The sequence below is a fragment of the Rattus norvegicus genome, chromosome 3 (assembly GCF_021556685.1).
Source record: "Rattus norvegicus strain SHRSP/BbbUtx chromosome 3, alternate assembly SHRSP_T2T, whole genome shotgun sequence".
Classification (NCBI taxonomy): Eukaryota; Metazoa; Chordata; class Mammalia; order Rodentia; family Muridae; genus Rattus; species Rattus norvegicus.
In genome coordinates, this window is record NC_141536.1 from 414,999 (window position 1) to 637,498 (window position 222,500).

The window sequence follows — 222,500 nt, forward strand, 5'->3', positions numbered from 1 at the left end:
GGAGGCGGAGAGAGAAGCGACCGGCGACGGTCGACCCGCGGGAACGACCGAACCCCCCTCAGAGCGGGAAGAGGGGCGCGGGACGGACGGGCGGGGGACGGCGGGGGCAGAACCGGGAAGGCCACCCGTCGGAACCCAGCGACACACCCGTACCGAGACGCCGCGAGGACGACACGCTCCCAACACGAGGCCCACGCCGCGGACCATACCGGGCGCGGCCGCGCCGGCGGATGCGGCCGGGGCTCACGGGCGGGCGGGGGCCGCAGCAGGCCCACCCCCAAAGCACACGGGCAAGCGAGGCGCAACGCCGGGGAGACGGGGAAACCACCCCCGACCCCCTCGGGCGGGGTCGGAGGACCGTGAACCGGCGGGAGGGAGACCACGCCAACGGGGAGCGGCGGGAGACCGGACGGCGGCCGACCCCGGGCGAGAAGCGGAGGATGAGGACGGGCCCAACGCCTGACACGCGGCGGCGACGCCCTCGCGCGGACAGGTGGAGGAGGAGGGGAGGAGGTCGACGAGCGACTTTGACCCCGCGAGGGGGGAGAGAGGGGGGCCGAGCCCGCGTCGGAAGGGAGGCCGGGCCTCGGGGCAGCGAGAGGGAGAGACACCGACCGGAGCCCCCACCGCCACACCGGGACGCGCACACGGGTTCGACTCAACGCCCAGGCGCCCACCTTGGCACCCCGGCAGCTTTCCCCCGACGCACGCCTTCCCAGAGGACGGCGGGGCCGGACGGGCCCCCGCGCAGACGCACCCTCAGCCAACAGGCCCCACGGACCGGCGTGGGCGACAGCCACTAAAGCCTCTTTCTCCTCTACGCCTCGCGGGGCGTCTTTCCCCCCGCACACGCCTCCAAGAGACCAGGCGAGACGCGCCGCCACGGCCGCGGCGGCCGGGACGCCCTTCAAACCGCAACTTCCTCCCGCCCGCCGGGCGGCCCTTCCCCCCAGGCACCCCGCGACCGCCCCGGGACCCGTGCGCGCCCGGCTGCCCCCCCGTGAGGAGGGGCCCGGCAGCACGGCCGCGGGTCGGCCAGACGAGGAGCGAGAGAGAAAGGAACGCCGGCGGGCGGGGAGGGGGAGCGAACCGGCAGAACGAGGACCGTCGACGGCAGGGCGGGCCGCAGCGGCACCCCCCGCGGGAGACGCCTCACAAGGGACCGGGAGGCCGCTCGGGCGGCGACCGGGCACGCGAGCCAAGCCGGCGGGAATCACACTGCACCCAACCCGGAGCAGTCCCGCCACGCCCGCGGCACCGAGCCGACCCGAAACCAACGGACAACCCCCGGGAGCCCGAGGAGACGCCAGCCGACGCGAGAGCGAACCGAGGCAGACGCCGACGCCAACCGACGAAGACCCCCGCGTGGCAGCGGGTCCCAACGTCCGACGACGCGCCGGACGCGGCCGACCGCCGGTTCCCCCAAATAAGAAGTCCGCCCCCGAGAGCGAGGCCAACCCCGCGGTTCACGGACCCTCGAGAGCCCCGCGGAGGGGGAAGGGGGGGTAGGACGGCTCCCGCGATCTCCACCGGCCGTGGGAACGCTGCCGTGGAAGGGGGGGACGAGGCGGCAACCGCAGACGCCCGAGAGCACGCGGCACGCACCACACGCGACACGACCTCGCCGCGAGAGTGGCCGGGACGTGGACGCGCGTGGGAGGGACGCACACGCGACGGAGGGCACGGGGGAAACGGAGGCGGGTGGGACCGGGAGCCCACCGCCGCCCTTCCAAACCCACCCGTCCCGCGACGACCCCTCGCGGTGAGGGGGGTACCGCGCACGCGGGCGTGTGCACGGCCCTTCCCCGCCACCTGCCACCAGAAACCCAATCTCCCCCACAAGCTCCGCACAGCGGCAGGTCGACAGAGCCCCGTCCCGCGTGATCCCTCCTCGTACTCGGAGCGGGGAGGCGCGGGTCGCGGTAGGCGAGAGAGCAAACGCTGCGCGCAGAAGGCTGAGGTCAGGGCGGGCAGCCGAGGGGACCATCCGGGAGAAGCCCCTCGGAGATCGTAAAGCCCTTTCCGAAGATAGCTAGAGAAGGCAAATTCCTCACTGAGGGCGGGACGAACCCAACACCGACGAGCAGCCAAGGGCTCCGTGCACGCAACGGGAAACGAGCAACAGGCGCGGGACAGAACGGGAAGGACCACGCGCCAGCTGGTGGGGGGTCTGCGGTATCGGCAAAGGTCTCTTTCTCCGGGGTCTTCTTGAGCATTCGCGGACCGGGGGGACCTGCGACAGGTCCCCGCCGAGAGCCAGGCCTCTTCAAGGCGCACACAAAGGAGGAGCCTTGACTTGAGGGAGTCCGGTCTTTAAAAAGGGCCAGCCGCGATCGCTCAGCACCACCCTAACCGCGCAGGGCCCGCGGGTGAAGGCACCAAAAACATAGGCACGGGGTGGGCGCTCACCCAACGGAAGGAGCCTTTTAACCGCACACTCAACTCCTCGACCCCCCCCCTTTCTGTCACCGTGCAGAAAGCCGGCAACTAGGACAAGGGAAAGCGTAAAGGCACAAGCACCATGGAGCACAGGAGGCACGCCGGGGAGCGGGAAGCGCCACCGCCAACTCAGAAGCGGGCACCTTGGTGGTCAAAGCCCGGAACGCTCCAGGAGCACCGCAAGGCTCACACAAAGCAGGGCGCGTGCACACACCATTCGGGAAGGGTATGCACCGCAGCGGGTCTACCACCTTCCCCCGGCACGGGGGAAGAGGGCCGCGAAGCAGTGAACGGCGTGGGGGCAAGCGCCCCCGACACGTCCACAGGGACACCGCGAACCACAGCAACAAGTGTGCGCGGGTCAGCGCTCGTGCCGGACAGCCGCACCCCTGACTTCCACACACCACCCTGCAAAGGAATGGGGAGGAGAGACGAGGGGCCCGCTGGCAGAACGAGAAGAGCGGTCGCCATTCGCGCTGAATGACCATTCGCCATGAATGTCCGTCCCTCGCCTGGCGCGGCTTAGGCCCCGGCCCGAAGAGAACGCGGCAGCACCACATCGATCCAACGGGAGCGAGACACGCCATGCATCGGGAACAACGGGCGTGAGAGCTTTCTAACAACGCACTGGACGGGAATACGAGCGAGAAGAGCGAGAGAGAGCACGGGAAGAAGTCGCTAACACTGCCACACACACAAAAAAAAAAAATTTACCCTTCTCGAGGGCGAGAAAAAAAAGGAAGCGTTGCACTCGGGAGGCACGTGGCGTGGAAGAACGGGACTCAACGGGCAGCGGAGGTTCGGGAACTCCTTCAAAAAAAAAAAATAAAAAATAAAAAATAAAAATAAAAAAATAAAATCCCCTTCGAAGGAGAAAAGGTGCAACTCGGGAGGCACACAGCAGGAAAGAAAGGGACACACCACCAAGCAGCGGAGGTTCGGGAACTCCTTCCAAAAAACAAAAAAAAAAAAAAAAACAAAAAACAAAAAAAAAAAAACAAATAAAAAAACCGGTCGGCCGCAGAGGAGCACGCCAGGGGGTCACTAGCACCAAACGGGAAAACCCTTCCAGTCGCACTCGGCACCAACGACTCCTACCGGTAACGGACGACAACCACCACGGGGAAATCGGGAACGCCTGACACGCGGGACGGTTGTCATAAAGCTGCCACACAGAGCACAGGCAAGCAAGCACGGGAAAGCAGGAAGCGCGTACTCATGGGGGGACGCTAAGCTTCGAGCATCGAAGAGGCCCATGCGCAGAAGAAAAGAGCTAGGGCTGGACAAGCAAACAGCCTTGGTGCAAGCCTCTTCCAACGTCCTTTAATGACAAAAAGAGTCAAAAGGACAGCGTGTCAGCATATATCTCCAGGTACAATAAGGACAGATAGCAAAGATGAAAAGTGTAAAAGACACAGGGATAAACATGACAGGCCACACGGAACGTCTGGAAGTCATGTTCGGTGACGTGTCCCCAAGAGGTCCCCATGTAGAAAGAGAACCGGACCGCAAAGGAACAACTGGTCGACCTTAGAACCCTGAGTGCTCACAGACCGAGGAGGCCATGGTAGATAGCCTGGAACACAGCTTCCCCTCGGCCTCAGAAGTCCATGCTCCCGCTGGCAGGGACCGGGGAGGATCCTGGAAAAAATAAAGTCTCGGAGGCGCCCCCTAGCCGGGACACCTCGGCTCGGAGGCCGGGGACACAGCACCCTCTCGGCCTCAGAGGTCCAGGCTCCCGCTATCAGGGACCGAAGGGACTCCTGGAAAAGAAAAAAAAAAATCCGTGGCGCCACCTAGCCGGGCCACCTCGGCTCGGAGGCCGGGGACACAGCACCCTCTCGGCCTCAAAAGTGTCTATGGTCCCGCTGGCTGGGACCGAAGGGACTCCTGGAAAAGAAAAAAAAAAAAAAACTCCGTGGCGCCCCCTAGCCGGGCCACCTCGGCTCGGAGGCCGGGGACACAGCACCCCCTCGGCCTCAGAGGTCCAGGCTCCCGCTATCAGGGACCGAAGGGACTCCTGGAAAAGAAAAAAAAAAAAAAAAAAAACTCCGTGGCGCCCCCTAGCCGGGCCACCTCGGCTCGGAGGCCGGGGACACAGCACCCTCTCGGCCTCAGAGGTCCAGGCTCCCGCTATCAGGGACCGAAGGGACTCCTGGAAAAGAAAAAAAAAACTCCGTGGCGCCCCCTAGCCGGGCCACCTCGGCTCGGAGGCCGGGGACACAGCACCCTCTCGGCCTCAGAGGTCCAGGCTCCCGCTATCAGGGACCGAAGGGACTCCTGGAAAAGAAAAAAAAAAAAACTCCGTGGCGCCCCCTAGCCGGGCCACCTCGGCTCGGAGGCCGGGGACACAGCACCCTCTCGGCCTCAGAGGTCCAGGCTCCCGCTATCAGGGACCGAAGGGACTCCTGGAAAAGAAAAAAAAAAAAAAAAACTCCGTGGCGCCCCCTAGCCGGGCCACCTCGGCTCGGAGGCCGGGGACACAGCACCCTCTCGGCCTCAGAGGTCCAGGCTCCCGCTATCAGGGACCGAAGGGACTCCTGGAAAAGAAAAAAAAAACTCCGTGGCGCCCCCTAGCCGGGCCACCTCGGCTCGGAGGCCGGGGACACAGCACCCTCTCGGCCTCAGAGGTCCAGGCTCCCGCTATCAGGGACCGAAGGGACTCCTGGAAAAGAAAAAAAAAAAATCCGTGGCGCCACCTAGCCGGGCCACCTCGGCTCGGAGGCCGGGGACACAGCACCCTCTCGGCCTCAAAAGTGTCTATGGTCCCGCTGGCTGGGACCGAAGGGACTCCTGGAAAAGAAAAAAAAAAAAAAAACTCCGTGGCGCCCCCTAGCCGGGCCACCTCGGCTCGGAGGCCGGGGACACAGCACCCTCTCGGCCTCAAAAGTGTCTATGGTCCCGCTGGCTGGGACCGGAGAGGAGGGAAGAAATAAAAAAAAAATAAAATAAAATAAAAAATTAAAAAAAAAAAAATTGGAAAAAAAAAAAAAAATCCGGGACGGGGCCCAAGCCTTCTGGTCGACCTCATCCAGCTGCCACCAACCCCTCCTTGTGTCCCAATAGGTCGTACAGCCACCCTCCTCCCCTGAAGTTCTCCAGGTACAACCTCCTAGCTAGAGATGGTCCCCAGACAGGACGGCGTCTCCGTCGCGCACCCGCCTGCTTGCCTGTCACCCTCTCACCCTGGCCGGCTCACCACAGGCACTTCCCCGTCCTTTGTCACCAACCGGGGGACAGGAGCGTTGCGGAAACTTGTCGCCACTAGGTGTCGCCCGACAGCGATCTCGATCAAGCAAACCAATACAGACTGTCACGCGCCGCCGCCGCCACACACACTCATTCCGTCTCTCCGGAGTGACCTCCCTAGCTCAGGGGGACACTCACCCACGCACAACGGGGCAGGTACCCACCACTTCTCCCGAATGGCACAAACGGTCCCGGTTGTCCCGCCGGAACACAGTGAACGCGGGATGGACTCGGGGCCAACCCCCTCAGGCACCCAGAAAAGGAAAGTAGGACGGAGCGGTGAAAACAGGCCACCTCTAAGTGAAAGGACATGCACTCTCGAATCGGTTAACAATTAGCAAGGAACAGGCACAGTTAGGAAAAGGGAGCGTCCAAACTCCGTCGTGAGGGGAGGGTGGCGGCGACCTCAGTTCCACACCATTTTTAAATGGCTCACTCATTTTTAAAACCCTCCACCGATCCCGATGGGGGGGAGGGGGGGTTGTTGTTGTTCTCTGTTCCTCGCTGCCACCGCCAGCCGGCACTCACCAAACCACACACCTGCCACCCTCTTTGGAAGACTAAACACAGAGAGTAAATTAAAAGAATGGTGGAATGATGGTGGAATGGTTAAAATTCCCGTGATTTGTTTTCACTCTGATCAAAACATACTTATTTTGTGCATTTGCATTCCCTTGTTCACACGTGCCTCTGTGTGTGTGGTGGGGGGAGGGAGGGAGGGAGGGAGGGAGGGAGGGAGGGAGGGAGGGAGGGAGAGAGAGAGAGAGAGAGAGAGAGAGAGAGAGAGAGAGAGAGAGAGAGAGAAAGAAAGAGGAAAACTGGCAGACTTAGTTTTAGTGTTTTTGTTATTGTTTATTCAAGATATTGTTTCAGGGCTGGAGAGACGGCTCAGCGGTGAAGAGCACTGACTGCTCTTCCAGAGATCCTTAGTTCAAATCCAAGCAACCACATGGTGGCTCACAACCATCTGTAATGGAATCCTCTCCTTGTGTGTTGAAGACAGTGACAGTGTGCTCATAAAATAAATAAACAATAAAAAATATGTTTGAAGATTAAAGAAAAAACTCTCTCTCTCTCTCTCTCTCTCTCTCTCACACACAAATAAACTCTGTAATAAAAATCAATGTGACTTCATGATCAAACTTCTATAGTCAATAGGACTAGAGAGAACACATGTCTGTAAAATAAAAGCAGAACCTTTTCTGCTTTGTTTTGTTTTGCCTCAAGGTACGTTTCTTTTGGTATAGCCCAGGCAGTCATGGAACTTGCTCCGTAGACTTATCTAGCCTCAAGCTCACAGAGGTCCACTCTGCCTGCCTCGGCCACCCACACAGCTCTCTCTGCTGACTATATGTCTGCATGCCAGAAGAGGGCACCAGAACCTAGGAGGACACACCACATGGCTCCTGAGAATCCAGGTTTTGACTTTAAAAAAAAAAAAAAAAAATTCTGACAGCATAGAGGGTAGATATCTGCCTGCCAGGCTCTTCTAGTGCTGTTTAAGGTGGGGTAATAGCCATGTGAAGGAGACAAGGGGAGAGGAAAAATCGATTGGATGAGTAGTGCTGCTGAGATTAAGGAACACACACACACACACACACACACACACACACACACACACACACAGAGAGAGAGACAGAGACAGAGACAGACAGAGACAGACAGAGACAGTAAGACAAAGAGACAGAGAGAGAGAGATGACAGAGGGACACACCGAGGGAAAGACATCAGGACCAGCTGAATTTCTCAAGAAAAGAAAAGAAGAGAAAGGAAAAATGTTTTCTATATACACAAATCTGTATACATGATTTGTTATAGTGTCCCATTTGGGCACTTTGGATTCAACTGTGGATGGTTGGCAGCCAGCTTGGCTGACACCTGACCTCACCAAGATGGAGGCAGCCGGCCATTAGCCCTGATGTTCCAGGTCACTTCTGTTTCTCCCTTTCCCAGCCTCTAGGGAAACAGAACTTAATTAAACTCAGTTTGCACGTGCAGAAAGGTGAAGAGGCACCCAAAAGCAGCCAGAAGCCTCAGACCATCCACAGCCACATGTTCTCCTTCTGCCTATATTACTTCTAAATGATCGTATTTATTTATTTATTTATTTATTTATTTATTTATTTATTTACTTACTTACTTACTTACTTACTTACTTACTTACTTTTTTTTCTTTCTTTTTTTTCGGAGCTGGGGACAGAACCCAGGGCCTTGCACTTGCTAGGCAAGCGCTCTACCACTGAGCTAAATCCCCAACCCCCTTACTTACTTACTTACTTACTTACTTACTTATTTTTGTCATACTTAAACAATCGTTCGTCCTTGAATTCCTCCTGTATGCCAGGTAGACTTAGTCAGTCAGTCAGTCAGTCAGTCAGTCAGTCATTTAGCCAGGTCAAAATAGTTAAACATAAATATCAATAAAATCAATAAAAATCAAATGCAAACCCAATAGACAGTAAGTAAAATCGAATAAACCAAAAGATACATCATAAGCACAGAGTTTCAGCCGGACATTGAAAAGCAGCAGTTACCGAAGCAGTCTCCCTCCCACACCAACACACACACAGCTCGACCACCACCTTATCTGCACATTTTCAGCTCCTGCTTTCTAGAGTTACCAAGTTTATACACTACAGAGTTTAGCAAAGCAGGCCGGTTCACCGCACCCCCAGGGTCAGAGAACATGCTAGACCAGCTCTAGGGGATGGGCTGGGGGGCAGGGGAGGGTGGGAAGAGGGGAAACAGGCAGACTTAGGTATTCTAGTTTTGTTCATTCAAGATTCCACTTCTCTCTGTTGTAGCCCTGATAGACAGACAGGCAGGCAGGAATATTTGTTTGTTTGGCTTGGGGTTTGGGTTTGGTCCATTTGTTGGTGGATTTTGTTTTGTTTTGTTTCATTTTGTTTTTCGGGAAGTGTGGTGACTTAGTGCCTACACAAGCCAAGGCAGGAAAAATAAATAAGTAAAGATCTCTGAAACACAAATCTGGGGTGGGCTCTAGCATGGCCATGGACACACGCATGCACAGACGCACGCACGCACGCACGCACGCACGCACGCACGCATTGTAGACACGCACTCAAGGACACACTGGATTCTACAATGTTTGGTTTCTGAGTGTGTGTCATACAGAACCTAACAGAATATGTAATGAACTCTGGCAGTGACAGCAGAAACAACCTATGAGAAGGCGTCCTTGCAATATTAAAATGGCAGGCTAGCCAGGTGACAGTTATCTTAACCAATCTGATGTAGGCCTCATTCACACGGCATCTAGGCCTTAACAGTTAATTGTATCTGTTTCTTTATTTTCCTCTTAGGCCATCACATTGTTTTACCTAGACCTTTAACAGCCAGCAGCTACCAGCCTACAGCTACCAGTTTCTTTCTTTTCATAAAGAAACCCTGTCTGAAAAACTAGGGGAGGGAGACAAACAGATTAACAGATCTCTCTCTCTCTCTCTCTCTCTCTCTCTCTCTCTCTCGCTCTCTCGCTCTCTCGCTCTCTCGCTCTCTCGCTCTCTCGCTCTCTCGCTCTCTCGCTCTCTCGGCGCCTGTGTTTGTGTGTTCAACAGAGGAGGCAATGGCAGATAAATGTCTGCCCCTCCTCTGTAAGCCAGGCCACTCCATTACTGCCTTTCCTTTTTCTTAGTTTGTTTGGTTTATTCCAAGTTAATTGTATCTGTTTCTTTATTTTCCTCCTCATTTCTTTAGTTGAGTCAGGGGTCTTTGCACAAAAGCCCTGGAAATCAGTACCTGGATCAGGTCTGCAGCCTGCTCACAGAGTTCTACCCACCTTCACCTCTCAAGTGATGCAATCAAAGACATGCAGCACCACACCTGGCTTCTTTTCACATGTACATTTACTTTAGTTCCAATGCTCATTCAGGTCTGAGAGACGGGGGAGGGAAGGAGGGAAGAGAGACAGAGAGTGACAGAGAAACAGTTGACAGAGAGGGAGAATTGTAGGTTAATTATTGTTCCGTCTCCTCAATCACGGTCTACTGGTCGCCATCGTGGCAACCATGCCCCGCAACCCTACCTTCGGTAAGATCAAGCATAATGGCGGCAACCATATAATTCCTGCTTAGTCGCACTGAACACTCCGGTCATCACTACCTGTGGAGAATTGTAAGGGGGCTCCTCTGGTCTAGAGAGTAGTACCCTTGAATGAAATGAGGATCACAGCAAGCATTATTTGTTTTGAGATATAAGATGTGGAAAGAACTATATGTGTGGATTTACAGACAGACAGACAGACAGACAGACATACAGACAGAGAGGACAGGATAGGACAGGACAGGACAGGACAGGACAGGACAGGACAGGACAGGACAGGAGAAAAAAACAAGAACACAAACAAAAACTCAAAATGGAAGTCCGGTTCCAAATAGTCTCTGTCTGCCCTGTCGCTCTAGTGTTGGTGGTCCAGGTTATAAAAGCTTATACATGGGTGGGTGCGGGAAGTGCTGCTGGGTGTTCAGTTCAGGTCCAAGATTATTGCGGGTAACTAGACAACAAAGAAAGCAGTTAGACTGACTTCAACAGTGTTCGGTTTCTGAGTGTGTTATCACACAGAAGAGCCTAACAGAATATGTAATGAATTCTGGCAGCAACAGCAGAAACAACCAATGAGAAAGTGTCCTTATAATATTAGCAACTGCAACAAAATGGCAGACTAGCCAGCTAACAGTTCCCTAGCCATTAACTCATCTGACATAGGCCTTCTTCACGTTGCATCTAGATAGGTCTTCCTATCTTCCTCTCCAGTGCTGAGACCAAAGTGAGATCAAAGTCATGCATCACCATGGGTGCCTTCCTTTTCATTTCTTTTCTTTCATCCTAGGAAGTGAGTGTGTGTGTGTGTGTGTGTGTGTGTGTGTGTGTGTGTAAAGAGAGAGAGAAGGAGGGGGGGAGAGAGAGAGAGAGAGCTTTAGAGAGAGAGAGCTTTAGAGAGAGAGAGAGCTTTAAAATCAGCACTCAAGCCTTTTCTCTTCCTATCCCTATCCCAATCCCCCCCCCCAAACCAGCAGCAAAGCCACCAGCACTCGAGAGACAGAGGAAGATGAAATCTCTAGTCTGAGAAACAAGAGGAGGTAGATAAACATACCCCCCCCCTCTCTCCTTCATAATTTGTTAAAGTGTTCCCTTTGTGTTGTGTGGACTCTACTTTATTAAGCAAGTTTCACATCGTACTATCTCCAAAGAGGAGTCAACAGTCTCTTGGCGTGCAGGCAGTTGTTGCCTGCTTTAAATATTTTTTGGTGTGTTTGTTTGTTTGTTTGTTTGTTTGTTTGTTTGTTTGTTTGTTTCAAAACCGAGGGCCTGCCTGCATTCAACAGATCCAAACCCAGTTCTCAGAGGGGAAAATGGAGTCAAGTCCGAAGTCACTGGCATTTAGGTCATCGGCCATTGACAGTCATAGGAGATGGGAATATCGTCCTTTCTCCAATGGAGACTCACCTGGGTATGCATCAACCACATCTAAGGGCAGGCCTGGGTTAGTACGGGGTGGTGGATGGGGAGGAAGGATCTGGAAAGAGCTTTGCGATGGGAAACTATGATCAGAATGTTGCACAGAAAACAAAATTTGTATTTAAAAAGAAAAAAAAAAAAAGGCTATCCAAAAAATCTATCCAAAAATGAAAGGAAACAAAACAAAACAAAACAAAACAAAACAAAACCGACAGCAGAACTTTACTAACTGCAAATGCTCCATCTCCCTGTATCCAACCACTCCACTCCCAGATAGGTAGATGATAGTTTGCACTTCTGTCCCAGTTGGGTTAAGAAAAGGGGAACCACCTCTGTGGAGAGCCATCTCTCCAGCCCTTGACAAGCTTTATTTAACTAAACATTAAACATGAATCAGAAACGCCAAACCCTGTACATATATGGTCCAGATTCACCCTTACTTAGAAATCCCCGAGCTGGCAGGGCGAGGCTGGGAATTGAGAGTGAGCAAAAAGGGAGTCTGCCTCTTTCCCCCAGGGTGTGCTATCAACTCCATTACCATTTCCAAACAGCTGGGTGTGAGTCTAACTAAGGTTTCCTTCAGTCAGACATTTGCCAGGAGCCGGAGCCCTGACAGGACAGCGAGAGCGATGATCAGACATCATTTCACAGTGAAATCATCACTCGCTGATTTCAGGCAGAAAACTTTAGAAAACTCTAAACTCTAAAGAGGCACTGAAGCGTGCTAGGGCAGCAGCAGTACTTCCCCGACTGACCTTCAGGGACCTGCATATTCTCCAGCCCCGCCCCACCCCACCCCCTCTCAGCTAGCTCCTGTCCACCCCTCCCCTCCCCCCACATACAGGGAGGAGGCCTTGTGTGTGTGTGTGGGGGGGGGGGGCGGCAGCGGGAAGATGCAACTCTCTCTTGAGAGAGAGTTCGGGTCTCCCAAACAAATACATAACTAGAAACTTCATTTATTTACTTTATTTCATCGAGCATACCGTGGAAGAGGGAAAAGGAACAGGGAAGCTAGGCCAACTGGTCGAGCTCCTCCTTTCGTTTTGTTTCAAAAAGGAAAGGAAAAGCCAAAGAACCCCCTCTTTTTGGTGAAAGGAACAGAATGGTGAAAGTTGAAACATCGGCTCGCCACTTAATACTTTGGCTTTTAATAAAAGGGACAGCAGATCGACTTCCGAGTTGATTAAGAGAGAGAGAGAGAAAGAGAGAGAGAGAGAGAGAGAGAGAGAGAGAGAGAGAGAGAGAATAAAAACCACAAAAAAAAACGTTTTGTCGACCAGCCTCCTTTTAAACCTCTGTTACACAGGAAGACTGGTCAACCTCATTCCCCCCTCCCCCCACTCACACACACACCCCTCCCCCTCCACGGAGAGGTTTAATGAGAGAAGAAAGGTAGAAGAAGAGAGTAAAGGCCAGTCATGAGCACGTGGAGAGAATTTGGGAGGGGAATGGGGAGAGAAGGGACAAAGGGGAAGAGGGGAAGAGAGGAAGAGCAAAAGAGCAAAGAGAGGAGCAAAGAGAGCCAACCTCATATTTTATTTTTTTTTTAAAGATTTATTTATTTTATTTATGCGTAAGAGTACACTGTAGCTATTTTCAGACACACCAGAAGAGAGCATCAGATCCCATTACAGATGGTTGTCAGCCACCTTGTGGTTGCTGGTAATTGAACTCAGGACCTCTGGGAGAAATTTGTGTGTGTGTGTGTGTGTGTGTGTGTGTGTGTGTGTGTGTGTGTGTGCCCGTTAGTTTAAAAATCTGCTGTAGACCTCCCTTTTAATATCTGTTTAACAAATATTTTTACCATATTTAAATTTTATTTATTTTATTTTACTTAAAAATAATAATGAATAAAGAGTCAATGTGAATAAACAATAAAACAAAAATCAAGGTGATCGGGGTTGGGGATTTAGCTCAGTGGTAGAGCGCTTGCCTAGCAAGAGTAAGGCCCTGGGTTCGGTCCCCAGCTCCGAAAAAAAGAAAAAAGAAAAAAAAAAATAAAATCAAGGTGATCAACAGATACCGACGACTGACATGGAAAAAAGTTAATAGATCGCCATAAAAACAGAGTAAGTGCGATGTAAACAATAAAACAGATGGGATGGAGAGATGGCTCAGCGGTTAAGAGCACTGACCGCTCTCCCAGAGGTCCTGAGTTCAAATCCCAGCAACCACATGGTGGCTCACAACCATCTGTAATGAGATCTGATGCCCTCTTCTGGTGTGTCTGAAGACAGCTACAGTGTACTCACATGCGTTAAATAAATAAATTAAAAAAAAAAAGAAAACAATAAAGCAGAAATTAAGACGAGGGACACAGAAGGACAAGGGAGATAAAACAATTAAATGTTAACAGACATAAAGTGGGAACGACGGGGTTGGGGATTTAGCTCTGTGGTAGAGTGCTTGCCTAGCAAATGCAAGGCCCTGGGTTCAGTCCCCAGCTCTGAAAAAAGAAAAAAGAAAAAAGAAAAAAAAAGAAAAGCGGGAACGAGAGGAAGGGCAAATATAGACGACTGAAACGAAATGATGGAATAAATTTATAAAATAATAATAAAGTACGAGTAAATACGAATAAATGGCAAACTGGACTTTAATAAATGTTTAAATCAAGGTGAATGACAAATACAATTTAGACAAAAAGGTTTTGAAAAATGAAAAGAAATAGAAAGCATATATGAATCAATAACAAGACTGAAGTCACAATGGCCTTTGAAGTGACACGGACGACAAACGTGAAAAACATAAATGAAATAATTTCGACAGCCACGGACATTCACATGGTGTGTTGGGAAACACCGCAGTCTTTATTTGGCGAGTAAAAACGCCTCGGGGAACTCTGTACATAGGAGGCTGGGAGCATGAATCACTCTATCTATCTATCTATCTATCTATCTATCTATCTATCTATCTATCTTTTTTTTTTATTTTTCTCTCCCTTACATCTTCCCACCATACCATACGTTTCTCCTTATACAAATCCATAGATTTATATATGTTCTTAATTTCATTTTTTTCCTCTGCCACACAGCCCACCACACAGAACCTCTAGATCTCGGGATCCCCTTCTGCCAGCACCAGTGGCAAGGGCACAGCTCCCCAGAGAATTAACTCGATCCGAACATAAGCGCGACAAGAAATTAAAAGTTAAATCGGAAGTGAAACTGAAAATGAAATTTTGGCCGAAAATAAAATAAAATGAAAGGTATAAGTTTTGTGACAATCAAATCATAAATCCCAATTGGGCAAAAAATAAAATTACAAAGTCAAAATTTTGTCCAGTCCACTGTGCTCCTGTGGAATCCCTCCCTGGAACTTGCTCGGTAGAGTAGTCTAGTCCCAAACTCACAGAGGTCTGCCCTGCCTTTCTCTGAAACCTACAGAGCCAGTCAAAACCTACAATCCTTTGTTGTTTGTTTGGCAGTTTGGCAGTTTGTTTGTTCCTGGACAAAAATGTGGGCTCTCTCTGATTCCTATATGTCTGCATGCCAGAAGAGGGCACCAGAACATAAGAGGACACACCACACAGCTCCTGAGAATCCAGAGGGTTTTTTTTGTTTTGTTTGTTTTGTTTGTTTTTTCTTCCTCTTTTCTTTTTTTCCGGAGCTGGGGACCTTGCTCTTCCCAGGGCCTTGCGCTTGCTAGGCAAGCGCTCTACCACTGAGCTAAATCCCCAACCCCGAGAATCCAGGTTTTTGACCAAAACAAAAAACAACAACAGGGGCTGGAGAGATGGCTCAGCGGTTAAGAGCACTGACTGCTCTTCCAGGTCTGTCTTTCTTTCTTTCTTTCTTTCTTTCTTTCTTTCTTTCTTTCTTTCTTTCTTTCTTTCTTTTTTTTTTTTCCCCATAGCTGGGGATCGAACCCAGGGCCTTGCGCTTGCCTAGCACTGGGTGAGGGTGACTGGAGACAGAGTTTTTCTCTGAGTGAGTGTGGAACTCACTGTCCCTGAGCTCAGCCTGTGATCAGAGAGAGAGAGAGAGAGAGAGAGAGAGAGAGAGAGAGAGAGATCGAATTTTCTGTGTCTCTCTGTCTGTCTCTCTGTCTGTCTCTCTCTCTCTCTGTCTCCCTGTCTCTGTCTCTCAGTCAGTCAGTCAGTCAGTCATTTAGCCAGGTCAAAATAGTTAAACATAAATATCAATAAAATCAATAAAAATCAAATGCAAACCCAATAGACAGTAAGTAAAATCGAATAAACCAAAAGATACATCATAAGCACAGAGTGGTAGAGCGCTTGCCTAGCATGACAAGAAATTAAAAGTTAAATCGGGGGGTTAGGGATTTTTTCTTTTTTCTTTTTTCTTTTTTTCCGGAGCTGGGGACAACAGGGGCTGGAGAGATGGCTCAGCGGTTAAGAGCCCTGACTGCTCTTCCAGAGGTCCAGATTTCAATTCCCAGCAACCACATGGTGGCTCACAATCATCTGTAATGAGGTCTGATGCCCTCTTCTGGCCTGCAGTTACATATGCAGGCAAAATACTGTACAGAAAATAAATAAATAAATCTCCAAAAAAAAAAAAAAAAAAAAAAGAAAAGAATCGAAAACCAGTGTGTATTTGTGCAGAATGGTGATGAAGCACCCAAAAGCAGCCTTACACCATCCTCAGCCACAGATTCTCCTTCTGCCTTTGCCCTGCATATGCCTCTGCCTCCCCAGTGCTGAAAACAAAGGCAAGCATTGCCATAGTTCCTTTTTTCATCCTAGGTAGGGTGTGTGTGTGTGTGTGTGTGTGTGTGTGTGTGTGTGTGTGTGTGCGCCCGCGCGCACACACACACGCGCGTGCCTGCCTGCCTGCTTGTCTGTCAGTGTCTTCTGTGCTGTACCTGCTCTAGTGGAGCCTGTCTGACATGTAACAATCTTGGTCAGCAGGCCCAGATATATGTTTTTCTTGGAACTTTGTCTCCTGGAGACACTAGGCCACTCCCTCCTCGACTTTCTGCCTAGGTGATTTGAATAGGTATGATGGGGAGTTACATATTTGCTCTTTTGTTTCTTTCTCTACTAACAGGAACATGGAGATCTGATTCAGTCTTTATGGACCATGCCTCTTTTGAAAGCACTCGAGAAAATTAAGTAGAAACAGAAGGAAACTCTAAGAGTTGTGATCAATAACTTTCTTTTTTCTTTTTTTCGGTGCTGTTGACCGAACCCAGGGCCTTGCGCTTGCTAGGCAAGCGCTCTACCACTGAGCTAAATTCCCAACCCCGTGATCAATAACTTTTAACAGGAAGAATGAACTCTGGAAAATCCAGATGTCCTAGATAGTGAAAGAAGTAAGGCGCTAGATATTAGAGGGGAAAGTACCGTCGACTGTAAAAAAATCCAAACATTTAGGAATTCCTATCAAGTAGTTACATGGGAGAAAACATTATTTAATTAGAGGAAGGTGGTGGGCCGCTACTTTAGGTAGAAACAGCTTGAGTACATACAGGAGTACTGCGGAACCATTGCCCTTCACAGGGACACATGATGAAGAAGGCAATAGATGCGATCGCATTGATGGCAAGAGAGTATTATATTATTCTTTAAATTTTATAGAACACTTGGCCAGATCAGGTCCTGGTGCTTGCCTATTATCAACAGGAAATATCCTATCTTAAAAAAGACAGTTACATAAATTTTGGCAAAGAGAGAATAAAAGACTAAAGGTTCCTTACAGCTGGCAGGCCTGTTGTTATCTGAGAGATGATATTTAGAGATTGCGATAAATGAGGTTTTGCAGAAAGGTGAAGAGGCACCCAAAAGCATCCAGAAGCCTCAGACCATCCACATCCACATGTTCTCCTTCTGAATCTTTTAAGTTAAGTCAGGCAAAAATAGTTAAGCACAAATATCCGTAAAATCAATAAAAATAAAATATGAACCCAATAAACAGTAAGTAAAATCAAATAAATCAAGACACATCATAAGCCCGGAGTTTCCTTAAAAAGCTGAAACGGGCCATACTTTTGAAAGCAGCAAGCACTGAAGCAGTCTCCCTCCCACACCAACACACACAGCTCGACCACCATCTTATCTGCACATTTTCAGTCCCAGTCTTCTAGTGTTACTACGTTTGTAAAGTGCAGAGTATATTTACGAAAGACAGCAATTCTCTACATGGTACCAAAACATACTAGGTAGACCAGGCTGGCCTCTACACATAAATTTCATTCATTCAGTAATCCTTGTTCTTGAACTCCAAGAAACTTTTGAGGTAGACCTTGTTTTCATATATCTGTGGCTCCACACCAAGTCAACATATACCGTGACTTCCCAGACAACTGGAAATACATGGAGAGAGATTTCACCACCATCTCAGTCTCTGTAACCAACCATGGAGTATAACACTCCACAAACACTTGATAATAAAATAATTCCTAAGAGAACATTTAAGTAGAACATTAGTTCTGCTTTCTTATTGTAAGAAAGAAACACAGTCAAAGCTCAAATAAGATCAGTCAAAACTCTATAATAAAATTCAACTGGCCTTCCTTATCAAAATTCTACAGACATTAAGACTAGACAGATCATGTCTCTTCCTCGTTAAAAAAAGCCAAAATAAAATTTTGTTCTTGTTTACATAGGCCTCCTCTCTGGTTTTCCTTGGCTTTCCTAAAACTTGGTCTGTAGACTAGGCTAGCATCAAGTTTACAGTGATCCACCTCCCTCTACATCAATATATACTACAGAAACAAGGAGAATCAGGGACCAGAAATGTTTACTGCACTGTCTTTCACTAAAGATATAAATACAAATATTAGAGAGTCTGTCTCACCCTGTCCTTGCCTGCTAAATGTAATGTCAGCAATCATGGGTCATAAGTACAGGAATTTCACAAGCCCAATCAATACCAAAAAATTTCTTTTGATGAGAAAAGTGAAACTTGAAACCAAAACAAAATTTACGAACTCTTTAATCAGAGACAATCTCTTAGTTTTTGTTCAACAAGCAGCTGAATACCATCTATAACTCTAATTTCGGCAGATATGCCACCTTTCCCTGGTTTCTGAATGTACCATGAACAGGCAGTGTTTAATATAGGTAGATAAGCAAAAAATAAAAAGTAAAAAATAAATAAAATCTGTTTGTCTTACCTTATAGATTGCACTGGAATATATCTTTCTTGAAAGTAGTACTCCCTGACCGTCCTGCTTCTCCTTCAGGTTACTCCTGCCTTGTATAGACCTTGAAGGTCCAGATAGAACCAGATACTGGTTAACACCTCTTCCGATGATTAACTCGAGACTTACTAAACAATATCTGCTGAATAACGTTGACCAAAAAAGGATAACAGCTCTCAGTGTGATTGTTTAGCCCCTCCCAAAGCCAGATTTTTGCTGCCAACACTCAGAAGGTGGAGGCAGCCTGATCTGTGAATTCAAGGAAAGCCTAGTCTACAATGTCAGCTCAAGGACAACCATTTAAAAATACCCTGCCTCAGCCAAATAAACAAGGAAAACAAACCAAAGGTCTCAATTGAAGGAATGAAATCTAAAAGTGTTTGGCCACCTCTTCTGAAATTTGGTCTCTTTATGCCTTTTTAATGAGTAACAGTGGTTCTCAGCAAGATGGGCATTTGCCAAATATCACTGAAAACTAAAAAAAAAAAAAAAAAAAATAAAGAAATAAAAAAAAAACAAACAAACACAAAAAACCAGAAAAAAAAACACAAAAAAACAGACTTAGAATGAATCATAACTGTAGTGACATAGCTCCACTTCTTCCACTAGCCTCCCTCCTGTCCTTCAGAGAAGTCCAAAGAAATGGTATGGATGTACAGTCATAGTTATTTCTCAAGAAAGCCAGGGTTATAGGGATGGTCCTTGTCTTTTGTTTGTTTGTTTGTTAATTAGTTAGTTAGTTAGTTTAGTTGGTTGGCTGGTTTCATTTCTTAAAAATAGATGTTGTAACCATGGAAGTCATTTTGTTATGGCAGATGGAGACTTCAGAAAGACCAAAGTATAGAGGAAGAGGCTAGGAAAATAGCACAGCAGTTGAAATCACTTATTGTTCTCGCAGAGGATCTGGATTTGGTTCCTGGTAACCATACATATGCTAACACTGACCTCGATATGCAAAGCTGTCTTCCAAACTCTGCCCACACCTGACAACCTCGTGATCCATACACCCATAGACAAAGCAAACACTTAGAGACCTAGAAAAACATAAGTTCCTCTTTATTCAACTGTAACCACAAAAATGTCTGAATTACACAGCCAATCAGAATTCACTTGCAATCAGACACTACAGAAGTGGTCTCATTTACATAGAAAGAATTGGATGATGGGAAATGATAAGCAAAGTTGCTAACCACAACCATCAAAGGACTCTTCACACTTGGGCATAGTGACTCGAAATACCTATTTCAGTACTTAGGATAAAAAAGCAGGTTGATTCCTGTATGACCAAAGCCACCTTGGTCCACCCAGCAAGTCCATGTCATTCCTTAATATGATAATGCCAGATTATACAGAGAGCTCCTGTTTTTTTCTTCCTTTTAAAGATCGATTTATTTATTTATTTTATGTATAGCATTCTGCCTGCATGTGTGACTGCAGGCCAGAAGAGGGTACCAGATCTCACTGTGAGCCACCATGTGGTTGCTGGGAATTGAACTCATGACTTCTAGAAGACCAGTCTGTGCTCTTAACCACTGAGCCATCGCTCCAGTCCCCCCCTTTTTTTTTTAATATTTATTTTTTACTTATGTTAGTTCGTTGTAGCTGCCTTCAAACATACCAGAAGAGGGCACTAGATCCCACTACCGGTGCTCTTAGTCTCTGAGCCACTCTCTAACCCCTGAGAGATCCTGTTGCAACACAGTGACTAAAACTTCGTAAATTCCTTAAAAGGGTTATTTCCAGACTTGAATGACAATGATATAACTTATAATTTAGCTGAAGTTATTTCATAAGTGACACTGGTTTCAGATATTGAAGTGATGGGTGTACTATCAGAACTCGATGGACACTGCAGGCCCCTGGATATCTATGCAGAATAGCAGTAGATGTAGTTGTACTTGTTATATAAAATACACATAGCTTTCCAAGTCTATTTATTTTTACTTTGGCTTGTTTCAGATTTATTACATCTACAGCATTCTGCATGCATGTATGCTTGCCTACAGGCCAGAAGAGGGCGCCAGTTCTCACTGTAGGTGGTTGTGAGATGGTGATGCGGTTGCTGAGAATTGAAGTCAGGACCTCTGGAACAACAGTCAGTATCCTTAACCATGGAGACATCTCTCCGGCACCATTACTTCTACTCTAATCTTCGTGGTGTCTCCAGTTAATTTTCTTATGAATGTTCTCTCGGCATGATAAAGTTGAATCTTACCCTGTGCACTCAGAAGGGACACACATCTGCCATGACATGTTCATTTTGGGTTTTGCATTTTGTAATCGAAGATCTCTTTTTGTTTGCATCTACCCTGCGACTATCTATGTAAACAAGGATATTCTACTCCCTGCTTCTGCCCTTCTGCTTGAACTCTTGAACTAACCGTGGACCACCACCATAAAAGGTACTTTGTTCTTTATGTCATAAAACCACAAACAAGCAATTAAGTGCCTACTAGGGCATTATGAAATATGCTATTACCTTAGAAGATTCACAATATCTGACATGGGGTATGGATTAAGGACTTGTAGCTGGGTATGTCGAGGCATTGTTCCATTGGAATAGACAGAAGACTCTGGCCTGAATTTTCTAATGGGTTGCCTTGCTTTTTCATTTTTCTGAAAGTACTTTGGACTTATGCCCGATTGAGGAATGTGGACGAGTCTGACTGGAAATTAAGTGTCGTTTCCTTTAAAGTTGAGGTTGATTTCTACTGAGAGAGGAGTGCTTATGGTGGGAATGAGCCTCCAACTCTTGGACTTTAGAACCAGACAAAACTTTCAAGACATCGCTCAGGTGCACTAAAACCTTACTTCCGCAAGGTGGCACCCCATACCCAGTAATCCATATCATTTCTTCAGGACAAGCACATAATGACCTTTGGCCAGAAGGGGTCGCAAGAACACAACTCTTCTGTTTCCTTTTTGTTGCATGTGACCACTGAGAACTACTAAGTGGTAATCACCCTTATAGACAGCATAATATTGTGATCAGAATGGAGGAATGTGATATTTTCAGGCCGGTCTCTACTATGAATTAAAAGTTTACATTTTTATCTGCAGATAGTATAATAACATTTATGAAAACTCCAAAGATATCAACATTAAGGAAAAGTTTCAAGCTGATTGACCATTAATTATTATATATCAATTGTATAAAAAAATAAAAAAGCATATGCTAATGATTGCTGATCAGAAAGACTGCATATTTTTGTTTTTTCATTTTAATTTTGTTTCAATAGGTGTGTGTGTGTGTGTGTGTGTGTGTGTGTGCGCGCTCCTACATTTTAAACTGATGTGAACAAAGAGAAACTGTCCAGAGGGATTAAAGAGAAATGATAGAAGACGTGAAGAAAGGAAGGATGATGGTATTGAGAGGCAGAGACAGGATCAATATAAGGTATATACATATATGTAAATTAGACACACACACACACACACACACACACACACACATGCAATAGCAGCAAGGTACTCAGCAGGTAAAAGAACTTGCTGTACTAGTATGATTACCTGAGTTCAATACCTGGGACCCATGGTAGAAACTATGAACAGAAAATTGTGGCACATATGTGCACACACACACACACACACACACACACACACACACACACACACACTCACACACATATCCAGTGGCAAAGAAAAGTTTGAAAATTGATAAGCATTTGATTTTAGAGGCACAAGGATGAGGAGTTGGAAATGAGGTCACCCCAACATTCACCTGCCTCAAAAAAAAACAAACAAACAAAAAAAACAAAAACAAAAACAAAAAAAAAACAAGACCACAGATTGAGCTAAGCTAATGTATCCTATTAACTGTGACAAATTTAAGAAAAAAATTTAATGTGCAAGTATGCATGGCATAAACCACAACAAATATTAGGTTAGAAATATCAAATTGCTCGTACTTTATATTAGTTGAAACAAGAAAACAACAAAAAAAGGAGAGAGAAAGACAGACAGAGAGAGGGAGAGAGAGAGAGAGAGAGAGAGAGAGAGAGAGAGAGAGAGAGAGAGAAACTAAATGACAAAATTATGAAGGGAAATAGAAGCCATAAATTAAGGCATGGAGTGAAAGAAAATGGGCTGGGGTGCCATGCTTGAAGGAGGAAAACACTTTAGACTCTTTGCTCTAATGAAGTTAACTAAGGTGGTGCCTGCAGGTCCTTCAAAGGCACTTATACCCTTCCTGCTCAGCTTGGGCACAGTTGTTTGTCCTCTTGTATCCTGTACAGATTGCAGGCAAGGCAGGCAGTGGGAACCAGGTCTCCAGCTAATTGGCTAAACTGCTGTGCTTCAGAGTACAGGGTGCTTTGTTGCAGCTTCAACAGGAGCTCCTGAATCTGCACAGCCGCTGCCACAATGTTTTCACTATGCCCCTGCTTTTCTCCCCTGTGAAATCCCCCTCCTGGATCATATTTGGTGCTTGCTGTTGTATTGAACTGCTGCCAAAGAAAAACAAGCTAATTCCCAAAGAACTATTGCTGAACAGGTCCTCTTCCCCCTTGTCTAATAACTTTTCTCTCCCATTACCTATTCTGGGCAGTGGGCTACAGGAGGGGTTGAATTCTTACTAAAACAAGGTTGCAAAAAATTTGCCTATATCCTGCTGGAGTAGAAATAAGGAAAAAGCAAGCAGGCCCTTTTATAAAAAATACTTCAGCAGAGGTCTTAAGCAACTTAGTCTTCCTCAGAGAAGTTCTGAAGACAATTTTTGGAAGGATCTAATGATCCTGTATGTGGTAAAGAAGAGAGGAACTTGGGTCAACTAAAATCCAATTTTATTAGTCTGGTCTCTTAGTCTGCAGTGCATCTATCCACACTCTTATGGCTTTTAGAGTCTCTAGGAAGAATCCCCTTGCCGTTTTTATTATACTTTTTGTTCTCTATGATTACTGTCTTAGGTAATATATGCCAAGGGGACTTTCTTTTCTACTCCAGTCTATTTCATATTCTGTGTGTGTCTTTTACTTTGATAAGTGTCTTGTTTAAGTCAAGGACATTTTCTTCTACCATTTTGTTGAGAATGCTTCTTTGCTTTTTACCTGAGTTTCTTTTCCTCCTTCCTATATAATTTATTGTTTTTATTATTTTATTATTATATTTGTTATTTTTGTAGAGAAATCCTATATTTCACATTTTGATCATTTGTCTTGAGTTTCATGTGTTCTAGGCATGTAGGGTAATTCAAGAATTTGGGCTGATAGCCACTTATCAATGAATGCATACCATGTGTGTTTTTCTGTGATTGGTTTACCTCACTCAGGATGATATTTTCCATAGAACTGTTTTTTGACCTGGCAACCTCCTGGTTTCTGACAGCAAACCATCGATGGTGCACTGCCAAGCCAGGCCCTCGCTGGAGGCCAACCTGTGGGCGCTGGTGTGGTAAAACATGTAATCTTTCATCTATCAGCTGTGGCAGTTGCTGAACAAGCATATGGAGAAGGCAGTGGTAGTGAGCTTGTAGGACCCTAACAGAGGCTGGCCCTGCAAGAAGCCACTACCCGGCCAAGGCTGCTCAAAGACTGGCAGCAGTTCCAGTACCTTAAGGGCATATATCCCAAGAAGAGGACGAACCTCTTGTGGGATGATGTGAATGGCCAGTGTTAATGCCCTTCTGGCTACAAGCTCGCCCGAGCTGACAAAAAGGAGGGGCTGATTGAGGTGCCTGGGAGCTCCAACCCCATAGAAGACTAGTTCTCCAAGTCATGAAAAAGGATGCATGGCCAAGTACTAGCTGAACCATCTATGGAACATGTTCTGCGTCCACAAGGTACAGATGGCCAAAACTGAATTGAATTGCCATGCCCAATCTCATTGGTTATATCTACAAAATGTCACTTGATCAAAGGATGAGGAAACATTACAGAAGAAGGGGTGAGAAGATTGTTAGAGACTAACACCTTATAGTAATATAAGCCGTCCAAACAATTTACATAATTACCAAAGTATTAGACATATTGTATCTTATAGATTGAACTAGTGAATTTGAATGTATAATGTAATGTATAAAAATAATCTTATTTAGCTTATATTCAGGTGGAAGTGTTTAATGGGAAACAATAGTAAAGTAACCGAATTTGAAAGGGTGTCCTATTTGGAAAGCAAACAATTAATTTAAATTAAAAGAAAAATGTCCTCTTTTTCTTAATAATGGTAGATAAGTGTTCTAAATATGTGTCCAAAAATAGATTGATGTCCATTTGAATACCCACATCATAGTGCCTACATCAAAATAAACAAAGATGGGAAAGACTTTTAGGGTAAACATTGCTATGTACTTCATTTAGGTGGATCGATTTATATTAGATTTTGCAATGTAATTTTCTTCCAAGATACTAATGAAAATGAAGGGGTAACGCAATAGGAAAATACTTAGTTTTTTGTTGTTGTTCCAGGTGATAATTTATGTATCTATAATTTTGTTTAGGGTTTGAAACATTTATAAGTGAGTTTCAATGAGCAGAATAAATCCCTCTTACAATTTCAATGTTTCCAAAGTTGATTATTTTTTTTACCTTATTTTCATTTTATTAGTTTATATCTTAAGATGACTTATTCTAAAGAGTACCAATCCAAATGCATGTAATTGTGCATTCCAAATTTTCGTCTAGACACAGAGCATATCTTCCTGCCCTCCGTTAAAGAATTTTTTGGATGGCTATTATACCTGCTTCAATTCAAAATAATGCTTCAAGTCTCTGTAATAATAATTATTAGATTAGCAAGACTAGTTCACATAGTTTTATGTTTATTTAGTCTTCTAGTAAACTCTCTCGGGTGAATATTTCAAAACCTTTGTCCTAAAGGATTGGGAAATTGTGAAAGAATACATTTACCTTTCAATTTTATGACGTTTACTCAATACCTCTATTTTCTATGCTGTTCATTATTATCAATTAATATCATGTTTTCATGGTTAGTGTTGTCACATTCCTTAATAGACTTATTTAGGTAATAAAGAGAAAGTTTATATATATGCTTGATTCCCGTGGTCTGATTCTTATTAACTAAGGTTTTTCTTTGATTTACAGAGGTTTATTTCTTTTCTTTTCTTTTTTTTTTTTATTAACTTGAGTATTTCTTATATACATTTAGAGTGTTATTCCCTTTCCCGGTTTCCAGGCAAACATCCCCCTAATCCCTCCCCCTCCCGTTCTTTATGGGTGTTCCCCTCCCCATCCTCCCCCCATTGCCGCCCTCCCAACAATCTAGTTCACTGGGGGTTCAGTCTTAGCAGGACCGAGGGCTTCCCCTTCCACTGGTGCTCTTACTAGGATATTCATTGCTACCTATGAGGTCAGAGTCCAGGGTCAGTCCATGTATAGTCTTTAGGTAGTGGCTTAGTCCCTGGAAGCTCTGGTTGCTTGGCATTGAGGTACATATAGGGTCTCGAGCCCCTTCAAGCTTTTCCAGTTCTTTCACTGATTCCTTCAAAGGGGGTCCTATTCTCAGTTCAGTGGTTTGCTACTGGCATTCGCCTCTGTGTTTGCTGTATTCTGGCTGTGTCTCTCAGGAGAGATCTACATCTGGCTCCTGTCTGCCTGCACTTCTTTGCTTCATCCATCTTGTCTAATTGGATGGCTGTATATGTATGGGCCACATGTGGGGCAGGCTTTGAATGGGTGTTCCTTCTGTGTCTGTTTTAATCTTTGCCTCTCTATTCCCTGCCAAGGGTATTCTTGTTCCCCTTTTAAAGAAGGAGTGAAGCATTCACATTTTGATCATCTGTCTTGAGTTTCATTTGTTCTAGGCATCTACGGTAATTCATGCATTTGGGCTAGTAGCCACTTATCAATGAGTGCATACCATGTGTGTTTTTCTGTGATTGGGTTACCTCACTCAGGATGATATTTTCCAGTTCCAACCATTTGCCTATGAATTTCATAAAGTCATTGTTTTTGATAGCTGAGTAATATTCCATTGTGTAGATGTACCACATTTTCTGTATCCATTCCTCTGTAGAAGGGCATCTGGGTTCTTTCCAGCTTCTGGCTATTATAAATAAGGCTGCGATGAAGATAGTGGAGCACGTGTCTTTTTTATATGTTGGGGCATCTTTTGGGTATATGCCCAAGAGAGGTATAGCTGGATCCTCAGGCAGTTCAATGTCAATTTTCTGAGGAACCTCCAGACTGATTTCCAGAATGGTTGTACCAGTCTGCAATCCCACCAACAATGTAGGAGTGTTCCTCTTTCTCCACATCCTCGCCAGCATCTGCTGTCATCTGAGTTTTTGATCTTAGCCATTCTCACTGGTGTGAGGTGAAATCTCAGGGTTGTTTTGATTTGCATTTCCCTTATGACTAAAGATGTTGAACATTTCTTTAGGTGTTTCTCAGCCATTCGGCATTCCTCAGCTGTGAATTCTTTCTTTAGCTCTGAACCCCAGGGCTATTTGTCTCCCTGCGGTCTAACTTCTTGAGTTCTTTGTATGTTTTGGATATAAGCCCTCTATCTGTTGTAGGATTGGTAAAGATCTTTCTCAGCATCTAATGAAATGATCATGTGGTTTTTATCTTTCACTTTGTTTATATAATGGATTCCGTTGATGGTTTTCCATATATTAAACCATCCCTACATGCCTGGGATGAAGCCTACTTGATCATGGTGGTTGATTATTTTGATGTGCTCTTGGATTCAGTTTGCCAGAATTTTATTGAGTATATTTGCATCAATATTCATAAGGGAAATTAGTCTGAAGTTCTCTTTCTTTGTTGTGTCTTTTTGTGGACACACTCTCTGTGTCCTCTCGTTAGTCTGCCTAAGGTTTTATCTATCTTGTTGATTTTCTCAAAGAACCAACCTTTCGTTCTGTTGATTCTTTCTATGGTCCTTTTTGTTTCTACTTGGTTGATTTCAGCTCTGAGTTTGATTATTTCCTGCCTTCTACTCCTCCTGGGTGTATTTGCTTCTTTTTGTTCTAGAGCTTTTAGGCGTGCTGTCAAGCTGCTGACATATGCTCTTTCTTGTTTCTTTCTGCAGGCACTCAGAGCTATGAGTTTTCCTCTTAGCACAGCTTTCATTGTGTCCCATAAGTTTGGGTATGTTGTACCTTCATTTTCGTTAAATTCTAAAAAGTCTTTAATTCCTTTCTTTATTTCTTCCTTGATCAGGTTATCATTGAGTAGAGCATTGTTCCATTTCCACGTATATGTTGGCATTCTTCCCTTAATGTTATTGAAGACCAGCTTTAGGCCGTGGTTGTCTGATAGCACGCATGGGATTATTTCTGTCTTTCTGTACCTGTTGAGTCCCGTTTTTTGACCAATTATATGGTCAATTTTGGAGAAAGTCCCATGAGGAGCTGAGAAGAAGGTATATCCTTTTGCTTTAGGATAGAATGTTCTATAAATATCTGTTAAGTCCATTTGGCTCATGACTTCTCTTAGTCTGTCTACATCTCTGTTTAATTTCTGTTTCCATGACCTGTCCATTGATGAGAGCGGGGTGTTGAAATCTCCTACTATTATTGTGTGAGGTGCAATGTGTGTTTTGAGCTTTAGTAAGGTTTCTTTCACGTATGTAGGTGCCCTTGTATTTGGGGCATAGATATTTAGGATTGAGAGTTCATCTTGGTGGATTTTTCCTTTGATGAATATGAAGTGTCCTTCCTTATCTTTTTTGATGACTTTTAGTTGAAAATTGATTTTATTTGATATTTGAATGGCTACTCCAGCTTGCTTCTTCTCACCATTTGCTTGGAAAGTTGTTTTCCAGCCTTTCACTCTGAGGTAGTCTGAGGTGTGTTTCCTGTAGGCAACAGAATGCAGGGTCCTCATTGCGTATCCAGTTTGTTAATCTATGTCTTTTTATTGGGGAGTTGAGGCCATTGATGTTGAGAGATCTTAGGGAATAGTGATTGTTGCTTCCTGTTATATTCATATTTGGATGTGAGGTTATGTTTGTGTGCTTTCATTCTCTTTGTTTTGTTGCCAAGACGATTAGTTTCTTGCTTCTTCTAGGGTATAGCTTGCCTCCTTATGTTGGGCTTTACCATTTATTATCCTTTGTAGTGCTGGATTTGTAGAAAGATATTGTGTAAATTTGGTTTTGTCATGGAATATCTTGGTTTCTCCATCTATGTTAATTGAGTGTTTTGCAGGATACAGTAACCTGGGCTGGCATTTGTGTTCTCTTAGGGTCTGTATGACATCTGTCCAGGATCTTCTGGCTTTCATAGTTTCTGGCGAAATGTCTGTTGTGATTCTTAGAGGTCTGCCTTTATATGTTACTTGACCTTTTTCCCTTACTGCTTTTAATATTCTTTCTTTATTTTGTGCATTTGGTGTTTTGACTATTATGTGACAGGAGGTGTTTCTTTTCTGGTCCAATCTATTTGGAGTTCTGTAGGCTTCTTGTATGCCCATGGGTATCTCTTTTTTAGGTTAGGGAAGTTTTCTTCTATGATTTTGTTGAAGATATATACTGGTCCTTTGAGCTGGAAGTCTTCACTCTCTTCTATACCTATTATCCTCAGGTTTGATCTTCTCATTGAGTCCTGGATTTCCTGTATTTTTTGAACCAGTAGCTTTTTCCGTTTTACATTATCTTTGACAGTTGAGTCAATGATTTCTATGGAATCTTCTGCTCCTGAGATTCTCTCTTCTATATCTTGTATTCTGTTGGTGAAGCTCATATCTACAGCTCCTTGTCTCTTCTTTTGTTTTTCTATATCCAGGGTTATTTCCATGTGTTCTTTCTTGATTGCTTCTATTTCCATTTTTAATTCCTTCAACTGTTTGATTGTGTTTTCCTGGAAATCTTTCAGGGATTTTTGTGACGCCTCTCTATTGGCTTCTACTTGTTTATTTATGTTTTCCTGGAATTCTTTCAGAGATTTTTGCGATTCCTCTCTGTAGGCTTCTACTTGTTTATTAATGTTTTCCTGTGTTTCTCTAAGGGAGTTCTTCACGTCTTTCTTGAAGTCCTCCAGCATCATGATCAAATATGATTTTGAAACTAGATCTTGCTTTTCTGGTGTGTTTGGATATTCCGTGTTTGCTTTGGTGGGAGAATTGGGCTCCGATCATGCCATGTAGTCTTGGTTTCTGTTGCTTGGGTTCCTGTGCTTGTCTCTCGCCATCAGATTATCTCTAGTGTTACTTTGTTCTGCTATTTCTGACAGTGGCAAGACTGTCCTATAAGTCTGTGTGTCAGAAGTGCTGTAGACCTGTTTTCCTGTTTTCTTTCAGCCAGTTATGGGGACAGAGTGTTCTGCTTTCGGGCATGTAGTTTTCCTCTTGCGTCAGAGATGTGTGCAGAGTGCAGTCTCTTCTGGTTTCCCAGGCGTGTCTGCCTCTCTGAAGGTTTAGCTCTCCCTCCCACGGGATTTCGGTGCAGAAAACTGTTTATCCAGTAGGTCCCTTCAGGTTCTGGCAGTGTCTCAGATGCAGCAGACCTGCTGCTCCTCGTCCCTCCTCTACAGGAACCCAGAGGCCGTATACAGTTTCCTCTTAAGCTAGGGATGTGAGCAGAGGTGGGCAGTGTTGGTGGTCTCTTCAGCTCTGCAGCCTCAGGAGTGCCCACCTGACCAGGCAGTGAGGTCTCTCTCCCATGCGGTTTGGGAGCAGAGAGTTGCTGAGGGCAGGGATCCGCGGGTTTGGGACTCCCACTAACCACCAGAAGTGCCCGGTCCTAGAAGAATTTTGCCTCTGTGTGTCCTGAGTTCACCAGGCAGGTCGCTTGCAGCAGAAAAGTTGGTCTTACCTGTGGTCCCGAGGCTCAAGTTTGCTCTTGGGGTGTTGCTTATGAGCTCTCCACGGTGGCAGCAACCAGGAGGACCTTCGGTGCTCTCTCCGGGAGCTCCCGTGTACCAGAGTCCCAGATGGCCTTTGGTGTTTTCCTCTGGAGTCAGAGATGTGGGCAGAGTGTAGTCTCTTCTGGTTTCCCAGGCGTGTCTGCCTCTCTGAAGGTTTAGCTCTCCCTCCCACGGGATTTGGGTGCAGAGAATTGTTTATCCGGTCGGTCCCTTCAGGTTCTGGCGGTGTCTCAGATGCAGCAATCCTGCTGATCCTGGGCCCTCATCTACGGGAACCCAGAGGCCGAATACAGTTTCCTCTTGGGCCAGGGATGTGGGCAGTGGTGGGCAGTGTTGGTGGTCTCTTCCGCTCTGCAGTCTCAGGAGTGCCCACCTGTGCGGGCGGTGAGCTCTCTCTCCCAAGGGGTTTGGGAGCAGTGAGCTGCAGGCAGGGAGCATGAGGTTGGGACTCCCACTAAAAACCTGAAGTGTCCGGTCCTAGAGGAATTTTGCCTCTGTGTGTCCCGAGGCCACCAGTCAGGTCGCTTGCAGCAGAAAAGTTGGTCTTACCTGTGGTCCCGAGGCTCAAGTTTGCTTGTGGGTTGTTGCTTATGAGCTCTCCGTGGGGGCAGCAACCAGGAGGACCTGTGCCGCCCTTTCAGGGAGCCCCCGTTCACCAGAGTCCCAGATGGCATTAGGTGTTTTCCTCTGGAGTCAGAGATGTGGGCAGAGTGTAGTCTCTTCTGGTTTCCCAAGCGTGTCTGCCTCTCTGCAGGTTTACCTCTCCCTCCCACAGGATTTGGGTGCAGAGAACTGTTTATCCGGTAGGTCCCTTCAGGTACTGGCGGTGTCTCAGATGCAGCGGACCTGCTGTTCCTGGGCCCTCCTCTACGGGAACCCAGAGGCCTTATACAGTTTCCTCTTGGGCCGGTTTATTTCTTGAAGTCTACTTATAACACGTTAGAACTGTTTTAGAGGACTGGACATTATAAATACGCGTTCACACTGACTCGGTTTTTAAATTATAATTCATGTCTCAGTATTATGGCCCACGGTTATACTTTGCAGTATAAAAAGCACTGTACATTTTTTCCTTATTTACCTACAATTAAAAATTATTGTTCTCTGTAAAGCCCTGTATCAACATAGAACATTATTATAGAAATTATACATTCAATTAAATATATATTAATATCAAATCAAAGTAGTGAGAGGAGGCCATGAATTTGAAAGAGAGCAAAGACAAAACTATGGGAGATATTGGGTGGAGAAAAGAAACAGGAAAATGATGTAATTATATTAGCATCACAAAAAGAATAAAACCTAAATATGACTGCTTAAAAGTATCTTAGTATGTTTTCATAATCATAACAATTTTAAGTAGTTATTAATTACAACTTGCCTGTATCCTTTGCTAATGAAAGTTATGTGGTAATGGAGTAGGAAATAAATTTAGATTGTTGTTGTTGTTCCAACACAATTTATACTTCCATTATAGTTTATTATATGAGGATTTTCATTGAATATCTTTGTAATCACTTTTCCTGAGACTGATACTGTTTTCTTTGAGATATATATCTTATTCTAAAGAGTATCAATGGAAATGCATTATATAAATATATATACATATACATATATATGTACATACATACATATATATACATACATATATATATACATATATATACATACATATATATACATATACATATATATATATATATATATATATATATATATATAGAGAGAGAGAGAGAGAGAGAGAGAGAGAGAGAGGGAGAGGAAGAGGTTTCCTGTTCATTGATTGGTATGACAACTTATTTTTAAAGGTAGATATATGGTTTGCCTAGTTTTAACTATTGAAAGGTTAATTGCTTCTTAAAAGATAAAAATTTCCAATTCAGGATGGTAAATTGTTATATTTATATTGTCTTTCTCAAAGAAGAGCCAAAAAAAAAAAAAACCCCAAAAACCAGATCATTGCCAGTTGCATTGTTGAATATTGTTTCCACAGTAATAACATCCCTTTCTGTACTAAATACAATGTAATATGTAGTTTGACCAGATGAAAAAAATGTTAATCAAGAGTGAGAGAATACAGAAATATAATACTCCTATAACTTACACATATTTTACACTCCACATTCTTTTTAACTTTTTGTATAAATAAAAAGAAATCAAGCAGAAACAAGCTATGTAACTAAGTCCCTGGTCACATAATTGGGACACATAGTTCAAAAGCCATAATAATAAAATACTGACGGAGGGACAACAAATGATTTGGGAGGCGGAGTGAACTTCACCACCATTGATCCTAGACGGTCCAATAATAATCCCTTTGATCAATGGATGCTTTGTGGCGTTAATGGTAGCTGCACTGATCTTACGCCCATGGCGATGCTACTTGGAGGAAAGGGCGATAAGGGATGGTTATCATTTTCCTGGACGGGGAATATCCACCCTTCAGCCTCTGTCTGGACAGCTACTCGTATAAAATATAAACCTTACTGGAGCACGGGGTTTAACCCTGCTCCGGTTTGTGTCTGGCCGCCATTTGTGTGGATTATAAGTAATGCCACTAAAGTTTCTAAATTGAATTGTACAGACGGTTCATGTTTTTATGCCCTGTGTTGGGATGCTAGCCAATATCCCCTAGCAGTAGTTACCCGTATGCCTCGCTTTATCCCGGTCCCTGTTGAGACTCCGGGGAACCTGACCTTATTTAGAGGAAAGAGAGATTTTGGCATTTCTGCGATCATTGTTGGCATTATTGCTACAACGGCAGTTGCTGCCTCAGTTACTGCTTCGGCATTGGCCTTGTCAAACACAGTACAGACAACCCAAACTATCAATGATTTATCGGCTACCATCTCTGTGGCTCTGGACAGACATGCCTCGGCTAATACTCAGATACAAGGAGGCCTCATGCTTGTTAACCAACGTATAGATCTGGTCCAAGAGCAACTAGACATCCTATGGCAACTGGCCCAGCTTGGCTGTGAACTAAAGCTCCCCGGCCTTTGTGTCACGTCTATACAGTATGAACAATTTACCAAAGCTGCCAATTTGTCTAAAACCCTTTCACAGCATTTGTTACAGAATTGGACCTCGGATTTTGAACAGACGCTCAGGGAATTGAGAGCGGCTATCATTCAAGTAAACTCTACCCGACTGGATATGTCTTTGACAGAAGGATTGTCATCCTGGATCACCTCAGCAGTCTCTTATTTTTAGGAATGGGTGGGGGTGGGACTTTTTGGAGCAGTCCTCTGCTGCGGATTAGTGTTACTCCTCTGGTTGCTTTGCAAATTAAGATTTCAAACAAAGAGGGACAAAATTGTGATCGCCCAGGCGCTTATAGCCCTTGAACAAGGAGCATCAGCCGATATTTGGTTAACCATGCTTAAGCAATAGGTCGCCAGCTGGACAGCTCTTGCACTCCTAGAACCTCGGTTCATTGCACAGGATTAGAGTGTCTGGCTTGAGCAGCCCATGAGGGATGATGAGCTTAGCATCGCACAGGGAAGCTCTACCAAACACGCTCCCTGGAAGGCATGTCATATTACATGAGGGTATCTGCCCCAGTTTTCCCTCCCTCAAAAAAATGGCAGTGTGACGGGTCGGGAGTGCCCTGGGTCTCAACAACAGCTTAAGTGTATCTCTCTTGTACAGGTTCACCAACTTTGTGCGAGGATATGACCTCTGCCTTCACCCTCCTATTTATGGGTGTCCTATTTGCTTAAAAACAGATAAGGGGGAGATGTGGAGGGCTGTCCTCACATTCTCCATTGTAAGATGGCGCCGATATCCGGCAGGATGCACCTAATAAAAGGGCAATACGCAAGTGCCTGGTAAATTCCTCACTCAGGGGGACACGTATGCTGTGGTAAGTCATCTGGCACATCTGGCAGTGACCAGCCAGAGAGTGACACGTCCTAGGCGAGGATAGTTTCCTATATAAGGGATGGTCTTTCCCTCACTCAGGGTCTCCGTATTGTAAGATTGTGCTCTCGCTCTCAAGATGCATTAAAGGTATTTTCTGCAGAAGGATCCTTTGTGTCCTGCATCATTCTTGCTGGCGAGACATAGCGTGGGACAATTTCCTAGACAGATACCATGTACCAAAGTTAAACCAGGAGCAGATAAACCATTTAAACAATCCCATAATTCCTACAGAAATAGAAGCAATCATTGAAGGTCTCCCAACCAAAAAGAGCCCAGGTCCAGATGGGTTCCGTGCAGAATTCTATCAGAACTTAAATCTTAGTGAAGCTGGGCAAACAGCGGCTGAGCGACATTGCTCAGAGCCCAAGAGGACAAAAGAATTAGTCAAATGGAAGGATGTATTAACAAATGAATGGAAAGGCCCGGATCCTGTTTTAATAAGATCCAGGGGAGCTGTCTGTGTTTTTCCACAGGACAATGAAAATCCCATATGGATCCCAGGACGACTTACTCGGAGCATCACAGCAAGTGATCAAGAAGGGACTGGGACTCCTGCACCTCCTCACTCTTCTTCCATGGATGCCAGCAACGGTGCAGGACGAGTTACGATGGAGAATAATGTCAACCTTTCCACTCCCGATGCCGGTGATGTACCACTAACAGGGATTTAGGGTTGGCCTATTTACCTAAGGATCCACAGGTTGAACGACTAAAAGAAAATAGGACTATTCCCCTTAAGGGCAGCCTTTGTTTTGGCATATTCAACAAAACATCTTTTGATCTCCCTTGCATTATGTTATATAATCAATCTTCTGCTTGGTTAAGGGAGGCCACATGGGGAACTGGTGAGGAGGACATTGTGGCTAACTCCACAGTTCTCTGTGGTGGTGGCCTTACATTGCGTTAATGGTAGCTGCACTGATCTTACGCCCATGGCGATGCTACTTGGAGGAAAGGGCGAAAAGGGACGGTTGTCATTTTCCTGGATGGGGAACATCAAACCTGCTGCCTCTGTCTGGACAGCTACTCATATAAAATATCGCAGTAGTTACCCGCATGCCTCGCTTTATCCCGATCCCTGTTGATACCCCGGGGACCATGACCTTATTTAGAGGAAAAAGAGATTTTGGTACTTCTGCAATTATTGCTGGCATTATTGCTACGACAGCAGTCGCTGCCTCGGTTACTGCCTCGGCATTGGCCTTGTCAAATTCAGTACAGACAACCCAAACTATCAATGATTTATCGGCCACCATCTCTGTGGCTCGGGACAGACAGGCCTCGGCCAATACTCAGATATAGGGAGGCCTTATGCTTGTCAACCAACGTATAGATCTGGTCCAAGAGCAATTAGACATTCTATGGCAACTGGCCCAGCTTGGCTGTGAGCAAAAACTCCCAGGCCTTTGTGTCACCTCCATATAATATGAGAAATTTACCCGAGCTGCTATTCTGTCTAAGAGTCTTTCACAGCATCTGTTACAGAATTGGACCTCGGAGAGTGAACAGACACTTCGAGAGCTGAGAGCGACCATCATTCAAGTAAATTCTACCTGACTGGACCTGTCTTTGACGGAGGGATTGTCGTCCTGGATCACCTCAGCAGTCTCTTATTTCAAGGAATGGGTGGGAGTGGGACTTTTTGGAGTGATCCTCTGCTGTGGATTAGTGTTACTCCTCTGGTTGCTTTGCAAATTGAGATCTCAAACAAGAAAGGACAAAGTAGTGATCGCCCAGGCTCTTGTAGCCCTTGAACAAGGAGCGTCAGCCGATATCTGGTTGACCATGCTCAAGCAACAGGTCGCCGGCTGGACAGCTCTTGCACTCCTAGAACCTCGGTTCATTGCACAGGATTAGAGTGTCTGGCTTGAGCAGCCCATGAGGGGTGACGAGCTTAGCATCGCACAGGGAAGTTCTACCAAATACGCTCCCTGGAAGGCATGTCATATTACATGAGGGTTTCTGCCCCAGTTTTCCCTCCCTCGAAAAATGGCAGTGCGACGGGTCGGGAGTGCCCTGGGTCCCAACAACAGCCTAAGGGTATCTCTCTTGTACAGGTTCGTCAACTTTGTACGAGGATATGACCTCTGTCTTCGCCCTCCTATATCTGGGTGTGCTGTTTGCTTAAAAAAAAAAAAACAGAAAAGGGGGAGATGTGAGGAGCTGTTCGAGGAGCTGTCCTCACATATGTGAGGAGCTGTCCTCACATACTCCATTACAAGATGGCACCGGCATCCGGCAGAACGCACCTAGTAAAAGGGGCAATACGCAGGCGCCTGGTAACTTCCCTACTCAAAGGGACACGTATGTTTTGGTACGTCATCTGGCATAATTGGCAGCGACCAGTCAGAGAGTGACACGTCCTAGGCGAGGATAGTTTCCTATATAAGGGACGGTTATTCCTCACTCGGTGTCTCCGCATTGTAAGCTTATGCTCTCCCTCTCAAGACGCATTAAAGCTTTTCTGCAGTAGGATCCTGTGTGTGCCGCGTCATTCCTGCTGGCGAGACGTAGCGCGGGGCATCCCCTTGCTTTTGAAACACAGTTGTTCAAAATTGATAGTTCAACTTAGTAGACTCTCCCCACTCCCTTTGGCAAGTATGGTTTTCTTCCTTATTGTTTTTGAAAACCTTTTGTGGAAAGAGAATTTTATTCAATATTATAAAGGCTACTCTGGCTTGTTTCTTCGGACCATTTGCTTGAAAATTTTTCCCAGCCTTTATCCCAAGGTAGTGTCTGTCTTTTTCACTGAGGTTTATTTCCTGTATGCAGCAAAATCCTGAGTCCTCTTTACGTATCCAGTCTGTAAGTTTATGCCTTTTTATTTGGAATGACTCCATTGATGGTAAGAGATATTAAAGAACATTGATCTTGCTTCCTGTTATTTTTGTTATTAGAAATGGAATTAGGTTCATGTGGCTATCATATTTTGGGTTAACTGAAAGAAATTTAATTTTTTTCTAGGGTGCAGTTTCCTTCCTTGTGTTGGAGTTTCTCATCTACTATCCTTTGTAGGGCTGGATTTGTGCAAAAATATTGTGTAAATTTGGCTTTATCATGGATTATCTTGGTTTCTCAATCAATGGTTATTGAAAGTTTTACCAGCTATCCTAGCCTAAAGACACAGGTATGAACAAAGACACCTATGGTCACTTGATCTTTGACAAAGGAGATAAAACCAAAAACTGAAAAAAGATAGCATTTTCAAGAAATGATGATGGATCAACTACAGGTCAGCATGTAGAAGAATCAATTGTATAAACAAATTCATAGGAAAAAATAATCAAATCACTAGATGTTGATAAAGCATTTGAACAAAATTCAATACCCCTTCATGTTAAAAGTCTTGGAAAAACCAGGAATTTGAGACCTATACATAAACATAGTAAAAATAATATATAGCAAACCAGTAGCCAACATCAAAATAAATGGAGAGAAACTTGAAGCAATCCCACTAAATTCAGGAATTAGACAAGGTTGCCCATTCTCTACTTACTTATTCTTTATAGTACTCAAAATTTTAGAAGAGAATTTAGGCAACAAAAGGAGGTTAAAGGGGAAAATTTGGAAGGAAGAAGTCAAAACATCACTATTTGTAAATGATGTGATAGCATATCTTAGTGACCCTAAAAATTCCACTACAGAAATCCTTCTGCTGATAAACAAGTTCATTAAAGTGGCAAGACCTAAAAGTAATTTAAACAAATCAGTAGCCTTCCTCTACTTCAAGGATAAACAGGTTGAGAAAGAAATTAGGGAAATGAAACACTTAACAATAGTCACAAATTATAAAGGAAGACCTCAAAAGTGACTCTAACCAAGCAATTGAAAGATCTGTATGACAAGAACGTCAAGCCTCTGAAGAAAGAAATTGAGGGCAATCTCAGAAAATGGAAAGACATCCCATGCTCATGAATTGGCAGGAATAATATTGTAAAAATGACCATTTTGCCAAAACAATCTACATATTCAATGCAATCCCCATCAACAGTCCAACCCAATTCTTCATAGAATTGGAAAGAGAAATTTGTAAGTTCATTTGGAATTTACAAAGGATATACAAAAGTATCCTCATCAATAAAAGAACTTCTAGGGGAATCACCATCCCTTATCTCAAACACTATTACAGAGCAGTAGTGATAAAAACTGTATGGTATTGGTACAGAGACAGGCAGATAGACCAGTGGAATAGAATTGAAGATCCAGAAATGAAGTCACAAGCAGCTATGGCCACTTGATCTTTGACAAAGTATCTTTAACCACGCACTGAAAAAAAGATAGCATTTTTAACAAATAGTGCTGGATCAACTGGAGGTTAGATTATAGAAGAATGGAAATCAATCAATCTTATCACACTGTAAAAAGTTTAAGTCAAAGTAGATCAAGGACATCTGTATAAAACCATAAATTCTTAAACTAATAGAATAAAAAGTGGGAAAGATTCTTGAACTCATGGGCACTGAGGAAATTTTCATGAACAGAACAGCAATGGTTTATGCTATATTATCAAGAATAGACAAATGGGACCACATAAAATCGCAAATGTTCTGTATTTAGGACAAAAGGGCAACCAACAGCTTGGGAAAAGATCTGTACCAGTCCTACATCTGATAAAGGGCTAAAATCATTATATAAAAAGACTCAAGGAGTTAGACTCCAGAGAATCAAATAATCCTTTCAAAAACAGATACAGAGCTAAACAAAAAATTCTCAATTGAGAAATTTTAATATCCTTAGCCATCAGGGAAATGAAATCTCAGAATAAAAATTCTGAGATTTCACCTCACACCTCACAACAGTCTGAATTACTAAGATTTACATATATTTGTGGATATGGATATAGAACTAACTGAGGACATCACAATACCACTTCTTGGCATATACACAAAAGTTGTTCCAATATATAACAAGATCACATGTTCCACTATGTTTACAGCAGCCTTTTTTTTTTTTATAATAGCCAGAATCTGGAAAGGACCCAAATGTCTCTCAACAGAGGAATTGATAAAGAAAATGTGGGACATTTTCACACCGGAGTACTACAAAGGTATGAAAAATATTGACTACATGAAATTCTTAGGATGACACTAGAAAATAGCATTCTGTGTGAGGTAACTCAGTCACAAAAAGAATACATTCACTGATAAGTGGATGTCAGCCCTAATGTTTGGAATACATAAGAAATAATTCACAGGTCATATGAAGCCCAAGCACAAGGGATTCCATAATGTCGAATCATCCTTAGATGGGAAAACAAAATATTCATGGGAGGATATGGAAGGAAAGAGAATGGCGCAGCAGCTGAAGAACGGGTCAACCATAAACTACGTGAGGATCCATCCCATATGCAGCCATCAAACCCAGTCACTATTGCTGATGTCAAAACGTACTTGCTGGCAGGAGACAGATATGGGGGTCTCCTTAGAGGCTCCGCCAGAGCCCCAGAGATACAGATGAGGACGCTTAAAGATAAACATTGGATTGAACAAGGGGACACCAGAAGAGTTGTTATAGAAAATACAGAAAGAGCTGAAGGGGCGTGCAACAACCTAAGAAGAACAACAATATCAACCAACCAGACCACAACAGAACTCCCAGGTATTAAATACTGAACAATGCATGCACACTGAGGGCACCATGACACCAGCCACATATGTGGCAGAGGATTGCACTGTCCAGCCTCATTGGAAGGAAAAGCCCCTGATCCTATTAAGGCTGGTTTCCCCAGTGTAGGGTAATGCCAGGGAATTGAGTTTGAAATGTGTTGGTAAGAATGGAAGCTGGGGGAGGGGTTATGGAAGTAGGAGGAAAGGAAGTAACATTTGAGATGTAAATATGTAACATATTCAGGAAAATAATATTAAATAACTGCCTCGCCCAACCTCGACCAGCATGAAGACACGACCACAGGAGATCTTCTTCAAGCAGTTTTACTCAGGAACCTTGATACAATCTTCTGACCTCTATCTCTTCTGACTCGCTCTCCTCTGACTCTCTCTCTTCTGACTCTCTCTCCCTCTGACTCTCTCTCCTGACTGTCTCTCTTCTGGTTCTTTCTCCTGACTTTCTCTCTCTCTCTCTCTCTCTCTCTCTCTCTCTCTCTCTCTCTCTCTCTGACTCTCTCTCTCCTGACTCTTTCTCTCCTTCTCTTCCCGAGGAACGCCCTGCACCACACTTAAATAGCTAGCACTGGCCAGTCCTAGCAAGCCACGTGGGTCATGTAGATAGGCTGTCACTATGCAGAAGCTAGCGGGCCAGGCAGACATAGCCAAATAAGGATTTGTTTACTGCAAGGAGTGCTCACCATTGGGAGGGTGGAAGGCAGAAACCAGTGCTATCTTTGAGGCGCGGCACGTAGCAGCTCTCTACAGTTCCCCCTTTTTGTTTAATTAATCAAGCAGGCAAAGGCACCACTGAGCGTGGCGACCCCCCCCCCCATCTTAGGATCATCCCTTCATTAAACCCGTCGTAGGACACCTCGTCGCCCCCAAGGTTGTATGCCTTAGGTAGAAGGGAAGTTGCCCGTCGCTGGGCAAGGTCACTCACATATACTCAGGGGCGAGGTGCAACTAGGTCTTCTGAATGACTGTAAGCCAGGCTTGAGGGGACTGTCCTGTTTTAATGGCTGTAAATGTCTGTACCACCATAGCCGCGTGCCACCTCTGAACAAACCTCATTCTACAGAGACACCACAGACTCACTAGGGAGACCAGCATCAAGAATCCAGCTAGGGCTCCCATACCTGCCCACTCCCTCAGATGATTCACAGCAGCAGCAATCTAATATGACAATTTGTAGCCAGTCTAGCATCCGCACATGTGGAGTTCACGGTCACGATGGCTACATGTAGCTGATCCATTAAGAAATCGAATTCTCCAGTCCAATTATCTAAAAAATAACTTGACAACTGTTTAGACAAATTAGAGGAGTGGACTTAAAGGTCATGATGTATCGGCATGGGTCTCGGGAACACCGAAAATTGGCAGCAGCCTGCTCATTGGCATATTCAATTAGAAAAGCTCTCCAATCTAGATACTGCCCTGGGCTGAGGCACACTTGCGCCAGGTTGGTCCAATCATTAGGAGTCATGCAAAATCTGTACAGAGCCTCTATCTGAGCTATGGTAAATGAGGCCGTAATGCCATATGTCCTGACTGATACTGCCAGGGACTTGATCACCTTAAAGTCTAAAGGCTCATGATACCTTTGTTGATTAGCATCCACATAAACAGGATAGGCCAGATGTAGTTCTGTGTGGACTGCCTTCCACACTTCTGGGCAGAATGTACTACCTGAAACTCTATTTCCTCCCTCTACAACATTGCAGGGAGGAGGAGCCGAGGGGAACCCCCCAGGAGGTTCCTCCACCATTTTAGGCTTTTTCCTTTTCTTCTTCTGTCTATTCCTTAGAGACTGTTTCTGCATTTGATCTATCAACACTTGTAACTCTTCTTCTGAATCTGTTTCATCTGTTTCCTCCTCTGTATCTGTCTTTTCTGAGTCTGTCTCTTTTGCACTTCCCTGCTTTTCTGACCACTCCTCTTGAAGCATTTCTAGGGAAGCTTGCCCCTTCTCTATAGCTGCCTGACAACATTTCTGATCCTCAAGGCAGCTACGCACTAAGCGCCATACTGTATGGACCCCAGGTCTTAGAGTCCCCTTATCCCAGGCAAAATCAAGGTCTTTCCCTAACTTGTCCCAGCTCGCCACCATGAGATTACCAGAGGCTGCGAACCAGGGTGCAATGGCATCGCATTTGCTAAAAAATCTCTCTATGGTGCTTCTTTTTATTTTTAGTTTCTTTCGCTCAAACAGCTCTTGAAGAGCCAGGAAAATTGGATGAGACTGTGAGGTCCCCATGACGAAAACTTTCTACACTGCTATGGCTAAATTCACTGTGTGTCTTGCTACTTTCGATTCACTGCTACCGTGAACTTTACTTTCGGTTCGCTGTTACCTCGAACTTTGCTTTCAGTTCGCTGCTCCTGAATAAATTTTTCAGACGGTCTACCTCTATCAAATCTGATCAGTATGACTCTGTGAGGTTTCCAGAGCCTAATCACACCTTTTAAAAGCACAAAGACAAAATCTTTCTCCCAAAATACTGTGTTCCTTAGTCTGAAACTGGAAAAGCTTGTATCTTGTACTCTCTCCCAGAGTAACAATATAACCATAAAACTCAAAGTCATACCGCTTGTTCCTGGAGGAAATCGACCCTTTGATACAGCAGCAAAATTCCCACTTTTAACTGACTATTAATATTACCCTGAACATCTAAAGCTTCTGCAACACCTGCAGAAAAATTATTTCAGCTGCCACAGTCTTACTACGGAGGTACGGGATATGGCCACAGCAATGGTTGCGGCGGCAGAAACTGCTATTAACAGTAACAATGACTGTAGTAATGTAGAAAACTCTCCAGATTTCCAGGTGTAAGCTACGTCTCTTTTAACTTGTCCCAAAACCGGGAACCTTATAGTCTCAATCCAAGAACTTAACCCTCGTCCCAAAATCTGGGAACCTTATTGTCTCAATCTGAGAACTTAATCCTCGTCCCAAAACCTGGGACCTTTATTGTCTCCTTTTGGTTCGCTGCTACCTCGAACTTAACTTTCGGTTCGCTGCTACCGCAAACTTTACTTTCGGTTTGCCATTACCGCGAACTTTACTTGCTCACTACCCTGAGACTTTATACCCGCTTATTTCTCGCGGTCCTTATTGTCCCACCTTACCCTGGGAACTTTCTAGCGCTGCCCTGACTGTAAGAAGTTCTGATCTCGGAGAGAATTGAGTCCCTTTATGGTGGATTCGAGGATTCCCCATACGGGCCACCACTTGCCACGCCCAACCTCGACCAGCAAGGAAGACATGACCACAGGAGATCTTCTTCAAGCAGTTTTACTCAGGAACCTTGATACAATCTTCTGACCTCTATCTCTTCTGACTCTCTCTCCCTCTGACTCTCTCTCTCTCCTTCTCTTCCCAGGGAACGCCCTGCACCACACTTAAATAGCTAGCACTGGCCAGTCCTAGCAAGCCACGTGGGTCATGTAGATAGGCTGTCACTATGCGGAAGCTAGCGGGCCAGGCAGACATAACCAAATAAGGACTTGTTTACTGCAAGGAGCGCTCACCATTGGGAGGGTGGAAGGCAGAAACCAGCGCTATCTTTGAGGCATGGCACGTCGCAGCTCTCTACAAATAACAAATCATGTTTGGACTCATTAAATTGACAATACAGTAAAATATCATTTCCCATTTCTGATATTGGCACAAATATTAAAGTTTGGCGTTAGTTTCATTTGCTCTTTTTTGCTGTCTTTAGTCAAGTATGTCCTCTTTTGCTATGACTTATCTAATCAAAACATATTTTACAATTTAAACGAATATAGAATGAAAAAAGTTCTGACATGATTAGTGAACCATAGTTATTAACAATTTTACTATACTTTCCTTTATTAAAAGTCAGACAACTTCTTGAAGAAACTCCAATGGATAATATCCAAAGATGTTTATAGAAATGATATGTCAAAGACTATTTGTTAATAGCCAAAATCTGGGAAGGACTCTGATATTTATGCATTACAGAATTTGATTATGGAAGAAACTCTGTGATATTAGCTTTTGTATTAATGTATATAAATCATTTATTCTTAATAAGATGTTAACAGAAGGAAGTTAATAATGAATACAATGTGGAACACATTTCTAATATAAATAGAGCAAATTAGATATGTACTTTATGAAACAAATGAGCAATCATGTTTAAAAGCAAGATATGCCATTGAATCTACATACAGTTGGAGTCAAGAGATGATTTATGCTTCTGTTTATTTCTTTTCAGCCTACCTAATAAGAAAAAAATTAGTGTTGGACAAGGCTAAAACTGCAATGAGTAGGCCTGATCTAGTGTATATATTTAAACATTTCTTTTGAAAAAATATACAGAACTTATTTTCAGTTATATATATTCATATGTATATATGTATATATATTATTCATATATTATTTTATGTAATATATATTATTATTCATATTATATATATTATTCAAAAATTCATTGTGTCCATAAATTATCGATATCACTCAGACAAGTTTCTCTGGTCATATTAATGTTGAAATATATATATATATATACATATATATATATATACATATATATATATATCCTAAAAATTACAATATAGTCAATTAGAGAAAACTATGCATATTAATGATAAGGGATTAAAAATCCCAGAATAATGTTCCCCAAAAGTATACTTTCTAGAATAGAAAACATTGCATTATGATTTTTGAGAAAAATAGGTATCTGGCTCATGCAGGTAATCAGATCCCAGTTGGACTTATCAGTCAAAATTGACGTAGAATTTGAAATGGAGTGGGAAAAATATTAAATAACAGGCTTTAGTTCGACTTTTTCAATTATATAAATAAATGATCTGAGGAAAAGTGAAATGACACAACATGTAAATGCTTTTTACTGAGCATTGATATCTAAGTTTAGTCTTCACAACCTATAAAATAGAGAGAACTAAATTCCACAAGGTGTTTCCTGACTTAAGCACAAATGTCATTGCATATGAACATACCCAGAACCAATAAATACAATAAAAAGATAGTTGCTGTATTAAAACACGTAAAAGACATTTTGTTTATTTATTAGGTTTAAATTTACTTTTGTAGCATTCGTTCCTAGGTTTTTGTTGTGTATTTTATAATTTCTATCCTTGACTGTATAGGTCACAGTGAATAACCTTGTTGGGCACCAGTGGAAGAGAAGTCCTTAGTTCTACAAAGGTTGACCACCCAGTGTAGGGGATTTTTTGGGGGGGAAAGAGGGAGAGGATGGGGAGGGGAATACCCATATAGAAGTAGAGTGTGAGGGGTTAGGCAGCTGATGGTCAGGAACCTGGGGAAGGAAGTAACATTTGAAATATAAATAAAAAATGCCCAATTTAATAAAAAAAAGAAAAAAGAAAAAAGTTCATGTGCTTAAGGGTAGCAAAATAATGCTTACTTGAAAAGAAGTGCTGACCGCAGGGAGACAAGTAACCCTATTAAAAAATGGGGTTCAGAGTTAAACAAAGAATTCACAGCTGAGGAATGCCAAATGGCTGAGAAACACCTAAAGGCATGTTCAACATCTTTAGTCATAAGGGAAATGCAAATCAAAACAACCCTGAGATTTCACCTCACACCAGTGAGAATGGCTAAGATCAAAACTCAGGTGACAGCAGATGCTGGCAAGGATGTGGAGAAAGAAGAACACTCCTCCATTGTTGGTGGGATTGCAGACTGGTACAACCATTCTGGAAATCAGTCTGGAGGTTCCTCAGAAAATTGGACATTGAACTACCTGAGGACCCAGCTATACCTCTCTTGCACGTATACCCAAAAGATGCCCCAACATATAACAAAGACACTTGCTCCACTATGTTTATAGCAGCCTTATTTAGAACAGCCAGATGGCCTTCTACAGAGGAATGGATACAGAAAATGTGGTACATCCACACAATGGAATATTACTCAGCTATCAAAAACAAGGACTTTATGAAATTCATAGGCAAATGGATGGAACTGGAAAATATCATCCTGAGTGAGGTTACCCAATCACAGAAAAACACATATGGTATGCACTCATTGATAAGTGGCTATTAGTTCAAATGCTTGATTTACCCTAGATGCACAGAACACATGAAACTCAAGAAGGATGACCAAAATGTGAATGTTTCACTCCTTCTTTAAAAGGGGAACAAGAATACCCTTGGGAGTGAATAGGGAGGCAAAGTTTAGAACAGAGACAGAAGGAACACCCATTCAGAGCCTGCCCCACATGTGGCCCATACATATACAGCCAACCAATTAGATAAGATGGATGAAGCAAGGAAGTGCATGCCAACAGGAACAGGAAAGAGATCTCTCCTGAGAGACACAGCCAGAATACAGTAAATACATAGGCTAATGCCAGCAGCAAACCACTGAACTGTGATCGGGACCCCCGTTGAAGGAATCAGAGAAAGGACTGGAAGAGTTTGAAGGGGTTCAAGACCCCATATGAACAACAATGCCAAGCAACCAGAGCTTCCAGGGACTAAGCCACTACCCAAAGACTATACATGGACTGACCCTGGGCTCCAACCTCATAGGTAGCAATGAATAGCCTAGTAAGAGCACCCGTGGAAGGGGAATCCCTTGGTCCTGCCACGACTGAACCCCCAGTGAAAGTGATTGTTGGGGGGAGGGTGATAATGGGGGAGGATGGGGAGGGGAACACCCATATTGAAGGTAGGGGGAGGGGCTAGGGGGATGTTGGTCTGGAAATCGGGAAGGGGAATAACAATCGACATGTAAACAAGAAATACTCAAGATGAATAAAACAAACAAAAAAATTAAATAAAATTTAAAGAGGTAGAGGTGATTAAAGGGGAAACACAAAAATCCCTGAAGGATTTACAGGAAAATACAAGGAAACAGTGAAAGAATTGAACAAAACCATCCAGAAAGTAAAAATGGAAATAGAAACAACAAAGAAAGTACTAAGAGAGACACCCTGGAAATAGAAAATCTGGGTAAGAGATCAGGAGTCATAAATGCATGCGTCAGCCAACAGAATAGAAGAGATAGAAAACAATCTCAGGGGCAAACAATATCACTGAAAACATTGACACAACTGTCAAAAATGCAAAACAGAAAGAGGTCCAAACCTAAAACATGGAGGAAATCTAAGATGCAATGAGAAGACTGAGCCGAAAGATAATAGGTATCAAAGAATGTGAAGATTCCCACTTTGAAGGACCTGTAAATACGTTCAACACAATTATAGAAGAAAACTTCCCAAACCAAAGAAAGATACACCCTTAAACATACAAGAAGCATACAGAACTCCAAACAGAGTAAACCAGAAAAGAAATTTCTCCCATTACATAATAGTCAAAACAAAAAATGCACAAAGCAAAGAAAATATTAAAAGCATTAAAGGAAAAAGATCAAGTATCATAAAAAGGCAGACCTATCAGAATTACACAAGACTTATAAAAAGAGACTATGAAAGCCAGCAGATCCTGGGCATATAACAAACTGATCTTAAAAGAAAAAAAATGCCAGCCCAGGCTACTATATACGGCAAATCTCTCAATTGCCATAGATGGAAAAACCAAGATATGCCACAACAATACCAAATTTATCCACTATCTTTCCATAAATCCAGTCCTACAAAACATAATAGAGAAAACTCCAGGACAAGAACGGAAACTGCACCCAGACAAAGCAAGAAAATAGTCTAAGTTGAAATTGCATAAAAGAAGATAAACAAGATAGCCACAGAAACATAAGTTGACCTCTAACAAAAAATAATAGGAAAAAGCAATCATTGGTCGTAATAACACTAAACATCAATGGACTCAATTCTGCATAAAAAGACCGACATTCATCGCTTCTCGGCCTTTTGGCTAAGATCAAGTGTAAAAGACCGACATTCACTAACTGCTTATATATACAGGATCTAGCATTTTGCTGCATCAAATATGCCAAATTCAATGACAAAGGCAGACTCTTCTTCAGAGTGAAAGGCTGGAAAACAGTTTCCCAGCAATTGGTCCCCAGAAACAAGCTGTAATAGCCATTCTAATATTGAATAAAATAGATTTTCAAACCAAATTTATGAAAAAAATATAATAAAGGACACTTCACATTCACCAAAGGGAAAATACACCAAGAAATCTCTCAAATCTGAATAAGTATGCTCCAAATGTAAGGGCATACACATTCACAAAATAACTTTACTAAAGCTTGAAGCATACATTTTATCTCATAGGATAATAGTCTGAGACTTCAACACCCCACTCTCAACATGGAAACAGAAACTAAACATAGACACAGAGAAACTAACAGAAGTTATAAACCAAATGGATTTAGCAAATATCTATAGAACATTTAATCCTGAAACAAAGAATATACCTTCTTCTCAGTCCCAGATGGTGCCTTCTCCAAAACTGACCATATGATCAGTCAAAAAACAGGCCTCATCATATACAAGATTGACATAATCCCATGCATCCTATGAGATCACTACAGACTAAGACTGGTCTTCAATAAGAACAAGGACAACTGCAGGCCCACCTATGCAGGGAAGTTGAACTAGGTTTTACTCAAGGATAACTTGGTCATGGAAGAAATAAAGGAAAAAAAAGTTAAAGACTTTTTAGAATTTAATGAAAATGAAGGCATAAATTAGTGTAAACAATTAAATCAGTGCTAAGAGGAAAACTGAAAGATCTGAGTGCCTACCATACATTAGCAGCTTGACAGTAAGCCAGAAATCTCAGAAGAAAAAGTAGCAAATAGACAAAAAGGACTAGACAGCAGGAAATAATCAAACTCAGGGAGGGTATTAACTAAGTGGAAGCAAAACAAAACAAAAAACAAACAAACAAAAACCTATATAAAGAATCAAAAAACAAAACAAAACAAAACAAAACAAAACAACAACAACAAAAACTAGGAGCAGGTACTTTGAAAAATAAAGAAGTTAGATAAACCCTTAGTATTCAAATTAAAAAATTAAAAAAATAAAAATGAAAATAGAGACATAAGCATAGAAAATGAGGAAATTAAAACAATTATCAGGTCCTACTAAAAAGCCTATACTCGAAAATACTGGAAAGTCAGGATGAACTGGTTAATTTTCTAGAGAGATACAAGGAACCAAAGTTGAATCAGCATCAGATGAACAATCTGTATACTTCAGTGAATTCTTAAGAATTAGAAGCAGGGGTTGGGGATTTAGCTCAGTGGTAGAGCGCTTGCCTAGGAAGCGCAAGGCCCTGGGTTCGGTCCCCAGCTCCGAAAAAAAGAACCAAAAAAAAAATAATAATCCATTTTTGCAGGAATATTTTAAAATGTGTTGATACAAAATTTATAATAAATAAATAAGAAGCAAAAAGAAAAAAAAAGAATTAGAAGCAGACATTAAATGCCTCTGAGCCAAAAAAAAAAAAAATCCAAGAAGCAGATGGGTTTAATACAGAATTCTATCAGACATTCACAGAATACCTAATACTAATACTCTCCAAATTATTCCACAAAATAGAAACAGAAGGAACACTATACAATTCCTTCTCTGAAGCCACATTATGCTTATAAAAAAAGCACAAAATGACCCAACTAAGAAAGAGAAATTCAGCGAATATTTTTTCATGAATATCGATGCAAAAATTCGCAGTAAACCTAATAAACATCAAACTAAATGGAGGGAAACTTGAAGCAATTCCAGTAAAGTCAGGGACCTATTCAGTATAGTACTCAAATTCCTAGACAGAGTAATTAGACAACAAAAAAGAAGGTAAAGGAATATATACTGCAAAGGAAGTATTCAAAATATCATTATTTGGAGATGATATGGTAGAATATTTAAATTCCCTCCAAACTTCCACCAGCAAACTACTAAGCAACTTTAGCAAAGCGATGGTATAAAAAAACATGATTCAACCAAATCAGTAGCTTTCCTCTACTCAAAGGAGAATCAGACTGAGAAAGAAATTAAGGAAATGACACCCTTGACAATAATCACAAATAGCATAAAATACCTCAGTGAGAATCTAACCAAGCAAGTGAAAGATCTGTATGACAAGCTATCAAGTCTCTGAAGAAATAAATTGAAGAACATCTGTGAAGTTTGAAAGAGCCTCCATGATCATAGATTGGCAGGAATACTATTATAAAAATGGCCATTTTGCCAAAAGCAATAAAAAGATTCAATGCAATTCCAATCAACATTCCAACTCAATTCTTCACATGCTTAGAAAATGCAATTTGCAAATTTATTTAGAATAAAAAGAATCCCAGAAAAGAGAAAACTATTCTCAACAATAAAAGCCTTTTTTGGGGGTGGTGGGAATCTCCGTCTGTGACATTAAGCTCTGTTACACAGCAATGGTGCTTTAACTCTGTATTGTCTTGGTATTGAGACAGGCAGGGAGTTCAGTGGAATAGAATTCAAGAGCGAGAATTGAACCCTCACACCTATGGCCCCTTGATAATTGACAAAGGAATTAAAACCATCCAGTGGGGGGGGAAGATAGTGTTTAAAAAAAAAATAACAGTTTAACTGGAGGACAACGTGTAAAAATATGCAAATCGATCTATTCTTATCTCCTTGGAAAAAGTTCAGGTAAAAGTGGACTTTTACCTCCACTTTATCTCCATTAAAGACCTCCACATAAAATCACTGAAACTAAGAGATGAAAAATCATGGAAGATCTTCACACACATGGGCACTGGGGGAAATTTCCTGAGCAAAACACCAATGGCTTTTTCTCTAAGATCAAGAATTAATATATGGAACCTCATAAAACTGCAAAGCTTTTGTAAGGCAAAAGACACTGTCATTAGAAAAAAAAAACCCGACAACCAACAGATCTAGAAAAGATCTTTACCAATCCTACATCTGATATAGCACTAATATCCAAAATATTCAAAGAACTCTCTTTTTTTTTTTTTTTGGTTCTTTTTTTTTTTTTTTTGGAGCTGGGGACCGAACCCAGGGCCTTGCACTTCCTAGGTAAGCGCTCTACCACTGAGCTAAATCCCCAGCCTTCAAAGAACTCTCAAAGTTAGACTCCAGGAAGGCAAATAACCCTAGTATAAATGGGGTACAGAGCTAAACAAAACATTCTCACCTGAGGATTATCAATTGGCCAAAAAGCACCTAAAGAAATGTTCAACATCCTTAGTCATCAGGGAAATGCAAATAAATAGAACTCTCAGAATCCACCTCACACCAGTCAGAATGGATAAGATAAAAAACTCAGGTGACAGCAGATGCTGGGGAGGATATGGAGAAAGAGGAACACTCCTCCATTGTCGGTGGGATTTCAAACTGGTACAGCCACTCTGGAAATCAGTCTGGAGGTTCCTCAGAAAATTGGACATTGCACTACCTGATGACCCAGCTATAGCTCTCTTGGACGTATACCCAAAAGATGCTCCAACATATAACAAAGACACATTCTCTACGATGTTCATAGCAGCCTTATTTATAATAGCCAGAAGCTGGAAATAACCCAGATGCACTGCAACATATGAATGGATTAAAAAATGTGGTACATCTACACAATGGAGTACCACACAGCTGTCAAAAACAATGAGTTCATGAAATTCATAGGTAAATGGAATGAACCAGAAAATTTCATCCTCCTTGTGGTAACCCAATCACAGAAAAACACACTTGGTATGCATTCATTGATAAGTGGATATTAACCAAAAGCTGGAACTACACAAGATGCAATCCACAGACCACAGGAAGCTCAAGAAGAAGGATGACCAAAACGCAGATGCTCCCACTCTTTCTTCAAAGGGGAAAAATATCCATAGGAGGGGATATTAAAGCAAAGTTTAGAGCAGCGACTGAAGGAATGGCCATTGAGAGCCTGCCCCACATGTGGCCCATATATATATACAGCCACCAAAACTAGATAAGATTAATGAAGCTAAGAAGTACATGCTGAAAGGAACCGAATATAAATCTCTCCTGAGAGACACATCCAGAGCATGTCCAATACAGAGGTCAATTCTAGCAGCAAATCATTGAACTGAGAAGAGGACTCACTTTGGTGGAATTAGAGAAAGGGTTGAACGATTAGAAGGAGCTTGAAGCACTATAAGGACAACAATGCCATTCAACCAGAGCTTCCAGGTACTACTGAAACACTATACATGACTGACCCAGGACTCCAAATGCATATGTAGCAGAGAATAGATTGTTGGTGCACAGGTGAAAGGGGGAGCTTTGGTCCCACCAATTTGGACCCCCAGTGCAGGGGAATATGGGGAGAGATTTAGGGGGATGGATGGGGGGGATTTTCGTATGGGGTAGAGGGAATGGATGTGGGGGCTTATGGACAGGAAACCAGGAAAGGGAATAACATTTGAAATGTAAGTAAAGAAATATACCTAATAAAAATTGTATTTAACTTTAAAAAAAAGTGACACAAAACTAGACCAATTACCTGATTAACTAAGAAATCAGTTGCCCTTCTTCATACAAGTGACATATTGGCTGAGAAATAAATTAGGAAAAGAAAACACTTTACAATAGCCCCAGATAATATACAAATATCTTGGCATGATTGTAACCAAGCAAGTAAAAATTTACATGACAATAACTTTAAGTTCCTGAAGAAAGAAATGGCAGAAGATATCAAACATAGTACGATTTACAGATGGAAAATGCCTGTATCACCTAAAGGCATCAACAGATTCAAATCAATCCTCATACAAATTTTTATGTATGTAATTTATTTATGTAATGTTTTTAATTACAATTCTCAAATTCATATGGAAAAAATTAAGTATACCTAAAACAATCCTAATTAATAACAGAACTTTGGAGAAATCATAATCCCTTAGCTCAAGGTGTACTATAGATATGTAGTGACAAAAACAACATGATATTTGTAGAGAAACAGACACATTGCTAAATGAATTTGAAGTAAAACCAAAAAATAAAGACACACATTTGGGGGTTGGGGATTTAGCTCAGTGGTAGAGCGCTTGCCTAGGAAGCACAAGGCCCTGGGTTCGATCCCCAGCTACGAAAAAAAGAACCAAAAAAAAAAAAGACACACATTTGTAGAAATGGAAATTTTGATAAAGATCCAAAGCCATATAATGGAAAAAGGGAAACACCTTTAACACATGGTGCTACTGTTACTTGTGGTTTATATGTAAATGAATGTAAGTATATTATACTGATCAAGTGGCACAAAATACAAGTCCAAGAGAATCAAAAACTTCAACATTAAATCTGATATATTGAATTTTACACAAGAGAAAGTGGGAAATATCCATACCTTCTATTAATACAAGAGACAGTTTCCAAACAGACCACAAGTGGCTAAGATTCTAAAATCAACTCTTGATAAATGGAACCTCATAAATTATAAATCTTCTATAATTCAAAGGACACAGTTAATGGGACAAAATTTTGCCCTATAGATTATAAAGTATCTTCACCAACACTATATTTGACAGAGGGCCAATACCTAGAAAGTTATAAATATTCAAGAATTTTTGGAGTCCAGTTATAGTCATTCTTCTTTTTGCTAATTTGTTGATGGTAGACAAGGGAACATGTCCTCTGTATTACTGAGTTTTTCATAAGAGTCATTATCCCTTGTTCAGATTTCTGAAAAAAATTAACCAGAGATATGATATATATGAGGACAGTGCTAGTGACAGAAGATTCCTTGTCAGTGTTACAAAGAATGGCAAAGTAATATTTGGTTCAGTAGAGCAGAGACAGTATCTATCCTGAAGTTTATACCAATTATAATTTCAGGAAAAGGGCTGGCTTTAATTCTATCTTTCTGGAGGCAGAACAATATTGATCTCTGTTACTTCAAGATTAGGACCGTCTACAAAGAATCAAAAAAAAAAAAAAAAGAAAGAGAGTCATAGAATTTGCTGAATATCTATATAGAGTATCTGTTTTCATGAAGTCAGGAGCCTGTGTCCAGGTTTCTGTCACACAGGTTTCTGTAGCATTAGAGCATCAAACAGGGCAAAGAGCCAACATCAGGAATAATACACTAAATTCTTTTTCAAGAAGGACACAGCAGGAGGGTCCTGGTGGGTTTCTTTTTCCATAAAACTTAGGGACACTATGCCCTTGAATCTTTTGTCAGAACTCATCACTAGGAATACAATTAACCCAGGATTGCTCAGGGAACTTTGACCATTCACATTTAAGTAAAAATGTAATATTAAGAATCCCTATGGTGTCAGTTGTTTTGTGAGTGCTGAAGCAACTGCCTTGCCAATGATTTGTGATGAAGTCATGTGGGGGATATGTACTTGCTTGTAATAATGATGCCTAAATCAGGCCCTACTTCTTGCTGTTTCTTCATGAGAGGAAGCTTTGCCACAGATTAAGAACTGAAGCATTTTAGTTATTACATGGAGCTCTTAATTTTCTCCATGGTGGTTTTGCACCTTGTTGAGAATAGATATGTCCTAGCTCCTGGATGTAGAAAAAGTAGCACACATTTTACTAGCAAGTTGTCAGAAAACATTAATGATAAAGAAGTATATAGGACTCCTTGATGGTGTTTTAGCATGACATTTTGAGATATTTTAAATTTACATGGTGGGTTATTTGGTACACATGCTTCTACACATTATGGTCAGAAGAGAGTTTAAGAAATATAGCTTCAACCATGTGGATCATAGCAAAGAAATTCTGCCCTGTAAACTTTGTAGCAAGTACCTTTATCCATAAAGATATCTTGTTAGGCCAACACCTGAACTATACAATTTCATAAGCTGTTTAATCTGTGTTTATCTTATCTATCTACATATCTTTCTATTTGTTTTTCTCCCTTTGTGTGTGTGTGTGAGCATATGCATGTGTGTGTGTTCATGTGCATGTGTATATGTTTGTGCATGTATGAATGTGCATGTGTGTGAGTGTGTATGTGTGTGTATGTGCTCACCTGCACTTTATTCATAAGGTTCATACACTTTTCCACAATATCTAATATCTGGCTTCATGAAAATATATGATAAATGGAATTCATCATGGGATCGGATCTGTATTGAGGCTTTAGATTGTAGAAGTTAAGAACCTATATGGCTAATAAAGTTTTGTTGTATCAAACACCTCACGTGTTAACTTCTAAATATTTTTCCACTGTATACCCTATGGTGGAATTGAAACCACTGAAGTGTGCATGGCCAACGGACTTTACCATGGTCACATTCCAGGTAAGGAACAGTATTCACCTTTCAAATTTCAAGGAAAGAATCATAAGAAATCTCACCAAGAAATTTGGCAACCCAAAGAATGGTCCTAGCAAATGAAAGACAGTGATCTTTCAAGACTGGAAATGTTTAGTTCTCTGGAAGACAAATGGAGGAAAACCCAGTTCATACTCTGTAATAAGGGTTGTTTAGTCTGACATGATGTGATACTATTATTATACTGCAAATTTCCAATAGATGAAATCAGATTAGTCTACCCATCTGGCAGCATGTTCTAAATCATCAGACACTAAATTAAGGAGTCACAGGTCAGTAAGGCATACCCAGTATCACACTGCTTTCAGGTACAGTGATGGACAAGAAAACACACACAATCTAAATTTAACTTGGTTCCAAAACTCCCATGCAGTTTGCAGTGTAAACATTCATGTTCCTTTCTGTGTCAGGGTTAGCTCATAAACATGAGATTCCATATGGCCAGAGAGTAATCAGAGCCTCTAAACCAGGCTATTTTCTGTGCAAGCAGCTTCCCACTTATGATTTCTGACATACACATGAGTTACAGAGTGAGGTCTCACTCAAAGCTCCGTGTATATCACACCACCTATGAAAAGATGCAGTTATGGGTATGACAAGACATTCTCCTGTCTTCCTTATTGGCCTAGAGATTCAAACTTAGCAACAGAATATACTTGCAAATAAAATTGTTTCTCACAAGAAACTAACATCTCAAAACACTTGTAAATACCCAGAGAATTAATAAATCATGTTACACGAGGTGGGCAAATATTTGGTAGTGCAGATTCTAAGGTGATGCTTACAACCAAAGGTGGGTGGATGAGCAGAAAGGCAGTGTAAAGGGCAAGTGCTGCTAAACCAAATACTCTGTCCTGCTTCCTGTTTTCTGGGTCTGGTTATTGGTGGTATCTTTATGTTTGTCCTTATATATCAAAGTGAGGAAACCCTTAAGCATTCCTGTTCAAGGGCATGATCCCGTATTCTTACTCTTCTTACTCAGCATGCTCCTTTCTTCTTCAGCTGATCATGCTACAACAGAACAGGACAGGGGCAGTTGCTGGAAACAACTTCTTCATAGTAATCCTACTGTCATCCGTGTTTCAAGGCTTCTTCAATACAACTAAGCCACAGGAACCATGTGTATGTCAAGTGTCATGTAACATTATAAATGTGAAACTGCTTGCAAGGGAAAGAGCGCAGTTGAGAGGCTTTGATAACTCTCTGGCCACATGTAATCAGTCAAAATGGCTAATATCAACAACTCAGCTGACAATAGATCTTTCTGAGGATATAAAAAAGTGAGGAAAACTTCTCAATTGATTGCAAGCTGGTACAACCACTGGGGAAGTCAAATGGGAGTTTCCTCAGAAAGTTGGACATCGTACTCCTTAAGCTAAAGGATTCCTGTATATATACCCGAAAGATGTTCCAACATATAACCAGGACATATGCTTCACTTTGCTCAGAGCAGCCTTATTTATAATATCAAGAGGCTGGAAATAAACCGCATGCCCTTCAATAGAGAAATAGGTACAGAACATGTGGTACAGTTACACAATGGAGTACTATTGCACTATTAAAAACAAATGACTTCATTAAAATTATAGGTAAATGGATGGAAATGTAAAATATCATGCTGAATGAGGTAGCCCAAACACAAAAACAGACAAACAAACAAACAAAAACATGATATGTGGATATTAGTCTAAAATCTCAAAATACACAACATACAATCCAGAAACCACATGAAGCTCAAGAAGAAGGAAGAACAAAGTGCAGATGCTACAGTCCTCCTTAAAAGGGAGAATAAAAATATTTATAGGGTGGGATATGGAGACAAAGTTTGGAGAAGAGCCTGAAGCAATGACCATTCAGAGCCTGCCACAACTGGCAATCTGGGACATATACATAGAGCTACCAAACACAGAAAATATTGCCAATTGGATTCTGAGAGGAGCCTGATATAACTGTCTCCTGAGTGGTTTAACCAGAGCATGACAAATACAGAGTCGGATGCTAGAAGCCACCATTGAACTGAGTTTGGGATCCACATTGAAGGATTTAAAGAAAGGGTGATAGAGCTGAAGGGTTTGCAACTCCTTAGGAACAACAATACCAACAAACCAGAGCTCCTAGGGACAATACCATTACCCAAAGAGTACACATTGACAGATCCATGGCTTCAGTGTCTTATGTAGCAGAAATCGCGTTGTTAGGCACCAATGGGAGGAGAAGACCGTGGTTCTGCCAAGGTCCTGCCAGTGTATGGATTTCTCAGGGCAGGAAGGGTGAAAAGGTGTGGTTTCAGGGTAGGAAACCCCTCATGTAAGGAGGAGGGAGAATAGGGTAGGGGGCTTATGAAACAGAAACAGGGAAAAGAATAATATATGAAATGTGAATAAAAAATCCAATTAAAAAAAGTTAAGGTAGACTTTTTTGAATAATTTTTTTGCAGCGTAGTAAAAAAGATATTAATGTTTTATCCATCTCATTTTTAACCGATTCATAAGATATGTAAAATATTAAAACATTATGCAATCACTCAGATTAATATTAAAAGAATTTCCTATTTTGTCAAATACAGGTCCTTGAAGTAAGGTCTACTGATCCATTGAATAACCTGGGTATGCTATTTTGTCTGCCTTTGGATTTATGATTTTGTTTATTTGGATATTATCCCTCTGGCTTTACTTAGATTCGGTGTTTGTTAATTAAATTGATTTTCTCAAAAAACATTATTTGGTTTGATTGATTTTTGTATTCTTTTCTTTGTTTCTAAATGATTGACTCATGCCTGGTGTTTTATTATTTCTTGCCTTCTCCTCCTTTTTGGCATGCTTCTTTACCTTTTCCTGTTGCTTTCACTTGTGCTTTTAAATTGCTAATATGAGAAATTTTAATTTCTTTATTCATATGCTTAGTGTTATGCACTTTTCTCTTAAGACAGTTTTCCATGCTTTTCCAACAATTTTGGAACGATGGCCCTTTATTTTCATTGAATTCTAGAAAGTCTTTACTTTCTTTATTTTTTTCCCTGACCCAGAGATCATTGATTATACAGAGGTTAATTTCCATGAATGTGTAGGATTCTGAGTGTTTCTGTTGTTGTCTAAATCAAGCTTTAATCCATGGTGCTTTGATAAGATCTATTTACTATTTCTTTTTCTGTTTTTTTTCTTTTTGTGTCTGTTTTGTGAACAACTGTATGGTCATTTTTAGAGAATGACATATGTGATGCCAATAAATATTAATATTCCATTGTATTTGAGTAAAATATTAAAGAGATGTTCATTAAGTCCTTTTTTATAATGTTGATTAGTTTCAATATTTCTCTATTTAGTTTATTACTTCTTGTGGTGCTGGCATGGTGTTAAAAAGCCCATGCTCATGCTCATATCTGAAAGATTTTTACCTGACAAAGTCATATTTTCAGGTTTACATATAAGGTCTCAATATCCTTTGCATTATTTTTCTCCTTTGGACTGGAGAAAAATTCTGTGATTTCATGTTTGGTCTTTGAAAACTATGTGGTAAACATTTTTGCTTTGAAGAATACCTTTACCCAGAAGCCTGATTATCTCCAGAATACTTAAATTTTAGATCCAGTCTTTCTCTGTAGTTTCTCCAAAGGAATCCAAGGTTTCCACTGTCTAAATTAGACTTTTACGGCAAAAGAAAATTTCAAAAATTATACTGTTTTTCACAACACTAGCTGGGTTGTATCATTGAGGAAAAAACTCATCATTGAGATAAGAAAATAAAATGGTACATCTGCTACATTATCCTTTTTTGGCATGCCAAGATGTTGAGCTGTTTCTGAAAAGATAGGGTGTAACTTATTAAGGGTGTAAAAGTAAATGATGATCATCAAGGATGATTTACCACTTCAATAAATAGATTAAAGTTTTTCTCAGGCAGTAAATATAGTTAATAAGCCAGTCATTAAATATATTTTATAAGACTTGTAAATTACCCCCACTACATTCCTTTTAGTTTTCTAAAAAGATTTAATCAATATCACATAGGATTTGCTGGAGGACATTCTATTTTATGTTTTACTGCAATCATGTTTTGTGTCTTTCTTCTTTGATATTTGGTTTGTTTTTATGAAGCACTCACTGCAGTTTAATATGTGTTAGACCCAAGGAATAAACTGTTGTATTCAAGAAAGCTGAATTTAAATGTGTTGAAAGACAGAAAACTGCCTCCACCTAAGTCAGCAGACCATGTCATTTGAGGGTTTGGATAGGGTTTATTCAAGCAGCTTTTGGGATAATAGCATATTAGTACCTCAAGACAAGAGTGGGCAACTTAGCACTCAAGATTGTCTGTACCAAATTATATCATGTATCAAGGGAATAACAAAGACAACTGGTTAGACACTATTTTATAAAGCAATGGAAAATCATGTATCATAGGTTCAGGAATTTATCAATGAAAAAGGGATGGGTGCACATCATAGAGCTATAAGTTGATCAAAATTTGATAAACAACATTTTCATAGTTAATTAGGCTCTGGAAGCTAACATTATTGTATGTCATGAAAATTTAATAACAAAATATGAACAGGAGACTTCTTTTTGTTTTATATCTGACCTGAAACACTGGGTCCTCATCAATTTTGAATAAAGTCCTATATGATGAGTTCCATCAAAAATTGTTTGAGCCTATTTCAAGGATGTTATTCTATAGGGAGGAGAGTATTCCTACATGTGTGTGAGTTGTTTGCACTATGTTCCTCTTTCTATATCCACTGAAATTCGGTTATGGATTTTTTTGGGGGGGTACCATGTAGTAATGTGTCTTAGATATTGTTATCTGAAAACAAAAGTGTCGTTAATCACATAGAAATCTTTCCATCCTAGGATTTAAATTGTTTTATCACTTCAAAGGTTGTGATTCCCTGAGCAAACTAGAAAATGACATTATTGACAATGACTTTGACCTATAAGAACCAGGATTTATTACTTAGATTCATTTCTATTAATTTATTTTAAAATTCTATTTATTTAAAATTTATTTTAAAAATGCTAGGTCCACTGTTCTGAAATCTAGGAAAACAATGTTTCAAAGAGCTTTGTTTATTTTCTCTAACCAATTTTAAAGTGTAATCCACATTTAATTAACTGCTAATTAGTTAGACTGATATATAACTCTCCTTGACTAACTCATTACTGTTTGCTACTTTATTTTTATGGTCTTCTGATAAGATATTTTATATTCTTGTGATTTTCTGTCTTTCATTCTCTTTTGTGTATGGAATGTTGACTTTTGGCGGGCTTTGTTTTTGTTTTTGTTTGTTCTATATGTTCTTTTTGTTTGAATGCTATGTTATAAAATGTGTATAGGTAATTTGCTGGTTCCTGTGTATATGTGTACAATCTCCAAACACATGATCCACTTTTTCAGGCACATTGACTCATTTCTCTGAGATGAAGTTTCATTTTATATGCTAGACTTGCTTTAAACTTTCCAGTCTAAATCAGCCTCCTGTGTTCTCTCATAGCTGCATAGACTATTAAAAGTGCTTAGTTTGATAATATCAATGTACGTTTTTGTCTTTCTTATATAACAGTTTTGGCATTGTATTTGGTAACTGAATCAAGAAAAGATGTGGAAAGGAATGTGATTGTTACCAGGTTTGGTAGAGGAGAAATTTTAATGTACCTGTGTTAGAAAGCATATGCAAAATCCTAGAAACCTGGAAAGGTATAAAATAGAAATGAACTATTCATTCTAATATCGCTACCAAAATAAATCTGAATTGCCTGCTGAGGCATTTTCCCAAACAAGAGAGTGACTGAAAACAAGAATGCAGTGAACAAGAACAAATGCTTAAAAAAGAATACCATCCAACTGTTCACACACAGCCTAACTGTGGGTTCAAAAATTTCTAAAATTGCCAATTCATTAAAATATCAGATGTTTCAATAGGATTTCTGAGAGATTAAAACTTTCACAGAAACTGAAGGTCTTCTGTGGTTCTACAACAGAGATGTCCTTAACTTTAGAGACTAGAGAAGGCCTTCAGTGTCCTGAATTATTATTCAGAAAGCAATATACACAGTATCATTAAAGTGATCAGTCAGACGTGGTGGCACATAGCTGTAATCCCAATACTTAGGACCAGAGTCAGCAGGATGTTTGTTAGTTCAAAGTTATCCTGGGTTATGTATGAGATCCTAAGTTGAAAATAAACAAAACTAGATACACACATACACACAAACACACACAAACACACACACACACACAGAGACAGAGAGACAGAGAGACAGAGAGAGACAGAGACAGATCATTGTCCATCACACAGTGACAATAAAACAATGTCCATCACTCAATTGTCATTATACAGTTGCCATCACAGTCAGCATCATGCAGTGAAAATCATACATTGTCCACCACAAGGAGTTCATCACATGTTGACCAACACAAAGTAAAGTGACTTGCCTAAAATAACCTCAGTCAATGACTAGAACATAATGGGCACTAAACAGTGGCTATTACACAGCTACTGTCACAGTATCTATAAAACAGGGCCCATCACACAGTTGCTCTCACATAATCACCACAACAGATGGATATAAGTAAATCATGAACATCTGATGTACCTCAAAATGTGGCCATCTTAAAGGGTCCAACAGATAGTGAGTGACTCATGCAGCCCATTCCTAATGGTCATCACTATGATGCTATCATACAGTGACAATTACACGTTGGCCATTACAATAAAAAAAGACAAATCTATAAAGACCATCACACAACGAGTCATTGCATAGTGACCATTAACCATTCTCCATTAGACTGAAGCCATCACTCATTGGTTAACCAGCAGGGGCCATCACAATGTAATCATTACACAGTGTGCACCTCATGTTTGCCATCAAACATAGATGTTCTCCTAATTGGCATAACTCTATAGCCCTCCCTCAAATAATGACACAGTTACTATCATATTGTTGGCCATCACAAAAGTGACGATGATTTAGCAGTAAATACACTATGGTCATCACTGTGTGACATCTATACACATAAACATCCCAGCATATATGTGTATAAAGTCATATGATGACCTTTGCAAAGTGCCTTTCATTCCTCAGCCATAACTGAGTGACCATCAATGAATTGACTATTACTCAGGATCAATTAAATTTTGGCCATCTCTCAGTACTCATCTAAATTTAGCCATCTGACAGTGACAATCATTGTTAATGCTGTAATTGTAATCACATTAAAATTTTCCATGGTGACCAACATCTAACGATGTGCAATCAGCGAATATCACAATCTGGACTTCAGAAAGTGAACATAGTATGCTGACCATCCCATAGTGACAAGCATATGGGAGCCATCATTAAGTTATCAGCCAATATTTGGCAGCATAGTGTAACCATCACACAGTGACCACCATGCAGTGATTACCACAATGCGAAAATAGCACAGTGGGTATAAATGTTTGTTATCACTTAGGCTTAATCATCATACAGTCTCCATGAAAAAAAATCCCATCACAAACTGTCTATAACATGGGGGATAACACACAGTGGGATTCTGAAAAGAGAACAACACATTGGCCATTACATAATGACTATCAAACAATGGGTATTGTATTTTTTCCACAGCACTGTGGTCATCATACTTGCCAACACTCAGTTATTATAGCAGTTGAACCACCATAGTGTGTTTATCACATTTTCTCTCTTTCTTTTCTTGTTTCTTTTGGCAAAATTTTTATTGGACATTTTTTATTTACATATCAAATTTTATCCCCTTTCTCAGTTTCCTGTCCAGAAACCTTCCTATCCCAACTCTCCTCCACCTTCTAGTATGAGAGTATTCCCTCACCCAACCCACCCCTTCCCACCTCCACATTTTGATATTACCCTATGCTGGGGGTACAAGTATTGGCAGGACAAGGGACTTCACCTGCCATTTGTGTCTGTCAAGTCCATTATTTGCTACATAAGAACCTGTAGCCATGTGTCTGCCCATGTGTATAGTTTGGGTTTAGGATTAGTCCGAGTAATTCTATTTGTTTGGCATTCTTGTTACTATGGGGTTGCAAGCCATTTCAGTTCCTTCAATCCAATGAGGACCTCATTCTCAGTTCAATGGTTGTCTGCCATCATTTGCCTCTATATTTGTCATGCTCTGATAGAGTCAGTAGACAGCTATATAAGGCTCCTATCAGCATGTACTTCTTGGATTCAGCTATATTGTCTAGGTTCACTGCAGCTAGTGAAAACTTGATTGAGAAGACGGGGAATTTACCTGCTCTCCCTATTTAGGTTTGAGAGATTGGAATTGTACCGATCAGTAGTCAGGGTACCTTTCACAGCTTGCCACTTCACAGACCTCCACTCTTTGTAGAAAATGATGTCCTTTTTTCATTGGAAGAATTTAGCTCTTTGGCAAAGTTCAAGTAACCTTAGATATGTGGGTAAATGATCGACCTGCCTGTTTTTGTATCAGTATGATGCTATCTGATCACAATTACTCTGTAATATAGCTTAAGGTAAAGGATTGTGATTACCTTTACCTTTACCATTACCAAATGATGTTCTAATATTGCTGAGAATATTTTTCTCAAATCTGATATTTTTTGTTATCCCAAATTTATTTGCAAATTGCTCTTTCAAACTCTATGAAGAATTGAATTGGAATTTTGATGGGGGTTGCATTGAATATGTAGATGTATTTTGGCAAGATTGACATTTTTCTAATAACAATCCTGCCAATCCATGAGAATGGGAGATCTACTCACTTCTAATTTAGTCACTGGGAACACAGATTAGATTGTATTGTTGTCCTTATGTGGTTGCAAACTCCTTAAGTCCCTTCAATAATTTCTCTACTACTCCATTGGGTACCCCATAATCAGTTCAATGATTGGCTGAAGAATTCCACTTGTATTTGTCATACTCTGAAAGAGCCACTCAGGAGACAGCTTTATCAGGCTCCTATCAGCAAAATTGCCTGAGTTAGGTGGCTGTATGCATATGGGCAGGATACCCAGGTGGGGCAGAGTCTGAATGGCCATTACTTGAGTCTCTGCTGCAAAATATGTCTACATAAATCTTCCTATGAATATTATTGTTTTCCATTCTAAGAAAGACTGAAGCATCTTCACTTTGTTTATCCTTTTAGTTGAGCTTCATGTAGTCTGTGCATTGTATCTTGAGCAATCAGAGCATTGGATTAATATCCAGTAATCAGTGAATGCATACAATGTATCATTTTTTGTAACTTGGTTACCTAACTCAGAGTGAAATTTTCTAGTTCTATCAATTTGACTATGATTTTCATGTGGTCATTGTTTTTAATAACTGAGTAGTACACCATTTTGAAATGTACCACATTTTCTGTGTTCATTACTCTGTGAAGGGTATCTGGGTTGATTCCAGGGTTTGACTATTATGGATAAGGCTTCTATGAACATAGTGGAGTGTATATCCTTGTTGTACTTTGGAGCATCCTTTGACTATATGTCCAGAAGTGGTATACCTGGTTTCTAAGGTAGTCTTATATCCAATTTTCTGAAGAAAATCCAACTGAGTTTGAGAGTGGTAGTACTAGATTAAAATGCCACAAACAATGGGTGCTACTGTTTCCCAATTCCTCCCCAGCATCTGTTGTCACCAGAGTATTTCACCTTTGAGATTCTGACTTGTGTGAGGTGGAATCCAGATTTCTATTTAATTTACATTTTATTTATGACTAAGGACATCGAACATTTCTTTACATACTTCTAATACATTCAGTATTCATTTTATAATCCTCAGCTGAGAATTCTGCACATTCATCAACAATCCACAAAGATGAACTTTAAATCCTGAATACTTTGTTCCAAATGCAAAGACACCAATATTCACAAAAGAAATATAACTAAATCTCAAATCACACATTGCTCCTCAAACAATGATAGTGGGGGACTTCAACCCCCATTCTCTTCAATGGACAGATCATGGAAACAGAAACTAAACAGAGAAACAGAGAAACTAACAGAAGTTATTAACCAAATGGATTTAAAGATAACCCACACACACACACACACACACACACACACACACACACACAAATACATTCTTTAATCAGTCACAAAAAACAGATTAAACGATGCAAGAAGATTTAAAAAAATCCCATGCATCCTACCAACACGGACTAAGGCTAGACTTCAATAAAAAAAAAAAAAATAACAGAAAGCCCACAGAGACATGAAAGTTAAACACGGCTCTGCTTAATAGGCTGGTCAATGAAGAAATAAAAAAAAGAAATTATTGTATTTTAGAATTTAATGGAAATGAAGACTACATACCCAAACATACGGAACACAATGCAAGCAGTGCTATGAGAAAAATACATAGCTCTTGGTGCCCTGAAAAAGAAACTGGAGAGAGCAGTCACTAGCAGCTTGATGGAACACTTAAAATCGCTTAAACAAAGAAAAAAGAAAAAAAAAGAAGAAAATAAAACCAAGAGGGGTGGAAAGCAGGAAACAATAAACTTCTGGGCTGAAATCAACCAAATAAAAAAAGAAAACAGAAAAGGAAAAAAAAAATCGACAAAACGACTATACAAAGTATCAACAAAACCAGGAACTTTTTGTTTGAGAAAATCATCAAGATAGATTAAACCCTTAGGCAGACTCAGCAGAAGGCACAGAGAATGTACCCACATTAACAAAGTCTGACATGGAAAGGGAGACAAAACAATAGAATCTGGGGAAGTCAATACATTCTCAGATCCTACCCAACTAAACTGAAAAATCAGGGTGAAGTGGACAATTTACTAGACAGATATAAGGTTCCAATTTTAAATTAGGATCAGATAAACCACCTAAATAGCAAACCCATATGTCTTAAATAAATAGAAGTAGGTATTAAAGTCCCAGAACAGAAAAAGAAAAGCCCAGGACAAGATAGCTTTAGTGGAGAATTCTATCAGATCTTCATAAAAGACCTAATGCCAATACTGTACAAACTATTCTACTTAATAAAAACAGAAGGAAGAATACTCAGTTCCTTCTTTGAAGCCACATTTACATCTATATCTAAACCACAAAAGATCCAACAATGAGAGAGAATTTCAAACCAATTTCCCTTGTGAATATTAATGCAAAACACACAATAAAGTTCTTGCAAAATGAATCCAAGAACACATCAAAATGATCATCCAGGTAATTTTCAATATATGGAAATCCATCAAGGTAATTCCCTATATAAACGAACTTAAAAGAAAATGAAAACAAAAACACACGATCATACCAATAGATGTTGAGAAAGGATTTGACAAAATTTAACACCCCTTCATGTTAAAAGACATGAAAAGATCAGGAATGCAAGACCCATAATTAAACATAGTCAAATCAATATACACCAAACCAGTAGCCATCATCAAACTAAATGGAAAGAAATTTGAAGCAATCTCACTAAAAGCAGGAGCTGGACAAGGCTGCCCACTTTCTCCCTACCTATACAATACTATACTCAAAATAAGATAAACAACTTCAGCAAAGTGACTGGATATAAAATTAACTCAGACACATCAGTATATTTCCTCTACTCAAAGGATAAACAGGCCCAGGGAGAAATTAGTGAAACGACACCCTTAACAATAATAGTACAAAATACATTGGTGTGACTCTAAGTAAGCAAATGAAAGATATTTATGACAAGAAAGTCAAGTCTGGTCCAAACCCCGTGGGAGAGAGACCTCACCGCCTGGTCAGGTGGGCGCTCCTGAGGCTGCAGAGCGGAGGAGACCACCAACACTGCCCACCCCTGCCCACATCCTTGGCCCAAGAGGAAACTTTATAAGGCCTCTGGGTTCCCGTAGGGGAGGGCCCAGGAGCAGCAGGACCCCTGCGCCTGAGACACCGCAGGAATCTGAAGGAAACAGACCGGATAAACAGTTCTCTGCACCCAAATCACGTGGGAGGGAGAGCTAAATCTACAGAGAGGCAGACACGCCTGGGAAACCAGAAGAGACTGCACTCTGCACACATCTCAGATGCCAGAGGAAAACACCAAATGCCATCTGGAACACTGGTGCACTGAAGCTCCCAGAAACGGCGGCGCAGATCTTCCTGGTTGCTGCCGCCACAGAGAGCTTGAGGGCAGCACCCCGCAAGTGAACTTGAGCCTCAGGACCACAGGTAAGACCAACTTGTATGCTGCAAGTGACCTGCCTGGTGAACTCAAGACACAGGCCCACAGGAAGAGCTGAAGACCTGTAGAGAGAAAAAACTACACGCCCGAAAGCAGAACACTCTGTCCCCATAACTGGCTGAAAGAAAACAGGAAAACAGGTCAACAGCACTCCTGATACACAGGCTTATAGGACAGTCTAGCCACTGTCAGAAATAGCAGAACAAAGTAACACTAGAGATAATCTAATGGCGAGAGGAAAGCGCAGGAACCCAAGCAACAGAAACCAAGACTACATGGCACCATTGGAGCCCAATTCTCCCACCAAAATAAACATGGAATATCCAAACACACCAGAAAAGCAAGACCTAGATTTAAAATCATATTTGATCATGATGCTGGAGGACTTCAAGAAAGATGTGAAGAACTCCCTTAGAGAACAAGTAGAAGCCTACAGAGAGGAATCGCAAAAATGCCTGAAAGAATTCCAGGAAAACATAAATAAACAAGTAGAAACCCATAGAGAGGAGACACAAAAATCCCTGAAAGAATTCCAGGAAAACACAATCAAACAGTTGAAGGAATTAAAAATGGAAATAGAAGCAATCAAGAAAGAACACATGGAAACAACCCTGGATATAGAAAATCAAAAGAAGAGACAAGGAGATGTAGATACAAGCTTCACCAACAGAATACAAGAGATGGAAGAGAGAATCTTGGGAGCAGAAGATTCCATAGAAATCATTGACTCAACTGTCAAAGATAATGTAAAGTAGAAAAGCTACTGGTCCAAAACATACAGGAAATCCAGGACTCAATGAGAAGATCAAACCTACGGATAATAGGTATAGAAGAGAGTGAAGACTCCCAGCTCAAAGGACTAGTAAATATCTTCAACAAAATCATAGAAGAAAACTTCCCTAACATAAAAAAAGAGATACCCATAGGCATACAAGAAGCCTACAGAACTCCAAATAGATTGGACCAGAAAAGAAACACCTCCCGTCACATAATTGTCAAAACACCAAACGCACAAAATAAAGAAAGAATATTAAAAGCAGTAAGGGAAAAAGGTCAAGTAACATATAAAGGCAGACCTATCAGAATCACACCAGACTTTTCGCCAGAAACTATGAAGGCCAGAAGATCCTAGACAGATGTCATACAGACCCTAAGAGAACACAAATGCCAGCCTAGGTTACTGTATCCTGCAAAACTCTCAATTAACATAGATGGAGAAACCAAGATATTCCATGACAAAACCAAATTTACACAATATCTTTCTACAAATCCAGCACTACAAAGGATAATAAAGGTTAATGCCCAACATAAGGAGGCAAGCTACACCCTAGAAAAAGCAAGGAACTAATCGTCTTGGCAACAAAACAAAGAGAAGAAAAGCACACAAACATAACCTCACATCCAAATATGAATATAACAGGAAGCAATAATCACTATTCCTTAATATCTCTCAACATCAATGGCCTCAACTCCCCAATAAAAAGACATAGATTAACAAACTGGATATGCAACGAGGACCCTGCATTCTGCTGCCTACAGGAAACACACCTCAGAGACAAAGACAGACACTACCTCAGAGTGAAAGGCAGGTAAACAACTTTCCAAGCAAATGGTCAGAAGAAGCAAGCTGGAGTAGCCATTCTAATATCAAATAAAATCAATTTTCAATTAAAAGTCATCAAAGAAGATAAGGAAGGACACTTCATATTCATCAAAGGAAAAATCCACCAAGATGAACTCTCAATCCTAAATATCTATGCCCCAAATACAAGGGCACCTACATACGTAAAAGAAACCTTCCTAAAGCTCAAAACACACATTGCACCTCACACAATAATAGTGAGAGATTTCAACACCCCACTCTCATCAATGGACAGATCATGGAAACAGAAATTAAACACAGACGTAGACAGACTAAGAGAAGTCATGAGCCAAATGGACTTAACAGATATTTATAGAACATTCTATCCTAAAGCAAAAGGATATACCTTCATCTCAGCTCCTCATGGTACTTTCTCCAAAATTGACCATATAATTGGTCAAAAAACGGGCCTCAACAGGTACAGAAAGATAGAAATAATCCCATGCATGCTATCAGACCACCACGGCCTAAAACTGGTCTTGAATAACAATAAGGGAAGAATGCCCACATACACGTGGAAATTGAACAATGCTCTACACAGTGATAACCTGGTCAAGGAAGAAATAAAGAAAGAAATTAAAAACTTTTTAGAATTTAATGAAAATGAAGGTACAACATACCCAAACTTATGGGACACAATGAAAGCTGTGCTAAGAGGAAAACTCATAGCGCTGTGTGCCTGCAGAAAGAAACAGGAAAGAGCATATGTCAGCAGCTTGACAGCACACCTAAAAGCTGTAGAGCAAAAAGAAGCAAATACATCCAGGAGGAGTAGAAGGCAGGAAATAATCAAACTCAGAGCTGAAATCAACCAAGTAGAAACAAAAAGGACCATAGAAAGAATCAACAGAACCAAAAGTTGGTTCTTTGAGAAAATCAACAAGATAATAAACCCTTAGCCAGACTAACGAGAGGACACAGAGGGTGTGTCCAAATTAACAAAATCAGAAATGAAAAGGGAGACATAACTACAGATTCAGAGGAAATTCAAAAAATCATCAGATCTTACTATAAAAGCCTATATTAAACAAAACTTGAAAATCTACAGGAAATGGACAATTTCCTAGACAAATATCAGGTCCCAATGTTAATCAGGAACAGATAAACCAGTTAAACAACCCCATAACTCCTAAGGAAATAGAAGCAGTCATTAAAAGTCTCCCAACCAAAAAGAGCCCAGGTCCAGACGGGTTTAGTGCAGAATTCTATCAAACCTTCATAGAAGACCTCATACCAATATTATCCAAACTATTCCATAAAATTGATATAGATGGATCACTCCCGAATTCCTTCTATGAAGCCACAATTACTCTTATACCTAAACCACACAAAGACCCAACAAAGAAAGAGAACTTCAGACCAATTTCCCTTATGAATATCGACGCAAAAATACTCAATAAAATTCTGGCAAACCGAAATCAAGAGCACATCAAAACAATCATCCACCATGATCAAGTAGGTTTCATCCCAGGCATGCAGGGATGGTTTAATATACGGAAAACCATCAATGTGATCCATTATATAAACAAACTGAAAGAACAAAACCACATGATCATTTCATTAGATGCTGAGAAAGCATTTGACAAAATTCAACACCCCTTCATGATAAAAGTCCTGGAAAGAATAGGAATTCAAGGCCCATACCTGAACATAGTAAAAGCCATATACAGCAAACAAGTTGCTAACATTAAACTAAATGGAGAGAAACTTGAAGCAATCCCACTAAAATCAGGGACTAGACAAGGCTGCCCACTCTCTCCCTACTTATTCAATATAGTTCTTGAAATTCTAGCCAGAGCAATCAGACAACAAAAGGAGATCAAGGGGATACAGATCAGAAAAGAAGAATTCAAAATATCACTATTTGCAGATGATATGATAGTTTATTTAAGTGATCCCAAAAGTTCCACCAGAGAACTACTAAAGCTGATAAACAACTTCAGCAAAGTGGCTGGGTATAAAATTAACTCAAATAAATCAGTAGCCTTTCTGTACACAAAAGAGAAACAAGCCGAGAAAGAAATTAGGGAAACGACACCGTTCATAATAGACCCAAATAATATAAAGTACCTCGGTGTGACTTTAACCAAGCAAGTAAAAGATCTGTACAATAAGAACTTCAAGACACTGAAGAAAGAAATTGAACAAGACCTCAGAAGATGGAAAGATCTCCCATGCTCATGGATTGGCAGGATTAATATAGTAAAAATGGCCATTTTACCAAAAGCGATCTACAGATTCAATGCAATCCCCATCAAAATTCCAATCCAATTCTTCAAAGAGTTAGACAGAACAATTTGCAAATTCATCTGGAATAACAAAAAACCCAGGATAGCTAAAGCTATCCTCAACAATAAAAGGACTTCAGGGGGAATCACTATCCCTGAACTCAAGCAGTATTACAGAGCAATAGTGATAAAAACTGCATGTTATTGGTATAGAGACAGACAGATAGACCAATGGAATAGAATTGAAGACCCAGAAATGAACCCACACACCTATGGTCACTTGATTTTTGACAAAGGAGCCAAAACCATCCAATGGAAAAATGATAGCATTTTCAGCAAATGGTGCTGGTTCAACTGGAGGTCAGCATGTAGAAGAATGCAGATCGATCCATGCTTATCACCGTGTACAAAGCTTAAGTCCAAGTGGATCAAGGACCTCCACATCAAACCTGATACACTCAAACTAATAGAAGAAAAACTAGGGAAGCATCTGGAACACATGGGCACTGGAAAAAATTTCCTGAACAAAACACCAATGGCTTATGCTCTAAGATCAAGAATCGACAAATGGGATCTCATAAAACTGCAAAGCTTCTGTAAGGCAAAGGACACTGTGGTTAGGACAAAACGGTAACCAACAGATTGGGAAAAGATCTTTACCAATCCTACAACAGATAGTGGCCTTATATCCAAAATATACAAAGAACTCAAGAGTTAGACTGCAGGGAGACAAATAACCCTATTAAAAAATGGGGTTCAGAGCTAAACAAAGAATTCACAGCTGAGGAATGCCGAATGGCTGAGAAACACCTAAAGAAATGTTCAACATCTTTAGTCATAATGGAAATGCAAATCAAAACAACCCTGAGATTTTACCTCACACCAGTGAGAATGGCTAAGATCAAAAACTCAGGTGACAGCAGATGCTGGCGAGGATGCGGAGAAAGAGGAACATTCCTCCATTGTTGGTGGGATTGCAGACTGGTACAACCATTCTGGAAATCAGTCTGGAGGTTCCTCAGAAAATTGGACATTGAACTGCCTGAGGATCCAGCTATACCTCTCTTGGGCATATACCCAAAAGATGCCCCAACATATAAATAAGACACGTGCTCCACTATGTTCATAGCAGCCTTATTTATAATAGCCAGAAGCTGGAAAGAACCCAGATGCCTTTCAACAGAGGAATGGATACAGAAAATGTGGGACATCTACACAATGGAATATTACTCAGCTATCAAAAACAACGGCTTTATGAAATTTGTAGGCAAATGGTTGGAACTGGAAAATATCATCCTGAGTGAGCTAACCCAATCACAGAAAGACATACATGGCATGCACTCACTGATAAGTGGCTATTAGCCCAAATGCTTAAATTACCCTAGATCCCTAGAACAAATGAAACTCAAGGCGGATGATCAAAATGTGAATGCTTCACTCCTTCTCTAAAAGGGGAACAAGAATACCCTTGGCAGGGAAGAGAGAGGCAAAGATTAAAACAGAGACTGAAGGAACTCCCATTCAGAGCCTGCCCCACATATGGCCCATACATATACAGCCACCCAATTAGACAAGATGGACGAAGCAAAGAAGTGCAGACTGACAGGGGCCTGATGTAGATCGCTCCTGAGAGACACAGCCAGAATACAGCAAATACAGAGGCGAATGCCAGCAGCAAACCAGTGAACTGATAATAGGACCCCCGTTGAATGAATCAGAGAAAGAACTGGAAGATCTTGAAGGGGCTCGAGACCCCATATGTACAACAATGCCAAGCAACCAGAGCTTCCAGGGACTAAGCCACTACCTAAAGACTATACATGGACTGACCCTGGACTCTGAACTCATAGGTAGCAATGAATATCCTAGTGAGAGCACCATTGGAAGGGGAAGCCCTCGGTCCTGCTAAGACTGAAGCCCCAGTGAACTAGACTGTTGGGGGGAGGGCGGCAATGGGGGGAGGGTTGGGAGGGGAACACCCATAAGGAAGGAGGGGTATGTTTGCACGGAAACCAAAGAATTATTATTAAGTATTAAATAAATTAAAAAAAAAATGAAAAAAAAGAAAGTCAATCTGTGAAGAAAGAAATTGAAGATTTAAGAAATCAGAAAACTACCCCATGTACATGGATTGAAAGTATTGATAGTAGAAAATTGAACACCTTGCCAAATTTTATATGAAGTTTCACTGCAATCCACAGCAAAATTTCAACTCAATTTTTCAAAAAGTTAGAAAGAGCAATGAATAAATTCATTTGGAACTTAAAAAATACAACAACAACAACAAAAATAAAAAACAGGACATGGAAAACTATCCACCAACAGTAAAGGAACTGCTGGGTAAACAACCATTCTTTACCTAAAGCTGTATTACAGAGGAATAGTGATAAAATTGTAAGATGTTGGTACAGAGACAGGCAGATAGGTCAAAGGAATAGAACTGAAGACCCAGACATGAACCCATACAGCTACTGGTACTTGACTATTGACAAAGGATCTAAAACCACACAGTGGAAAAAGACAGCATATTCAACAAATCATGGTAGTTTCACCGGTGGTCTGCATGTAGAAGAGTGCAAATTAATCCATTTGTATTGCACTGTACAAAGGTCAAATCCAAGTTGATAAAGGAACTCTAAACAAAACCAGACACACACAAACTAATAGCATAAGAATGAAATAGCTTTGATCACATGGTCACTGAGGAAAAATTCATGAACAGAACACCATTGTCATATGCTCTAAAATGAAGAATCAATAAATGGGACCTCATAAAACTCCAAAGCTTGTATATGGCCAAGGGCACTGTCATTTGGACATAACAGCAACCAACAGATTGGCAAAAGATATTTATCAGTCCTATATAAACTAGAGGGATATTATCAGATATATACAAATAACTCAAGTATTGATAATCCAGAGAATCAATAACCCTATTGAAAGTGTGGCAGAAATCTAAGCAAAGAATACTCAGTGTGAATTTTATTGAGTGGTTTTCACTGATATTCCTGAGGGAAATTGTTTTGAAGTTGTCTTTCTTTGTAGCATGTTTGTGTACTTTAGTTAAAAAGTACTATTGTGGATTCCTAGAATGAATTGGGAAGTTTAATTCTGTTGTGGAATAATTTGTAAAATATTGGTATTAAGTCTTCTATGAAGGGCTGACACAATATTGTACCAAATCCTTCTGGAACTGGGCTTTTTCCACCTCCTCCTCCTGCTGCTGCTGCATTGGTCGTTGTTGTTGCTGTTGTTTGATACATTTATTGACCCTTATATTTAAAGGTAGTATGGGCATATTTAGATGGTTTACAGGGGGATATTCACAGGTAATAATTGGACTGAGAATGAACTCCCCAGTAGTAGAGATACAGAAAAATCTGTAGCACCTAAAGCGATGTGCAAGCTCATAAGGACAAGAATACCAACCAATTAGATGCTCCAGAGCTTCAAAAATCTAAACCACTAACCAAAGAATACACATGGAGTCACCCATGTCTCAAGGACCATTATGTATCAGAGTATGGCTTTGTTAGGCATCAATGGGAGAAAATGTCCTCGGTCTTTTGAAGGCTAGATCATCCCAGGAAGGGGCATGACAATGCAGGAAGGGACAAGGGAGGGTGTATGTAGGGGAGCACTCTCATAAAAGCAGTGGGAGGGTGAATGAGATACCATATTTCTGGTAAAGGGATAAAACTTGAAATGTAGACAAATATGCAATAATAGTGGATGCAACTTAATATTTTGACCAGATGTAACAATGAAAGCCAGCTACCTATATCTAAAACAATGTATTGTACAGAAGACTTCTTCATTTATTGAGATTAAGTTTCTCAATCTTATAAAGGGAGTAAAAATATTGTGTAATAACAGAGCACTAAATTAAATTTCAATGTACTTATTTGCTTAATTACTGTACTTTCCATTATTTATTGAGACAGGTACCACACTGTATCCCTGGCTCTCTTAGAACTTATTATGTAGATGTTACTAGTCTAAAAATTATAGGAATCCTTTTTTGAGTTTGAGGTTTAAAGTTGTAAATCAAATACTAGCTTGTAAATTTTAATTTAATAAACATTTTTTGAGTGTCAGGCTCAAAACCAGTATGGATTGCATTCGAGGTAGGTACCCTAACACTCAAGCATGCCCTCCCATACATTGACTAAGAAGCATTTGACTTCTTTTTGTCTTGCTGAGGATTTGATACTGGGCATTGCAAAGGATAGGTCTAGTCTTTGCTAGCATTTTTCATGGTAAATAATTGTGTTTCCTTTTTTTTAAAAAAAGATTTATTTATTATATACAAATACACTGTAACTCTCTTCAGACATACCAGAAGAGGGCATCAGATTCTATTACAGATGGTTGTGAGCCACCATGTGGTTGCTGGGATTTGAACTCAGGACTTCTGCAAGAGCAGTGTGTGCTCTTAACCACTGAGCTATCTCTCCAGCCCCATAATTGTGTTTCCTTAATGCTCGCTGGCCAACGTAATTTCTAAGATAGATAATAAACAACAGGCTTGGTAGCTTTAAACATAAACCCAGGTTTTAAGAGGTTAACAGAGGAGGGATGCTGTGAGATCCAGGCTAGTAAACTCATCTATTTATTTTAGAGTATAAAAATTCTGTTTCAATAAAGAAAGGGAAAAAGAAAACGAAAAATTTACCATATAACTGAAAAAATTGCGCTCTTTTTAAAGAAATTTCACATATTGCTGTGGACTAGTGAAACTAAATGTAGTTTTGACTTTTAAAATTGGTATGCATTTTCCATGCAATTAATTTAAATTTCATAAAATTGATTATAAACGACCAATTGTGTTCTGGTCATAATAGAATTTGGCTGTAAACAAGTTCATATGGACCTGTTTACCATAAACAAAACAAAATGAAAAAGGCAGACATTATAATAGAAATATCACAACTTAGGGGGTATGTTACTGGACTTTGATCCCTGTTTCTATATAATTTTACAGGTACTGTAAAATACCTTCTGACTTGTGACTAATCAAAGCACAGGGATATTACTAAACCTGCAAGTTTCTAAAGAATGCTGCAATTTCGATACAGCACTGAGTTCTGACATGTGTTAGGCTCAACATGCACATTTATTAGATGAGCAAGTTATAAACAATAGACAAGTCTAGAGCTAATATTTCATATTAAAAAGTACTTCGTTATAACAGTAATACCTTGTTAAAATCACACGAATGAATAATTTACAAGGTTTTTTCAGGCTTCTTTCAACAAGAAAAAAATACTTAAATGTCAATATTTTATTATAAGTAATAGTTGACTAGTCATCTAGAGTCAAAGCTCATTTCAGTAATCAGAAAATTTCTCTGCACTTAAGATTTCTCCTGAAATCTCAAGAAGATATTTTTATAGTAAACAGTTTTTCTCAGAGCAATTAATAAAATATTGTAGAAAAAAATCATAGAAAAGGACATCATGGTTCTTTCAGATATATTAGTACCTCCCGTAGTCTTCTGCAATGACTCTCAAATATGGGTGAAGTAATGCAAAAAATCCTCAGTATAATAATGGATCATTTCTTCCCCTGATTAGAATGGGACTTGGAAACATAATAGAAATATTTATACCACAAAAAAGGTTTAAAAAGATGCATTATTCCTTAAATAAACATTATTAAATATTTACAATAACACAATTATCTCAACCTCCTCTAAATGCTTTTGAGTGGAATATATAGTAGTTGTCTCAACAATTGATGAGTCCAATTATTTTTACTTACGATTCATTATGAGTGGAAAAATACATTGGAGAAATGTTTATAAATACATTCTACAGTTAAAACATGCTTTATTTGCCTTTATAATCATTCAGTTGTGGTATTTTCACAATGGGTATAATTTCATTATCTGATACATAACTTTTAAAAACTTATTTTACATAGTAAAGGGAAAACTCTTCCAAGGTGATTGGAGTACGAACTACAGTATTCCAATCAAATTGGCCATGTTTCACAAAATTGGAAACAATTCTACCTCAATACCTCCATACCAAGCTATATCTCTTCTGGATATGTGAATGTGAATATATACATATACATATGTATGTGAATATATGTTTATATTATGTTTGTATATATACATATATAATACATATATAATACATATACATACATATATATATGTATATATGTATATATATATATATATGTTTATTTATGATGGCCAGGAGCTGGAAACAACCCAGATGTCTCTCAGCTGATAAATGGACAAAGAAAATTTGGTCTATTTATAAAATGCAATAGTATAAAGTGTTTAGAAACAAAGATGTCATGAAATTCAAAAGCATATTGATGGACTAGGAAATATCCTTCTTAGTGCATGGTGTGTTCTTGCTTATAAGGGAATATTAGCCATAAAGGGCAGGATAACCACATTGCAATTACAGACTCAAAGAAGCCAAATAATAAGTCAGAGGAGCATGCTTGAATATTTAACAGAAGAGGAAATAAACTGAAATTGGGGGTGGAGGAGTAGGGGCAACTCAGTGGGAGAGGGTATGGGAAGGGTAACAGAATAATAGGTAGATCAGACGAAGGGAAAGAAGGGGAGAGAGAATAAAAATTGGCAATGGGCAAGGGTGGAGGGCAGGGTCTATGAAGTGTCACTAGCAGATTTCCTATCAGTGAGAGGTGTGGATCTTGACATGGCCACATCCTATAGCCAGACACGACTCCCACTTTAGGGATAAGGACACTTACCCACCTAGAAAAAAGTTACATCCTGAAAGTGTCTTACCTACATTGTATACAGAAACAGTGGTGGAGCAGAGACTGATGTAATGGCCAACCATTGACTAACCCAAATCAGACGCACCCCATGGGCAAGAATCAATTCCTGACATTATGATACTCTCTTATGTTTGCAGAGAGGATCATAGCTTAACTGTCTTCTGACAGGATCCGCCTAGCAGCTGATGGAAATAGTTACAGCAACTCACTCCCAACCATTAGCTACTCACCGAGTCTTGTACAAAAGTTTGAGGAGAGATTGATATACCTCAGTGGATAGAAACTCCACAGGAAGTTCAGCAGCATCAACATACCTCTACCTATGGGGACTCAAAAACGTAAACTCCAACTAAAGATCATACATGGACAGAACCTGGGCCACTGCCATAAATGTAGTAGACATGTATTTTGGTCTTTATTTGGGTCCCAAGTGAAGTGGAAAGTCTCCCTGATTCTGTAGAGTGCCTGTAGATCCTATACCTTTAAATAGGCTTCCTTGTCTGGTATCAGTGGTAGAGAATGTGTGCAATCATCTGGTGATTTGACATGTCAGGGTGGGGAGATAATAAGGTGGCTCTTTCTTCTCAGAAGTTGAGTGGAGCGAATGGGTAGAAGAGAGTGGGTAATGAGTAAAAACGCAGTGTGAGATGGGGACGAGGAAGAAGGGATTGATGTTGAAATTTTAATTGAATGATGGAATGAATATATGAATGACTACAAAAAGAAATAAATAACTAATGTAAAAAAATAAATTTCCCCACAACGCAGGTCATTTCCTTTCATTAATGATGTTGTTTACAGTACCTCATGATGGTAGATTTCTAGTTTTAATGTTTGCTCTTCATTAACTAAAGCATCCAAATTACTGAACATGTCTATAGTGGGAAATAGTGAAAAATGCATGCAATATCCCAGGTTAGTGTTTGCTTTTCTCTGGCCCCATGTCTAGCACCTTATAGAGAACACAACCCTAGGGCTCTCTTGTTTCAGACGCTGTTCATATTTCTAGCCAGGCTTGGCATATTCTCTTGCCCAGAGCTCTTGAAATATCTTCCCTGAACTTGCTAAGTTCCCTTGGTAGGTCACTATCACAGCAGCCCCAAACATCTAAATTCTGCATGGCCCTTACCACCCTCTTCAAAACAGTTGGATTCCATACCCACGTAGGAAAACACTATACAAAATTAGTTTAGAAAGAACAGGTAACTCAACCATTGGCTGCAATTACAAACATCCTAAAAATTAAATCCTATGGTGACTCATCTAAGGCCTCCAGTTAGTGACATCTTTAACCCTAACCTCTCTCTCCATCCCAAAAGCATCAAATCCCATTTGTCCCACTCTCTTCTTCCCCATTTGACCTGAAAGTCCCCTCTGCTTACCCAGTGATTGGTACTCTTAAATCATTATTCATTAAGGAAAGGTACTTACCACACCTGTCTAACACAAAATATTTTCACAGTGCACATTTGTTTCCATTACAACAGCTTGAATCTTCTCTCTACATACAGAGGCCAGGCTGGTCAGATCATTGGCCTGGAATTCCTAAGAGTAGCCAAGACTTGGAAGCGAGAGTGTTCCTGTAGCTAGAAAATATATTTGACATTCAACAGAAAAAGTTCAACAGGGTGGGAAGTAGCAAGCTAAGTTCAATAAATAACATTGTGACAGTGATCTTGAGATATAGCATCATGGGTAAGGTAACCCAATCACAAAGACAAGAAAAGAAAAAAACTCAGTGATATGTTATTAGCCCAATATCTCAGACTCCCCAGGCTAGAATCCACAGAACACATTAAGATCAAGGAGAAGGAAGACCAAAGTGGAGATGCTGTAGTCCTCTTTAAGAGAGGAAATAAAAATATTCATAGGAAGTTATGTGGACATAGCGTTTGAAGAAGAGACTGAAGCAATGGCCATTCAGAGTCTGCCACATCTGGTGATCTGCCATACATATATTTTTGCCAAGAAACTCGTTTTAAAAGAATCATGCAATGTGAACCCATGAAATTTTACACAAAGTCCCTCACAAACTTACATCGCAGTCTTACAGATCTCTCATTTCTCAAGTGAGTACAATTTTGCTTTCATTGTATCTATCCATGTGAATTGTTTATTTCACCACTATGAAAATATTATTGCCCTAGAATACCCTGGTCAAATTCAACCTCGTTCACAAGGCCTTATCAGATATATATCCCTAAACAATGATTTCCATTACAATCTCTTTTTTAATGTTAATGTGCCATTTACAGTGACAATTTCTCAGATTCTTGTCTTACTCATTTAACTTAAATCACTAAAGGAAATAATTGATTCATAAATATATCTTCAGGCATTTTACAATATTATACTATATTATGTAATGTCCATAATTCATACATACTATGTGATTTCCCAAACTACGTCCAACAAAAATGTATGTAAATGAAATTCATAATTAACCATTTGCCAGAATAAAATTTGTATTCTTTTTTATTTTTTTGGTTCTTTTTTTCGGAGTTGGGGATCGAACCCAGGGCCTTGCGCTTCCTAGGCAAGCGCTCTACCACTGAGCTAAATCCCCAACCCCAAAATTTGTATTCTTTATACCTCCAATATTCTTGAGTATCAACTTCTGTTTATTTCTGTATCCTCTTATCTGTAATTAAAGAGATATGAAATGGTAACTTCAATAAGTGTGAATGAAATTACCTGATTTAGGAAAGTCATTTTTTTAAAAAAAAAATCATTGTATAAAGATTGGTGCTATGGATATACCTATCTACTATCCAGTGATTTACACAAACACCTGCCACCACAAAAACAGGACAAAAATTCATTTTTTGTGTGAAAAAATAATGGAAACTGTTATTTACTACATACCTTCTATACATGGGTCAACTTGCTAAGTATGTTAAGCCAAGTGCTGTATTTCATTTAAAAAACAATTTTGAAAATAATTGTCTTCTCTTTTGAAGATGAAGAACTTCAATTCAAAGAGCTAAGGTAACATGGAGTTTTACATATCTATTCGGTGCTAGAATATGCATTCATATGCTTCAATGCTCATATACCTTCTTTATATTACTTCAGAATGTCATAAAATTTATTTAAACTTGCTGAGTTTTCTCAATTTATCCTGGTTAAAATTTTAATAAATATAGTTTAACCTCAAATTCATTTCATCAATGAGTTAAATGACTCCCCAAACTACATTCCTTATACAAAAACATATTGATAAAAATATCAAAGTACCAGAATTCTAGTAAAATATTCATTATTTGATATGAAAATTACTATCATCAATTCTTCCAAACAGAGCCAAATATTTTCTTCACACACACAAGAAAGAAAACTATTATGTAAACTGTAATGTTCAAGGAACTAATTCATGAAGAATTCTTGGTCCTCAGTCAGGCTGTTCTTTATGAACCTTGTGAAGAACACCCAGTGTAACCAAAAATAAAATCATTTTCATGATCTTGACAGAATCTAGGCAAGAGCTATAATTGCAGCTGCCTAAGTGGCCATGCCCTTTGACGTTATTCCCAACAGTACTGAGACAGGCCCTGTAAGACTCTTACAACCAGAGCTCCTTGTTTACCTAACAGCATTGTTACCAGGAATTATTTCACTCAGCCAATGTTACCCAGGTTTGCCTATTGCAAGACCATTTTCCACTATTTACTGGAACCAAAATAGTTTTAGATTGAAACCTTGACCCTTTTTCCTATAGAAAAAAATTCAAAGATTAATTAGTCTCATCTTATGTGTCATTTCCTATTTTCCATTGGTCTAAAATTATTTCGACCTCTTGTTTTCTTGTGTGAAAACATGCTAACAAATAATGTACACATTACTTAAAGATAAATCTATTGCTCTCTACCATTCATATAAGCAAGAAATTTAAAATATACTGAAAAGTACCTGAGAGACTATAATTTAATAATTTATGTTTAATCTTGTCATCATCTGAATCCAAGGAACAGATTTCAGAAAAGACTCCAAAGATGAAGATGGAAAGTGTTCTTTTTTTTTTTTTCTGTTGCTCAGCTTCTGACTTCTGGTCTACAATGAATTACCTTGGTTATATATTTCAGATGTACTAGAAGTCAATCTGTCAAACATCTGAAGCCTATGGAGTAGAAGTTTTGCCAGCACATCGAGTATTGCATGGGTTGATTGGGGTTAGTGTCATTCAAAGGATTGCTGAAGAATTTCATCGTTTATCCTCATCTTCATGTTAGGAAGACCCATGTACTCACAGAGTTCCTGGAAGGACATCATACTAGATGATGTCAAGGTCTCTTCACTCAACTTTATACATGTGAGAATAATCCATGGAAGTGAATCTATTTGTGAAAGGTTAGCAAATGTCTTAGCAGTATTTCTTAAATTGTCGCTAAGCAATGGATTTTGTGATACTGTTCTATGAAACTACTTTCAAATGATTCTATGTATTCCTTTTCAGCATACCAGCTTTACAATAAAAAGTCAAAATATTTTTTCATAAGTCATTTGTTGGCCACAGCAGTCAACCATCAGAAAGTTCTATGTTTGGCTCTGTGCAAACTCTATTTTCAGAAATTGTGTGCTCGTTCTTCAAAATCTAAACTTTACTGAATGACAAGTTTGTTTGGTGAGATGAGACTAGGTTTATTTCTGTTTTGTCATGTATAGTTACCTTTTGTCAACCTTCCACTTCTCCTTCCTCCTCCTCCTCCTCCTTCTCCTCCTCCTCTCTCTTCTCCTTCTCCTTCTCCTTCTTCTTCTTCTTCCTCCTCCTCCTCCTCCTCCACCTCCTCCTCCTCCTCCTCCTCCTCCTCCTCCTCTTCTTCTTCTTCTTCTTCTTCTTCTTCTTCTTCTTCTTCTTCTTCTTCCTCCTCTTCCTCTTCCTCTTCCTCCTCTTCTTCCTCTTCTTCTTTGTTTTCATTAATTCCAGATTCTTAGTTTGGGTATGAATCTCACTCCCCTTCATCAAGGATTTCATTTTTAATAGCCTTGTTCTTCCCTCTGTTACCCTAGAATCCATCATTAAAACATCTCTTGACTGTAGCTGTCATCCAAGAGAAGCATATGTGAAAACTGATTGCTGTCTTCCACTAAATCAATTCCTTGAGGAATAGCAAGGTGGCCTTGAATCCATTCTGCCATACAGCCAACAATCACTTCAGTCATTGTACTGAACTTTTTTCAATCTCAGACTCCTGTAGAATTTTTCACAGTCATTCCAAGGGTGAGATGATTCCCCTTGGTGACACCTTCATTAATTTGAGACCACACTCCATGAAGAAGCCAATAGGTACTTTAACACTGTCATCTCTTGGTCTGATTGGGAGCAAAATGAGCATCTCCATGCAGAGAACTCCATGTGTCACATTTAGGTGAGTATGATATGCCACAAATTATGATGCAATCAAGCAAAGTTGTGTATCATTTCTGTGACATCCTTTCTGAAAATTAAGGATCAATAACTTGAAAATTAATTCTCCAAATTGGGAGAATTTTGAGTTGATTATAGCAACCAAAGTTGAATAAATGTGAGTGATGACTGGAGAAACACTCTAAACCTGCCGATCAGATATGGACTGAAAGCCTCTCCTTCAGTCTATATTCTCTTGAAGGGGCTTTGGATAATCATATTTACACTTGGAGTGAATACCTTTGTGATGAGATCACTGATTGACTTTTTTCAGAGCCTTCAAATTCATCCTCTGGTACATTAAGCTGTTTTTATCTGTAATTTGTTCTTGGATCATGCTCAGCCCTGCAGGAGGAATATATGCTCCTCCAGTGTGGGTAAGGAGAAGATCCAAATCTATATCATACTCCTCCTCCTCCTCCTCCTCCTCTTCCTCCTCCTCCTCCTCTTCTTCTTCCTCTTCTTCTTCCTCTTATTGCTCTTCTTCCTTGTCTCTCATCTTTCTCTTCCTCTTCATCAATGTAGATGCTTCCTTATTGGAACTCTCAGATAGTCTGCTACTTAGGCTTTTTGTATCTAGACACAGGGATTTCTTGCATGGTTTCTAATGATCTACATCTCTATCTCTTCTCTGCACTTTTGCTTGGTCCCTATTTCATGATTTCATGCTTTCATTGTAAGAGTATTCTCACCCAGAAAGATCGAATTCTGTACAACAGCTTTAAGCAGAGAAGACTCTGTATTGAGGGAGGGATAGGTTTTCTGTTCTTGTCTTTCATATCTCTCTTCTGAGGAGGAGCTCCTGTGGTTTGAATTGTGGCCCTCACTTCTGTCATGAACAGAGGAATGTTTCATAACTGCCACATTCTTTTGCATTTTCTGATGTCAGTTGAACCAATAAAGGAGATACTACAGGTTCTTTCAAGTGTCAGATACTCAATAGTCTGAATTTATTGACAGATTTCTTTTTCTGTCTTCACACGTCACCCACAGCTATACAGAGGAAGTTCCAATGGTGGTGTTCTATACCCAGAATCCTGCCATGTCCCCAAAATATTGACAGTGTAAAAACAGTTATCCTTGGCAGAATGTAAATAACTTAGTGAAATTAAAAAATCTAGATATAGTATTATATAATGATTATCAAACTGGGACATTAACTTAGCAGGTACCCTGAGGTCCGAGATGAAATCCCAAGTATACCAATATGAAAACCATATCACTGTTATAATGAAAATATATTTTCACATATGTGTAGTGAATTTGTTTTGAGATTTTTTTCAACAAACAGGAAACACAATAACTATTGACTTTCAATAATGTTTGTTACTGGTAGTGAAAATTCACCTAACTGGTATTTTTTTGACATCATTAAAACATTACACATGATATACATGGAACCTAAAAAGTTAGACTCCAGAGAGCATAGTAACCTTATTAAAAATTGGTATGGTAGTTAACATTAAACTAAATGGAGAGAAACTTGATGCAATCCCACTAAAATCAGGGACTAGACAAGGGTGCCCACTCTCGCCTACTTATTCAATATAGTTCCTGAAGTTCTAGCCAGAGCAATCAGACAACAAAAGGAGATCAAGGGGATACAGTTTGGAAGAGAAGAAGTCAAAATATCACTATTCGCAGATGATATGATAGTATATTTAAGCGATCCTGAGAGTTCTACGAGAGAACTACTAAACCTGATAAACAACTTCAGCAAAGTGGCTGGGTATAAAATTAACTCAAATGGATCAGTAGCCTTCCTCTACACAAAAGAGAAACAAGCTGAGAAAGAAATTAGGGTAACAACACCCTTCATAACTGCCCCAATTAATATAAAATACCTCGGTGTGACTTTAATCAAGCAAGTAAAAGATCTGTATGATAAGAACTTCAAGCCCCTGAAGAAAGAAATTGAAGAAGACCTCAGAAGATGGAAAGATCTCCCATGCTCATGGATCGGAAGGATTACTATAGTAAAAATGGCCATTTTACCAAAAGTGATCTACAGATTCAATGCAATCCCCATCACAGTACCAATCCATTTCTTCAAAGAGTTAGACAGAACAATTTGCAAATTCATCTGGAATAACAAAAAACCCAGGATAGCTAAAACTGTCCTCAACAATAAAAGGACTTCAGGGGGAATCACTATCCTTGAACTCAAGCAGCATTAGAGAGCAATAGTAATAAAAACTGCATGGTATTGATACAGAGACAGACAGACAGACCAATGGAACAGAATTGAAGACCCAGAAATGAACTCACACACCTATGGTCACTTGATTTTTGACAAAGGAGCCAAAACCATCCAATGGAAAAAAGGTAGCATTTTCAGCAAATGGTGCTGGTTCAACTGGAGGTCAACATGTAGAAGAATGCAGATCGATCCATGCTTATCACTCTGTAAAAGCTTAAGTCCAAGTGGATCAAGGACCTCCTCATCAAACCAGATACACTCAAACTAATAGAAGAAAACATGGGGAAGCAACTTGAACACATGGGCACTAGAGAAAATTTCCTGAACAAAACACCAATGGCCTATGCTCTAAGATCAAGAATCGACAAATGGGATCTCAAAAAACTGCAAAGCTTCTGTAAGGCAAAGGACACTGTTGTTAGGACAAAATAGCAACCAACAGATTGAGAAAAGATCTTTACCAATCCTACAACAGATAGAGGGCTTATATCCAAAATATACAAAGAACTCAAGAAGTTAGACCACAGGGAGACAAGTAACCCTATTAAAAAATGGGGTTCAGAGCTAAACAAAGAATTCACAGCTGAGGAATGCCGAATGGCTGGGAAACACCTAAAGAAATGTTCAACATCTTCAGTCATAAGGGAAATTCAAATCAAAACAACCCTGAGATTTTACCTCACACCAGTGAGAATGGCTAAGATCAAAAACTCAGGTGACATCAGATACTGCCAAGGATGTGAAAAAACAGGAACACTCCTCCATTGTTGGTGGAATTGCAGACTGGTACAACCATTTTGGAAATGAGTCTGGAAGTTCCTCAGAAAATTGGACATTGGGTTTTTAGCGGGAGTAGCAAACATGCGGATCCCTGCCCGCAGCAGCTCGCTGCTCCCAAACCCCGTGGGAGAGAGACAGCACTGACTGGACAGGTGGGCACTCCTGAGACTGCAGAGTGGAAGAGACCACCAACACTGCCCACCCCTGCCCACATCCCTGGCCCAAGAGGAATCTGTATACGGCCTCTGTGTTCCCTTCGATAAGGGCACAGCAGCAGCAGGTCCCCTGCATCTGAGACACTGCCGGACGTGAAGGGACCGAAGAGATAAACAGTTCTCTGCAGCCAAATCCCGTGGGAGGGAGATCTAAACCTTCAGAGAGGCAGACACACCTGGGAAACCAGAAGAGACAACACTCTGCCCACATTACTGATTCCAGAGGAAAACACCAATCGCCATCTGGAACCCTGGTTCATGTAAGCTTCCAGAAAGGGCGGCGCAGATCTTCCTAGAGGCTGCCTCCATGGAGAGCTCATAAGCAACACTCCACGAGCAAACTAGAGCCTCGGGAACACAGGTAAGACAAATCTTCCTACTCCAAGCGACCTGACTAGTGAACTCAGGACACAGGCCCACAGGAACAGCTGAAGACCTGTAGATAGGAAAAACTACACGACCGAAAGCAGAACACTGTTCCCATAACTGGCTGAAAGAAAACAGGAAAACAGGTCTACAGCACCCCTGACACACAGGCTTATAGGACAGTCTAGCCACTGTCAGAAATAGAAAAACAAAGTAACACTAGAGATAATCTGATGCCAAGAGGCAAACACAGGAATCCAAGCAACAGAAACCAAGAGTACATGGCACCATCGGAGCCCAATTCTCCCACCCAAGCAAATTTGGAATATTCAAACACACCAGAAAAGCAAGATCTAGATTCAAAATCATATTTGATCATGATGCTGGAGGACTTCAAGAAAGACGTGAAGAACTCTCTTAGAGAAACACAGGAAAACAGAAATAAACAAGTGGAATCTACAGAGAGGAATCACAAAAATCACTGAAAGAATTCCAGGAAAACACAATCAAACAGGTGAAGGAATTAAAAATGGAAATAGAAGCAATCAGGAAAGAACACATGGAAACAACCCTGGATATAGAAAACCAAAGAGGAGGCAAAGAGCCATAGATACAAGCTTCACCAACAGAATACAAGAGATAGAAGAGAGAATCTCAGGAGCAGAAGATTCCATAGAAATCATCGACTCAACTGTCAAACATAATGTAAAGCAGAAAAGGCTGCTGTTCCAAAACATACAGGAAATCCAGGACTCAATGAGAAGATCAAACCTGAGGATAATAGGTATAGAAGAGAGTGAAGACTCCCAGCTCAAAGGACCAGTAAATATCTTCAACAAAATCATAGAAGAAAACTTCCCTAACCTAAAGAAAGAGATGCCCTTAAGCATACAAGAATCCTACAGAACTCCAAATAGATTGGACCAGAAAAGAAACACCTCCCGTCACATAATAGTCAAAACACCAAACGCACAAAATAAAGAAAGAATATTAAAAGCAGTAAGGGAAAAAGGTCAAGTAACATATAAAGGCAGACCTATCAGAATCACACCAGACTTTTCGCCAGAGACTATGAAAGCCAGAAGATCCTGGACAGATGTGATTCAGACCCTAAGAGAACACAAATGCCAGACCAGGTTACTGTATCCTGCAAAACACTCAATAACCATAGAAGGAGAAGCCAAGATATTCCATGACAAAACCAAATTTACACAATATCTTTCTACAAATCCAGCCTTACAAAGGATAATAAATGGTAAAGCCCAACATAAGGAGGCAAGCTACACCCTAGAAAAAGCAAGAAACTAATCGTCTTGGCAACAAAACAAAGAGAAGAAAAGTACACAAACGTAACCTCATATCCAAATATGAATATAAGAGGAAGCAATAATCACTATTCCTTAATATCTCTCAACATCAATGGCCTCAACTCCCCAATAAAAAGACATAGATTAATAAACTGGATACGCAACGAGGACCCTGCATTCTGCTGCCTACAAGACAGCACCTCAGAGACAAAGACAGACACTAACTCAGAGTGAAAGGCTGGAAAACAACTTTCCAAGCAAATGGTTGGAAGAAGCAAGCGGGAGTAGCCATTCTAATATCGAATAAAATCAATTTTCAACTAAAATTCATCAAAAAAGATAAGGAAGGACACTTCATATTCATCAAAGGAAAAATCCACCAAGATGAACTCTCAATCCTAAATATCTATCCTTCAAATACAAGGGCAGCTACATATGTAAAAGAAAACTTACTAAAGCTCAAAACACACATTGCACCTCACACAATAATAGTAGGAGATTTCAACACCCCACTCTCATCAATGGACAGATCATGGAAACAGAAATTAAACAGAGACGTAGATAGACTAAGAGAAGTCATGAACCAAATGGACTTAACAGATATTTATAGAAGATTCTATCCTAAAGCAAAAGGATATACCTTCATCTCAGCTCCTCATGGTACTTTCTCCAAAATTGACCATATAATTGGTCAAAAAAATGGTCCTCAACAGGTACAGAAAGATAGAAATAATCCCATGCGTGCTATCAGACCACCACGGCCTAAAGCTGGGCTCCAATAACAATAAGGGAAGAACGCCCACATATACATGGAAGTTGAACAATGCTCTACTCAATGATAACCTGGTCAAAGAAGAAAAGAAGAAAGAAATTGAAGACTTCTTAGAATTTAATGAAAATGAAGGTACAACATGCCCAAACTTGGGACACAATGAAAGCTGTGCTAAGAGGAAAACTCATAGCTCTGAGTGTCTGCAGAAAGAAACAGGAGAGAGCATATGTCAGCAGCTTTACAGATCACCTAAAAGCTCTAGAACAAAAAGAAGCAAATACACCCAGGAGGAGTAGAAGGCAGGAAATAATCAAACTCAGAGCTGAAATCAACCAAGTAGAAACAAAAAGGACCATAGAAAGAATCAACAGAACGAAAGGTTGGTTCTTTGAGAAAATCAACAAGATAGATAAAACCTTAGGCAGACTAACGAGAGGACACAGAGAGTGTGTCCACAAAAAGACACAACAAAGAAAGAGAACTGTAGACTAATTTCCCTTATGAATATCGATGCAAATATACTCAGTAAAATTCTGGCAAACCGAATCCAAGAGCACATCAAAATAATCATTCACCATGATCAAGTAGGCTTCATCCCAGGCATGCAGGGATGGTTTAATATACAGAAAACAATCAACGTGATCCATTATATAAACAAACTGAAAGAACAAAACCACATGATCATTTCATTAGATGCTGAGAAACCATTTGACAAAATTCAACACCCCTTCATGATAAAAGTCCTGGAAAGAATAGGAATTCAAGGCCCATACCTAAACATAGTAAAAGCCATATGCAGCAAACCAGTTGCTAACATTAAACTAAATGGAGAGAAACTTGAAGCAATCCCACTAAAACCAGGGACTAGACAAGGCTGCCCACTCTCTCCCTACTTATTCAATATAGTTCTTGAAGCTCTAGCCAGAGCTATCAGAAAACAAAAGGAGATCAAGGGGATACAGATTGGAAAAGAAGAGGTCAAAATATCACTATTTGCAGATGATATGATAGTATATTTAAGTGATCCCAAAAGTTCCACCAGAGAACTACTAAAGCTGATAAACAACTTCAGCAAAGTGGCTGGGTATAAAATTAACTCAAATAATCCAGTAGCCTTCCTCTACACAAAAGAGGAACAAGCCGAGAAACAGATTATGGAAACAACACCCTTCATAATAGTCCCAAGTAATATAAAGTACCTCAGTGTGACTTTAACCAAGCAAGTAAAAGATCTGTACAATAATAACTTCAAGCCTCTGAGGAAAGAAATTGAAGAAGACCTCAGAAAATGGAAAGATCTCCCATGCTCATGGATTGGAAGGATTAATATAGACATTAATGGACATTAATAGCCATTTTACCAAAAGCGATCTACAGATTCAATGCAATCCCCATCAAAATACCAATCCAATTCTTCAAAGAGTTAGACAGAACAACTTGCAAATTCATCTGGAATAACAAAAAACCCAGGATAGCTAAAACTGTCCTCAACAATAAAAGGACTTCAGGGGGAATCACTATCCCTGAACTCAAGCAGTATTACAGAGCAATAGTGATAAAAACTGCATGGTATTGGTACAGAGACAGACAGATAGACCACTGGAATAAAATTGAAGACCCAGAAATGAACCCACACACCTATGGTCACTTGATTTTTGACAAAGGAGCCAAAACCATCCAACGGAAAAAAGATAGCATTTTCAGCAAATGGTGCTGGTTCAACGGGAGGTCAACATGTAGAAGAATGCAGATCGATCCATGCTTATCACCCTCTACAAAGCCTAAGTCCAAGTGGATCAAGGACCTCCACATCAAACCAGATACACTCAAACTAATAGAGGAAAGAGTGGGGAAGCATCTCGAACACATAGGCACTGGAGAAAATTTCCTGAACAAAACACCAATGACTCATGCTCTAAGATCAAGAATCGACAAATGGGATCTCATAAAACTGCAAAGCTTCTGTAAGGCAAAGGACACTGTGGTTAGGACAAAATGGCAACCAACAGATTGGGAAAAGATCTTTACCAGTCCTACAACCGATAGAGGGCTTATATCCAAAATATAGAAAGAACTCAAGAAGTTAGACCTCAGGGAGACAAATAACCCTATTAAAAAATGGGGTTCAGAGCTAAAAAAGAATTCACAGCTGAGGAATGCCGAATGGCTGAGAAACACCTAAAGAAATGTTCAACATCTTTAGTCATAAGGGAAATGCAAATCAAAACAACCCTGAGATTTCACCTCACACCAGTGATAATGGCTAAGATCAAAAATTCTGGTGACAGCAGATGCTGGCGAGGATGCGGAGAAAGAGGAACCCTCCTCCATTGTTGGTGGGATTGCAGACTGGTACAACCATTCTGGAAATCAGTCTGGAGGTTCCTCAGAAAATTGGACATTGAACTGCCTGAGGATCCAGCTATACCTCTCTTGGGCATATACCCAAAAGATGCCCCAACATATAACAAAGACACATGCTCCACTATGTTCATAGCAGCCTTATTTATAATAGCCAGAAGCTGGAAAGAACCCAGATGCCCTTCAACAGAGGAATGGATACAGAAAATATGGTACATCTACACAATGGACTATTACTCTGCTGTCAAAAACAATGATTTTATGAAATTCATAGGCAGATGGTTGGAACTGGAAAATACCATCCTGCGTGAGGAAACCCAATCACAGAAAAACACACATGGTATGCACTCATTGATAAGTGCATTAGCCCAAATGCTTGAATTCCCCTAGATGCACACAACACATGAAACTCAAGACGAATTATCAAAATGCCAATGCTTCACTCCTTCTTTAAAAGTGGGAACAAGATAACCCTTGGCTGGGAATAGGCAGGCAAAGATTAAAACAGAGGCAGAAGGACCACCCATTCAGAGCCTGCCCCACATGTGGCCCATACATATACATCCACCCAATTAGACAAGATGGATGAAGCAAAGAAGTGAAGGCTGACAGGAACCGGATGTAGATCTCTCCTGAGAGAAACAGCCAGAATATAGCAAATACATGGGAGTATGCCAGCAACAAGCCACTGAACTGAGTTCGGGACCCCTGTTGAAGGAATCAGAAAAAGGACTGGAAGAGCTTGAAGGGGCTTTAGACACCATAAGAACAACAATGCCAAGCAACCAGAGCTTCCAGGGACTAAGCCATTACCCAAAGACTATACATGGACTGACCCTGGACTCTAACCTCATAGAGAGCAATGAATAGCCTAGTAAGAGCACCAGTGGAAGGGGAAGCCCTTGGTCCTGAGAAGACTGAACCCCCCAGTGAATGTGACTGTTGGGGGGAGGGTGGTGTTGGGGGGAGGATGGGGAGGGGAATACCCATATACAAGGGGAGGGGGAGTGGTCAGGGTAATGTTGGCCCGGAAACCGGGAAAGGGAATAACATTCGAAATGTAAATAATAAATACTCAAGTTAATAAAAAAAAGAAATACTCAAGTTAATAAAAAAAAAGAAAGAAAGAAAGAAAAGAAGAGCATTTTTCTATCCTTAGGAGCTTCTAGTTAGAATAATGCTTCAGATCATGAGATGTCTTTTAGGCAGCAGTGGGTCTGAAGAGGTCAATGGTGTTTTCCAGTGCTGATTGTATTTGAACACGAAGATGGAGTATCCACCACTTGCTTTTCTACTGTACTAACATGACTCTATTTGGCACTACATTAAGAATTTTCCTAATACTTTAGGCAGTCTAAGGACAGGAGCAGATTGTGCTCTCTTTTGGAGGTACATGGATCCTTATCAAAGTTGGGGACTTATAATTTTTTTGTACTTCACTTAGATGCTTGTATTTATTTTTTTGTGTTGTGGTATTAGCTATCATGATTGTATTGGGTTTTTTCCTAAGTCTTCATGGAAAACTATAGACATATAGTGTCAATGGTGGCTTGAAGTAGGGGATTCAGGAGAAGATAGCCAGAGTCTAAAACTGCTTAGGGTGTTTCTATCAACCTGATCTGTTGGATCCTAATGGAGAAGACTCAGCTAAAGAAGAAGCTATATAGGCTGATGCATTAGAGTTAAAAAATTACAGAGGATTGGGACCCTCTGAAAGGGCACATGAAATTAATCTGGCAGTCAGCTTCTACGGAGATTCTGTTTCTAATAACATTCACATTTAACCAATGGAAAAGACTCTGTTGAAGAAATATTTGGACACTCCTAAAGAGGATAATAAATAATTCAAAAGTATTCCATCTTGCTTCACCGGGATTTTGGAACTTTAAAACAAACTCTAATGGCCTGTAGTGAACATCATACGCATAGCATTATGTAGAGGTAGACAGCCAAATCAGGCTAATTTGTATAACAATTTGCCAATTGTACTTTGTTTTTTCATCCACAATTCTCTGCTTTCACTAATAACCTTAGTAAGTCACAAACCCATCCAGCCATCCACCTAACATGATTGTTTATCTGACTTTCCAGACACAAGTATTCTAGCAAATTACCTACATATGTAAAACGTAATTATCGGCAATCATGTTGCTGTTCGACTTGAAGGTACAGTTAAATATTAGAGTTAAAAGAACAATGTGTCACAAACCTACATGTCCTCATAAGTGGGTGCTATTCTCAGAACTCTGAGTGAGTCATGGCATTTTTTACTTCTTGTAATACACAGAGGATTGATCCTTTCAGACTTTTCTTGGTTCTTACAGATAATAGTTTAAGATGCACTTTGTCTGCCCTGTTTTCTGTGAGTGTTGCTGGAGAGTTTTTCTTTACTGGAGGATATATTCTGGAATGGAAAACATGACCATGGATATGGAAAGGACACTTTAGTGGTGGGGCTACAGAGTCAGAGTATTGATTCTTCTTCCTAAGCAGAGTATGTTCTGATTTTACCCACAATAAGCATACTCTGCACTGCACTTCGACTTTCCTAGGGATGGATAGAAAACTTGTCAACCACTTCAGAAATATCTGGTGACCCGTCCAGCAGGTCCAGTTATTCAGGGTCCCGAAGAGGCCTTCTACCTGTGTATCAAATGGGGGTGAAGAGAAGAAAGAGACCAAGCAAAAGTTCTATTGTCAAGGTCTCATTTATTGGGGCGAACGTTACAGCTTTTAAGGCTTTCAGGTAGGGGGAGTGTTCTTAGTGAAACACAAAGGATGGAGGGAGAAGGGCATCCCAGCACCAAGAGCAGAAGATGAAGAGGTCATGCGATAGAGACGCTGGAGACATCTGGTGTTTGCTCAGACTGAAACATCCTGTGAATGTTATCTTCCTGTGCCGTAAATTCATGGGAGAGGCTTTTGTCCAACACTCTCAAGACTTATGACAGTCATTTCAAGGTTGAACATCTGTGGCCATGCAGCCAAGAGTCATGTAGACACTTTGAGCCACAAAGCAGCCAGGCCCAAATCCAATACGGCTCCCTACAATCTGGTGTGCTTAGTCTAATTTTAATGTGAGTTTTGTAGGTAGATTCAGTCACATGTATACATTGGCTAATGGTGTGGATTTAGTTTCCCTACTTTACTCACTATCTGAAAACAGTGCTTTTACTCAGAAACGTGTAGGGAAGGTTCTGTCTTCCCTGGCTCTCAAAAATCCTCTGATTTTGTTTTTCCCTTTTTTGAACATCTGTGCATGTCCATGCATATCTCTTTATTAAAGACACCATATGCTAATGTATGCCATTAGGAAAGACTGGAGGAAAGTTCCAATACATAAAGAAACAGAAGTATCTTGACATCCATTAAAAGGACTGAACAGAAAAGACACAACATCATTTTGAACTACTCCAGATGATGAAGGAAACTAGGCTGGGAATGGACAGTCGAATCACATGGGTCTTTGTAGTTCTCTTCTTGTCTCTTACACATTTTCCTCAATAGCAAGAGCATAAGCCCTATGGAGAGAAGGAATATGTCAAAATATTTTTCTCATCTAGTCAAAAGTACTTCATTTCAGAGAAAACATATATTTGCTATTCTATTTGTCTGACACATTAACATTCCCTTGTGTGAATTGGAATCAATTCCTGGTAGACGGCCTTTGAATGCATTGAGCTCTGCTTGCTTCTGAATTCTAATTATGGGATCTCAAGTTACACAGAGTCATTTGTACCTGAAATTGTATCTTTATTAATATACATTCCCTGAAAAAATTAGATTGTACTGCTATAGCTGAAATTTCTCTACTCATAATATATTATTTGAAAATTTTTATTTTTATATTTATTTCTGCACAGAGTACATGAAATGGTTTTCTTTATGAGTCCATTGCAGATGACTCTGTTGAAGAGATGATATGAACTTTCATGGAAGTATTCTATAGCTTAATCATATAAAGAGCCATGATGCAATTTCCCAGCACTAGTCCTATGGAAAATCAGGTTTATGTTTGGTTCCAGATCCTTGCGCATGTATATTCTCAGACATTCAACTCCAAAAATTATGTTTCAGCATAATGGGCTCACTCTTTAACATTGCTTGAGTACAAATTGCAGTTTTCACGAACACAAAGACAAATCTTCCATCATTTACTTTTTCAGGTGGTTTGGTTGCAATGCTTTCTTGTGTCTTTCACTAAAATGTTGTGATACATCAGAAAGTCATCATGGATCACATGTATATCACTCCTATACTGTTGACTATGGTAGATTAATTGTACAAAATGATTGCCCTGGATCTTAAGAGAAAAACACTTATTTATTTTAGTAGAACAAAGAACATATAGTACTTAGAAAAATTTCTAACATTGTTTAAGGTTGAGAAATTTCTGGGCCAGATACTATTTGCGTATTTTACTTTGGGGGTAAAAAATGATTTCAATTAAATATTAATATTGAGTTTCCAGCAAGGATGAGGATGTGGCAGACTGCATCCTGAGAGGTGACTTTTCAAAGGTCTGCTCTGGGCCTGTGTCTTAACTGCATTCATCACTCATATATGCAAAATAGCTCTATGATTTAGAATGGTCAAAAAACCAGTGGGAGAGCCTCCAACAGATGAAGCTTCTGCATCACTAGTCACTTCATAATCTCCAAGCCCGGAAATCACAGAATTCCTTGGATGATTTTTGTTTCTCATGTTTCATTTTTAAAATGTAAACAGGCCATAATATCATACATCCAGTGAACAAACTAGACTGCTTTTAGGCTTGATTTCTTTCCTTGACAACAAAGTATAAGAGAATATTGGTGATTTCCTTGCCTCTAAGTGGTCAAAAGCACCAACAGGTTGTTGGCCTGTGCTGCTACATGTGAGGTGAGAGAATGGCTTTTAGCATAATTTTCTGTTTGCTTTTTGGTTTCTAATTTTCTATTCTTGTTTTTGACTTCATATGGTTATATGATGATATATGATCTTATTACAGCTAATTGCAATTTGGAAAGTCTACTCTTTAGTGTTCATATTGACTGTTCTTTAAAGCTTGTTTTATAAATGTATATTTTATAAAAGAGAATTCGATTAACAACTCTTTACTTTTGAGACAATTTTCTTTTCAATGTGATGTTTCACTGCTATACACGCAGAACTCATAAGCAGAGATTCATCTCTGTAAATCCTAAGCAACCTAGGTCATATATTGAAGGCAGCAAAAGATAGATAGTAAAATGATATGTGTTTTGGTTTATAGTGTGATTTGCTCCACAGACACATACTTTAGGACATGATCAGTAACATACTATATCATTCTACTATATATCATCTAACACCTAATATTAATCTGGACATACAAAATTTTTACTTGTCCTGTGGAAATTATTGAGAAATATGTCATCGAGAAATTAATGCCTGCTTATGAGTCAGTTCATACAATGTTTAGGTTTGTGATTCTGGAGCAATTTGCTCATGATGAATTTTTTTCAAGTTCCATCCATTTGTTTAAACTTTCATGGTATCATATTTTTATCAGCTGTTAAATACTGTTTTGTGTAAATGCAACTTACTGTCTTTATACACTATTCTGTTCAGAAACACATAGATTGTCTTGAGTCCTATGCCAAAAATGTCAACTCCTGACACCATCTTGAGAGAGAGTAATGTATGTTAGATGACCCAAAAAAGGAGACTAGACTCAAAACCGTATGGCAAAAATAAGTGAATGAAATAATTTGTAATGTCACTTTCTTATATTTATAGATTGGAGCTTCATCAAATTATCATTATAGAGGCATCACCCAGCAACTGATGTACTTAGATTAAAAGAGAACTATACCCAAACATTAGGCAGAGTTTATTGAATTCTGCTGAAGAGAAGGCAAGATTTTAGGAGGCAGAGATTTCGAGGACATGGCTACCAAACCCACAGATTCAACAAGCCTCACAGTGGCCCACTGAGACTTTCCAAACAAGCAGGGCATAGGATTGCACATACAATTTCTGATTATGTGTTATAGTTGTGTAGTTTGTGTTTATGTGTGTCTCCTAACACAGGAATCAGGAAATGTTCCTGGTGATTTTGCTTCCATTTTTGTATCTTTGACCTCCTACTAGAATTTGTGCCTAGGCTCAATGTGAAGGCATATGCCTAGCTTCATTGCAACTTGATTGATACCTTTGAAATACTTAACATTTTCTAAAAGTATAATAAAAGTATGAATGGAGATGTTGGTGGTTTGCATGGTTGGGAAGATATGGAAATGGAATATAATATGAGAGAATATGCTAAAAAGTTAACATCTAGGGATATATTAGTTAGCTCTGTGTGATGGTAGCTTTAGTGTAAAAATTTGACAAGAAAAGCACAGGGGAGAACATATCCTTTTTTAGCTCAGCTTATGGGGTTTGAACAGTTGACCTTTTTTAAAGAGCAATCTATTTAGATTTCTATGTCATTACTTGATGAAAAGAAATCAAATTATCTTTGGTCCTGACCTTGTTCTAGAAAGTTCTTGATGGGACTATTGTGCTGGTTTTTTTGTTAAGTGTGTATTGATACACCACAGGAAAAAGGAAAAAAAACACCTTCTGCAAGTCGTACTCTGACTTCCCAATGGAATCTTGGCAAGTGTTTGTCCACATACATGTGGATGTGCGCACACAGGCAAAAATAATGTATTCTAGAAATAATATATGTTAAATCAAATTTTAAAAATTACCTAATTGTTCTGCTCTGAAAAGAGTGGATTGGTTCCTTGATTTTTATTGTTATATTTTTGTTTAAATCATCCTGCTATCCATTCCCAATAGTTATGATGAAAAACAGCGTCACAGAAGCCAATGAGGAGAGCCCCAGTGTGAACTCTGTCTTCCTACATGCTAAGCATTAACTCTGTCAACTGACCTATGCCAACTCTACTACAATTTCCTGTGCCACCATTTATTTTTTTCTTTCTTCTAACTGAATCTCACTAACTTTCAGAGGCGTATATCCTATCATGCTTTGGTTTACTTGATGCAAAGAAGATAACATCATACTAAGAATAAGAATTTTCTCTTTTGTTGCTTACACTACTTTATTATGTCTGCCAACAGTTTTTCACTGCTCCCACCACCATCATGGTTGCATTGTATGTTTGCTATGGCATATTGTGGCAAATTTTAAAATCATGGTTTTTATGACTGTACCCCTAACAAAAATCCCACATTGGACCCAAACCTGCCTACTCTTCCTCGTTGTCCTTACAGGCACTTGTATGTGGTGAAGCAGGTTATCTTTCCTCCTGTTCATTCATCCTGGTGAGCATTCTCAGGACTACATAATTCCTTTTGGTGATAAGTAGGAACATTTTGAAGACAAGATGCAACATTCCTAAACAGACTTTGAGACAAAAGTTCCCCAAGGTGTAAGAGCTTAGCTATTTCCATTCAAGCCTAGAAAATTCACTGGATTTGGAATATGGAGCTTCTCAATGGCATATTTGTGTAAGTTATCTTGGAAAGGGAATTTTAAATTCTCATCAACACACCAAGTTGATTAAAAACAGTCAAAGACCATTCCTGATGTTGTCAGTTGTTCCTTTTCTGATAATCCTGTTGAATTTTGAGAGTCATTGTCATTCTGTGTGATGTCTCAAGTGTTATAACTACAGCAAGAGTTCTTCTAATTTTCAGACAATGCCTGTTGGATACATCCATGTATATATTGGGATGATTCCTGATTCTATTTTGCAGAAAGAATTTGGAGTTTTCAGAGAAGAGAGTGGGGCAGAAGAAAGCTTAAATTACAACTCAGTGTAAACCAACAAGAAAAAATGGACCAGGAAAGGATGAGTGATTGCTGAGTAGGAATATGGTGCTTCCCAAAGGAGAGTTCCTTGAGATGGGCATTCTAATCCTGAGGCATGACAATTTCAGATATTGGGTAGCAAAGGAACATTCCTCCTTACCATAATCTGTGACAGTCAAGGATTGAAGAATATTAGTTTGCCTATTTTCAAAGCCAAGAGGTGACAATTCAAAGCTATTTTGTTGCCCATTTTGCCTCTTTCTTTAACCAGACCCTGGGGGTGTAATTGGGAATAAAGATTCCATAAGAATATAGAAAAATGTCTAGTGCAGACAAGAAACTATCACAGACAATGAACAAAAAAAACCACAGAAACCTTTTGGTCAATTCTATGTTGCTTTTGTAATTTAGTGATATAAATCGATTGGTGTGTAGACCATGCACTTCCTTTGCCTGACTTTTTAAACAATATTTATGGCCCTAGAATGAGAAATCATGAGATCACTCTCTTTATAACCCTAGCTTCAGAAATCATGCCTTGAAACTTCTGAAGAAAAGTTATTTATGGTGCAGTTAGAAATAAGTTTGATGAGATATTTCTGTGATTATCTGCAGGGGAGAAGAGGAAATTTGAAGCTTCTTATATAAACACTTCTTGGCAGGGACATATAAGAACATAAATTCACAAAGCAAGCAGATCAAGCCTGGGCCTATACCTTTGGGGGAGTGAGGCATGTTCTTTTTCTGTTGGAAATTAGGTTTATGTGTTGACCTTCTATGCCTCCATGAATTGTAAGTTCAGTTGTACTTTTCTACTTACAGAGGCTGATGAACAACCACTGTATTCCATAAATTTCCTCACCAGCAGCAGTAGAAGAAAGAAATGGAGTGACTGACAACATACTTACAGTGTGTTCCTGTGCTAAGCTCATGGTCCTAAAGGCATCTCACAGTGAAGGAAGAATGAGAAGCTTGGGCAAGAGTAATACCAGAAATAAAACCTGATTTATCCAAATGAATACAAGAGCCTGGGTACTGAATGCAGAACTCAGTGCTTGAGGCAATGGAATTTGTTTTTCTATGATGCATTCTGAAATAACCTTTTCTTATGAGGTGTGTGAGATTCTAGTTGGTGTGACTGGTGGTGACTTTTTCCTTCCTTCTAGGTGCTTGGTAACAAAAGGCTTTGTTAGCAGTTCTAGAAAACTCTTCACACATCATTTCACTACTTGACATATAGTCCCCAGGTCATTACCATTCCTCTTGTTCCCTGTGCCTTATGCTCTGAGATAATATTGATTCATGCATGTTTTACCATATACAATTCTGTATTTTGTTCTCTCTCTTTCTCTGTCTTTTTCTGTTACTCTCTTTCCTTCTGTTTCATGTGAGTGTGATTGTTTGTATTTGCCATGTTTTTTACATTCTTTCTTTCCTTCATCCTGTATCTTTTTCTTCCCTCTGTATTTCTGCATACACATTTGTGTCTTTTTGTATCCTTCTAATATGCGGGAACTAAACTCCTCCTTTTCTTTCTAAGGATATGTATCTGTCATTCTTTCAAGGTGAGGCCAGTGCTGACATCTGGGGTCCACTTTAAGTACCATTTCTTTTGACATATGTGGTCTGGATGCATACTGGAATCCAATGAACATTATAGGAAGCTATCATGATGTGTGTCCTTATTCCCAGAATTTGGTACAATGTCTGACTCTGAAGAAATGATTACACCAGACTTAGAATTTTTGTTTGATGTTTGGAGAAAAGTCAGGTTTTTGGTACACTAAGATATGTGGCACAGGTTCCATAGAGTGTAACATGCTTAACTGTTCCTCCAGGCCTGATGAGTGAGCTCTTATAGTCAAGCTAACCTCAGGCTGGAATCCAAGACACTGCTGGCCTACTGCCAAGATAAAAAACTTTTAAAACTGCCAAGATGTCTCAGTACACAGAATCCAGAATTTGGCAATGCCTGAGCTATGGTTGTTCTGAACATGGGTTGAGTTCATGTGAACATATAATCACAAGTTTATAGGATTATTATTGTATGGTAGTGTTCTAAAACAAGACAAATCCTTCTTATGAGAAACAGAATGTAAATCAAAGTTAATTCATATTGGACCACGGAACATGAAAAATGATAACACGCAGGCCTCAGAAGATCATAAGTACTTCCCCCCCAAAAAGCACTCAATGCGATAAAGAATGAAAGTGGCTTCTCCAAAGAAACTCCTCTCAAGTTTCCCACCTAGTCACGGAATAGGCATTTCTTCCTTTCTTACTACACTATAGAATTTGTGGGTTTGATAAGCTTCTAGGACTGTCTTATTATGTTAAGTGAGTGATGTGCCTTCATTGTGATTAACAGGTAAAACCTCAGATGTTGTGAGATTGCTTACAAAATTTTTATCGCATGTCAAAAAATTGTTATATTTCTTTCATTCCATCTCTTGGGTAGTGAGGCATACATACAGCTGTTGGATACCACACATATGAATTATTAAAAAATTCATTCAAAACACATACATATCACAGCACAAAATACAAAACATGCAATCTCTATTCCCATCATAAAAAATTGAATATAGGAAAATTAATAACAAGTGCAAAACTATACTTTTATTAAGAAATGATCAAGCTTCCTGGTTGCTGCCGCTGCAGAGAGCCCCTGGGCAGCACCCCACAAGCGAACCTGAGCCTCGGGACCACAGGTAAGACCAAATTTTCTGCTGCAAGAAAGCTGCCTGGTGAGCTTGGGACACACGGAAGCAGAATTTCTCTAGGACCGGGCACGTTCTGTGTTTACCGGAAGTCCCACACCCGCGGATCCCGGCCCGCAGCAGCTCTCTGCTCCCAGACCCGGTGAGAGAGAGACCCAACCGCCTGGTCAGGTGGGCACTCCTGAGGCTGCAGAGCGGAAGAGACCACCAACACTGCTCACCCCTGCCCACATCCCTGGCCCAAGAGGAAACTGTATAAGGCCTCTGGGCTCCTGTGGGGAAGGGCCCAGGAGCGGCAGGACACCTGCCTGAGACACCGCCAGAACCTGAAAGAATCAGACCAGATAAACAGTTCTCTGCACCCAAATCCTGTGGGAGGGAGAGCTAAACCTTCAGAGAGGCAGACAAGTCTGGGAAACCAGAAGAGACTGCTCCCTGCACACACATCTCGGACGCCAGAGGAAAAAGCCAAAGACCATCTGGAACCCTGGTGCACTGAAGCTCCCGGAAGGGGCGGCACAGGTCTTCCTGGTTGCTGCCGCTGCAGAGAGCCCCTGGACAGCACCCCACGAGCGAACCTGAGCCTCGGGACCACAGGTAAGACCAACTTTTCTGCTGCAAGAAAGCTGCCTGGTGAACTCAAGACACAGGCCCACAGGAACAGCTGAAGACCTGTAGAGAGGAAAAACTACACGCCCGAAAGCAGAACACTCTGTCCCCATAACTGACTGAAAGAGAGGAAAACAGGTCTACAGCACTCCTGACACACAGGCTTATAGGACAGTCTAGCCACTGTCAGAAATAGCAGAACAAAGTAACACTAGAGATAATCTGATGGCGAGAGGCAAGCGCAGGAACCCAAGCAACAGAAACCAAGACTACATGCCATCATCGGAGCCCAATTCTCCCACCAAAACAAACATGGAATATCCAAACACACCAGAAAAGCAAGATCTAGTTTCAAAATCATATTTGATCATGATGCTGGAGGACATCAAGAAAGACATGAACACACTTAGGGAAACACAGGAAAACATTAATAAACAAGTAGAAGCCTACAGAGAGGAATCGCAAAAATCCCTGAAAGAATTCCAGGAAAACACAATCAAACAGTTGAAGGAATTAAAAATGGAAATAGAAGCAATCAAGAAAGAACACATGGAAACAACCCTGGATATAGAAAACCAAAAGAAGAGACAAGGAGCTGTAGATACAAGCTTCACCAACAGAATACAAGAGATGGAAGAGAGAATCTCAGGAGCAGAAGATTCCATAGAAATCATTGACTCAACTGTCAAAGATAATGTAAAGCGGAAAAAGCTACTGGTCCAAAACATACAGGAAATCCAGGACTCAATGAGAAGATCAAACCTACGGATAATAGGTATAGAAGAGAGTGAAGACTCCCAGCTCAAAGGACCAGTAGATATCTTCAACAAAATCATAGAAGAAAACTTCCCTAACATAAAAAAAGAGATACCCATAGACATACAAGAAGCCTACAGAACTCCAAATAGATTGGACCAGAAAAGAAACACTTCCTGTCACATAATTGTCAAAACACCAAACGCACAAAATAAAGAAAGAATATTAAAAGCAGTAAGGGAAAAAGGTCAAGTAACATATAAAGGGAGACCTATCAGAATCACACCAGACTTCTCGCCAGAAACTATGAAGGCCAGAAGATCCTGGACTGATGTCATACAGACCCTAAGAGAACACAAATGCCAGCCCAGGTTACTGTATCCAGCAAAACTCTCAATTAACATTGATGGAGAAACCAAGATATTCCATGACAAAACCAAATTTACACAATATCTTTCTACAAATCCAGCACTACAAAGGATAATAAATGGTAAAGCCCAACATAAGGAGGCAAGCTATACCGTAGAAGAAGCAAGAAACTAATCGTCTTGGCAACAAAACAAAGAGAATGAAAGCACACAAACATAACCTCACATACAAATATGAATATTAAGGGAAACAATAATCACTATTACTTAATATCTCTCAATATCAATGGCCTCAATTCCCCAATAAAAAGACATAGATTAACAAACTGGATAAGCAACGAGGACCCTGCATTCTGCTGCCTACAGGAAACACACCTCAGAGACAAAGACAGACACTACCTCAGAGTGAAAGGCTGGAAAACAACTTTCCAAGCAAATGGTCAGAAGAAGCAAGCTGGAGTAGCCATTCTAATATCAAATAAAATCAATTTCCAACTAAAAGTCATCAAAAAAGATAAGGAAGGACACTTCATATTCATCAAAGGAAAAATCCACCAAGATGAACTCTCAATCCTAAACATCTATGTCCCAAATACAAGGGCACCTACATACGTAAAAGAAACCTTACTAAAGCTCAAAACACACATTGCACCTCACACAATAATAGTGGGAGATTTCAACACCCCACTCTCATCAATGGACAGATCATGGAAACAGAAATTAAACAGTGATGTCGACAGAGTAAGAGAAGTCATGAGCCAAATGGACTTAACGGATATTTATAGAACATTCTATCCTAAAGCAAAAGGATATACCTTCTTCTCAGCTCCTCATGGTACTTTCTCCAAAATTGACCATATAATTGGTCAAAAAACGGGCCTCAACAGGTACAGAAAGATAGAAATAATCCCATGCGTGCTATCGGACCACCACGGCCTAAAACTGGTCTTCAATAACAATAAGGGAAGAATGCCCACTTATACGTGGAAATTGAACAATGCTCTACTCAATGATAACCTGGTCAAGGAAGAAATAAAGAAAGAAATTAAAAACTTTTTAGAATTTAATGAAAATGAAGATACAACATACTCAAACTTATGGGACACAATGAAAGCTGTGCTAAGAGGAAAATTCATAGTGCTGAGTGCCTGCAGAAAGAAACAGGAAAGAGCATATGTCAGCAGCTTGACAGCACACCTAAAAGCTCTAGAACAAAAAGAAGCAAATACACCCAGGAGGAGTAGAAGGCAGGAAATAATCAAACTCAGAGCTGAAATCAACCAAGTAGAAACAAAAAGGACCATAGAAAGGATCAACAGAACCAAAAGTTGGTTCTTTGAGAAAATCAACAAGATAGATAAACCCTTAGCCAGACTAACGAGAGGACACAGAGAGTGCGTCCAAATTAACAAAATCAGAAATGAAAAGGGAGACATAACTACAGATTCAGAGGAAATTCAAAAAATCATCAGATCTTACTATAAAAACCTATATTCAACAAAATTTGAAAATCTTCAGGAAATGGACATTTTCCTAGACAGATACCAGGTATCGAAGTTAAATCAGGAACAGATAAACCAGTTAAACAACCCCATAACTCCTAAGGAAATAGAAGCAGTCATTAAAGGTCTCCCAACCAAAAAGAGCCCAGGTCCAGACGGGTTTAGTGCAGAATTCTATCAAACCTTCATAGAAGACCTCATACCAGTATTATCCAAACTATTCCACAAAATTGAAACAGATGGAGCCTATCGAATTCCTTCTACGAAGCCACAATTACTCTTATACCTAAACCACACAAAGACACAACAAAGAAAGAGAACTTCAGACCAATTTCCCTTATGAATATCGACGCAAAAATACTCAATAAAATTCTGGCAAACCGAATTCAAGAGCACATCAAAACAATCATCCACCATGATCAAGTAGGCTTCATCCCAGGCATGCAGGGATGGTTTAATATACGGAAAACCATCAACGTGATCCATCATATAAACAAACTGAAAGAACAGAACCACATGATCATTTCATTAGATGCTGAGAAAGCATTTGACAAAATTCAACACCCCTTCATGATAAAAGTCCTGGAAAGAATAGGAATTCAAGGCCCATACATAAACATAGTAAAAGCCATATACAGCAAACCAGTTGCTAACATTAAACTAAATGGAGAGAAACTTGAAGCAAGCCCACTAAAATCAGGGACTAGACAAGGCTGCCCACTCTCTCCCTACTTATTCAATATAGTTCTTGAAGTTCTAGCCAGAGCAATCAGACAACAAAAGGAGATCAAAGGGATACAGATCGGAAAAGAAGAGGTCAAAATATCACTATTTGCAGATGATATGATAGTATATTTAAGTGATCCCAAAAGTTCCACCAGAGAACTACTAATGCTGATAAACAACTTCAGCAAAGTGGCTGGGTATAAAATTAACTCAAATAAATCAGTTGCCTTCCTCTACACAAAAGGGAAACAAGCCGAGAAGGAAATTAGGGAAACGACACCCTTCATAATAGACCCAAATAATATAAAGTACCTCGGTTTGACTTTAACCAAGCAAGTAAAAGATCTGTACAATAAGAACTTCAAGACACTGAAGAAAGAAATTGAAGAAGACCTCAGAAGATGGAAAGATCTCCCATGCTCTTTCAGTACCTGTTGAGGCCCGTTTTTTGACCAATTATGTGGTCAATTTTGGAGAAAGTACCATGAGGAGCTGAGAAGAAGGTATATCCTTTTGCTTTAGGATAGAATGTTCTATAAATATCCGTTAAGTCCATTTGCCTCATGACTTCTCTTACTCTGTCGACATCACTGTTTAATTTCTGTTTCCATGATCTGTCCATTGATGAGAGTGGGGTGTTGAAATCTCCCACTATTATTGTGTGAGGTGCGATGTGTGTTTTGAGCTTTAGTAAGGTTTCTTTTACATATGTAGGTGCCCTTGTATTTGGGGCATAGATATTTAGGATTGAGAGTTCATCTTGGTGGATTTTTCCTTTGATGAATATGAAGTGTCCTTCCTTATCTTTTTTGATGACTTTTAGTTGGAAATTGATTTTATTTGATATTAGAATGGCTACTCCAGCTTGCTTCTTCTGACCATTTGCTTGGAAAGTTGTTTTCCAGCCTTTCACTCTGAGGTAGTGTCTGTCTTTGTCTCTGAGGTGTGTTTCCTGTAGGCAGCAGAATGCAGGGTCCTCGTTGCATATCCAGTTTGTTAATCTATTTCTTTTTATTGGGGAGTTGAGGCCATTGATGTTGAGAGATATTAAGGAATAGTGATTATTGCTTCTCGTTATATCCATATTTGGATGTGAGGTTATGTTTGTGTGCTTTCATTCTCTTTGTTTTGTTGCCAAGACGATTAGTTTCTTGCTTCTTCTAGGGTATAGCTTGCCTCCTTATGTTGGGCTTTACCATTTATTATCCTTTGTAGTGCTGGATTTGTAGAAAGATATTGTGTAAATTTGGTTTTGTCATGGAATATCTTGGTTTCTCCATCTATGTTAATTGAGAGTTTTGCAGGATACAGTAACCTGGGCTGGCATTTGTGTTCTCTTAGGGTCTGTATGACATCTGTTCAGGATCTTCTGGCCTTCATAATTTCTGGCGAGAAGTCTGGTGTGATTCTGATAGGTCTGCCTTTATATGTTACTTGACCTTTTTCCCTTACTGCTTTTAATATTCTTTCTTTATTTTGTGCATTTTGTGTTTTGACAATTATGTGATGGGAGGTGTTTCTTTTCTGGTCCAATCTATTTGGAGTTCTGTAGGTTTCTTGTATGCCTATGGGTATCTCTTTTTTTAGGTTAGGGAAGTTTTCTTCTATGATTTTGTTGAAGATATTTACTGGTCCTTTGAGCTGGGAGTCTTCACTCTCTTCTATACCTATTATCCTTAGGTTTGATCTTCTCATTGAGTCCTGGATTTCCTGTATGTTTTGGCCCAGTACCTTTTTCTGCTTTACATTATCTTTGACAGTTGAGTCAATGATTTCTATGGAATCTTCTGCTCCCGCTTTTCATGATTTCTTGTCCATAAGCCCCCTATCTCCTCACCCTCCTCTTCTTCATTAAGGGTGTTACCCTTCTCATCCATCCCCCTTACTGTTCCCACCCTGACATTCCCTGGCACTGGACCTCCAACCTTGGCAGGACAAATAGCTTCTCCTTCCATTGGTCCCCAACAAGGCTGTCCTCTGCTACATATGCAGTTGGAGCCATGGGTCAGTCCATGTATAGTCTTAGGGTAGGTATTTAGTCCCTGGGAGCCCTGGCTGGTTGGCATTTTTGTTCTTATGGGGTTACAGCCTCTTCAGCTCTTTCAATCCTTTCTCTAATTTCTCCAATGGGGACCCTGCTTTCAGTTCCATACTTTGCCCCTATCATTCCCCTCTGTATTTGACATGCTCTAGTTGTGTCTACATCCGGTTCCTCTCAGCATACACTTCTTATCTTCATCAATCTTACCAAGTTTTGTGGCTGTATATATATGGGCCACATGTGGGGAAGGCTGATTGGTCATTCCTACAGTCTCTGCTCCAATTCTTGCCTCTATATCCTCTCCTAAGAATAGTCTTGTTCCCCAGTTTAAGAAGGAGTGAAGCATCTGCACTTTGGTCATCATTCTTCTGCAGTCTCATGTAGTCTGTGGATTGTATCTTGTGTATTCAGAGCTTTTGAGCTAATATTCACTTGTCAATGAGTGCATACCAAGTGTGTTTTTCTGTGATTCAGTAACCTCACTCAAGATGATATTTTTTAGTTCATTCCATTTGCTTATGAATTTCATGAAGTCGTTTTTGATAGCTGAGTAGTATTCCATTGTGTAGATATACCACATTTTTTGAATCCATGCCTCTGTTGCAGCACATCTGGGTTCTTTCCAGCTTCTGGCTCTATAAATAAGGCTGCTATGAACATAGTGGAGGATGTGTCTTTGCTTTAGGTTGGAGCATCTTTTGGGTTTATGCCCAAGAGTGGTATAACTGGGTCCTCAGATAATGGAATGTCACATTTTCTGAGAAACTTCCAGACTGTTTTCCAGAGTGGTTGTAAGAGTTTACAGTCCCATCAACAATGGATGAGTGTTCCTCTTTCTCGACATTCTTGCCAGAATCTGTTTTCACCTGAGATTTTAATCTTAGCCATTCTAACTTGTATGAGGTGGAAACTCAGGGTTGTTTTGATTTCCATTTCCCTGATGACTAAGGATGTTTAAAATTTCTTTAGGTACTTCTCAGCCATTTGCTATTCTTCAGTAAAGAAATATTTTTAGCTCTGTATCTCATTTTTAATAGAGTTATATCATGCTCTGTAATCTAATTCTGGAGTTTTTAGACTATTCGATATTAGCTCTCCATTTGATGTATGATTGTTAAAGATTCTTTCCAAATCACTAGGTTTTGGGTTTTTCCTAAGGACAGTGTCCTTTTTCTTACAGAGGCTTTTCAGTTTTATGAGGTCACATTTGTCAATTATTGATCTCAGAGCTAAAGCCATTGGTGTTTTGTTCAGAAAATTTCCCCTAGTGCCCATGTATTTGAGGCTCTTTCCCCGTTTTTATTCTACTAGTTAGAGAGTATCTGTTTTTGTTGTTGCTGTTGTTGTTGTTGTTTTTGTTGTTGTTGTTGTTGTTGATATTGTTGTTTTATGTTTTGGTTTTTTGATTTTTTGTTGTTTTGTTTTGTTTTTTGTTTTTTTTTTTTTGGTTTTGTTTTTGAGGTTCTAGACCAGCTTGGACTTAACCTTTGTACAGGGCAATAAAAATGGATCAATTTACTTTCTTCTATTGCCTTCCAGTTGAAAAACACCATTTGTTGAATAGACAATTTTTTTCCCTTCTGGATGATTTCATATACTTTCTCAAAGATCGAAAAACCCTCGGTTTGAGTTTTCAGTTCTAGGACTTCAATTATAGTCCTTTGATCTATGTGCCTGTTTCTTTACCAATATCATACAGTTTTTAATCATTATTGTTCTGCAAGACTGCCTGAGGTCAGGGATGGTGATTCTGCAAAAAGTACTTTTATCATTGAGGATAATTTTTCCTGTCTTTTTTTTTTCTTCAAAATAAATTTGCAAAGTGCTCTTTCTAACTCTATGAAGAATTGAGTGGAATTTTGATGGTGATTGCATTCAATCTGTTGACTGCTTCTGGCAAAATGGCCATTTTTACTAAATTAATTCTGGCAATCCATAACCATGGGAGTTCTTCCCATCTTCTGAGATCATCTTCAAATTCTTTCTTAAGGTACTTCAAATTCTTGTTATACAGATTTTTCATGTCTCTGGTTTGAGTCATGCCAATGTATTTTTATGTACATTGTGACTACTGTGAAGGTGAAGGAAGTCCTTTAATTTCTTTCTCAGGGTATTTATCCTTTGTGTAATAGAATGCTACTGATTTGTTTGAGTTAAAGATATTCACAGTCACTTTTCCTAAATTGTTTTTCAGACTTGTACATTTCTGGTGGGACTTTTAGGGTCAACTAAATATACTATTATACCATCTGCCAATCGTGACAATTTTGTTTCTTCCTTTCCCATCATTATATATTTAACTTCCTTTTCTTAACTAATTGTTCTGCATAGGAATTTAACTACTATACAGAATAAGTAAGGAGAGAGTTAGAAACCTTTTGTCATTCCTTATTTTACAGTTATTGCTTCAAGTTTCCCTACATTTAGTTTGATATTGGCTACTGGTTGGCTGTATATTACTATTTTTATGTATGTGCATTGGGTTCCTGATCATTACAAAATGTTTAAGGGGAATTTTTGTTGAATTTTGTCAAATAATTTGTAAGCATCTAATGATATGATCACGTGATTAATTTTATTGTATTTTTTGTCTTTGAGTTTTTTATATAGTGGGATGTGGTTGTGGATTTCTATATATTGAACCGTCCTGTCATCACTGGGATGAAGCAACTTGATCATGAAGGATGATCATTTTGATGTGCTCTTGGTCTTTGAATGTGAGAACTTTGTTGACTACTTTTGTATTCTTGTTCATAGGGAAATTAGTCTGAAGTACTGTTTTTGTGTTAGGTCTTTGTGTGGTTTAGACATAAGCATAATTGTGGCTTCATTGAACGAATTTGGTAGAGTTCCTTCTCTTCCTATTTTGTGTAATAATTTGAATAGTATGTTATGAGGTCTTTTATGAAGGTCTGATAGTATTCTGCAAATAAATCAATTTTGTCCTGTGCTTTTGTGAATGTGAAACTTTTAATAATTGTTTCTCTTCTTTTAACAGTTGTGAGAATATTCACATGGTTTATATGATCCGGATTTAATTTTGGTACCTGGTATCTGTCTAGAATTTAGCACATTTTATTGAGATTTTCCATTTTTGTTCAACATAGGATTATGTAGAAGGATCTGGTGTTATTTTTTTAATATCTTCAGATTCTGATCCGTCCATCTACAATTCTGATATTGTTAATTTGGATACACACTCTGAGCCCTCTGGTTTGTGCAGCTAAGGGTTTATCTATCTTTTTGATTTTCTCAAAGAATCAACTAATCCCTGATTTTGTTGATTCTTTGTATAGTCCATTTGTTTCCACGTGGTTGATTTCAGTCTTGAGTTTGTTTAATTCCTGCCTTCTACTCCTCCTCCTTGGTGAAGTTTTTCCTTTGATGACTATAAACTGACCTTGATTACCCTTTGTTAATTTTTGTTTTAAAGACTATTTTAATCCATATTAGAATAGTACTCCAGATTGTTTCCTGGATCGTGTGCTGGAAAACATGTTTTCAGCATTTTTCTCTGAAGTAGTATTTGTATTTCTCAGTGAGGTGTTTCCTGTATGAAGCAACACACTTGTTACTTTTTTCGTATTCAGTCTGTCAGACTACTTCTTTTTGTTAGGGAATAGAGTCAGTAGATGTTCAAAAATATTAGAAACCAATAATTGGATTTTTTTCTTTTTGTTGTTGTTGCTGTTGTGGTTGTTGGTGTTGTTGCTGTTGTGGTTAGACATGAAATTATGTTTATGTGTTAAGTGAAATTAGATTACATTCTTGATTTTGCAGAGAATTATTTCTCCCCTTGTGTTAGAATTTTCATTCCATTATCTTTTGTAGAGCTGGATTTTTGTAAAGATTGTATAAATTTGGTTTCACATGGCATATCCTGGTTTCTCCATCTACGTTATTTGAGATTTTTGCTAGAGCTATTTGTCTGGACTAACATTTTTGTTCACTCAGGGTCTGTATGGCATCTGCCCAGGCTCTTCTGGGTTTCATTGTTGCTTAAGAGAAGTCTTGTGCAAATATGTTAGGTCTGCCTTTATATGCTACTTGACCTTTTTCCCTTACTGTTTTTAATAGAATTTCTTTGTTTTGTTCATTGGTGTTTTTATTATTACGTGAAGGGACAAAGTACTTTCAAGTCCAATTTAGTGGTAATCTGTAGGTTTTTTTTACATATTTCTGGGCATTTCTTTCTTTAGGTTAGTGGAGTGTTCTATAATTTTGTTGAAGATATTTACTGGTCCTTTAAACCTCCTAAGTCTTAATTCTCTTTTATACAGATTTTTCTTTTGTTTGACTTTTGCTCTTTTGTCAATGTAGCAATGTATCTTCTGCACCTGAGACCCTCTCTTTTATTGCTTTTTTATTTTGGTTATGCTTGTTTCTATGACTTCCAATATCTTTCTTGTGTTTTCTATATCCAGGGTTGTCTCAATTTTTTTTATTGTTTCTATTTACATTTTAGGTACTGGATGGTTTTGTTCAACTCTTTCATCTATATGGTTTTGTTTTCATGTTCTTTAAGGGATTTTTATGTTTCCTTAGTAAGGGCTTCTACTTGTTTTCCTGTGTTGTCCTGTATTTCTTTAAGTGAATTATTTATGTCCTTGTTAAAGTTTTCGAGCCTTAACATGAGTGTGAATTTAGCATGTTTTTCAGGTGTGTTGGAATATCCAGGGCTTGCTGTGGTGGGAGATCTGAGTTCTGATGATGGTTTTTGTTGCTTAGGTGCTTACCATTACCTCTTGCCATTTATTTCTTTTCAGTGTCAGCTGTTCTTGCTGTCTCAGCAGTGCTTTCCCCTTACTGCAAACCTTTGTGTCAGCACTTCTGGAGACTAACTTTCTCCCTCCCTGCATGATCTGGGTACACAGTGCTGATTTCCAGGATCATTTTGCATGCAGGCAGAAGTCAAAATTATTCTGTCCCAGACTGTTCCCTCATTGGTTTCTCTTTCTAGAGTGTTCCAGACAGGTTTCTCTGGGTCCAGAGATATGAACACAGTATGGGTTAGTCCTGTGCTCTCAGGATTGTCTGCACTTCTGAGACTCTCTCTCACCCCTTCATCTGTACAGAGAGAAGAGACACCAGGTCATCTCCAGACAAAAGCCAATCCTTATTTTTAAAATAGTGGCATAGGCACAATGCCTATCTAATAGTAAGCAAATCAATCGATTTTTTATCACCATACAAAATTCATGCCAAAGAAAACCTTAAATTTTATCAACATACAAATATAATTTCCAGTGTAAAAAAGTAAAACGCCATTTTTTTAATAAAAAAAATGAGGATTTCTACAAATTGACATTGTGGCTAGAATGTGTTTTGCATTAAATGTAGATATAATAATCTATCCAGTTTTGCAATGTTTTATAACGTTGCTACTTCTTCCTACATTCTCATTAATCATAAACCCATGGCAAATATAAACAACAAATATCTAAGGTATACACAGTATAATAGTCATGCCAAAAAATTATTCTTCTAATTAGTTTAGGAAGGCATAAGCAAATTCTTAAGTCCACAGTACCAGAAGAAAGTCAATATGAGTCCATGATTTTCCAAAAGAAATATGAATATTCACCAGCCCTTGAGTGTGAAGATTGTGGGAAACAGAAAAAAAGTAACAGGCAATTAACCTCAACGTAGCACAGGATATCCAAAGAAAGGGCAATGTAACTCTCCATTCCCAAACAATCGGCAGCCCGAGATTCCTCCCATACTATGAACCACTTTAAAATCTACAGTTCCCAAGGCTGTTGGGACAATGCAGAGAAGGGTGTCAGTCTTTTTACACACAGCAAAACTGAGTCTAAGTCACTCAAGTAAATTTGATGGCTAAAGAAAGAAGGTATTGAAACAGAGGTGCACAGATACCTAGTTCAGAGAGAATGAAGGGCAGTAATCGTTATTCCCCAACTGGCAGACTCTCTAAGAGCCAAATACCTTAAGGTGCTTTCCCAGTTTGTTTACTTTGTTAAACTGCTTTACCATTCGAAGTGTAATAATAATAATAATAATAATAATAATAATAATAATAATAATAATAAAACAGTAATAATAATTAATAATAATAGTAATAAAAATATTGCACTGAACAAATAAATAACAGTGATGAACGTGCATGAGTATGTCAGTGGAAAGTCTGTCATAACTGAGCAATTGGTGTCAAGTATTCTGCTCTGGAATGTGTGGGTCTAGATCTGTTTCATAGGCAGGTTATGCACATTTTTGAACCCTCTGTAGAAACAGCGAAGTGTAATGGACAATGAGCTGTCTTAATATACATGCTGTTAAGGTACCTATATTCAGGTAACAGATTCCTTATTCCCCATCCAAAAAACTCCTGCTGAGACCATGAATATTGGGGACCATTGTAAGGTCTTGAAGGCATATCTTGAAAAACCAAACATGTTCAAAATAGCAGCATATATGATATGGAGCTCTGAGAGTATGCACCTCAGGGGAAATGATGTCTATGGGTTTATGACAATATCCTCTGATCAAGAATGTTTTGATCATTTCTTTTTTTTTTTTTATTAACTTGAGTATTTCTTATATACATTTCGAGTGTTATTCCCTTTCCCGGTTTCCGGGCAAACATCCCCCTCCCCCCTCCACTTACTTATGGGTGTTCCCCTCCCAACCCTCCCCCCATTGCCGCACTCCCCCCATAGACTAGTTCACTGGGGGTTCAGTCTTAGCAGGACCCAGGGCTTCCCCTTCCACTGGTGCTCTTACTAGGATATTCATTGCTACCTATGGGGTCAGAGTCCAGGGTCAGTCCATGTATAGTCTTTAGGTAGTGGCTTAGTCCCTGGAAGCTCTGGTTGCTTGGCATTGTTGTACTTTTGGGGTCTCGAGCCCCTTCAAGCTCTTCCAGTTCTTTCTCTGATTCCTTCAATAGGGGACCTATTCTCAGTTCAGTGGTTTGCTGCTGGCATTCGCCTCTGTATTTGCTGTATTCTGGCTGTGTCTCTCAGGAGCGATCTACATCCGGCTCCTGTCGGTCTGCACTTCTTTGCTTCATCCATCTTGTCTAATTGGGTGGCTGTATATGTATGGGCCACATGTGGGGCAGGCTCTGAATGGGTGTTCCTTCGGTCTCTGTTTTAATCTTTGCCTCTCCCTTCCCTGCCAAGGGTATTCTTTTTCCTCATTTAAAGAAGGAGTGAAGCATTCACATTTTGATCATCCGTCTTGAGTTTCGTTTGTTCTAGGGATCTAGGGTAATTCAAGCATTTGGGCTAATAGCCACTTATCAATGAGTGCATACCATGTATGTCTTTCTGTGATTGGGTTAGCTCACTCCGGATGATATTTTCCAGTTCCAACCATTTGCCTACGAATTTCATAAACTTGTTGTTTTTGATAGCTGAGTAATATTCCATTGTGTAGATGTACCACATTTTCTATATCCATTCCTCTGTTGAAGGGCATCAGGGTTCTTTCCATTTTCTGGCTATTATAAATAAGGCTGCGATGAACATAGTGGAGCATGTGTCTCTTTTATATGTTGAGGCATCTTTTGGGTATATGCCCAAGAGAGGTATAGCTGGATCCTCAGGCAGTTCAATGTCCAATTTTCTGAGGATTCTCCAGACTGATTTCCAGAATGGTTTTACCAGTCTGCAATCCCACCAACAATGGAGGAGTGTTCCTCTTTCTCCACATCCTCGCCAGCATCTGCTGTCACCTGAGTTTTTGATCTTAGCCATTCTCACTGGTGTGAGGTGAAATCTCAGGGTTGTTTTGATTTGCATTTCCCTTATGACTAAAGATGTTGAACATTTCTTTAGATGTTTCTTAGCCATTCGGCATTCCTCAGCTGTGAATTCTTTGTTTAGCTCTTAACCCCATTTTTTAATAGGGTTATTTGTTTCCCTGCGGTCTAACTTTTTGAGTTCTTTGTATATTTTGGATATAAGGCCACTATCTGTTGTAGGATTGGTAAAGATCTTTTCCCAATCTGTTGGTTGCCGTTTTGTCCTAACCACAGTGTCCTTTGCCTTACAGAACCTTTGCAGTTTTATGAGATCCCATTTGTTGATTCTTGATCTTAGAGCATAAGCCATTGGTGTTTTGTTCAGGAAATTTTTTCCAGTGCCCATGTGTTCCAGATGCTTCCCTAGTTTTTCTTCTATTAGTTTGAGTGTGTCTGGTTTGATGTGGAGGTCCTTGATCCACTTGGACTTAAGCTTTGTACAGGGTGATAAGCATGGATCGATCTGCATTCTTCTACATGTTGACCTCCAGTTGAACCAGCACCATTTGCTGAAAATGCTATCTTTTTTCCATTGGATGGTTTTGGCTCCTTTGTCAAAAATCAAGTGACCATAGGTGTGTGGGTTCATTTCTGGGTCTTCAATTCTATTCCATTGGTCTATCTGTCTGTCTCTGTACCAATACCATGCAGTTTTTATCACTATTGCTCTGTAATACTGCTTGAGTTCAGGGATAGTGATTCCCCCTGAAGTCCTTTTATTGTTGAGGATAGCTTTAGCTATCCTGGGTTTTTTGTTATTCCAGATGAATTTGCAAATTGTTCTGTCTAACTCTTTGAAGAATTGGATTGGTATTTTGATGGGGATTGCATTGAATCTGTAGATTGCTTTTGGTAAAATGGCCATTTTTACTATATTAATCCTGCCAATCCATGAGCATGGGAGATCTTTCCATCTTCTGAGGTCTTCTTCAATTTCTTTCCTCAGTGTCTTGAAGTTCTTATTGTACAGATCTTTTACTTGCTTGGTTAAAGTCACACCGAGGTACTTTATATTATTTGGGTCTATTATGAAGGGTGTCGTTTCCCTAATTTCTTTCTCGGCTTGTTTCTCTTTTGTGTAGAGGAAGGCAACTGATTTATTTGAGTTAATTTTATACCCAGCCACTTTGCTGAAGTTGTTTATCAGCTTTAGTAGTTCTCTGGTGGAACTTTTGGGATCACTTAAATATACTATCATATCATCTGCAAAAAGTGATATTTTGACCTCTTCTTTTCCAATCTGTATCCCCTTGATCTCCTTTTGTTGTCTGATTGCTCTGGCTAGAACTTCAAGAACTATATTGAATAAGTAGGGAGAGAGTGGGCAGCCTTGTCTAGTCCCCGATTTTAGTGGGATTGCTTCAAGTTTCTCTCCATTTAGTTTAATGTTAGCAACTGGTTTGCTGTATATGGCTTTTTACTATCTTTAGGTACGGGCCTTGAATTCCTATTCTTTCCAGAACTTTTATCATGAAGGGGTGTTGAATTTTGTCAAATGCTTTCTCAGCATCTAATGAAATGATCATGTGGTTCTGTTCTTTCAGTTTGTTTATATAATGGATCACGTTGATGGTTTTCCGTATATTAAACCATCCCTGCATGCCTGGGATGAAGCCTACTTGATCATGGTGGATGATTGTTTTGATGTGCTCTTGAATTCGGTTTGCCAGAATTTTATTGAGTATTTTTGCGTCGATATTCATAAGGGAAATTGGTCTGAAGTTCTCTTTCTTTGTTGTGTCTTTGTGTGGTTTAGGTATAAGAGTAATTGTGGCTTCGTAGAAGGTATTCGGTAGTGATCCATTTGTTTCAATTTTGTGGAATAGTTTGGTTAATATTGGTATGAGGTCTTCTATGAAGGTTTGATAGAATTCTGCACTAAACCCGTCTGGACCTGGGCTCTTTTTGGTTGGGAGACCTTTAATGACTGCTTCTATTTCCTTAGGAGTTATGGGGTTGTTTAACTGGTTTATCTGTTCCTGATTTAACTTCGATACCTGGTATCTGTCTAGGAAATTGTCCATTTCCTGAAGATTTTCAAGTTTTGTTGAATATAGGTTTTTATAGTAAGATCTGATGATTTTTTGAATTTCCTCTGAATCTGTAGTTATGTCTCCCTTTTCATTCCTGATTTTGTTAATTTGGACGCACTCTCTGTGTCCTCTCCTTAGTCTGGCTAAGGGTTTATCTATCTTGTTGATTTTCTCAAAGAACCAACTTTTGGTTCTGTTGATTCTTTCTATGGTCCTTTTTGTTTCTACTTGGTTGATTTCAGCTCTGAGTTTGATTATTTCCTGCCTTCTACTCCTCCTGGGTGTATTTGCTTCTTTTTGTTCTAGAGCTTTTAGGTGTGCTGTCAAGCTGCTGACATATGCTCTTTCCTGTTTCTTTCTGCAGGCACTCAGCGCTATGAGTTTTCCTCTTAGCACAGCTTTCATTGTGTCCCATAAGTTTGGGTATGTTGTACCCTCATTTTCATTAAATTCTAAAAAGTTTTTAATTTCTTTCTTTATTTCTTCCTTGACCAGGTTATCATTGAGTAGAGCATTGTTCAATTTCCACGTGTATGTGGGCATTCTTCCCTTATTGTTATTGAAGACCAGTTTTAGGCCGTGGTGGTCCGATAGCACGCATGGGATTATTTCTATCTTTCTGTACCTGTTGAGGCCCATTTTTTGACCAATTATATGGTCAATTTTGGAGAAAGTACCATGAGGAGCTGAGAAGAAGGTATATCCTTTTGCTTTAGGATAGAATGTTCTATAAATATCCGTTAAGTCCATTTGGCTCATGACTTCTCTTACTCTGTCGACATCACTGTTTAATTTCTGTTTCCATGATCTGTCCATTGATGAGAGTGGGGTGTTGAAATCTCCCACTATTATTGTGTGAGGTGCGATGTGTGTTTTGAGCTTTAGTAAGGTTTCTTTTACATATGTAGGTGCCCTTGTATTTGGGGCATAGATATTTAGGATTGAGAGTTCATCTTGGTGGATTTTTCCTTTGATGAATATGAAGTGTCCTTCCTTATCTTTTTTGATGACTTTTAGTTGGAAATTGATTTTATTTGATATTAGAATGGCTACTCCAGCTTGCTTCTTCTGACCATTTGCTTGGAAAGTTGTTTTCCAGCCTTTCACTCTGAGGTAGTGTCTGTCTTTGTCTCTGAGGTGTGTTTCCTGTAGGCAGCAGAATGCAGGGTCCTCGTTGCGTATCCAGTTTGTTAATCTATTTCTTTTTATTGGGGAGTTGAGGCCATTGATGTTGAGAGATATTAAGGAATAGTGATTATTGCTTCTCGTTATATCCATATTTGGATGTGAGGTTATGTTTGTGTGCTTTCATTCTCTTTGTTTTGTTGCCAAGACGATTAGTTTCTTGCTTCTTCTAGGGTATAGCTTGCCTCCTTATGTTGGGCTTTACCATTTATTATCCTTTGTAGTGCTGGATTTGTAGAAAGATATTGTGTAAATTTGGTTTTGTCATGGAATATCTTGGTTTCTCCATCTATGTTAATTGAGAGTTTTGCAGGATACAGTAACCTGGGCTGGCATTTGTGTTCTCTTAGGGTCTGTATGACATCTGTTCAGGATCTTCTGGCCTTCATAGTTTCTGGCGAAAAGTCTGGTGTGATTCTGATAGGTCTGCCTTTATATGTTACTTGACCTTTTTCCCTTACTGCTTTTAATATTCTTTCTTTATTTTGTGCGTTTTGTGTTTTGACTATTATGTGACGGGAGGTGTTTCTTTTCTGGTCCAATCTATTTGGAGTTCTGTAGGTTTCTTGTATGCCTATGGGTATCTCTTTTTTTAGGTTAGGGAAGTTTTCTTCTATGATTTTGTTGAAGATATTTACTGGTCCTTTGAGCTGGGAGTCTTCACTCTCTTCTATACCTATTATCCTTAGGTTTGATCTTCTCATTGAGTCCTGGATTTCCTGTATGTTTTGGACCAGTAGCTTTTTCCACTTTACATTATCTTTGACAGTTGAGTCAATGATTTCTATGGAATCTTCTGCTCCTGAGATTCTCTCTTCCATCTCTTGTATTCTGTTGGTGAAGCTTGTATCTACAGGTCCTTATCTCTTCTTTTGGTTTTTTATATCCAGGGTTGTTTCCATGTGTTCTTTCTTGATTGCTTCTATTTCCATTTTTAATTCCTTCAACTGTTTGATTGTGTTTTCCTGGAATTCTTTCAGGGATTTTTGCGATTCTTTCAGGGATTTTTGCGATTCCTCTCTATAGGCTTCTACTTGTTTATTAATATTTTCCTGTGTTTCCCTAAGGGAGTTCTTCATGTCTTTCTTGAAGTCCTTCAGCATCATGATCAAATATGATTTTGAAACTAGATCTTGCTTTTCTGGTGTGTTTGGATATTCCATGTTTGTTTTGGTGGGAGAATTGGGCTCCGATGATGCCATGTAGTCTTGGTTTCTGTTGCTTGGGTTCCTACGCTTGCCTCTCGCCATCAGATTATCTCTAGTGTTACTTTGTTCTGCTATTTCTGACAGTGGCTAGTCTGTCCTATAAGCCTGTGTGTCAGGACTGCTGTAGACCTGTTTTCCTCTCTTTCAGTCAGTTATGGTGACAGAGTGTTCTGCTTTCGGGTGTGTAGTTTTTCCTCTCTACAGGTCTTCAGCTGTTCCTGTGGGCCTGTGTCTTGAGTTCACCAGGCTGCTTTCTTGCAGCAGAAAAGTTGGTCTTACCTGTGGTCCTGAGGTTCAAGTTCGCTCGTGGGGTGCTGCCCACGGGCTCTCTGCAGCGGCATCAACCAGGAAGATATGCGCCTCCCCCTCCGGGAACCTCAGTGCACCAGGGCTCCAGATGGCCCCCGGTGTTTTCCTCTGGCATCCGAGATGTATGTGCAGAGAGCAGTCTCTTCTGGTTTTCCAGGCTTGTCTGCCTCTCTGAAGGTTTAGCTCTCCCTCCCACGGGATTTGGGTGCAGAGAACTGTTTATCCGGTCTGTTTCCTTCAGGTTCCGGCATTGTGTCAGGCAGGGGTCCTGCCGCTCCTGGGCCCTCCCCCACGGGAGCCCAGAGGCCTTATACAGTTTCCTCTTGGGCCAGGGATGTGGGCAGGGGTGGGCAGTGTTGGTGGTCTCTTCCGCTCTGCAGCCTCAGTAGTGCCCACCTGACCAGGCAGTGAGGTCTATTTCCCACGGGGTCTGGGAGCAGAGAGCTGCTGCCTGTTTCAAATATTTTTAAAAGATTATTATATTTGTTTGTGATATTTGCCAGCATCTGTATCTGCACCTTTGCATGAAATTCCCAAGGTCAAAAACTAGAGACTAAAACACGGATTTACTTCTTGCACTGGTGGTATAGATTGTTGTGAGCTGCAATTATGAAACAGGAACAAATTCTAACCTACTGAGCCACCTTCTCTACCATGTCATTCCATTGTTTTGGGATGACTTTTCACTATTTACCACAGTCTAGCTTAAAACACAACATTCCCACTCAGCTTTCTGAGTTTTGTCACAGTTGGCTGGAATATTATTAGGGTTTACTCTGAAAATGTTTGCGACTGTTGTATTATTTAATATGTAACCATGTTTTGACATTTTACTTGATAAATGGAGGAAAAAGAGGAAGGAACATGAATGCTACTATTTTTATTGAAGAAGAAAGTGCACTGAATATATGTGAGAGAGCATATCCAGATGTAGGGTCATCTGGTAGAGTTTAAAGTGGATATGATCATCAGTCTGGGCATGTGGAGAAAGGGAGAGTGTCCACGAATGGGGAGGAAGCTGAACCAGGTGCAACAGCCAGGAGACCAAATAGAGAATAAATAGGGCTGAGTAACACACTCTTTGGACTATATAGAGAAGTTCCTGTGGAGGCAGGGCAGCACAGACCCCTAGTTGGAGAAATTAGGAGGGGCAGGGTATATTAGCCAGCAAAGCCTTGTGAAAGTTAGGACTGAGGTATTTCATAAAGAATGATGGAGATGTCTGTTTTCATTCATTAAGTAGGCTCCTGGACCATTTGTCCCAGGTTTGAAATCTTAGTATAATGGAATAAATAATCCCTGTTCCTTGAACTCATGAAACTAACAATTAATTTTTTCTACTTTTCTTAATCATGATTAATATGAATTAAGGAAAATGAAATGATAAAGTATTATCCTTTGTTATATTGTGAAGCCATATGAACCATTGGTGGTGGTCCAACAATTTGTTATGTTGCTCCTCTGAGTTTCTTGCATGGAAGCTCCCAGCAGTAGAGTCACCATGACAATTTCTGCAAAATGATATTTGAAACACTGAACATTAGATTTCAATACCTTCCATACTTTGAAGAAAAAGAAAGTTCAGTATCAGATGTCAGGAGAGATAGGACAGAAAAAGCCAGAATGAGAGGATGATGAATGGAAATCTAATTGTCGGAGGGGAGTTGTCATCTCTAGGCTGTGCCAGAGACTTGGCATGTGGGAGACTCCTCAGAGTCAATATGGTTAAGCTTAATTGAGATTCCTATCCATAGGAATATGGAACCTGAAGAGGCCGTCTTCTGTAACCAGGGAGAAACCACTGGGGAGTGATAAGGACACAAAGCCACCCAGAAAACTTTTGATCCAACCTTTCTTCTGTCCAAGAGAAATGCATAGACAAAGATTGAGCTGAGTCTAAGAAAATGGCCAACCAATAGGCAGTCAAACTTGGGACAAATTCCATGGACAAATTCTCTGACCCTATTAAAGATTCTCTGCTATGCTTGCAAACAGGCACCTAGTATAACTCATCTCTGAGAGGCTCCACCCAGCAGCTGACTGAACAGAGAGATCTATATCAAAACTTTAGATAGATCTCAGAGCGTCTTAAGAAACACTTCAAGGAAAGATTGAGGGTCCCAGAATATAGGTACTTCCTAGGAAGACCAAAAGAAGCAACTAACTTAGACCCTTGGCATCTCTCAGAGAATGAACCATCAAGCAAAATGCGTCCAGAGAGCTAAACTGTTACCCCCAAAGCCCTGTATACCTATAACTATACCCAGAAGAGTCTTCCTATAGGACCCACAATATTGGAACTTGGGCTGTCCCAAAAGTTGTTGCTTGAGTGTGGATCCTGATCCCCTATATGGATTGCCCTGTCTAGCCTAAGCATGAGAGGAAGAGACTTGCCCTGTAAAGACTTGATGTACCAGGCAGATTCTATTCTCTAAAATGGAACAGGAAGAAAGGATGTGGGAGTGTCTGTGTTAGCGATTGGCTTGGCTAAGCAAAGGCACTGATCATCATATAAAGTGAATAAATAAATATATTTATAGAAATAAATTTAAGTCAATAATAAATGTGCTATTCTTGTAAACAACATTAATTTTGAATAAATAAACTTACATTATATTCCATTTATTTACTTAACACAAAAACGTTGTTTTCATCTTCTCCTTACTTTGGTATTCTTAACAAAAACACAATTCTCACATGTGACTCAAAATGGCTGTGGCATTTTGACCTGTTGTGCTTCCATTAGTACTTTTGAATTTTTTTGTTTGTTTTTAATTGGTAATCAAATATCATTAACATATTAACTTTGGTTAGAGCAAAATAATTGCATTTAAAAGGAATTGGTATAGTTGTGACAGTTGCCATTTTCTTTCTTATGATTCCTGTAGATTTGTCCTATTAAATTTAAATAGATAAATATTTCTGGTATTTAATAAAAGTTAAAACTTTTTTATATATAGAAAGTCAGGAGTCTAATCTTCATTACTCAACCTGTTATGGATCTAAAATAATTATTTTGATTCCATTTCACTAACTTTAAAAAAATAAATAAATAAATGGAATTGATTTTCAAATATCCTGTCACTTGTGCCATTACATTTAGGAGAATTTTTGAGGTAATTTGACTGATACATAAAAAAAAGCACACACATACGAACACTTAAAAGCATGCATACATACATGCATACATACATACATACATTCATACATATATATACATACATACATACATACATACATACATACATACATACACACACACCATACACACTAGCATTGAGGAAATAATTCTTATTGACAATGTACAACTTTGTATGTCTACAGACAGGAGCTCCATTTAGCTTAATTCATTTAAACACTTTCACATTTTGTAACCTGAACATGTCTATCATCAAGCAACACAATGACAGTTTCAAAATTGCATTCTCCATCATATTTTTTTTTGCATTTTTTTTATTATTATCTTGAGTATTTCTTATATACATTTCAAGTGTTATTCCCTTTCCCGGTTTCCGGACAGACATCACCCTCCCCCCTCCCCTTCCTTGTGGGTGTTCCCCTCCCAAACCTCCCCCCATTGACACCCTCCCCGCATAGTCTAGTTCACTGGGGGTTCAGTCTTAGCAGGACCCAGGGCTTCCCCTTCCACTGGTGCTCTTACTACGATATTCATTGCTACCTATGGGGACAGAGTCCAGGGTCAGTCCATGTATAGTCTTTAGGTAGTGGCTTAGTCCCTGGAAGCTCTGGTAGCTTGACATTGTTGTACTTTTGGGGTCTCGAGCACCTTCAAGCTCTTCCAGTTCTTTCTCTGATTCCTTCAACGGGGGACCTATTCTCAGTTCAGTGGTTTGCTGCTGGCATTCGCCTCTGTATTTGCTGTATTCTGGCTGTGTCTCTCAGGAGCGATCTACATCCGGCTCCTGTCGGTCTGCACTTCTTTGCTTCATCCATCTTGTCTAATTGGGTGGCTGTATATGTATGGGCCACCTGTGGGGCAGGCTCTGAATGGGTGTTCCTTCAGTCTCTGTTTTAATCTTTGCCGCTCCCTTCCCTGCCAAGGGTATTCTTTTTCCTCATTTAAAGAAGGAGTGAAGCATTCACATTTTGATCATCCATCTTGAGTTTCCTTTGTTCTAGGGATCTAGGGTAATTCAAGCATTTGGGCTAATAGCCACTTATCAATGAGTGCATACCATGTATGTCTTTCTGTGAGTGGGTTAGCTCACTCAGGATGATATTTTCCAGTTCCAACCATTTGCCTACGAATTTCATAAACTCGTTGTTTTTGATAGCTGAGTAATATTCCATTGTGTAGATGTACCACATTTTCTGTATCCATTCCTCTGTTGAAGGGCATCTGGGTTCTTTCCAGTTTCTGGCTATTATAAATAAGGCTGCGATGAACATAGTGGAGCACGTGTCTCTTTTATATGTTGAGGCATCTTTTGGGTATATGCCCAAGAGAGGTATAGCTGGATTCTCAGGCAGTTCATTGTCCAATTTTCTGAGGAACCTCCAGACTGATTTCCAGAATGGTTTTACCAGTCTGCAATCCCACCAACAATGGAGGAGTGTTCCTCTTTCTCCACATCCTCGCCAGCATCTGCTGTCACCTGAGTTTTTGATCTTAGCCATTCTCACTGGTGTGAGGTGAAATCTCAGGGTTGTTTTGATTTGCATTTCCCTTATGACTAAAGATGTTGAACATTTCTTTAGGTGTTTCTCAGCCATTCGGCATTCCTCAGCTGTGAATTCTTTGTTTAGCTCTGAACCCCATTTTTTAATAGGGTTATTTGTTTCCCTGCGGTCTAACTTCTTGAGTTCTTTGTATATTTTGGATATAAGGCTTCTATCTGTTATAGGATTGGTAAAGATCTTTTCCCAATCTGTTGGTTGCCGTTTTGTCCTAACCACAGTGTCCTTTGCCTTACAGAAGCTTTGCAGTTTTATGAGATCCCATTTTCGATTCTTGATCTTAGAGCATAAGCCATTGGTGTTTTGTTCAGGAAATTTTTTCCAGTGCCCATGTGTTCCAGATGCTTCCCTAGTTTTTCTTCTATTAGTTTGAGTGTGTCTGGTTTGATGTGGAGGTCCTTGATCCACTTGGACTTAAGCTTTGTACAGGGTGATAAGCATGGATCGATCTGCATTCTTCTACATGTTGACCTCCAGTTGAACCAGCACCATTTGCTGAAAATGCTATCTTTTTTCCATTGGATGGTTTTGGCTCCTTTGTCAAAAATCAAGTGACCATAGGGGTGTGGGTTCATTTCTGGGTCTTCAATTCCATTCCATTGGTCTATCTGTCTGTCTCTGTACCAATACCATGCAGTTTTTATGACTATTGCTCTGTAATACTGCTTGAGTTCAGGGATAGTGATTCCCCCTGAAGTCCTTTTATTGTTGAGGATAGCTTTAGCTATCCTGGGATTTTTGTTATTCCAGATGAATTTGCAAATTGTTCTGTCTAACTCTTTGAAGAATTGGATTGGTATTTTGATGGGGATTGCATTGAATCTGTAGATTGCTTTTGGTAAAATGGCCATTTTTAATATATTAATCCTGCCAATCCATGAGCATGGGAGATCTTTCCATCTTCTGAGGTCTTCTTCAATTTCTTTCCTCAGTGTCTTGAAGTTCTTATTGTACAGATCTTTTACTTGCTTGGTTAAACTCACACTGAGGTACTTTATATTATTTGGGTCTATTATGAAGGGTGTCGTTTCCCTAATTTCTTTCTCCGCTTGTTTCTCTTTTGTATAGAGGAAGGCAACTGATTTATTTGAGTTAATTTTATACCCAGCCACTTTGCTGAAGTTGTTTATCAGCTTTAGTAGTTCTCTGGTGGAACTTTTGGGATCACATAAATATACTATCATGTCGTCTGCAAATAGTGATATTTTGACCTCTTCTTTTCCGATCTGTATCCCCTTGATCTCCTTTTGTTGTCTGATTGCTCTGGCTAGAACTTCAAGAACTATATTGAATAAGTAGGGAGAGAGTGGGCAGCCTTGTCTAGTCCCTGATTTTAGTGGGATTGCTTCAAGTTTCTCTCCATTTAGTTTAATGTTAGCAACTGGTTTGCTGTATATGGCTTTTACTATGTTTAGGTATGGGCCTTGAATACCTATTATTTCCAGGACTTTTATCATGAAGGGGTGTTGAATTTTGTCAAATGCTTTCTCAGCATCTAATGAAATGATCATGTGGTTCTGTTCTTTCAGTTTGTTTATATGATGGATCACGTTGATGGTTTTCCTTATATTAAACCATCCCTGCATGCCTGGGATGAAGCCTACTTGATCATGGTGGATGATTGTTTTGATGTGCTCTTGAATTCGGTTTGCCAGAATTTTATTGAGTATTTTTGCGTCGATATTCATAAGGGAAATTGGTCTGAAGTTCTCTTTCTTTGTTGGGTCTTTGTGTGGTTTAGGTATAAGAGTAATTGTGGCTTCATAGAAGGAATTCGGTAGGGCTCCATCTGTTTCAATTTTGTGGAATAGTTTGGATAATATTGGTATAAGGTCTTCTATGAAGGTTTGATAGAATTCTGCACTAAACCCGTCTGGACCTGGGCTCTTTTTGGTTGGGAGACCTTTAATGACTGCTTCTATTTCCTTAGGAGTTATGGGGTTGTTTAACTGGTTTATCTGTTCCTGATTTAACTTCGGTACCTGGTATCTGTCTAGGAAATTGTCCATTTCCTGAAGATTTTCAAGTTTTGTTGAATATAGGCTTTTATAGTAAGATCTGATGATTTTTTGAATTTCCTCTGAATCTGTAGTTATGTCTCCCTTTTCATTTCTGATTTTGTTAATTTGGACGCACTCTCTGTGTCCTCTCCTTAGTCAGGCTAAGGGTTTATCTATCTTGTTGATTTTCTCAAAGAACCAACTTTTGGTTCTGTTGATTCTTTCTATGGTCCTTTTTGTTTCTACTTGGTTGATTTCAGCTCTGAGTTTGATTATTTCCTGCCTTCTACTCCTCCTGGGTGTATTTGCTTCTTTTTGTTCTAGAGCTTTTAGGTGTGCTGTCAAGCTGCTGACATATGCTCTTTCCTGTTTCTTTCTGCAGGCACTCAGCGCTATGAGTTTTCCTCTTAGCACAGCTTTCATTGTGTCCCATAAGTTTGGGTATGTTGTACCTTCATTTTCATTAAATTCTAAAAAGTTTTTAATTTCTTTCTTTATTTCTTCCTTGACCAGGTTATCATTGAGTAGAGCATTGTTCAATTTCCACGTATATGTGGGCATTCTACCCTTATTGTTATTGAAGACCAGTTTTAGGCCGTGGTGGTCCGATAGCACGCATGGGATTATTTCTATCTTTCTGTACCTGTTGAGGCCCGTTTTTTGACCAATTATATGGTCAATTTTGGAGAAAGTACCATGAGGAGCTGAGAAGAAGGTATATCCTTTTGCTTTAGGATAGAATGTTCTATAAATATCCGTTAAGTCCATTTGGCTCATGACTTCTCTTAGTCTGTCTACATCTCTGTTTAATTTCTGTTTCCATGATCTGTCCATTGATGAGAGTGGGGTGTTGAAATCTCCCACTATTATTGTGTGAGGTGCAATGTGTGTTTTGAGCTTTAGTAAGGTTTCTTTTACATATGTAGGTGCCCTTGTATTTGGGGCATAAATATTTAGGATTGAGACTTCATCTTGGTGGATTTTTCCTTTGATGAATATGAAGTGTCCTTCCTTATCTTTTTTGATGACTTTTAGTTGAAAATTGATTTTATTTGATATTAGAATGGCTACTCCAGCTTGCTTCTTCTGACCATTTGCTTGGAAAATTGTTTTCCAGCCTTTCACTCTGAGGTAATGTCTGTCTTTGTCTCTGAGGTGTGTTTCCTGTAGGCAGCAGAATGCAGGGTCCTCGTTGCGTATCCAGTTTGTTAATCTATGTCTTTTTATTGGGGAGTTGAGGCCATTGATATTGAGAGATATTAAGGAATAGTGATTATTGCTTCCCGTTATATTCATATTTGGAAGTGAGGTTATGTTTGTGTGCTTTCATTCTCTTTGTTTTGTTGCCAAGATGATTAGTTTCTTGCTTCTAGGGTATAGCTTGCCTCCTTATGTTGGGCATTACCCTTTATTATCCTTTGTAGTGCTGGACTTGTAGAAAGATATTGTGTAAATTTGGTTTTGTCATGGAATATCTTGGTTTCTCCATCTATGTTAATTGAGAGTTTTGCAGGATACAGTAACCTGGGCTGGCATTTGTGTTCTCTTAGGGTCTGTATGACATCTGTCCAGGATCTTCTGGCCTTCATAGTTTCTGGCGAGAAGTCTGGTGTGATTCTGATAGGTCTGCCTTTATATGTTACTTGACCTTTTTCCCTTACTGCTTTTAATATTCTTTCTTTATTTTGTGCGTTTGGTGTTTTGACAATTATGTGACGGGAGGTGTTTCTTTTCTGGTCCAATCTATTTGGAGTTCTGTAGGCTTCTTGTATGCCTATGGGTATCTCTTTTTTTAGGTTAGGGAAGTTTTCTTCTATGATTTTGTTGAAGATATTTACTGGTCCTTTGAGCTGGGAGTCTTCACTCTCTTCTATACCTATTATCCTTAGGTTTGATCTTCTCATTGAGTCCTGGATTTCCTGTATGTTTTGGACCAGTAGCTTTTTCCGCTTTACATTATCTTTGACAGTTGAGTCAATGATTTCTATGGAATCTTCTGCTCCCGAGATTCTCTCTTCCATCTCTTGAATTCTGTTGGTGAAGCTTGTATCTACAGCTCCTTGTCTTTTCTTTTGATTTTCTATGTCCAGGGTTGTTTCCATGTGTTCTTTCTTGATTGCTTCTATTTCCATTTTTAATTCCTTCAACTGTTTGATTGTGTTTTCCTGGAATTCTTTCAGGGATTTTTGCGATTCCTCTCTGTAGGCTTCTACTTGTTCTCTAAGGGAGTTCTTTATGTCTTTCTTGAAGTCCTCCAGCATCATGATCAAATATGATTTTGAAACTAGGTCTTGCTTTTCTGGTGTGTTTGGATATTCCGTGTTTGCTTTGGTGGGAGAATTGGGCTCCGATGATGTCATGTAGTCTTGGTTTCTGTTGCTTGGGTTCCTGCGCTTGCCTCTCGCCATCAGATTATCTCTAGTGTTACTTTGTTCTGCTATTTCTGACTGTGGCTAGACTGTCCTATAACCTGTGTGTCAGGAGTGCTGTAGACCTGTTTTCCTGTTTTCTTTCAGCCAGTTATGGGGACAGAGTGTTCTGCTTTCGGGCGTGTAGTTTTTCCTCTCTACAGGTCTTCAGCTGTTCCTGTGGGCCTGTGTCTTGAGTTCACCAGGCAGGTTTCTTGCAGGGGAAATTTGGTCCTACCTGTGGTTCCAAGGCTCAAGTTTGCTCGTGGGGTACTGCCTAAGTCCTCTCCGCTGTGGCAGCAACCGGGAAAATCTGTGCCGCTCCTTCCGGTAGCCTCCGTGCACCAGGGTTTCAGATGACGTTTGGTGTTTTCCTCTGGCGCCTGGATGTGCACAGAGTGCAGTCTCTTCTGGTTTCCCAGGCGTGTCCGCCTCTCTGAAGGTTCAGCTCTCCCTCCCACGGGATTTGGGTGCAGAGAACTGTTTATCCGGTCTGTTTCCTTCAGGTTCCGGCAGTGTCTCAGACGCAGGGGTCCTGCCGCTCCCGGGCCCTCCCCTATGGGAACCCAGAGGCCTTATACAGTTGCCTCTTGGGCCAGGGATGTGGGCAGGGGTGGGCAGTGTTGGTGGTCTCCTCCGCTCTGCAGCCTCAGGAGTGCCCACTTGATCAGGCGGTGAGGTCTCTCTCCCACGGGGTTTGGGAGCAGAGAGCTGCTGCGGTCCGGGATCCGCCGGTGTCCATCATATTTATTAAAAGCATCCTTTATGCTCACCTTCACAAAACCTAGAAAATCGGAATTCACTGTTGTGTCTGTCTCTGTCTTTCTGACTTTCTCTTTCCTCTCTCTCTCTCTCTCTCTCTCTCTCTCTCTCTGTGTAGGGGGGGCATGGTGTGTGTGTGTGTGTGTGTGTGTGTGTTTGCTTACGAGTGCATGTTTGATGTGCATTCCTAAATATAACCTGCTCAGTCTGTATAATGCTAGCTGAATGTGTATTTTCAAACTAATTATTTGGTATAAGAATATCAAGTGATGTCCTCTACATGACTTTAGACTATTTCATCCTCCTTCAATATTCTTATCACTAATAATACTTGTTGATCTTGTGTCTTACATTCTTTAATTATAATGAAAATGTAAAAATACATGTCCAGTATGATTTATGGTAATATGTAAGAATTTGCTGCGTTTACATTTCCTGATGTTTGTACTGTATTTATCCATTAATAAACGTGTTTTCTGGGACATACAATGCAGTGAAAAAAATACAACTGCATAGTGTTAGGGGTTGAAAAAATTATCAGAAATATCCCTGATATCACTCAGTGTAATAGATATATACATATATATAACATGTATATGTGACATATATGTATATGTAATATATATATATGTATATGTAATATATATTACTTTTATTTACAAGACATTTGCAATTATATAAAAATTATTAATCAAACAGAAACCAGTATCGCTAAACATTTCATGAGGAGATAATGGAAGTGATCACCTAAGGGAAACATCATGACTTTCCTAGAAAAGAACATTCAATTTTGAAGATATATATTATTTAAATTTATGTCTATGATTTTTATTACATAAAGGAAATATGGGTGAATAGTGTCTTGTTCTTCATGTAACCTAAAAAATTATAAATGAAACTTAAATTATATGTGACATGTTGGTAAGTATGTGATGATTGGGAGAAAATAAAAATATTCATATGATTAGCCATTCAAATATTGAATTCTTTGGCATAAAATTATCATGCAATTATACCTTAGGGTGATGATTTTTTTAATTTATATATGTTCTGATGTTTACTATGATTATTATACTTTCTAAGTTTGAGTTGAGTTTCTTTGTACAAACCAATTTTAAACGTATATATGAATGATACTATCCTGACAATGAAGAAAATCCTGAAATTTGTGAAATGTTTATCAATTCAAAGTATCTCATATATAGCAAATCCAGAAAGTTAATGAATTATGATAGATATTCTTCACCAATTAAATTTTCCTTGGCATATAAAATTATTGCCTTTTTTACACTAGATGAATTTATTTTTTATGTGTTACAAATCTTGACCTAAGTGGTAGTGTTTTTGCATTTGTAGTAGTTTATAATTGAATGTCCTTATGAGTTCACATATTTGAATACTATTCCGCACATGGTGGAGATATTTGGCAAAGATTATTAGGAGTGGCTTCTCTTCTAAATGGAGAAGCAGGTTAGTGTGGGTAGGCGCTAACATTTCAAAAGACCACATAATTAAGTGTTATTTTTCTACTTGCTGTGTGCGGATCTGTATATAAAGTCACAACTACTTCTCCAGCACCATGACTGTAGGTCTACTGTCATTTTCCATGTTATATTCCATGTCACTGAAACCAGGAGACACAAATTTACATATTTTATAACTTGTCATAGTCATGGTCTTCCTCCATAGTAGAAATGTACTTAAGACACCAAAGATTCAATTGCCTGAGACTATTGTTTTGTGTTAATGGATTGATTTTTCGACTTTAGAGTTATAATTATATATACTCACCCAATCAGTATCTTCATTCAGGATGGACCTTAGTCTATGACATAGATCAAAGAAGCAATTATCCTTAAGGAGTATTGATTCTATCTTTTCTAAAGTATAGATGAGAATAAAGAATCACAGTGTTTATTGCCTTTATTTGAAGCTGATTTCTACAAGTTAGTGGAGCAGTACAATTACCTGTTTGCGCCATGTCTTTGATATTTTCAGATGGAATATGGTAGAGATCAGTTACTTTAAAAAACTCTTCCTTTGAGTCATTATCCACAGTGGACGATGTTGCTGCATTTCATGAAAAAATAATTGGAAGATATGTGTATTAGGTTCTTTCCTAATATGTGGTAATCAAACTTTGTTGTGTGGTTGTACATTTCTACAATACATTCTACCAAATTTAATTTCAGGAATCTGACTGTTCAGACCAAGTTTAATTTCAACTTAGGTTCAAATATTGAATGGGGTCCAAAACCTTACCCTTCTTTTATTTTTTCCAGTTTTTACAACCTTTAAATCAAATATGACAATTATTTCTGATATTTTTACACATTGAAAATATATGATTATGTAAAAAACAAATTCTGGGTTCAAATTTTATCTTGATTTCACCCATATTACCATACCATACCATATTTGCCTATCATTTTAGATGTAGAATTAGAAGTCATAGTGTTCTTTACCTCAAGGTTAATAGGAGAAAATATCTGAATTGCTTCTTACTTAGTCCATCTCTGCTGCTATGAACAAAAACTAAAAGCTTATATATGTCCTGTTAAAAATGTCAGAAGGTACACACAGGAAGCCTCAACAAAATAGCTGCCTATAAACGACCTGAAAAAGAATTATTTCAATAGACATCCTAAAATTAAAGGAAGAAGTTATAAAAGAGGATAACTGCAGAGAAATGTGGGGAAGAAGGAATTCCGATTTGAGGGGAAAAAAATCCCCAGGGAAGAACAAATCGATTAGTGATTTACTATCTAATGGTCACCCATGGAAATATATACACACAAATAAAACTATTCATATTAATTAGGTTGCATGTGAATAATTAATAATTAAATTGAATTAAAGAAATTGAGGGAAGAATTTCAAAAAGACCAGGAGAGTTACATTTCTAGGACAGCATGGGAAAAGGAAAGGAAAGGGGAAAATAATATAACTCTATTATAATTTTACACTGAAGTTATGTGCACAAGACTAAATCCATCAACATATTAGCATAGATAACTTAGATGTCAAATACGCAAAAAATGGTGTTTAAAATTGTACTTCTCCACTAGTGGACCAAATATTAATCCTCTTCAATAATGTGGATTCAATGTAAATGAATAAAATTATATTTATACGCTTCTGGAAATAACTATGAGTCAAATAAAATAACAGGCTTTAGAACCATGTGAATGAGCATTAAATCTTAGCAGCAGCTCAATTTTTGTGAAACAAATTTAAACTTTGACATGGAGTGAATAACGCTAGTAACATAAAAGGGTTTTGCTGACAAGGATGATATCACAAATATTCAAACCATTAAGAAATTTCAACTGACATTTAATGTTTTTGTGTATCATGTGTTAAAAGCCCAGGGACCAATGAGTGCCCCTACCTACACTCTTCATATATGGATATCTTCTGCAAAATGTCTGGTCATGACAGCCAGAACAAGTTGAGATTAAAACACTAGGAAGAACAGAAACATTCTGCTAGAAGAAATTCCAAGGTAGCCATCAGAACTCTAGTCCACAACTCTGATGAGGACTCCCTGCTGAAGAAGAGGTGATGCTTTCCTCAATAAGCACCACACACATGCACAAAATATCTGAAGACAAAAGACAAAACAGAAACCAAGTATTAAAACACCAATCCAATGGAAACAATTTAAGAAATCAGCTCCTAAACTGATATTCATTCCAACCCCAGATGCCTAAACACCAGTTTAAGAACAGAACAAAAGTGAGAGGGCAATATGTTGCCGCCAGAGCTGAACAAGCCTACTAGATTCAGACCTATGTATTTCAAATAGCAGAAACACTAGGAAATGAACTTAAAACCAACGTTGACACAAAAATAGAGGCCACTCGCACACTCAGCCATCTGGCTTTCATCGCTCACCCCAAGCTTGTGAAGAAGATTCCAAGCTATATGGCCAAAGGTCGTAGGCTCTGCCAACCAAAGCCCAAGGTTCAAACCAAGGCAGAGGCCAAAGCTCCAGCTAAGGCCCAGGCAAAAACTCCAGCCCAGACTCCCAAGGGTGCCAAGGCCCCTGTGAAGGCCCCAGAGAAAAGGCTCCTGACAGTGTGAAGACAGATGGACTGCTGTGATACACCTATCTATACACTATTTGCAGATGGCCAGTGTCCTATGCTGTTTTTACAAATAAACTTGAGACAAGATAGAAAACAATAATAGAGGTCAATGATGGAATCCAGGAAAATTTAAACAAAGAAAAAGTAATTGACAAATTAATAAATCCCTTATGGAAACCCAAGAAAAACAAAGAAAACAAAGAAAAAGCAAACAGGTGAAGAAAAATTGATAAAACGCTTCTATTCTTGAAAGGGACAAGTATTCGCTTGTATTGAATACAAGGGATGGAAGGAAGAATCTTAGGAAAACAGTATAGAAGAAATTGTTACATTTGTCAAACATCTGCTAAAAAATGTGAAATCTAAAAAAATTTCTATCACATTTATCCAGAAAATTTGGGACACTCTGAAAAAAACAGGCCTATGCATGACAATAGATGAAAGAGTAGAACCTCAGTTCAAATGCTCAAAAGAAAATTTACCTAGCTTTAAATATACAAGAAGATTACATACCATGATATTGCTTGGACCAGGAGAGAATTTTATTTTCACAAAATTATCAAATCATTATACACAGAGAACAAAGAAAATCATATAAATATGCAAGGAAAAAATTGCTGTATGCAGGCAGAACTATTATAATAAAACCTGACTTCTCAGCTGAAGTTTTAAGCTAATAGACCTGAACAGATTCTGTGCATACATTTAGAAAACACAGAAACATGACCAGACTACTATATCCAGCAAAACTTCCAATCACAGCAAATAGAGAAAACAACATATTCTATTATAAATAAAAAGTCAAATTTCAGCAATCACTTTCTTCAAATCTGGCACCACAGGAGGTACTAGACGAAAATGTTCAACTCAAGGATGTCAACTGCGACAATAAACAAAAGAAATACATAATATTACACCAATAACACCAAAAGAATTGGCGCATACAGTTCCAAACACACACACACACACACACACACACACACACACACACACACACACACACACACACTACCACCACCACCACCACAAGCAACAAAATAGCACAAATTATAATCTCTGGTTATTATTGTCTCAATATGAATGAAATCATTTACCATCTTCATGCCAATGAAAGAAACATGCTAATAGAAAAGATGTAAAACCAGTATCTATGCTCCTGCTGCATACAAGAATCATACCTCAAGACCCAAAATAGATACTTCCTCAGAATAAACTGTTGTGAAAACTTTTCCAAGTAATTTCCTAAGAAACAATCTGGTATTAGATATCTAATATGTGGCAAAATAAACTGCCAAAAATAAATCCAAGATACGATACATGACACTTTATATTCATCAAGAGAGAAATCTTTGAAGTTGATGTCTCAATTCTTAGTATCTATGTGCCCCAAACCAAGGGGATGCATTCATAAAAGAACATTGATAAAGCTTAAATCACACATTAAACCTCACACATTATTAGTGGAATTCTCCAATAAAGCACTCTCAACAACTAACAGGTCATCCACATAAAAAAACTGAACCGAAACTTATTAGGACCCAAATGGATATGAGTGCCACATAAAGTACATTTTACCTTTAAAGTAAAAGATATGCCTTCTCACCACCTCACAGAACTTTCCCCCAAAATCAAGCATCAAAAGATACAAGAAAAAAAATGAAATAACTCCTGTATCCTCTTAGACCCAAATGGATTAATCCTAAACTTCAACAAATCAGAAGCAACAGAAACCCTACAGTCTAATGGAACCAGATTAACTCTCTACTTGATGTCTACTGGATAAAGGAAGAAATACACTGTTTATATAAAAGAGAAAACATTCCTAGACACAGTAAAATTTTAAATGGGTGACAACCCCTGGCTGCTTAGGACATATACTAAATTTACATGGAGTTGAATTAATAACAAAATATTTATCTTTGCACTCAAAAATTAGTGGAAGTTTCAGTTAATGTAAGAAAAACAATTTTCAATAAAATGTGATTAATCCAGAGATGCAGATTTAATTAGCATGTAACAAATAACTGACTGTAATGTTCATTTTCAAAGGGGATATTTATAATATGCATACTCCTATAAAGCATCAATAATCTTTATATAATTAGTCTTCCAACCTTGTGAGCACTAGAGGTTTTTAAATGTTACTTTGAAAGTGATTCTGTGAATATGATAGGGCCTCTATATTTAAGAAGTAATCGTAGTATTGTCTACACCTATGAGATATTGCCCAACAAAATTCTATTAAAAACACCAGAGGAGCATTTGATATCTGCTCAAAACTGGGAAGGAGCAGGGAAGTGATGGATGAAGTAAGAGACAAAATCACATTTTTTGTTTAGTAATATACACATTTTGCACGTTCTGGTTCCAAACCTTGCACACATTTACAGTACTAAATGAAGTAAGAAATTCATGAAAAGATGTGTGCTAAGAGAAAGAATGGACTAGTAGGCCATAAAGAGATTTATAAAGAGATTTGCTTTTAAAAAATGTATAAATGTGGGAAAATATCAAATAATCTAAAATTTTCAAGTTTTTCATTCTCCCATAAATTTTACCAAATATTATGTTAGCAACTACCACAAAACTTGAAACAGTGCCTATAGATATTGAATGGAACACTCAAATGAAAACAGCAGCGAAAACACCTAAGTATGCCCTATTAATATATTTAGTAACCACTCAATTGTATACATTATCGTAATCCCTTTTCAGTGACTTAGAAACAGAAGCAGCAACTGACTCATTGCACTTTAATAAAAATATTCCCGATTCAACTGTCAGTTTCTTCAATGTGTCAATTAATCTAACAACTTCACAAGCACTAAAAGACTTAGAGGACACGTATCTGTAATTAAAAATCAATTAAAATATGGTGGACATTTTAAAATATTACTTATTCCAACCTCTTCCTCAGAGTTCAATGTTTGATATTTGAAAAATATGTGAGACATTAGTTCTCACTTTATGATTCTGATTGTGTTTTTAGTCCTTGGTTTTATGTCATATACAACATATGTAAAAAGGAGAGTAAAAATAGTCTAACTGATGCTTCTACTCTCATAAACTCGATGGGTAAGAAATTATGTCAATTTATACTAATTCTTAATAAAACACTTGAATTATTTTGAGAATTCGGGAGCTTAGAAAACTTTATGTATTCATGTAACAACAAGTTATTGAAAAGCATTCCAGGGGTTGGGGACTTAGCTCAGTGGTAGAGCACTTGTCTAGGAAGCGCAAGGCCCTGGGTTCGGTCCCCAGCTCCGAAAAAAAGAACCAAAAGAAAAAAAAAAAAGAGAAAAGCATTCCATAATGTTGAAACAAAACTAGGAGCAATATGTGTTTTGCTAATGTATTTGATAGAGTAAAGCTAAGGAGAATGGTATATAATTATGGACTCAAAAATAAGGCAAGCATTGCTTTATATCCTAAAGAAATAGGATAATTTTTAATTTTGAATATGTAAAATCTTTTATGTTCTCATATGTTTGTAATGTTATAATAAGCCTTTGACCTATTTAAAAAAGAATGACTTGCACAATAGACATATACCTCTAAGTGTCAGTTTTGGAGATTTTACACACCTCTCTTTCCAAGGTCCAGGGAATATATCCAGAAGGTACAGAACTTTGTAGTTAAGGCCCAGAAACCACTGGGGCGATTACAGTCTCCATTTCCTTTTCACCAGTGCTCCACTGATGTTCCCTGAGAGGGTGAGATAAATGAATTTCTATTCTATACATTACTTCCTCCAAAAATTAATAAGAACTTCAAGAAGATTTTGCAAAGAAGCTGCATTCATTACAGAATTTGTTGTCCTCATTCTTCCTGAAAGATTTCATCTCCACCTATCTTACTTGTAAACCATCAAATCTCAAACGCATTCTGTTAAAACAATGAGATTTCCACAATCACATTACTCCCTCAATGTAAAGTAAGCATCATTTCTTCCCCCCCCCCCTCGGAGCTGGGGACCGAACCCAGGACCTTGCACTTCCTAGGCAAGCGCTCTAACCACTGAGCTAAATCCCCAACCCCTTCTTTTTTTTTTTTTTTTTTACTTAACTTGAGTATTTCTTATTTACATTTCGAGTGTTATTCCCTTTCCCGGTTTCCGGGCCAACATCCTCCTAATCCCTCCCCCTCCCCTTCTTTATGGGTGTTCCCCTCCCCATCCTCCCCCCATTGCCACCCTCCCCCCAACAATCACGTTCACTGGGGGTTCAGTCTTAGCAGGACCCAGGGCTTCCCCTTCCACTGGTGATCTTACTAGGATATTCATTGCTACCTATGAGGTCAGAGTCCAGGGTCAGTCCATGTATAGTCTTTAGGTAGTGGCTTAGTTCCTGAAGCTCTGGTTGTTTGGCATTGTTGTTCAAATGGGGTCTCGAGCCCCTACAAGCTCTTCCAGTTCTTTCTCTGATTCCTTCAACGAGGGTCCTGTTCTCAGTTCAGAGGTTTGCTGCTGGCATTCGCCTCTGTATTTGCTCTGTATTCGCCACATTCTGGCTGTGTCTCTCAGGAGAGATCTACATCCGGCTCCTGTAGGCCTGCACTTCTTTGCTTCATCCATCTTGTCTAATTGGGTGGCTGTATATGTATGGGCCACATGTGGGGCAGGCTCTGAATGGGTGTTCCTTCAGTCTCTGTTTTGTTTTAATCTTTGCCTCTCCCTTCCCTGCCAAGGGTATTCTTTTACCTCATTTAAAGAAGGAGTGAAGCATTCACATTTTGATCATCTGTCTTGAGTTTCGTTTGTTCTAGGGATCTAGGGTAATTCAAGCATTTGGGCTAATAGCCACTTATCAATGAGTGCATACCATGTATGTCTTTCTGTGATTGGGTTAGCTCACTCCGGATGATATTTTCCAGTTCCAACCATTTGCCTACGAATTTCATAAACTCATTGTTTTTGATAGCTGAGTAATATTCCATTGTGTAGATGTACCACATTTTCTCTATCCATTCCTCTGTTGAAGGGCATTGGGGTTCTTTCCAGCTTCTGGCTATTATAAATAAGGCTGCTATGAACATAGTGGAGCATATGTCTTTGTTATATGTTGGGGCATCTTTTGGGTATATGCCCAAGAGAGGTATAGCTGGGTCCTCAGGTAGTTCAATGTTCAATTTTCTGAGGAACCTCCAGACTGATTTCCAGAATGGTTGTACCAGTCTGCAATCCCACCAACACTGGAGGAGTGTTCCTCTTTCTCCACATCCTCGCCAGCATTTGCTGTCACCTGAGTTTTTGATCTTAGCCATTCTCACTGGTGTGAGGTGAAATCTCAGGGTTGTTTTGATTTGCATTTCCCTTATGACTAAAGATGTTGAACATTTCTTTAGGTGTTTCTCAGCCATTCGGCATTCCTCAGCTGTGAATTCTTTGTTTAGCTCTGAACCCCATTTTTAAATAGGGTTGTTTGTCTCCCTGCAGTCTAACTCTTTGAGTTCTTTGTATATTTTGGATATAAGCCCTCTATCTGTTGTAGGATTGGTAAAGATCTTTTCCCAATGTGTTGGTTGCCGTTTTGTCCTAACCACAGTGTCCTTTGCCTTACAGAAGCTTTGCAGTTTTATGAGGTCCCATTTATCGATTCTTGATCTTAGAGCATAAGCCATTGGTGTTTTGTTCAGGAAATTTTTTCCAGTGCCCATGTGTTCGAGATGGTAAGCATCATTTCTTATTCACCAGTCATTATTTCAAAGACACGTTTTTAGGTTTTGGCAAATACCAGAATTCCATTTGCACTTTTTAGGCTTAGATGGTTCAAATCCACTTTTAATAAGGGTTCTTAAATGTGTTTATATCCCTTCTAGCCTACCATTCCCCAAAAGAAGAGAAAATGAAGTACAAAAGAGAATGTGGACCTGTTTAGAAATATTTTGGAGCAAATAGAATCTGCCTGAGAGAATATCAGCAGTTCAATTCACACCAATCATCAGCAGTAGCTAGATGCACCTGCAACCACCATTCACAAATCTACAAAGCAGTATAATTCAGAAGAAATCTCAATGCTATGGCATTTGTTCCAAGTCCTTAGAAGCCACTGGAACACCAACAGATGTTGTTTAGTGCATTTCTCTCTACAACATCATGGCAAATATTGCCCAGCAGAGAATGAAAAGGCATTCTAAAATACCATTCACCACTGTCTATTGTCTGTTGCAATATGTATATCCTTTCCAAACTTCACATGTTCTCCCAAGCATCTTCTCTGGTAAAACCATATTCCCATTTTCTAGGCTGTCTCCACAAAACCAGCATGTCTGTTCTTAGCAAAACATCCTCCCATGTGTCCTTTAGCAAAAACCTCCTCTCCACTCGTCAGTTTCACGAAGGAAAACACATGACAATACAGTTTCCAAATGAACCAGAAAATTTCCTCTCAATTTTATATTCATCATGACCAGTAACTTTTCCAATGTGGAGTTTTACATGATTTAATAGTAAATTTAAAATTACCTGTTTTTGACATGGTTCATTATAATACAAAATGAAAGTATCTCTATAGTATGAAATTCTGGCTGAGCTGGGAAGTGGTGTTGCATGCCCTTAAAAAAGTACTCAAGAGTCAGAGGCATGGAGACCTGCAAATCAAGTTCTATGACAGCACTACCATACAAAGAAACTGGTATATGAAAAATAAAGCAAAGAAAAAATTAAAATAAAACCTGAGGCTTTCAACTTGAAGTGATGTTTGTCAAGAGGCCCAGCCTTATAAACAAAACTGGACAAATTTTCTTCATATATTGGTGACGATCTACATTGAGGTCTAGTAGGGTCTTAACATACAAAATGGGGAAAAAGAAAACACCACCAACAACAGTAAAACAAACAAAAATCAGAACTTTGTATCTCAGATACAATGTATTTTCCTACAATTTATTTTTTCTTGATTTTTTTCAATTCACTTATACATAGTTTACTTCAGGAAATTATGATATACAGTGGTGTCCTAAAGTTTCAAATTGCTTCAAGGCCCATTTCTCCTCATATCAACATTTAATTGAGGATGGCAGTTAAATCTGCAATTGATTTTGCATACAGGATGACATAATTGACAATTAGATTGTCATATTTTCCATCTGAATACTACAGTCATGTTGTGATTTACACATCACATTCCCTTCCTTAATATAATATTTTGTGGACATTCTTTCTATTATCTTCATATCTGAGTTGTATTATGAGTATTTTAAGAGAATGATATGTTCAATATGAACAATTTTGACCAGTAGTCCTTAATCTGAAAAGCAAATATAATTTAATGCATTAATCCTTACCAAATTATATATATAGTCAAATCTTTCATTGACAAAACAATGTCTGTCTTTTTCTATTTCCAGATTCACCTCTAAAACACATGTTAGCATTCCTCCTTTTCAGTGGATACATATGTTCATTTTTCAATGGTGCATAATACTCTGCATAGTCCACAAAATCTTTCCTGCTCATTCCCTGTGTTCTGTCAAGTTCTCCAATGATTTCAATGTGACCACACTAAGAATATAGAGACAAAGTCTTAATGTTATCTAAGGCTTCCATAAAAGTATTATACTTTCTGTCCTGTCTTTTGGATTTCTTTATTTTCCACTGAAGACCAGGGTTCACAAAACTCAGGATAATCCTCGATTTATTCTAAAGCTATGGTGACCCACAAAATCCTAAACAAACTTACTCAAATCTTCAGTTACTGGGCTGGGCTCAGTCTGACATAAGCACAGTCAGCTTTTATCGGACTCTCACATTAAAATTAGCTCTTGTTTCTAGAATGTACATCTACATTTATAAATTTGAATGTCCATGTTCTATCAACAAGACCCTGTATAATGTCATATGCCATAAATGTTTATCTTTGCTTGTGTTTTTGCTTCTTTATATACATTTGAGTTTGTTCCCACTCACTTAGTGAACATTAAAGATAATGCACGTGTTTTCTGAAACATCTATATTTTTCCCTCTATATCCAGCACAATACCATCAGAATTTTTTCCATTTTTATTGTTTCTAACATAAAACATTCTGATGAAAGGGAAGATGGTGGAGAACAGAATTTTGGTTTTCTATAAGTCGTGGTGACTCATAGGCAAGTGAGAAACCATGGTGAAATGCTGGTCAAAAGGATGCTGTAAACGTTTCTCATAAGCACATGCATCACAGTCAATCTTTTTTTAATTTTATGCTAGAATTATTTTATTAATAATAGACATGAATAAAATGAATCTTACAGATAGTCAGTTTTAATCAGAAGTACATTAAATAAATTTGAACTCAAACCAGTTAAAGGGAAAAGTACTTACTTAAAAGTAATCAATACTTAAAGATGGATGCTACTTGATAAAATTCTATTAAATTTTAATTATTGTATCCATTTCTCATAATGAGTTTCAAGATGAGCATCCAGTTATTTTTAATTTGGTAAAAAAATATAATTAAGTTTACTTTCCTATATGAATTGTCATAAAACATTTTTTAAATTAGTGTGACAAAGAAAAAAGTGGGTGCCAGATAAAATTAAAATATTTTAAAATATTACCTGATTTTTTTAAGTTTTACAAGTTATTTCTAGAGCTTAATATTTTGATTTCACTTTCTTTGCAAAAATAAGACAGAAATTATATAATAAAAGCTACAAGATTGCAAAAAACCTAGAGTTTGCTAAAAAATTTTAAGTGATTTTTATTTAGGGTAAATTTCAAAGTTTTATAGGGAAAAGAAATCGAGGAATTCTAATTACTTAATTTAAAATTCAATATTATTTAAGGAAAATATCTTTCTTTATCTTCACACATACCCATAGACACAAAATTTCTTACTCTTTATGTTTATATTGTGAAGTTAGAATTTTTAGAGGATTTTTATTTCTTTGTAAATTTAGATTTCAATAAAATTAATGTTTTTCTAATTTTTTGAGTCTTTAAAACTTAATTTCAAATACAAAATGAAAGAAGACATTTAAAATATTAACCAATGTTTATAAAATATTATATACAGAGAATTATTATGTGAGATTCTAATTTTAAGTAATTTCAGAATTTGATAGTTATCCCTGAACAACTGAATATATTTACAGTAGTATAGAAATAACAAAGATTTCTCCACTGTGCTGCCTAAGAGTACATATTAAATTGTTACATGTGAACTTTTGGGTAAATTTTAAATTAAAAAAAATGAGTAGTAAATATTTTTCTATTTTTCTTCACTTACTGAATCTCTAGAGCTACTTCCTAGACCAGTTATATTTTGCTGTTTTAATGGTATCCTACTCTTCAGTACATGAAGGTTATAACTAAACACATCTAGCCCATGACCTCATTGTAGTGCGGATGGTATCTCAGTGCTCTGCTCTTCCCACCAACAGAATTTAAAGCATTCCTACATAAACACACCCACATACCGACTTGGTAATGACAATTACCCAATTGTTAATTCTTTTGCTTTTTTCCCTGTTGATTCTAGCCTATATTAAGTAGCAAATGAACGTTAAATATAACAGGTATATTCAAAAATTTTCAAATATTTGCATTTTGATTGCCACTATTTCTGTATTGAAAGATATCTTTCAGTTTTCATTGCAGTGTTTTTTTTTTTAACCATATCAGATTTATGATAACTTTTGTTTATATTCATGGGTTGATATTTTCTTTGAGACAATTTTTTTTTAGCTCTGGCAGTATTGTAATTCAGTACTGAAATCAGATCTGCTTTGAAATCATGTAGAAATTCATTTGTAGATTTAGGTGCTGAAAGTTCAAACAGATGTCACCATGTATTGCTTCATTTGTGTTTCTAAAGACTCTTTTCAGTAAATCATAGATGTTGCAAATCTAAGATAAATTCAACAACATGACATGTCTTACAATACCATGGATAGAGAGGAGGATATAGATATAGATGAAACACACATTCTGCCTCATCTGGAGTTGTCTTGGGAAATCAATGATTGTTTGGTATATGTCTAATTCTAATTCCAGAAAAGAATTCAAAATAGGAACAACAAAGAACTGTATATACAAAAGTAATGTCACTGTAGTATTGATTCCATTCTTACTATATTACTATTTAATTTACATCCAGATACTAAAAAATTTACTTTGAGATTCTAAAATTATTCACGTAGATGTTGATATCCTCACATGACCTTAGAAACATGACTAACTATATTAATATTATTAAATTTTCATAGTAGAACACATATCCTGCAACATGGTTAATGTATTTTTCTGGTAATAATTCCATATTTTTTATCTTAATGTTAAAAAAAAGTACATTGGATAAAATGTGACAGATAATTGCCTGGGATGATTGCCATTATCAGAATACCTAATATTACAAATATACATTCTCAGAAGTGCATTTTCTTATTCCTTACTTCATCACTCAGTAAACTGAGTGAAAATACCCTAAAGTCTAAAAGGGGAAAGCTAAGTTAGGAAGGTGTTTGCACATTTTCTTTGCAGGTGAGGGAGAGTATGTGTATGTTTGTTTTTCATAAAGCCCTGTTCTGGTGTAGACGTTTGTTTGTGTAGAATAGTATTTATGAGGATGTGTGTGTGTGTGTGTGTGTGTGTGTGTATGTGTGTGTGTATGTGTGTGTGTGTGTGTGTGTGTGTGTGTGTGTATAAGTTTAAAATCAAAGTTGGGTCTCTTACTTAATCACTGTCTAAAAAAAGTTGTTTTGAGAGAGGGTTTCTATGTGGAATAGAGCCCTATTTATCCTGTACTTACTTTGTAGACTAGGCTGTCCTTGAACTCACACATATCTACATGCTTCTGCCTTACTATTTTATGAATTAAGGCATGTTCCACCAGGCTAGGTATCTACTTTAATGTTTAGCAAAGATTATCTATCTGTTTTGGAACTCACAATTTCATTATATTATGTGCAGAGTGAACCCAAAGCACATTCTTGTCTCTTCCATCTCTGCACTGGGGACTACAGACGAATGTTAGGGTGGTAAGCATTTTACAAAAATTCTGAGGTTCCGATTTTAGGGTCTTTTCCTTATACTAAGAGTTGTTTCTCTGAATTTATTTTGGTTTTGTTTTTCCTCAATACCTGTAATACTCATCACATTGGTTTTTCACATAGAAAATAGATAATATATTGTCAATTTATATTTAACTACAGTGCACGATGTTTAAGATAATGTAACAATTGAAATCTTATAAAACAATGATATTTTTATGCAATGGAAAACTAAATCAATGAGAGTCAATATATTTTGGAAACACTGAGGTATAATTCACAGTTCCATACACTAAAAACCCTGTGATTTGAGAAAGACAGAGAACTGTTTATTTAAGTCGCACAAAACATGTAAACACATTTTATTAAGCAAGAAACATGTATACATGTATGAGAAAGAACAAGGTTTGTGAAAATACAAATATGGACACACAACAAACACCTCTCACAAGCACTTTTTCATTCCCTGGTTATCTTACACACGTTACCTCTGAGTGGCCTTTGTCATTCTGAAGTTTCATTTCAGATGAATGTTGACTGGCAGTGCAAACCAAGTATGCCAGAACTAAGGGCAGAAGGATCACCATTTTCTTGCTGTTTCCCTTTTCTACAGAAACTCTGATTATTTCAATGGTTTAAAGAATCAGAAATAAGGAATGACTATACTATTCTTCTGTTATCAAAGCATGGAATGAAACAAGAATTGTTCCTCCTCTGTATTTGTATTTCTTCCATGTTCCTGATCGGCAATCTCTTTAACATTACTTTACTTACAGAACATGGTAAGTTTTATGGAAAGTTTAATATGACATTTATTGTTGACATATATACATGAGAGAGAGGAATCTAGGAATTGTTTTCAGGATATCAAAGATTAACATTTTATGTAACAGATACAGGGTGGAAAACACATCCCTACAGGATATGTATTTCTTATCACTTCTTGTATTAATATTTTCTTCTTCAAAGAATGTTTACTCTAAATAGCTCTACAGTATCTTCCAGGTATTGATGATGATACATGTTACATGAAGAACAAAAGAAACAAGAATATCTTTCTTTTCCCTTATTATATTCCACTATAGATTCCAGTAATGAAGTTTTTTTCCTTTAAGATAAGAGGCATGTACATAAGCTTTATACAGGGTGATAAGTATGGATCGATCTACATTCTTCTACATGCTGACCTCCAGTTGAACCACCACCATTTGCTGAAAATGCTATCTTTTTTCCATTGGATGGTTTTGGCACCTTTGTCAAAAATCAAGGGACCATAGGTGTGTGGGTTCATTTCTGGGTCTTTCAGTTCTACTCCACTGGTCTATCTGTCTGTCTCTGTACCAATACCATTGCTACTATTGCTCAGTAATACTGCTTGAGTTCAGGGATAGTGGTTCCCCCTGAAGTCCTTTTATTGTTGAGGATAGTTTTAGCTATCCTGGGTTTTTTGTTATTCCAGATGAATTTGCAAATTGTTCTGTCTAACTCTCTGAAGAATTTGATTGGTATTTTGATGGGGATTGCATTGAATCTGTAGATCACTTTTGGTAAAATGGACATTTTTACTATGTTAATCCTTCTGATCCGTGACCATGAAAGATATTTCCATCTTCTGAGGTCTTCTTCAATTTCTTTCTTCAGGGACTTGAAGTTCTTACCATACAGATCTTTTACTTGCTTGGTTAAAGTCACTCCGAGGTATTTTATATTATTTGAGACAATTATGAAGGGTGTTGTTTCCCTAATTTCTTTCTCAGCTTGTTTCTCTTTTGTGTAGAGGAAGACTACTGATTTATTTGAGTTAATTTTATACCCAGCCACTTTGCTGAAGTTGTTTATCAGCTTTAGTAGTTCTTTGGTGGAACTTTTGGGATCACTTAAATATACTATCATATCATCTGCAAATAGTGCTATTTTGATTTCTCCTTTTCCAATCTGTATCCCCTTGATCTTCTTTTGTTGTCTGATTGCTCTGGCTAGGACTTCAAGAACTATATTGGTTAAGTGGGGAGAGAGTGGGCAGCCTTGTCTAGTCCCTGATTTTACTGGGATTGCTTCAAGTTTCTCTCCATTTAGTTTAATGTTAGCTACTGTACCCATTTTTAATAGGGTTACAAGGCTCTCTGGAGTCTAACTTCTTAGGTTCTATGTATATCATGGGTAATGTTTTAATAATGTCAAAGAAATACCAGTTATGTAAATTTTCACTACCAGTAACAAACATTATTGAAAGTCAATAGATACTGTTTTTCCTGTTTGCTGAAAAAAAACTCAAAACAAATCCACTACACATATGTGAAAAACATATTTTCATTATAGCAGTGTTATGGTTTTCATATTGGTATACTTGGGATTTCTTCTGGGACCTCAGGGTACATGCTAAGTTAATGTTCCAGTTTGATAATCATTGTATAATACTATATCTAGATTTTTTTTAAGTTCACTGAGTTATTTACTTTCTGCCAAGGATAACTGTTTTTTTTTTTTTTTTAAGATGCTCAGATCACCAATTTTACTTTTTTTTTTTACATTCTTTTTTTTTTTTTATTAACTTGAGTATTTCTTATATACATTTCGAGTGTTATTCCCTTTCCCGGTTTCCGGGCAAACATCCCCCTCCCCCCTCCCCTTCCTTATGGGTGTTCCCCTCCCAACCCTCCCCCCATTGCCGCCCTCCCCCCATAGACTAGTTCACTGGGGGTTCAGTCTTAGTAGGACCCAGGGCTTCCCCTTCCACTGGTGCTCTTACTAGGATATTCATTGCTACCTATGGGGTCAGAGTCCAGGGTCAGTCCATGTATAGTCTTTAGGTAGTGGCTTAGTCCCTGGAAGCACTGGTTGCTTGGCATTGTTGTACTTTTGGGGTCTCCAACCCCTTCAAGCTCTTCCAGTTCTTTCTCTGATTCCTTCAATAGGGGACCTATTCTCAGTTCAGTGGTTTGCTGCTGGCATTCGCCTCTATATTTGCTGTATTCTGGCTGTGTCTCTCAGGAGCGATCTACATCCGGCTCCTGTCGGTCTGCACTTCTTTGCTTCATCCATCTTGTCTAATTGGGTGGCTGTATATGTATGGGCCACATGTGGGGCAGGCTCTGAATGGGTGTTCCTTCAGTCTCTGTTTTAATCTTTGCCTCTCCCTTCCCTGCCAAGGGTATTCTTTTTCCTCATTTAAAGAAGGAGTGAAGCATTCACATTTTGATCATCCGTCTTGAGTTTCGTTTGTTCTAGGGATCTAGGGTAATTCAAGCATTTGGGCTAATAGCCACTTATCAATGAGTGCATACCATGTATGTCTTTCTGTGATTGGGTTAGCTCACTCAGGATGATATTTTCCAGTTCCAACCATTTGCCTACGAATTTCATAAACTCGTTGTTTTTGATAGCTGAGTAATATTCCATTGTGTAGATGTACCACATTTTCTGTATCCATTCCTCTGTTGAAGGGCATCTGGGTTCTTTCCATTTTCTGGCTATTATAAATAAGGCTGCGATGAACATAGTGGAGCACGTGTCTCTTTTATATGTTGAGGCATCTTTTGGGTATATGCCCAAGAGAGGTATAGCTGGATCCTCAGGCAGTTCAATGTCCAATTTTCTGAGGAACCTCCAGACTGATTTCCAGAATGGTTTTACCAGTCTGCAATCCCACCAACAATGGAGGAGTGTTCCTCTTTCTCCACATCCTCGCCAGCATCTGCTGTCACCTGAGTTTTTGATCTTAGCCAATCGCACTGGTGTGAGGTGAAATCTCAGGGTTGTTTTGATTTGCATTTCCCTTATGACTAAAGATGTTGAACATTTCTTTAGGTGTTTCTCAGCCATTCGGCATTCCTCAGCTGTGAATTCTTTGTTTAGCTCTGAACCCCATTTTTTAATAGGGTTATTTGTTTCCCTGCGGTCTAACTTCTTGAGTTCTTTGTATATTTTGGATATAAGGCCTCTATCTGTTGTAGGATTGGTAAAGATCTTTTCCCAATCTGTTGGTTGCCGTTTTGTCCTAACCACAGTGTCCTTTGCCTTACAGAAGCTTTGCAGTTTTATGAGATCCCATTTGTCGATTCTTGATCTTAGAGCATAAGCCATTGGTGTTTTGTTCAGGAAATTTTTTCCAGTGCCCATGTGTTCCAGATGCTTCCCTAGTTTTTCTTCTATTAGTTTGAGTGTGTCTGGTTTGATGTGGAGGTCCTTGATCCACTTGGACTTAAGCTTTGTACAGGGTGATAAGCATTGATCGATCTGCATTCTTCTACATGTTGCCCTCCAGTTGAACCAGCACCATTTGCTGAAAATGCTATCTTTTTTCCATTGGATGGTTTTGGCTCCTTTGTCAAAAATCAAGTGACCATAGGGGTGTGGGTTCATTTCTGGGTCTTCAATTCTATTCCATTGGTCTATCTGTCTGTCTCTGTACCAATACCATGCAGTTTTTATCACTATTGCTCTGTAATATTGCTTGAGTTCAGGGATAGTGATTCCCCCTGAAGTCCTTTTATTGTTGAGGATAGCTTTAGCTATCCTGGGTTTTTTGTTATTCCAGATGAATTTGCAAATTGTTCTGTCTAACTCTTTGAAGAATTGGATTGGTATTTTGATGGGGATTGCATTGAATCTGTAGATTGCTTTTGGTAAAATGGCCATTTTTACTATATTAATCCTGCCAATCCATGAGCATGGGAGATCTTTCCATCTTCTGAGGTCTTCTTCAATTTCTTTCCTCAGTGTCTTGAAGTTCTTATTGTACAGATCTTTTACTTGCTTGGTTAAAGTCACACCGAGGTACTTTATATTATTTGGGTCTATTATGAAGGGTGTCGTTTCCCTAATTTCTTTCTCGGCTTGTTTCTCTTTTGTATAGAGGAAGGCAACTGATTTATTTGAGTTAATTTTATACCCAACCACTTTGCTGAAGTTGTTTATCAGCTTTAGTAGTTCTCTGGTGGAACTTTTGGGATCACTTAAATATACTATCATGTCATCTGCAAATAGTGATATTTTGACCTCTTCTTTTCCGATCTGTATCCCTTTGATCTCCTTTTGTTGTCTGATTGCTCTGGCTGGAACTTCAAGAACTATATTGAATAAGTAGGGAGAGAGTGGGCAGCCTTGTCTAGTCCCTGATTTTAGTGGGCTTGCTTCAAGTTTCTCTCCATTTAGTTTAATGTTAGCAACTGGTTTGCTGTATATGGCTTTTTACTATCTTTAGGTACGGGCCTTGAATTCCTATTCTTTCCAGGACTTTTATCATGAAGGGGTGTTGAATTTTGTCAAATGCTTTCTCAGCATCTAATGAAATGATCATGTGGTTCTGTTCTTTCAGTTTGTTTATATGATGGATCACGTTGATGGTTTTCCGTATATTAAACCATCCCTGCATGCCTGGGATGAAGCCTACTTGATCATGGTGGATGATTGTTTTGATGTGCTCTTGAATTCGGTTTGCCAGAATTTTATTGAGTATTTTTGCGTCGATATTCATAAGGGAAATTGGTCTGAAGTTCTCTTTCTTTGTTGTGTCTTTGTGTGGTTTAGGTATAAGAGTAATTGTGGCTTCGTAGAAGGAATTCGGTAGGGCTCCATGTGTTTCAATTTTGTGGAATAGTTTGGATAATATTGGTATGAGGTCTTCTATGAAGGTTTGATAGAATTCTGCACTAAACCCGTCTGGACCTGGGCTCTTTTTGGTTGGGAGACCTTTAATGACTGCTTCTATTTCCTTAGGAGTTATGGGGTTGTTTAACTGGTTTATCTGTTCCTGATTTAACTTCGATACCTGGTATCTGTCTAGGAAATTGTCCATTTCCTGAAGATTTTCAAATTTTTTTGAATATAGGTTTTTATAGTAAGATCTGATGATTTTTTGAATTTCCTCCGAATCTGTAGTTATGTCTCCCTTTTCATTTCTGATTTTGTTAATTTGGACACACTCTCTGTGTCCTCTCGTTAGTCTGGCTAAGGGTTTATCTATCTTGTTGATTTTCTCAAAGAACCAACTTTTGGTTCTGTTGATTCTTTCTATGGTCCTTTTTGTTTCTACTTGGTTGATTTCAGCTCTGAGTTTGATTATTTCCTGCCTTCTACTCCTCCTGGGTGTATTTGCTTCTTTTTGTTCTAGAGCTTTTAGGTGTGCTGTCAAGCTGCTGACATATGCTCTTTCCTGTTTCTTTCTGCAGGCACTCAGCGCTATGAGTTTTCCTCTTAGCACAGCTTTCATTGTGTCCCATAAGTTTGAGTATGTTGTATCTTCATTTTCATTAAATTCTAAAAAGTTTTTAATTTCTTTATTTCTTCCTTGACCAGGTTATCATTGAGTAGAGCATTGTTCAATTTCCACGTATATGTGGGCATTCTTCCCTTATTGTTATTGAAGACCAGTTTTAGGCCGTGGTGGTCCGATAGCACGCATGGGATTATTTCTATCTTTCTGTACCTGTTGAGGCCCGTTTTTTGACCAATTATATGGTCAATTTTGGAGAAAGTACCATGAGGAGCTGAGAAGAAGGTATATCCTTTTGCTTTAGGATAGAATGTTCTATAAATATCCGTTAAGTCCATTTGGCTCATGACTTCTCTTAGTCTGTCTACATCACTGTTTAATTTCTGTTTCCATGATCTGTCCATTGATGAGAGTGGGGTGTTGAAATCTCCCACTATTATTGTGTGAGGTGCAATGTGTGTTTTGAGCTTTAGTAAGGTTTCTTTTACGTATGTAGGTGCCCTTGTATTTGGGGCATAGATATTTAGGATTGAGAGTTCATCTTGGTTGATTTTTCCTTTGATGAATATGAAGTGTCCTTCCTTATTTTTTTTGATGACTTTTAGTTGGAAATTAATTTTATTTGATATTAGAATGGCTACTCCAGCTTGCTTCTTCTGACCATTTGCTTGGAATGTTGTTTTCCAGCCTTTCACTCTGAGGTAGTGTCTGTCTTTGTCTCTGAGGTGTGTTTCCTGTAGGCAGCAGAATGCAGGGTCCTCGTTGCGTATCCAGTTTGTTAATCTATGTCTTTTTATTGGGGAGTTGAGGCCATTGATATTGAGAGATATTAAGGAATAGTGATTATTGCTTCCCGTTATATTCATATTTGGTTGTGAGGTTATGTTTGTGTGCTTTCATTCTCTTTGTTTTGTTGCCAAGACGATTAGTTTCTTGCTTCTTCTAGGGTATAGCTTGCCTCCTTATGTTGGGCTTTACCATTTATTATCCTTTGTAGTGCTGGATTTGTAGAAAGATATTGTGTAAATTTGGTTTTGTCATGGAATATCTTGGTTTCTCCATCAATGTTAATTGAGAGTTTTGCAGGATACAGTAACCTGGGCTGGCATTTGTGTTCTCTTAGGGTCTGTATAACATCAGTCCAGGATCTTCTGGCCTTCATAGTTTCTGGCGAGAAGTCTGGTGTGATTCTGATAGGTCTCCCTTTATATGTTACTTGAACTTTTTCCCTTACTGCTTTTAATATTCTTTCTTTATTTTGTGCGTTTGGTGTTTTGAAAATTATGTGACGGGAGGTGTTTCTTTTCCGGTCCAATCTATTTGGAGTTCTGTAGGCTTCTTGTATGTCTATGGGTATCTCTTTTTTTAGGTTAGGGAAGTTTTCTTCTATGATTTTGTTGAAGATATTTACTGGTCCTTTGAGCTGGGAGTCTTCACTCTCTTCTATACCTATTATCCTTAGGTTTGATCTTCTCATTGAGTCCTGGATTTCCTGTATGTTTTGGACCAGTAGCTTTTTCCGCTTTACATTATCTTTGACAGTTGAGTCAATGATTTCTATGGAATCTTCTGCTCCTGAGATTCTCTCATCCATCTCTTGTATTCTGTTGGTGAAGCTTGTATCTACAGCTCCTTGTCTCTTCTTTTGGTTTTCTATATCCAGGGTTGTTTCCATGTGTTCTTTCTTGATTGCTTCTATTTCCATTTTTAATTCATTCAACTGTTTGATTGTGTTTTCCTGGAATTCTTTCAGGGATTTTTGCGATTCCTCTCTGTAGGCTTTTACTTGTTTTTTAATGTTTTCCTGTGCTTCCCTAAGTGTGTTCATGTCTTTCTTGAAGTCCTCCAGCATCATGATCAAATATGATTTTGAAAGTAGATCTTGCTTTTCTGGTGTGTTTGGATATTCCATGTTTGTTTTGGTGGGAGAATTGGGCTCCGATGATGGCATGTAGTCTTGGTTTCTGTTGCTTGGGTTCCTGCGCTTGCCTCTCGCCATCAGATTATCTCTAGTGTTACTTTGTTCTGCTATTTCTGACAGTGGCTAGACTGTCCTATAAGCCTGTGTGTCAGGAGTGCTGTAGACCTGTTTTCCTCTCTTTCAGTCAGTTATGGGGACAGAGTGTTCTGCTTTCGGGCGTGTAGTTTTTCCTCTCTACAGGTCTTCAGCTGTTCCTGTGGGCGTGTGTCTTGAGTTCACCAGGCAGCTTTCTTGCAGCAGAAAATTTGGTCTTACCTGTGGTCCCGAGGCTCAGGTTTGCTCGTGGGGTGCTGCCCAGGGGCTCTCTGCAGCGGCAGCAACCAGGAAGACCTGTGCCGCCCCTTCCGGGAGCTTCAGTGCACCAGGGTTCCAGATGGTCTTTGGCTTTTTCCTCTGGCGTCCGAGATGTTTGTGCAGGGAGCAGTCTCTTCTGGTTTCCCAGGCTTGTCTGCCTCTCTGAAGGTTTAGCTCTCCCTCCCACGGGATTTGGGTGCAGAGAACTGTTTATCGGGTCTGTTTCCTTCAGGGTCCAGCGGTGTCTCTGGCAGGGGTCCTGCCGCTCCTGGGCCCTCCCCCATGGGAGCCCAGAGGCCTTATACAGTTTCCTCTTGGGCCAGGGATGTGGGCAGGGGTGGGCAGTGTTGGTGGTCTCTTCCGCTCTGCAGCCTCAGGAGTGCCCACCTGACCAGGCGGTTGGGTCTCTCTCTCACCGGGTCTGGGAGCAGAGAGCTGCTGCGGGCCGGGATCCGCGGGTGTGGGACTTCCGGTAAACACAGAACGTGCCTGGTCCTAGAGAAATTCTGCTTCCGTGTGTCCCAAGCTCACCAGGCAGCTTTCTTGCAGCAGAAAATTTGGTCTTACCTGTGGTCCCGAGGCTCAGGTTCGCTCGTGGGGTGCTGCCCAGGGGCTCTCTGCAGCGGCAGCAACCAGGAAGACCTGTGCCGCCCCTTCCGGGAGCTTCAGTGCACCAGGGTTCCAGATGGTCTTTGGCTTTTTCCTCTGGCGTCCGAGATGTGTGTGCAGGGAGCAGTCTCTTCTGGTTTCCCAGGCTTGTCTGCCTCTCTGAAGGTTTACCTCTCCCTCCCATGGGATTTGGGTGCAGAGAACTGTTTATCCGGTCTGTTTCCTTCAGGGTCTGGCGGTGTCTCTGGCAGGGGTCCTGCCGCTCCTGGGCCCTCCCCCACGGGAGCCCAGAGGCTTTATACAGTTTCCTCTTGGGCCAGGGATGTGGGCAGGGGTGAGCAGTGTTGGTGGTCTCTTCTGCTCTGCAGCCTCAGGAGTGCCCACCTGACCAGGCGGTTGGGTCTCTCTCTCACCGGGTCTGGGAGGATAACTGTTTTTACACTGTCAATATTTTAGGGGCATTGCGGTATTCTGGATATAAAACACCACCATTGGAACTTCCTCTGTAGAGCTGTGGGTGACGTGTGAAGACAGAAAAAGAAATCTGTTAATAAATTCAGACTATTGAGTATCTGACACTTGAAAGAACCTGGAGTATCTTATTTATTGGTTCAACTGACAGCAGAAAATGCAAAGGAATATTGCAGATATGAAACATTCCTCTGTTCATGACAGAAGTGAGGGCCACAATTCAAATTTCTGAAGCTCCTCCTCAGAAGAGAGATATGAGAGACAAGAACAGAAAACCCTATCCTTCCCTCAATACAGAGTTTTCTCTGCTTAAAGCTGTTGTACAGAGTTTGATCCTTCTGGGTGAGAATACTCTTACAATGAAAGCATGAAATCATGAAATAGGGACCAAGCAAAAATGCAGAGAAGAGATAGAGATGTAGATCATTAGAAACCATGCAAGAAATCCCTGTGTCTAGATACATCCGGCTCCTGTAGGCCTGCACTTCTTTGCTTCATCCATCTTGTCTAATTGGGTGGCTGTATATGTATGGGCCACATGTGGGGCAGGCTCTGAATGGGTGTTCCTTCTGTGTCTGTTTTAATCTTTGCCTCTCCATTCCCTGCCAAGGGTATTCTTGTTCCCTTTTTAAAGAAGGAATGAAGCATTCACATTTTGATCATCCGTCTTGAGTTTCATGTGTTCTATGCCTCTAGGGTAATTCAAGCATTTGGGCTAATAGCCACTTATCAATGAGTGCATACCATGTGTGTTTTTCTGTGATTGGGTTACCTCACTCAGGATGATATTTTCCAGTTCCAACCATTTGCCTATGAATTTCATAAAGTCATTGTTTTTGATAGCTGAGTAATATTCCATTGTGCAGATGTACCATATTTTCTGTATCCATTCCTCTGTTGAAGGGCATCTGGGTTCTTTCCAGCTTCTGGCTATTATAAATAAGGCTGCTATGAACATAGTGGAGCATGTGTCTTTGTTATATGCTGGGGCATCTTTTGGGTATATGCCCAAGAGAGGTATAGCTGGCTCCTCAGGTAGTTCAATGTTCAATTTTCTGAGGAACCTCCAGAATGATTTCCAGAATGGTTGTACCAGCCTGCAATCCCACCAACACTGGAGGAGTGTTCCTCTTTCTCAACATCCTCGCCAGCATTTGCTGTCACCTGAGTTTTTATCTTAGCCTAGAATGTATTTATAAACATTTCTCCAATGTATTTTTCTACTCATAATGAATCGTAAATAAAAATAATTGGACCCATCAATTGTTTAGACAACTACTATATATTCCACTCAAAAACATTTAGAGGACGTTGAGATAATTGTGTTACTGTAAATATTTAATAATGTTTATTTAAGGAATAATGCATCTTTTTAAACCTTTTTTTGTGGTATAAATATTTCTATTAGGTTTCCAAGTCCCATTTTATTCAGAGGAAGAAATGATCACATTATCAGTCTGAGGATTTTTTACATTACTTCACCCACATTTGAGAGTCATTGCAGAAGACTGTCGGAGGTACTAATAAAGCTGGAAGAGAACCATGATGTCCTTTTTCTATGATTTTTTCTACAATATTTGATTAATTGCTCTGAGAAAAACTGTTTACTATAAAAATATCTTCTTGAGATATTTGTTTCATTGGAGTTAGCAATAATATAGGGCTCTATTTTAATTATTTGAGATACTGTGAGACATACTTTGTAGCCTCTAGTTTGTTGAATGTTTTGAAGGAATGTCACAATCCTGTATAAATAATTTGTATGGCTTAATGTATTGGCAGAGTACTATGTAAATATGTAAGGAAATTTGATCTGTGTAGTCATTGGATTTTTTTATTTTTATTTTTTTAGTTTTCTCAATCTTGTAATCTTTGCTTTCTGCTGGGAAAGCATTAAATGGAAAGAAGCTTATGATTTCCTCTTTCGTGGATTTTATATAGTTTCATTATATATATATATATATATATATATATATATATATATATATATATATATATTTAATTTTACTATTTCATAGAGCTGGCTAAGTTGTGATGGATTCTGTAATATGCTTTTCCAAGAGGAGAATTTATTTTATTCTTCCTTTTCTTGTACCAAGACTATTGTGAAATAAATTTGGACAGAGGTTGAGATACCTTAGAATTTTGATATATCACTTTGGAACTACTTGCTTTAAAAATCTTTCATAAAACTAGTGTTATTCTGATGAGCTTTATAAGTAATCTGATCTTAAGCAGTTTTAAATTGCTTTATATTTTCTTTATCTCTACTGTGTTAATTGCAGTCTACTATAATTTTTTACTGCAGTTCTTTACTCAGAGTTCAATGAGTCTTCTATACCTAGATGGGCAGATATTTCTCCAGGTTTTGAAACTCCCGAATATTATTTTATTGATTTCATGCCCTACTCCTTGAATAAAGCATTCATTTTAGAATTCTATATTCACATTTTCCTGCAGGCTTAAACACCTGTTCATATATATTTTATATTTATGAAATTTTATTATTGAACTTTGCCAAGTCATCAAATTTAACTAACATTTTTCCAGGTCTGTTTTTCATCTGATTAATTTTATTGCTAGTTAGGGTGGTCATATTGCACTTACTGAGCTTTATCGTTCAGAATCTTCTTGGTTTGGCTTTTGTTCAATAGTTCAGTCTCTGTCTTATCACTCTGCTAATGACTTGTATTAATTTCCTCATTGTCTTCTATTATTTCATTTTATTTCTTTCTAGTTTATTCGTCGGTTTGAGTTTTTTGAATATTGCTACAATTCTACATTTGAATTGATTTTCTGTAATTTCTTTGGATTTTTCTTACTAGTGTCTGTAATTATAGAATAAAATGATTTTGTAAGTGTCATGTTAGAATTTCAGGGTTTTTTGTTTTTGTTTTTGTTTTTTGCTATAACTTGAATTAAAAGAATAATGGTTCTAACTGAGATGTGCAGAACACAGGGACTCAGGGACCCCAAGCAGCCAGTGATTCAAGTTTCTTCCATTTTGAACCTTAGCCTTTGCCCTGTCTTATAGAACCCAACCCACTTAGCCTACACTCATATGAAACTTGACTGCCAGAAGTTCTGAGACATCATGGAGTACAGGATCATATGACCATAGAATCACAGTCACACTGGAGGTACAGGCTCCAGTCAGAGATAGACAGGGGAGTTAACAACAGAGTAAACCAAGTGATGAGAGAAGAACAAAAGCAACAGAAATCAAGACTACATGGCATGATCATAAGCCAGTTCTGCCTCTACAGCAAGACATGAATACCCCAACATACCTGAAAAAACATGATTCTGATAAAAAATCACATTTCATGGAAATGATACAGGACTTTAAGTAGGACATAAGTAACTCCCTTAAAGAAATGCAAGAGAAACCAGCAACAAGTAAAAGAAGAAACAAATATATCTTTTAAAGAAATATAGGTAAATACATTCAAAGAAGGGAAGAAATTAAATAAAACAATCCAGGATCTAAAAAAGGAAAATATAAGCATTTAAAAAAAGAGAGAGAAAGGGAGACAAACCTGGAGTTGGAAAAGCTAGGAAAAAGAGCAGGAATCACAGATGCACACTTCATCAACAGAATATGAGTGGAAGGAAAGATAATTGCAGGTGTAGAAAATGCACTAAAAACATATTGACACAACAAAGAAAATTCAAAAAGCAAAAATTCCTAACACAAACACTCAAAAAATTTATGCCAGAATGGAAAGACCAAAACAAACAATAATAGGTATAGAAGAGACTGAAGGTTCCAAACTCAGAGGATGTGTGAACAACTGCAAAAAATTATTGAACAAAATATCCCTAGCCAAAAATTGAAATGCCCACAAATGTACAAAATCTTACAAACAGATGGAACCAGAAACGAAGTTCCTCCCATCACATTACCAAAAAATCAAATGCACAGAATGAAGAAAAAATTGAAACCAGTAAGAGATACAGGTTATGTAACATGTAAAGTCAGACCTATCAAAATTAAACCAGGTATCTCTACTGAGACACAAAAAATCAGAAGATCTTGGAAAGACATTAAACAGACCCTAAGAGAAGAAAACTGCCAGGTCAAGCTCCTCTATGAAGCAAAACTCTCAATTGCCATAGTTAAAGAATCCGTATATTCCATGATAAAACCGAATTTATACAATAAATTTACACTAAACTAGTCCTACTGAAGAAAATATTAGGAAAACTTCAACAAAATTAGGAAAATCACACCCCAAAAAGCAAAAAACTAATCTCACAAGAAACCAAATGCACAGAAATATATTCCTACCTCTAACAACAAAAATAACAGGAAGCAACAATTGTTGGTACTTAATATCCCTCCGTATCTGTGGATTTAGTTCCCCAATAAAAAGGCATAGGCTAACAGATTGGATACATAAACAGGAGCCATTATTTGCTGCATGAAGGAAACATACCTCAGTTTCATAGACTGACACTACCCTTACAGTAAAAGGCTGTAAAAACATTCAGGCAAAGGGCCTTCAGAAACAAGCTTGAATGACCATTTTAATATTCTATAAAACATTCTTTCAAGAAGTAATTATCAAAAAAAGACAGGGAAGGACACTCTACAAATTTACCAAGCTGAACTCTTAATTCTGATCATCTATGCCCCAAATGCAAGGCCAACTACATTTGTTAAAAAAAAAATACTGAAGCTCAAAGCCTGTATGGAATGTTGCAAAATAATACTAGGAGATGTTAACACCAGACTCTCTCACCAGATCACGGAAACAGAAATTAAACGGACACAGTATAACTGGCAGAAGTTCTAAAAAACATTGATTTATCAGATATCTTACAAAACATTTTGCCCTAAAACAAAAGAGAACACCATGTTCTCATCACCTCCTACTACTATACATAAACTGACCTTGTAATCAGACATAAAACAAACCTCAACAGATATAAAACATTGAATTAATCCCATGGATTCTATTGGACCAGCATAGGCTAAGGCTGTTTTTCGGAATAACAAAAATATCAAAAAGCCCACATGTACAAGGAAGCTGAACAACTATCTATTTAATGTTTGCTTGGTCAGGGAAGAAAGAAAGAAAGAAAGAAAGAAAGAAAGAGAGGGAGGGAGGGAGGGAGGGAGGGAGGGAGGGAGAGAGAGAGAGAGAGAGAGAGAGAGAGAGAGAGAGAGAGAGAAAGAATTGGAAAGACTTCTAGAGTTTAATGAAAATGGAAGCACAACATATGAGATAGAATGAAAAATTCAGGTGAAAGTAGATGCTGGAGAGGATGTGGAGAAAGGAACATTTCTCCATTGTAGGCAAAAATTTTCAATCTGGTACAACCACGATCAAAATCAGTCTGCTGGTTCCTCAGAATACTGGACATAGGACTTTCTGAAGACCCAGCTATACCACTTCTGGGCATATACCAAAAGATGCTCCAACATAAAACCAGGACAAATATTTCACTATGTTCATAACATTACTTAGCCAGAAATTGGAAACAGCTCATTAGTTCTGCACTGAAGGAATGGATACAAAAAAGGTGGTACACAATGGAATACTACCTAGATATTAAAAGCAATGACTGTATAAATGTTGCAGAGAGATAAATGGATTGAGAAAATATTATACCTGAATGAGGTGACCAGTTCACAAAAGAACACAGATGGTATGTACTCATTGATAAGTTGCGTTAGGCAAAAAGCTCAGAATGCCCAAAATACAACTCACAGACAATATGAAAAAGAAGATTGAAGACCGAAATGTGGACATCATCAATTTACAGTCTTATATTTGATATTTATAGGATCTAGTAAGAATTTTGTGTCAAATTAAACATCCAGAAGAGTAATTAGATATCCAGGACAGTTTTTAATCTTACTAACAATAGAACAATTCTGTAAAACCGTTTTTAGTAAAGCATTTCTGAATGAATGCAAATATTCAAATACATAAGTTTTGAAGTTCATACTTCAGTTTGAACTTCATAGTTTTTAAATTAAAATTTCTTCATTTTTAAAAGTATCCTTTTTTGGTTTTTGTTTTTTGCTTTTTGCTTTCTTTTTTTTAGTTTTTTTAACGGAATTTTTGAAATTTACATTTCAAATATCATTCTTTTTCCTGGTTTCCCAGACATAAGCCCCCTATGCCATTCCCCTCCTCTTCTTCTGTAAGGGTGTTCCCTTCCCTGTACACTTCCCCTTCCTGCCCCACCCAACATTGCCCAATATTGGTTGTCCCAACCTTGGCAGGACCAAGAGCTTCTTCCATTGGTGCCCCAACTGCTACATATGCAGTTGGAGCCCACGGTCAGCCCATCTGTAGTATTTTGGTAGTGGTTTACTCCTTGGCAGCTGTTTGGTTGGTATTTCTGTTTTTTTGTTTTTAAATTTAGAGAATACTTTATTAGTTTTTGTAATCAAACCCACGTAGATAAGACCTTACATATTTAATACAGTGTGTTACCCCTGTACAAATGGAAAAAACTTAAGTTCAACATTTCCAGACCAATATGGCTGTTAATTTCTGTACAGTGCCAACTCAACACAGTAAACGGGGATACTTTTTTCCAAAGTTGACAGCACAGCTAAAGTTTCAAAAAATTCAAATTATATATCTGTATATATATTTATATTTATATAACAAGACCAATAATAGCAGTGTGTTATGCATCAACAGCAGCAACAGCTTTTCCAGGTTCTGCAGTCATCTGAACAAAACTGTAGAGACATCCAGCACACTCCATTAAAAAAAAAAAGTAAAAAAACAAAACCCGAGAAAACAGCACAGTTCTGTTACTCTTGTGGTACCTGGCACCATTTTTTTTTAAATTAGCTTCTCAATCATCATCTGGAAAGAAAACATTCTGAGCAACATCATTAAAAACAGCTCTGATGCTCTCTGCACCCATATCCCGTGGGAGGGAGAGCTAAACCTTCAGAGAGGCAGACAAGCCTGGGAAACCAGAAGAGACTGCTCCCTGCACACACATCTCGGACGCCAGAGGAAAAAGCCAAAGACCATCTGGAACCCTGGTGCACTGAAGCTCCCGGAAGGGGCGGCACAGGTCTTCCTGGTTGCTGCTGCTGCAGAGAGCCCCTGGGCAGCACCCCACGAGCGAACCTGAGCCTCGGGACCACAGGTAAGACCAAATTTTCTGCTGCAAGAAAGCTGCCTGGTGAGCTTGGGACACACGGAAGCAGAATTTCTCTAGGACCAGGCACGTTCTGTGTTTACCGGAAGTCCCACACCCGCGGATCCCGGCCCGCAGCAGCTCTCTGCTCCCAGACCCGGTGAGAGAGAGACCCAACCGCCTGGTCAGGTGGGCACTCCTGAGGCTGCAGAGCAGAAGAGACCACCAACACTGCCCACCCCTGCCCACATCCTTGGCCCAAGAGGAAACTGTATAAGGCCTCTGGGCTCCCGTGTGGGAGGGCCCAGGAGCGGCAGGACCCCTGCCTGAGACACCGCCGGAACCTGAAAGAAACAGACCGGATAAACAGTTCTCTGCACCCAAATCCCATGGGAGGGAGAGGTAAACCTTCAGAGAGGCAGACAAGCCTGGGAAACCAGAAGAGACTGCTCCCTGCACACACATCTCGGACGCCAGAGGAAAAAGCCAAAGACCATCTGGAACCCTGGTGCACTGAAGCTCCCGGAAGGGGCGGCACAGGTCTTCCTGGTTGCTGCCGCTGCAGAGAGCCCGTGGGCAGCACCCCACGAGCGAACTTGAGCCTCGGGACCACAGGTAAGACCAAATTTTCTGCTGCAAGAAAGCTGCCTGGTGAACTCAAGACACACGCCCACAGGAACAGCTGAAGACCTGTAGAGAGGAAAAACTACACGCCCGAAAGCAGAACACTCTGTCCCCATAACTGACTGAAAGAGAGGAAAACAGGTCTACAGCACTCCTGACACACAGGCTTATAGGACAGTCTAGCCACTGTCAGAAATAGCAGAACAAAGTAACACTAGAGATAATCTGATGGCGAGAGGCAAGCACAGGAACCCAAGCAACAGAAACCAAGACTACATGGCACCATCGGAGCCCAATTCTCCCATCAAAACAAACATGGAATATCCAAACACACCAGAAAAGCAAGATCTAGTTTCAAAATCATATTTGATCATGATGCTGGAGGACTTCAAGAAAGACAAGAAGAACTCCCTTAGAGAACAAGTAGAAGCCTACAGAGAGGAATCGCAAAAATGCCTGAAAGAATCGCAAAAATCCCTGAAAAAATTCCAGGAAAACATAAATAAACAAGTAGAAGCCCATAGAGAGGAGACACAAAAATCCCTGAAAGAATTCCAGGAAAACATAAATAAACAAGTAGAAGCCCATAGAGAGGAGACACAAAAATCCCTGAAAGAATTCCAGGAAAACACAATCAAACAGTTGAAGGAATTAAAAATGGAAATAGAAGCAATCAAGAAAGAACGCATGGAAACAACCCTGGATATAGAAAACCAAAAGAAGAGACAAGGAGCTGTAGATACAAGCTTCACCAACAGAATACAAGAGATGGATGAGAGAATCTCAGGAGCAGAAGATTCCATAGAAATCATTGACTCAACTGTCAAAGATAATGTAAGCAGAAAAAGCTACTGGTCCAAAACATACAGGAAATCCAGGACTCAGTGAGAAGATCAAACCTAAGGATAATAGGTATAGAAGAGAGTGAAGACTCCCAGCTCAAAAGACCAGTAAATATCTTCAACAAAATCATAGAAGAAAACTTCCCTAACCTAAAAAAAGAGATACTCATAGACATACAAGAAGCCTACAGAACTCCAAATAGATTGGACCAGAAAAGAAACACCTCCCGTCACATAATTGTCAAAACACCAAACGCACAAAATAAAGAAAGAATATTAAAAGCAGTAAGGGAAAAAGGTCAAGTAACATATAAAGGGAGACCTATCAGAATCACACCAGACTTCTCGCCAGAAACTATGAAGGCCAGAAGATCCTAGACAGATGTCATACCGACCCTAAGAGAACACAAATGCGAGCCCAGGTTACTGTATCCTGCAAAACTCTCAATTAACATAGATGGAGAAACCAAGGTATTCCATGACAAAACCAAATTTACACAATACCTTTCTACAAATCCAGCACTACAAAGGATAATAAAGGTTAATGCCCAACATAAGGAGGCAAGCTACACCCTAGAAAAAGCAAGAAACTAATCGTCTTGAAACAAAACAAAGAGAATGAAAGCACACAAACATAACCTCACATCCAAATATGAATATAAAGGGAAGCAATAATCACTATTCCTTAATATCTCTCAATATCAATGGCCTCAACTCCCCAATAAAAAGACATAGATTAACAAACTGGATACGCAACGAGGACCCTGCATTCTGCTGCCTACAGGAAACACACCTCAGAGACAAAGACAGACACTACCTCAGAGTGAAAGGCTGGGAAACAACTTTCCAAGCAAATGGTCAGAAGAAGCAAGCTGGAGTAGCCATTCTAATATCAAATAAAATCAATTTCCAACTAAAAGTCATCAAAAAAGATAAGGAAGGACACTTCATATTCATCAAAGGAAAAATCCACCACGATGAACTCTCAATCCTAAACATCTATGCCCCAAATACAAGGGCACCTACATACGTAAAAGAAACCTTACTAAAGCTCAAAACACACATTGCACCTCACACAATAATAGTGGGAGATTTCAACACCCCACTCTCATCAATGGACAGATCATGGAAACAGAAATTAAACAGTGATGTCGACAGACTAAGAGAAGTCATGAGCCAAATGGACTTAACGGATATTTATAGAACATTCTATCCTAAAGCAAAAGGATATACCTTCTTCTCAGCTCCTCATGGTACTTTCTCCAAAATTGACCATATAATTAGTCAAAAAACGGGCCTCAACAGATACAGAAAGATAGAAATAATCCCATGCGTGCTATCGGACCACCACGGCCTAAAACTGGTCTTCAATAACAATAAGGGAAGAATGCCCACATATACGTGGAAATTGAACAATGCTCTACTCAATGATAACCTGGTCAAGGAAGAAATAAAGAAAGAAATTAAAAACTTTTTAGAATTTAATGAAAATTAAGATACAACATACCCAAACTTATGGGACACAATGAAAGCTGTGCTAAGAGGAAAACTCATAGCGCTGAGTGCCTGCAGAAAGAAACAGGAAAGAGCATATGTCAGCAGCTTGACAGCACACCTAAAAGCTCTAGAACAAAAAGAAGCAAATACACCCAGGAGGAGTAGAAGGCAGGAAATAATCAAACTCAGAGCTGAAATCAACCAAGTAGAAACAAAAAGGACCATAGAAAGGATCAACAGAACCAAAAGTTGGTTCTTTGAGAAAATCAACAAGATAGATAAACCCTTAGCCAGACTAACGAGAGGACCCAGAGAGTGCGTCCAAATTAACAAAATCAGAAATGAAAAGGGAGACATAACTACAGATTCAGAGGAAATTCAAAAAATCATCAGATCTTACTATAAAAACCTATATTCAACAAAATTTGAAAATCTTCAGGAAATGGACAATTTCCTAGATAGATACCAGGTATCGAAGTTAAATCAGGAACAGATAAACCAGTTAAACAACCCCATAACTCCTAAGGAAATAGAAGCAGTCATTAAAGGTCTCCCAACCAAAAAGAGCCCAGGTCCAGACGGGTTTAGTGCAGAATTCTATCAAACCTTCATAGAAGACCTCATACCAATATTATCCAAACTATTCCACAAAATTGAAACACATGGAGCCCTACCGAATTCCTTCTACGAAGCCACAATTACTCTTATACCTAAACCACACAAAGACACAACAAAGAAAGAGAACTTCAGACCAATTTCCCTTATGAATATCGACGCAAAAATACTCAATAAAATTCTGGCAAACCGAATTCAAGAGCACATCAAAACAATCATCCACCATGATCAAGTAGGCTTCATCCCAGGCATGCAGGGATGGTTTAATATACGGAAAACCATCAACGTGATCCATCATATAAACAAACTGAAAGAACAGAACCACATGATCATTTCATTAGATGCTGAGAAAGCATTTGACAAAATTCAACACCCCTTCATGATAAAAGTCCTGGAAAGAATAGGAATTCAAGGCCCGTACCTAAAGATAGTAAAAAGCCATATACAGCAAACCAGTTGCTAACATTAAACTAAATGGAGAGAAACTTGAAGCAATCCCACTAAAATCAGGGACTAGACAAGGCTGCCCACTCTCTCCATACTTATTCCATATAGTTCTTGAAGTTCTAGCCAGAGCAATCAGACAACAAAAGGAGATCAAGGGGATACAGATCAGAAAAGAAGAGGTCAAAATATCACTATTTGCAGATGACATGATAGTATATTTAAGTGATCCCAAAAGTTCCACCAGAGAACTACTAAAGCTGATAAACAACTTCAGCAAAGTGGCTGGGTATAAAATTAACTCAAATAAATCAGTTGCCTTCCTCTATACAAAAGAGAAACAAGCCGAGAAAGAAATTAGGGAAACGACACCCTTCATAAAAGACCCAAATAATATAAAGTACCTCGGTGTGACTTTAACCAAGCAAGTAAAAGATCTGTACAATAAGAACTTCAAGACACTGAGGAAAGAAATTGAAGAAGACCTCAGAAGATGGAAAGATCTCCCATGCTCATGGATTGGCAGGATTAATATAGTAAAAATAGCCATTTTACCAAAAGCAATCTACAGATTCAATGCAATCCCCATCAAAATACCAATCCAATTCTTCAAAGAGTTAGACAGAACAATTTGCAAATTCATCTGGAATAACAAAAAACCCAGGATAGCTAAAGCTATCCTCAACAATAAAAGGACTTCAGGGGGAATCACTATCCCTGAACTCAAGCAGTATTACAGAGCAATAGTGATAAAAACTGCATGGTATTGGTACAGAGACAGACAGATAGACCAATGGAATAGAATTGAAGACCCAGAAATGAACCCACACACCTATGGTCACTTGAATTTTGACAACGGAGCCAAAACCATCCAATGGAAAATAGATAGCACTTTCAGCAAATGGTGCTGGTTCAACTGGAGGGCAACATGTAGAAGAATGCAGATCGATCCATGCTTATCACCCTGTTCAAAGCTTAAGTCCAAGTGGATCAAGGACCTCCACATCAAACCAGACACACTCAAACTAATAGAAGAAAAACTAGGGAAGCATCTGGAACACATAGGCACTTGAAAAAATTTCCTGAACAAAACACCAATGGCTTATGCTCTAAGATCAAGAATCGACAAATGGGATCTCATAAAACTGGAAAGCTTCTGTAAGGCAAAGGACACTGTGGTTAGGACAAAACGGCAACCAACACATTGGGAAAAGATCTTTACCAATCCTACAACAGATAGAGGCCTTATATCCAAAATATACAAAGAACTCAAGAAGTTAGACTGCAGGGAAACAAATAACCCTATTAAAAAATGGGGTTCAGAGCTAAACAAAGAATTCACAGCTGAGGAATGCCGAATGGCTGAGAAACACCTAAAGATATGTTCAACATCTTTAGTCATAAGGGAAATGCAAATCAAAACAACTCTGAGATTTCACCTCACACCAGTGAGAATGGCTAAGATCAAAAACTCAGGTGACAGCAGATGCTGGCGAGGATGTGGAGAAAGAGGAACACTCCTCCATTGTTGGTGGGATTGCAGACTGGTAAAACCATTCTGGAAATCAGTCTGGAGGATCCTCAGAGAATTGGACATTGAACTGCCTGAGGATCCAGCTATACCTCTCTTGGGCATATACCCAAAAGATGCCTCAACATATAAAAGAGACACGTGCTCCACTATGTTCATCGCAGCCTTTTTTATAATAGCCAGAAGCTGGAAAGAACCCAGATGCCCTTCAACAGAGGAATGGATACAGAAAATGTGGTACATCTACACAATGGAATATTACTCAGCTATCAAAAACAACGAGTTTATGAAATTCGTAGGCAAATGGTTGGAACTGGAAAATATCATCCTGAGTGAGCTAACCCAATCACAGAAAGACATACATGGTATGCACTCATTGATAAGTGGCTATTAGCCCAAATGCTTGAATTACCCTAGATCCCTAGAACAAACGAAACTCAAGACGGATGATCAAAATGTGAATGCTTCACTTCTTCTTTAAATGAGGAAAAAGAATACCCTTGGCAGGGAAGGGAGAGGCAAAGATTAAAACAGAGACTGAAGGAACACCCATTCAGAGCCTGCCCCACATGTGGCCCATACATATACAGCCACCCAATTAGACAAGATGGATGAAGCAAAGAAGTGCAGACCGACAGGAGCCGGATGTAGATCGCTCCTGAGAGACACAGCCAGAATACAGCAAATATAGAGGCGAATGCCAGCAGCAAACCACTGAACTGAGAATAGGTCCCCTATTGAAGGAATCAGAGAAAGAACTGGAAGAGCTTGAAGGGGTTCGAGACCCCAAAAGTACAACAATGCCAAGCAACCAGTGCTTCCAGGGACTAAGCCACTACCTAAAGACTATACATGGACTGACCCTGGACTCTGACCCCATAGGTAGCAATGAATATCCTAGTAAGAGCACCAGTGGAAGGGGAAGCCCTGGGTCCTGCTAAGACTGAACCCCCAGTGAACTAGTCTATGGGGGGAGGGCGGCAATGGGGGGAGGGTTGGGAGGGGAACACCCATAAGTAAGTGCAGGGGGGAGGGGGATGTTTGCCCGGAAACCGGGAAAGGGAATAACACTCGAACTGTGTATAAGAAATACTCAAGTTAATTAAAAAAAAAAAAACAGCTCTGATAAAACACGGTCACTACTACGTATCATAAAGCAGGTACAAGCTATTTTACATCCACAGAAGTATGATACAGTACTGTCCTACATCTATAATACTAGAGGATACAATTTAAAAGGCATTATTTGAGACTTGATTCTACTTTTCCAGCAGAGGGCCCCAAGGATGGTGTGACACAGCTTTGTAAAGAAACATACTCTAGACAGGATTTCCTTTCACTAGTGGCACAGTTCTAAGGATTCATTCTCTCCATGAATGTCAGCTAAAACCGTTATTAAAAAAATGAAATATCCCTAGAACAAAACCGTATAACCACCGGATTCACATGAAGATGACCTAGTGGAGATAAGCTGGACCTCACCTTACCAACAAGCTATCAAATCTGTTATGTTTAAACAGTGAGACCTCCAAGGAAGGAGATGCCAAGTAGTGCTTCAAAGCTTCGGACCACAATCAAACACAGCATCCTTTTCAACAGAAGCAGAAGCTCATCTGAATATGCTCAAGGATGCTGACATCAACATTTAATCATCTCCTCACTCATCCAGGAAGAAGGGGAGATCAGTTACTACTGTACTTTATTGTGGTCAACCAAATCACCATGTTACAAAAATAGCAAGCTGCCATAATGAAAAATAAGGCTCCTCTATCCAGCACCAAATAGCATCATTTTACTTTCAAGCCTAGAAATTGGACACTTGTATATAAACCAACTGAAGATGAGGATTGAGAGTTCATCTTGGTGGATTTTTCCTTTGATGAATATGAAGTGTCCTTCCTTATCTTTTTTGATGACTTTTAATTGAAAATTGATTTTATTTGATATTAGAATGGCTGCTCCAGCTTGCTTCTTCTGATCATTTGCTTGGAAAGTTGTTTTCCAGCCTTTCACTCTGAGGTAGTGTCTGTCTTTGTCTCTGAGGTGTGTTTCCTGTAGGCAGCAGAATGCAGGGTCCTCATTGCGTATCCAGTTTGTTAATCTATTTCTTTTTATTGGGGAGTTGAGGCCATTGATGTTGAGAGATATTAAGGAATAGTGATTATTGCTTCCTGTTATATTCATATTTGGATGTGAGGTTATGTTTGTGTGCTTTTCTTCTCTTTGTTTTGTTGCCAAGATGATTAGTTTCTTGCTTCTTCTAGGGTATAGCTTGCCTCCTTATGTTGGGCTTTACCCTTTATTATCCTTTGTAGTGCTGGATTTGTAGAAAGATATTGTGTAAATTTGGTTTTGTCATGGAATATCTTGGTTTCTCCATCAATGTTAATTGAGAGTTTTGCAGGATACAGTAACCTGGGCTGGCATTTGTGTTCTCTTAGGGTCTGTATGACATCTGTTCAGGATCTTCTGGCCTTCATAGTTTCTGGCGAAAAGTCTGGTGTGATTCTGATAGGTCTGCCTTTATATGTTACTTGACCTTTTTCCCTTACTGCTTTTAATATTCTTTCTTTATTTTGTGCGTTTTGTGTTTTGACTATTATGTGACGGGAGGTGTTTCTTTTCTGGTCCAATCTATTTGGAGTTCTGTAGGTTTCTTGTATGCCTATGGGTATCTCTTTTTTTAGGTTAGGGAAGTTTTCTTCTATGATTTTGTTGAAGATATTTACTGGTCCTTTGAGCTGGGAGTCTTCACTCTCTTCTATACCTATTATCCTTAGGTTTGATCTTCTCATTGAGTCCTGGATTTCCTGTGTGTTTTGGACCAGTAGCTTTTTCTGCTTACATTATCTTTGACAGTTGAGTCAATGGTTTCTATGGAATCTTCTGCTCCCGAGATTCTCTCTTCCATCTCTTGTATTCTGTTGGTGAAGCTTGTATCTACAGGTCCTTGTCTTTTCTTTTGATTTTCTATGTCCAGGGTTGTTTCCATGTGTTCTTTCTTGATTGCTTCTATTTCCATTTTTAATTCCTTCAACTGTTTGATTGTGTTTTCCTGGAATTCTTTCAGGGATTTTTGTGTCTCCTCTCTATGGGTTTCTACTTGTTTATTTATGTTTTCCTGGAATTCTTTTACGCATTTTTGAGATTCCTCTCTGTAGGCTTCTACTTGTTCTCTAAGGGAGTTCTCCACGTCTTTCTTGAAGTCCTCCAGCATCATGATCAAATACGATTTTGAAACTAGATCTTGCTTTTCTGGTGTGTTTGGATATTCCATGTTTATTTTGGTGGGAGAATTGGGCTCCGATGATGCCATGTAGTCTTCGTTTCTGTTGCTTGGGTTCCTACGCTTGCCTCTCGCCATCAGAGTATCTCTACTGTTACTTTGTTCTGCTATTTCTGACCGTGGCTAGACTGTCCTATAAGCCTGTGTGTCAGGAGTGCTGTAGACCTGTTTTCCTGTTTTCTTTCAGCCAGTTATGGGGACAGAGTGTTCTGCGCTCGGGCGTGTAGTTTTTCCTCTCTACAGGTCTTCAGGTGTTCCTGTGGGCCTGTGTCTTGAGTTCACCAGGCAGGTTTCTTGCAGGGGAAAAGTTGGTCCTACCTGTGGTTCCAAGGCTCAAGTCTGTTCGCGGGGCACTGCCCAAGTCCTCTCCGCGGCAGCAGCAACCGGGAAGATCTGCGCCGCTCTTTCCGGGAGCCTCCGTGCATTAGGGTTCCAGATGACGTTTGGTGTTTTCCTCTGGCGTCTGGATGTGCACAGAGTGCAGTCTCTTCTGGTTTCCCAGGCGTGTCTGCCTCTCTGAAGGTTTAGCTCTCCCTCCCACGGGATTTGGGTGCAGAGAACTGTTTATCCGGTCTGTTTCCTTCAGGTTCCGGCGGTGTCTCACTCGCAGGGGTCCTGCCCCTCCTGGGCCCTCCCCTTCGGGAACCCAGAGGCCTTATACAGTTGCCTCTTGGGCCAGGGATGTGGGCAGGGGTGGGCAGTGTTGGTGGTCTCCTCCGCTCTGCAGCCTCAGGAGTGCCCACCTGATCAGGCGGTGAGGTCTCTCTCCCACGGGGTTTGGGAGCAGAGAGCTGCTGCGGGCCGGGATCCGCGGGTGTGGGACTTCAGGTAAACACAGGAAGTGCCCGGTCCTAGAGGAATTTTGCCTCTGTGTGTCCTGAGTTCACCAGGCAGGTTTCTTGTGGGGGAAAAGTTGGTCCTACCTGCGGTTCCAAGGCTCAAGTTTGCTCGTGGGGTACTGCCTAAGTCCTCTCCGCTGTGGCAGCAACCAGGAAGATCTGCGCCGCTCTTTCCGGGAGCCTCCGTGCACCAGGGTTCCAGATGGCGTCTGGTGTTTTCCTCTGGCGTCTGGATGTCGGTATTTCTGTTCTTATGAAGCTGCAAGACCCTTCAGCTCTATCAGTCCTTTCTCTAATTCCTCCACCAAGAACCCCATTCTCAATTCAGTGGTTTGCTGCTAGCATTCTCTTCTGTTTCTGATATGCTCTGGCTGTGTCTCTCAGGAGAAATCTATATCTGGTTCCTGTCAGCATGCACTTCCTAGCTTTATCCATCTTACCTAGGTTTGCTGGCTGTGTATATATGGGCCCCAGGAGGGGCGGTCTCTGAGTGGCCATCCCTTCAGTCTCTGCTCTAAACTTTGCCACCCTATCACCTCCTATGGGTATTCTTGCTCCCCTTTTAAAGAAGTGGTGGAAGTATGTGAGTATTGGTCATCCTTTTTTTGAGCTTCATGTGGTCTGTGGATTGTATCTTGGGTATTTCGAGCTTTTGAGATAATACCCACCTATCATTTAGTGCATACCATGTGTGCTTTCCTCTGATTGGGTTACTACACTCAGGATGATATTTTCTAGCTCCATCCATTTCCCTGTGAATTTAATGAAGTCATTGTTTTTGATAGCTGAGTAGTACTCCATTGTGTATATCCACCATATTTTCTGTATACATTCTTCTGTTGAAGGGCATCTGTGTTCTTTCCAGCTTTGGGCTATTATATATAAGGCTGCTATGAACATAGTGGAGCATATATCCTTGTTATATGTTGGAGCATCTTTTGGGTATATGCACAGTAATGGTTTAGCTGGGTCCTCAGGTAGTACTAAGTCTAATTTTCCAAGGAACTGCCAGAATGACTTCCAAAGAGGTTGTACCAGTTTGCAATCCCACCAACAATGGAGGAGAGTTTCTCTTTCTTGACATCCTTCTCAGCATCTGCTGTCACCTGAGATTTTGATCTTAGCCATTCTGAGTGGTGGAATCTCACAGTTCTTTGGAATTGCATTTGACTATGGATGTTGATCAATTTTCATTTGACTCTCAGTCTTTGTTTAGCTCTGTACACCATTTTGTAATAGGGTTATATGATTCTATGGAATGTACCTTCTTGACAAATTTATGTATACTGGATATTACCCTCTATTAAGTGTAGGGATGGTAAAGATCTTTTCCTAATCTGCTGGTTCCTGTTTGGTTCTATTACAGTGTCCTTTGCCTTACAGTACTTAGCAGTTTTATGAGGTCCCACTTTTGATTCTTAATCTAAGGGCATGAGCCATTTGTGTTTGTTTAGAAAAATTTCCCCTTTACATATGTGTTCAAGACTCTTGCCACTTTCTCTTCTGTTAGTATCAGTTTATCTGGTTTTAGGTGGAGGTCTTTGATCCACTTATGTCGGGCTTTGTATAAAGAGATAAGAATGTGTCAAATTGTATTCTTCTACAGGCTGACCTACTTAACAGTCAGCACCACTTTTTGAAAACTATGTCTTTTTTCCACTGGATGGTTTTAGCTTATTTGTCAAAGTTTAAGTGACCATAGGTTTGTGGGTTCATTTCTGGGTCTTCAAATATATTCCATTGATCTACCATCTCCTTTCTATACCAACGCCATGCAATTTTTACCAGGATTGCTCTACAATGCTAGGTCAGGGATGGTGATTCCTGCAGAATTCTTTTATTATCGAGAATATTTTTCAGTATCCTGGGTTTTGGTTATTCCAAATGAATTTGCAAATTGCTCTTTCTAGCTCTATAAAGAATTGAGTTGGAAATTTGATGGGAATTCCACTGAATCTGTGCATTGCTTTTGGAAAGATGGCCATTTTACTGTATTAATCCTGCAAATACATGAGCAAGGGAGATCTTTCCAGCTCTGAGATCTTCAATTTATTTCTTCAAAGACTTGAAATTCTTGTCATACAGACTTTCACTTACTTGGTTAGTGTCCCACTAAAGTATTTTACATTATTTGTGACTATTGTGAAGGATGTTGTTTCCCTAATTGCTTCCTCAGTCTTGTTATTCATTGAGTATAGGAAGGCTGCAGGTTTGTTTGAATTAATTTTATATCCAACAACTTTGCTGAACTTATTTCTCAGATATAGTTGTTCTTTAGTGAAATATTTTTGGTCACTTTGGTATACTATTATATCTTCTGCAAATAGTGATATTTTGACTTCTTCCTTTCCAATTTGTGTCCGTTTGAACTCCTTTACCTATTTGATTGCTCTGGCTAGGACTTCGAGGACTATATTGAATGAGTAGGGAAAGAGTGGGCAGCCTTGTCTAGTCCCTGAGTTTAGTGGGATTGCTTCAAGTTTCTCTCCATTTAGTTTGATGTTGGCTACTGGTTTGCTGGGCATTGCTTTTACTATGTTTAGATATGGACCTTGAATTCCTGAGCTCTCCAGGATACTTATGATAAAGATGTGTTGAATTTTGTCAAATGCTTTCTTAGCATCTAATGAAATGACCATGTGGTTTTTTCTTTGAGTTTGTTTCAATAAGGGATTATGTTGATGGGTTTCCATATGCTGAACCATCCCTGCATCCCTGAGATGAAGCCTACTTGATCATTGTGGATGATTGCTTTAATGTGTTCTTGAATTCAGTCTGGAAAAATTATATAGAGTACTTTTACATCAATATTCATAAGGGAAACTGTTCTGAAGTTCTCTAAGTTAGTTGTATGTTTCTGTGGTTTGAGTACAAGTGTAATTGTGGCTTCATAGAATGATTCGGTAGTGTTCCTTTTGCTTCTATTTTGTGTAATACTTTAGAATATTGTCCTTAAGTATTTTTGAAGGTCTACTATTTATTTTTAAATATAAATTTGTCATGGGATCTAAATTTTTTCTTATATATCTTACATTCTGAGGATTGTTATTATGTGATTCTAGTTTCTTTTTATTTATGCAATAGATGTTTCACCATTCCTATAATGAAGGATGGTTTCCCTAATCAATATGTTAAGGAATCCTGTTATTGTTGGGATGCACCCTGTGTTGCTATTTCACTGAAGTTAATGTTCACTTTAAGTAAGAGGAATTACAAAACCTAGCAGTAGAGTCTTCAAACTTAGGCTGATTTTCTTTCTTTATCTACAGAATATTATACCTGGACCAATCCCCAGAGGGTTAGAGGCCTTTAGATTCAACAGAGTTAGTTTTAGGATAGTCAGTAGTGTTTAGAAAAAGTATCTCAAAATCCCCCTAACTGAAGAATTCCTTGAAAGGCAATGAAAACAAAAACAAAAAAATCAAACAAAAACAAAGTATTATGTGAAGTCTGGGGGTAACACTATCCACCAGAGATAGAAATAATGCAAAGTATTAATGACTTTTATCTTCAGTATGTGGTTGAGGCCTAGAAATTTACAAGGTACCACAAAGTTTGTTTGATTAGTTGATTGAAATTCTAAATTAAAGTGTATAACATACAACAAGGTAAGTTATTTTTTTCTCAGCACTTTGGATCATATGCGGTTATGGGACAAGGTCTAGAACCACAATACACCAATAACATGGTCATACTTTATCAAAAACATTTTGTATGTTGATTGCTAGTTGATATTCGCAGTTAGGGTTGCTATAGGTATACACACATAATTTTGATGGTGATTCGAAGAACTTTTGCATATAAACATGTTTGGTATAAATGTAAATTCCTATGTTCAATATAAAATCTAGAGAAATTTATCAAAAACTAGGAGCAATTATTCTTCTAAGATTTAAAGAAATTCATAACAGGTATTGTTATATTGCACAGAAAAACTAAACTTTTTTTTAGAGTATTGTAGCAAAGAAAGGTGAGAAAAATGTCTCCTTTCCTGTTTCTAGGTTCCTTCTAGCAGACAACAGCAGCCAAAATGCAGAATATGCCTGCCAGAAAGCAAGGTAGACTGCATGCTTGTGTACTTTCCTCACTCTCTAAGTAATACAATATTTAGCTTGCCTTCCCACCTTGCTGATAAATTCTCCATAATCTCAAGCAGAAACCTATGACACAAGCTTGACTATGTCTACCAGAAGACATGGGGTCTTCTTTGCTTAAGGTACTCTATTTTCTCTCTAGTTCCTCGGCCCTAAAGACATTCTTCCCTCCCTCTTCTTCACTCATGTCCAAGTTTCCAACTCAGATTACAGATAAACCCTGCTGTAACTGAAATACATGCTACCAAACAGAACTCCAAGTCTGCTACTGCCAAAAGACTTCCTCCACTCTCAGTTTTTTTCACACTCTCTCCTCAACAACTCCTCCTCTTTTGATGCTTTGTCCTAGTTTGTAGTTCAGGGAGAAAGTCCCCATAGTCAAAAGGCCACACTAGTCACCAAAACTCCAGTAAAAGCTTCCTGCCCAGCATCCTTCCATTTTCTTTGTGCACAACCACAGTAGGCCTGGTTGGTTGATATTGGAGTTCTTCCAGTGTAGTTGAAAACCCCTTTAGCTCCTTCAGTCCTTTCCTGAATAGCTCCGCTGGGTACCCAGGCTCAGTCTAATGTTTGGTGAGGAGCACCCACATCTGTATTTGTTAGCCTCTGACAGAGCCTTTCAGGAGACAGTTATACTAGGCTCCTATCTGCAAGAATTTCTTGGCATCAGCAATAGTGTTTGCATTTGGTTTCTTTTTTTTTTTTTTTTTTTTTTAATTAACTTGAGTATTTCTTATATACATTTCGAGTGTTATTCCCTTTCCTGGTTTCCGGGCAAACATCCCGCTCCCCCCTCCCCTTCCTTATGGGTGTTCCCCTCCCAACCCTCCCCCCATTGCCGCCCTCCCCCCATAGACTAGTTCACTGGGGGTTCAGTCTTAGCAGGACCCAGGGCTTCCCCTTCCACTGGTGCTCTTACTAGGATATTCATTGCTACCTATGGGGTCAGAGTCCAGGGTCAGTCCATGTATAGACTTTAGGTAGTGGCTTAGTCCCTGGAAGCTCTGGTTGCTTGGCATTGTTGTACTTTTGGGGTCTCGAGCCCCTTCAAGCTCTTCCAGTTCTTTCTCTGATTCCTTCAATAGGGGACCTATTCTCAGTTCAGTGGTTTGCTGCTGGCATTCGCCTCTATATTTGCTGTATTCTGGCTGTGTCTCTCAGGAGCGATCTACATCCGGCTCCTGTCGGTCTGCACTTCTTTGCTTCATCCATCTTGTCTAATTGGGTGGCTGTATATGTATGGGCCACATGTGGGGCAGGCTCTGAATGGGTGTTCCTTCAGTCTCTGTTTTAATCTTTGCCTCTCCCTTCCCTGCCAAGGGTATTCTTTTTCCTCATTTAAAGAAGGAGTGAAGCATTCACATTTTGATCATCCGTCTTGAGTTTCGTTTGTTCTAGGGATCTAGGGTAATTCAAGCATTTGGGCTAATAGCCACTTATCAATGAGTGCATACCATGTATGTCTTTCTGTGATTGGGTTAGCTCACTCAGGATGATATTTTCCAGTTCCAACCATTTGCCTACGAATTTCATAAACTCGTTGTTTTTGATAGCTGAGTAATATTCCATTGTGTAGATGTACCACATTTTCTGTATCCATTCCTCTGTTGAAGGGCATCTGGGTTCTTTCCATTTTCTGGCTATTATAAATAAGGCTGCGATGAACATAGTGGAGCACGTGTCTCTTTTATATGTTGAGGCATCTTTTGGGTATATGCCCAAGAGAGGTATAGCTGGATCCTCAGGCAGTTCAATGTCCAATTTTCTGAGGAACCTCCAGACTGATTTCCAGAATGGTTTTACCAGTCTGCAATCCCACCAACAATGGAGGAGTGTTCCTCTTTCTCCACATCCTCGCCAGCATCTGCTGTCACCTGAGTTTTTGATCTTAGCCAATCGCACTGGTGTGAGGTGAAATCTCAGGGTTGTTTTGATTTGCATTTCCCTTATGACTAAAGATGTTGAACATTTCTTTAGGTGTTTCTCAGCCATTCGGCATTCCTCAGCTGTGAATTCTTTGTTTAGCTCTGAACCCCATTTTTTAATAGGATTATTTGTTTCCCTGCGGTCTAACTTCTTGAGTTCTTTGTATATTTTGGAAATAAGGCCTCTATCTGTTGTAGGATTGGTAAAGATCTTTTCCCAATCTGTTGGTTGCCGTTTTGTCCTAACCACAGTGTCCTTTGCCTTACAGAAGCTTTGCAGTTTTATGAGATCCCATTTGTCGATTCTTGATCTTAGAGCATAAGCCATTGGTGTTTTGTTCAGGAAATTTTTTCCAGTGCCCATGTGTTCCAGATGCTTCCCTAGTTTTTCTTCTATTAGTTTGAGTGTGTCTGGTTTGATGTGGAGGTCCTTGATCCACTTGGACATAAGCTTTGTACAGGGTGATAAGGATGGATCGATCTGCATTCTTCTACATGTTGACCTCCAGTTGAACCAGCACCATTTGCTGAAAATACTATCTTTTTTCCATTGGATGGTTTTGGCTCCTTTGTCAAAAATCAAGTGACCATAGGTGTGTGGGTTCATTTCTGGGTCTTCAATTCTATTCCATTGGTCTATCTGTCGGTCTCTGTACCAATACCATGCAGTTTTTATCACTATTGCTCTGTAATACTGCTTGAGTTCAGGGATAGTGATTCCCCCTGAAGTCCTTTTATTGTTGAGGATAGCTTTAGCTATCCTGGGTTTTTTGTTATTCCAGATGAATTTGCAAATTGTTCTGTCTAACTCTTTGAAGAATTGGATTGGTATTTTGATGGGGATTGCATTGAATCTGTAGATTGCTTTTGGTAAAATGGCCATTTTTACCATATTAATCCTGCCAATCCATGAGCATGGGAGATCTTTCCATCTTCTGAGGTCTTCTTCAATTTCTTTCCTCAGTGTCTTGAAGTTCTTATTGTACAGATCTTTTACTTGCTTGGTTAAAGTCACACCGAGGTACTTTATATTATTTGGGTCTATTATGAAGGGTGTCGTTTCCCTAATTTCTTTCTCGGCTTGTTTCTCTTTTGTATAGAGGAAGGCAACTGATTTATTTGAGTTAATTTTATACCCAGCCACTTTGCTGAAGTTGTTTATCAGCTTTAGTAGTTCTCTGGTGGAACTTTTGGGATCACTTAAATATACTATCATGTCATCTGCAAATAGTGATATTTTGACCTCTTCTTTTCCGATCTGTATCCCTTTGATCTCCTTTTGTTGTCTGATTGCTCTGGCTAGAACTTCAAGAACTATATTGAATAAGTAGGGAGAGAGTGGGCAGCCTTGTCTAGTCCCTGATTTTAGTGGGCTTGCTTCAAGTTTCTCTCCATTTAGTTTAATGTTAGCAACTGGTTTGCTGTATATGGCTTTTACTATGTTTAGGTATGGGCCTTGAATTCCTATTCTTTCCAGGACTTTTATCATGAAGGGGTGTTGAATTTTGTCAAATGCTTTCTCAGCATCTAATGAAATGATCATGTGGTTCTGTTCTTTCAGTTTGTTTATATGATGGATCACGTTGATGGTTTTCCGTATATTAAACCATCCCTGCATGCCTGGGATGAAGCCTACTTGATCATGGTGGATGATTGTTTTGATGTGCTCTTGAATTCGCTTTGCCAGAATTTTATTGAGTATTTTTGCGTCGATATTCATAAGGGAAATTGGTCTGAAGTTCTCTTTCTTTGTTGTGTCTTTGTGTGGTTTAGGTATAAGAGTAATTGTGGCTTCATAGAAGGAATTCGGTAGGGCTCCATCTGTTTCAATTTTGTGGAATAGTTTGGATAATATTGGTATGAGGTCTTCTATGAAGGTTTGATAGAATTCTGCACTAAACCCGTCTGGACCTGGGCTCTTTTTGGTTGGGAGACCTTTAATGACTGCTTCTATTTCCTTAGGAGTTATGGGGTTGTTTAACTGGTTTATCTGTTCCTGATTTAACTTCGATACCTGGTATCTGTCTAGGAAATTGTCCATTTCCTGAAGATTTTCAAATTTTGTTGAATATAGGTTTTTATAGTAAGATCTGATGATTTTTTGAATTTCCTCCGAATCTGTAGTTATGTCTCCCTTTTCATTTCTGATTTTGTTAATTTGGACACACTCTCTGTGTCCTCTCGTTAGTCTGGTTAAGGGTTTATCTATCTTGTTGATTTTCTCAAAGAACCAACTTTTGGTTCTGTTGATTCTTTCTATGGTCCTTTTTGTTTCTACTTGGTTGATTTCAGCTCTGAGTTTGATTATTTCCTGCCTTCTACTCCTCCTGGGTGTATTTGCTTCTTTTTGTTCTAGAGCTTTTAGGTGTGCTGTCAAGCTGCTGACATATGCTCTTTCCTGTTTCTTTCTGCAGGCACTCAGCGCTATGAGTTTTCCTCTTAGCACAGCTTTCATTGTGTCCCATAAGTTTGAGTATGTTGTATCTTCATTTTCATTAAATTCTAAAAAGTTTTTAATTTCTTTCTTTATTTCTTCCTTGACCAGGTTATCATTGAGTAGAGCATTGTTCAATTTCCACGTATATGTGGGCATTCTTCCCTTATTGTTATTGAAGACCAGTTTTAGGCCGTGGTGGTCCGATAGCACGCATGGGATTATTTCTATCTTTCTGTACCTGTTGAGGCCCGTTTTTTGACCAATTATATGGTCAATTTTGGAGAAAGTACCATGAGGAGCTGAGAAGAAGGTATATCCTTTTGCTTTAGGATAGAATGTTCTATAAATATCCATTAAGTCCATTTGGCTCATGACTTCTCTTAGTCTGTCTACATCACTGTTTAATTTCTGTTTCCATGATCTGTCCATTGATGAGAGTGGGGTGTTGAAATCTCCCACTATTATTGTGTGAGGTGCAATGTGTGTTTTGAGCTTTAGTAAGGTTTCTTTTACATATGTAGGTGCCCTTGTATTTGGGGCATAGATATTTAGGATTGAGAGTTCATCTTGGTGGATTTTTCCTTTCATGAATATGAAGTGTCCTTCCTTATCTTTTTTGATGACTTTTAGTTGGAAATTGATTTTATTTGATATTAGAATGGCTACTCCAGCTTGCTTCTTCTGACCATTTGCTTGGAAAGTTGTTTTCCAGCCTTTCACTCTGAGGTAGTGTCTGTCTTTGTCTCTGAGGTGTGTTTCCTGTAGGCAGCAGAATGCAGGGTCCTCGTTGCGTATCCAGTTTGTTAATCTATGTCTTTTTATTGGGGAGTTGAGGCCATTGATATTGAGAGATATTAAGGAATAGTGATTATTGCTTCCCATTATATTCATATTTGATGTGAGGTTATGTTTGTGTGCTTTCATTCTCTTTGTTTTGTTGCCAAGACGATTAGTTTCTTGCTTCTTCTAGGGTATAGCTTGCCTCCTTATGTTGGGCTTTACCATTTATTATCCTTTGTAGTGCTGTATTTGTAGAAAGATATTGTGTAAATTTGGTTTTGTCATGGAATATCTTGGTTTCTCCATCAATGTTAATTGTGAGTTTTGCTGGATACAGTAATCTGGGCTGGCATTTGTGTTCTCTTAGGGTCTGTATAACATCAGTCCAGGATCTTCTGGCCTTCATAGTTTCTGGCGAGAAGTCTGGTGTGATTCTGATAGGTCTGCCTTTATATGTTACTTGACCTTTTTCCCTTACTGCTTTTAATATTCTTTCTTTATTTTGTGCGTTTGGTGTTTTGACAATTATGTGACGGGAGGTGTTTCTTTTCTGGTCCAATCTATTTGGAGTTCTGTATGCTTCCTGTATGTCTATGGGTATCTCTTTTTTTAGGTTAGGGAAGTTTTCTTCTATGATTTTGTTGAAGATATTTACTGGTCCTTTGAGCTGGGAGTCTTCACTCTCTTCTATACCTATTATCCTTAGGTTTGATCTTCTCATTGAGTCCTGGATTTCCTGTATGTTTTGGACCAGTAGCTTTTTCCGCTTTACATTATCTTTGACAGTTGAGTCAATGATTTCTATGGAATCTTCTGCTCCTGAGATTCTCTCATCCATCTCTTGTATTCTGTTGGTGAAGCTTGTATCTACAGCTCCTTGTCTCTTCTTTTGGTTTTCTATATCCAGGGTTGTTTCCATGTGTTCTTTCTTGATTGCTTCTATTTCCATTTTTAATTCCTTCAACTGTTTGATTGTGTTTTCCTGGAATTCTTTCAGGGATTTTTGCGATTCCTCTCTGTAGGCTTTTACTTGTTTATTAATGTTTTCCTGTGCTTCCCTAAGTGTGTTCAGGTCTTTCCTGAAGTCCTCCAGCATCATGATCAAATATGATTTTGAAACTAGATCTTGCTTTTCTGGTGTGTTTGGATATTCCATGTTTGTTTTGGTGGGAGAATTGGGCTCCGATGATGGCATGTAGTCTTGGTTTCTGTTGCTTGGGTTCCTGCGCTTGCCTCTCGCCATCAGATTATCTCTAGTGTTACTTTGTTCTGCTATTTCTGACAGTGGCTAGACTGTCCTATAAGCCTGTGTGTCAGGAGTGCTGTAGACCTGTTTTCCTCTCTTTCAGTCAGTTATGGGGACAGAGTGTTCTGCTTTCGGGCGTGTAGTTTTTCCTCTCTACAGGTCTTCAGCTGTTCCTGTGGGCCTGTGTCTTGAGTTCACCAGGCAGCTTTCTTGCAGCAGAAAATTTGGTCTTACCTGTGGTCCCGAGGCTCAGGTTTGCTCGTGGGGTGCTGTCCAGGGGCTCTCTGCAGCGGCAGCAACCAGGAAGACCTGTGCCGCCCCTTCCGGGAGCTTCAGTGCACCAGGGTTCCAGATGGTCTTTGGCTTTTTCCTCTGGCGTCCGAGATGTGTGTGCAGGGAGCAGTCTCTTCTGGTTTCCCAGGCCTGTCTGCCTCTCTGAAGGTTTAGCTCTCCCTCCCACGGGATTTGGGTGCAGAGAACTGTTTATCCGGTCTGTTTCCTTCAGGGTCCGGCGGTGTCTCCGGCAGGGGTCCTGCCGCTCCTGGGCCCTCCCCCACGGGAGCCCAGAGGCCTTATACAGTTTCCTCTTGGGCCAGGGATGTGGGCAGGGGTGAGCAGTGTTGGTGGTCTCTTCCGCTCTGCAGCCTCAGGAGTGCCCACCTGACCAGGCGGTTGGGTCTCTCTCTCACCGGGTCTGGGAGCAGAGAGCTGCTGCGGGCCGGGATCCGCGGGTGTGGGACTTCCGGTAAACACAGAACGTGCCCGGTTCTAGAGAAATTCTGCTTCCGTGTGTCCCAAGCTCACCAGGCAGCTTTCTTGCAGCAGAAAATTTGGTCTTACCTGTGGTCCCGAGGCTCAAGTTCGCTCGTGGGGTGCTGCCCAGGGGCTCTCTGCAGCGGCAGCAACCAGGAAGACCTGTGCCGCCCCTTCCGGGAGCTTCAGTGCACCAGGGTTCCAGATGGTCTTTGGCTTTTTCCTCTGGCGTCCGAGATGTGTGTGCAGGGGGCAGTCTCTTCTGGTTTCCCAGGCCTGTCTGCCTCTCTGAAGGTTTAGCTCTCCCTCCCACGGGATTTGGGTGCAGAGAACTGTTTATCCGGTCTGTTTCCTTCAGGGTCCGGCGGTGTCTCCGGCAGGGGTCTGGCCGCTCCTGGACCCTCCCCCACGGGAGCCCAGAGGCCTTATACAGTTTCCTCTTGGGCCAGGGATGTGGGCAGGGGTGAGCAGTGTTGGTGGTCTCTTCCGCTCTGCAGCCTCAGGAGTGCCCACCTGACCAGGCGGTTGGGTCTCTCTCTCACTGGGTCTGGGAGCAGAGAGCTGCTGCGGGCCGGGATCCGCGGGTGTGGGACTTCCGGTAAACACAGAACGTGCCCGGTTCTAGAGAAATTCTGCTTCCGTGTGTCCCAAGCTCACCAGGCAGCTTTCTTGCAGCAGAAAATTTGGTCTTACCTGTGGTCCCGAGGCTCAGTTTTGCTCGTGGGGTGCTGTCCAGGGGCTCTCTGCAGCGGCAGCAACCAGGAAGCTGCATTTGGTTTCTTTAAATGGAAGAAGGACCCAAGGGGGGCGGGCAGACGTTGGATGATGTGTTCTTCAGTATGTCTCCACTCTTTGTAGCCATACTACTTTTCAATAGGAGCCATTCTAGGTAAAAATTTGGAGATGAGAGGTGTCCCAATCCCCCAACTGGGGGCCTTGCCTAACCTCTTTTTATGGTTTCTACAAGTTTTTCCTTATATTTGTTGAGCATTTTAACGAATTTGATCTGCTTCGGGTCCTCAGAGCCAATTGCTTTCGTGAAATCTGGGATTGTTGGTGGCCACTGCCCATTACTCTTCACCCATTGCTACACACATTTGTTTAAATTCCTAACCCTCTGTATATTATTCTCATCTATTCACATACCTGATTCTGGCCCCATTTTTCCCCAATCCCTCATTTCTTTCTCCCAAATCCTTTCTACCCTCTATCTTCTGTTCTTTCAAAGAAGAACAGAAACATCAACACTGTGGTCTTCCTTCCTCTTGAGCTTCATGTGGTCTGTGGATTATATAATGGGTATTACAGAGCTTTTAGGCCAATAACCACTTATCTGTAGTACATACCATGTATGTTCTTTGGTGACTGGTTTCCTTGCTTATAATATTTTCTAGTTCCATCCATTTGCACAAGAATTTCAAGAAGTCTGTTTATAATAGTTGAGAAGAACTGTGTGGTATGAAAGGACAACAATTTCTGTATACATTTCTCTGTTGAAGGGCATCTGGGCTCTTTTTAGATTCTGGCTATTACAAATAAGGCTGCTATGAACATAATGTACTGTATGCTCATGTTATATCGTGGAACATTTTGTTCTGTTTTTTCTTTATTAACTTGAGTATTTCTTATTTACATTTCGAATGTTATTCCCTTTCCCAGTTTCCAGGCCAACATCACCCTAACCTCTCCCCCTCCCAATCCTCCCCCCATTATCACCCCCCCCACAACAATCACGTTCACTGGGGGTTCAGTCTTGGCAGGACCAAGGGCTTCCCCTTCCACTGGTGCTCTTACTAGCCTATTCATTATTACCTATGTGGTTGGAGCCCACGGTCAGTCCATGTATAGTCTTTGGGTAGTGGCTTAGTCCCTGGAAGCTCTGGTTGGTTGGCATTGTTGTTTGTATGGGGTGTCGAGCCCCTTCAAGCTCTTTCAGTCCTTTCTCTGATTCCGTCAATGGGGGTCCCGTTCTCAGTTCAGTGGTTTGCTGCTGGCATTCGCCTATATATTTGCTGTATTCTTGCTGTGTCCTCATGAGAGATCTACATCTGATTCCTGTTGGCCTGCACTTCTTTGCTTAATCCATCTTGCCTAATTGGGTGGCTGTATATGTATGGGCCACATGTGGGATAGGTCCTGAATGGGTGCTCCTTCTGCCTCTGTTTTAATCTTTGCCTCCCTATTCCCTGCCAAGGGTATTCTTTTTCCCCTTCTAAAGAAGGAGTGAAGCATTCACATTTTGATCATCCTTCTTGAGTTTCATGTGTTCTGTGCATCTAGGGTAATTCAAGCATTTGGCCTAATAGTCACTTATCAATGAGTGCATACCATGTATGTTTTTCTGTGATTGGGTTACCTCACTCAGGATGATATTTTCCAGTTCCCTCCATTTGCCTATGAATTTCATATAGGCATTGTTTTTGACCGCTGAGTAATATTCCATTGTGTAGATGTACCACATTTTCTGTATTCATTCCTCTGTTGAAGGGGATCTGGGTTCTTTCCAGCTTCAGGCTATTATAAATAAGGCTGCTATGAAGATAGTGGAGCACTTCAGTAGTGTCTTTTCTATATGTTGGGGCATCTTTTGGGTATATGCCCAAGAGAGGTATAGCTGGCTCCCCTGGTATTTCAATGTCCAATTTCCTGAGGAACCTCCAGACTGATTTCCAGAATGGTTGTACCAGTCTGCAATCCCACCAACAATGGAGGAGTGTTGCTTTTTCTCCACATCCTCACCAGCTTTTGCTGTCACCTGAGTTTTTGATCTTAGCCATTCTCACTGGTATGAGGTGAAATCTCAGTGTTGTTTTGATTTGCATTTCCCTTATGACTAAAGATGTTGAACATTTCTGTAGGTGTTTCTCAGCCATTTGGCATTCCTCAGCTTTGAATTCTTTGTTTAGCTCTGACCCAATTTTTTAATAGGGTTATTTGTCTCCCTGAGGTCTAACTTCTTGAGTTCTTTGTATATTTTGGATATAAGCCCTCTATCAGTTGTAGGATTGGTAAAGATCTTTTCCCAATGTGTTGGTTGCCGTTTTGTCCTAACCACAGTGTCCTTTGCCTTACAGAAACTTTGCAGTTTTATGAGATCTCATCTGTTGATTCTTGATCTTAGAGCATAAGCCATTGGTGTTTTGTTCAGGAAATTTTCTCTATTAGTTTGAGTGTATCTGGTTTGATGTGGAGGTTCTTGATCCAAATGGATTTAAGCTTAGGGTGATAAGCATGGATCGATCTGCATTCTTCTTCATGTTGACCTCCAGTTGAAGCAGCACCATTTGCTGAAAATGCTATCTTTTTTCCATTGGATGGTTTTGCCTCCTTTGGCAAAAATCAAGTGACCATAGTTGTGTGGGTTCATTTCTGGGTCTTCAATTCTGTTTCATTGGTCTATCTTTCTGTCTCTGTACCAATACCATGCAGTTTTTTATCACTATTACTCTGTAATACTGCTTGAGTTCAGGGATAGTGATTCCCCCTGAAGTCCTTTTATTTTTGATGATAATTTTAGCTATCCTGGGTTTTTTGTTATTCCAGATGAATTTGCAAATTGTTTTGTCTAAGTCTTTGAAGAATTGGATTGGTATTTTGATGGGGATTGCATTGAATCTGTAGATCGCTTTTGGTAAAATGGCAATTTTTTCTATAGTAATCCTGCCAATCTATGAGCATGGGAGATCTGTCCATTTTCTGAGGTCTTCTTCAATTTCTTCAGAGGCTTGAAGTTCTTATTGTACATATCTTTTACTTGCTGGGTTAAAGTCACACCGAGGTACTTTATATTATTTGGGACTATTATGAAGGGTGTCGTTTCCCTATTTTCTTTCTCGGCTTGTTTCTCTTTTGTGTAGGGGAAGGCTACTGATTTATTTGAGTTAATTTTATACCCAGCCACTTTGCTGAAGTTGTTTATCAGTTTTAGTAGTTGTCTGGTGGAACTTTTGGGTTCACTTAAATATACTATCATATAATCTGCAAATAGTGATATTTTGACTTCTTCTCTTCCAATCTGTATCTCATTGATCTTCTTTTGTTGTCTGATAGCTTTGGCTAGAACTTCAAGAACTATATTGAATAAGTAGGGAGTGAGTGGGCAGCCTTGTCTAGTCCCTGATTTTAGTGGGATTGCTTCAAGTTTCTCTCCATTTAGTTTAATGTTAGCAACTGGTTTGCTGTATATGGCTTTTACTATGTTTATGTATGGGCCTTGAATTCCTATTCTTTCTAGGACTTTTATCATGAAGGGGTGTTGAATTTTGTCAAATGCTTTCTCAGCATCTAATGAAATGATCATGTGCTTTTCTTCTTTCACTTTATCATTATAATGGATCACGTTGATAGTTATCCATATATTAAACCATCCCTGCATGCCTGGGATGAAGCCTACCTTATCATAGTGGATGATTGTTTTGATGTGCTCTTGGATTCAGTTTGCCAGAATTTTATTGAGTATATTTGCATCGATATTCATAAGGGAGATTGGTTTGAAGTTCTCTTTCTTTGTTGTATCTTTTTGTGGTTTAGGTATAAGAGTAATTGTGGCTTCATAGAAGGAATTCGGTAGTGCTCCAACTGTTTCAATTTTGTGGAATAGTTTGGATAATATTGGTATGAGGGCTTCTATGAAGGTCTGATAGAATTCTGCACTAAACCTGTCTGGACCTGGGCTCTTTTTGGTTGGGAGACCTTTAATGACTGCTTCTATTTCCTTAGGAGTTATGGGGTTGTTTAACTGGTTTATCTGTTCCTGATTTAACTTTGGTACCTGGTATCTGTCTAGGAAATTGTCCATTTCCTGCAGATTTTCAAGTTTTGTTGAATATAGGCTTTTGTATTATGATCTCATGATTTTTTGAATTTCCTCTGATTCTGTAGTTACGTTCCCTTTTCATTTCTGATTTTGTTAGTTTGGACGCACTCTCTGTGTCGTCTCGTTAGTCTGGCTAAGGGTTTATCTACCGTGTTGATTTTCTCAAAGAACTAACTTTTGGTTCTGTTGATTCTTTCTATGGTCCTTTTTGTTTCTACTTGGTTGATTTCAGCTCTGAGTTTGATTATTTCCTGCCTTCTACTCCTCCTGGGTGTATTTGCTTCTTTTTGCTCTAGAGCTTTTAGGTGTCTGTCAAGCTGCTGACATATGCTCTTTCCTGTTTCTTTCTGCAGGCACTCAGAGCTATGAGTTTTCCTCTTAGCATAGCTTTCATTATGTCCCATAAGTTTGGGTATGTTGTACCTTCATTTTCATTAAATTCTAAGAAGTCTTTAATTTCTTTCTTTATTTCTTCCTTGACCAGGTTGTCGTTGAGTAGAGCATTGTTCAACTTCCATGTATATGTGGGCATTCTTCCCTTATTGTTATTGAATACCAGCTTTAGGCCGTGGTGCTCTGATAGGACGCATGGGATTATTTCTGTCTTTCTGTATCTTTTGAGGCCTGTTTTATGACCAATTATATGGTCAATTTTGGAGAAATACCATGAGGTGCTGAGAAGGAGGTATATCCTTTTGCTTTAGGATAGGATGTTCTATAAATATCTGTTAAGTCCATTTAGTTCATGACTTCTCTTAGTCTGTCTACGTCTCTTTAATTTCTGTTTCCATGACCTGTCCATTGATGAGAGTGGGATGTTGAAATCTCCTACTATATTTGTGTGAGGTGCAATGTGTGTTTTGAGCTTTAGTAAGGTTTCTTTTATGTATATAGGTGCCCTTGTATTTGGAGCATAGATATTTAGGATTGAGAGTTCATCTTGGTGAACTTTTCCTTTGATGAATATGAAGTTCCCTTCCTTATCTTTTTTGATGAATTTAAGTTGAAAATTGATTTTATTCGATATTAGAATGGCTACTCCAGCTTGCTTCTTCTGACCATTTGCTTGGAAAATTGTTTTCCAGCCTTTCACTCTGAGGTAGTGTCTGTCTTTGTCTCTGAGGTGTGTTTCCTGAAGGCAGCAGATTGCAGGGTCCTCATTGCGTATCCAGTTTGTTAATCTATGTCTTTTTATTGGGGAGATGAGACCACTGATGTTGAGAGATATTAAGGAATAGTGGTTATTGCTTCCTGTTATATTCATATTTGGATGTGAGGTTATGTTTGTGTGCTTTTCTTCTCTTTGTTTTGTTGCAACTCGATTAGTTTCTTACTTTTTCTAGGGTGTAGCTTGCCTCCTTATGTTGGGCATTAACCTTTATTATCCTATGTAGTGCTGGATTTGTAGAAAGATATTGTGTAAATTAGGTCTTGTCATGGAATATCTTGGTTTCTCCATGTATGGTAATTGAGAGTTTTGCAGGATACAGTAACCTGGGCTGGCATTTGTGTTCTCTTAGGGTCTGAATCACATCTGTCCAGGATCCTCTGGCTTTCATAGTCTCTGGCGAGAAGTCTGGTGTGATTCTGATAGGTCTGCCTTTGTATGTTACTTGACCTTTTTCCCTCACTACTTTTAATATTCTTTCTTTATTTTGTGAATTTGGTGTTTTGACTATTATGTGACAGGGGGAGTTTCTTTTCTGGTCCAATCTATTTGGAGTTCTGTAGGCTTCTTGTACGCTTATGGACATCTCTTTCTTTAGGTTAGGGAAGTTTTCTTCTATGATTTTTTGAAGATATTTACTGGTCCTCTGAGGTGGGAGTCTTCACTCTCTTCTATACCTATTATCCTTAGGTTTGATCTTCTCATTGAGTTCTGGATTTCCTGTATATTTTGTACCAGTAGCTTTTTCCGTTTTACATTATGTTTGACAGTTGTGTTGATGATTTCTATGGAATCTTCTGCTCCTGAGATTCTCTCTTCTATCTCTTGTATTCTGTTGGTGATGCTTGTATCCACAGCTCCTTGTCTCTTCCTTTGGTTTTCTATATCCAGGATTGTTTCCATGTGTTCTTTCTTGATTGCTTCTGTTTCCATTTTTAATTCCTTCAACTGTTTAATTGTGTCTTCCTGGAATTCTTTCAGGGATTTTGTGATTCCTCTCTTTAGGCTTCTAATTGTTTATTTATTTTTTTCTGTGTTTCTCTAAGGGAGTTCTTCATGTCTTTTTTGAAGTCCTCCAGCATCATGATCAAATATGATTAAATCTAGGACTTGCTTTTTCTTGTGTGTTTATATATTCAGTGTTTGCTTTGGTGTGAGAATTGGGTTCAGATGATGCCATGTAGTCTTGATTTCTGATGCTTGGCTTCCTGTGCTTGCCTCTCGCCATCAGATTATCTCTGGTGTTACTTTGTTCTGCTATTTCTGACAGTGGCTAGACTGTCCTATAGGCCTTTGTGTCAGGAGTGCTGTAGACCTGTTTTCCTGTTTTCTTTCAGCCAGTTATGGGAACAGAGTGTTCTGCCTTCGGGCATGTAGTTTTTCTTGTATACTGGTCTTCAGCTGTTCCTGTCTGCCTGTGTCCTGTGTTCACCAGGCAGGTTGCTTGGAGCAGAAAAGTTGGTCTTACCTGTGATCCCGAGGCTCAGGTTTGCTCCTTGGGTGTTGCTTTTGAGCTCTCTGTGATGGCGGCAACCAGGAGGGCCTGTGCTGCCTTTTCCGGGAGCTCCCGTGCACCAGGGTCCCAGATGGCATTAGCTGTTTTCCTCTGGAATCAGAAATATGGGCAGATTGTAGTCTCTTCTGGCTTCCCAGGCATGTCTGCCTCTCTGAAGGTTTAGCTCTCCCTCCCACGGGATTTGGGTGCAGAGAACTGTTGATCCGGTCCCTTCAGGTTCTGGCGGTGTCTGGGGTGCAGGGAACCTGCAGCTCCATTGCTCCTATCTTCAGGTTCCCTGAGACGGTATACAGTTTCCTCTTGGGCCAGGGATGTGGGCAGGGGCGGGCAGTATTGGTGGTCTCTTTTGCTCTGCTGTCTCAGGAGTGCCCACCTGTCTGGCTTTTGATCTCTCTCTCCGGTGGAACATTTTTGAGTGTATGCCCACGTCTACTATTGCTGGTTCCTCAGGTAGTACTATGTCCAATTTTCTAAAGAATGGCCAGAGTGATTGTCAGAATAATTATTCCAGCTAATGATGATAGGACCAAAAATGATGGAGTGATCCCCTTTCCACACATTCTGTCCAGTATCTGCTGTCACATGTGTTTTAATCTTTGCCATTCAAGAGTGGTATGAGGTGGTATCTCAGACATGTTTTGATTGACATTTCTCTGATGAGTAAGGATGTCGAATATTTCTTATTGAATATTTTATGTATTTACCTTCCAAGTATAATCCTGTTTTCAGGCTCCCCCAAACCTCCTCACCCCTTTGGCCTGCTTTTATCAAGATGTTCCCACTATCCACCACCCACTCCTGACTCAATGCTCTAGCATTCCAATACATTGGGAAATAAAGCCTTCGCAGAACCAAGGGTTTCTCCTTCTATTCATAGAATACAAGGCCATGCTCTACTACATATGCAGAAGGAGTCTTGGGTTTATCATTTTGTACTCATTTGTTGGTAATTTTCACCCTGGGATGTCTGAAGGGGGTCTGTTGGTTGATAGTTTTATTATTCATAAGGAGTTGCAAACCCTTTCAGCTAATCAGTTCTTTCTCTAACTCCTCCATTGTAGTCGCCATGTCCAGTACGAAGTTTAGCTCTGAGCATCCTCGTCTGTTGATAGCGATGCCCTTGAAGCCCTCCATTGTTGATGTTAGAATTAAGTATGACTAGGTTCATGGAAAATCCCCAGCCAGCTGCAGAAGACTAATACAAATCTGGTGGTCAAGAAAAATAATAATATGATAAAGTTGTCCTCCTGACTAATAATATGACAAACCTGTGACCTTTCTGACATCCTGTCAACATCAGACAATTCCCTGACCACAGGAATACTGTGTCGTTGGCCTGCATGTTTCTTACTTCCACCTTCCCTCTGTTACCCATGTTATGGTATAAATTCAGCCTTGGGGAAAAATAAAGTTGTTGCCTTGATCAGACTCTTGTCTTGGTGTCCTTCTTCGAGTCTTTTGTCCCCCATTCTCTTCCAGGTACACCCAATACCCATTGTTTACACTCATCTGTATCAGTAAGGCTCTGGCAGAGCCTCTCAGGAGATATCCATATCAGGCTCCTTTTAGCAAACACTTCTAGGCATCAGCAATAGTGACTGAATATAGTGAGTGCATATGGGATGGATCCCCAAGTGGGGCAATCTCCGAAGGAACTTTATTTCAGTCCCTGCTACAGTCTGTGTCAATGTAAATTTTCCCATGAGTAATTTGGTCACCCTTCTAAGAAGAACTGAAGCATCCACATTGTGGTATTTTTTCTTTAGCTTCATGTGGTCTGTGGATTGTATCTTGGATAATTTGAGCTTTTGGGTTAATATCCCCTTATAAGTGAATGCATCCCCATGTGTGCTCTTTTGTGACTTTGTTACCTCACTTAGCATGATATTTTCTAGTTTCATTGATTGACCTAAAATTTTTATGTAGTCATTGCTTTTATTAGCTGAGTAGTACTCATTTGTGTAAATATACAACATTTTCTATATCCATTCCTTTGCTTAGGACATCTTAGTTCTTTCCAGCTTCTGACTATTATAAATAAGGCTGCTATGAACATAGTGGAGCATGTATCCTTGTTATACAGAAGAACATCCTTTGGGTATATGCCCAGAACTAGTACAGTTGGGTCCTCAGGTAGAACTAGGTACAATTTTCTGAGGAAAATCCAGACTGATTTTTAAATGAGCTGTAGCAGCTTGCAATTCCACAAATGCACATCCTGTAGAGCAGCTACTCTTACCTGAGTTTTTGGTCTTAGCCATTCGGACAGGTGTGAGGTGGAATCACAAGGTTGTTTTGATTTTCATTTCCCTGATGACTAAAGATGTTGAACATTTCTTTAGGCCCTTCTCAAATATACATCATTTGAGCATTCTCTGAATAGCTCTGAAATCCAATTTTAATTGGGTTATTTGTTTCTCCAGAGAAAAATTCTTGAGTTCTTTGTATATATTAGAAATTAGCATTATATTGGATGTAGGATTGGTGAAGATCATTTCCCAATTTGTTGGTGCTGTTTTGACCTCTTGAATGTGTCTTTAGTTTTACAGAAGTTTTCATTTTTATGAGGTTCCCTTTGTACATTCTTGATCTTAGAGTATAAGCCATTGCTGTTCTGTTTGGGAAAATTTCCCCAGTGCCCATGTGTTCTAGGCTGTTCTCCACTTTCTCTTCTAGTTGTCTGGCTGTATCTGCTTTTATGTGGAGGTCCTTGATTCAGTTTATTTGTGCTTTGTACAAGGTGATATATAGATCAATTTGCATTCTTCTAGATGATGACCACCAGTTGAAACAGCACTATTTGTTGAAAATTCTTTCATTTTTCCACTGGACGGTTTTAGCTTCTTTATCAAAATCAAGTGACCATAGGTGTGTGGGTTCATTTCTGTGCCTTCAATTCTATTCCATGTAATTTAACTGCTTTTTTCTGTACCAGTGCCATTTGGTTTCCCTCACTATAGTTCTGTAGTAGAGCTTGAAGTCAGAGATAGCAATTCCCACAGATTATTATTTTTTTTTTATTGTTGAGAATGGTTTTAGCTGTGCTGGGTTTTTTGTTATTACCTATTAATTTTGAGAATTGGTTTTCTATCTCTGTGAAGAATTGAGTTGGCATTTTGATGGGGATTGTATTTAATCTGTTATTTTTGTTAAGTTGTCCACTTTTAATATGTTAATTATGCCAATTCATGGACACGGGTGATCGATCTTTCTTCTCAGAACTTCTTTGATTTCTCTTTTAGAGACTTGAAGTTCTTGTCATACAGACCTTTCACTTTCTTGGCTAGAGTCACACCAAAACAGTTTATATTATTTATGACTATTTTGGTGTGTGTGTTATTTCCCTAACTTCTTTCTCTGCACATTTTTCTTTTGAGGAGAAGAAGGCTGCTGACTTGTTCGAGTTAATTTTATATCCAGACAGTTTGCTGAAGCTGTTTATCAGCAGTTGGAGTTTTCAGGTGGAATTTTTATAAGTCACATATTATTATATCAACCACAAATAGTGATATTGTGTCTTTGAGCATTCCAACTTGTATTGCTGTGACTGCCTTTTGTTATATACTTGGTAAGGCTTGACTTTTGAGTACAATATTGAATAGATAGGAAAATAATGAGCATCCTTTCTTGTTTCTGATTGCAGTGGGATTGTTACAAATTTTATCCATTTAATTTAATGTTGACTCTTTGTTGGCTGCATATTGGTTTTACTTAGGTATAAACTTTTAATTTCTTATCTTTTGAAGAATTTTAACATGAAAAGGCATTTTTCTCAAAGGCTTTTTCAGAATCTAATGAGTTGTTCATATATTTTTCTTTGTATTTCTTTATAAAGCAAATTAAGTTGCCATATTTCCACATATTGAAACAACTATTGATCCCTGGGATGAAGCTTACAGGGTGAATGATTATTTTGATGTGTTTTTAGATTTGTATTGAAAAAAATTAATTATTTTCACATCAATACTCATAAGGGAAATTAGTGTGAAGTTGTCTTTCTTCGATCTTGGTGTGGTTTAGGCATTAGCTTCTGGGCAGTGTTCCTTCCTTTCTATTTTGTGGAATGATTTCAGAAGTATTGATATAAGATGTTCTTTGAAAGTCTTTGAGAATTCTGCAGTAAAACCTTCTAGCCCTAGGATTTTTTTTTTGGGGGGGGGTTTGAGAGACTTTTATGACAGCTTCTTTTTCTCTAGGAGTTATGGGAAAGTTTAGATGGCTTATCTGATCCTGATTTAACTTTGATACCTTTTATTTATCTAGAAATTGTACATTCATCCTAAATTTTTCAGTTTTGTTGAGTTTAGACTTCTGTTGTAAGGCCTTATTTGAATTTCCTCTTTTCTTTTCTAAATATGTTATTTGGATAGTGTCTTTGTGCTCTCTATTTAGCTTAGCAAAGGGTTTCTTTATCTTCTTTATTTTCTCAAAGAACCACCTACTAGTTTTGTTGATTATAAAAAAATCTCTTTGTTTCTACTTGTTTGATTCCATTCCTGAGTTTGAGTATTTCCTGCAATCTACTCCTCTTGAGTATATTTGTTTCTTTTGTTTCTAGAACTTTCAGATATGCTTTTAAGCTGCTAGTGTATGATCTCTCAAATTTCTTTATGGAAGCAGACAGAGATATAGGTTTTCCTCTTGGTACTGCTTACATTTTGTTTTAATTGTGTTTTAAATTCTAAAAAAAATAATTTATTTCTTCGTTGAGTTGAGGCTTACCTTCTGTGCATATGTGAAATTTAATTCTGTTGTTGTGGATGTTGTTATTGTTGTTGTTGTTCTTGTTGTTCTTGTTCTTTTGGTTATTATATAAGACCAGCCTTAGTCAGTGAAGATCCGATACAATGCATTGGATAGTTTCAATATATTTTTATGTATTGAGGCTTATTTTGCATCTGATTATATGGTCCATTTTTGATAAAATACTTTGAAATGCTGAGAATGGGGTGCCCTTGCATTTGGGTCATAGATACTCAGAATTGAGAGTTCACGGTAAAATTTTTCTTTGAGTAGTATGAAGTGAATTTCTTCATCATTTTTGAAAACTTTTGTTTGAAATTCAATTTTATTTGATATTAGAATGGTTACTCCAGTTTTTTTTTTTGGACCATTTCCTTGAAAGTATTTTTCAGACATTTGCTGTGAAGTAATATGAGTTTTTGTCACTGAGGTGTGTTTCTTATATGCGGGAATCTGTTGGGTTCTGTTGGGTTCTGTTTACATATTCACTCTGGTAGTCTATGTCCTTTCATTGAGGAATTGTGTTCACTGATTTTGAGAGATATTAAAGACCAATGATTATTTTTTTTCATTTTTGTGCTTAGAGGTGGAATAATGTTTGTGTGGTTCTCTTCTTTTGGGTTTGTTGTGAGAGTATTAATTTCTCGGTTTTTCTTGTGTGACATTTTCTGCCTTGAGTTAGAGTTTTTCTTCTATTATCATCTGCAGGGTTGGCTTAATGGATATAAATTGTTTATAATTGGTTTTGAAATGTGATATATTGCTTTCTCCATCTATAGCAATTGAGAGATTTGCTAAGCATCATAGCCTGGCACTTGTGTTTGTTTAAGGACTTCCTGATACCTATGAAAGTTCTGGCTTTTTGAGAATCCTGGTATCATTTTATAGGTCTGACTTTATAAGTTATTTGGCCTTTTTCCCTTAAGTCATTTAATATTCTTTCTTTGTTCTGCGCATTTAGTGTTTTGATTATTATAAGATAGGAGTAATTTCTTTTCTGGTCCAATGTATCTGGTATTTTTTATGCTTCTTTTAAGTTTATGGCCATTGCTTTCTCAGGTTAGGAAAGTTTTCTTCTATGATTTTATTTCAGATGTTTTCTGTCTCTTTGAATTTGGAATCCTCACTCTCTTCTATTACTACTATTGTTAGATACTTTTTTGTTCATTGTGTCCTGCATATCCTGGATATTTGAATTAGGAGCTTTTTGTACTTTCTATTTTCTTGGACTATTGTGTCAATATTTTCTATGGTATCTTCTATTCCTTAGATTCTTTCTTGTATCTCTTGTATTCTGTCAATATTGCTTGCATCTGTAACTGCTAATTTCTTTTCTATGCTTTTCATCTTGTGGGTTGTCACCCTTTTTGATTTCTTCACGGTTTCTATTTTCATTTTTAGATCCTGGATATTTTGTTCAGTTTCTTACCCTGTTTGATCATATTTCCCTACATTTTAAAAGTGATTGATGCATTTCCTGTATAAGGAATTCTACATGTATACCTATTTTTTTCCTATATATTTTAATGGAATTATTTATGACCTCCTTAAGGTCCTCTATCATCTTTAGGAAATGGTATTTCAGGTCAGAATCTTACTTTTCAGATTCTTTTGCTCATCCAGGGATACAGGATAGGGGAACTGGTGAAATTGGTATCTGATGCTTATGTTCTTTTGCTTGCCCCTTGCCATCAGGTTCCAACTGGATATAACTAGCATGTTGGCTCTGACTGGACCCTGTCCATTCAGTGATCCTCCTTATAATGGACCTCCCAGAGGAAGTCTGCCTCTGGTTATGACCTCCAGAGTGTCATCCTCTTGCTGGGTATGATTGGGGAGAATAGTGGTTATAGTACCCAATTTGACTCCAGGCACAGTTGTAGACTGGAAGGATGATCTGTTTCTGTGAGGGCAATAAGTCCTGCATTTACTGGGCACTGTGAGGGTACCAATAAGGTTAGATATTGTGTTGGGCAGGGTGATTTCACCTGTTAACCTCATCATGATGGTCCTCCTGGGAGTCATCCTGTCTCTCAGGGATGACTCCTGGGAGGCCTGTTGTTATCAGGAAGAGCCAAATGAGATAAAGAAGCCAAATCCACTGCCTGCTCAGCCCCTAGCAAGGCCAACAATCTTGGACAGTGGGAGCTGAAGCATGAAATCTAAGCCCAGCAGAGATGCAGGATGAAAGGCAGGTTTGGTCTTCTTATAGTGTTCAATTTCCTGGATGAGTTGTTGTAGAAACATTTCAGATTCAGCATTTTTTTGTCAAAATTTTCAATTTCTTCTATTATGTCTCATATGCCCAAGATTCTCTCTTTTTCTCCCTTGCACTATGTTTGTATTGCTTGTGTATGTATTTGCTGTTCTTTATTATAGGTTTTCCATTTTATATCCAGAATTGGCTCAGTTTTTGTTTTCTCTATTACTTCTCACTACATTTTCAGGTCTTGAATAACTTTGTTCATTTATTTTACATCTTTGATTGTTTTTATTATACTTTCTAATATCTATTCATTTCGCTTTAAAAGTCTACCCATGTTTGGTTAGAGTTTCCTGAATTTAATTAAGAAATTATTTCTCTCCACGTAGAAACCTTTATTAGTTTCATAAGATTAGATTTAATTTTTTTATTGTTGTAGTTGTTGATATTCAAGTGTGTTATACTACTGAGGGCTGTAATAGAAAAATAGCTGTGCTCTGGCTTGGCATCAGTGCCTGATGAAAGCATGCTCGTTCTGTCCTAGAAAGCAGCAGGAAATTCAGTGCATAGGAATGGGTTGGGAAGTGGGGGAGGATGCTTTTGGCTTTGTATATTTAGGGTTGTGTTGACCAGTGTTTCCTGGAAGAGTCCAGAGTGGCCACAGCAGACCTAATGATGGTTGGCCTTGCTAGGGGTGGAGCAGGCAGAAGATTTTGGCTTTTTGATTCCATCTCCTTGTCCCTAGCAAGAACTGGCCTCCCCAGAGTCAAGCAGTCACCCCAGAAGTAGAGTGTCCTTTATATAACTAGATTTACACTTATATTTCAATCCATGCTTATAAACATCATGTATTTGACTTGGAGATATTTAATCACCATTGCCTTGTAGTTGTTTTTTATGTGTCAGTCAAATATATTTTTAAAGTTCTTTTGTCTTTCCTGGGACTTTCCTTTCTGAAAGAAAAATGTACAATTAGCTTCACTATGTTCACGGCATATTTATTTATAAGAGCCAGAAGCTGGAAAAAAAATCCAGATATCCTTCTATAGAGGGATGGATAAAAACAATATGATGAATTTACACAATGGAGTACTACTCAACTGCTAAAAGCAATGACTACATGAAATTCTTAAGCAAATAGATGGAACTAGAAAATATCATCCTGTGTGAGATAATCAATCACAAAGGGACACATGGTATGCATTCACTATTGGAATACCCAAGGTAAAATTAACTGACCCCATAAAGTTCAAGAAGAATTAGGATCAAAATGTGAATGTTTCAGTCCTTCTTATGAGGGGGGGACAAAATACTAATGAGAGGAAATACAGAGGCAAAGAGTGGACCAGAGAATAAAGGAAAGGTGATCCAGAGACAGCCCCAATGGGGATCCATCCCATGTCAGCCACCAAGCTCAGTCAGTATTTCTGATGCCAAAAAGTGTTTACTGACAGGATCCTGATATATGTGTCACCTGAGAGGCTCTGCCAGAGCCTTACTAGTATATATAATGATGCTTGACGCTATCCAGGGCACCAATGAACAAATTAATGGCCTAAAGGAGCTGAAGCAGATTGCAATTTCATTAGGAAGAATAACAGTATAAAACAGCCAGACCTACCAGAGGTACAAGGAACTAAACCACCAACCATTGATGGACATATGGCTTCAGCTTCATATGTAGCAGAGAATAGCCTGGTCAGACATAGGAGGAGAAGCCCATGGTCCTGTGAAGGCTCATTTCCCCAGCATAGGGGAATGCCAGGGTGTTGCAGTAGTAGTGGGTACCTTGGAGGAGGGAGCATCCTCATAGAATAGAAGCAAGGGGAGAAGGGGAGGAGGGATGAGAGAGGAGGGAACCAGGAAAGCTTATAACATTTGGAATATAAATCTGTAAAATATCCAATCAAAAACCAATCCATCAATCCATTATATGATTTGCATGCACTCACTGATAAGTGTGTGTGTGTGTGTGTGTGTGTGTGTGTGTGTGTGTGTGTGCGCATGGAGAGAGAGAGAGAGAGAGAGAGAGAGAGAGAATCTCAAAGACAGATTCTGAATTATCTAAAGATCCATTATTTGGTCTACCTGTTGTCTTTTTCTCTAATTAAACTCTGATTACCTCAGTGCTTCAGTATCTGGTGATAGTTTGACTTTGGAAACCTTTATAACATTTTGCTTTTAAACAAACTGTGCTTCAAATATTGAACCTCATAAAATTGAATTTCTATTTATACTGCATCTTGTTTTGAAATGTCAGACTGTGGTACCACATGTTTCAAGCCACAGTAAGTTTTATGTATCATGAATCTTAAAGCAATCTGCAGAGCATAGCATCCAAAAATATATTTCCATATGTAAACCGTGTTATATTTTGAGTCCCACAATTGAGAAATATAGTGAAAATATGTGTCCTTGAACTTAATAATATTTCAATAAATGCATGGTTTAGTACTATTTTCTGGGAAGAGAAAGAAAACATCAGTTGCCTTCCTACTCAATGATGAAATATACATGTTGCAGACATCAAAAGGAACTTTTGCCCTCTGAAGTCTTAGTAACATGATAGTTCCCAAGTATCACTCACTCCTTTCATTTTGTCGTGTATGGGGCTTGTTGAACAGTATCTTTTAGAGAAAAGTCCAGGTCAAGGGAGAATATAGAAACCTCTTTATATCTAAATCATTCACTTATATTGTCAAATTACCTTGATAATATTCAAATTTATTGTTCTCAGTTTTACCTGCTGATACACATTATGTGAGAAGCCTCCCTTCTCATTTAGGTTGTGCCAAATTTTATAATTTGTCAGACTAGAAGAAGTTAGGAATTTTGCTCAGCCATCTAGGAGACAACTTTATCAACATGTCCCTATTTACTGTTTCATGATCATATCAAAAGAGAGGCGAGAGAATTTAAAAACCTGGAAATGGGTAACTCAGCGGTAATTTGCTGTGCTACTGATGTGGCATAACTAATGCATACACTTATTCAAAGTTTCTTAAAGGTTATGTAAAATGTCAGGGAAATATAAATGTGAAACATGGATGTATAGCATGCCCTAAGGGCCTTCCACCATTGAATGAGAAGTTATTAACCCTTAACAGCTGCTGGGATATACTGAGCCTTCTTTGATGAAAAGATGTGGAGTCTGACTCCTCTGATAATATCCTTGTCCCAGTTAAGTATGCCATCCAAAAACAAGAACTGGATGCAGGAGCACACACATATATATGTGTGTATATATATATATATATATATATATATATATATATATATATATATATATAGTATGCATATAGGAGCATATATATAATATATATAATATATCAAAATACATTGTTCATATGAATGTATGTAATTGACACTTTTAACTTAGATGTTATTAAGATACTTCCTTATACATTCATTAAACATGATACTCTTTGACTTTATAAAATTAGTATGAAATGGATAATGCTTGGCCATATGCACCACAAAGAGGCATGTATTTGTGTTTAAAAAAAATGGAGGTTTATATTTTATTCTAATATAGATTGAGTTACTTTATACCAATTGGGCTGATTCATAGACTCTAAAAAAAATAAAAAGAAAAAGAAAACTCTTCAATCTATACAAGGAACATTTATTTGAGTCCCTAGGCAGAACATGTTGGAGTAACTTCCAAATTAGATAGGTTATTGGTATTGCCCTTGTCTGCTTTTCAGGTATTAAAACTTAAGTCCTTATTGCGGAAACTACTTAAGTCATCAGAAGCTTTAAACCAGATCTTACTTAAAAACCTCCTATTTAAAGAGTAGATTATCTAACATTATATAATGTTACTAAAACTTCCTAGAATGGGCAATAACAGAGTCTTATGGGATGCCTCTAGCAATGTCTAACAATGTCTACCTTGGGAAAAGAGCCTTAAGCTGCAATTCTTCAGGAACTGTTTAGCATTTGCATGTGTGAAATTTTGAACATCCAAAACTGATTGTATTTTAACTAGCATACATAAACTGGGTGTGGAATATATGGTCATTATTTTCCTTTCTTCATTTACTTGAGACAATGTTTCAAAATTTCTCCAAGGATGTTTTGTAAATCCTCATGAATATCAGGCCTGCTTCTGCATCTTCAGTACTGTTGTAAAACTATGTGTGGTTTATAAGCATTCTATTTACTTTTATAGTTTTGGTACTTATTTAGAGGGAGAGATTGCATCAAATCTTTGCCTATATACTTGACAAAAATCTTAGTGCAATTGCAGAGTAGGGACAAAGTAAACAAATATATTATATAAAAATAAAATTAATATTAAAAATAATTAAATTCAATAGACTATTATTTTTTATACTGTGACAAGTATTTGGCCCACATAACAACATAAAATAATACGGTTGCATAATATTTTAAATGCACAAAAGATATGAAATTTTATATTTTAAAATAGAAAATTAAGGGACATTTCCTAATTGTTTTCTTTTCTCCATCTTTATTAAATTGAATATATCTTATTTACATTTCAATTGTGTTCCCTTTCCCTGGTTTCCAGGCCAACATCCCCCTAAACCCTCCCCCTACCATTCTGTATCGTCTTCCGGTCCTCATCCTTCCCCCATTTACGCCCTACCCCCAAAAATCCCATTCACTGGGGGTTCAGTATTGGCAGGACGAAGGGCTTCCCCTTCCACTGGTGATCTTACTAGGATATTCATTGCTACATATATAGTTGGAGCCCAGAGTGAATCCATGTATAATCTTTGGGTAGTGGCTTAGTCCTGGAAGCTCTGGGTGGTTGGCCTTGTTGTTCATATGGGGTCTCAAGCACATTCAAGCTCCTTCAGGTCTTTCTCTGAATCCTTCAACAGGGGTCCTGTTCTCAGTTCCGTGGTTTGCTGCTGGCATTCACCTATGTATTTGCTGTATTCTTTCTATGTCTCTCAGGAGAGAACTACATCCGGTTCCTGTCAGCCTGCTCTTCTTTCCCTCATCCATCTTATCTAGTTTGGTGGCTGTATATGTATGGACTACATGTAGGGCAGGCTCTGAATGGGTGTTCCTTCCGTCTCTGTTCTAAACTTTGCCTCCCTATTTCCTCCCAAGGGTTTTCTTGTTCCCCTTTTAAAGAAGGAGTGAAGCACGCACATTTTGGTCATCCTACTTGAGTTTCATGTGTTCTGTGCATTTAGGATAATTCAAGCATTTGGGCTAATATCCCCTTATCATTGATTGCATACCATGTGTGTTTTTCTGTGATTGGGAAAGTATCAGGATGATATTTTCCAGTTCCTTTCATTTGCCCATGAATTTCATAAAGTCATTGTTTTTGCTAGCTGAGTAATATTCCATTGTGTAGATGTACCACATTTTCTGTACCCATTCCTCTGTTGAAGGGCATCTGGGTTCTTTCCAGCTTCTGGCTATTATAAATAAGGCTGCCCTGAACATAGTAGAGCATGTGTCTTTGTTATATGTTGGGGCATCTTTTGGGTTTATGCCCAAGAGTGGTATAGCTGGGTCCTCAGGTAGCTCAATGTCCAATTTTCTGAAGAACCTCCAGACTGATTTCCAGAATAGTTGTACCAGTCCACAATCCCACGAACAATGGAGGAGTGTTCCTATTTCTCCACATCCTCATCAGCATCTGCTGTCGCCGAAGGTTTTGATCTTAGCCATTCTGAATCATGTGAGGTGAAATCTCAGGGTTGTTTTGATTTGCATTTCCCTTATGACTAAAGATGTTGAACATGTCTTCAGGTGCTTCTCAGCCATTCAGATTCCTCAGCTGTGAATTCTTTGTTTAACTCTGAACACCATTTTTAGATAGGGCTATTTGTCTCCCTACAGTCTAATTTCATGAATTCTTTGTATATTTTGGATATGATCCCTCTATCAATTGTAGGATTGGTAAAGATCTTTTCCCAATCTGTTGGTTGCCTTTGTGCCCTAACAACAGCTTTCTCTGCCTTACAGAAGCTTTGTAGTTTTATGAGATCCCATATAGAAGTTATGAAACAAATGAATTTAACACATCTACAGAGATTTTCACCCCAAAAGAATATACTTCCTTCTTAGCATTTAACGGGACCTTATCCAAAATTGACCATATTGTTAGACACATAACAATCATCACCAGATACACAAAGAGTGAAATAAGACCCTGCATTCTAATACAAAACAAAACAAAAACAAACAAAAAAAACAAAAGCAAAAATAAAACAAAAACTAACAAACAAACAAAACAACAACAAAAAGGCAATATAGATGAGGACACTGAACTGCTCAATGATAACTTAGTCAGGGAGGAAATAAAGAAAGGAATTAATGACTTTATTGAATTTGAAGAAAGCAGAGACACATCATTATGAGACACAATGAAAGCAGTGTTAAGAGGAAAATTTATAGCACTAGGTGCCTTAATAAAATAATTGAAAGGATTTCATATTAGCAACTTAAAAGTACATCTGAAATCTCTACAACAGCAAAATGCAAATATACCAAACACATGTATAATGAAGGAAATAGAAAAACACAGGGCTGAAATCAACGAGTTAGCAACAAGTATGATAAAAACAATGCATTGAACCAAGAGCTGAGCCTTTGAAAAAAATCAACAAATAGATAAACACTTTAGCCATCCTTACTAAAGAGCACGAGACAGTGTCAGATTAACACAATCAGAAATGGTAAGTTAGACTTAATAATAGGAATTGAGAAAATTAAAAAAAAATTGTCAGGTCATAATAAAAAAGCCTATATTCAACTAAACTGGGAAATCTAGATGAAATGGATAATTTTCTAAATATTCATAACCTGCTAAAATTAAATGAAGACTAATGTGTGCTAAAATTCTTAACTAAATGCAAGCAGTCATTAAAAAAGTTTCAGAACAACAACAACAAAAAAGGCAAATAGTAGTACCAGACTTTTTAAAGAGCCAATGCCCAGACTCCTAAAATTGTTGCAGAACCAGAGGGAACACTAATTAATTAAATCAATAAATCCACAGTTTTCCTGTGACATAAAGCATACAGAAATGAACAGAGAAAGAGAACTTCAGACACATTGCATTTAGAAATAACGATGGAAATATACTCAACATGAAAACAGCAAAGCAAATCCAAGAACACATCAAAACAATAATTCATCACAATTAAGTGGGCTTAATTACAGTGATGCAGGGATGGCTCATTATATGTAAATCCATTCCATTATAATATGTAATCCTCTATACAAACAATTTCAAAGAAGAAAATTACATGATCATCTCATTACATCCATAAAGTGCCTTTAACAAAATACAACACCCCCTAATGTTAAAATTATTGGAGAGATCAGAAATTTACAGAACATATCTAAACATAATAAAATCAGTATACAACAAACCAACAGGCGATATCAAATTAAATGGAGAGAAACCTGAAGCAATCCGAGTAAAATAAAAGACAACAAAAGGTGGACATTCTGTTCCTGTATACTCACTATGATATTCAGAGTTCTTCTGTGAAAAGTTAGACAACAAAAGGAGAACCAATGGATACATATTGGAAAAAAGAAATGAAGGTATCATAATTTGTGCACGATATAATAGTACATGTAAGCAATCCCAAAAATTTTACCACAGAATTCCTACATTGATAAACAAATTCAATAAAACGGCTGGATTTAAAAAAGAAGTAAGTCAAATCCATAGCAATCCTATATACAAATGATGGATGAGCTAAGAAACAATTGAGGGAAATCACATCATTCACAAGAGCCACAAAAGAATAAATTTTCTTGGTGAAATGCTATCCAAGCAAGGGAAAAGTCTGAATAAGAAGAATGTAAAGTTTCTGAAAAACAAAAGTGAAGAAGTCCACAGTAGTTGAAACCGTCTTCCACATTCATAGGTTAGTAGGAATAATATGAAAATAAGAAATATCTTAGCAAAATATTGACAGATTCAGTACAATTACAATAAAAACTACAACAAAATTATTCACAGACATGTAACAAGCAATTCTCAACTTCATATGGAAAAGAAAGAATAAAGGATGGTCAAAAAAAATTGTCAACAATAAAAGAACTTCTAGGGAAATGACCATTCCTGAAAACCACCTACACTACAGAACCATAATGAGAAAAACCTCATGAAATAAGTACAAAGGCAGACGGTATGACCAATGAAATAGAAGTAAACACTCAGAATTAAACCAACATACATATGGGACAATTGAACTTTGACAAAGAAAGAAAAATCATATAGTGGAAAAAGGGAGCCAACATCAAAAATGGTACTGGGGTAATGCGGACTGCATGAGTAAGAATGCAGATTGATGTGTTCTTGGATTCAGTTTGTGGGAGTTTTATTGAGTATTTTTACATTGATATTCATACAGGAAATTCGTCTGAAGTTTGCTTTCATTTTTGTTTATTTATGCGATTTTAATATATGAATGATTGTGGTTTCATAGAAGGAATTTAGTAATGTTCTTCTTGTTTCTATTTTGTGGAAGAGTTTGTACACAATTGGCATTAGATCTTTTATGAAGGTCTGACAGAATTCTGCATTCAGTCAATCAATCTGGTCCAAGCATGTCTGTTTTATTTTGTTTGTTTGTTTGTTTTGTTTTGTTTTTGTTTGTTTGTTTGTTTGTTTGTTTTTAATTGGGAGATTTTAACGCTGCTTCTATTTCTTTCACGGTGGTGGGACAATTTAGATGATCTATCTGATCCTGACTTAAGTTTGGTACCTGATATATGTTTAGAAAATTGTCCATTTCATTCAGATTTTCCAGTTATTTTTGAGTTTATATTTTTGTAGTAGTATCTGATGATTTACGTGAATGGTTCAATATACAGAAATCCATTGATATAATCCACTATGTAAATAAACTTAAAGGGAAAAAACACAGAATCATCTCCTCAGATGCTGAGAAAGCATTTGAAAAAAGTCAACACTGCTTCATGATGAAAGTCTTGGAAAGTTCAAGTAATTCAAGGCCCATATCTAAACATAGTAAAAGCCAGATACAGCAAAGGATTAGCCAGTATCAAACTTAATGGAGAGAAATTGAAGCAGTCTCACAAATCAGAAAAAGGACAAGGCTGCCAACTCTCTCCCTACTTATTCAATATAGTACTTGAATTCCTAGCCAGAGCAATGACACAACAGAAGGAGGTCAAAGGGATAGGAATTGGAATGGAAGAAATCAAGATATCAATATTTTCTGAAGACAGCATGGAATACTTATGTGACCCCAAAAAAATCCACCAGAGAACTAAACCTTATAAATAGTTTCAGCAAATATGCCGGATATAAGATTAACTCAAACAAATCAGTAGCCTTCCACTACTCAAAGGATCAACAGTCTAGGAGAGAAATTAGGAAAACAACACCCTTCACAACAGTCACAAATTGTATATAGTAACTCAGTTTGACTCTAATTCAACAAGTGAAAGATCTTTGTGACGAGAATTTCAAGTCTCTGAAGAAAGAAATTGAAGAGGATCTCAGAAGATGGGAAGATCTTCCATGCTCATGGATTCACAAGTTTAATATAGTAAAAATGACCATTTTGCCAAATGCAATCTACAGATTCAATGCAATTCTCATCAAAATTCCTACTCTATTCTTCAAAGAGTTAGAAAAAGCAATTTGCAAACTCAACTGGAGTTACAAAAAACTATCCTCAACAATAAAAGAACTTTTGGAGGATTCACCATCCCTGACCTTAAGCTGTTTTACACAGCAATAGTGATAAAAAATGCATGGTACAGATACTGAGACTACAGGTAAATCAGAGGAATGAAATTGAAGACTCGGAACCTACCTATTATGGTCACTTTCTCTTTCACAAAGGAACTAAGATCATCTAGTGGAAAAAAAGGTAGCATTTTCAACAAATGGTGCCGGTTTAACTGGTGGACGGCATGTAGAAGAATGAAAATGGATCCATTCTTATTACCTTTTACAAAGTTAATGTGTAAGTGGATAAAGGACCTCCAGGGAAAACCACATACTGAAATAAGAAGAGAAATTGAGGAAGACCAAGCAACACATAGACATAGGGTAAATTTTCCGGAACAGAATAAGAATGGCTCATGCTCTAAGATCCAGAATCGACTAATGGGATCTAATAAAAGTGCAAAGTTTCTGCAAGGCAAAGGACACTGTCAATAGGACAGCAACGAACAGACTGTGAAAAGATCTTTACCAAGCTTACAACTGATAGAGGGCACTCACGAAGTTAGATTCCAGTGAGCTAAATAACCCTAGTAAAAATGGGGTACAGTGCTAACAAATATTCTCAACAGAGGAGTATCAAATGGCCATGAAGCACCTAAAGAAATGTTCATTATCTTTAGTCATCAGGGAAATTCATACCAAAACAACCCTCAGATTCCTTCACACACCAGCTAGAATGTCTAAGACCAAAACTTAGGAAACAAGAGATGCTGGCAAAGGTGTGAAGAAAGACAAAGACCCCTCAAATGTTGATGGGAGTGCAAGGTGGTAGAACCAACCACTCTGAAAATACAGAAGCTTCTCGCAGTTCCTCAGAAAATTGGATATAGAACCCAGTTATGCCATTTCTGGACATATACCCAAAAGACACTTAAACATAGGACACATGCTCTACCATGTTCGTAGCAGTCTGATTTATTAAAACCCAAAACTGGAAAGATTTGTGATGTTCTTCAATGAAGAAACAGACGGTGATGTACATGTACACAATGGAGTACTACTCAGCTATTAAAACCATGAAATTCTTGGCAAATTGATGGAACTAAAATATAGCATCTTAGGTGGGGTAACCCAAGCACAAAAGAATACAGGTGCTATGTACTCACTGGTAAGTGGGTAGTATCTCAAATGCACACAATACCCAAGATACAATTTACAGATCACATGAAACAACAAGAAGAAGAAACACAAAAGTGTGGATGCTTCAGGACTTCTTAGAAGGGGGAACAAAAATAGTCAAAGAAAAAAATATGGAGACAGGGTTGGGGATTTAGCTCAGTGGTAGAGCGCTTGCCTAGGAAGCACAAGGCCCTGGTCCCCAGCTCCGAAAAAAAAAACAGAGCCAAAAAAAAAAAAAAAGAAATATGGAGACAAATTATGGAGCAGACTGAAGCAAAGGCCATACATTCCACATGCAGTCACCTAATCCAATCCTTATTGGAGTTGCCATGATGTTCATGCTGACAGGAGCCTGATATAGCTGTCTCTTGAGAAACTCTACCAGAGCTTGACAAATACAGACACAGATCCTTGTAGTTAATCAGTGGAAAAACAACACAGTCTGGAAATTGATGAGTTAGAGAAAGTTCTGAGGTAGCTGAGGGGATTTGCAGACCCTTAAGAAGCATAACAATATTAACCAACCAGACACCCCAAAGCCCCCATGGCCTAAACCACTAACTGTAGAATACACATGGAACAACCCATGGCTCCAGCCACATATGGACCAGAGGATAGACCTTGTTGGGTAGCAATTGGATAAGAGCCCCTTAGTACTTTTAAAGATTTATGTCCCAGTGTAGGGGAATGCATGGCAGAGAGTGATAGAGTATGGTTAGGTGGAAGGAGCACCCTAATGGAGGCAGGATTGGGAGTATAGGATGAGATGTTTCCTGAGGGGAAACAGGGAAGAGGGATAATATTTGAAATGTAGATAAGTAAAATATCCAATAATAAATGGAAAATAAAGAAGCTAATATTCAAAATATATAAAGAAATCATGAAGGTAACCTCCAAAAACCAAATAACCCAATTACAAAATGGTTCACAGACCAAACAGAGCATTCTCAATGGAGAAATATTGGACAACTGAGAAGCTTAGAAAAATGTTCAACATTATTAGTCATTAGAATAATGCAAATCAGGATAACTTTGAGAGTCTAACTTTCACCAATCAGAATAGCTAAGGTTACATACTCAAGTAACGCACATTCTACAAAGGGTGTGGAGAAAAAGGAACATTCTTCCATTACTGGTTGGTTTGCCAACTTCTACAATCACTTTGGAAATCAACCTGACTCTTTCTTAGAAAACTATAAGTAGTTCTCCCTCTAGACCAATCTCTATCATTTCTGTACATATACCTAAAAGATATTCCATCATACCTCAAGAATATGTGCTCTACTATGCTCATAGCAGCCTTATTTGTAATAGCCAGAAGCTGGAAATGACTCAGATGTCCCTCAGTCAAAGAATAGATAAAAAATGTGGGTTATTTACTCAATGAAATACTATCTCTCTATTAAAAATAAGATCATGAGTTTTGCAGGTAAATGAAAAAAATTGCAAAATAACATTCTGAACAAGGTAAGCCAAACCCAAAAGAATAGGCCTTGAATATACTCACTGATAAGTGGATATTACCCAAAAAGTACATGATACCCAGGGTACAACCCACAGACCATAAAAAACTTTAAGAAGAAAGACCCAAGTGAGGATGCTTCAATACAACCTAGAAGGTGGAACAAAGCACTCACAGGAGGGAGGAGTAAGAGGAGTCTGGGTGACAGAGCTGTGTGGGACAAGACAGAGGAGCAGGATTAGGAATGGGGGTGAAGAAGACAGAAGTCCATAGGGTCAGGAGATCGAATGGAAACAGGCAGCTGCAGGGGTTGGTGGCCTGAGGTACCTCAAGATTGTTCGAGAGACCTGGGAAATGAAAGTCTCACATGCCTCAGTAGGCCTACATGAACTAAGCCAAAATGCCCAACAATGGGGAGATGAAAACTGAAGTGGTCATCTCCAGTAGATAGACAAGTCCCCAAATGAGTAGATTGGAACAACAATCTTCAAAAATTCGAACCTGAATTCTGCCTGTCAAAAAGCAATGCAATACAGGAAAAAAATGGAGCGCAGTTGAAGGCCAGTGACCTGCCCAATTTGTGATCCATCCCATAGGCAGGCAGCAAACCCTAACACCATTACTGATGCCATATTGTGCTTGTATATGCTGCTTTGAAAACAGCTGATTGAGACAGATGCAGATGGAACGAGGTCATGAACCCCCCGGGAATAATTAGGGGAAGAATAGAGTGCACTGACGGGATTTCAACCCCAAAAGAAAACCATATGGCCCATATGTAACAGAGCAATTTCTTGTCTCGACTCATTGGGAGATGTGTTCAATTATGTAAGGAATTGATATCCCAGGGAAGCACATGTGGAATGAGGATTAAGTGCAGGTGAGTGTGTGTGGGAAGGGTGTGGGGTGGTGAGAGGGTAAGCATCCTCTTAGAGGCCATGGGATAGGTGCTTGCTGTGAAGCCTCTATGATGGCAGACTGGGAAAGAGGAAAATATTTGGAATGTGAATAAATAAAAATCTGAAAGGCAAAATATAACTGTAGAGTATTGGAGGAGAAGAAAGCATATAATAAAAATACACTAACCTAAAATATTGAATAAACATAAAATAAAAATAAATGTAAGTGTCAATAGTAAAGCAGTATAAAATAGTAATACCCTAAGATTTGTGAACAGGAAATCAAAACAAAACTGGACTCTTATGTACAGAAGTTTTAAAATTGCACAATACCAGATATTTAACAATAGATGTTGAGATTAACAGAGATATGGTACTTGTTTAATAAAAATATCCAGCTTGAAACACTGGAAGAAAGGAAGAAATCTTTTGAGCTAAGACATGTACCAAGGGGGCTATGCTGATAGCTCAGAAGCTAAGAACACATTTGCTCTTCTAGTTGACACAACTTTGGTTCAGAGAACACTATTATGGAAGGGAAAATGCTTATAACGCCAATGTCTAGTGATCTCACACTCTCAAATGGTTCATACACACATAGACAGGTCAACACAAAAATTTCCCAAAGATCTCCGAAAGACTTAATAAAGAAAGACAAGCTGTTTCATGTCTTAATCTTTTGAAAACTTATTCAGACTATTCTTGCCTATGCCTGTAAATGGAATCCTTCTCAGGTTTTCTCACAGCAGTTTTATAGTACCACAGCTCAGTTTTCTGTCTTAATTTGTTATCCATTTTTATGGAAGAAGCAGCCATTGCCTCCAGCTAAGGTATCACCATTCGTTTAAGAATTTTAAACAGGGGCTGGGGATTTAGCTCAGTGGTAGAGCACTTACCTAGGAAGCGCAAGGCCCTGGGTTCGGTCCCCAGCTCCAAAAAAAAAAAAAAAAAAGAACCAAAAAAAAAAAAAAACTGAATTGATCATGGAAAAAAATATTTAGGCACAGCAAAAGATACAACCATACAAACTAGTCTGACAGGATATGGTTTGGAAAAACAAACATATTGCTGTCAGCAGTTGTTTTATAAAAAGGCTGAGATAGACATCGTAAAAAAGCACATTAAATATTGACTGAACAATGTTCAAAGTTTCACATAAAGTCGTTCAAAAACTTATCAGATTATACACAAAGGAAGTAATAAAAATAACCAATAAATATGTGAAAAGACATTAAAAGATTCATTGTATTTGACCACTGAAATAAAAGAATTTTAGACAAAATTGACTATAATAATATTTATATGTATCATAAACTCACAGAAATTTCATGAATTGCTACAATTGTATGCAAATAATTATTTTTACTTCCAAAACCAAAATAGCCTCACACTCTTTGAAAATACAGTATCAGTTAATTTCTCCTTTACAAACCATGAAGTCATAAAGTTGAAAGAGATAAAGGAAGGCTCTATTAAATGGGACTGGGGGAAAGCGGGGATGCAGAAATGTAATTATATTATAATCTCTAAATGAAATAAATACTGAAAAACTCATTCAGGATAGTGAACAATTTATAACAGACAAAATAACGGTAATGTCAGTAATGAGAGTAATCTTTCTCTTCACTATGACCAAACATTTTACAGGAACCTCTCGCAGAAACAAAATTAGATGGTTTGGTGTTTTTCTAGGTATTTCATTGCATTGTTTTTGAAAAGCAAGGAGACACATCTATCTCTGTTACATGTATGTATAAATGATGTAAATTATCAAACTGAGATAATTAGAAGCACGCAGTGGGATTAATAGCAACCCTCCTGTTTAATTCAGACAAACTGATACCAGGGATCCACACTCATGGCCAATATTCATTATTGTAAAAGTCCTAAATCCTCTTCAAATATTGTTATATATCTATGATCTCTAAGTGCAGTCTTCATACACGTGGTCATGTCAGAGAGGTGAAACACAAAAAATTGTAACATGAACATCACATAGTTCTCATGGTTGAATGTAAAGGAAAATTAATGGATTGGCAAAAATAGTTCATAAAAATAAATGATTAATAGAAGACAGATAAAGGGAGCTACAAATACTTTATAGAGATAATATACGCACAGTAATAGAATGTAATGATGAGTAATATGTGAGCAGGTAGAGAGTTGGTAATAGGTAAGCACAAATCAAATCAAAGAGAGATAAGTAGTTGTACAATCAGATGCTTTATGTTTTTAGATTTTTTCACTTCTGTTATCAAATCACCAAATACTTAGCATACCTTTTCCTCAATTTACATTTTAATCACTGTTGTGTGTATGTGTGTATGTATGTATGTACATATGTATGTGTGTATGTATGTACGTATGTGTGTATGGATATATATACATATGTTTGTGTATGTGTGTATGTATGCACAAATATATATGTATATGTGTGTGTATTTATATATGTGTGTATGTATATATGTACATATGTATGTACACATGTATGTATTAATATATATGTGTGTATACGTGTATGCATGTATATATGTGTGTATATGTATGTACATGTATATGTATATATGTGTGTGTGTATGTATATGTGTATGTGTTTGTGTTTATGTTTATGTAGGCATATTTTGCTATGTTGATTCTATTTAAACCATTATGGAATGATTCATTCTGAGCTAAAAGTAAATGTGCCATTTTGAAAACTTGTAATTTATTAAGTAAGTAAAGAAGTAAAATCACTGAGCCAATCAATATCCCTTTGCCGTTGATTTTGAGAAAATTTCATAATTACCTTGGAATACTTAATGTAACATTTATAGTAGTTGTACAAAAATAGAATTATAACATTGGTCTACATGTAAGGAACTAGGAGTTAGATTCCTAATATGTAGAATGATAAATAAATTGGCCTCAGAACCACAAATGCACATGACATATTTTTCCCTCTTTTCTTTTTTAAAGAAAAAAGCTATTATTTTTCCTGCCTGTCAGAATCCCTCCTTAGTGATTATTTCAGAATTTCAGACACACTCAAAGACAGAGGTAGATACATTTTACCAAAGTAATGGAGTTTTATCCACAGACACAAAATGAAAGCAAACATACAAAAAAAAAAATACAACAGAAAATAAACCCAACCAGCCAACCAACCTACCATCAAAACAACCAAATAAAAAACCTCAAAACCCCTAAAATACCAGTTTTCCAGAGACAGGACTTTGGATTCCAGTCTTTGCAGGTGCATTTTCTCTCTGTTTTTCTTTGTATTTTCTTCTTTTTACAGTAAAAAATTAAATAGATAAAGATAAAAATGCTTTTTCAATTTTTTTTTATGTGCTGGGTCTGAGCCTTCACTATCATTGATTGCCATTCTCCATTTTCTTCACTTATTTGTAAGAGAAAATAATCCTGAATCAGATCCACTAATCAATTAATCTCCCCCTGCCCAAATTTTGTCCTACTTAATTATTATGATTAGCCCCTAGCTATGTATCATACTGTCACTTTTTTTTCCTGACTATGGGTTAACTGTGAAAGGTCAATTTTATCCCCGAGAAGTTGACTCCCACAGAGAAAGAAAAACCTGTCTGGCTAATTAGAATTTCTGGTTTTTATCATTCAAGATTTCTTTCTAGGATCACATAATTATCGAATTTAATATTAGCTAAGTCAGATCCTGAAAGAAGAGAACATTGGAACTTCTGGACCATAACTCCATTCTACTATACTAACACAGTCTGAAGCCTAGGTGTCAATGCTACTGCCAGGGGATGTAGCCAGACACACACACTCACTCACACTCTCACTCACACACTTGTACTTTCACATGGAGACTCTCACACTCACACTCACACTCACACATACATCTCAGACACTGACTCACACTCAGACACTCACACTCACCTTCACACTGAGAAACACACTCTTTCACTCACACTCACACTCATACTCCCACACACACAGATTGTAGGATCCAGATGTTATCTGTGAATATTATTCTCAGGGAGACTTAATTCTTCCCTTTATTTTGTTAATTATTTTTCACCGATTAGTCTCAGTGTTTTGGAAGAAAGTTTTGTGTGTGTGTGTGTGTGTGTGTGTGTGTGTGTGTGTGTGTACTTGTCACAACTCTTTCAATCACAGTGGAAGGAGCATTTGCCAAAGTTGCTGAAAATGTAAAATAATTCACTCCTTATGTGTGACAGGGTAGGCTTTAGAGGCCAGCAGTGATCTGTCCTCTGTATCCATGGCAATTGGCCTAATCTCTTTGTCTTTAGCAAAGACAAAGGGACGGTGGGAAGCTCAGAGGAGAATGAAGTTACCAACCAACCGGGATGTTGACAGTGGAAGCTCAAAAAGTACTCCTTCCATTTTGCTTTATCAGCCAAATCAGCTTACCTGTTTCCTCAGGCAATTTCTGATTGGTGTCATTTTCTGATGCCCAGAACAATGAATTATGGCCACATGAAGAGGGCACTATAATTCCTCGAATAAAGAATGAATTACTTTCATATTTTTGATGTTTGTCTTTTTCCTTCATCAGTCATATTGAAAGACCCCCGGAGAGGACCTTTCCCTCAGGAGCAGTCTCAAGCGCCCAATGACCGAGCCGAGTCCACTCGGATGCAATCAGCAAGAGGGTTTATTGGAAAACACAGGTACCTGCGGGCACACAGTCTCTTCGGAGGACTTGCACGCCCAGCAGCTCCAGCATGGGGCTTTTATAGGGTTTGGGGAAGCAGAAGCAGGCGTACAGAAGCAGATGCATAGTTACGGGGATTGGTGGATTCAAACGAGGCACATAGACATGTTCACATATGATTGGCTATTTCACATGATGAGGTAATAAGGTATAGCTACACACATTGGCAGGTTTGGGGCGTCCTGGATGTCGGGGGCTGGGAGCTTATCTCTTCCTGCCAGGTGGCCTGTGAGTCAGAACAGTACTCCTGGTCTGTTCTGCATTCCTTTCCTTTTATGGTCTGTTAGTTCTAGCGGCAGGGCGGGGCTGCCTGGACTTGCTTTTCACAGTGTTTAGTCCTGAGTCTGTGAACCCTGAAACACATTCTTCCAACTCCATATTTTTAAACCCCAAATCTGTATAATTTTCCCTTCATTATGTTCCATCTGCTGTCACTGTAAATGTTAGCGATGGCTTCCCTTGCCTATTTTAAAGCCTGCATAAGAGCCTTTAGTACTGCTTTCTGGACCGAAGTTTCTGGTGACAAAGCAGTTGTACATGTGTCAAAGTTCAAGTCTATTGCCACTGCCCCTTCCTACCTTTTTCTATTGTGTATGAAGCTACTCCCATTCATCAAGTACATGCTTTCAGCAACTGCCTGGTGTCACTTGATCATTGAGAAAGAAATTAAAACTATCCAGTGGAAAAAAGATAGCATTTACAACCAGTGGTTTGGGTTGCCTGGTGATCAGCGTCTAAAGGACTGCAAATTCAGCCATTCTAACAGCCATGTACAAAGCTCGAACAGGTTCCTCTTGACCAGAAATGTGAGCAAATGTGGTGGTATACCCTGAGGTCCCAGGATTGTCCGCACACTCACCTAGATTTTCTAATTTTGTTGAGTAAATGGCTTTGTAGTAAAGTCTAATTACTTTTTGAATTTCCCGGGTCCCTGTTGTTATGTTTCCCTTTTCCCTTTGGATTTTTAAAATTAGGTCATCCTCTTTAGTTATTTTATCTATATTGTTGTTTTTCTAAAAGAACCATGTTTGGATTTGATGGTTCTTTGTATCATTCTCTTGTTTTTAATTGTTTACTTTCAACTGTGAGTTTGATTATTTCCTGCCATTTACTCTTCTTGGACGGGTTTGCTATTTATTTTCTTCCAGGGCTTGCATGTGTGCTGTTAAGTTGCCTGTATCGGATCTCTCCAGTTGCTTAATTCGGCACATATTGCTATGGCATGGCTTTCTTTGTGTTTTCTGTTTGTGTATACTGTATTATCTTTTTCTCTGAATTTTAGAAAGTTTTTAATTTCCTTTTTTCTTTCCTTACAATGTTATCAGAGATAAGTATTCACTTTTCATGGGCATGTGGGCTTTCTAGATTTTTTTTTGTTTTTTTTTTAGTTTTGTTTTGTATTATTTGGACTTTGACGTCTACCTTCGTCAAGGCTCATCTGATAGGATATAACCTGTTTATTCCAATATTCCTGTATTTTAGAAAGATTTATAGAAAGTTAGTGATAATACCATAGAACAAGGAATCACAGGATTTATCAAGAACAGGAATGGGCTCAGGTTCTAACTAGGGGCAGAGAAGTTTTTAGCCACAATCCATAGTAGTCTGCTGGCACATAGGTGTAAGAATTTCTGCCTTATACCAATCCTAGAAAATGTGCACATTCCCAGAACCTACACATGATACAATTAACATCATTATGTAAGATGCTAATGAAATTGTAGCATTGTGTAATGAAACACAAAAGGCCTTCTGCCTTATCTTAATAATCATGATGAACTACTTGCATAAATTATATGTCCTTCAGTTTTAATATACACTTGAATACAGAAACATGTTTTAAACCCATTAATGGATCAAAGACTACAAGTCCTTTAAAGGAATGAATTTAATAAGGATCACCAAGAACCAATATTACAGTAAGAACAGAACAACTTGGTAATCATGATCAAAAACCGCATAGTATTAATTAAAATTAGGTCATCAATAGAGTAGAATAAAAGTCTCAGATATAAACTCTCACCGCTATGGTCAATAGATTTTAGACACAGAAATCAAAGCCAAAAAGTGGAGAAAAGAAAGCGTCTTCAACAAACTCTCTTGGTCTAACTGAAGATCCGTATGTAGAAGAATGCAAATAGAAGTATAATGCTCTTTGTGAACAAAGCTCGGGTTCAAGTGCAAAAAGGTAGACTAAATCTAATAGAAATAAAAATTTGTGTTTCAATTAATAAAATTGGATACACACACACACACACACACACATATATATGTATAGATATACATATATATCTATACATATATGATCTCCAACAAATGAAGAATATAGTTGATGTCCACTGTGTAAGGTAGTATCAAACTCTATCTTTGGCATAGTACAATGGCCAATTTTGTGTTACTCACCATATAATGATCACTGTATGATGTCTGATCTGTGATGGAGCTTGTATGATGGTCATTGTATCTGGTCATTTGGTATGTTGAAAATATAATGACCTCAGTATGATGGTCCTAGTGTGATGGTAAGTGTGTGGCAGCACATTCATTGACCACAGTGCTACAGAAACAATCTGATATCCATTATTTGATAGACATATATATCAACTCATATATATTGACATTTATTTGACCAATGTTTGATGGTATCATGGTGGAATGCCTAATGATGAAGTACCCTATGTTGTGGATACTGTTTGATGGTCTTCTTTCATGGGCAATGTATGATGGCACATCAGTGATAAAGACTCTGCGATAACCACCAATTGATGTCTACTCTGTGATGGACACTTGGTGATAGTCACTAAGTGGTGGTATCTATGTGGTGGTCACTGCATGTTGTCAAATGTGGGCTGACAACTGTGTGATTACTCTCATATGTTTGTCACTATGTGACGGTCAATGTAATATGGTCAGAATGTGATCATTGATTGTCACCATATAGAATTCATAAAGTGATAGCAATTATCATGGCAGCAATTATTGCCATATTAAATGGCCAATGTGAGATTATCACTGAGTCATAGTCGCAATGTGGTGGACATCGCATAACAGTTATTTATTTGTTGATTACTTTGTGGTGGCTGGATGGTAACAGGCACTGTGTTCAGATAGTGATTCCCATGTTGGGATGTATATGTGTATACAGGTCACACAGGGATGGTCACAATGTAATTACTGTTAAATCTTGGCCACTTTGGTGATGGCCAGCAATATGCTGGTACCTGTGTAATGATCTGAGGGAGGACGATTGAGTAATGCCAATTAAGACATAGTTAATGTTGATGGCACCAGTTAGATGACCATTGTGTGGTCGGCACTGTGTAATGATCACATTATGATGGCAAAATTTTCATCTGACTTCACTCTGTACCATAAGAAACCACTACAGCATTACATTTTTTGTTACAACTGCATATTCGTCATGCAATAAATAAAATAAAAGGTAACTACTAATATTATGTGTTAAAGTAACCATAGGGTATGGGATATTTAAAGACTAAAATATGGGACAAAGTGTTTAGATTTCTATTTCATGTTTAGAAGCAGACCTGGCCAAAAGGTTCTCCCCACAATTCCCAAATCCTTCCCTTTTAATGACCCTCCTTGCTAGAATTACCTGACCCACAATCTAAATTATACACCCAGAGAACTTAGCTGCTCTTACTTCTGCTGCCATTTCCCATTCTCTTCTCAGTTACAATAACAAAACTCTTATATATGAAAGACTACAATATGCACAGATGTTAACATAGTAAGAACCTGTAATATTCTAGGCAGGATTATGAAAACAAAGGAGTCTGATTTAGATTGGTAAATGTATAAAATGAAACCCCATCTCACAGACAACATGCCTGAGAAGGGATGAGCAGGGGACAGGAGATTATACAAATATAAACATATACACATGTACTAGCAAGTGACCTATACACACTAATAATTTGAAAAAGGCCATACAATCCTAAAGAACATAAAGAACAGCAAAACACAATAACAAGCCAACATTCCATACACAAAGAGATTGAAAATCAGAAAAAAATAAATCAATGTGAAGTATCTCATAAGAACTCTATTTTACCATAAAAATAGAATACAAAATATTTAAGAACTTCATGGTTTTGTTAGACACTCGAGGAGAGTTATATATTAGCATAACTGTTAGAAGTTAATTTAATATAGATGATGCAGTCAAATTTGCTGAGAGGGAATAAAGTTATTTGAAGTTAAAATGCTTTTATCAGAAATAATAACAGTGAGCCTATCAAAAACAGTAAGATAAATAAATAAATGAATAGAAATTATTCTGATTGATGTTTTCTTATTATTACAGGTAAAAAAAAATCAATCATGTCATTTCCTAGGATATTTACAATGTTTAAATGACAAAGGAATTTAATTCCTGGGTTAGAGAGATTTCTAAGTGATTAATGCCACTTTTGTTTGTAGGGTTCAAAATCTGATACACAGTACTACGTAGTACATAAATATTATCTGTAGCCCCAATTTCTTTTGATATAAAGAGGATGAACATAACGCACATACATATATGCATTTACACTCTCATAAAGATAGAATAAATTTCTTAAAAACATATCTTCTCAAAGGGTCTTTCATGAAACTTGTGATGTTGGACTATATTCAATGTTGTTAAGCACCTAGTTTTCAGATATAAAGCATAATCCTGAGGCAAATAGTTGTTAAGTAGTCTCAGGATCATACTTCATTATTAAATCTCTATATCATACAAGAAGAATTTAGCTTCATGAGCCTAATAACATGAAAATTCTGTGTTTTCATATCTTGCTCAACTTTTAGCTCTATGTAGTATGCACATTCCACTTTCCTTGTTACATTACTGAACCTGTGATATATAATTTCCCAAAGCCAATAAAATACTGTCTTCCCAATTGTCTTTTGACTGCCCTGGCACTTGATGTGTATTTGCACTTGCCTTCACCACAGGGAATCTTGAGACCTGAGACTTAGACTGGATCTCGTCTGTTCAGGTACTAATAGTCAATTATCCCAAAAGTTACTTTTTATAAACTCTACATCAACACTCAAATGTCAGGGATTGCTGTCTGAAACCTGGACTTAGGTGAGGCTGTTACCAGGCCATTGCCTTGCACACATTTAAATATAGCTTTCTTGAATAAGACAGTTTTCTCCTCAGGTCTAACACAGACTGAACTACAGTGAGCACATCATAAAAATAAACCAAATAACAAAAAAGAAGAAAATAAAATGTGATTTCCATTATTTCAGAAAATATAATTTTCTAAAGAAAACTCTATGTGATATTGTTTAAATATGTTTAGAGAACTAAAGTTATTCAGTAGGAGTAATTTCCACGTCTTATAAAAATGACTTTAATGATTAGCTTTTTCACTATAAATGCTGGAGAAAAAAATTTAATCTATATTGATGGATCCAAAGATTATCAGTGATAATTATCATTGGTTCTATAAACATAGTTATGTTCTATATTGTTAGAAACCGCTAAATATTCTGATTTGCCAAAGAAACAGTAATATGGCAGATTTACACTATTAGTTCATCTCAAAGATAGGATTTGGTTTTCCTAAATGAGACAACACAGTCACTGTTATGAAATATTTTGTAAATTTAGAAAATAGCTTTTGTCTGAAATTTGTGCCTTAGATGGTGGAATCTTTAGATACCATTGGGGAAATTGCAAAGAAATACTAGGCTTATCTAAGAATTTATACATTCTGCAGATAGTAGAGTTTCATGGACAAGGGAATCCTTTGAAGCACAAAAACTTACATTACAGTCCTCTAAATTAAATATAAAACTGCAGAATTTGTCTCTAAGCCCAATACACTTTGATGCAGACTAGATCAAGACCTTGTAGGTTAACCTGAAAAATTGACTCTGTTAAAAATAATATCATTAATATTTATCACAGTCGGCCTACCTCGCTGATCCCCACCCATAGCTCACTGCTCCCAAACCCCATGGGAAAGAGAGATCACCTCCTGGACAGGTGGGCACTCCTGAGAGTGCAGAGCAGAAGAGACCACCAATACTGCCCACCCCCGCACACATCCCTGGCCCAAGAGGAAACTGTATATGGCCTCTGGGAAACGGAAGATAGGAGCAATGGAACTGCAGGTCCCCTACACCCCAGACACCGCCGGAACCTGAAGGGACCAGATCAGACATTTCTTTAGGTGTTTCTCAGCCTTTCAGCATTCCTCAGCTGTGAATTCTTTTTTTAGCTTTCAACCCCATTTTTTAATAGGGTTATTTGTTTCCCTGCGGTCTAACTTCTTGAGTTCTTTGTATATTTTGGATATAAGGCCACTATCTGTTGTAGGATTGGTAAAGCTCTTTTTCCAATCTGTTGGTTGCCATTTTGTCCTAACCACAGTGTCCTTTGCCTTACAGAAGCTTTGCAGTTTTATGAGATCCCATTTGTCGATTCTTGATCTTAGAGCATAAGCCATTGGTGTTTTGTTCAGGAAATTTTCTCCAGTGCCCATGTGTTCGAGATAAGTTAGTTATTTTTACACAGTTCTTTTTGTTTTTTTGTGTGAGCTGTCCCTTGTCAACAACAGCTTTTTGTTTTCCTCAATGAGGACTGTTGCTCATTTGTGAGCCTTCATTAACTCAATGTGAAATAGTTAAAAATACTTATCCTGTTAGAATAGGCTGCATCTTTTTAACAACTCATTAAAAAACAAGAACAACGAAAGCAAAACTCTGCCTTTTAAGATGACTTATACTTATTCACATTGTTTACCAAGCTGTGGTAGTTTAAGAACACTACTTAAAAGGCAAAATAAACTTGGTTTACATTTTTAAAAAGGTTCCAGAGCTGCAGAGGAACAGCCTTGAAAGATGCTACTGACATGGAGCCTCAGCCCATGAAGAAGATAACAGAGCACAGAAATCTTCCTGTTCCTGCTAGCGCTGTGGCAGCACACACCTGCCCTCCTGATGCTTGGGGAACTGAGACAGGAGAGCCTGGAGTTTAAGGCTACAAAGGGAGGCACTGTGCTTTCTCATTACCAAGCCTACTATAGCACAAATCAGCGCAACTCAGAAATCGGTCTCTCCCGCTCTTGCAGTTGCAAAGGGAAATGGGATGTAGCTTTGGACAGTTCTCAAGCTCCATCTGAGTCTCCCCTCTCCAGCTCTGAGCCCAGTCTCCCCAGTTTGTTGGATGTGAATTCTATGATCCCAAATTAATGTGCAAAACCTTTTTCCTATAATCCAGCTTTTCATCAAAGCCACTAAGAACCAGAAACTAAACAAAAAGCCACGGCTTCTTAAGAACTTTTTACTGCTTTCATTTTCAACAGCTCAGGCCACCATCAAGGTGACTAAAGCTGGGGTGAGCATGTGAAAGTCTCAGAGGTATTGGGCCTGTACTGGGAAGATCTTTTCAGATACCCCTGGAGTGCTCTGAACTCACAGGCAGGGGATTTAGAGGTGGGACTCATTATCCTAGTAGCTAGATGTGGAAATGGCACTTCCAAGTCCTATTTGGGGATGGCTTGCCCAGGGAGATTGGCTCAGTGGTTGAGAGCATTGGCTGTTCTTACAGAGGACCCAAGTTCAATTCTAGCAAGTACCTGTCAACTCACAACCGAGATGATCTGACACCTTCTTTGGCTTTCTAAGCATCAGGCATTCATGTGGACACCACATAC

General features: G+C 39.2%; 1 protein-coding gene, 1 long non-coding RNA gene and 1 pseudogene across 7 annotated transcripts in view; all 3 read right to left on the reverse strand.

The window, feature by feature from the left end:
- LOC148006381 (uncharacterized) overlaps positions 1-18,586 on the reverse strand; it is a 30,844-nt gene extending 12,258 nt beyond the window's left edge. Inside the window, exon 1 of one of the 3 annotated variants that reach the window (XR_015684111.1) lies at positions 18,244-18,586. This is a non-coding gene — a long non-coding RNA (uncharacterized LOC148006381). Of the gene's footprint in view, positions 1-5,826; positions 6,118-18,243 lie in introns of those variants that run through there. The other 2 variants (XR_015684112.1, XR_015684113.1) reach the window with 2 other exon arrangements.
- Positions 18,587-81,714: 63,128 nt separating this feature from the next.
- On the reverse strand, positions 81,715-83,818 carry LOC134486335 (pre-mRNA-splicing factor CWC22 homolog; annotated as a pseudogene).
- A 9,815-nt stretch (positions 83,819-93,633) lies between these two features.
- LOC147995338 (LINE-1 retrotransposable element ORF2 protein-like) lies at positions 93,634-214,818 on the reverse strand. 4 transcript variants are annotated; one of them, XM_087655071.1, is made up of 3 exons: positions 214,521-214,818; positions 131,791-131,892; positions 93,634-94,464 (listed from the first exon to the last, which is right to left on the reverse strand). In XM_087655071.1, the coding sequence occupies exons 1-3, from the start codon at positions 214,660-214,662 to the stop codon at positions 94,352-94,354; spliced, it is 357 nt and encodes a 118-aa protein (XP_087511197.1). In that variant the 5' UTR covers positions 214,663-214,818; the 3' UTR covers positions 93,634-94,351. The 4 variants fall into 4 exon arrangements, 3 of the variants coding, with proteins under 3 accessions (XP_087511197.1, XP_087511196.1, XP_087511194.1); XM_087655070.1 differs by lacking the exon at positions 93,634-94,464 and adding an exon at positions 117,742-120,405; XM_087655068.1 differs by lacking the exon at positions 93,634-94,464 and adding an exon at positions 127,160-129,844.
- Positions 214,819-222,500: the final 7,682 nt, after the last annotated feature.

Bases quoted from the DNA above. Each gene is read 5' to 3' on its own strand.
- LOC147995338 (XM_087655068.1), bottom strand. From the start codon at position 214,662: ATGAAGGAAAAAGACAAACATCAAAAATATGAAAGTAATTCATTCTTT. The intron at 131,893-214,520 runs GTAAGCTGATTT...CATGAAATGCAG, and splicing joins GAAATTGCCTGAGGAAACAG to CAACATCGTCCACTGTGGAT. The intron at 129,845-131,790 runs GTAATTGTACTG...CCGATTTTCTAG, and splicing joins CAAAGACATGGCGCAAACAG to GTTTTGTGAAGGTGAGCATA.